The following is a 258,233-nucleotide window of genomic DNA, read 5'->3' as shown; positions in this document are numbered from 1 at the left end:
AACTGGGATCCCTGCAATATTATTGCTCCCCATCTCTGCTTATCATCAACGAACTGGCAGGTGTGAGTTTGGAAGCTGCACCTGAATAAACTGGTTTGGGGAGGGTGTTTCTCGACGTTTGGGGTGTAACGCCAGCCTTGATGGACTCGCAGGGCACTTCTCTGCCCCACCAGTCTGGCCTGTAGAGGTGAAGCACTCATGGAGACAGGAAATGACCAATATTTGTCTTTTTCAGAGGGAAAAAAGGAAAGGCTCCAGGTGGTTGAAGTTATGACAAGAAAGTATGACCAGGAAGGAAGTCAAACCTTGTAAGGCTGGCCATAAATAAATGTGCATGCTTTAAACCAGATATTCAGGATTCACACATACAAACACACCCAAACGCACATTTTAAAATGGTCAAACCTGAACATTGCTATGTCCTGTCCTTTCCTCAATTCCTCCCCAGTGGTCAAAATGGGGCATTTGTTTAATGCGCCTTATTTTGGCTTTTTTTTTAAAGAGAGAGAGAGAGAGGATCCTAATCACAGCTTGACCCAAGGTTTGATCTATGCAAAGTTTTCTTAAACCTGAAATGTATATTTTGTACTTGATAAGCATCTCACCCGATAGAATGTGGAAAGAGAAGAGGAAAAATGAATGGAATTGCCTAGTTCACACGTTTTAATTAAACACGCTTTTATTTAATTAAACAGAAGAAAAAAAGAGAGGAAGGAAAAAAGAAAGAATGGGGAATATGCAGCAAAACAACAATTATATATAAAAAGGCTTCTTCCACATTATATATGTATATAAAAATTTACACCACATCAATAATGGATGAACATATTTCACTGTAATCATCCATATATAGCCTACATCGGTAAGCAACTCAGTCCTAAATCACACGTAACAGCAGGTCTTCAATCCACTGAGTAATTGGGACCATCTCTTTGTCTTTCCACTGTTGACGGATTAGTCTCTTAGTAATAAGAATGGCATGGAGTATTCAGCCATCAAGTTCCATGTAAAAGATTTGTAGCTGGGAAAAAAACAATATCTCAACATATTAAACGTATCAAAGTCAAATGAATACATGTCATTACTTCTACCCCAAACAGAATAATTTTAAGACGATACAAAAACACTTCTAAGAAAGCATTATTCTCATCGCATTAAACCCACATTTCCAGGTAGTCCCCGGTTGAAGAACAAGTTCCGTTCCAAGGTCTGTCCTTAAGTCGAATTTGTACGTAAGTTGGAACAGTATTATTGCATAATACTGTATAAGTAGTATGATGTAAGGAACTTGAACCATTGTGTATTTAACTTGAATCGTTGTGTATTTAACGCGAATTTTGCTACAATAGGCTCTGTTCTTAACTAAAGGTTGTCTGTCACCCCAGGCGTTCTTAACCCTGGGACTCCCAGTATAGGACTTGGTCTTCTAATTATAAACAGCAGGGTGTAGGAGGCAGTGCTGACTCAGTCTTGGCTGGTCTTTATAAAAAATAAGAGTCAGTATTGGATGGGAGATCACCAAGTGCCGTATGACTCTTCACCACATTGCAACCTTTCAACACACTGGTGAATGGGCCACGATTATCCTGTGTCAGCCTCATAGCTGAGTGGGTATTTGAACCCAAGCCTCCCAGGGCTCGCTTGATATTCTCCTCTTCTTTTCCTTATATAAACCAACATCAAGTTGCCCCATAACTCCTCAATCTGCCTTCTGGCTCTGCTTCCTTTCCTTGTGCAACCCTGCTCCTCTTTCTGAAACGGCTTTGCTCATGCAGGGAAGATGCTTCTGGTTGATAAGTCTCTTCTGATTCGGAGCAATTCGCACACATTGTTTATGGCCATTTTTCATTCAGCTCAGATCCCAACGCAGGGTGCCACTAAATGCATGCCATCAAGAGTTTTTAGGCAGCAGTGCAATAGGAATAAGAGCGATGGAGAAAAAATGGAAAATATCTGACACCCTGACGTGGAGTTGGATCAGGGATAGGCCGCTGGAAGTCTTCTCTGACACCTACTTTGCCTAAAGCCAGCCCTCTTTTTTGCCTTTTTCGATGGGAAATGTAAGACACCTGTAGCAAAAGCTCTAAGGTTAAAAACAATGATGTGCAAAACTCTTCCCCAACCTGGGCTCAAACCGGAATAGATTTAAAATGGCCCAGCAAAGGGGTTCCTTAAATAAAAGAAGGAATGACAAGACCGCAGGATGTTAATCAAATTAGGAAGGACAAGGAACCCACAAAGAAACAATGTTTTCTTTGTTATTGTTCAGTTTTGGAATAATAAACGGCCGGGCGAGGTGTGACTTGGGGATTTCTCATACAAGCGCAAAATTATGTAGCTGCGTGCAAAATTATCCCGTGATAATTGATAGTCATACTAATGACTGTGCAAAATATGTATAAATATGCATGAAATCACAGACCGTAAGTAGGAAATCGCACCTGGAAGGGCCCATAAGCCCTTCCCCACCCTTGTTAGGAAATTAAAAATATCCTGCTCCATCTCAGCTGCCCAGTGTTTTTGCTTTAAAAACTTCTCGCTCCTTATGACAGATGCCAACCCTGGATTTTCATCTGGAGAGTGTTTACCGGTGTTTGCCCAGCAGGCTGTCTGCCAAAAGAACAGAGTCTTTAGGAACATTCCTGCCTCCTGCTTTGGACAGAAAAAAAAATCTATTTTAGACCCAGCTCTGATTTGTTGATTGGGACCTCACCCCAGAGCTGTCAAGACCTGGATATTTTTTGCACAAGGTAGACCAGACTAGGAAACCAATGCATGTAGGTCAGTACTAATTTTTTTTTAAAGTTATCGTAACAGAGAGTCAGTTGGGTGTAGAGCAGTGTTTCACAACCTGGACAACTTTGAGATGGGTGGACTTCAACTCCCAGAATTCCCTAGCCAGCCATGCTGGGTAGGGAATTCTGGGAGTTGAAGTCCACCCATCTCAAAGTTGTCCAGGTTGAGAAACACTGGTGTAGAGGTTAAGGCACCAGGCTAGAAACCAGGAGATTGTGAATTTTAGTCCTCCTTAGGCACAAAGCCAGTTGGGTGACCTTGGGCCAGTCGTTCTCACTCGGCCCTGGGAAGAAGAAGGCAAGGCCAAACCACTTCTGAAAATCTTCCCAAGAAAACTGCAGGGGCTAGTCCAGGAAGTCACCAGGAGTCCACACTGAGTTGAAGGCACCAAAAAAGAAAAAAAGTAACAGACTCTTGCAAGTGTGAATGTCCTTCCCTCTCCCTCACTTTATCTTCATGTGAACTGGGAGGGAGGGCTTACTCAGATTACCTTCTCGGCCTGGGCTCAGGCCCCTCTTATCTGACTCTTGCCTTGGTAGCGGCTCTTCTTCCTGTCCTTCAAGGCCATTTCCTCAGCTCTCTACAGCAAGAGACATCACAATCTCCAGGGTTGTTTGTAGGGCATGGTCAAAAAAATCAAGATGAGGTCCACAGCAGCGTAATTGAAGCTCAACCCATTTTATGTGCAAACACCCTGCGGACACCCCTGATCATCCTCATGACATCATCCTGGGAGGTAGCAGACACCTAGGATGTTAGGTACCATAAGCCATGCCCTGCTGGATTGGACTCCTGGCCCATGTAGTCCAGCAGTCTGTTCTCCCAGTGGCTAACTGCCCAAGGAAGCCCACTTGTTTCCCAGCAGAAGGCCTTCAAAGGAAGTCACACTGCCATCAAGGCTGATAGTCACTGATCCCAACAGTTCACCATTTTCTTTGCTAGTCATTGGGATCAATCAATCATAGGCACTCATGGGGGAGAAGAGGGCAAATTAGGATGTGCATGATGACATCATCAGCCAAATGCAACCTCTTATGCACTTGCATTAGCACATAATCACAGTGTCTGCATGAGGATGCTGACATTTGGGCCTCATCACAGCTTGCTGCAGACGCTGCTATAAGTAACCATTTTGCAACCGCTTGGCCCCACTGCCCCAACTGGTCTTCCATCCTTTTCCATGTTGCAATTCTCCAGGCCATTTCATGATACAGCCACGTGGGTCAGTGGGCCACCATCCACCCCAGTTGGTCTTCTGCCTTTATGAGACTGAAATCATTGCATTGCATGCTAAGCCATGGTTAGTCTCAAGCTGAATAAATCAAAATGGGCTGGGTTCAGGCTAAGTCATAAACCAAGACTGACCGACAACGGTGGCTGAGTTCATACAACATGCTAAACTGAGAAATCCTGTAAAGGCTTAGCATACCGTAAACCTGTAGGCACTTTTACATGTTAATCAGTCTGCCTCTTGTGCAGAATTTCTTGGTGGGGATGGAGATCCAAAAATCATCATGGCAGAATGTTATGTGCCAACCCTGCCAACTGTGGCTTATTCAACAAGCCATGGTTAAAATACATAATAGCCTATGCTAGTTTACGAACACAGCCTTCATTAACATACAGTAACAAGCATGGGTTCACCACCATTTTATACTCCTGACCTCCAGACTATTATGCTGTCCTTTTTAACCATGATTGGAGGCTGATTGTAGAGCTTCACTCAGAAAGGGGTGCTATTTGGAGGTGGGGCAAAGCAGATGTAGCAAACCTAGGCATGTTGTTTCTGCAGGTAAAGATGGCCATAATCTGGAGAACAGCATGACAAGAGGGTGAGTGAATGGTTTGTCTTCTATTACTTCTGACTTTGATGGGAGCCTTCTGCAATTTTGCAAAGCTGGAGGACTAGCAGCGTTAAGCCGTGGGCTCTTGGTAAGCCACGAATCATTCTGGGTGGGAAAAATCTGCTGCCACGGACTCCAAAATTAGTTTGTTGAAAGTTCTGCTGCTCTTTTTCATTAGAGGACTCCTGGTTCTATAACTGGAGAGACTGTCATTGCCGTCCACTGCAGCAGCTGAAAGGCTGATGTTCTGCAGCTGGCAGGCAGAGCTTGAAAACAAGGAAGAAGCACGCAGAAGGCAACCTATTTACAGAAAATGAGAGATGTATTGTTCTCCTCCTTGTAGCCAATGTTCTCCCAAGCTTTGATGTCACTTGGCGTTGTCCTTTGAGCAGGCCGATGGGGCGGAGAGCAAAGGAGCCAAATGCCCAGTCCCCACACTGTTGGACAGGTGAAGCATTTCGTGGTGAAAAAAGAAGCTAAAATTAGGAGCTGTAGCCACGTCGTTCCTTTTTCAAGAGGCAACTTTTCTTTCACAAGAAGAAAGAGAAATGTTCTCTGTTCTTTTTGTTTGCCCTCATTCTGCTCTGGATCCTCAGAAAGTGAAAACTCCCATCTGCTCCCACCCAAATCCATGACCTTGTCCTACAGACAAACACCACCCCCAGCTTTGACAGAGCGGTACCCCCAGCCCCGCGATAACCAAAGCGGGAAACTTAGCAGAGGTGTTCAAAATCCCCGATCCCGCTGCATCAGCTGGACTTACTCTGAACATTTCCTAATGTTGTTCTCTGCAGTTTTTAAAGAGGCGTGTTGGAAATCAGCGAGTTGCATCCTTTGCAAGGAGAAACAAACTTGACTTGAGCTTGAACAGGGGAGGAGGGCAGGAGGGGGAGAGGAACAAGACAGAACAAGCCTAAAAGAGAGCAGGATTAAAAAAAAACAGGATAAAGTACAAGAGATGAGATTTCTTGGGGCTTCCAATACAAGGCAGAATTGTTGGGACCTGTAAACTTTCACACTTCAGTTGCACTGCACCGATTTCTCGATCGCGATTAGAAACCTGTTTGTCTGCAGGCAGGCCGGCATGGAGTATCTGTGTATGTATTTTAAAGCTGCTTTATGTTGTGCTGAGTCAGCAATCAATCAGGTGCCCCTGGGAACAGTGTACAGATCAGAAACAATGTACTACCTTTTCTGGAGTCAGCAGAACGACCGGATATGAACACTTTGCACTTTTACACTAGCAATGACTTTCCAGTTTTCATAGGAATTTTTTTCCCCTTCTACCTGCACCATCTTTCCTAAGAAACTGGGAATCGAACTGGAAGCCTTCTGCTGTCCTCCTGACCTACAGTTCTTTCTGAGATGGGAATGAACCTTCTTGGCAAGCCTTCTTGGCGTATAACGGGGAAACAGGCTTGGTTAGTAATTTCTGGTAAGGTAAGGAGGAGTTTTGCAATGATCTGAAGGCTGTGCCTATAAGTAACCCTTAAGAGAGAGATTGTCTCAGATTTCCCCAGATTTGGGGGGAAAAAGTTCAAAAATGACTGGAAGGGAAATTTAAACTGCTGTGAGTCTGTAGTAGATGAGACCATGTATCAGTGGAATAAAACAGACAAATGTACGTATTAATTGTATTTCTAGTTTATCTAATATCCATAGTTAGATATTAGACCTGGGAGGCGTACAGTGGATTCAAATATTGCACGTGCAATTGCATGCATACACATACATGCGTATGACATTCAAGAAAAGGAAGATTTGGAGAACGTTTGTTGGAATTCTTGTGATTGGGATTTTTTAAAAGTGGTATTTAAGGAATTCAAAGGCTTTCTAGATCTCAGGGCAAAATACATTTTACTAGTTCAGTTTATACCAGTGTTTCTCAACCTTGGCCCCTTGAAGATGTGTGGACTTCAACTCCCAGAATTCCCCAGCTAGCACGCGTGTGTACACACACACACACACACACACACACACACACACACAGGGCTTTCTGTTGGGTATGGTCAGGATGGCTCCAACAGTGTGATTGAAGCTTCCATGGCCACGATCTTGACTTTCTGGAGCATAGATTGTGGATAACCCCTGTCCCCCAACTAAAAGATGGCTTGTTTGAAGGATTCCTGGTCTGTTATACATACCCTAGGACAGGGTTCCTCAACCTCAGCAACTTTAAGATGGGTGGACGTCCACCCATCTTAAAGTTGCTGAGGTTGAAGAACCCTGCTCTAGGAGATTTTCTTCTTCTGAAGGCCTGATGCACAGAGATACACTCTTTGGTAGAGACCAAATTGTGGGTCCTCATTGGGGCAATGTCCACATTACAATTCAACTCCTAAGTCAAGGATGGCGAAGGCACTTCAAGAAAGCACCTGTTCGTTTCTTTTTCCTCTCTCATTTCCCCAGGAAATGCTGGCTGGGGAATTCTGGGAGTTGAAGTCCACACATCTTCAAGCTGCCAAGGCTGAGAAACCCTGCAGTAGGGTATAATAACAAAAGCTTGAAAGCCAAGAATCTGGAATATGAAGGCGGGGTTATTTTGAGTTTTCTTTCTCATGCTTCTTTCAATATCTTTTTTTCCACACTGTCCAGCCTCTGTCTTTTCTGATAACCTGTGGCTGACAAAGATTTGAGATACAGCCTTAAAAGTTCTCCTAGTTTACCACCTCTGGCTTTAAACTGGAGGGCAGGGACCTGAATCTGGAGACTTTTGAACACAAGCAATAGGGGGGCACCTATGGGGGGGTCAGTAAAGTCAAGATGGTGCTGTAATCATAGGATCAGAGCTCTACCCCCTTTTTTTATGTACACTGAAGCACATAAGAAAGAGGCAGAGCTTAAGTTGCATCATTGCATCTGCCATGTTGACTTTTTTGACCCCCCCTACAAACTACTAGTAACTAGCCTAGGCTGAGGTTTGGTTCCTTTCTGATGAAGGAAGCTTGTCTTCCCCCGATTCTGATGCTCCTGCGGGTCTAACCCTGTAGAAAATCTGATTTTGGTTCAAGTTCCTATGAAACCGAGGATTATAAAGCTCAAGAACGTGAAGAGGCTGACTGAAGCTGGCTGTATTTTTGGCTGGGGGTGGAAGGATGGTGAATAAGTGTGTTAATTTAATATCAAAATGGCTTATTTTGCATTTATTAAGATTAGAGGGAACGAAAAGAAAAGGTGATCTTCTAGAAGGGAGGACATGGAGCCTGAAGTGAATGCACATTTTGGCAAATTTGATTTTAGCTGCATCCACCTTACATTTTTTTAATATCCACAAAAGGGGACGGCTTAAACGTAGTGCCTATCTTTGGGCTTTGTTTTGTCGGTGTTTTGTTGTAGTCTAAGTAACCATTGACAAACCTGGTTACCAGTTTATTTACCTACTCATCCTCTGGGCTAACCGCCTGCGCTATGCCAGAAGGAAGAGCGTGGAAAACACATTCCAGAGTTGCTTCAGGGCCTCTCAGCATTTCAGGAGCAGATGAATACAAGAGCTGAGTGACCCGGGTTGCCTGGAGGTGTGAGAGGAAGCAATAAATAAGTTACGGGTCATTTATGGATAATTTGGTCCATCAAGCCAAAAGGGCTGTCAGGCAGCTGTTGACAAGCGACAAGTTTTTCTTGCATCGTTTCCAACCTATACGGAAGGCCTACCTCATAGGAGAGGCAGGCTGCATCCTGAGATTTAGTGGCCCCTGGACCGTTGGTCACCAGGATAAGAAGAAGCAGATCAAATCAAATCAAATCAAATCAAATCTTTATTATGGTCAAAGACCAGCATAAAGAGAGGGTGGGCTACAGTCCACTTAAAAAGCATCGAAAATACATCAGAAAAATAATAATAAAAAGCTAAAAGATATAAACTGGAAAGTATATATCTAAAAGGGATCGAAAGGAAAAAAATATGAAAAGCTAGAAGATGTTAAAAATATACGTATTAAAACAGAAAGTACATGTAAAAAACAAGAGCCTAAAAGAATGTAAAAGGAGGGAAGAAGCAGGAGGGGAGTGAATAGGACAAAGTGACATCAAAAGCAGCAAGCCGGTCTTGTTCCAGACCAAGAATCAGGGTTATTTATTCATTTATTCATTTATTCATTAATTTTTTTACACCAACGTCCAGCGACACTGGATGCCGGAGAGAGGATTCCCCATTCCTTATACAGGGGTGAATTTGTCCCTGATTGGCAATAAGATGTCCATGCAGAAGATCTCCAGACTGTAAATCAGATCAGATCAGATCAGATCAAATCAAATCTGCCTCGTTGTTTTCCTTGCTCCGTTTCTCATTTCTGTACCTCTACCCACATGAGTTTTTCTTGGTTTTTCTTGGCATTTTATCCGGCCTCGCCCCTCAAGTTCAATTCCTTGAGTCTGACGCTTCCAACATTCACTTGAACGTTTCTCTCTTCTGCTGCTGTCTTCGTGCGTCTGGCCAGCCAACTTTGGAAACCGAATGCAGGACTTGGTGCACCTTGGGGTCAAATTCAGCCTCTCGGGGTGTGCAATTTTAAGTGGGGAAATGAAAGGAGAGAAGAGGGTTCAGCACCCTCCCCCCCAAGACTACAGTTCCCATCTGAATCTCACACACAAACAGATGCCAGGCACAATCATTTTTAAAAATCCCAATCGGATACAGGACATCTCTTCTTCCTCCCACATCTGTCTGGCATTTTAAAAGGGAAACCGCTGGAGCAATCGTCCCAGTTTAATGGCCTGCTACTGACCCATTCCTGCCGCCCTTTCAAATCAGATTCTGGCACTAGGATGCTGAATCTCTTTGTTCCGGATTGTTCACATAACGCAGGTGCCTGAGAGGTGATTCATGCTGCTTCGAGGGATGGGCGAGACGAGAATGCTGAGCATACTTGTGTCATGTGAGGCAGACACACCCTGAGTGCACAAGAAAAGAGGGGGTGGCCTGTGTGTGTGGGGGGGGTGCGCAGTTGGAGCAGAGAAGATGCTTTTTGGTTGACAACTGGGAAGGCAGAAAGCGTGCAAAACCAATGACGACGTCGAGCCTTTCCGCAATTGCAATCCTTAAAAAAAGAAAAAACCCTCCACTGTGATTCACACTGGGGAAACTGCCTCCCCCCCACAACCTCATCAACACAATTTCTTTTTAGAATTTTTCAAAACAATAAAAGTAGACAAAATTAAAGGAAGACTAAGAGGAAATGGATCTAGAAATGAAGAAAGAAAAGAAAAGAAATGAAAAGAGAGAGAGAGAGAGAGAGAAAGAAAGAAAGAAAGAAAGAAAGAAAGAAAGAAAGAAAGAAAGAAAGAAAGAAAGAAAGAAAGAAAACATAGAATTATGACTTCTTCCCTTCTTAATTGCCATCTTATTCTTTCCCCTCCCTCTTTAACCCTTTCTAATTCCCAAATCCATAAATCATCAATTCATTTTTTTTTCTTCTTTCAGCAAAAAGTCAACAAAAGGCTTCCAGTCTTTTAAAAAAGTCTTTATCATTTTTCCCCTGACCAAACTGGTCAGCTTCACCATTTCTGTGGGCTCCAATTTCCCACTGTGGGTATTTCATTATTCTTCCATCTTTGTGTGTATGGTAATCTTGCCACAATGACCACGTACATTATTAGTTTCCCATATTTCTTTTCCAGTTCAACATCCAAAAAACTCAATAGAAATAATTCTGCTTTCATCGTAATATTAATCTATAATACCCCATCAGCACAATTTTTCATAGGGAAGAAAATTTACATTCAGGGCTTTTTTAAGGTGAAAAAGATCAACTGTCTGATAACTTCAGACAGGAGGCAGGACAATTGTCCCTGTCCCAAAGACGCTGAGATTCATATATATATATATATATATATATATATATATGTATGTATGTATGTATATATATATGTATGTATATATATATATGTATATCTATATCTATATCTATATGTATATATATCTATATGTATATGTATATGTATATGTATATGTGTATCTATCTATCTGTGTGTGTGTGTGTAATTTTATTAAAAATTTTAAGAAAGGAGATAAAAACTAATACAAACTAATATAAAGTAAGAAGAAGAAAAGAAAAAGAAAGAGATCAAAGAGAAAGCTAAAAGTACAAGGAAGGAAAAAAAATTAAAGAACAGTAGAAAAGAAAGAAAAAAGATGCAAAGACGTAGCTTCCAATCTTCTTTACAGCAGTTATAAGTACAATTATAAATTTACCTCTTACTCTGTAGTTGCACCATGACTCTTTTCTTCCTATAATCTATCCTGTCTAATCATCAAAACCATAAATCACTTTTTTCTGTTTTATGCAAAAAATCCATAAGGGGTTTCCAGTCAGCAATAAACGTAGATATTGTCTTTTCTCTGATCAAAGAAGTCAATTTGGCCATCTCAGCGAGTTCCATCATCTTCACCAACCGTTCCTCCATGGTGGGTAATGTTGAATCTTTCCATCTTTGTGCATACAATAATCTTGCCACACGTATCATATATAAAAACAAATTTCCATGACTTTTTTCCAACTGTTTGTCCATCATTCCCAAAAGAAGAGCCTCTGGTTTCAATTGTATATTAATCTTTAAAATCCTCTGAATTCGTGTATGTATTTGAATCCAAAACTTTCTGGCAAAAGGAGCGGAGAGTCTGATAATTACCTCCTCCCCACACATCTGGAGGACCAGATGCTTTGGGAAAGCTATTTTGAGCTTCTGAAATGAAAGCTGGGAAATACAGAGTTAGAAATGAGGACCTGGTTTCCCCATCTCTGAAAGACACGCGGATTCAACAAAGACGCAGCCTTTTCCTAGCACGGAGGTGACCTGCAGATGGCTTCATCAGGGCTTTTGGCTCTATTCTCATCCTGAAGACGTGTCAACTCCATATGGCCTTGCTGAAGATTGGCTGTCCTGAAACGTTAACTCTGCATTACTGTAAAGAAATTTAGAGCTGACCTTGAGCAAGGTATGAAAGAGCTGTTAAGGAGGAAGCCAGAGGTTACGCTGTTCAGAAATTGATGGAAGTGTCAGAAAGAAACTCAGAGTAACCCCGTCTTGATTTTGTTTTGTATAAGGCAGTGTTTCTCAATCTTGGCAAGTTTAAGATGGGTGGACTTCAACTCCCAGAATTCCCCAGCCAGCAACTGGCTGGGGAATTCTGGGAGTTGAAGTCCACCCATCTTAAACTTGCCAAGATTGAGAAACACTAGTATAATGGTATAACAGATGGAAACCTGGACAGAGTTTCAAGGTATACCCTACAACCATAAAGTATTGTTCCATAATCTCTACAATGTCTGTTTCTTGACTTGACCTATCTCAAAGGGCTGACAATTACCTTCACTCATTTCATCTTCTCGGAAAGCTTGCAAGGGAACAGGGATGTCCACGCTATAGCCAATGAAGTCAATGGATACAACTTTAGCCCCATCATTTATTTTTTTTTAGTCCAAGGAGAGAATTAGTAAATATGAGGCTTTAATTATTCTTTGCCAGCAAAACACAGGCCAGCAACATCAGGCTGGCTGTTGCTCTGCTTTCAGCTGGTAACTGGTCATTGCTGGCAGAAAACAAGCCATCTGGGCTGGCTGGCCTGTGTTTTGCTGGCAAGGGAGGAACCACATGGCCTTTTGTAGTGTGCAGTTTTGAGCATGAGCAGGGACACCACCCTGCAGCAACATCACGATGCAGGCACATGAAGGAGGAGTTGGTGCACTGCAGGGGTTGGCGGGGTGGAGAGGTGGTCTCGCTTGCTGTGGCCACCTCTGCCAAGGAAGTCCAACGGAAAGAGCAAGTGAGGGCCCCAGCCAGCTTCAAGGCTGAGCATGGATTTGAACTGAAGCTCTTGGGTACAAGCAGTGTGACCTAACCTGAAAAGAATCTCCAGTCCCACTCTCTTGGGGGAGCTGGTATTGGTCAGGCAGGTGGGGCTCTACTGAAAGGGCAAGACGGTAAACCTGCCTTGGAAGTTCACACACCTGAAACTGCCATCCAGCTTACAATGCAAGCTTGGCAGATGCTCTCCCTTGCTAAACCAGCTCCTGGGTTTCAGGAACAGGTTTGGCCTGTCCTGCTGGGCTGTCCACCCTCCTTCATTCCATCTTCAAAGAAAGTCAAGGGTTACACCCTCTTCTATGTCTCTCTTTTCCTCTCGCTCTTGTCACAAGTCAGGCAGCTGGAATTCACAGCCCTTCCCTAGTTGCAGAGATGGGTGGGTGGGAGAGACGGTCAGCCCAAAAGCATCCCGTGGAATGTGGTCCTCGCACCCCGAAGCTCATGGAAGGAGTATTTCCTTCCGATGTTTCCGGAGGCTTGCAAGACCAAGGCACACAAAGGAGTTCCACCTGGTTCACCCATCCCACGGATGCTTTCTAAATCATGGCTTGTGGAATAACTCACAACTGGCTGGCTGCTTACAGTATAAGCCATGGTTTTTAAACCACAATGGTGAGACTCAACATCACGCTATGTCCAGGGCAAAAGAACGATGCGTCACTTAGTGTGATGTGCAAGCCTTTCTATTGTTGATAAGCAACTGGATCCCCTCCAGGTGTTTTGGACTTCAATTCTACCCCTGGCCTGCTTAGCCAGTGGCAAGGATTTGGGGAGTTGTCACTGAGGGCACCCACTTGCTGGTTCTAGGTCCACTTCACCCTTGTTCGATCTTAAGTCTGTTCAATCTTCTAGCCCTTGCAAATGTCAAAGCTGGGGTGGTTCCTTCCACTGCTTGATGCTCCCTACTTAGCAGACAGTTGTAATATTCCTTAAAGCCCTGTTGCCTAATAAGCCAAGAGGGGCAATTGTGTTTGTAACTTCCACCCTCCTAGTTTTTTTCTTTTTTCCTGCTAGGGATAGAAGTACCTGTTTGACTGATCTTCTCTCTTGCTGATGGATTTACTGGCTTAAGCGATTTCTCAAGCAACATTCCTGGCAGGGAAAAGAAAACTGCTGGAAACCAAGGAGGAGAATCGGTTGTTTTTGTTACAACTAGATCTGCAGTAACCCCTGAAGCCAGAGTGAGTGGTACAGGAGGAACAGGCCAAACGCCTTGAACCCGGGGCCACCCGAGGTCCCAGCTGGCAGTCTTAACAAAAAAATTGCATTTCTTCTCTGCTGAAGGAAGAAGTGGGTTCTTCTCCACCACTTCATGGCCCCACCTGCCCGGCGTGGAAGGAATTTCCTTGCGCTGAACGATCCTCTTGAGCCAAGAGAAAACAGCTTATAGCATAGGGACGTTGGCAGACAGAGGGGTTGCCACCTGCTCCCCAAACTATTCTGCAGGGATCTTACTTTGCTTCATCATTCCTGTTCGTATCTTTCACTCAAAATCAACCTACTCTCTTAACAGATGCTTGGGGTGAACTTTAATGAGAACAACCATAGAAACAGCAGGAGGAGGAGGAGGAGGAGGAGAATGACGCTCAGAACAATATCCTGTTGGATGAAGCCAGAATCCCCAGGGCTGTCCGCAGGTTAGGGTCGATTGAGGGTGCAATTACAGCTGTGCCTGTTTTTATATGCAGCTAATGTGCATGGCGCATATAAAACAGGCAGAGCTTCCATTGCCCCATGGCAGCCTCCATCTTGACTTTTTTGACCATACCTTGAGGAGTCCCTGGCATCTCCCTGTATTAGCTTCAGAGAAAAGGAGGAAGAAGAAACAGAGAAGATCATTCTGGCACCCTCCAAAATCAACAGACCTGGGGGACTTCCTATCATGCATGGTGGGCCTATGAAAAAGCCGAGAAATTCTGGGTGCCATTCCCTAGAGTGATGCCAAAGATATTGCAGATTAACATTACGATGAAACCAGAATTGTTCCTCTTGGGTCTTGTGGACACTGAACTAGAAAAGAAATATGGGAAATTAATATTGTATATGGGAACTATGGCAGGATTACTGCATGCACAAAGATGGAAGAATCATGAAATACCCACAGTGGGAGATTGGATTATAAAATTGACGGAGCTCGCGGAAATGGCAAAGCTGACCAGTTTGGTCAGGGAAAAAATGATAAATACTTTTTTTAAAAGACTGGAAGCCTTACGTGGACATTTTGCTGGAAGAAGAAAAGACTGAATTGATGATTTATAGATTTGGGGATTCAAAAAGGTTAAAGGGGGGGGCAGAATAAGATGGCAATTATTTGATGGAAGGAAGGGTGGAAGTCTTCATTCTATGTTTTTTCTTTTCTTTTCTGGACATCTGTTAAAAGAAGAAAAGACAGAACTGATGGTTTATGGATTTGGGGAGTAGAAAGGGTTAAAAGGAAAGGGGAAGGGGATTACAGAGTCAGAGGAAGCAGAAAACGGGGAAGGGGAAAGAGTAGGATGATAGCTACTCACCTGGATCAGATCAGTTTGAGGAGCTGCCAACGCTGGGGATTTACTTCAGCCACTAAGGGGAGCCCCAGGCCTATAGTTCCTTGGGAATGAACATGACCCAGGCAGGAAAAAATGGTGGGAAATGGTTGGATTGCTTGTTCACTTTAGAACAGTGTTTCTCAACCTTGGCAGCTTGAAGAGGCGTGGACTTCAACTCCCAGAATTCCCCAGCCAGTATTGCTGGCTGGGGAATTCTGGGAGTTGAAGTCCATGCATCTTAAAGTTGTTGAGGGTGAGAAACACTGCTTTAGAAGGAGTATGTAATAAGAGTGCAAAGACAGGAGTGGTTGGGTATGGCTCTCCAGGAAAAAAAACCCTGTAACTTTCCAGGTGGCACAGAATTCTTTTGCTCAAGTTGAACAGGTTGATGTCATTTAGAAATGGGAGCATGAGTTCAGGTGCTCCGGATGTCTCCAGCTATTGCTACATGGGGCTGAATTACACGGATTTGTTAAACTGATAATTGGGAGGTCAGAGTTACACTGGATTTGCAGAACTGGGTGGCTGATCCATCATTTGGCTGTCAACATTTAAGTTGCTGGGGGTTGATCTGGGTGGGAGGAGGAGGAGGAGGAGGAGGAGGAGGCAGCTTTCAAACCATTTTTGGTAGTTCTGTGCATGAAATAAATTTCATAAATCTCCCCTCTCCTTCTCTTCTCTTGCCACAGGATCTTCATGCTGTTTCCGAGCTAAGGAAAAACCTAAACTCTTCTTCGCTTGGTCTGCTCTGGAGTACAGGAGATTCCCTCCATGATGTGGGAGAAAGAGCAGCTTCACGAGGGGGCCAGAAAAAGCCCCAACCCCAGTCCAGCATTCATCGCCTGCCCCACTTGCCTCCAGGCACCTCCTTCCAAAGGTTTGTGCTGCTCTCCGCATTCCCCAACAGCAAAACGGCTGCATTCATGCCCCGCTGCCTGTGGCCATCCCTGGGTTTCACTGCTCTGAAAGCGATCCTTTGCCTGAGCCAACAGGAGACCCTGTGAATCTTGCTGCCCCCATCCCTTCGACTTCCATCCCTCAGTTGTTCTATCTGGACCCGGCACTAAAACCTTGGAAGCCCTTGGCATCACGCTGCCCTCCACGGAACGGCTCTTTGGGATTAACTAAAGAGTCACAACATCTGTTCCTAGTCCACTGTGTCCCAAAGGCTGCCAGAGCAAAACCATCAATCCACTTTCGTTAGCAGCAACGTGGGGGGAGAGGCAGGCCAAGGCCGGGCTGGAAACGATCCAGAAAAGTCCTATCGATCCTACGTAGACGGTTGGGATCACCTGGGCGAAGGCAACCACGTTGTCGCTCCATCCACCTCTGGGGGCCACCAATGGCTTTGCAGCTGAGAGACTGGATCTGCTGTACAATCTCAGACCGTTGCTGGGAAGAATAAAAAGAATTCAAGATTTCCAGTCTAGAACAGAATGTCCTATTTCAAGCCGGGGAGAAGAGAACTTGAACATTTTGATGGACTTTCCCTCATTTATTGGTGAGACGGGAAGCAGTGGGCCTAGGGGATGATGGGTGTGGGGGTCTTTCTTACCAAATGCCTTTCTTTTTATTTTATTTATGTTTTATCTTTGCCACAGCAGTGAGGGACGATTGAGGACGTTTTTAAAACTACGGGCCGGAGAATAATGGGGTTGCCGTTACAAGGCGGTGTGACAAACCCCCAAACTGTTTGGCTAGGGCTAAGTTATAGTTTGCAGTAGCTTTTACAACATGGCTATGCCCTAAGGTGCTGGGATACATCACTGGATTGGAATTAAACCCACATTTTGAAAGCTTCGAAGGTACTTCAGAGGTGGACTTTCCCCAAAGATTAAAATGGGGAAGAGTTTAAGAGAGTTGTAAACAGATAGTGAAGTAGGAGAGAACAAGGAGGTTCTGTTGTAGAGTAGAAATGAATATAGCCATCACTAAAACAATCTTGCTGATCCATAAAACTACAAGAACAGGGGAGTTTCTGAGCACGTCCGTATCTCCCCTTTTTAACATAGCTTTAAGAGGACCCTGTGAATTCTGCAAAGGCCCTTTCAATGCCAATGTAGCTTTAGTTCCTCAATTCACAGACCTTGACAGATTTCTCACGTCTCTGGCTGTACACAAATGTTCTGCTAATTTCCGTTAGCCGATGAGATGTCTGCTAGGAGCTTGGAGAAGATGTGGAAAGTATGTTAAGTTTAGAGGGAAACCCCCATTAAGGAAGGAAGAGAAGTGTGGAGAAGGCTGTTTCTGGAGGAAAATAAATCGTTTCTGGATTTCAGGGCAAGCACCTGTTTTGGCAAAACGATGGGATTAGGAATGGTATCCTGAAAGTTGTTGCTTTCATGCTAACAGCATGCAGTTCCAACCAACATCTGTCCTCCATGTTCAGCTATCGGTAGATGTGCATAAATAGAGCGCTGGGGTTATTTGTTTGCATTTATGTCAGGGAGGGGCAACCTTCACTCCATGACCCTTACAGATTTCTGTGTGATGCCCTTCTTGACGGCTTCTTTCAGTTTATCACCAAAATGGCTTGAATACAATTTGCTACTAAAGGTAGCATCAAATCACAGCATTGCATTTTTGTGACAAACATTTTGAAACAGTTCCTAGCTTCTATTTCTTCTCTGAAATCATTAGAGTTTGGGTTAGAAAAACCCAGCAGACTTTACTTACCAATCTGTCTACTTCCAGATGGAATATATTGTACACTCCTTTTCCATAAAGGTCAGAGAGATATTAAAATCGATCTCTTTATATTTTAAATTATACTTTCTTGTATCTCTCTTCAAAGGTCAGAAGGGATTAGTACATGGGTATGTACTATTATATGTCTGTTTAATGTTTATAACTGTCTTTAATTTGAAGAGAAACTAATTATTGGACAAGGTGGTGACTTGCCTGTGACTAATGATTTCACATCCAGATGCTGGTTCTGTAGGCAACATCTGGATGGCCCTGGCTTTTGATCTAGTCAATGGATTACAAAATGTCTTTTGAAATTCTTTGGGTGTGTATTTTAGAACTCTGCAGTTGTGAGTTGGTGGAAGTTGGGCTCTATCACTCTATAGCCTCCTTTACTAACCACACTTTGTGGTCTGAAAAACATCTCAAAGGAAAGTCGCCTTAGAATGTCTTCTCTTGAGCTTTCCTAGATGCATTTATTTATTTAATTTATATGGCTACCCATCCATCTAAACAATTCTGGGCAGCAAACAAACAAAAACAGAATTATATTTTTAAAAAAATCTAAAACTGCATAAGAGCTCAATAAAACCACAAACCACTAGACCATATTAACATCCTGCCTTCAGTGCCAGGTCTTCACAGCCTTGTGAAAGTTTCTCCAACTTGGCAACTTTAAGATGTGTGGACTTTGACTCCCAGAATTCTGCATGCTGGCTGGGGAATTCTGGAAGTCAAAGTCCACACATCTCAAAGCTGCCAAGTTGGAGAAACACTGAGTTAGATGAAATGAGGAATTGCTGCAATTCGTTTTTCTTCCCGAAGGAGAAGAACATTGCTCAGTGATGGAGTTGTAGGATTCTTAAGTTTAGCTGAGTAATGACATGGCCCGGAGATAAAAGTTCTATCTCCATTTGGTTGGGCCTTTGTGTATGTGTCTGTGTGTGTGTTTTCAAATTCTGGGGCAGTGAGGAAGGCTGCTATGTAATGACGAGTTATAGAACAGACTGTCTACCACTTCACAATGGAGTTCAGATTGAGAAGAGCACCAAAATACTGAAAATCACCCTTGAAAAGAGGCCGGAGAAGAGAGGTTAGCTTCATTTCACAGAGAAAGAGAACATTTGGGAGTCTGTAGGCAGATGGCATTCAAGGATAGCATCGTGTGTCATGAAGCACATAAAAACCAAGCAGAGCTTTGATGGCATCATCATGGCCACCATCTTGACTTTTTTAACCACCTTCTGTGGACACCCCTGGATGGGGGAAAGAACTTCTCAAGCAACCTGAGAAGCTTCAAAAACAAGCCCTTTTTTCACAGGAAGAAAACAGACCTTGGAAAGCCATTTTCAGCCTTACAGTATTGCCGCAACAGAGTAGCTTAAATTAATTTACTTTGGGAGATTTTGGCTTCCCTGAATCTCTGCTGGGACTACATGTTCACCTCATCTAAGAGGATAACTGTGGATCTAAAGCCTTCTTAATCCCAATATCTTAGCACATTGAGTTTTGACAAAGCCCAATCAGAGATGAAATTTCAAAGCTTTTACAGCTTCTCCAAGAAAGGCCTGGGCTCTGACCCCAACTTCATCCCTAAACCTTTGCTGGAGCCTCCTCCTTTCAGATAGCTTCTGCCCATCCCGAAGCAGAATTTTTTTCCCTAGGCCAGATAAAACGGGCTACCATCGGTACCTCTAGAAAGTCAATTTAATGGCGCTTCTCTACAGGAATATCCTGCGGCCATTCCTGCTGGTGGAATTGCCCAGATTCGCCAATATTGACTTTTTTACTCTGGAGGGCCCAAATAATCTTTCCTCTCTTGCCAATGTCTCATGGAAATCTAGAACAGAATCACTTTGTCCTTCGCCTTTAGCAACCATATCAACCCTGATCTCTAGGAGTGTCACAAAATGTATGCTCTCGCTCTTGTAATATGTTCAAGGATCATATGATCACTGTAGAGCACAACTTCCCACATTTGAGGCACTCAGGACAGAAGCAGAACCACTGAATCTTTATGTGTATCCTGACGTTTTGCCATACATACCTAGGGTTCATTCTTAACCCACTTCATGTTCTAGTAGTTATAAAAGCATCACTTTAATGTTCCAGGAGCTTATTATAGAACCAAATAGGATCATGCGCATCGAATAGTTGAGTAATTGTATAATTTTAGTGCTATATATCTTAGGCCCATTCCTGTATTCTAGTCTTTTAATTCACTTTCTTTTACTTAGACATTTTTTAAAGTTATCTTTCTTTTTTTTTAGTTCTGCAATAGTTGCTATGGAACTATGCTGAAGTTTGGTCATTGACTCTAATAAGGGCTGTGATGATGATGATGATGATGATGGTCTTATTATTCAGCAGCCAAAGTTCAGAGAAATGGTTGGTGCTAATTCTGTCCTAGCTTTTAAATCCAATCTGATGTAACTTTCTAGATTTGAATTGAACCCTAACACAACATACCTGGGTTATTGAGTTTTCAAAGCAAGGGATACAGAGCAGATTTGGTTCTGTTGTCCCACTGAAATTCCAGCCTTGGGGCAGGAAGTCCAGTGGATTCAATGGAACACATTTTTCTATTGATGTGTGCTCTAGATTGGCTGCCAGGGCCATCAGTTAAAGGCAGTTCCCACCCCTCTTCTCCTGTACAGAAAGTCCTCATTTAGCAGCCACAATTGGGACCAGCAAGTTGGTCGTTAAGAGAAGTAATCACTAACTGAAACCGCGACTGTGCTTATGATCTTACTTCAGCTTTCCTTTGCTTTACAGACCTGCAAAGGTCATAAATGCGAGGATCAGTCGCAAAGTTCCTTTTTCATCACCATCATAACTGTGAATGGTCATTAAATGAGGCAGTCACTAAACGAAGACTACCTGTACCTCAAGTCCTCATGATCCCTACATCCCAAAGTTGCTTAACCACAGTCTGAAATAGCCAAGAAGTGCTCAGCTGGATGTTTGATAGCTGTTGCCTTCTTTATACACAGTGGTTATGAAGAGTTTACTAGGCTGCATAGTTCTGCTCTCCAAGATCATAGAGCAAAGAGGTCCCCCCTCACGGTTCAGTTTCTTGGGAGATCAAGTTCTTTATCTGGTGGGACTGTGCACTACCTAGTTATATGGTGGGAGACACCTTGGCTTTACATTGCAATCTCTCTCTTTCTTTTTTTCTTTCTTTTCTTTTCTTTCTTTTTCATAAACACATTCAGACACAAGAATGCATGCAGAGAAACACGCAATTCTTTATCAATATTCCACTTTTTAATTGATTCAGATATGAGGAAATTGGCTGGCTCAGCACTTTGGGAGGGTAGTAGGCCATCAAAGTCCTTGAGAATGCTGGTTCTGTCCTTGGGATATTCACTAAACCAGGAAGAAAAATAAGTCCAGGGAGGATTGTGGATGAAATGAGGCAGCCAGCAGTAGTCAGTCATAACTTGGGTCGCTTCATGTTAAGCCATCATGGGCCATGCAGTTTCAACCTGCCAAGAGTTCTGGTAGAATGGTGTCACTACAACCTAGCTGTGTACCTATGGGAATACTGACCTTGTAGGAGACCTGGATTTCATCTTTCATGAGGTCAGTATTCCCATAATCGAACCAGGAAAAAAGAGAAGGAGAAGGAGAAGGAGAAGGAGAAGGAGAAGGAGAAGGAGAAGGAGAAGGAGAAGGAGAAGGAGAAGGAGAAGGAGAAGGAGAAATATGTTGTGCCAGTGAGCTGTCCAGTTCCTCCAGCAGTTGCAGCAAAGTGGCCATAGTGGTGGAACATCCAGCAGCCAGATGGGAAGGACAGTCCTTCCGTGGGCCAAATGGAAGCCATCAAATGTCTGACTTCCAAAATCTCTCCTCTGTGAAACCTAGAATGTCTGAATTGGAAGACTTCTTCCGCAATAACTGGAAGAACACCACTTTCATGCTGGAACTCCTTGGACTGGGCCCCCTTCTTTGCGGATTTAATGGAAGGATGTGGGACCAGGAGGTCTGCAGTTCCACAGAGTGACTCTCACACATTTTGGCCACCCCATAACTAATCAATGCAAAAACATATTACTCCATCTGAAGAACGTTTGAATGCTCGCTTTCAAAGAGATTTGGAATATAAATTCTCCTTCATCGAACGACTGAGAACTGTATCCCGCCCCCTGCCCCCCCCCGCAACTGTTGCTTGTTTTGTCCACAAAATGTCACCTGCCATCTGTGATGGTTGCTTTCTGTCTCGTTGGGCTGGGCCCACCTCTTAGCGGTGCCCTTTCTCTCCGTTGCTATGGCTACAGCCATTTTCCATCATCCAGCTCTCTAATCATCCTATGCCAGCCCCCCTAGGCTGTTAATCAGATTAAGTGGTAGATTCGCCAGAGAGGGAAACTGGATGATATGATACTGGTGTTTGGCAGCTGGAGATTTAACTGTCTGTGGGAAGTGCATGGGGAGTAATGCCAGGGGAGTATGGTGGGAGAAGGGAGAATGGAAGGTCTTGCATGGACCTCATACCCATGTCTCACGTGGCCCTCTTACAAAGGTCCATGCCTATGTGGAAGGACATCAGTTCCTCACTCCTGAGTGACAGCCTCTTAGGACTCGGCCTTCTATCTACCCAGGTAGATGGCAGTACCTGGCTGATGTTGGCTGACCTTGAAAAGCTCAGGATCTAGCACTGGACCTAGATAGTACGTTGATGGGGCACTATAAATCAATATCAAACCTTAGGTCAAACACTCCCCCAAAGAAGGTAGTGACAGATCTCTTCTGTCCTGTTGCCAAGAAAAGGACGTGAACGTGATCACGAAGTCACTAGTAATCCAGCCCAGCTTCTTTACCTTCTTTAGACAACTAGTTGTTGTCTAGTCTGCTGTTCCTGATGGCTCTATACTACCTGTATGAAGATAGTGTGATTCTCAGTTTTAGTTGCTGGAGAATGAAGCAGAAGAAAATGAACTACTCTGGGAGAGAACTTAGCCATCCTGGCTAGTAATACTTCCCTTCCATTTCAATCCTGACTGGGAATTTTTGTTTCTGCTCTCTCCTATATCATCTTCCCCATCATTGTCAGACTTCACAGTAGGGACAGCAATAAATCGTTACTCAACATGGCTCGAGAAGTTGTTTTGTTGCAGAGAAGAAAGGAGAGAGATACATGCAGAAAGTCTGCTGAGAAAACAGGAATCAAGATCCAGCTTAGAACTGAGAAAAGAACAGCCCATCCTGGGCCTTTTGCTCCTGTCTTTTAGAGGTATCAGGTTTGGGGCTGTTCTCTTCACAGCCTTGAGTTTCAGAGGCATCGGTTTGATGTTCACAGAATGGTTCTTGTGGTCTGAGATGCACCGCTTCCTGTCTCACTGGCTTCAACCCTTCCACATCCTTACCCTCACCTGAATGAAAGGTATCCTCAAGAGGATCAGTCCCCCAAAGATCAAGGGGGGGAAAGACCCTGTATGGTACCCTTTTCATGTTCCTAGCCAATCTGAGAACAACCTCTCCTTTTCAAAAATCAGTTATATGGGGAAAGAATTAATCTTCGTATCAAGAAAACATAGTATTCTACTGAAGTTTCTGGTACCTGTGTAGATCTGCTAAGCTGGCTGATACCTGCTCAGTGGATGGTGAGTTTTGTCCATCTTGCTAAAGCATACTTTGTTCAACCATAGTTTATTAAATAAACCACAATTGGCTGTGTCCACCCAGCATGCTAATCCACCATCAACCAAACATGTCACATTTAGGGCTTATCATGATCTATGAACCAGCCCTATTAAAGAAACCGCAACCAGAGAATAGAATAGATACTGTGCAGAGTCACTGGGAGTCGGGCAGCATGTACATTTTAATAATAATAATAATAATAATAATAATAATAATAATAATAATATCCTATTAGTATATCCCAACCCTCCCCAGAAGGCAGGTCAGATTACAAAATCCATCTCTCCAAGGAATTATGGGAGCTGTAGTTCAATGAATCCAGAAGTTACTAGACTGGGGAAGGCTGGCATGTAGGATTACAAATGATTCAAAATAAGAACCTTAAAATAGGGTATAAAGAAGAAGTCTTTGCAAGACATCTTCTTGCAACATCACCAGCTTAGACTGTTTACCCACAAGCTGTGTGTCAAAATATCTAGCATGATATCAAGAGGATTGGGGGGGGGGGGGGAAAACTTCCCAATTTGTCATACCGATTTCTTTGTGATGTTAAAAATCCAAGCAATTATTTCTGGAAAATGCTTCTTATTTTGCATGGAAGGGAACAGACGTAGGAGCGATGGGGAAAAGAAAAGTGTTTAGCATTCTATTACTTTTTTTGAAAATGCATAATTTTATTTTATATGCAAAGAGAGAGAGAGAAATCTGCCCAAACTTGACAGTTCTTATATATCAATCTAAACCAGTTTTGTATATTTATGTCCTGGTTGTCTGTTAAATTATTAATATTTAAATCAGTTTGTTTAACAACAGTAAGGAAGAAGGGAAATCAACTAGAATGCAGATATTTTCAAGACTCCTTTCCTTGCTCAAATATAGAAAGGTGGAGTTTCCAAGCATTGTATAATGGATAGCACAGAGGGTCCCCCCCCCCTTTTTTTCTTTTTGCAATACTTAACAGTGCATTTAATCCATGGCTTTCTAATACATGACTCAGCTTGCTGAAAGATTTGAGTCCCATACACTTTCTGCCCTGGGATTAAGGTTCACTGAAATCTGAAAAGGGTGTATTCACGCAGCAAGAAAAGTTGCATAGAAGACGCATCTTGGAGAATGAAACTGTGGTTAGATCTGCAATCGAAACCATAACAAAGCCAATTTTCATTCTGTACTTCTGAGTGTTTGAAATAGTTCACGCATTATGTTAGCATCTTTACAACCATCACCTCCAGACTGGTGCATGCAGAGCTAACATAGATGGTGTAATCCTAGACATAGAAGAAGATTGGGTGAGGAAAGGCTGCTTTAACTCTTCCAAGGCCATCCAGTGTTACTTCCCATGCTGTAGATGGGAAGGAAAAACTGAAAAATGAATGTTCAGCGGATAAGCCCTACTATTGCCTCTCCAATAACCACATCAACTGCGCATGATGGGGGCTGGAATCCAACCTATCTGGAAAGCAACAGGATAGAGCAGTGTTTTTCAGACTTGGCAACTTTAAGATGTGTGGACTTCAACTCCCAGAATTCCCCAGCCAATGGCCAATAGTTGGGGAATTCTGGGAGTTGAAGTCCACACATCTTAAAGTTGCCAAGTTTGAAAAACACTGGTATAGAGAAATTGATTTAAGAACTTCCAGAAGGTGTGAGAACTGAAGTATTATTGCCCTTTACCCTGTCTGCAAGTCTTGCTAATTTCTTTAATAGTGATTAACAGATTCTACTTTCCTACCATCAGAAGGGAGCTTCCCTAACCAATATGGAATCTACTGATAATTTATTTTGCATCTGCTGAATGTTGCCTTCTTAATGTTGTGAATTATTGTCTTACTTGGAAGGTGAGAAAATCATGTTTCAAACTTTGATATGCCTCAACCTCAATCGTATCTTGATTTATACTAATTTGCCTAATCCTAGACTTTGTAGAGGGATAGATAGGTAGGTAGGTAGGTAGGTAGGTAGGTAGGTAGGTAGGTAGATAGATAGATAGATAGATAGATAGATAGATAGATAGATAGATAGATAGATAGATATAATCACATGTGAAACCAAGTTGCAGGCAATGGACTGGAAGGGTTTGAAATCAAAATATGATTCAGTGGTTCTTTAACTATGTGAATTCACACAGCAAAACATGAAAAAGGAAATTAAATTCCAAACTTGCTATGGCATGGAATTTGGTTAATTCAGCTTGGGGTCTTTGGATGCCAAAGAGAAATGATTGTCCATCAGCCAACAAATACATTATGGGAAGTTCTGTCTTTATATGATGACTTCTTCAGCTGAGTATTCACGATCCTCTTTTTTGGTGTGCTCTTTCAGGACACTAATGGGACCACATGGAATGGATCGCCACATGCATTGCTTTGACTTCTATGACTGTGCCAATGGGTTGGGTGAGTGGAAACTGGATTTGAAAACAGCAGGAGAATTTCAATTCATCTGTTTTTTTCGAGGAACCATTACTCTTCAGGTCCTTCAGATCCTTCAGTGGTCACAGTTGGTCTTTTTCGTTTTCCTTCTTCCCTCTTTTTCTCTTTCTCTCTTTTTGTTTGTAACACTTCCATCATGGGATGTTGGGTTTTCTGATGCCCCATGAGGTAGAAGTATCTGAAGTGTCTATGTCAAAAATGTCAAGATGGTGGCCAAGACCGTGTGATCAAGGACCCACATCTTTTTTTTATGTGTGTTACAATGCAAATAATGATAATGATAATGATAATGATAATGATAATGATAATGATAATGATAATGATAATGATAATGATAATGATAATGATAATGATATACCATCGGCATTAACAGAATCACCACCAGTCAATTGCAAAAGGCAGCTTTACTTGGAACAGCTTCCATCCTGCGATGATACTTTAACCCAATCAAATGACATCTGCCTATCTCAGGTCCTTGGGAAGGACTCGATAGGTGGATAAAAATGCCAAATCCAGTCTAAACATCTGGCTGACTGTGCAACTAACAATAATTTATATGCCACCCAACTCCCAGCAATACGTAAAAATCGGATGGGACTTAAATTATATAGTTGTGTCTGTCATATTGACTTCTTTTTACACATAGCCTCCCAGATAGCCTTGTGGCCCTATCTTGACGTTACAAGAAGTTTTCCTTTCCTTGCATATTTTTGATGTTTTCTTTAGAGATCTTCACTGTACAGAAGAAATGAATAAACAGGATGTGTAAGAAAGGCAAGGAAAGGATAAAAAGTGAAAAATTAAGATACTTTCGGTCCTGGCAATCTGTACTCTTAGGAATGAAATTCCTCTTAATATAATGGCTGGTGTGGGTCTTCCAGGCTGTGTGGCCATGTTCTGGAAGTTTTGTTTCCTAATGTTTCACCAGCATCTGTGACCGGCATCTTCAGAGGGCAGGAGCACAGACAGGAGCAGTTCTCTCTGTGCCCAGGATGATGTGACCTATTTGTGGGTATTTATAGAGATCAGCGAGGGTGCCTGAAGGGGGTGGGTGGGGGGTGGGTGGGGGGTTGGGGGGGTTGGGTTAACCAGTGGCTGCTTGTTTTGGTTGATGAATATGTGTGTATCTTCCTGGGGATTAGGCAGGGTTTTTTCCTTCTACAGTAATACCTCGGTTCACGAACACTTCTGTTCACGAACAATTTGGTTCACGAACAGCACGGTTCGCAAAATTTTGCTTCCGTTCACGAACTCTGCATCAGGTGACGAACAGGATCCACGGCCATTTTCCCTGCTGTGACACGTGGTTGTGGCTTCCTGTAGGGAGGGGGACTCTCCCTCCAAACAATAACCACCTCCCCACCCGCCGTCCTGTCCTCCACGCCAGAAGTCACGTCAAGCAAGGTTAGTGTTCTCTCTCATCATACTGTACTGTACTGTACTTTGTTTCATATTTTTGTGGTTAAAAAAAAATACATATGGTCCAGAACGGATGAACCGTATTTACACTGAACCTTATGGGAAAATTTGATTCAGTTGGTGACCAAAATCGGTTGGCGACCACATTCATAGGGGTCAGAACGGATTAACCGTATTTACATTGAACCTTATGGGAAAATTTGATTCGGTTCGTGACCAATTCGGTTCGCGACCAGAGTCGTGGAACGAATTAAGTTCATGGACCAAGGTATCACTGTATTGAGTTGTTAACGAGTGGCTCCTGAGGGTGATTAGCATGTTCATTGTGTGAGTTGTTCACGCGTCCTGGTGGTTGAACTGAGTTCGTTGACCTTTTGCAGGCTGTATTTTTCAGGATTGGTAGCCAGGTTTTGTTGACCCACACCAGCCATCGTATTCCGGCTGTGAAAGCCTTCCTCTTAATATAGTTGATTGATGATGTGCCATCAAATCAGTTTCAATTCCTAGTGACCACATAGATTGATTTCTCAATATAGTACATTAGTTTATTGGATCTTGTACTTAATATTCCCATGTGCTATGAAAAGACTCATATTTTCTATACATGTTTTGGCTGCTTCAAAATTTGTTAATTTGATCATATCCCCAAATCCTATTATCAATCTATTCATTAACTGCACTTAATTTTTGTCCACTTATAATAAATGAACATCTCGGCATCTAATAACACATAAACTAACATTTTGATATCCTCCATCTGAACTATCTCTTTGAGATAATCATGTTTATTCCATCATCCATAGGCTGTAAGAGAACTGCTTTGCTCTTTTAATTAGAAATAGTACCTATTGCTGTTGCTATTCAGTTCTTATTCCTTGAAAGGCTGAGATACAATTATACTGAATTTGTCTCCTTAGTTACAGTGGTGATGAGTGCACCATTGGGAGCCTTGAAAAAACAGGTTAGAGACAGATCATCATGGAGAAAATCTATGTGGTCACTAGAAGTTGAAAACAACTTGATGGCACATAATCAATCAATCAATCAATCAATCAATCAGCCAATCAAGATTGAGGCTTAGTTTGAGTTGCCCTTAGCTAACACCTCATTCCAGGCAAGAAAAACCGTGTCAGAGAAGCTGGAAAGCACAATGAAAGAATTCAGCTAAATTTCATTAAATATTGTTATTTTAGTCACAGATCTTGGAGGATGATTTGAAGGGGATGAAGGCAATCATACCCAAATCTGGTGTGTGTGTATGCACGCACATGTGTAAATTCCATGCAAATACAGAAATTAAAAATGGCAAAATTTGGCTTTTGAGATAGCTGCTGAAGTTCATTGTCTGAATGGCTCTGAAGGTCCCATTCAAGGTACCTCTGCTGCAATGTTGACTGGTGGGGTCCAGAAGGAGAACTTTGTCTGCCATTGCCCCTGCCCTATGGAATACTCCCACCCAGAGGTGAGGTGGGCCCCCACTCTCCCCGCCTTCTGGAAAGAGACGAGAAGAGGGGCAACCAACCCTGGGGGTTGGCTGGCACCTTGAAGATGCTCCCGCAACCTTTATTTACCATCAGTATCTTGGAAGACATTATTTATGTTTGAACGTGGTTTTTTATTGTATTTTAATTAATATTTATTCTTGTTTCACTGTAAACTGCCCAGAGTCGCTCTTGAGTGAGATGGGTGGTGACTAAATCTGAAATATAAATAAATAAATAAATTTTGGGCACTGAAGGATGGTGAAGTAACAGCCGTTCCTCACAAAGACAGTCTTTGTGGAAAATGCTTAGGAGATTTCATCCTTAAAACAATGTGATTTGCTCACATTTAGGAACCCTAAACATTAATACAGTTTTATTATGCCACAGTTCATTCAATGATATGAATAGCCTTGTTGATTTCAGAGCAATCTGTGGCAACAGTAGGGCCATATGAGTTCAGGTTCCCACATTTGAGTTTCATCTCCAACAGCATGACCACGTTGTAGGAAATGTTTTAAAGTATTCCATTTGGGGGGAAATCCTTGTTTGATTAATTATTTGTTTGAGTAATGATGAATGCAGTGAAGAATGGCTAGCTCCCGGCATTTATCTCAAACATGTGCACAGTTTAGCGTGTGTTGAGGATAAAGGGAGATATCTAAAGCAGTAGCATTCTTGCTTATCCCATTTATACGCTTATTGAGCAATAAGGTGCTTATTATTGTGTTTATTTCTAGAGCTGTACAAAACATTCAAAAGGGTTGCTTTGTCAAATGTGTTGGGCAAGCAGTTACATTCTCGGGAAAGCTTGGCATCGGACTCAAGGCTGTCTCTGCCTGTCTGCACATGTTTGTCCATACGCAAAGAACGATCCTGCTAGATTTCCAAAGTTGAGGGTTCTTCTGCATGTACAGACAGATGAGGGCAGGCTCCTTTTGAAGCCACCATGCTGAGACAACTGAAAAATGCAAGTGCTTTAATGCAGGGCTCTTCAACCTTGGCAACTTTAAGACGGGTGGACTTCAACTCCCAGAATTCCCCAGCCAGCCTTGCTGGCTGGGGAATTCTGGGAGTTGAAGTCCACCCGTCTTAAAGTTGCCAAGGTTGAGGAACCCTACTTATGCTTCAAAGAGTGGCCTTCGTTTGTACTAACATTGTTTGCAAAGGATTCCTTTCCAATGCATTGCAAGCCATGAATTTCATTTGCTCACTCTTCTAAAGGGTCGTCTGGTTTCCAGTTAGCTTATCTGACCCAGTGGCAGGAAGGATCTGAAGATCCTGCTGGGTGCAGATTCTCCTGCATTTCTCCCCCTTCAATCTGATGAAAGAGAATTTCCTTCTGAAATTTCATTCAAAAGGGGAAGAGAATTTTGGGAAAAATTCTCCTGGATAAAAGACACTCTTCTTGCATTGATGTAGTGATGAACTAGCCAATCATCTTCTCTCCACTGCTCAGTATTCTTGGTTTCCCACCCTTTCATTCAATCCCAACAGAAAACATCAGAAAATGGGGTTTTTTTCCAGTTGAACTGCTAATATCCTATAAAGAAATAGTTCTGCCAATAGAAGATAATATCTGTAGCTCAGGGTTGAACTGTGGAGTCCTTGGGGTTCTCTGAGCTTGGTTGTTTTCTTGCAAACGTTTCGTTACCCAGCTAGGTAACATCTTCAGTGTTGGTGGGGGTGTGGTTCTGGAAAACACATCCTCTCCAGCAGCCAACACCCAGATAAGCAGGGATTGACACCAGACAAACAATCAAGCTGAAAACAATACCCTAATCAAGGAACTACCAAGGAGAAAACCACAACCCCACCAACTCTGGCAGGGCAAGCTACTGTATCTAAACAGGAAGCAAACCCCATACTCACTAGCACCGATGATGTTACCTAGTTGGGTAACAAAACATCTGCAAGCAAACAACCGAGCTCAGACAACACCACAAATAGTCCTGCTTTTGACAGACAGTTGGATTATTTATCCTTCCCTTAGAGAAATCAGCCAGCCAGCTTCTCTGTCACAAGTGTGGCAGAAAATTGCAAAGGGCCATTTGCATTAGCTGTAGTAATTACCCACAATTCTCCTTCCTGCTGCCATGTCAGAAGCGTGATGAGAAACTCAAGCAGTCGTTCGAAACCTCTGCAAAGTGTTTGAATGTGAACTAACGATGGGCATTTTCTGCACAGGCTGTGCCCCAATGGAATTTCCTATCCTCATTCTGCACCCTCATTCTGACCTTTAGGAAGTGATTTAAAAGGTGGCTTATTCTAAGAGTGTTGGGACTGGAGGAAGACGTGAATGGAGGTGCAGAGAGGAAGTAATACATCAGAAGATGTCTGGAAGCACCTTTTCCACAACAGTCCTTTTTTTCTTGCCATGCAATGACCTGGTTAGAGATGTAGGAACTCATACATAAGATGCTCAGGTATAGAAAGTAGTATCTGAAGTAGTGGCAAGGAGGGGAAAAATCCTATTTTTCCCCCCTCTACCAATTCTCATTCAGTTTGATGACAGATCGTTTGCTTTAGCAATTCTTTCAAAGAAGAAGAGAGTTTTGGTGAATTCTTGTGGTCGGACTGGGGTGTTCTTGCAGTTACTTGGTAACAAGGAGGCCAAGGGGCGGTTGTGAATGTCCACTCTTGGTCATGCAATTCCTTTCTGAAGATTGCTTTGCCGCATTCCCGGGTCCCCATACCCACTGGCAAAGCCATGTCTTCAAGGGCCGTGAGAAAAGCCAGCAGAGTCAGGGCCAATCTGACCTCCAGGGGGATGATGTTCCACAGGGTGGGTGGCCATGGCAGAAAAGTCTCTCTTCCTGGATATCACCAGATGACTCTCACTGGCTGATGGGACTCACAACATGCTCCTTCTGCCAGACCTGATGGGATAGGTAGATGTAACTGGGGAGAGGTGATCCCTCAAGTAACTACAGACCAACAGGTTACATTCCAAGAGGCTGTTCATAAGTCCAACCAAGTAAAAAGTTCTGTAAAAAGTGAAAAAAAGAGGAGGCAGGAGGCAGGGCAGTGGTGTGGGCAGAGGAGCCCTGCTGCCAATGCGAAGAGCCATAGCATGCAGCTGTAAAGAGCACAGTGGGAAGAGCCAGTGGGGCACAATGCGGTCTGTTGCCGGGTGAGGCAGGAGAGGCAACAGTGGCTCCCTGGGCAAAGGGGGCAGCTGTATGGGAACCACTGCCCCCTCTTCTGCCTCACCTGGCAACAGAGTACACCGTGCCCCACCAGCTCATCCCTTCGCCCAGGGAGCCACCACTGCTTCTCCTGCCTCACCTGGTAAACTAAACCTTTCCAGGAACTCTAGCTCCAATGCAAATCTCCAATCTCCCAGAAGGCAGGAGGAAGCGAGAAAGGAATAGTTTGCAGAGTGCTGGAAACTAACCCTTTCCTGCCTTCTTCCAACTTCCGGGTCCATCTTGTCCGTATTGGCGAAAGTTCACAACTTGAAAGTTCATAAGTAGGGGACTGTCTGTAGTAACACAATAAACTTTGCCCCCTCTAGTGATAAAGTCAGTTCAAAAACACTGCCAAGAAAACTTGAAAAAACAAGTCCCAAACACTCTGAGAATAAAGTTATGATGACAGAACTTGGGGGACAGGGAGGAGAAACCAGAGAAGTGGCAAGACAGGTTTCAGCTGAACATTAATTTGGACCAAACTGGGTGGTGGTGTTGAGTAGAGTGGCTTAGATTTATTTTGGAAAAAGTAACATGGGTATCACAACTCTGGACCTGTCTCTTCATGGGAAAGTGACTCATTAGAGCCCCCAGTGCTCCCTTTCCTGTTTCCCTCTGGTAGACCATGTTGGCTCCCCGATCTCAGTGCTGCACTGCAATGGCTAAAGGTCAGAACAAGGAGATGTGGGCCTAATTTTAGCCACGTGGAGGCTGGGAAGGGCTTGGCTTAGACATTAATAGCTCCTCTAGTAGTATCTAATTCTGTCCTCCTGCTTTTAGTTGCACAGAATAACTCATCAGCTCATGTTTTCTTCATTGCCAATGGATCTGCGCGATATTTTGCCAGAGCTCTCTCTAATAAGAGGTTAGCCCAGAGCAAGTGATATTAAGCGGATATGAATGAATTATGGTGGGCGGGGAGCTGGATCAAGGATTATGATGTCCGTGTGCATTTCAGCAGCTGGGCCCTGAGTTGCACCATACATATAATGCTTCCAAATGCACAGCTGATGACAGGAGAAAAGCTTTCTTTCCCAGCTTCCAATGAAGAAGAACCTGTGTGTTGATCCAATATTCCTTCCACTTTGAATGTAATGCATTTAAGAAAGCAGAAGTATTGGGTCTAGGATGCCAGATAGCCATTCAACCATTCCCCTTTTTTTCAGGCATACTTTTTTTTTTCTTTCCCCCATAAATAGAGAGAATTCCTTGTCACATTTCAGCTTTTGATTAAGCTTTAAATGTATAATTTAAAAGGGAAGATTTAGGGAAGAGCCACCCCATCTGGAATTTGGTCTTGCTTTCTTGCTCTCTTTCAGAGCACTGCTGATAGTTTTGAAAAACCTCCCATGTAAAAGAAACCCAGATAAACTAGAATAAATGTTGAGATTAAAGATCAGAGGAAAAATCACTATCCTCAATAATCAATTTCTCCTGAAACCTAGTCCTCCTTTTTCCATGTCAACCCCAGAGAGCCTTGTAGATGAGACACTTGACCAGTTCTTTAGAAGGAGAACTGTCTCTTTATTATATACAGGCCAGACAACATTCCCATTTTTTTCTGTTGTGTTTGTCCCCAGGAGGATCTGTGTTTACTGATAAAATACAGCCACCTGCCTCACCTTCTAATAGGATTATGTAAATAGAGGCAAGAGTATCAGAGATTTCTCTCACTTTGGAGAACCCTATAAGCTTTTTCTATTTTCTCACTAAAGCTGCAATTAAAAATAGCTTTCCCTTTGGGGATTATGGGGTGAACAAGAGGTGACAGCTTTTGAATGAATTCATTTGAAACTTTTAGTTGACTCGGTCCACCAAGATCCTCCTGGATAAGCATGGATATAAAAAAAGTTCCTGGGCCAATGGTGGTTGGCTCAGAAGAAAAGTAGTTTTGAGTTCTGATGTCATTACACTTTGCTTGTCCCCTGAGTGCCAACGGCAAATTCAGTTTCTTTCCATTTCCCTGTTTTTTAGTCTTAAAATAAGTTTGTTCTGTATTATTCTGAACGTGTCTTAAACAATAGAAAGGGCATGAAAATTCATGAGTAGTTTTGTGGGGGGCTTTTCTTCTAGCATCTGTAATTTTTGTTATGTTGATAGTTACTGTAAGTTTTGTACATTTATTTTTGCTCTCATATGCATTATGGGCTGACCTTTTCCTAATAAATGTAACTGACACAAGGAATTTCATTGCAAAATTCAAAGACTTGTGAATTTCAAAGGATGATTGGACTATTAATAGTGGCGTGTCCATTATGAATCTTCCAAATAAAATAGACTAAAGCAAAAATATCTTTTTTGGGGCCAACCATTTCAAAAAAAAAGTCACTTTTTTTTTTTAAGTTGAAAGCTCCATTCGTAAAAGAAAAAGGAACTGGGGGGAATTTGTATCCATTGTATCAGCTACATAGTTGAATATAGTAAAGGAGAACCTAAAGAATTCACTTCAGATGAATCTGGTCCAGTGCAGTGCCAAAGAGTGCTAAATTCAATTTGATTAAGTGCCATCAAGTCATTTTTGGCTCTTAGCAACCATGGAGATGGATTTTCTCCATGATGATCTATCTCTAACCTGTTCTTTCAAGTCTCCCAAGGATGCACCCATTGCCATTGTAACTGAGTCCATCCACATCACTGCTGGTTGTCCTCTTCCTCTCTTTCCTTCTGACTTTCCCAGCATCAGAGCCTTCTCCAGAGAGTTGGGTCTTTGCATTATGTGTCCAAAGGAGGATATATTGAGCTGGCTCATTTGTGCCTTGAGTGAGAACTCTGGGTTGATTTGTTCAATGATCCATCAGTTTGTTTTCTTGGCTGTCCATGGTCTTCTCAGGAGTCTCAAACACCAAAGTTCAAAGATGTCAATACTCTTCCCATCCTGCTTCTTTAAAGTCCAACTTTTGGTTCCATAGAGAGTCACAGGGAATCCCATGGTTTACATGATTCTGATTTTTGTAGCTATAGACACCTCCTGACATCTGAATATCTTTTCTGAGGCCTTCATGGCTGCTCTACAAGGTCTAGTCTATGGCGTATTTCTTGACTGCTTATTCCTTTACTGTTGATGGTTGATCCTAAAAGGCAGAAACTATCCACCATTTCAATAACTTCCCTGGCAATTCTAAGGCTGGTTGTTCCACCTGTGGCCATTAGTTTGGTCTTCTTTATAGTTAATTTTACTCCCATTTTTTCACTGTGCTCTTTGACTTTTAGTACTAGGGCTTGAAGATCCTTTGCATTTTTGGCTATGAGGGTTAAATTCTTAGACATGGATGTAGATATAGATTTTCATTCCATCTACTGGGATAATTCTCTCTCAGCCAGTTCCCACACTCAACAGACCCACAGTTCTTCATAAAGTATCAAATTCCTTATTTTGGAAGTGTAGCTCAGCATCACGTGGACATTGTTAGCAACTATGTTTTCCCCCAATGTTGTATTAACATATGTAATGATGTGAAACCAAAAAGGATCCCCAAAGGAACATGACCAAATCATGAAAGAAGCTGTATCAATACACATGGAGCGAATTGTTCTATTTCTGAAATAAACAGAGATGCCCTGAATGCGTTCTACTGTGCTTAGCTGACTCTCAATGGGATAAATGCATATTTATTTGAATGTATTTTCACCCACTCTGGTGCCCTCACTAACTTATAGGTCCCCTGCTTCAGTGAGGGAGAAACGATGATTTTCAGACGAGTACCTAGGCTTGCCTTGTGAAGCAGGGGGGCGTCACTTGTGACGACACTGTATTTCTTTTTTATTGGTAGGTATTAAAGTGATTGGTGGCATTAAAGAATTCACTGGAGAGGAATATGGAGTTTATGTCAAGAGAATCCTACCGGGAGGAGTTGCTTACATTGATGGTGGGTTTTTATCACTTACATCTGTGGCTTGAAATCTCCCAGTTAGAGATACTATGTTGTGTTGAGCGCTTGAAAGGTCTCCAGATCTTCATCATTAAAACAATTGTGAAATGGATGAGTGGGAACTGGAATCAGAGAAGCTTCCCTGGAGCCTCTTCTTTGTCTGCAAAAGGTGCAGTAAAAATTAACCTAATACATTGGGCATATCTGAAAAATGTATTTTGGGTCCCTGGTCAGTGTCATATTGGCAAAATGGAGCAGATATGTCCAGGTAGTGTAATGTGTTGTCAGGACCGAGGACAGCTCCTCACAGAGTTTATTGGAAGGCAATCTTGGATAAGAGAGTCCAAAACGTTGCTTCTGATGGGTGTAAAAGTGCTCTAAAATTGATCAGAGTTGGCTCTTGTGAAACACTTTCTGAGCATATTCCTTCTTTGAAAAACGAACAAGAATCATTTGCCAAAAATGTTTCACCAGGTTAAATTTGGACTTCTCGTAGTTGGATGCTTTTCTCCCCCTCCCAAACTGGTATCTTGGAATAACTCTAGTTTTGTATCCTGATCTAGAGGAAGGCTAAAGTTCATTTAGTTAAAATTAAAATGTTAAAATACCAAAAAATACAAAAAAAAAAAAGTATTTGCGGAAGGAAGATCTGGAAAGCAAAGGTTCTGTTTTGTAACTGTTGAACAATAAAGAGATCCTTATGAGGGTGAATCATTACTCTCCTTCCTGCCTATGTCTGTAGCATCCAAAAATGAATTTATGTGACACATGAATTTAATTATTCCTCATGGATTGTATTCTTTCCCCCTTTGGTCATATTAAAAATTGACCAAAATTAGGGACAATCTTCAGAGACATTTGGGTAGCTCACACTTAAAGCCTTCAGGGGTTCCAGACTGTGCACCCCTAAAATTGATGATTTCCTCCATCATCTTCATTGTCAGCAGGGTAGTTATGATGGTCCAAAATATTCACAATGAATGCTTGTGCATCAAAATATGTGCATGATACCACCACTTCTATATGACCCTTTTCTTTTCCCTTCTCCTTCTTCCTTCTCTCTAGGTCGTCTGCAACCAGGAGATCAGATCTTAGAAGTGAATGGAGACAGCCTGATTGGTGTTACAAATGAGAGGTAGAGCACTTGAATAAAGCCTCTGAATGTATTTCAGAGCTCAGGTTTAACGCTTGCAAATCACAGTTAGAAATGGTACGGAAGATAATTTCAAAAACTCAGTTGACTTCCAGAATTCCAAGGCAGTATAACCTATCCACACATAAACCTGGCTGATTTTATGTATCAATCAAATAATACTGATTTGTTCTTTTGACGTTTCTCACTTGTTCTCACTGCAGCCCCGTGGACATTTCTTCCCATACTAGGGCAATTGTTCAGCAACCCAAGCCTAAGCAATCTACTGTCCCTCATAAATGAGTTAACTAAAGGGGATCCAACATTTTCCTGTTATCTAAGGAAAAGTCTCTCTCAAGCATGGTTTGATTTCTGGTGGCTACACAAACATGTAGGGCAGGAGTGTCAAGCTGGTTTGCCTTTTTCTGGGAAGTTTTTCATCTTCCAAATCTGGCCTACAGCCCTGGGATATCCTAGCAGTCTCCTATCCGAGTATAAATCAGGTCTGTCCTTCTAAAACAGGCACTTCTACCTACTACTACTACTACTGATGATGATGATGATGATGATGATGATGATGATGATGATGATGATGATGAAATAAGTATGGATAATTGACACTGCAGTAGTTGGAGAGGGACATGGAAATGAAAAAGAAGTAGGGAAAAATAGGGAAAAATCTTCAAATGGAGGTCAAGCAAATGTGGAAAAAGAAAGCCGTAGGGGTGCCAATAGTGGTTGGTACAGCTGGTACAATATCAAAAGATCCAGAAAAGCACTTGGATAAGAATCAGATTTGACAGTGTCTCAACCCATCAATTACAAAAAATTGCATTACTTGGAAGAGTGCATATATTATGATAGCATCTTTAACTCTCCTGGACACCTTGGGAAGGGTCAGATAGTTAAAAGGACCAAATCCAGTCAGAACTATTCAGTAGACTGTGTAGATAGTACCCACAGATATAGGCGCCTTGGGTGCAATCCCAAAACATCTGGAGCACCACCTGAAGCCCATCGGCCTTGACAAAACCCCCAACAGTTCTTTGCAAAAGGCAGCTTTACTTGGAACAGCTTCCATTCTGCAACGATACCTTTGACACCATCAGACAACAATACCTGCCTCTCCCAGGTCCTTGGGAAGGACTCTATAGGTAGACAAAAATGTCAGATCTAGTCTAAACATCTGGCTGACTGTGTGACCAACCATACTAATGATGTTTTAGGTAGAAGCTGACTTATGGGCCCTAGTTCATTTCCTGCTCCTTTTCTTCACTTCCAACAGAGCTGTGGACATCCTCAGGACAGCCTCCGGCACCAGCTATATGCGCCTTCTTGTCACCCGAGATGACGATGCTCGGTAGGTCTTTGTTTTATTCAGGATGGACAATGGATCTGCTTGGAAGCACTTCTTTGTCGTTCTTCTTCTGTATAAGGTTACATGGTGTTCAAGTGACATAACCTGGGAGAGGCACCCCTATTATTACAAGTAACCAAATGTATGTTCATTCACAGGATATATTGCTTTGGGGGCTGTTTTACACCTCCTTAAAAAAAATTTTTCTGACATATTCATCAGCAGTAACTCTCAGGTTTGCCATCTGAAGAGCTACCAAAAAAAAAAAAAAAAGAACATTGCAAGACGAATAAAATGAGATAAATATATCCCAACATGAGCAGTTCTTTATTCAATTATATGCAATGCTTTACATTTATTTAGCTGATGGATTTATGTATTGTCTTTCCAAGCATGCTGTTTCTGGATTTCAGAAGCAGCATTCAGGTTGTGTGCATCCCATTGAAATTAATAAAGCCAAAGTGGATTTTATTTATTTATTTATTAAATTTCTCACCCACCCATCTCCCCCCAGTGGGGGAACTCTGGGCGACTCACACTGAACATTAAAAACATAAATATAAATACATAAAACATCAGTTTAAAAGCATTTCTAAAAAGGGGGAATCGATAATGAAGCTCAAGCTCAGATACTTTGGTCACCTAATGCGAAGAGAGATCTCTTTGGAGAAGACCCTGATGCTGGGAAAGATTGAAGGCCAAAGGAGAAGAGGATGGCAGAGGATGAGATGGTTAGATAGCATCACTGAAGCAATGAGCATGAAACTGAGCAAACTCGGGGAGGCAGTGAAGGACAGGAAGGCCTGGCGCAATATGGTTCATGGGGTCACAAAGAGTCGGACACGACTTAATGACTGAACAACAACATACAGTACCATGCTGTTGCCCTCCTTATTCTGATGTAGACATTTCTTGCATCTGCTTGGTTAACTAACTAGTTTGTCAGAACTCTCTGTCATGACCTGTCCGTCTTGGGTGGCCCTGCACGGTATAGCTCATGGCTTCACTGAGTTACGCAAGCCCCTTCGCCACGAGCAAACTCAGGGAGGCAGTGAAGGACAGGAAGGCCTGGCGCGATGTGGTTCATGGGGTCACGAAGAGTCGGACACGACTTAACGACTAAACAACAAAAAAAGGGGGAAGGAGAGTCCAAGAAAATGAAAAATCTGAGGCTGAAGACAGAAGGCCTCTATGGGGCTAGCCATCCCCATGCTTGAGGTATTCCCTCCCCACCCCAGGCCAAGTGGCAGAACCAGGTCTTCAAAGCCCTATGGAAGGGCAGGAGTGAGGGGGCCAATCGCACCTCCAGGGGCAGGATGTTCGAAAGAGCATTCTGGATGGTGATGACTGTCCCTTTAATGTCAACAGTGCTTCTCTTGAATAATTTATTTGGAAGGCTGATAGCTAAAAGAACGTTGACCCACCAACTGTTTCGCAATTGGCATTAAAAGAATGAAGCCAGGCTGGAAAGCAATCAGATCTCAAATACGTTATACTTGTGGCCAGTGAAAAGGAAGGCTGCTTTGGCAGCTGTAGTCTATATCTCCCAAAACCGGGGGGGGGGGGGGAGGAGGAGGAGGAGGAGGAGAAAGGAGACCATATTCCTTATTAGCAATACTGGATTTGGACCTTAAATAAGGAACGGTTCCTTGAGATACAGAACAAACAGCATCAAAATGCCAGATGTTGGGATAAAGGACAGAGCTGTTACTCCCTTGGGGGTTATATGGAGGTATCTGACTGCCTCTAATTTTCTTGACAGTCAGTTTGGTGTAGTGGTTAAAGGCAGGGGCTTGAAACCAGAAGACTGGGAGTTCGAGTCCTGCCTCAGCCACAAAGCCAGCTGGGTGGCCGTGGGCCAGTTCCCTCTTTCACTTTTGAAAAAGCCAAGAAAACTGCAGAGACTGGCCCAAAGAGGGTTCAACCCTGACCTGAAAGCGTTAAGCATAATTTCTTTCCCTGGGATGGACTGGAGCGTGTGGTTCAAAAGGGCTTCTGAAGCCCTTGATCATAATAAAAACTAAAAAGAACACTCTTTTTCAAGAATTGAATGTTTTAAAAAACTTATAAATAGCCAGTGTCTGCCTCTGAGGCTCCCTTTCAGCATCTGCTGGCTTTACAAATGTGAGAAGCTGAGTTGAGACTACAATGAGAATCTGAGAAAACTAAAATGGACAGATCTACTGTAGGTTCCCTACCCTGCAGTCAGGAAGGATAGGACATGATGGGCTTTAGGGTAGCAGAAATAGCTCATCCTTCATCTCTTTTTATCTTCACATCCATCATCCCTGTGAAGTGATGGAATTGGAAAAAGAGCGACCAGCCTAGGAGGTCTAATTTTAGATACTAGTGAATTTATGCTGTATATAGAATCGCGGAATGCAAACTACTGAATTTGTTAACTAAATATTGCCGCCTTTGAAATGTGCTGGCAAATGTGAGTTCCTGAGAAAACCTAATTTTAGAATCAAAAGAAATAGGTTCAAATAGATCCAGGCTGATGTGATTGACTTTTTTTTTTTTTTTTTTAAAGGCCATTGTAGCTGTCTTAAATAATATTTTGTTTCTTGATCAGCAAGGAATTCTCTGAACTGCTGGAAAAATTTGGATCTCATAGCAGCATCGGTTCTGCTCACAGTTCATCTGTTTCCCATGGAGGCGGTGAGTATTTATGATACTGAACTGGCAAATGGGGTGGGGGATCTCATCAAAAAATGGAGCAACATCTCAGTAGTTCATCTGTGCAAAGAGAAGGTGTGCAGGATCTCCATGGGGAGAGGATTTAATTTCTTAAATCAAGTCTGAGCCTTAGGGAGTCATCAGTGTGTAAAGAGGAAAGAAGATTACCTAGATGGATATATGCAAGAACTGTTGCCTAGACAAAAGGGGCTGAAACATTTTTTAAGTCCAGAACAACAAGATAAGATTCAGAAGTGGCTCAGGCAGACACCTCCCTAATTCATTGCAGTATAAGAAGGAGAAGGGGTGCAGCACAGACTTGCAAAATCCTATTATTATGGAGTCCTTGGGGCTCTCTGAGCTTGGTTGCTTGCTTGCAGAAGTTTTATTACCCAACTAGGTAACATCATCAGTGTGAGTCGAGTGTGGGGTTTTCTCCCTGTTTATATACAGTAGTTTGCCCTGCCAGTGTTGGTGGGTGGATGTTTTTCTCCTTGGTAGTTCCTGGATTAGGGCATTGTTTTCTGCTTGATTGTTTGTCTGGTGTTAATCCCTGCTTATCTGGGTGTTGGCTGCTGGAGAGGATGTGTTCTAGTCTTTTTGTTTCCTTCTTAGCTTTTTTATTGCCTCTTTTAAATGGTGTGTAAATGTGGTTTGATGGCTGATTTGTCTGAATGCCAAGCTTCCAGAAATTTTCTAGCATTCTTGGATTTAGCTTAGTCTAAATCCCAGTTTCTCAGTTGAAACTATGGTTGAGTTGTCCATGTGTTGTGAAATTAAGGAGTTTTATCGTGTCTTCTGACTGCTAGTTTTCTGGTTGACAGTATGTGCTAGGACAAAGGCAGATGTGTCCAGAGATGGGGCGGGGGGACAATTTATATTTAAAAAGTCAAGATGGCAGCCATGACCGTGGAATTGATGCACATAAAAAAGGATTGGGGCTTCAATCACCTGATTACAGCTGCCATCTTGACTTTTTGATGCTTCCTTGTGGAAGTCTTTGGGTGGAGCAGTAAATATTCAGAAGAAATCTACCATTGGTTGCTGTGCAAATGGATTCTGCAGCATTGCTAGCATCTGTCTTTCTCTGACCAAAAATCCCCACAAAACCTCATTTTTTCATGAGAGGTGCATCTAGAAAATTGGATTGTGGGGTGTTTCTTTTTTCTTTGTCGCTTCTATTAATTGAATATTGAACATTAAAACAAATAAAATCCATTAAAATGGTTTGGGAAAACCAGCAAGAAATTGGAGTGCTGTTGTACAATTTGTTGAATGGACTAGATTGATCCCAATCCTCATATCCCTTATGGACATGAGTCTGAAGTTAGGAATCAGAGTTGTAGAGGATATTGGAAGATCTAGATGCTAATAAAGGCTATCATTGTCCAGGCAAACTAAGCACATCAATCCTACAGCTAGGATAATAAACTGAGTCATTCCAACATCTGGTGCCCATGGACCCCCAGTGGATCAGAAGTTCTCTGGGGTCATAGTGCTTATTTCAGAGGGCAGTTGTGGACAGATCTAAGGGGTCCTTGGTTTGAAGATCCAGACCACAAGTAAGGATCTGAGACAGAAATGGAAAAACCATTTCTTCATCCATCTTACAGTGCTGTCCTTGACTCTGTTCTTCAGGCAGGTCCTTGGGAAGCACATCATCAGGGTCCTCATCTTGTTCCCAGAGTCCTCTGTTGCTGAGTCCAGCACATTCCCATGGGATGCTGTTTGGAAATGCAGGACATACCCCCCATTCAATCTCACAGTATGTACTGAATTGCTGGGAAGATTCAAGAACAGTTCGTGGAACTGCTTGGGCCAATCCTTATGGCCTTTCATATTCAGTGCACCTTGCATGGTGGAAGTTCATCTTTGTGTACATGGGGGTTCATTTTCCAAGATGTCTTCTTTGAGCAGGAATACAAGTATTTAATTTCTTTTGTGTGTTCTGCTAAGTTACAGCACTACCTTTTTCATTTATAGTTGTTCCATTGGAACTGAGATCCAGAGCATCTCCATTGGAAAGTTTTCTGACTTGGGGTTAACCATTGCTGGAGGAACCAACCGGTCAGATGGACCAATGGTTTATGTCCAAGACCTACAACTAGAAGGGGACTGCAATAGGGTATGCCAAATACTCGAATGCCTTCAGTTACTTATGTTGCTATTTCTATCTTAAAGCAAGCCAGAGATTTTCCTTCAAGGTTTTCTGGTTGGTATGAAGAACTTGGTATAAGGAAGGAGAATTGAAGAAACAAAACAGCCCTTATCTTTCCTGGCTCATAAAGCTTGATTTTCCACTGTTATTCTTCTCCCTACATTCTTTCAGGATGGGTGCCTGCAAGCAGGAGATCAGCTAATTGCCATCAATAAAGACTCATTGGTGGGTACCACACATGAGGAGGCTAAACAGATAGTGGCAAAGAGTTTGTTCAGGTAAATTGTTGCTTTGGAGTTCATGGCCATTGGAAGGCATTCCAGGGAACATCTGGAATAGAGTTGGAATAGACATCTCTAAAGGAATTTAGAGCTGATCTTGGGGAAAGAAGGAGTGTGCCATTAAGGAGGGACTTGGATGCAGCTTACCCAGAGATTACACGGTCCAGAGATAGAAGGAAGCATGAGAAGGAAACTCAGAATAACCCTGCCTTGATTTGGCTTGGTATAAGATGGGGCAGGGAGAAACGGACAGGCTTTCAAGATTCTATTACTCTACCTTACAACAACAAAATAGCATTCCTGGAATTCCTACAAGGTTGACCTGGCTTACCTAGAAGAGCTGATGGCATCATCTTTATCCATATTTCTTGACCAAAACATGAACCACAATGTGCTGTGAGGCACAGTGCTTAAATTCCTCCTGATTCCATGATGGGATTTTTCAATTCATGTAAATGTAATGCAGCTATGAGACATACCTAACATACCTTTTCCCCTTAGCTTTCTACTGAGAAATGATGCAAAATTTGACTAAAGTCAGGAGGCACATTAATTTAATAGATGATGATGATGAGGGTGATGAAGTTGATTGCTATTCAGCAATTTGCCATGGAAATTTACTTTCATGATTCTGGGGTGCCTGTGTGGAGGATGCAAATGCCCCCTCAAAAAACATGATGACACATGCATCCCAGGGATCACATTACCCAGCCCTGCCTTGTCCTATATTTAAGGCTAACTGTAGTTTATTCAGGTTCAGACATCATAAAAATCATTGATTAGTTTAAAACACAAGAGAAGTTTCCATGTTCCTTCTCAGAGAACTGTCAGAGAAGGAGAGGAATTGATGCGTCTGAGGCTCAGTCCCACAACTATACAGCCACCTTCTTCAACTTAGTACTTTCCATTGCAATTATAATTCAAGGCATCTGGAGGACCAGTTTGAGGAAGCTTATGTTGACTTGTCTATTTAGCACGACGTGTGAACTCAGTTCCTCTGAACATATTTACTTCTCTGTTTACTAAGAGCCATCTCTGTTAAAGCACCACTTTCTCTCTGGTCTTTTTATAAGCAAGTTGCTTTTTTGTTTTTCAAGACATGAAGGAAACACAGAAGTGGCCTTCATTCCAGGAAGAGGACAACTGCATCCAGGACACTGTGCAAACAACAGTGCCCATTCATTGCCCATAAGACTGGGGGACAACGGCTTGGCCCCTTGCAGGTGGAAAGTCCACGTGAGGTCCCCCGAGGTAAGATTTTCAATCCTGATGAGCCAACCATGATTTACATTAACCCAGTGAAGTTCTTCACTTTTGGAACTTGACCATCTTCTTCCGGGCAAAGTGGTAGCCATGGTCTCATTTGGACCTGCTTGGTTCTTCTCTCCCTCTCCAAGGGTGGAAGGCAGATGCTTTTCTGAAATGCCAGCTACAAGATGGCTTTAGTAAAGGGGAAGAAAACCCTCCCAAGGGTTCAGATATGAAAGTGTTCATCAGACAGTTAGTCAAGATAGGAGGCAGAGCTCAACAAAGCCTGGGGAACTCAACTTCTAAGCAACCAATCCAGAGTGGGAAGCTTTTCCCCTCTTTCTCAAGTGAGTTTTACAAGGGAGGAGGCACCTTCCCTTAGCCTTTGTTCTCCCCGGTTGGCTTCTGCCAAGCAAGTAAGAAATGTCCCAATCTTGGAATTAATCTTGGCTGAATCGGAAGGAAAAGCCATATAGGGGAATATGGAGCTAGATGTGAATTACAGGAGCTTCTTTTTTAATTTTTTAAAAAATATGGATTGATCAAAGATGCTTGTTTTTTTGTACCCTAGTCCTGTTTCGTACTCCCTGTACGGTAGGTATGTTTATTATATAGATAAAATTAATCTTAGTCAGTGACCAGATAAAATAGAACATATACAGTATAAACTGAATACAGCAAAGAAAAAAGGGGGGGGAACCCCATCTAGATACCACCAGAAACTTTTCAGGTACATATTTGTATGAATGAGCTCTAGTCGTGTTGAAGTATTAAAGCAATTATTAATCAGATATTAGTGTTATGGGATTCAGTATTTTGGTCCTACATAGCAGAACAGTGTTTTCTAACCTTGGCAACTTTAAGATGTGTGGACTTCAACTCCCAGAATTCTCCAGTTGTTTGTTCACATTCACAGTAGTGATACAGAACTTTGCTACCTTGTGGGTGATAACACTTTTCTTGTCTGGTAAGAGGACATTGACATGACGTTCCTCAGGATAATTTGGTGCATGTAGCAAGAGAAGATGAGAAGATGCGTCTCCTTTGATCATTGTAGGAGGACCAGTGTAGCCGCATGTGCAGAATAGATTCAACTGAACCATCGCTACAAGGACAGGTTCAGCTAATCCTGGGGCTTTCATTAAATCTCCCATACTTTGTGTGAGATGGGCGGCTATATAAATATGATAAGAAAGCAAGAAAGCAAGAAGGAAGGAAGGAAAAAAAGGGAAGGGAAGGGAAGGGAAGGGAAGGGAAGGGAAGGGAAGGGAAGGGAAGGGAAGGGAAGGGAAGGGAAGGGAAGGGAAGGGAGGCAGGCAAGGTGGGTGGGCGGTCAGGAAGGCAGGTAGGCAGGGAAGGAAGGAAGGAAGGAAGGAAGGAAGGAAGGAAGGAAGGAAGGAAGGAAGGAAGGAAGGAAGGAGAAAGAGAGAGAGAGAGAGAGGGAAGGAGGGAGGGAGGGAGGGAAGGCAGGAAGGCAGGAAATAAAAATGCAGTGTTTTTCTTTGTACCTGTAAAATAACTATGGGACTCACGAGATTTTCCATGATGTTTCTTCCATTCTCTTCAATTCTCAATTCGCTCCTTAACCATAATCTCTGCAAGGAAACATTTGTTTTTCCTTCTGCAATCCATAGACTCATTCTGGCAGGGAATGGAGCCTACCACGCAAGCGGGTGACTCAGTTAACTATCAAACTGAGAAGAGGGAGGCAGTGACACTCATCTCCTTCTAGTAAAGATTTATTCTCCGTAAAGCGGGGATGGGGGGCAGCAACCACCACAGATCCCTCCTGCCAGATTCAGGGAGATTGAAACAAGAGGAGAAAAGCGGAGGGATCCAGAGAGGAGTCAATCCATCTCATTTCTCCCTTCACGCGTGTTTGCAGATGCATTGCTCAATTACAGTTGCATAACAGCTGTAATAGGCTTATGTTATGCTACGCCAGCATCCTTGATAGATCATTTTCCTGTTCTTTTTGTAACCAGGATAGCACTATGAAAAGAGCCAATTGCCCCAGAGACCACTGGATTCTTAATCATACCCTTTCCGTTGGAAGCCAAAGTTCTGCAAGGAAAACATACCTATTTATTTAATCATCGCATTCCTAAACCGCCTTTGAGCCAATCTTATTCCAGAGCAAGGCAGAAAAGATATGGACAGGATTACTCACCCAGAATAATAATACTGTAATAGTTAAAAAAAAAATCTTCATAGCAGATTAACAAACTGGAGTGTTGCAAAGCCAGACAAATTACAACAGAGGTAAGAGGTGAAAGATTTCTCAGAATGACTAACCTTAGTCCAACGCTAGCCCAGGATGCTTGGGAGAAAGCCATACAGGCTACATTTCCAATTATATTTTAGGAAAACTACTTTTCCCCTGAATCTTTGGGGATATCAAGCCGCACTGTAGCATTTAGCCCATCTTGGCTGACTTCAGAGAAATTGAGCAGGTTTGGACCAGATTAGTATTTGTGGGTCCTTGGTGCTCTCTGAGCTTGGTTGCTTGCTTACAGGTGTTTCATTACCCAACTAGGTGACATCATCAGTGCGAGGGAGTGTGAGGTTTGCTGCCTGTGCCTACCCCACACTCACGCACACTGATGATATTACTTAGTTGGGTCATGAAACGTCTGCCAGCCAACCACCAAGCTCAGAGAGCCCCAAGGACTCCCCAGTTCAACCCTGAGCTACAGATAGTCTCTTCTGTTGGAGTAGAGCTATTTAGCTATGCTAAATTCCGTCATTACTGTGGAGTCCTTGGGGCTCTCTAAGCTTGATGGTTTGCTTGCAGACATTTCATGACCCACCTAGGCAAAATCAGCCATCAATAGACACATAACCACATTTGCACCCCCTTCAAAAAGCCATCCACCAACATCTGCCAGCCAACCACCAAGCTCAGAGAGCCCCAAGGACTCCCCAGTTCAACCCTGCACTACAGATAGTCCCTTCTATTGGAGATAAATATTTGGATAGGGCCACTGGCTAAGTTACCAAAAAGCATTCTAGAATAAGGCAAGTCATTTCTATATTGTTGCTGAGAAATCTATATGAAGAGAGACTTTATTTTTATCTTAGGACTGATCTCCTCTTGCAGGAAACTCTATTTCTCAAGATGCTTTGAGGAAAGCTAGGACACTTCGATCAGTTTAAGAATACACTGTAGATTTATGCAGGATCACCATCTCAAAGGTTAGAGTTCTGAAGTGGTAGAACCACAACTTCCTCCTCTTCATTTTCTGTTCTTTCCTCCAATTAAATACTATATATTAGTGGTAGTGTTGGACTGTTGGAGGTTTGAAAATATCTTTGTTTTTCTCAAAACACACTGATCTGATTGACTCATTGATTGATTGACTGGATTTCTATATAGCCTGAATCAACTAGGACACGAAGCAATGTACTACATCCCAACTTTTTTTTTTTTTTTTTTACTAAAGGGAAGTAAAGTCCACTTCCTTATGACCCAAAAGGAAGCTCTTTACTCTTCTTTGTTTTTCACTCTCATTTCTTTCCTGGGTAAAATTCTCCTACTGCACTTTCCTTCTTTTCCAGAGTAGACGCAACAGCCACTCTCCTGTGCCTTTTCCATCCCCAGGTGTCTGCCCACCAGCGTGCATCATTTCTGGTAAGGAGACTTTGCAGTCAATCTAAAGGGGACAAGGGATTATTATGAGATATGGAAACATTCTTGGATGCCAGCTCATGAGACCATTGACAGGAAAGAGCAATTTCCTGTGATCAAAAAGCTTAAAGAGCCACTGTGGTGTAGTGGTGAAGATGCTGGACCAGGAATGGGCAGATCCAAGTTCAAGTCCCCACTCAACCATGGACATTCAGTGGGTGTCTTTGGGGCGGATATTCTTTCCTGGCCCAACCTACCTTCCAGGATTGTTGTGGGCAAAAAGTTTGGGATTCTGTAGATTGCATAACTGGAGGCCCTTTTCTAAAGGTTTTCCTGCAGCCCAGTCTGTCTTCAGCTGCTGTCAACTGGTGCTGAATACCTTAATATTAAGAATGGAAGAACTGTGGGAGAGAGGGGATGAAAAAAAAAAAAGAAAACTGTTGATGAGGTTTAAGGGTAAAATGTTTTTTTACTTTGGACACACGCATTTTCTGGGTCTACTCATCCTTTGTTTCCAATAGTTTTCCAAAGTTCTATTGATGGTACCCAGTGGAGGAAAAGTTGGCTGGCCATTCTTTCTTTCCTTACAGCTCCTGCTTGTCCTTCAAACCAGGGATCATCTTCAGCCCCCAGGCCTAAAGTACCCCTGGACCCTCACGTTCGTCTCAAGGATGGCAAACTTGAATTGGTGAGCCCAACCCAACAGGCCATTCCAGACAAATCAGAGGATTGGATCTAGAATGAGGTCACACCTGATGTAGGCTCCTTGGTCATAACTAACTTAAACTGCATTGAATTCAAGGTCTGGGTTTTTATATCCTGGGAGACCAAGCTAAAATGGGATTGTGTAACGTGTTAGGGCAGCCCTGTCATTTTCTAAGCACATTGTATGCACCTGAAATAATTATTTGGATTATATTTTAATGGATTAATTCCATGGCTTTGAATGAAAAATAACCAGGGCATATGCAGATTCCAAATAATGAATCTTTGGAGACCTCCTCCCATTGCTTTTTCCAAAAGGCCCTGCAATAGGGTTGGGCCCACTGTTAAGAAGGTCTTCCATTTCTGATCAGGCTTCATGCAGAGCTGATTTCTCAAGAAGGTATTTGCTTTCCATCTTAAGGATGACTTTGGATGTAGGAGAACAGCCTTACCTAACCTGAGTGCCCTCCAGTGGTGTAGATTTCAACTCTTCAAATTCCCCAGAGTTCATGTCCATAGCTGAAAAGCCTGGGATCTGCAACCTTCTGGAGGCCGTCTAGAATGTGGATGGACATACTAGGAGAGTGAAACCACATTTCTAAATAGCTCTCAACATTTCTTCCATGTTTTCTCCCCACCTTTTTGATGGTTTGGGGTCATTCTTCTCATTGCCTGCTTTTTTGGCTTCAAGGTGCTACAGTATTTAAACCTAAATGTGAGCGAAGAGAAGAAAAGGCAGTTACGACAGAGATTGGCAACTGACTCCCAGGGCACCGTGGCCTATGGAGGTAAGAAACAAATGTAAGGGAGGGTAGAGGTACTTTCAGACTTGCAAGATTCTGTTAATGTAACCTTATAATAAAGATAGAGCTAGTATTCACTGTTGTGCTTCTTGTCTGGACTACCTCGAAGGGCTAATATCAATCTTGCAAGTCTGAAAGTACCCCTCCCATCCTTCACCTTTACTCTCCTGAAAACTAGGAGTGTCCCTTCTGAGAGGCTTTCTCCACCCCCATGCCTCCTTTGGACTCAGATTTCATTTATCAGACCATTATCTAGGCTGTGGCTCTTCCTCCTGTCTCCCAAGGTCATTCCCACATACCATTACAGAAAGAAGGTGCTGTCAGCCCCAGTAGGTAGACCAGTACAGGAAATCAACTCCATAGTAAGTCTGATTGTGCCCCATCTCCTCCCCCTTCATATACCCCAGTGAATGAGGGAGGTGTCTGCCTGAGCCTCTTCCAAAAATGCTTCATCCCCCTTTGCCTAGGTAACAGCTGTTGCATATTTCCATCAAGGTCCTCTTCCTTACTCTCTATGGGTATTGCACGGAGGCCCTTTTGCCATCTCTCTCTAGACCTTCTGCTCTTTGCCTGTGTTTTATTAGTGGATTTATTTTTACCTTTCTTGCAGCCTTCCTTACATGAACCCCATAGATCTAATGGGCTTTGACTCCCTTAATCCCCAGCTAGAGTAAGTAATAGCTGTGCCAGATGGTTGGGGTACAGCTAGGAGAGTGGGAAAGCTGAATGCTGTGTTGGGAAAGGCTAGCTGGTTGAAAACCATTTCAGGACAGATTTCTGTAATTAGAAAGGTGGATACAATTTGTGGTGGACACAATCCAGGTTTCTGGGCTAGCTTTAGGAAGCAAAAAGAGAGAGAGAGAGAGAGAGTCCCTTCCAGATCTGCTTTGCTCAGCATTGACTGAGAAGTAGAGAAATGCTTCCCTCTAATGGCTACTTGGGGAGATAATTGTCCTAAATACAGCATTTTTATGAGCAGAGGGATGATAATGTTTCCAAACTTTCTGCTGTGTTAAGGCCATGTCACCGATCTTTCTGGTTTGCCTGTGTCCCTCCTTTCTTCCTGAACCCAGACTTCCTCCAAGTTCTCAGGGACTTGTTGCCAGAAGACGACCCAGGTCACCATTCAAATTCTGCACTTTTCACTCCGCATGAAGTGGCTACTTTGCTGGACACATCTGCTTTCCATTCTCCGGTCAGTGTTGAATTGCCCAAAGCTTTTTGCACCTTTTCCTGTTTACTTTGTAATGATGGGGATCTAGGAGGATCCCATATTTAGTCCAAAGGTAGACTAACATGAATTCAGTTCAGCTGAAATCAGTCCCTGGGTATCTGACTGGGTGGAGCACTTAGGGGTGTGTGTATGCACACACACACATATGTATACAGTTATATGTATGATATGTGTATATATGCATATGTGTATGCATTCATGATACCCTCTTACATACAATATCACCTGCCAGAAGCCACACTCCAAAAAGAGTTGAGTCAGGAAAAAGAATAAATGAATATAAATTAAGTTAATAAAGACTGATGAAGCTTAATTTGCAGGAAAAGAAGTCATCCCATGCATAAAATCAATTGCATATGCCAATCATTTTCTATGACCCACAGAAACTACACTCTCCCACAGTAACCACACAGATACATACAGACACCTTCCTTTTTGCCTTTCCAGCAGAAGCAACAAAAATAAAAATGATGTAGTAACCCAACAGGGTAAGAATGAGAAAGGGTACAGCAAAACTGGGTGGAAGTAAGGCAGGGAGAAGAAGCAACTAAATGCAGAAGGAAATAAAAGAGTTAAGCCCTGTCTAGGTATTACAGAAAGGGTTAAACTTCACCAGGTAAGCAGCTTTTCCCAACTAATATTCAAGGGGAGCCAAGCTTTTCTGTAGTGAAATCTTCAGCTGTTTAGGCCTCTTCCCCGTTCTCTTGTTTTCAGTCTATTCTTCTCAGTGAATGTAAGATAACTGGTCAACTATGAAATGGCCATGGAAGCATTGTAGCTAAGTGTAATCATAGCTGTATATACTGTAAATCACCTGGGATGTCTTAGATTGAGTTTGCAATCAAGGTGGAATTTTTATAAAATACAAGTTCTTTCCCTGAATGAAGCAGACGTCAGAGTGAGGGAAAGAGGTCCAACAGAAAAAGACAATACCCAGGAGTTCCCTGTCCCGTCTATGTAAACTCATATCAACACCCAAGAGAAATTGGAAAGAAATTCTCAAGCACCCTGAAGATGAGGTAGAAAAACAAACGCCTCTTTCACAGGGAAAGGAAACTTTTGCGAAATGGCAATACAAGATTTGAACACTGCTTTAGGGTGATGGGGAAACCACCCACTTTGTAAATGTAGGAGGGTGGATTTGTTCTAGCAAAATTACTCTTGGAAATGATTGATATTACTTGGCTGGAGGTAGTGAGGCTGGGGTTTATAAAGCCATTAGCTGTACACAAAGCCACCATTGCCACTTTGAAAGCAGAGAATTCATATCAGCACATCTCTCTCTCATAATTTCAGGGTCTAGTTGGCTTAGTGCTTAACCATGTGATCATGATTTATGTTTGTACAGCCACTGTGGTTGATCAATGCTCTGAGCATACCAAAATAGATTTATGAATCTCATAGATAAGTACGGTTCACTCACCAGCATTCTTGGCTGGACCAACTTCTCTTTACAGATGTCTGACTCTCTCAGTTGCAATGAGAATGAGAAGCTGGACCACCTACAGCTGGAAATGGTGGTGTTACAGCAGGAAGTCCACAGGTTAAAGGTAAGGCTCTCAAACAGAAGGGTCAATGTCATGAATGTTGATGATGTTCCTTGGCCAATGTTGCATAAAATAACACATGGCGATTTGGCCCTTGCAGACAGATGGATGGATATCTGTATTATGACCGAAAGCAGCAGCGTAAAAGGTCCAACAAAAGCGTAAAAAGTTGAAATAATAATTGGGTATATTAAAAAAAAACAAGATGTAATTAAGGCAACTGAGGATTGTACACAATGAAAGGGAGAGAACTGGATTTTATTGCCAGATCCTTGTTATCTGCTAGATGTGCTGTCATGTAAATTTAACTATGTACCGTATATAACTGAAAGTAGGAAAAGAGCCATGTTGGTCTATGGTTGCTATAATCAGGAGTCTGGTCACACCTTTTCTGACTAACAATTTATTAAAAGGCATAAGATCAGAAATTCATTCTCAGTCCTGCAAGGTAGACCAACTTAAGAAATCAGTGCCATATAGGTCAGGACTCCTTTGATTGTAAACAGCTCTAGGAACAGAATCTTGCAAGTTTGAATGTGCTTCCCCCTCCCTCTACTTCCATGTGAACTATGGAGGGGCTTATCTGAGATGTTTTCTCAAGTTACTTTCTTGGCCCGGGCTCAAGCACCTCTTATCTGACCGTTGCCTTGGTAGCGGCTCTTCCTCCTGTCCTTCAAGGCCATTCTTCTATCTTCTACATTAATTCAGATGACCTGGGAATTTATTTAAAAGGGTAGAATAAGCTTTCTATATAGTGCACTACTGAGGTCAGAATACAGCAAGGCACGACCCACTGTTTCAATTGTCTGAAGGTTGTGTTCAGTTGTGTTCTTCATCGAGGATGTTAATAAACCTGCATTCCCACAGAGCAGATTGGAGGCTGGGAAAACAGCCTGAAAAAGAACTCTGTGAGGGTTGGGCAGTTCCAAGGTGGGATGGTTGATAGGAGCAGCCCAGAACCAATTTTGCAAACTTGTCTCCTGTTTGTGGGAACCACAATCCTCAGGGGATTCTTGGCACCACCAGAAACCTATCTGTACCTCAGTAAGAAAGAGTGAGTCCATCAGTTTTGCATTTCTCCTTTTCCTGAGCAAAACCTCATGTTGCTCCATTTCTACATCAGTTTACGAGCCTCTGTGCTGTGTACACAGTTTCATCCATGGCTCTCTTCACAGATACGTTTTTCTATTTGCTTTTCTTAGTTTCTGCAAGGCAAGCACTTCCCCCCAGATGAACATTTCTGGGCGAACCTGCCCTGATACACCTGTTCACATTTATGTGCATTGTGTTGCAAAGCATCTGGCAAACTCTGAAAAGGGCAGATGTCAACCCACCAGTGTATATTTTGACCCCCACACCCCCAAAAAATAGATTTGAGGGAAGTGAGTGGAACAGATTTGTGAAAAATTTGCACTGGAAAGTATTTCCCATTTATTCTTACTTCTTGGATCTTCCATCTTTCTTATTTTTCACATGTCTTTAAGGTACAGAAAAGTTTCTATATGGTAATATTAAGTCTATATAGGTGTCAATAAATTCAATAAGCAGTGTCTACTGTGAGTTTTTGTTGCTGTTACTGCTGTAGCAGTCATTGTGGTTGTTGTTTTATCCTTTTTAAAGAGCCAGTGTAGGGTGTGAGATTTAAATTGGAGAGACTCAGAATAAGTCAATAAGTCATTTTCAAAAAATGAGATCATGATATATGGATTTGATTATTAGAAATAATAGTAGACAACAGAAAAAATGAAAGTTATGTTGTAAACTTAGAGTAAGAGCTTGAAGCAACTTTATACGTATATCTGTTATAAAAGAAAGTTGGAAGCCATGTTTCTTTTGTATTTTTTTCTTTCTTTTTCTTTCTGCGCTTTTGATCTTGTTTTCTTTTTCATTCTTTACCTTTTTCTCTTTTCTGCTTTCTATCTTAATTATTAATTCTTGTTAGTTGTTATCTCTTTATTTTAAAAATCTAATAAAGTTATTTTTTTAAAAAGTCAACTAGATTACTACTAGTAGTAGTAGTTACATCTACTTGGAAGTGGCAGGGATCTTTTGTCAAGACAGGGATGAGCAGAAGATCATGATAATTTGCCTTCAGTTCAGGCCTATGGTCTAGGCTTCCTGACTGGTTTTTCCTAATGGGTGGGCATAAATCTCTTGGCTTTTACAAAAACTATGACAATGAGGCCATTCTCCATTGAAAGCCGTGATAGGAAAAGCTGGTTTGCTGACAGCTGAAGGACACCATGACAAAGGTTTCCAAACTCTGAGAATGTTTGAGGAACACAAAGTCACAGGTCCACCTGGAATGGGGATTTTTTTTTTAAAGAAAGCACTGTCTGAATTGATGATACTGTAACTCTTCCCCTCTCCCCTCCAGTCTCTCCTTATGGAGGTGGAAAGCAACAAGAAGTCTATGGAAGATGAGCTTCAGAGATCGAATCAGGTCAGTGATGGGAACTGGTTGCACACCTCTGTTTCATTGACCAGAAGATGCACATAATTAAGGGGTATGTCTGGGACCACAGCTCACAATGCTGCAACTCCAAGTATTCCTGACAAGGAATATCCTGACAAGATGGAGCTAGAATCCTAATCAAATTCAGACCCTGCAAAATCAATTGGAGATACAGTTTTTTACGAGCCCTAAACATTTTCCTTTCTCCAATCAAGTTCAATTCATGGCTTCTACCACATACACCTATGTTCCTTTCCACCATCCCTAAATATTAATCCTGGTCATCACCCCTCCAAAGATCCATCCTCTCTCTCTTCCTTCTCCCTTTTTTAATAGCAGAGATTGGGAAGGAAAGTATCTTAGAACAGTGGAATTGAAAAGGACCACAAGGATTATCTGGTTCAATGTTCTGCAATGTGCAGGAAAACCAATTTAACCATCCATGAGAAGTGACTGTTCACTCTTAAAAACCTTCAGAGATGGAGAACCTACAACCTCTATAGATAAACAGTTCCACTCTGACGTTGGGGAAGGTATGAGAGGGCCTTGGGTGGGTGGGGACTTAAAGCAGAGATTTCACAGTCCTGAGATAGGAGGAAGTGTCTAATACCCATGTCTTGATTTTGCTTAGTATAAGATGGGTCAGAGAAACTTGGGCAAGCTTTCAAGATTCAATTACTTTACCTTACAACAACAAAAATAGCATTCCTGGAATCCTTGCAATGTCAGTTCCTTGATCTGGCCTACCCCAAAGGGATGACATCAATCTTGAAAGTCTCTCAAAGTTCCTCTCTGACCCATCTTATACTAAAAACAATCAAGGCAGATTTATTTTGAATTTCTTTCTCACCTTTCCTTCTTCTCCAAGTTTTCCCTTTACAGCTGTCTCATACCTCCCCCAAGGTCAACTTTAAATTCCTTTACCAGCATGATGGATACAGCCCGATGGGAACTGTGGTTTTATTATGAGCACTTTCAGTATTACAATCACTTCCTTCTCCCCTAAGCAAGTTGAACTAAGGGAAGCAGGCAATGATTTCAAGGGTGGGAACTGGCAAAGCAGTTTACTCTAAATTACAAACCTCAACCCAATGATTTTTTAATGATATGGTAGTGCCAGCCCTTCGAGGTAGTCCAGACAAGAAGCACAAACCATGAATACCTACACTACCTTTATTGTAAGGTTACAGTAACAGAATGTTGCAAGTCTGAAAGGCATATCCTCTCTCCTTCATTTTTACTTTCCAGTAAACCAGGGAGGGTCCCTTCTGAGATGCTTCCCACACCCCATTCCTTCTCTGGGCTCAGCTGCCTCTTATCTGACCGTTGCCTAGTCTGCGGCTCTTCCTCCTGTCTCCCAAGGCCATTCCCACATATATTATGTCTAGTGATATATCTTTTTCTCTTCTTCCTCCACCCCACCGATCTTAGAAGGCGCTGGGCTTCCTTCAAGAGAACCAGTGTCTGCAGAACAAGCTGCAAGCTGCTGAACTCCTCCAATGGCAAGCTCAGAGTGCAGAGCAAGATTATGAAGAAGTTATCCATCTGTTGGAAGCTGAGATCCTGGAGCTGAAAACACAGCTGACTGGAAAGAAAAATAAGCAGCTTTTGGAATCAGAGGTCAGGCTGAAGCAAGAACTGTTGGGCTTCATTCATTGCGTTGTGGTTTGCTTGAATATAATGATTTGTTGACTAAGCCACTATTGGCTGAGTTTACTTAAAACACTAACTTATAAACCATGCTTTACAAGTCACAGTAGCTGTAAGCCCAGATCTGTAAATCAGATCATGGCTTATCAAGATTTGTGTACAGGTCTTAGCTGGGCCAGCAAAATATAGTTTGTAGCTTGATATGGAATCCAGAACAAAACTCCCCCCCCAATTCCCCCCCCCCCCACAACCCTCACCAGCTAGAAACAATATTTAGTAACTGCTGCTCTATTGTCTGTCTCCCCACCTGTCTCACTCATGGTGCCCAGCTGTATTTTGAGTTTGATCTAGCAGGAATGTTTGTATTTCTTTACATATGCATAGTTGACAATCAGAAAGAAAGGACTGTATGGGGTCAGTACTGAAAGAGGTGGAAAGAAATTTCAGCTCATTCTGAAAAGTTAGTGGGAAAGATAGTACCTTAAATAGCTCAACTACCTCCACCTTCTTCATCAATATTATCATTATTATTGGTCACACAATCAGCCAGATGTTAGACCGGATCTAGCATTTTTGTCCACCTATCAAGTCCTTCCCAAGGACCTGGGAGGGGCAGATGTTGTTGTTTGATGGGGTCAAAGATATCGTCGCAGGATGGAAGCTGTTCCAAGTAAAGCTGCCTTTTGCAATGGACTGATGGTGATTTTGTCAAGGCTGATGGTCTTCAAGGGGTGCTCCAGATGATTGCACCTGAGGCAGCTATTACGATTGGTACTATCTTCGCTTGCTTTTGCTATAGTTGTTCTATTTGCAGGTCTTTATATTTTGTGATTTTCTCCAGTTCTTTCTCTTAATCCCTCTTCCTCTGGAAGGAATCCAGAGCAATGGATAAAAATGAGAACAGCGTATAATAAAAACAGTAGAAACAACATGAGCATAGCATCTTGCTTTATGGCAATTCTTGACTCTAATAAAACACTTGTCCATGGCACCATCATGTATTTACTAACATTTTGGTTCCAGAGCAAAACTTACTTTGTAAACACCTGGGTGAACAAACATGTTTCAAGTTACTACCTAACACTAATCATCTTTCCAACTCTTTCCTTCTACCTTTTTCTTTCAATCTCTCTATTCTCCCCCAAATTAGAGTGATGCCTTAAAACTGAAGAAACATCTATCCTTGGTGAATGAGCAGTTACAGAAGTCTGAGGTTGCCCAGAAACACCTGGAAATTTACAACAGGAAACTTCTATTGTTTGTTCAGGTGATATTTTCAGATTAGATCCGCCATCTTGGACTCAATGTCTAGGCCTGGATTTCTCAACCTTAGCAACTTTAAGACGTGCAGAATTCAACTCCCAGAATTCCCTAGCCAGCAAGGAATTCTGGGAGTTGAAGTCCACAAACCTTAAAGTTGCTAAGGTTGAGAAACCCTGGTCTAGACCATCACATTTATTTCAAGAAGAAGGGAAAGGCCTGAAGGTTGTTGGTAGAGAAAAATCTGTGCTGGATGTTATTGTTATTATTAGAGTATTTGTGACATCTTCCAAAAGAGACTTGTTCCTAAACCATCACAGATGGGAGCATTGAACAGACTATCATAGTTTCCTTCTTTCTCTAGTTAAAAGTCCACATGAATGGAACCATTTGCTTGTAAGTCATGTGGCTGAAGAAGAACGTGCATTGATCAGATTATTGCAAGAAAAAAAGGATGTAAAAGTTTGCATTGGGGGAATTTGAGTTTAAAAAGAAGACATGGGGATTTGGGTTGAAAAGCTTGGATTAGGGGAAATTGTACAGAAGAAATGACATCAGGACAACTAACATTACAACGGATTTAAATTCACAGCTATATGTTGGGGGAGTTGGGTGGAAGAACTTTCTACCTTAGGGAAGGATAGATGTGGATTAAAATTAAACAAACAATGGTTTGGGAACATTGTCCCTTTAATCTTGACAATAGCAACATACATGTCCTTATTTTTTGTGTGGGGAACTCCACTTTTTGCATTAAAATCTGCTACCCCAGTGTTGTCCAAACTTGGCCACTTTAAGATGAGTGGACTTCAACTCCCAGCCATGCTGGCTGGGGAATTCTGGGAGTTGAAGTCCACTCATCTTAAAGTGGCCAAGTTTGGACAACACTGTGCTACCCATCCTGATGATAAAAAGTCTGGAAGTCAGATACTTCTCCCTTTTAATTTTTGCAGCTGAACTTTAGCACTACGATTAGTGAACTTGATTTAAATAGCTTCGATTGACGTTCTTAAACTATTTTTGTTTTGTTTGTCCTCTCAGTAGACATGGGTCTTTTTTGGAATGACTCATAAAAATTCAGCAAAGAAAAAAGATGTTCCCTAGTAGGGATGAGATCTCATCTCTATAATGCTGACAGCCTTTTTCGTTCTTTGTTTTTAACCAGCATGCCCACAGATTCCTGAGCATGTCCTGCTTGTTATCTGAGAAGAGGTGAGAGCTTCCTTGGGCTTCATTCTTACCATGCGTGCAGCATGTCTGAAATACCTTCTGTGGATGTTCTGAGTAATCATTACGATGGACTTGTAAGACAGACCATTGTCCCTCCATTTCTTATAATGCAAGTAGAAAAGTTGAACTCGTATGGTTTTCTTCAAGGTCTCCCTGAGTGTCAGCCCTTTGAGGTAGTCCAGACAGGAATCCCATACCATGAGTACTAACACTACCTTTATTATAATAGTGGTAGAATCTTGCAAGTCTGAAAGTACATTTCTCTCCCTTCCTCTTGCCTTTACTTTCCAGAGAACTAGGGAGGGTCCCTTCTGAGATGCTTTCTCTACCCCCATTCCTTCTCTGGGCTCAGATATGACCCATTGTCTAGGCCAGTGATTGCGAACCTTTTGGTCTCGGTGTGTTAAAAATTAAGAAAATGCGTAACTTGACTCTGCTGGCATGTCAACCCCCTGAACAAAAGAGAAACAATTCTTTACATATTAGTTTATTTTTTAAAAAATACAGTTTGATCATGTGTGGTGCTATGTATTATGTAAAGAAACGTCAAAGAATTACAAAAATGAAATATGAGGTGTTGGTGAACGCTAGTGTGTTCACATCATGGTGTGTCACCTTTGACACGCATGTCATAGGTTCGCCATCTCTGGTCTAGGCTGTGGATCTTCCTCCTGCCTCCCAGGGTTATTCCCACAGCCCATTACACTAAAAGACTACAACACTGGAAATCATGAACAATTATATTTTCCCTCCTAAGGATTGACAGCCAGGAGGATGAAGACAAGAGAGCAGAAATCTCAGAAACTACCCTTTTGTCTTCAGATCTTGCCAGATTGTTGATAGCAGAAGGCAATGAACTGTTGGAGCCCAACTCATTGTCCAATGCTACAAGAGATGGTAAGTTCCTCTTATAGACAATGCTGCTGGAGATTTTTGACAAGCAGGCTGACTCACAACCTAAGCACTTCTGCTACACAGGAAACACAGAGACCAGTTTCTTTTCTGTTATTACTACATGGCGGGTGGGTGGGTGGGTGGATTGCAGAACCTGAAAGTGAGAGAGGTCTCTTCCAGGCCTTACGCAAATGTACCCTGTCCAGGGTGCTGAAGCACTCATTATATCTTGCCTTGACCATCACCCTGTATTTACTTGGCCATGAGGGGGCTTGATTTGAGCTGAAACAAAGGTCCTTCAGCATGATATTGAGTAAAACCTGAACATTGTATGGAGTAAGCCAATTTGGGAGACCATGCCAAGTATTTACCAAACATCTCTTCCTCATCCTCCAGAAAACTGAACGAATTGGGCTTGTGCTCTGATCCTGCACTGTTTTAAAATGGCTACATTTATTTATCTATTAATTCATATGTGTTTATGTACAGTTTTACATATAACCTTTTACATACCGTTTTACATACAACTCCTTTCTGCCTTTAGGAGATGTTGGAACTTTCTTTGATGAGACTTGGGTTTTGTTTTAATTTTAAAAAATCGTGGGAGAGGTGGTCCAAAGGATGCTGCCTAGGAGCATTGTATTTTTTGTAATATAAATTTTATTAAAAGTTTTAAAGACAACATAAAAACTAACACAAACAAATGCAGTATAAAGAAAAAGAAAATGAGAAATAAAAAAGAAAAAAGTGAAGAAAGAAAAGATAAACAGAAATAAAAAGAGGAAGCTTCTAATTTCCTTTGCAGCAAATATAAGTAAATGACAAAGTTATCTCTTACTCTATGATTACAAAAAAAGGCTCACTTTTTTCTATTATCCAATCCAAGGAGCATTGTACATGTTGCGGGGTTTACAGGATGTCTTCTTCCTGAGCCCTGAGCTGAGGTATCACAGGAATAGGGTTTTGGGGGCTACAATGGGACTAAATCATATTTAGCATTGCTAGTAGCTTTCTAATTCTTCTACAATTAGATGTTGGAATGTTATCATTCCCAGAACAATAAAATTGCATATTGCTTTCTGCATGTATTATTTTGCAAACGTTCTGGATTCTTTTAGGAGGAAAAAAAAGAGTATACAAATAAATAAAACCCTTCCTCCTCCTCCATGCAGTTTCCCATTTAGTTGTTTTTTGAAATATTCTTTTAAGGGAAGAACTTGGTGTCAGGAATGAGCCCTCGGTGAACACCAGGTTGCTGCTTCCTGCTCCTGCTGAATACCCCAGTAAGCAAGTGTGAAACCAAGACAGACAAACAAACGATTCTGTTTAGAATAAGGATGGGTAATTGCTATATCCTACATGTTCCTATTAAACTGGCCTATCTTTGGATGTAGATGGTTCCTTGCCTGTCTCCAGGAGATCTGGTTTAGATTATTGTGAGCCAAGAGAAGCTAAATTAGACCCTAGTGAGATCTAGTTCCTCCTGGATGGGCTTCAGAAACTGTGGTCAACCACTGCTCCAGGTCTAAGAGAAGTAGGAGTTACACCTCTGCGTTACTCTGAGTAGCTGGCACAGGGGTAGTTATTGCCTATGAAATTATATTTACCAGGGTCCCGGGGATGGAGGGTGATGGAGTAATATCTTCTCCTTCCCTTCACGTCCTATTATAGAGGTAGAGCTGGAGTAACAGCAGGAAGGCAAACAGATGTATGGGGGAAGTGGTTGGAGACCCAGATTTGTCAGATAAAAGAAGTTAGAGGCAGTGGGTAAGAGAGCGTGTGATTGAATTCTTAGGCTTAGATTAAAATTTGATATTAAAAAAAATGCAGTGGTGAGCGGGGGTTTGCCTTGTACCAGCTGCTGAAGTTTCTATTCTGAGCTAAGGTTATGAAGCTTGATGGCATCTCTAGATTAGATGTTGATTGGAGAACTGATGATGGGGTGTTCGATGGTGACCTGGTGATGTTTTCTGATCTTCTGCTCTGTTGCTTTCTTGGACAGCTCTGCTGAAAGACTGGGACAACTGCCAAGCTGATGAGAGGACCCCCAGCTATGAATACTGAGGACCTTGGCTCCATTACCTCCTGAAGTTAGACATGGGCCATTTCTGGTCCACAGCACTCCTTCAAAACGGTCTCCAGGGCCTTCTTTCAGTTCCCTCCACGGCTTCTGTCTTTGGGTTCTAGCCAGACAACATCCAGAGCAGTGGAAAGCATGCTCTGTTATCTCAACTCTTTTTCACAGAGTGCGCCCTTGGGGATGGCAGGCAAACAGACTATGATGGCAAGGAGGGGGCCTGGGGGTACTGGCTCTAGGGAACGCTGTGATCCCAGCAGGGTTCCAACAGTTGGCATTGCATGAGTGGCCTAGAACAAAGCAGCGGGTTCTCCACTGGGAGATGTTGCATTTGAGTTCATGTAGAATCTCCGATTGTGAACTTCCCATCATCAAAGTGATTGCTGTGTTTATTTCCAAGCCGATATCCTTGTGTATGATTTTCCCTTTCCATTTTCTGGAAGCAAATCCTGTAGTTTAATTAAGTCTGTTGTGACTGGGTTTGGGTATTAATAGCAAAAGAGGAAAATTCCCTCCCTCCCTCCCTCCCTTCCCAGACCTTGTGGTCAAGAAGCTCTTTTCTTTCTAGTTACCCAGAGAAATGCTAGCCAAGATCTGCCTTGCGATTTCTTAAAAGATTTGTTCCTCTGTCCCCCCCCCCCCAAAAAGATGCGTTTTCTTTATTCTCCAGGTGCTTGAGAATTTCTTTTCATTTGTTCTTGGGAGTGCTTTTGAGCTTCATCGTTGGAACATGGTAGAAAGGTTTACGGCTGGTTGTGTTGTTTTGTGTTAGACATCTTTCCATCACTCTGCCGTGTGGTGGGCAGTTCTACTTTCCTATCAGGGAAAGGATTCAGAGCAGAGGGTGTCTTCCTTGACACTGAATTGAAATGTGAGAAGCAGAGGACCAGTAGACATCTGGAAAGAATGTCGTTCAATGAAAGCCACGGAATCTCTTGACCAACTTGGAGCTAAGGAAGTGCAGAAGGGGCCTACACCACTCATGAGAATTTCACTGGAATTCTTTTATTCTGAAGATAACTTTGAAAGCAAATTCTCTTCCATCAGATTGAACAGAGGCTGGTTAGGGAGAATATACAGAATTTTTCTGCACAGTACTAACCCATTCAGAGCACAAAGTGAAGTGTGTAAGGATAGTGCATAGTATGCTCCTTCTCCTTCTCCTTCTCCTTCTCCTTCTCCTTCTCCTTCTCCTTCTCCTTCTCCTTCTCCTTCTCCTTCTCCTTCTCCTTCTCCTTCTCCTTCTCCTTCTCCTCCTCTTCCTCCTAGAGCACCTGGGCAAGGCGGATGAGATCTTTCTGAAACTGATTGTAGGCTCCTGCATTTCTCTATGAGCCTGGTATCTCTTATTGAACAACTTCAGCAACATTGAGTTGGTGATGACACATTGGCTTAGCTATTGTTATTTTCAGGAATGAGTATCCGAGAAGTTTGTGGTTTAGGGAAACAGCCAGTCTCTATATTTGTTTGAACATCCCCATTGACAGGTTGGCTGAGGGTGGGATAGACCATCAGCTGGTGGTCTATGTCATGGTAGCGGAATGACCAGCAGCAAGCCCCTCATTCTCTTTCTATGATCCAAATAAAAACGACTTCATCTTGTGGATATGAGTGTCTGATCTATGTTAAAAAGCCCATGTCCCTGCAAGGCAACAGGAGTGTAAATGGTCAGTTCTCAGGATGATAAGGGATCAGGAGTGGGTTGTGAGCCAGATGGAAGTTCTTATGTTACGAGTGAGGAGACTTTGCCAGTTCGTGGAAAGGCAGTTAGGAAGTAGAGACGTCTCTGCCTTACTGCACATCGGACATCAGTAGGCTCCCGCTGCTTTGATCAGAATAGCCAAAGCACCTGTGTGGGCATTGCGCCACCCGTTCTGCCATCTTGGAGTGGGCAAGGAATGTTGCCACACCTGTAGAAAAGGGTTAGGGCTTGCCACAACACCAGGATGCCATTTTCATCCGTCTGGGCCTCCCTTGCCCATGTCAGCTCTTCAAGATAGAGTAGAGGAGAAAACAGGTTCCACAGGAAGACTAGAACCATACTTTACTGGGATGTGCTATCATAACAAAACCTTGAAAGCTGGATTGTGTGTCACCTCCCCTCCCTCTTATACCCCAGGGAGTGAAGGGGAGGGGTCTCTGTGATATTCTCCCACCTCACTGGACTTAACATGTTTCTTCTGCTCCTGGAGTTCCTCCAATGGCCTCTGGTCTAGGTCATCTCCTTGGCTCTCCACAGCCCACCCCTGCCGATGCCAGTCTTCAGAGAGCAAACCCCACCCCATTTTAGCACTGAAGATGTTACCTAGCTGGGTCATGAAACATTTGCAAGAAAAGAACCAAGCTCAGAGAACCCCAAGGACTCCACAGTCTTCAGAAAATAGTTCCCTTGCTGAGATTCCTGTGACTCTGTCCCTTTCTTCTCAATTTTGCTCAAGAGACTCTGAGAACCACAAGTTACGTCTGGTTCAAGCAGATGGCAAACCTCAAGCCCACTGATGTAAAATGAGGGCTGTGTAAGAGTGCCAATCGAGCAGGGCTTCCTCAGGAGAAGCCTCCTCTGATGTTGGCTGAGAAATTCAGGGGAATACCCTTTGGACGGCATGCCTTGGCGGCCAAGGTATCTGAGTCCAGCTCTGACCTAGCAGACTAACATAAATCGGGGAGAAATGTCCCCAGATCCTCAACCCTTCCTTCATGTCCCCAAAACACTCTAGGATTTCAGTCCTGAGATCTGGCAGCAAACTCCCTAATTGTAAAAACACGAATATTCCATTTTCGCATTTCAAATCAAAGGGCATAAGATATGGACTGGCCTTAAAATAGTAGTATTTTTCTATTAAAATATGATCCACATCTACTGCAAATGTTGCCCACTCATGTCTGTGGTGACATAACATCACCTTGGAGACTGAAAATATATTTTTTTAAAAAATGCAGCCCCTGACTTCCAAAGGTCGATTGTTTCCAGATCATTTGATGGGGTCTTTTTCCTTTCCACCATGATCTGGGATCCTCAGAATATGTTATCGCTGTGCTTTAATTATGTATGGTAGTTTTTACAAAAAACCTTGCAGGGTGTAAGATAAGGCCTGAACCTCTTGTTTTAAATAAATTTAGTAAGACACTAACTGAACTGTACAAACGCAATAGAAATAACAGATATTTCTTGCCATGATTCCCCCTTTCTTTGGAAAATCCTGAGTTCTGTCTTAGAAACCTCATTGCAGATATTTCCCCCCTGCTTTGCATCATCCCTAATGCTGCCTATTTTCATGTCTTCACCTGTTGCTGGGAGCTGGGTGGTGTACAAATGGGATAAATTAAAAAATCTGCCGAATTGATACCTGCTTTACATTTCCAGCCAGCTTTACAAAAGTTAACAGGGCTTCCTCATCTGGGCCAGTCCAGTCCTTAAGCCTCCAGCCTCCATGAGACTCCTGTTTGTGATTTTGGATATTTCAATCATGGACCCTCTTCTTGGGGGGATGGATACCTAAGGATGGGGGAACTGGACTTGAAGCACTTCATGGATTTCTTTCGGCAAAGACCAGTCCAGCAGCAAACTTGTCCTACAGATCGTTAGCACTGAGTTGCTGGAATCAAGACTGTTCATCCTCCTTTCACACCTTTAGGGAGATGAAAGAGTTTGGAGAAAATATTATGCTTGGATTTCCCACTCAGAGTTGATTTGAGCTGGAGGAGGAAGCAACACTGTAGAACAGTGTTTCTCAACCCTGGCAACTTTAAGATATGTGGACTTCAACTCCCAGAATTCCCCAGCCAGCATGGCTGGCTGGGGAATTCTGGGAGTTGAAGTCCACATATCTTAGTTGCCAGGGTTGAGAAACACTGCTGTAGAACTTCCTTTGTATTTCTCCTAAACTTCCTACAGTTTAGTTGCCAGGGTTGAGAAACACTGCTGTAGAACTTCCTTTGCATTTCTCATAAAAAGCCTGTCGGTTGTTGTCGGTTGTAATTCAGTCCTCCTTAGCTCTATATGTGACTTTGGATCATTTCTCTTTCTAGCTGCCTTTTGATTATGCAAAGACTAATTTGAACGACACTTTTGAATTGCATCAGATCGCACAGCAAATGTCCTGGTCATTATAGAGGGATGTTAAGTACAGTAATGTGGATCGCCAAATGCCGCTAGGAAGCATTTTCTGGAGGTGCCAACTGACGAGAATCTCAGCGGTTGGTTTCCTTTTAAAGTGAGACATGCTGTGAGTTACGGTTATGTGATTGGCAAGTATTATGATCAAGATCTGATGTGGGCTTGCGGTTTCAGGAAATAAGTGGAGACACATCCTGACATCGCTGGTCCTCTGAGCAGGAATCCGGGTTGCAACTGTGAAGAAGGGAACCCCTCCCAGTTCAGGGCTTTTTCACAGCACTCTGTGTAAGACTTGAGGGGCAGTTTTTAAAATACAAACGTCAGCCAGGCTGTGAGAATTCAGCATCAGCAACATCGACTTTTGGAGTCACAGTGATTGCACTTTGAGGGTTTTGTTAAAGGGCTCTGTCACCAAAGTGGTATCATGGCTAACCTCAAAAAACAAGGTTTGATGAAAGAAGTTCTATGGTCTCTCTCCTATAGTTTGGAGAAGCGTTTCTCCACCTTGGCACCTTTAAGACGGGTGGACTTCAACTCCCAGAATTCCCCTTGCTGGCTGAGAAACAGAGATTTATATGATCTTGTGAGGTCTTCAAAGTAGGCTCTCCAAAAGATCTGCTTTCTGGTTCACCTTGAAGAACAGTTAGGTTAGTGAGCACCCTGGACAGGGCCCTTCACCACTGAAACAACTTTGTTCTGCCCTCTTTGGCCATTTTAAAACATCTGGAAAATATTTTTTAATCCACCCATAATATCGTTGGTGGCCGCTGTTTGTCTGGTCTGATTTAATCTGAAACTGCTTTATTGTTAACGTTCTTAACCTTTACTGAGTCCCCTTTGGGATCTATAAATGCAAAGTCAAAATAACAGAGCACCTTAATACATCCAAATAAATAATATGCCCCCATCCCAACCAATTTCCCCCCGAACCAACCACTCTCAAAATCATGCTGCTGAAATTTGGTTGTCAACTAATGGCAATCTTATGAGATCCAGAACAAGCTTTTCTACAGTGCTGTTTGCTAACCATGCATATATTTTATGCATATACATGTATATTATACTCCTATAATTCATGATGGGCCACATGGAAGAGGATCTGCCAGTCCGCCTAGGCATCTGGCCAAGTTCTAGGCTTGGCTGGATGTTCTCTGTAGAATTTATTACCTCTGTAAATACAGAAAAGCATTCAAGATTGTCATGGTTTTATTTCAATTTCATTAACTATGTTTTAACGTTGGAAGCTACATTATGTTAGCTTGTGCTGGCCGTAATAAATGTATTCCCTTACGTCTGATACAAGCTGCTGTATATTCCCCGCATCCAAATATAGGTGTGCGTCTACAGCAAGGTCTGCTTGGCCTCCTGAATTTTATTGCCACCTCTCTGCACCTTCCCCGCGCAAGTATAGCTCAGTGCTCAGCCACTGCCTCCTGTATCCCATTTCCCCTCGTAGCCTGACGCTTCCTGGTGGTCTCCCATCCACACCCGACCCGCCTCTGCTCAGCGATCTCAAGAGCGGCCAAGGTCAGCTGCCGGGGCAGACAGGCGAACAGCGCAGCATCGCTGCGAAGGTGTTGCGGAGCGCACCTGCCCTCCCCTCCCGCCTGCCGGGGGCGGGTGGGCGTGGTCTCGGCGTGGGCGGGGCGTCAGGCCCCACCTCCGCCGCCGCGGTGAGGGGGCGTGGTCGGGAAGGTGGCACGGAGGGGGCCGGGGGTGCGGGCGCGGGCTGGTGCGGGCGGCGGCTGATTGGCCGAAGCGCGCCGGTCGGGGGCGGTCCTTCCCTCCCGGCTTTCGCCCGGCTCGCCTTCTGCCCCACTGCCTGCCGCGGAGGGGACCGTCGCGCAGCGGAGGGGCTCGGGCAGGGCTGCCGCCGCGGCCGAGGGCGAGACGCGGAGGCGGAGGAGGATGTCGGCGGAGGCGGCCGGGCTGGCTCTGTCCGGAGAGTGACCGGTGGGTGACCAGGGCGGAGGAAGGGCGTCCGGTCCGGATCCCCTTCGCTCGCTGCCGGGGGTGGGTGAGTGGGTGGGGGGAAATCTGGGTCTCCCTGCGCCTCGGGGTAGAAGAGCCCCGATTTCCCCCGCCGAAGCAGCCCGTGTAGTTTTAAAGAGCGATTGTGCGTTTTATCTGTATTAGTCATGTGTACCGTGATGCGTGCGTGTGCGTGTGCAAACACACGCCCGCATACACACACACACGCATGCACACCCCCACTCGGGTCTAATATTCCTACAGCCGTGGGTATGCTATAGATCCGTGTGCGACTAGGTCTACAGGCAACTGTTTCTACACGTGCAGAATATTCATCACGGCGGGGCTTGATCGAAGGCTCCTGGGCTGATCTTGGACCCGGTAAGCAGGGTTGGACCTGTGGAGTGGGGGGGGGAGCCCCCAGGTGGGCTGGAGGCTCACCTGAGAGGTCCAAGGAGCATCCTAGAAGAAAAGCAACTTGCCTTGGCAATGAATGGAGGCCTCCGTGTAGTGAACCAGCAGTCAAATGTTTCTCTTTATGGGGGGGGGGGCTGAGACATTTTAGATGCCTCCTGAATCCCTTTCCTAGAGAAAGCCTTTTTTTTTTTTACTGAGGCATCCTTCAGAGCTGGTTAGATTAATCCCCCAAACCAGTCGTTTCCCTACCTGGCACTCTCCTGACTACAGTGCCCATGGTCCACGGCCATGCGGACCAAGGTGATGGGAAATGGCAGCCCAGGCGATGTGGAGGGCGGCCCGCTGGAGCAGCATGAATGATTTAAATGTAGCTATTTAAATTAAATGCTTGACATTAACGGGGAATTAATATTTCATATTTTAAGGTTGAATTGTTAAATATTTATTTAAAGCCGCTGCTGGCTGTCAGTGTCTTTGGAGCAGGGCCTAAAATGAGTTCTAGGGATGGGTGTCGGTGTCTCTCTGCACGCAATGGTGTTCGCATAACGTGCTTAAGAAGGTCGGGGTGGGAGCGAGCGGCTGCGTTTGTATAACTTGCAAAAACCTAGTTGGGTTAATCTTGGCTAGTTCTTTGGGGGCTCTGCTTATTCTAGGAACCCACCCTGGTTGGGTGAACTGATAATTTGATGCATTGTGCAAACCCAGAGCATGATTACATTCCATAACTAGGTGAAGCATGTTGGTCCAAGGTAGCCACGCGCATCCAAGCTAACTGTGTAACAAAATAGAGACACAGTAGCACCAAAATATTCCTTAAGATCATCTTTTCATTGGAGGCCTAGTAAAACAATGTTTGCTTTTATGGCACATTTGTTCTGAATGGAGTATCCTCCCCACCCATGCCATCCTCTTCGGCTTTCCACCTTAGTTCCACCGTTAAATGGGTTTGTTATTTTTTTGCACAGACAGGTTCTTGGATTCTAACTTTGGTAACCCCATCTGAGAAAGAGAGAGGGAAAAAAAAAAAGATTTGTGTTCCTCAGCAGCAGGCAACGGAGAAAATAGTTTTTTCCCTCTGACTCCCTGTGCTTGAAGGAGACAGTATTAAGGAGAACCAAAATATATCTCTGGAGGCCAATAACATGCTTGGCCTAGGAAGGGCTGGTGATGTAGGAAGAGTGAGAGAGACTGCTTTGTATCTGCGAGACCCAGGTGGAATCCCACCGTCTCCAAGGAAGAAGGTGTGGTTTTACCAAGGATGGATTAGAATTTTAAAAAATAAATTGATTAATTTTAAAAAAAATTGGAAAACTGCTCTACATGGTGACACAGTCCCGGACGATTTCATCATGTCATAAAGATGTTATGGCGGACAATTTCTACCCTGTTCTTCCTGGTTTGTTTGATTTCCCCTGTTCAGCTTCTTTCTTCCCATACAATCAGAATGCACACCTGTTTTCCTACTCCAGAATCCCTCTCCGAGAAAACTGCCTTGCAAGGGATGTTAAGCAAGAGACTGAAACATGAGTAAGTTTCGTTCCTCTTCACTTGGGATTTTGGATTGCCACAGGCATCTTTAAATCTGTGGCAGCCGTGACCTCAAAAGACAGTGGGCTCCTTTTCATTGAACGCATTCAGACAGGCTTCCCTTCAGGTCTTGAATGGAAGGTTGGACTTGATGGTCTCCATGACCATCGATGACCCTTTCCAACTCCATGCTTTTATGAAACGGAAGATCTATACCCCACTTCTCATAGAGCTTTTCTCAAATGCATTCTTCAGTTGTGGGTTTGGTGCACCTTCATACCATACTGACTGGGTGGATACATTATTCTAGGCTGGGGTTTACTTAACTGGGATTCATGAAGATACCACCATTGGCTGGATTCACAATTGCATGCAGAGCCTTCAGTCCTGATCTATGAATTTTAGAACCATAGGATGGAAAGTGTAATGGTATGTGGGAATGACCTTGAGAGGTGAGGGGAAGAGATGCTGCCTAGGGAATGATCAGATAAAAGGGGGAGGAGCCCGTAGCTGCATGATGGGCGGAGAAAAACTCAGAAAGGATCCACCCTAACTGATCAGGTGGTAAATAGGGATGGTGGGAGATTTGTACTTTCAGACTTGCAAGATCGATGTCAGCCGCCCAGGTAGACCAGACAGGAAACATGACCAGATGAGCTAATTCTACTTTATTGTAGGGCTACGTTAACAGAATCTTGCAAGTCGGAAAGCGCAATTCTCCCACTGTCTCTTTTTACAGCCGGAAAGTTAGGGCAGATCCTTTCTGAGTTTCTTTCTCTGCCCGTTAAGCAGCTGTGGGCTCCTCCCGCCTTTATCTGATCATTTCCTAAGCAGCATCTCTTCCTCTCACCTCTCAAGGTCGTTCCCACATATCATTACAAAAAGTTTGGAAGCAACCGTGGAGATAGTCTACTCCAACCTCCTGCCCAGTGCATGAATTCTCTACTATAGCAACCCTGGCAGATGGCCCACCAGCCTTTCTTCCAATACCTCCAGAGAAGGAGACTCTACCACCACTTCAACATTCCATTGTGGAATAGCTCTTATCATTAGGATATTTTTCCTGATGTCCAACCAAAATCTGCTTCCTTGTAATTTAAGCTCATGGTTTCTTCTCCTGCTTTGGAACAATTCTGAACATTTCTGCCTCGCCTTCTACGTGACGGCTCTTCAGATACTTGAAGGCAGCTGTCATATCTCTCTCCAACCTTCTCTTCTCCAGGCTAAATATACCCAATGCCTTCAAGCATTCTTCATAAGATTTTCCTTCCACGCTCTTTATTTCGTTTGATTTTCTCTGGACATACTACAATTCATTAATGACCTTCATAAAATATGGTTCCCAGAACTAAGCACCATATGATAGGTGTGCTCAGACCATTATTGATATTGAGGAATAATGAGAGAAATTATCCACTGATTTTTCTCAACATGCTAAACAACAAATGGCAAGGCTTACATGATATGTGAACACAATCACCACGTCCCAATTACTTTTTTTTTTTAATTCAGCTGAAGATAGATTTGAAAAATAATAAAAGGAAGGAAAAGGGTGATTTGCCTTATTTACTTTTTCAAGATCCATTAGGGGAAAACTGGCCCTGTTGGAGAAAATGATGGGGTCAAAATGCATTCCAGTGTTCTAAAGTGCAAAATACTGCCAGCAATTTGTTTCAGATTAATGCAGTGTGTGGTCAAAAAAGTCAGGATCTCTCTATTCTGCGAGGGGGAGGAGAAAAAAACCGAGCAATTTCTGTAGGCAATCTCTCCTATGCCTGACCTGTTCTGCCCCACCCAGAGTGGAGAGATTGGAGAGGAAGGGATTACAAGAGAGTAAGCAGGCACACAATGGAGAATACACTGGGCTGCCTGCGTAGCCCGCTTGCAGTCGCTGGCACCAGCACATTGCTTTCGATGTGTATTCTCCATTATGTGCCTGCTTACTCTCTTATAATCCTTCCTCTCCAATGAGCGTAAATACAAACATTAATTCCCTTCTTGCTAATTATCCCAGCACTGCTGGGGTGAGCATTCCAAAGTGGGGGGGGGAGGAAAGCCACTCGCGGTCACATGATTTCTCACTTAGCCACCACTTTGCTTAGTGACGGAGCTGCCAGTCCCAATTGTGGTCGCTAAACGAGTCTACCTGTAGTGTTAGTACTCATGGTTGGGGTTTCTTGTCTGGACCACCTCGAAGGGCTGACAACGCTGCACCAGATGAACTCATCACCTGATCCAGCAGGACACTGGTAGTTCTCCCATTATATGAAAGGTACCAAGTGTGTTTGGAAATATACCCTCTCAAGAAGCAGGTTAAAGTAGCTCCTTTAAATCTTCTGCTTTCCAAATGTTTGGAGACAAAGATCAAGGAATAGAGGTGGAAACTGTGAACACAGATAACAAAGAAAACAGAACTTCAAGACTATAGCGCGTACTGGTTCAGAATGCAATTCTGCTACTTATCTGTGGTCAGGGGACCTCGGTCCTCATTAGAGGCCTACAGATTCTTTTCTCAATGGACGCTTCCCATTGCACTGAATATAGCAGGGTGATGATAACCCATTTGTGCTTTCAGTGGTATCCGGATGTGAACGTGCACAATTGGTTGATGACCAAGCACTTCTCAAAGTTAAATATGGTTATGAATTTGGCACTGTACCCAGATTTACACTCAGTCCTATGCTTTACTTGGAACTGCTAATTATATAACAACATACTTTCCTGGATGTCTTTCAGCAATAGAATTTTTTTTTTTTTTTTGCTGCTGTTGAATCCATACTTCTAAGCCCAAATAGTGCAATTTTTTTGTTGTGTCTTCAATTCACATATATATTTTTCCCCTGTGAAGGGGGATCAAATGCACCAGTAGTCTGTCTCCTCTCTAATCTGGTTACTGCAATCGAAACTTGCCTCTTTAGCTTAGAAACATGTGAAATGGTATGATTAATGTGGTATGAAGCCACGTTATGTATTTATGGAGCCACTGTGGTTTAGTTTTACTAATTAAATACTGTATGTATCTTCCTTTCTCCCCATTTGCATGTTTTCTTGGAAATTCAGGACTTCCCAGAGAAGTCGTGGTTTTGCAGAAAGGCTTGGTGGAAGCCCCCAACCCACTGAATAATTTATTCCTTGAATTCCTTCTCACCTGTATTTGTATTCTGAGTTCTGTCATCCTCCGTGTTGCTCTCTAGCTGCGTGTGAAATTCTCACTCACCCACCCACCACCTTTGTCTTATTCTCACATGTTCTTACCACCCTCTTTCAGTGGTGTAGGTGTATGCTAATGGAACAACGCTTCAATCTCATTCAGAAAGCCCAATGAAACTGCTTGGTATTTGAGACAACAACTCAATCCATCTCTCTCAAAGGGGGACCTCCGAACAAGTGGTTTGAAGCTAAGCAGGGTCAGGTCTGCTTAAAACTTGGTTGAGAGTCCACCACATTTCAGAGGCATGGACTAGTCTGGGAAGTCAGAAAACCGGGGTGAGAGGAGGCAGTAGTAAGCCATGTCTGTCTATTAGCCAAGGTAACCTCTTGGATGTTTCTCTGAGCACCATGAGGAACCTTGACCCAAAAGAGACTTTCTTTTTTTATTGATCCATCCAAGTTTGGTACTTCTAAAGTACGTAGATGGGCAGAAGCTTTCCAAAACAGGTATTTCTCATCACCTGCTGTCCAAAAAAAAGTTTCAGTCCAATCCAAGCCAGTTCAAGAATGTCTTCTTCCTGCTGGAATCAGAGATCTGTGTTTCACAGGAGAGAATTAATGCTGGGAAGCAAAGTGTATTTATTTGTGACACTATTGTAGTTAGAAGCAGAAAATTACTCTGCAATTAAATGATGAGCCTTGCAACTAGGGTAAATGATACATCCAATCCAGGTTCAAGCTTTAGTTTTCATAAACCTGCTTGCTTTAAATAGCTATTGCTGCTGCAATGTAAAAGTAGTTTGAGACAATTGTACTTGTGGCAAATTAACTCCTTTGTGCTCTTTCAAAAAGAAAGGCAGGCAGGCAGGCAGGCAGGCAGGCAGGCAGGGAGTTTTTTAATGCAGCCTATTTCAAAACAGTTGTTTATCAGGGTTGAAGTAAGCCTGTTTGGAAGCCATATTAGGAGACCAGGAAGTCAGGGACCCTGGTTTTGGTGCAACAAAATGGATGATGGGTTCCTGATTGGCTTAGCTATTCCCTCTGTCAGAGCAATTAAACAGTGTGCATCAACTCACTTGCTTGTTCATGCACTGTCTAAAGCAGTGTTTCTCAATCTTGCTGGCTGGGGAATTCTGGGAGTTGAAATCCACATATCTTAAAGTTGCCACAGTTGAGAAATACTGGTCTAAAGCAACTCAGTTAATTTAATTTAATTTATAATAAGTTAATGTAGACTCTAAATTAACAATACTAGAGTATGTTTGCTCACAACCTGCTCTTACCTTCTGCACCTTATTTCTGCTATCGCAAATGTTGCCTTCAGATAACAACCTGCAAAGGCAGTCACTATCAACAGTACACCATGTTTGACTCACTGTTTTTTCAAGCCAGGAGCCAAAGATGGTCCAACGATTAGTTTAGCTTCCCATCTCAGATTGTTATAACATGCCACTGTGGGAATGCAAGGAGGCACCATTTCCTCTTCCTGTTCTTCTTTCCCAAGATTCACAGAACTGAAATTGTAAATTAGAATTATACAAATAAAATAAGTTCACATGTAGTGAAGGAACTGAAAGGCTTGAGCATTTCTGATTCTGGTGCATTCCGTGTTTGTTAGAAAGGAGAGGAGAAGGAAGAAGATGTCCTTGAACTTTGGTCTAGTTTTGACCAAGACTAGAAATGCAGCCAGTCTTGATCTTCTGGAAGGGACATTTCCTTGCTTCAGATAGCCCAGCCAATTTAGTAGCAACTTGTAATGACTGCCTTTCAGTGTTCTTGGTAAGACTGAAGCTTTAGTGTTCCTTCACACAGTCGTTCCATTTCAGCCCTTGATTTAATATCAGCTGTTTGGAGATGTTCAGATTTTGTTCAAGGTGAGATTCCTTTTCTAGACTTCAGGTAGAGTTCCACAGCCTTTACCCGAGAATGTCTCTCCTTACATAGATTAGAAAATGATTGTTTGCCCACCGACATTTGAGCTTGGCATCTGGACGTGCTCAGCTGAGCAGGAGACACACAAAATAAATAGTTAATAGAGCTATGAGTGACGGGTCCATAAATATTGAATGGAAAGGCATTTTCTTTATTCAAAATATGGAGCTTGCCTGATGATGGGGGCTAGGAAAGTAATAACTAAGTGACATATTCTGTTAATGTTTCTATAATGAACCAGGTTACATAAAAGATATTCAAGTCCTATCAGGCAATTGGCTTCAACAGGAGTCCCCAAAGCCAGATGCGGTACAGGGAGTCCCCGGGTTAAGAACACCCGGTTTAAGGACGACCCATAGTTAAGAACAGAACCTATTGTAGCAAAATTTGAATTAAAAACACAATGATTCGAGTTAAATACACAATGGTTTGAGTTCATTACACAATACTACTTATACAGTATTATACAATAATACTGTTCCGGCTTACGTACAAATTCGACTTAAGGACAGACCTTGCGAATGGAATTTATTCTTAAACTGGGGACCTCCTGTACTTTTAGATGTTTTGGAACTCAAGTATAAAGCCATTTCCAGACTCAAGTAGAAATGCTGAAGTCAGTTGCAACCAAAACAGTAGCTTTGTGGCATCTGAAAGACTAACGTATTTATCTCTGTGGCTTGGATTCGTGCCATTATCCCCAAGGGAATATATTTCGTGCACAGTTGCAAAGAAGCAGTTATTTAAGCCTGGTGTGTCATGGTCATGAAATGCAAGAAGTACATTCCTATGGTGGTTTGGTGTAGAAATATATAGGAGAGAAAAGCTTAGAGCTTTTATCACCACAGCAGTAGAACACCATCTGTTTGCTATGAATGGCTGCTCTGGGCCATGACAGTTTTATTGGTTTATTATTTATTTAAAGACCCAGTTTGGTGCTCTTACTTTAGGTTAAGGTACCAGGCTAGAAACTGGGAGACTATGCGTTCTAGTCCCATCTTAGACATGAAACCAGCTGGGTGACTGTGGGCCAGTCACTCTCTCTCAGCCCTAGAAAGCAGGCAATGGCCAACCACTTGGGAAATCTTGCCAAGAAAACTGCAGGGACTAGTCCAGGCAGTTGCCGGGAGTCAAAACTGACTCAAAAGCCCATATACAAAACAATTAAAAATAAAATTAAACAATTTATAGAGCTGCTCATCTCACCCATGTGGCTCTAGACAACATGCAGAGGGCTAGCAACTCCAAAACAAAAACAAAATTTGCAAAAAATGAACTTTCAGAAACAATAATATAATACATGCCCTGGGATGAAAAATTATTCCACTTCCAATCAATACTGTACGGTAAAAATGAAACCAACCAGCCTTGCTTAACTTCCCTTCCCAAATGCCTGAACATCCAGGTCTTTAATGCCTTACGAAAGGCCAACAGGGTTGAGACCTTCCAGATCTCTGGGGGTATGTTGTCTACAAGGCAGGTGCTAGGATAGAGAAGACCCAGCTCCTGGGTCCTGTGAGATGACCCTGCCTAATAGACAGGACTTGGAGCACGCCCACCCCACCAGCTCTAGTGGGGCAACCAAAGATATTTGAAAAAAGATGGTTGTGCAAGTACAGTATCCTGTGCCACGTAGTTAAAAACACTGAGTTTGTACCTCAATTCTAATTGCAGAGAACATGAATTCTAATTGCAGAGAGCATGAAATGTTGAGTTTTCATTCTTCTCATGGGAAAGCAGCATAACTAGATAAGCATCTGATCCAATCCAGTAAGACTTTTACATCAGCTGTATTCTCACAGACATATAGAATTCTCCTAGATTATTCTTGCATAATATGTCTATTTGGGCCCAGTTTTTGCCAGCTTTTTCTCCATGTATAGATATGTACATATGTACACACACACACGTTTGTAGATACCATCTGCCATCGAGTGGCTCTGAAGGAATTCAGTCACGCCGACTTTAGGGCAAAACACCTTCTCAGAAGAAATAGGTTATTCTTTAGGATGCACCAAACATTTTTCTTTGCCAGTGTCTTCCAAACAGACCCAGATGATTCAGATAATTCTTGGCGCCCACCGAAGTACCTCTCTGCACCCAAACCTCAAAAAAGGTTTTCAAGGGAGATGGGGAGGATGTCTTGAGAGTGCATATTTATATAAGTGATGAGAATGTAAATATACCCTAAGCTTTTGGAAACCTAAACAGATGGATTACTTTGGAAGAGATATAGCTACCTTGCTTGTCTGCGCTGCTTTGATTAGGACCTTCTGCTGGATACCTCAATGTCAGGCCTCAATTATGTTGGGTAGGCTAAACAATTTGCATGGTGATGTAAAGGCTGGGAACTGCAACAACCCTGTTTTGGAAGCTCTCACTGGTAAGGCTAAATGGATCTATTCATTGCTGGAATGAAAGAATCGTAAAAGCTTGCATAAATGCATAGGAGCAAGACTCAGGAAGGGGGAGTGTGGGTGGGGAAAGAATCGGTTTGCTTTGGAGATATGAGGATAATGGATGACTTAGTCATAAGCTGTAAGGAAGTAGAGATGGGGGGGGAAAAAAACTTTCAGGAAGCTGAAGAAACTCAAAAGCTTCCTGGTGCAGGACCGATATGCTAGGATTATATGTTCCCCATTTTTAGAAATAAGATTCTTGCAGCTGAATTAATAATGATAGTCTCCTTTGAGTTGACTTTGACTTCTGGTGACTCTGTAGATGTATCCCTGATGTTTTCTTGCCATACAACAGATGTGGTTTGCCACTGCCTGTTTCTGGAGATAGACAGACAGACAAACAGACTTTCCAGCCTACATTATAGTCCTGGGATTTTCTGGGAATCTCCCATCCAAGACCAGGTGCCACTACGTGGTGAGGCTGCTTGTCCCTTTTCTCCCCCTATAACTGTGTGTAAGTGTTCTTCTACAGTGGTGTTTAAACTTTCTGACTTCTAAGCTTAAAAGAACCAAGTAATATAAAGACATTTCTGCATTGAATCTTAACATCAGGGTCTTGGTGTCTATGTAAACCAAAAGGGATTCCTTTTCCAAGAATGATGGCCTCAATGTCATCTTAGGCAAATGCAGAGAAGAAAGGGAAGGGGTTAGAGGAATTCTGGCAACTCAGCTATTTCCCACCCACAACCAAGCCCAAAGTACATTAGGGCAAAGATATCTTCTTAACTGCCTTTCTGTGAACTGGTGAAATGGAGGACCTTTTCACTGATCACGTGGGGCCATGCTGCTGGTGGTTCATAAAACCATCTCCTGAATCTTTATAAGTCTGGGAACCAACTATTAAATCCAATATGAAAAATCTCTTCAAGTTAATAAGAAAGGTGTTTTTACCTTCATACTTGACAAACAAGGAATCTGATGGGGGAGGCTGAGAATGTCCTATCAAAGTTATATGAGTGAAGGCCTCTTTAGCTACCTCTTCGTTTGTACCTAACATCTTCTGGCAACCTTTGTGTGTGTGTGTGTTTTCCTGCCAAGTGTCCATGATACTGCCTTCATTTCATCACCAGCCCATGGCACAACAGGCTTAAGTTGTTTTGAGCTGTTGCTGGGTTAAAGTAGTATTTTCCTACTTATTCCAGAAACAATCAGGAAAGTCTTAAGGTATGTCAAATCTGTTAGGTTTTCCCATCCTTGCAGGGGACTGCAATGGTTGGAACAGGAGCAGGAAAGGGATTGGCAGTGGGGTGGGCAGTAGTGTGTTTATATCATTTTTGGCTGGGGATGGGTGGATAACAAAATCATTTGGTAGTGAGCAAAGGCCCTTTGTCACAGAGGACAGGTGAGACAGTACCCCTCTACGTAAGTTAAGACTTCTGGTTGGACTCCTGAAATTGAAGTTAGACTCCTGAAACTAAAGTTCCTTTCAGATCAAGAGCTACCATACTAGATCAGAACCTTTCCTCAACATCTTCTTTTAAGTAAGTTCAAGCTTGTTTTTGTTTTAAATAGCAATTATTCAGTCCTAATTTAGTCCCTTTACAGCCAGGAGCTATCTCAATGCACCACCTTCTTTACAGTTTCTAAATAGAGTCATGTCAAGGAGACCCCAAGCCTGGGAACATCTAGAAGTATGGTAGAGATTTCCCACAATCTTTCATGATCAATCCTTTATCATTATTCCTTGGAATTTTTCTCTGGCAGAAAAAGTCATTCTCCTGTTTTCAGTGGAAGTCCCATGTTGCTATTTATTATGCAGTCCTGGGAGTTTTTCTGAGAAATGTAGGTCTGTAGTTCTGTTTGGAGCTATCTGTGTTTATCTCTCACACATGGCCATAATAATGTCAGACTTGAGAGACAAAGATTGGAAGAGAGAAGATCTCCCTGATCCAGGAGTAGAAGGACCTACAGCCAGGCTTATTGCTTCCATCCAACTGGGTTCGGTTCCCCCCCTCCCCCCCATTTCTATTGATTGACTTTACATAGTTTTATGCTGGTTTTGAACCTTAGTGCTTTACAAAATAGATAAAATCATAGCCATTTTATGCAGAATTACCTTAGTGTAAAACAGAAACTGGACCAAAGAGGTCCACATTCTCTCTCTTCCATGAGAAAATAGAATAGGTGTATCATCTAAACAGACTGTTCTGAAGATCTGATTTTTTTTTTTTTTAGGTAATTTTGGATAACTAAAGCAGAGGTCCTAGCATTCTTTGTCAATTGCCCAAGAAGGCTGTCCTGAATTAAGAAGTTCTCCATCCGAACTCCTAGCTGTGTGTTACACTTACCAAGTGAACAGTAGCATAGGGTCAACTAAGTCCTAAGTATTGAACGTTTCAGAAAGTTCAGGATGCTTCCCATTCGTTGACCAACTTCCTCATTTTTAAAGAAGGTGTTGATGTCGATACCTAGGGTAGGCTTTTCCCTTCAGGACTAGACTTTCCACCAAAAGTTGGATGGATTGTGAATTTCTAAATGGCGGGCCATCAGGAAGAAGCCACATGAAATTGGATTGAGTGCTAACATTCTTGGGCTGTCTCACACTTGCATGGCTCCTGAACATTCCAAGATCTCCGTTACAGTTTTACGTCACCAGCTCTTCCGTTCTCCTTGTAGGCTTGAGTGCCTGTTATGAAATCCCAACATAGCTTCTGCATCTCGATTCAGTTTCTAGCGCTGGCCAACACTTGCTTTATCTCCTTTTCCTTTAGACAGGCTTATCAATGTAGCACCAGCGAGCGATCACTTTTATCCAGGACTTGGCATTTCTCAGATGGCTACTTAGTGGACTGAAAATTTATGGACTGATGCAAGCCGACCCTAAATTTCAGGTACGTTCTTCTTTCCCTTTTTGCAGGACTTTGAAGTAACAGCTGCCGTTCTTAAGGGCATCCAATGGTTTTTAGCTGAAAGATTTCCTAAAGGTGGGCACAGGTTACTTACGTGTCCTTCGTGTACCCCCTTTAACTGCAACTCTCTTTAATTAATTCTTTGTCCCCATGTTTGCTTCAGTGCTTGGAGGATGTCTGCATGTGTGAAATCTGTCCCTTTTTCATACTAGGCCATAAGAAGAACTAAGCTGAGAACCCATTCTGGGCTTCTGACATTTAGGGGCATTTAGTTCCAGTAGCGGAGGCGGCATATCCTAACAATTCAATTAGTTTTTTATAAGAGTGGCCTCATTATTTCTCTGGATTCTTGGAGTGACATGTGTGCGCGGGTTAAAAGCAATGGATATGGGGGCAGAGAGGGGAAATTCCAGCGGTGCTAAGAGCCGCGGAGATGGTGTTCAAATCGCACAGGCTCCGCTTGTTCATTGTAAGGTAACCAGTTGGTGTTGAGTCACTTGTCAGAATGGTGTAATTTTCTCAACTGTGTGCCTGGAACATTTTGTAAAGTATGCCTTCGTTCCATTTGGAATTTGTTTTCTTTCTGTTGCTAAAAATCAGATGAACTGAGCATGAGTTGGTTACAGCTTGTAATCCAGCTTGGAAGAGTTGGTTTAGCAGCCTTTAAAACCTGAGTCTTCATCTCAGAGCAGTGACACAGTGACATCAAGCTAAAGAAAAGGAAAGGGTTATAATTTGTTTTCTTTTCTTGGGCATCCGTAGTAGACATCCAGCCTTTCTCAAATGAACTTCTGCTCCCATTCTCTCCTGTTTTAACTTCCAAGAGAAGGTCCGTTGTAACAACCAAGGGTTTATTGCTTGACTGCTGATGTTGGGAGCAGAGGGTCTAACCGATTGCTTTTCTCATTCATTGTAGGTGTGAAGTAAAAATGGTGCAAAAATATCAGTCGCCTGTTAGAGTCTACAAGTACCCTTTTGAGCTTGTGATGGCGGTAAGTGGCAGATTTTTCTCTTTCTGTAGTTCCTTTCCTAGCTCTTTGGTTGCACCAAAAATCCTTCAGAAGCCTGGTTTTTGTAGCGTTCATTTGGGCTTCGATGTTGACGCCTCTAATATTCTTTGTTTTAAGGTTTCTTTGTTCAGTTTTAAAAGGTTTTGTTTCTGAGGCTTTAACTTGTAATTTAAACTCTTTCCATGACGTGCCATACTTTAGGGGTGTGCTTTCTAACTTTTAACTGCTCGGTAAATCAGCCCCAAATTGATTTGTGGCCAATGTGCAAAAAAAAAAGAAGAAGAAGAAGAAGAAAGAAAGGAACCTTGTTTTAATTTGGAATCTTGTGAAAATTATACTTTTTGAATATTGCTGCGTCTCTCTTTTCTAAATGTTAAGTCCTATTAGAGGGCAACATCAAGCCATCTGTACCCATTCTAGTCCCTAGAAGAACATCTTTCCTTAAAACGTCTCAATTAGATTAGAATAAGTCATTCTCTGCCCCTTTCCTTCCCCATCATATCTTTCTCCAGACTTGGCATCATGCTTGTGCCATCTAAAAAGCACTCTGGTCAATCCTGTTTTCCCTAAAACTCACTTGAGAATTGGACCTTGACAGGCCCTTTAAGAAAACAACTTTAGCCTTTTCCAACAGCTGATCTGAAGCGCTGTGCACCATCTGGCTGAAAACTATCCTGGCGTGAAATTTGCTCTCCTTATTCCCCATCTCTATCTTGTCTCCATTGACTCTGTGACAAAACGTAACAGATTTTACCCACCTGGAGGCTGTCCTTGAATGGTACTAGAAAATAAGGGGAATATATTCCTTTAATGCTAGTATGGCTAAGAATGATTTAAGGCTGGCTCACTCTTAGATGAGAAGAAGGCAAAGTTATGACTATCTGGTCTAAGACCATAATCAAGATTGATTTGATTTGGACAAGGCAGAGAGAGAGAGAGGCGGCCAGGTGTAATGGTATGTGGGAATGACCTTGGGAGACCAGGCGAAGAGATGCTGCCAAGGGAATGGTCAGATAAGAGACAGCTTAGCCCTTGGCTGGATAGTGGGAGGGGCAGGAGGCTCAAAAGAGACCCTCCCTAATTTCTCAGGCTGTAAAGGAGATGGGGGGAGAATTGTACTTTCAGACTTGCAAGATTCTGTTAATGTAGCTTTACAATAAAGTAGAATTAACTCATCTGGTGTGTTTCCTGTCTGGTCTACTAGTAAGGCTGACACTAGGGCATTTCATCCTATCTCTTCAACAGATTCATCTGGTTTTTAGGCCTTTGGTGAAGTCCCCTTTGGACTGAGTCGGTTCATCATCCTTGCAATCTTTTATTCTTCATTTTTGTTCATTATGATATGTTTTTCTTGTTTTTCATCTTTTTATTTGTGAACTGCCCAAGAATCATTGGCAGTCAGGTGGCATATAGATTTAAATAAATACATAAATTTACATCACAGCATTTGGGGCAAGGGAGATGCGCTCTTCCACCTCTTGTACGTTATGACTTACAACTTCTGGCACTGAGGACCAGTATCTGTCGAACTGGCTCCGTTGACAAACAAGGCTTCTGCGAAAGAACGAGTGAGAGAAGCAAATAAACCTTGAAAAAAATCTGTTTTCTAAGTAACCAAATTGGCACTTGGGATTACAATTCTCTTTGCATTGAAAGTGGAGAAATATATTCAGTTTTTTCCATCACAGCGCTCTCATTGTCTTCCTTCTGTAAAATGTAGGCAACGTTCAAAAAAGCGACGCTGGTTTACTAACTCAATAATACCTCCGTGTAGTTTGGTTTTATTATATTTACGTTTTTAGAGTTGCTGATGTCTGCTGCTTAACAGTCAACTGTGATACAGGAAGGTTGCCTCTTGAAAGGTGCAGTACATTTTCTAGCGGATCTCACGGTTCGATCTTCGTTGCAGATGATTTTGGAATGCTTCTCGACTGTGTAGAATTTCTGCACTCCGGCGAGGAAGGTTTTTACGCACGTGTCAGCATTTTACAGATGGCCCAGGAACATTCAGCTTCTTTACTTGTACTGTACAATTTGACAGTTTCAGGAAGAGGAAATCAAGATGGAAAATGTGTGCCTGATAGGCTCTGGCAGAAAAGAAAGAATTTCTTGTGCTTTCTGGTTTCTAAGCTACATTTTTAATCCAACGGCGTTTAAAGATGCTAAGTGTGAATCAAAGAGCTTCTGGGAATATTTGTAACCTCTCCAAGCTGGTGAGGCTGTACACATATGCTTGTGAGAAGGGGAAATGCTGCCAAAATGAAACTTGGTTATATTTCTGCTATAGGAAACAGGTAACTGTAAGGAAGTTGCTTAAAGCAAGACTCTTCTGGAGCATAGGAATTAGCCCTGAGCATGTGCAGAATGCTTTTGTCTCTGGAAATTTAGCTTATGCACAGAGAAAGAGCTTTTATTCTGAGAGTCTGGCTCCTTGCATTTTTCTCTCATTTGAAATGGGAATCATGTCCTTTGTTGGCCATTTCCTAGACTGATGGTTTGATGTTGGTTCTTGGAAGAACATAAGAGTTCAACACAAAAGATCTGTGCAAATCAATAGGAATGAACTTTATGCTTTCATAGGAAGTGGCTATGAAGGATCATTGGTGATTCACTCAGAACTTCCTTGAGGGTTTCTCTCCAGATTCTTTGAGCGGTTCATATCATATTAACAGCTTTCAGCGCCGTTTTTGCCATCTGATGATCCCACGTTGCAATTCCTCCCTTTGATGATGCAGATTCTCTAGAGAGACACTCAGAACCGTTATGCTTCCGTTCATAATGAAATGAGGTTTTGATATACTGAGAGAAGCCGTTTCATTAATAATTTCCTGTAGAAGATTGGAATGGGCTTACAGAACCTTGATTACTAGACCGTAGATCATGATTTGGTTGGCTTTTAGTTAAAATGACCTCAGTGGAATCATAGCTTGGTAATGGAGTCAAGCCAATTTTTGAAAAAAAAAATAGTAATATTTTACAATTAAAATGTACTGCAAATAAAAATCAGCGTTGATGACAGTGAAATATAATTCAGCAGCATTACTCAAGAGAATACCGCTTAAATAACTGAGAGGGTATATTTATTGCCAGATCACATATTTGTTGACATCTTTGTAAACAGAAACTATCTTTAAATGGGATGTACTTCAGGAGCATTTTAGTTTGCAAACATTGCATTCTTCCGTGAGAGCCTGATTTGATTAATGTACCGGATTAGGCCCCCATCTTTATCTCACGGTTGATACAAATGTTGTACCAACCCATCCTATGGGAAGATTATCTAAGTCAGAGATAATCCAGACTCTTGAAATGGCTAATTCATATACAGTGGTACCTCGGGATACGAACTTAATCCGTTCCGTGACTCTGGTTGCAACTCGAGTTGGTCTCAAGTCGAGGTAAAGTTTCCCATAAGGTTCAATGTAAATACGGTTAATCCATTCCACCCTCTGAATTTGGTCGCAACCCGAGGCAAATTTCCCCATAGGGTTCAATGTAAATCTGGTTAATCCGTGCCGCCCTCCGCCCGAATTTGGTCGCAACCCGAGGCAATTTTCTCTTCAGAGCCTTACTCCCGCCAAGCCTGCTCTGCATTTTATTTGGAGCCATGCTAACATGCACACCAAAAACCTTTGCAAAACACTGCAAAACACACCACAAGCCTCACCGAACATCTCCTTGCTACCGCGACCTCGCCCACAGGAAGCCGCGACCGCGTGGCAGCAGGGAAAATGGCCGCGGATCCGGTTCGTAAGTAGAGGCGAGTTCGTATCCCGAGGTACCACTGTATTGACCTAGGAGGTTTATGTATTTATTTATTTGGATTCAGAGGGCTCCCCCTTTTGTCACAGTGAGTCTCAGTGGCAGACAAAGTTTAACCTGAAACCACAGTATAAAACGATGAAAACAAACAATTCAACTCCTATAATTCAAAAAAGAAACAGCAGCTGACAGTAAGAACATTAGAACATACTAGCAACCCACTGGGGCTTCACTAACTTGACAACCCCCATTCACAGCAAAGTTTTCTTTAAGCCGTATGCTATTATATTACTCCCTATATAAGGATTCTAGACAGATATATATATATATATATATATATATACATACATACATATACATATATACATACACCCAATATTGAAGAGATTTCCTGGCAGGGAGTGTGACTTCCATCTAATGCTACTTCTTTCGGACAAAGACCCGGAAATATCCTCCCAAGTTGCCCGGTTTTGTGCTACCATCTGTACAATGCGCTCCACCATTATTTAGAGTTAAAATTCCACAACATAGTATCTTACTTTGATATATTTTAGCACTGTTATTTTAATTACTAGATTAAATCATATTAATTGTTTTGTTTTATAGATATATATAAATGTAAGATGGTTGTTATTGTATACTTTGATTGTATCTGGCCTTAGGGCTGTAACAAACGTGTGTGTGTGTGTGTGTGTGTGTGTGTGTGTGAAAAAGAACAATATCAGGCAGACAAGGCTGTGTGTAGCTGACGAAAGGATAGAATTGTTTCCAGTGTCCCTGGTACTTGCCACATTCCTAACAGCTCTGCAAACATCTGCAATGAACATGACAGCTTCTGGTTTCTGTATCTACTGTTGCTTGGGGCACCTTTACCATGTGTGTAGGGAGTTGTAATAAAGTCTAACTTGGATTATTAAGTGGAATTCCTTATTTCCCTTGCCGCTGCGGTAGTATGGCATAGGCCAGAAACAAATCAATTCACTCCAGGAATTCCATTTGTGTCATTGAGTTGATCTTATCCATGCATTGTGCCTTGATGATTGTGGTATCATTTCTTCCCCTTTAGTGATTGTTTGGGGGGGAATTATCCTGTAGATGGGCTCCCCTCTGGAAAAGAGTTCGAGAGAGAGGGTCTTCAAAAGATTACAATGACCTTGCTGAATTTGGGCCATCAGATGCCTTGGTCTTCTTGCCATGGCCATGATAGAAGAGTGTGCTGCTACTTTCAAGGATAGAGGATTTCTCCTTTGTTACTCTGGGTGATAAAATGGAGTACGACATGCTTGCTTCTACAATACCGCCCACGTTCTATTGTTAGGAAACTTTAATTTGACTAGTAAGTTCTGACTATTTCCTAAGCAAACAATGGGGTTGGCAGTCATTGTCTACAAACAAAAGCCATGGGAAGCCAGCTCTGCTTATTGCTGACAGGACAAAATTCTCGACGCTGCTGTTTGTCTTCCTCTTCATTCCCTTTAAAAATTTATGTCATGGCTGGAATGAGACCTCATAAAGCTCCATAGGAAGCCATTGCATTCTGTATCTGCAAAAACATGGGAGCAAGTTTTGCTTCTCCCCTCTTGATTCTGTTGTTGCAGGGAAAAGAAACAGCTGTTTGCTGAAAAGCTGGATTAACTGCTTCTGTTGCAGCCATGCCAGTCCTCTTATGGCGATAAAGGAAGCTTGTTATTTAACTTGTTCTGGGAGTAAAATATCAATATATGAGATTTGGGGGAGTGCCTGTGGGCTGAGAGAGAACAACAACTTAAAACAGACTGCATTTTGTATTAACGAAGACCTTACTCAAATATCTCCTTGCTTGAAGCTTTTTCGTGAAGACCCCGGAAGCTGAACCCTGAGGATTGTTCCTGTTTATAGCTCTTCCTAGGCACACTGTGATTTCTCCTGGAATCTGTTTTCAGTTGTAACCTTCTCCTTCTGGTTAGTGGCTACAGCTGGGTCACCATGTGCAATGATCATTTGCTCTCCCCTAAAGCAGGTTCAAATGAGGTCACTGCTTGTCAACCCAGGCGGTTGCAAGAATCTTGAGCACGTTTGCGCACTGCGTTTGGTGGAGCACATCAGAAAAAAAAATAGCGTTGGTCATCTTTCCAACAGGTCATCTTTCCAACACCATCTCAGCCTTTTGGAGAGATCCAGAACAGATAACATCCTTAAATTGCTGACCTAAGTCCCAGTTCTGATAGATGTTCCGGTTAATTGAATTTTACTGCACTCTCTGGTGGGCAGAAACCAAACTGTCAATCACAGAGCGACACATTGATTGCTTTACAAGCCTGGCAGCCTCCATTAAACTTTGCCTCTAAACCCCATGCGATTTTATTCAAAAGGAGATTGGTCATTATTAAACAAAGCAACTGTCGTTTTTAAGGATTCAGAATAAAATAAAGGAGGAAGGAACTGTGACATTGTGTTGGTTGGTGTGGCAATCTTTGTCCAAATAGAATATTTGCTGTTTTTGTTATTGTTTGTTAGGAGTCAAGAGGATCAGTTGGATATATTTTTTATGTTGTTTTGACATAGAAGTTAACATTAGTTTATAGAAAAAGAGCTATGACGTAGGACTGTTTGTGGTCGTGGGAAACTTTCTACTAACTTTTTTAATGAGGAGGAGCCGTAGAAAGGGACGATCTTGAACAGATAGGAGAGACGGTTTAATTTTTTTTTTTGCTCCGAGGATTACATATAGAAAACTTTACCCTTGTTTTATATACTGAATTTATTAAAGAGATCTAAAAATGTACATGTAAAACCTACCCAGGTTGACATTTTGGTATATATTCCAATCGGTTGACAGCACATGTAGCATTTAGAACTTGGTTCTTTGTGAAGACACTGAAGGTGTGTGTTATATTTTTTCTTTAAACTTTGAGTTTGCTGGGCCATGAAATTTATTTGGTATCTGCCGTCAGCTGAATATAGATAATTCTCCTTGTACAGCAGCTTCAGTCTTTAAATCCTGGCTTAAAGTATGCCAAAATTGAGACAGCTCCTGGCCGAAATCCATGTTGGCCTTTTGAAGACCTTCTCTTAGCAATGTGTTAGTTCAGTGTGTGAGATGACCCTGGTGTATAAAGGTGGTTAGAATTTTTTTAAGGTGGTTTATTTGTTGTGATAGATATTTAAGCTATTGCTTTTACTTTTATGTTGATATGTTTTATGTATTATTAGCCCCCTAGAGTCAATATGTTGAAATGGCCACGAATCAGAAAAAGTCGGGTGGCACCTTTTCTGATGAACAACATTTAGGAAGGGAAGACAGAAGTCAGCGTGGTTATGTAGATGCAGGTTAAATGTGAGACAGATTACACATTAACAACTGTAACATGTTAAAAACCCAATATGTCTGAAAGAGGGCACTGTCTAGCTGTGTTTCTAACTGGAAACCACTCTTGGACTTTTCGCTTGACATGCAAAAAAAAATGCAATTTTGATTTTGGGATTCGAGGATTGATGTTATACCTACAGAAATATCTTGTACAAATCATATGTATTATCGCAATAGATTGATTTTAGGAATTTTTTTGAATATTAGAATTAAAGCTATGTTTTATTATGTAAACTTTTAGATAATAGAGTAAGAGAGGAATATATTTTACATTTATACCTGTACCAAGGAAAGTCGGAAGCTACTCTTTCTTTTCTATGCATTTTTTTTCTCTCTCTTTCTCCTCTTTTTAAATTTTTTTTCTGTATTTTAACTTTTTGTAAAAATTAATAAAATTTATTAAAAAAAAACACACCAACCCATTGTGTCTGTTGAAACCTTCCAAAATTGTCAGAAATCTTTTGATTTATGTGAGTCTTAACAATCTCTTGCTTAATTATGCTAGCAAGGTTTCTTTTTTCCAAGAGGGCTACTTTGAGATCTGTACTAGAGTGTCCTAGAAGGTTAAAATGTTCTACTATTACTTTGTTTTGAGTCCTGGTGTTAAACTTGTGTCTGTTAATTCTTTGTGCAAAGTTTGTCCTGTTTGTCCTATGAAGAATCCAGAGATGGCAGATGATAGCATATATCACATTAGAAGAAGAGTGTTTAAATAAATTAATTAAAAGTGCATCCTATTTTAGAGAGGAGGTAAACATATATGTGAATTTGTTCATAAAAGGCCTTTTTCCCCATCAGGTTCCAACAAAAAATAATATTCTGCCACCTTTTGGGGGGGTCATCTTGAAACTTCATCCCTGTGTATATTAATTCTGCTTAAGGTGGATCTTTATAAATCACATCTATATATGTTTTTTGCTTGATGCATGGCTTCTGTGCAGATATGGGAGCTTATGCATCATTAAATGTCATTTAATCCTTCGCAGAGATGCTGTGTTACAAACAAGTCGTGTTAAATGTCAAGTCAGCTGTTCACTGTTTGGTTTGTGATCAGTTTCTGTGCTGTGAAGCACAAGATCTTGATTGTTTAATGTGGTAGTCATAAAAAAGCAATCATAAGGGAGATTTTTTTGGCAAAAATTAGGTACACTGGTCCAAACCAGTGTGTGTTTCTTAAAGGTTGGGGTGTGTATGTGTGTGTGTGTTGTGCTTTTGGGAGTCTGCCCAAAGTAGCAGCTTTTCATAATTTTATTTTAGGAGACCTTTGTTGATTGCATCACCTTCTGCCAGAATGTCATATAGCAACCTGCTTTTTGGATCAGTGGATCCACTAACCATGGTTCAAAAAGCAAGAAAGGTGTATCCAAGCTTCCCATATTATTTATGGATTTCTAAGAGCCAGTCGGAACCAGAATATCACTCTGTCCTTTATGAAAACTAGCTGTTAATGACCGGGCTTATTCATCTACTGCTGCGTGCCCATATAGTAGAGTAAAATACTCCTGAAGAGGAATAAACCGAGATTGCCTTCCTGAGAATCTTTATGGGCTGTTGATTTCCATTTTGAACTGAGAGGAGTTTGAGAAATTGCAATAGATAATCTGGACCGTGGCTTTAGAAGATACTTGAAGTTGACCTGGAGCAGGGTTGAACTGACATGATCTCCAGTGGCTTTTAATTGCTTCTGGCTTAACACTTGAAAGGCTGACTGCTGATATTTATGGCCATCAGAGCACAGGATGTGTTGTATAATCTCTTTGTCAAGGTCACTGGTTGATATTAGCTGTGCTCAAATGGAAAAGCAGTTGGAAGTTTCTCCGGTTTTTTTCCACCTTCCCTTTCTCCAGTGTGCGGTCAACACTGGTGTTTAGCTTTTTGGGTCCCCTTGACACTCATACCTGTAAGGTCATAATCCAACTGGTCAATGCTGTGACTGTTCCCCTTTAAATGGAACCGAAGCATATTTCATTGTCTGCTGAAAAGGCAGGCGGTCTCTTTCGAGAACTGAGAGCCAGCTGGTTACATAACAGCAATGGTTCAGACCTGAATAACCTAAAGAATAAATGAAATGAAATAAACGACATTATGTCTGCTTATGTCCTGACTATAATTGAAGCTTACTCAATTGCTTTCAAGGTATTTCTTGATCTGTGGTCTTCAGTGATCCCGTTTCATTAGGAGATCTAAGTGAAGAAGAAATGTGAGAGAACCTTCGTAATTAGCACTGTTTTAGAAATAATATTGCTACCTCCAAGTCCCGTTATTCTGCATGGACAATAGAATGTCCATCTTTCAGATGCTGAGGAGGGCGTTTCAAGAGTGATTTATCACAGATGTGCAGAGCGTTTTCTGGATTCAGCAATATTTCTTTGGTTCTTTTCTGCAAATAAGTTAAGCCCCTATTTTGGGCTCTGCAGTCTTTCTATCATGCAAGGTTTTAAATGTTGCTCCAGGGACTGGATAATTGGCCTTTATTCAGCAAAACTGTATTTTGCAGTCCCGTTCCTTGATTTTGACCGTATGGTTTGAGTTTTCAAGCTTCATGAGTTAGTTTGTTTCTTGCAAGTTTTAGAGCCTGACCTGAAGTATCTTCATGAAAGTAAGACACCCCCCCCCCCGAATTTGTTAGGACTTCCTCTGAGATGTGCTTAAAATGACAGACAACTTGCATTCTTATTTTGTAATATATATTTTTTTATCCGTTCAGTCGTGTCCAATTCTCGGAGACTGCCTGGAGAAATCCATGCAGTTTTCTTGGCAAGGTTTTTCAGAAATAGTTGGCCATTGCCTCCTTTCTAGGGCTGAGAGAAGGTGACCGGCCCAAGGTCACCCAGCTGGCTTTGTGCCTAGGCAGGACTAGAACTCATGGTCTCCCGGTTTCTAGCCTGATGCCTTAACCACTACACCAAATTAGCTCTCTGCAATATTTTACAAGCATAGATGTTTTACAGGCATACGACATTTTACAGATGCAATATTTCGCAGGCATAGAAATGACTGTTTAACTACAGCCTAAAAGAATGGCTCTTTGTGCACTGACTCTCCTTCCTCCCTTCCTCCCTCCCTCCCTCCCTCCCTCCCTCCCTTCCTTCCTTCCTTCCTTCCTTCCTTCCTTCCTTCCTTCCTAGGCTTATGAAAAACGTTTTCCAACCTGCCCTGAGATTCCAGTTTTTTTGGGCAGTGAGATCCTTCGTGAATCCAAGAGTGAAGATGGAGCCATTCATATCATTGAAAGGACTTGCAAATTGAACGTGGATGCACCTCGGTTGCTCAAGAAAGTAAGAGCTACAATTCCTTCTAACAGTGATTATCTTTAAGCTATCTCAAAAGCCCCACACCCTTGCTCTTCAGTCGCCTTCCAGGCTGTTCTTGTTACTTTTCTCATGTTTCTTCCAGATTGCCGGGGTAGAATATGTCTTTTTCATACAGAAAAATACAGTGAACTGGCGGGAGAGAACGCTTGTTATTGAAGCCCATAATGAGACCTTTGCCAACCGCGTCATTGTCCTGGAGACGTGTCACTACTCGGTCAGTAATCTAGATAGGAGGTTTCCCTTATCCTGTGCAAAGGGCAACGAGCTGGTTTGCATTTTGGCAGCTTTTGCAATGGACATCCTCATCCTCATCTTCATCATCCTCATCATCATCATGACACCAGCCAAGCTTGAAATAGCAAGCTTCAAAAGAAAATGGGTTTTGCTGATGTTGTGATGGAATGGTGTTATGAAGGCCACGCTCGGGGAGATAAGCATGTTCTTAGCCCCCAACAGGAGCGTGGGAAGTTCAAGAAGATGAGGCTGGCACCACCCTAAGGAATTCACGGTGTTGTGGCTTGCTGGCTTGGGAACTTAGGTTCAGTCTGGAGAGATTTCTGTGTTGAGGTGGAAGCTAATAAACGCAACAGAACTGTATTTGCACTGTCTGGTGGAGTTCTTTGGCTGAACCTGACATCAATCTCTCCAGACTCCATGATGTCAGGTTCAGCCCGAAGAACTCCACCAGACAGTGCAATACAGTGCAATACTCTCCAGACTGAACCTCAGTTCCCAAGCCAGCAAGTCACAACACCGTGAATTCCTTAGGGAGGTGCCAGCCTCATCTTCTTAAACTTCCCACGCTCCTGTTGAGGGCTAAGGAAATGCTTATCTCCCTGAGCGTGGCCTTCATAACACCATTCCATCACAGATGTACACATTTGGGGGGGATTGTTAGAACTACCAGTGCTTGGGTTCTTGATGTTCTCTGATTTTGTTTTCCTTCTTGCATTGTACTGATGATGTTACCTTGCTGGTGATGAAACGTCTTCAGGGAGAGATGGAATACCAGAGAACACCAAGAACCCAACCATCCAACCCTGATCTCCATATATTCTCCACTATTGCTACCAATTTTTGGGGTGGGGGGTGCTTTCGAGTTATTGTTGACTCCTGGCGACTGCCTGGACAAGCCCCTGCAGTTTCCTTGGTAAGGTTTTTTTGGAAGGGTTTGCCATTGTCTGCTTCCCAGGGCTGAGAGAGAGGGACTGGCTCAAGGTCACCCAGCTGGTTTTGTGCTTCATGGTCTCCTAATTGCTAGTCCTTTCTTGTTGGAGTGGTCCAGTCCTGGGGTTGAAATTGCTCTGGGAATGCTAATGAGCTGCTGAAGCAGTGTTTCTCAACCTTGTCAGCTTTAAGAAGGGTGGACTTCAACTCCCAGAATTCCCCAGCCAGCTGGGGAATTCTGGGAGTTGAAGTCCACCCATCTTAAAGCTGACAAGGTTGAGAAACCCTGCATTGAAGGATGGGGTGCTGAGAAGATGTAAGCCATCTCAAATCAGAAGCAGTTGTTTTGAGTGTGAAACAGGCTGCTTCGATCTGTTCAGGAGCGTTTTGAGTGTGAAACAAAGAGTTCAGCATTCACGCTCGAAACTACCCATTTGAATTTGGAATGCTTCAAACTGGAAACATTTCACAATTCCTATGGGATGTATCTTTCAGCAATAAATAAGACTGATTTTTCTTCTCTCTTTAGTGAAGTCCTTGAATAAATGTGTTCTCTTGGAAACAGCACCTCCTTCCTGTGCTTATTCTGATAAGCAGAAGGCAATTCACAGAGTCCTAAACTTCCTGTCTGCCTTTTTTTGCTTGGGGTACATTTATACTGCATGAATTCCAATAGTGATTTTCACTTCAAAAAGTGTTAGAATATACTAGGTGACAGCCAGGATGTCTGGTATGGTTCTGGGATTAGTGGAAATAGGGAGTTGGAGAAGAATTGTTACAGAGATGATCATATCATCTCTTTCCTCTTATAATTGAATCCTACAAAGCTCTTTATCTTCCACTGAAGCAGTGGAAATCAGAAAGATCAGGGGTAGTCGAGGAAAATTGCCCAGTTCCCCATCTCAGGGAGGTCATAAAGGCAAGACTTCCTATCTATCTATCTATCTATCTATCTATCTATCTATCTATCTATCTATCTATCTATCTATCTAATTTGCTGCAAGCCACCATAATTTAGCTAGAAATTGCATGATGTTAGTAAGCCTGTCTCTGGGTCAGCAGGCGAATGGCTTTGTCTGCGACTGACATTTAAGAAGCTCTAAAGGCAATAAAATACCTTTTAATGCTTGGTCAACAAAAGTCCAGATTGAGTTACTGACATGCTTTATTGGTACCTACTGAAAAATGCAGCTTCATGAAAGCGAAGAAGCTTGGAAATAACTGCTTTTTTGGGTGACCTTAGCCACTGAAACCACAACCCTTAAAATGTCAGTTCCTGAAACCAGGAACCATACGCTCATGTGTGGTTGCTTCAGAATACGGTAATATTTCTATCCTACTGTCACTTTGGTTCTCTCTCAAGTCTGCCAGAAGGTGGAAAGAGCCTTAGAGGCAAATGTAGGTCAGGAAAACAGCTACAAAAAGGGGAGGTGATTTCAGGTAGAAATGGAAGGTGAGAGATAGCCTGAATCCATACATTGTTGATTCTCTCCTCTGGCTAGTATTTTTTCTGCCAGCGAGGATAATTTACGGTTAGGGTTTCAGAAGGTTCTGCAAACCCTGATGTCCATGACTTTTTACTTAGAAGTCTTCTCCCGCCTTCTTTACACTTGTTTAGTGCCTTTGAAGATGCAGATCTCTCCCCATTGTGCTTGGTTTTGTCCTGGGATGAGTCTGCTGTGGCTTTTTTAGTGGTTCATTGTTTTGATCTTTGTACATTCAGATAGACATTTCCACTGTTTGAGATCTGAAAGAGGATAGTTCCATGGAATGGAGCAAGAACGTTTTCTCCTAGTTTTCTGATAGGTGAGAAAAGGGACACTTTGGGGGCTATGATTAATTTTTATGAGTTCATTCTCAGCTGGGCTATAATTCCATTGTTTTCTCTTACGACGTGTTTTGATGCAGAACATTTTACTCATTCTTTACCTCTGCCTTAGCCAACTTGAATGAGTGATGCTACTACTAGCCTGATAGGGAGAATATGCTGAGATATGTTGAGTTTCTTCTTTTAGCTGTCAACTATATACGTCTCCCCTTAAGCTCAGAGAAATATCCAGTGTCCCTGAAAGGAGGGGAAATGGGAAAAAAAGAGGATGTAAAGATTACCTTTGAGAACTAGCTTCTTTTCAAAGCTCCTTTCTATGGCCAGCTGGGATAGTTCTAACTGTGCCATTTCTGTGAGGGTAGGTTCATCCGGAGAATGAAGACTGGACATGTTTTGAACAATCGGCATCCCTTGACATCAAATCGTTCTTTGGTTTTGAAAATACGGTGGAGAAAATTGCAATGAAACAATACACAGCCAACATCAAGCGGGTGAATATTGATTTCTTCTATGCGTTGCAGTATCTCTGTCTAAAATGCATTGGGCCAATGTTGCATTTAAGTATCCTTCATTTGCTTTGGTTGAGTGGGGAATCGATGCGTAGAAACTCATCCAGGTGAGTAAAGAAGCTGGTGGCGGGGGGGTGGGGGGACAAAAGGATTGGATTGAGGCTGGATTGTGGAATCCCTTTTTCCACAGTCAGCTGAGACCTTCAACAGGCTGGATAAGACAGGATGAATTGCTTCATTCCTTCTTCCTTAGTCTACATGGTGTGTTTCCCAGTTGACAAAAAAAGGAAACTTATGGCCAGAAAGAAAATAAGTGCTCTGATGAAGAAAGGACATCGGGAATCGCCCATCTGGCCTGGGGCGGGGAGGGAGGATGTCAGAAATGGGGTTGGCTATCCCCTTAGCAGCCTGGTGTGGCCTCTATTGGGCTCTTGGATTTTTTAGCCTTTTTATCTCTGTAAGTGTGGTTCTTTTATAACTTTTAATCATGTAAGCTGCCCAGAGTCCCCCATTGTGGGGAGATGGGCGGGGACAAGTCTATCAATCAATCAATCAATCAATCAATCATCTGCCCACGTGTCTATGAAATTTCTGCTGTGCTTGGGAGATGATTTATTTATTAAATTTATATAGGTGCCCATCTCACATACTATATGTGACTCTGGGTAGTGCACACAATTAAAATAGCAAAAACCAAACAATCAAAATAATTGAAAACCAAAACCATTAAAATACACTTAAAACTACAATGAAACAAAAACATGGGAGAAGGCATTCCAAAACTTACAAAGAGTACAACCATTTTGCGGGCTCTGTACTTCCATGGGATCCCCAGGCCTGGTGACAAAACCAGGTTTTAAGGGCCTTCCAGAAGGTCAGTGGGGTTGGGGCCAATCTCACCTTGGGTGAGATGGACAAACTCTTCCCTCTGAGACCAGCACCAAATTCACCCCTTCTCCTGTTTTCCTGTGGAGAAGGCACAGCTTCTTCCATATAACCAGGATGGAAACCACACATGTAGACCAAGAATGAATGGATATGAACAATTGTTTGTTGAGTAACCCTCCAGACCATTTCAGGTAGAGATGATGTCTCTTCTCTACCAAACCGCTTGGTCGAAGTTGTAAGCTGGCTAATTAAAAACATCAGAAGTTAAATGATGGGAAAAAACCCAGAGCTAGGTAACTGGACTTCAAGGCACCTGAGAGCCACTGTTGACCAATTTCACACCAACAGATTGGTAAGCCAATGTGTCCTGTCTAACTGCAAGCAGGACCCAGTGGGGGCAAGTGGATTTCTCCAAAGCTGAGCAAGGAAGATAAGCTTTTGACAGGAAGAGGCAGCTAGGTCAGCCAAGAGAGTAGTTACGATTGGGCTAAAGCTGTTAGGGAATAAATCCTCCTACATAATAGAGTATGGAGCATAATTAGCCTCTTATGTTCTACTCCAACCTGGCCGCCATGCTCAGGGCTGCCAAATCTAGAGTGTATAAGTTAAAGTTCAAACACAAGGCTTATGTTTTTCTTAAGCAGGGTTTTAGAATCCCTTTCCTCCTTGTTCCCTTAACTTAAATTAATTTATGGCCAAAGACCACCAAATTATTAAAAAAAAAACTCAACAAGTTTTCAATACAATGCACAAGAGGGAGAAGGTTATCAAAATGATTGATGATAATATTCTGACAACTCTATGTAAAAAGGATAGGATAGGATAAGAACTGCAGATTGTGGGGTGGTTAAGAGGGGAAAACCATTTTAATCTTAGAACAGCAAAGGATAAGTTAAAGCTAGCTGGAGTATAGGTTAGGGAAAGATAAAGGCAATGTCTTTAGCAGATAAAACTAGTTACTTGGTCATGCTTATTCCATGGTTAGATGGAAGCAGGGTTGAATTCCTGGTTGAATTCTCTTCCATTTGCCTCTAAACCAGTATTTCTCAACCTTGGCAGCTTTGAGATGGGTGGACTTCAACTCCCAGAATTCCCCAGCCAGCATGCTGGCCGGGGAATTCTGGGAATTGAAGTCCACCCATCTCAAAACTACCAAGGTTGAGAAACACTGCTTTAAACGGTGATATTCAGACTTGCGTATGTATATCTGTTAAAGGTATAAGAGTACTAAAGCTCTTCCTTTAAAAAAAAAGTATTATGTTGATAGTGTAAATTACTTTTATGCTGAAAATCTTTAGTAGGAAGTTACTGTTTGGGAGTTTTCCAGCCCCAGCACATAAATCTGGATTGAAGCAAGACTCGCTAGATCAAACCAGACCCAATCAGAGTCTTTGCGCAAAATCTCTTGGCATCTTCAGAACAGGCTGGGCAGCTTGGATCATACATGTAATAAATCAATTCCTTCCAGGGCAAAGAAGTCATAGAGCATTACCTAAAGGAGTTGATATCACAAGGGATCACTTTTGTCCCTCGGTGGACTCCTCCCGAAGTCACGGGGGATCTCAGGAAGAGGAATCCATCTGGAAGCAATAATGGTGCCGTATCCCAAGAATCTCACCCCCAGGGAAGTGAGAAAGAGCCTTCTTCTGTGGAGGCTTCAACCCCTGAAGGTAATTTCTTCTAGCCACTGGATCCTTGGCAGTTGGTTGAATTGGCCTCACCATTCTTCTGCAAATGTTCTTACCAGTTTGGATGTTGACCCGGTACAACCACTAATCTTCCCTCCGTTGGTTTTTTAATGCACTACCTCTCATTTGCCATATGGTCTTTCCAAGATGTACGCTCAGGAGAACCTGGAGAACTTCATTTTGATCCTTGGACTTCTGCAGTTCTGCTGTTCCTGGGGCCTTTTGTGCCTGTTTTAAGTTGCAGTAAACTTGCATTTGGACCGACGACAAATCATATGGTCCTCTCCTGTGGACCCAGTTGAGAAAATCCCTTTCTTTCATTCTCGCCTCTGGCGTGCGTGCCTGTTCTTTGTTTCAAGTGGCTTCCAGCACAGCTGCAGTCCCAGGATCCTTCTCCTCCTGGTACAGTGTCCGATTAGCTATCAGCTGGTTGCATATGGGCTTCCAAACCCTGATGGCTGTAGAGCGTTTTCCTCCTTTCTCTCTTGTTTGGTCTGGTTGCCCTCTTCTACTCAGCAAGAACCCACCTCGCCAAAGCGCTGGTTTCCTTCCAGCCAGCTTCTTTCGTAAGCCTTGATGACCTTGCATTTCCCTTCACATCTCCCTGCTTGGGAAGGGAGGCCAAAAAAGGAGGAATCCATTTGAAAGCTTGCTTGTCTCTCCCCGTTGATTTAGGTAATTTAGAATTCTTTTTTAAACCCGATTAGGATTTTTAAAAGGGTTTTATCCCATTTGTATCACACAGATTGAACTCTTAAGCAGTGCCCTAGTAGAGACGTGCTTGACTCCAACCATGGCTTCAGCACAATTGCCATGTCAGATGCCTCCAGCCTGGTGCCCTGTCCCGAAGAGTTAAAGCATGTCATTAGAGTTATAATTCCATCTCCCTTGCAGGATTCTCAAAACAAATAGGTATGTGCAAGGTGATAGAGGTCAGAAGAACCAGGAGGAAAAAAAAGTACATTAAAATGATGAGTAGAATTGAAACTCTCCAGATTTTATTATTAATATTATTGTAGTGAACAAACAAAAGAATATATCAATGACTGTACTTAAACTTAACATAGAGGAGGGGAAAAAAGAAACGAAAAAAAAAGATATGTGTAATGTCAGAATAAAATTAATTCAGCCCTTAAACTTAATGTAGATCGTACAGAAGCATATTGCTCCATCTTTTCATTTTTTTGTAATATAAAGATGTTTCAGAAATTGATAATGAACACATATCTTGCATCTATTTCTTATCATCAGGAGAACCCATTTATTTCCATCTGCGTAAAATAATTCTTTGTCAAGCCCCAGACTCGATAAAACCAACGTTATTTATGAAATGTCAAATTCTATATTTTGGGAAGATGAGTCAACATCACGTTGACATTTTTAACTGCTATTTTCCCCCCCCCAGAACTATTAACTTATGTTCTAACTGGAAATCAAAAGGGAGCATAGCTGGAAAAGACCAAGTAATATGAGTCAAAGAGCCCTCAATTGTCTTGCAAGGCCAGCAGAAGAATTCAAATGCCCCATGTTTTTAAAACATTCTATGGTTCTTCTTGAGGAACATGAGGAAGAACCATTTTAGGAAATAACAAACTGCATGTCACCCTCAAGAGCAGACCTTAACAGTTTTTGAACAAGATTACAGGTAGACCTCGTTTAGCGACCACAACTGGGAACGGCAGCTCCGTCGCTAAAAAAGTGGTGGCTAAGTGGGAAATTACGTGACTGCAAATGGACTTTCCTTTTCCCCACCCAACCCCCCTTTGGAATGCTCACCCTGGCGCCGGGATAATTAGCAAGAAAGGAATTATGTTTGTATTTACATTCATTGGCGAGGAAGGGATTACAAGGGAGTAAGCAGGCATGCAATGGGGAATACTCATTGAAAGCAATGTGCTGGCACTAGCAGCGGCGATGTATTCTCCATTGTGTGTCTGCTTACTTCTTGTAATCCCTTCCTCTCCAGTCTCTCCACTCTGTGGGGGGGGGGGGGGAATGGGTCAGGCACAGGAGAAATTGCCTACAAAAATGGTTTGTTTGTTTTTTCTACTCCCCCACACAGAGTGGAGAGATTGGAGAGGAAGGGATTACAAGAGAGTAAGCAGGCACACAATGGGGAATACACTGGGCTGTTTGTGTAGTGCGCTCGCCGCTGCTGGCGCCAGCATGTTGCTTTCAATGTGTATTTCCCATTGCATGCCTGCTTACTCTCTTGTAATCTCTTCCTCTCCAATCTCTCCATTCTGCAAGGGCAGGGGAAGGAAAAACAACAGGTCAGGCACAGAGCAACGCATACTGACTGTAATGGTGGTCATGGGACTGTGGGACACTGCAAAGGTCGTAAATGTGGGCATTGGTCATAAAGTTATTTTTTAGCAGTGTCATAACTTCAAATGGTCACTAAGCAAGGCAGTCAATAAGCGAGGACTACCTGTAAAAGTCTTACACAATGTCTGCAAGCAAATGGCAAGAAATGCATTAATGGCGTTACTGATTAGCTTCCCCCATAGCTAATTTTTCTGTCTCCCTAGGGGACAAACTGGATGCCGATTATATAGAACGTTACCTGGGACAATTAAGTCCCATGCAGGAAAGCTGCTTGATCAGACTCCGCCAGTGGCTGCAAGAAATGCAGAAAGGAAAGGTAAATGGGGGCAGGGAAGCCTATCTAGAGGGAGGAAATAATGAAGTCAAAGCAGCCGTCCTGTGACCCAGATTCATTGATTATGTATAACTCACATCTTCCCTGGATGCTTCTGTCCCACTGCTGAACCTGTGAAGGAAATGGGAACAGTTTGCATTAGTGGCTGACAAAGCAAGGGAAGCTGGAAACATGCCTCCAAATTGCATTTGCTTCTATCGGGAAGACCTCTTTGAATTGTTTTTCTTGCTGTGCGACTTCAAGATGCGCTTATGATCAGGAAAGGCTCTGTGCTGTTGAGCTTGACTGCTGGTGACACTGTGGACACATCTGTGTTGCTTTCTTGGCAACACTATGGGAGCTGTCTGCCATGACTTCTTTTTTGGGGGGACCTCTCTTGGTGGCTGTTTTGGTGGTGTCATGGTGGAAGTGTTGGACTAGGAACAGGGAGGGCTGGGTTCAATTCCACCTTCATCCATGGATGACTTTGGGCCAGTCCCTCCTTCTCAACCCAAGAGCCAATTAGGTGTAGTAAGAAAAGTGGTGAAGTAGGACTAGGAAGACCTGGGTTCAAGTCCACCCTCAGCCATGGAAGCTCCCTGAGGACTTGGGACTAGTCCTTCCTTCCTTAGCCCAACTGCCAGTGTGGGGTAGAGGTTAAGATGGACTAAGAGTTGAGGAGAACTGGGTCCTAGTTCTCGCTTAGCTATAGAAGCTCTTGGAATGATTTTGGGTCAGTCATTTCCTCTTAGCTCAAGAGTGGTTCAGCAGTGAAGGTGCTGGACTAGGAGTGGGGAGACTCAGGTTCCAGTCCACTCTCACCCACAGAAGCTCTCTGAGGTACTGTGGGCCCCTCCTCCTCTCTCAGCCCTGACTTACCCCACAGGATATGGTGAAAGGAGATCCCCATGGGGTTCCTGGATGAAAGGTGGAATTCCAAATCTAATAAATAAACTGAGACTTAGCTTTACTGTGTCTCTCTCTTTTGCTCAGGTTCCCAAAGATGAATACATCCTCCGTTTTCTGAGGGCTCGGGACTTCAATATTGATAAGGCTCGGGAAATGCTCTGTCAGTCCTTGGCATGGCGAAAACAATACCAGGTGGATTACATCCTGCAAACATGGAGGCCCCCTTCTCTTTTGGAAGAATACTATGCTGGGGGTTGGCACTACCAAGACAAAGGTGAGACTCTCCCTGTGGTCCACTGTGCTGTGTCTTGGCATGAAAGTTCATCACAAATGCTGTGAGCCGTTTGTCAAGCAGTTGCCTTGGGTGAGGCTTCTTTTGTACACGGTTAAATTTGCGATTATGGTTCAGCGTGTGTATCTCAGTTGTGAATGCCTAAATGCACGTAAAAGTAATTCCAAAGGGGGGCAAGAAATCAAAAGAATGGTCTTGTATCATGGCAAAGGGTCAATGTCTACAAGGCCTTAGTAGCTGTGGTCAATGCAAATGGCAATATGGTCACTTCACAACGCAAAGCCTGGCTTTTTATACTTCTCTGTCAGCCCCACCAGGGAGACCAGACCAGGAGATCAACTCACAGGGAAGCTAAAACTACTTTTATTGAAAGTGGCTATAAGAACAGAGTTTTGCAAGTCTGACTGTGCTGTACCTCCTCCCCTTCTTATACGCCAGTGAATTAGGGAGGTGTCTGTCTGAGCCCCTTCTGCATATTTTCTGTCTGTTGTGGACTTAAGATATGTTTCATCCCTCCATCAAGGTCACCTTCCTTACTCTCTACATTACGTACCAACATTGTATGCAAATATGTAAGTCACATGGTTTGCATTGTGATGTCACAATGCACAGTTTGTCGTTTGTTGTTCTCCTCTGCCCCGCGAAGATATCTAAGGCCCTGAACAATAACATTTTGGAGAGTGGCTATGCATTTCATGTTCTCCTCTGGTCCATTTCAAAAATGCATTGTTGGTAGTTTCTTTGTCTAGCTCAGTGGTTCTCAGCCTTCTTGAATCTGCGACATGAGTATAGCAGTAGTTCTGTGGCACACCAGAAAATTATTAATCATGTATATGTATTTTTAAATGTGTAAGACATGGTTCAGGGGGAAGTTGTATAATTTTTATTAAGTTATACATTTAGGACTTAGGAAATAAGATAAAAATCTCATGGCAGACTAGAAACAAGCCCATGGCATACCTGTGTGCTGGGGCGCACCAGTTGAGAACCACTGGTCTAGTTGCTCTCATTTTTTCAATCTACTTATTGCTTCATCCAAGTCAGGGGTCAGCAACCTACAGCCCATGAGCCAGATGTGGCCTGCCACTGAAATGATCCACACGTGGTCCCCAAAAGAAATACATTTACCTGGCCCACATGAGAGAGGGGGAGAGTGCTTGGTGGCCATTTGGACAACAGCTTCACCAGCTGCCTTGGCATGGGGGGAGCTAGTCCCCCCAAAATGGCAGTGGTGGCATGGCCTCTGCCCCCCACAGAGAAGATGCCAACCCCTGAGCCAGCATGAAGTGTTCTTTCTGTTTCCTGCAAAGAAAATAGGATGAGAATATTCTTCAGCAATCATTTTGGAATGTTTTCAGTGAAATATAATAGACTGTTCTTGCATCTGTATATCTTCCAATACCCAAATGTTGTTGTGTTGGCTGTAGATGCCTAATTAACATAAAGAAGCCATCCATTTCTCTTTTTACAAAGTTGGAATGAGGAATGTAAGAAACATGAATCAAAGAAAGCTTAAACTTGCCAAAGCGGAAATGAAGAACATTAAATTAGAAGTTTTAGGAATAAGCACCCTTGGGGAACGTGGGGGCCAATTTAAATCAGACTGTTCCATAATTTATGGCTTGGGATCATACAAAGGAATGGAGTAATCCTCAAAAAAATATTGCTAAATATATATTTGGGTATGACCCAATAAGCAACAGGATTATTCCTATTAGAATTAATGAATATCCAGTGGATATCAATGGTATATAAGTGTGTGCACCTATTACAGATGCAACAGTGAAGGATACCATGTCAAATTTCAAGAGTGGCTAAACGCAACATCCAGAAAAGAGATAGTGCTATTAATAGGTGATTAAAATGCCGAAGTTGCAGAAACAGAGGGACCTGAAATCAAGGTAGATTTGTACAGTGTTGCAGGAATTAGGCTAATAAAGTTTTACAAAGAGAATTCCTTGTTTATTGCAAAAATTGCATCGAGTGACGTAAATCCAGAGTCTAAATATGGATGCTCCTGGAATGCATAATACTGGAATTAAATTGACATAATAAAAAACAGAGGAGGAAGAATGCAATTCAGCCAGCCAGGACACCTCCAGATGTTGATGGTGGAGCAGACCCTGAATGATTGGTATCAAGATAGGTTAAAGGTAGAAAAGTTAGGAGATAGAGGAGATGTGTCAGCAAGGTTTGAACTAGAAGACGTACAGCTGGAATACAAGATCGATGAAAGGAACAGATTCAGTACACTTCCACATATGCAGAAGAGAATCTGAGGAACTGGGGGAAGAGAGAAAGAGTTACTGTGAAAACCAAGGCAGAAAAAATAAATAAAAAAGGAAAAGATCCAAGTGGCATTCAGAATAAGCTGTCATGGTAACCAAAGAACGGGAGGATAGAAGCCGCAGGCAACAAGAAGTATATATGATTACTGAACGCAGACTCGAATGTCAAGCAACCGAGGATAAAGGCCCTCCAGCCAAGAATGGGAACAAATAGGAAAAAAAATATAACAATCAAAGGAAAATCAGATATTTTAAAGAAGGACTCATCAGAAAACGTACAGCTAAGGTAGGAAGATTCCAGAATAACAATGAAGGAGATCTAATAGAAATAAAGGAAGTTAAAGGAGGGAGGAAACACTATTCTACAACATCTTACAAGCAGGATTGTAGAATGTCAGGGAGAAAATATATTCAGCAACTGGCTCTGCTGAAAACTGGGGTATAACAGGCAATAGATTAGCTGCCACGTCAGAATGAACCAGAAGCAGAGGAGATAGCCACCAGACTGTTTAGAACTACAGCCGAAGAGGCAATTAAAGCGCTGACAGCTCTATGCCAACAAATATAGAACAAGACTACGTGGCCTCTAGATTGGAAAAGATTGGTGTATATATACCTATAGTTCTGAGGCTACCCAGGTATGCAGATACTTAACCCCAAATTCGATTCTCGGATAGAGGTGGCAGAAGACACCCAGACATGACGCAGCTAAAGAACCTTTATTGCATGATGTCTCAAGCGCATCAACTGACTGCCCATATATCCGTGCTCCAGTGTCTAAATGCTAGGCTTCTTTGTCCCACTCTTCCAAATTAACAGATAATTGGTGGGTCATTTGATGGCCTTGGGCAGTGGCTGAAATATGATTACTTAATAGAGAGCCAGTTTGGTGTAGGAGCTAAGGTGCTGAGCTGGAAACCAGGAGACTGTGAGTTCTAGTCTTCCTTTAAGCATGACTACCAGCTGGGTGACTTTGGTTCAGTCCACCTCTCTCTGTCCAACCTACCTATACAAGGTGGTTGTAGTGGGGAACATAGGAGGCAGGAGCATTGAGTATGTAGGCCACCTTGAATTCACCAAAAATAAAAGCAGGATAAAAATCAAATACATAGATAAATAAAAGCTCTTTCAACCTGAGAACTGCCCATCCTGCCTTTCCAATCTCAGCCCCTACAGTAGTGAAGAAGGGAGTTGCAAGAGAATGTGCAGATTAATGCAGGATGGTTTGAATTCTTCCTAGAAGCAAAGGTGTGTTCACTATCTTAAAAGCAGAGCCGTTCATGGAGAGAGAGATGCCAAATGAACAGGTTTCAGGAGGGCAGAAGGAAATGAAATCTGATAACTAACATCAAGATGGTTAAGAGAGGTTAAGAGGGAGGCTTACCTTGAGTACCACAAGGCTTTTGTGTAGGACGTGCCAGAATGTGGGCCCCTGGGCACATCAGCATGCCTGATTATTTTTCTGAGGAAGCTTTACAACATGCAAACTGCTTTAAGACCTGAGCATGGAGAAACTGAGTGATTCAGAATAGAAAAGAGGGTGAATCAAGGGTGTATACTGTCCTCAGAAGAGCAAATGTAAAAGGAAAAAGACAGTTTGTTCCTCTAAACCCAAGAGCAGTGAAAGTGTTCTTTTCCTGAAAGCATGCATGCAAGAGAATCAGACTTGAGCTGATGACATCTGCCACCTTTGATGCCCATCAAAGATAGGGAGAAGACTGTAGAAACGTCTCTCCTTGGTATTCCAAGGTTTTACCATCAGCAAGTAATGCATATCAAAGGTGTAGGTCAATGTTGCATGCTCAACATTGAGCTACTGAGGTAAGAATCTTTAATTTCAACAGCAATTTGTATATTGTCACAGGCTGGAAGTTGAAAGTTGGACAAATGCTGCTGATTTTCGTGTTTCTGGAAGTTTGTTCCATCTTGCAGGGCAGTTTTTTTCAGCTTCTTTGTTCATTCTTTGTTTTTCAAGATGGAAGACCTCTCTACATCCTTCGACTGGGGCAAATGGACACAAAAGGTCTTGTGAAGGCTCTAGGAGAGGAGTCACTTCTTCGCCACGTGAGATACACCTTTAAGTTACCTCCTTAGCTTTGACAAATGTCGTTTCTCAAGGGACTTCTGGCAAGTCTTAAGTTCTATTTGATAGGCATAGTGAAGACCAACTAGCAAGACTTCAGGATTGCGTTACTGCATTGCACAGTTGCTACATTTGTTTGGGAGTCCAGATGCCTTTAAAGTATATGCACACCTTGTCCACTCAAGACAATCAATGACAACGTAACAAGCACAACATAACTTTATTAACCAAACTTTGAAATTCAAAAGCTCCAACAAACAGCAATTTAAAAATCGCAAGAGTCCACAGGGGTTGCAAGGAGCAGTGTTTCTCAACCTCAGCAACTTTAAGATGTGTGGACTCCAACTCCCAGAATTCCCCAGCCAGCAGAGGAGAAACTTAGCCCCAAGAAAGAAGAAACTGGGAGAAAGAATTCTGGGAGTTGAAGTCCACATATCTTAAAGTTGGCTGCAGAATTCTGGGAGCTGGACAAGGTTTCAAGATTCTGTTAATATACCCTACAAAGTAAAGTAGCATTCCTGGAATTCTTGTCAGAGTTTCTTGACCTGGCCTACATTGAGGGGCTGACATCAATCTTGAAAGTATCTCCAAAACCTTTGCTGCCCATTTTTAAGGCCAACCAGTTCAAGATGAGGCTGTTCTGAGTCTCTTTCTGTCACTTTCTGCTTTCCTGGGGCCAAATAACTTTCTCCTCTCCCACCCCCTCCACAAAGCAAGAGCTACACCCCTCTGCACATTCAGATTAAAGGATTCTGTAAAAAGAACTGGTGTGTTTCTCCGTCCAGTGTAAGACCTGATCATTACATGCAAGGCCTGGAATTGAGGGATATTTTCATATGTCATAATCAGACATTTGTCCTTGCTTTCGTTTTAGGTCTTGTCAATTAATGAGGAGGGACAAAAGAGATGTGAAGAAAACACCAACGTCTTTGGCCGGCCCATCTCGTTAGTATGCATCTCGTTATGCAACATATACATATCAACATTTGGGATCATTTAGCACCTTGCTGGATTCAGGAGACTCCATCAGCATGATGGCCTCAGTTAACAAATCAGCTTTTTCGTACTTTTGACAAATGCAGGGAGATTGGAGTGCTGTGCTGAATGGCATTTGTGAAAACTCCCAACATTTTACACGAGGAAGTGGTACTTGGGCCAGATCCTGTGCCCTGAGGACTAGCGAGTTGAGCAATGCCAATGCACAGATGGCCCATAGCATCATATGTTTCTTCCCTTTTAGATCCTGGACCTGTTTAGTTGACCTTGAAGGACTGAACATGCGTCATCTCTGGCGTCCTGGAGTAAAAGCTCTCCTGAGGATTATCGAAGTCGTGGAGGACAATTATCCAGAGACTTTAGGAAGGCTTCTGATTGTGCGAGCGCCCAGGGTGTTCCCTGTTCTCTGGACTTTGGTGAGCGAGGATGAGGGGGAACCCTATTTTCCCTTTGTGGTGGTCTTTCAAGAAGGGTTTAAAAAACAGCACCTTTAGGAAAGTGGTTTCTGCCGATAGGTACGTGCCGTTGGATAGCTCCTTGGTCCAAGTCTTTTTCTAGAGCAGTTGCCACTTGAAGTTTGTTTTATGCATGGTTTATCTTTTGATTATGGTTCCTCGTTTCATTGTAAATTTAATTATAAGGATTTGCACAATAATGGAGGAAAGAGGGTTCTTTCTAGGGGTTCCGTGTTCTTTTTTTGACTTTTTTCATTTTGCAAATGGGAAAAGTGGGAAACCTTGAAAAAGAAGTATTTCTGTGGAATAAGAAATAGTTTCTGTACTTCAGAGTTTAGGATCAAAGTTAAAATGGCAAAGGGTTGAGTTTATTTCGGTTTCTCGGGCATGTATTTTCCTTAAAGTATGAACCTTGAATATTTGAGAGAGCAGATGATACCTTGAAACAGCAACATTTTCTCCTATCAATTTTAGGTTAGCCCCTTTATCAATGAAAACACCAGGCAGAAGTTCCTCATTTATAGTGGCAACAATTATCAAGGTCCTGGAGGACTTGTAGATTATCTGGAAAAGGATGTGATTCCAGACTTCCTCGGAGGAGAATGTGTGGTATGTTTGGATAAAGCCTGTAGCATATAACCTTTAGATAGACCTTGTTTGGATTTTAACGTTCTTATCAATGGTTGGTAATAAGGTTGTGCAACATTCCTGATATCTGGGACATCCGTACCAATATCAAGTAAAGTCAGCTTGGAGTTGAACTTGACTCTCAGTAATTGATTTTTGATTATGTGCTGTCAAGCCAGCGTTGACTCTTAGCGAGCACATAGAAAGATTTTACATGACACAAATCAACATACCCACATGCAGAGTCTGAAGCTGGTGAGGTGAGAACCAACAATTCTCAGTCTAGAGACAATCGTTACATAAACTTGGAACAGATATCTCTGATTTTCAAAGCCAGAAACGTGGAAAGTCCCATTGACTCAAAAGGGTTGGAGGAACAGATCTAGGATTTAAACTCTGAGGCTGATGTATATCTATAGACTTTGATTGCTATATTCTGAAGTTGATAGAATTGTATATATATGACTTCTTGCTTGCTTGCAGTAAAGCAGCTTCTCTTGCCGACTTGAGCTTGTGAAACTTTACTCTGCTAGTTAAGGGCTGAGTTGCTGCAGAGTCAAAACTCTGTCACCATGCAATTGTCTTGGCAGCAGTATAGAAGTGGTTGGCCATTGCCTTCTTGAGATGCCCTTGGATTCCTGGTAAACTCCCATCCAGGTACTAATCTGGCCTGGTCTTCCTTAGTTCTTTGTCCAAAAAGGATCAGTCAGATCAAGAACCAATCACTGTTGTTGAGTTTGGAGAGAATTCTGAAGAAGCTTTCATAGCTGTAGACAGAAGATCAGGAAAACAACAGGTCTTCCTATTTGGAAGGTGGACATTTACAAAAGTATCTTATCTAACTATCCAACTGTCCCCCACCCACAGTGTAATGTGCCTGAAGGTGGCCTTGTCCCCAAGTCACTGTATCAAACAGATGAAGAGTCTGAAACTGCTGATCATATTCGTCTCTGGACAGAAACCATCTATCACTCTGCAAATATTTTCAAAGGGGCTCCCCAAGAGGTAAGACCAAGGAGCACCTTCTGTTCAATGGGAGGGTTGGAAAGAGTATCAGACAGATCTCAAGTGTTTCAGTCCTAAACAGGCAGCAGATAGGCCTGTTTAGGACCTAGGCCACCCAACAATGACTTGGACAAGGTTCTGGAGAAACAAGAAGTAAGGAGAAAATTGTTCCTTCATATTTCTGATGACCTGCCCCTTCATCTGCTGTGAATATGTCATGCAGGAAAGAGAAAAGATTTAAAACTCAGTTTGTTGGTAGCTACTTTAAGCCTCTGCAAGCTATGGTGGTCTTGTGAAATAGATGTGTTTCATGATGTGAGGCTATTTCCAACTTCAATTGATATTCCACCAACTAATTTGAAATGGTCAAAGCAGAGGGGGTGATAATTTACCCTTTAAATATCAGTGGTCATGCTTTGGATTCAGAAGCAATGGGATGCTTCAAAGTGTGCACAGGGCTCACATGGTCCCTACCTGCACTCCTTAAAGCAGATGCACCTTTCCTGCAAATGTGTGACTGAGCTGAAGCGTGATCCTGGGAAAAGACATGCTTAGTTGAAGGAGTTGCAAATGGATGCTATAGCTGATGGAATGTCTATCAGGCCCTGAGAACTTGGTGGAGAAAACCAAACTGTTACAGAAGAGACCCCTCAGCCCAGGGGAGGGAGGAGTGTGAGAAAGTGATTCAGAGTAATTCCACTATAATTACACTAAGTATAAGTTGACCTGGAGAACTGCTTTGGTAAGCTTTCAAGTTTCTGTTATTTACCCTACTAGTAATAAAGATTGTCCAGAAATTCAAGTGGTTCTTGTTCCCTGAGTTTGTGAGCATCAAAGGACTTGACATCAATCTTGAAAGCCTGCCTTGGCAATACTCCTGATCAACTTATACCTAGTTTAATTAAGATGGACTTACTCTGAATCTTTCTCATGGTCTCCCTACCTCCGGACTGAAATGTCTCTTTGGAACTTGTCCTGTTTCCTCCACCATGTCCCCATGTGCCTGCTGGACATTTCACCATCCTACGCACACCCCCACATGTGCTCTAAAGAATCTTTTTCAAGTCTGAAGCCCTGTAGAATCCTAATAAGAAGTTTTTCAGAGAAGAGATTATTTGGCTCAAAACCCAACCAGGCAGATTTAGCAGGAAAAGCCCCATTGTTGACTGGATCTTCGAAAGTCTAATTTTATCAGCAGCCTCTTGAAGAAGGATGAGTGGACATTAGATTTTTCTGTCTTCTAATCTAGATAGTGGTAGAGATCCTGGAAGGTGAATCTGTGATCACTTGGGATTTCGACATCCTGAAAGGGGATGTGGTGTTCAGCCTTTTCCATTCCAAACGAGCACCTGAGACCGTTCGGAAGGAATCTGTGATGCCAACTGCTTTGACGGCTGGGGAAAACGTACAACTCATTGGCAAGAGTTGGATCCTGGGGGTAGACTATAGCCGAGTGGAGACTCCCTTGGTCTGCCGAGAAGGCGAGAGCATCCAGGTCAGTTGGTCCACTGAAACGATCCTGTGCTGCTGGGCCTAATCATGATGAGAAAGCAAGCTGTCCCCAGAGATGCGAGCCGATTCCATGGTCCCGTGGGATTTTAACAGGGGCTGGCAATTCCTCGGACTCAGCAGCTGGTGGACACATTGGATCAGTCACTTGCGTTGTCAGAAAGCTTTCCGTGGCCCTCGGCTCATCAAGATTTTCGGATCCCTGCTCTTTGTAACATACTTAGCATGAAGAGTATTTTGCCACTCTGATTTTATAGGTATTAACTTATTGTAAGAAATGGATTGCAGGGTGAGTTGAAATAGTAAGAGATAAAGCAAGAAGCAACACGAAAGATGTGATAGGCAGAAATAGATAGGCAGAGAAATGGATGGATGGTTAGATAGATAGATGTACATTACCTTTTTGCCACTCCAATTTTATATGTATTAACTGACTGTAAGAAATGGATAAGAGGAAAGAATAAGAGATAAAGCAGTAATAAGCAATAATAAATACCCTGTGAAGGATGTGAGATATCAGAGAAATAGATAGACAGATAGATAGAGAGATACACAGATGTACATTACCTGTGCCAGTATTATGTGGGCATGAAAAATCACAGCTATCTATAAAAATGCCTGAATCAAAGGGAGCCATGTCCCCAAGTCCATATCTGAACCTAGAATCATGCCAGATGAACCTATTTCCATAAACATGTATCTGGCATGATAAGGTTGCTATTATGCAGCCCCTGATAAGTATCGAAGGAGCCCCAGATCTTTCCAGACTACAGATGGTTTTACAGCTCCCGAACCCTTAAAAAGGAGGACGTGCTTTGTATGTTAGCTAGGAAGGCTGGCTTCAGTGGGAAACATTAAGGGGTCAGCTCAGTGGGAATCTTACAGAATCATCAAGAATTTCCCTTTAGGGTTCGTCTTTCTTTCAAGATACCAAGAGGAAAGATGACTTGGAAGCCTCACTCAGCAGATACAAACCAACACGTTGTTTACACCTGCCTGCCTGCATTTCTCATTGTATCTGTGTTTTCAGGGCTCCCATGTGACTCGCTGGCCAGGTTTTTACATCCTCCAGTGGAAAATGCATAGCCCAATTCCCTGCACTGGGACCAGCCTCTCTCGAGTTGACGATGTCTTGGCCACACTCCAGGTCTCTAATCACAAATGCAAGATCCTGTATTATTATGAGGTGCTTGCCTCCAAGGACTTCAGGTAAGGGGGGAGATGTTGGGGTGATCTGTGGTCTTATGGGGGGCTTCTCGAAAACCACTTTCACGGGGTGCAACAGTTGCCTGAATCCTTTTCGCTTTGATACACCGCCCTGCCTTTGACCCTGCACGATGCAGCACACTAATGGATGGGTTGGTGAAATGGGTATCGTATCTGCAGCTTGTGAAGGTGAATCACGTGGATGCAATCCCAAATTCATCCAGGGATAGCAGGGTTGTTGTTGTTTTTTTAAATGACGTTTCATTGGAGAAAGAAAATGGAGCCAGATGCCTGGGGCAAGGTAACTTTCTCTTCTTTGTGTATTAGTTCCTGCTTTTCATCCCGTCCATCCCTGAAAACAGGGTGTATATTTTCTTTCTGAACAGAAGTAGGGCAACTATGGGATTCTAGATCCCTTTTCCTTAAGAGCTGTAGATGGGGAGGATTTTCAAGGCAGTTTGCTCTTTCATCTTTCCCCGCTCGCTAATTTTCTTCTGCAATGCCTCACCTCCAGGGGTTTTTCTTTCATCTGGTCCAAGACCAGATTTCCCACCAAGGAAGAGCAGAGGAGAGATGGAACATTAAAGGGAAAAGCATTCCTCCCTGCCAATCTCCCCTTCTTTGCAAAATAGGGGGTCATGCAAGAAGAGGGGCCCTCTGTTTGGAATTCATCCTTAGATATGCTCAGCGGGAGACCTTGGGGCACCCTTTGGCTCCTTTTTTCCCCCTTTTATATAATTTTTGTTAAAGATTTTTAAAAAGGAAGATAAAAACTAATGCAAACTAATATGAAGTAAGAAAAGAAAAGAAAGAAATCAAAGAGAAAGCTAAAAGTGCAAGAAAGGGGGAAAAAGTAGAAGAAAAATAGAAAAAAATACAAAGAAGTAACTTCCGATCTTCTTTATAGCAGTTATAAGTACAATCATAAATTTACCTCTTACTCTATGGTTACAATATAACTCTGTTCTTTCTATAATCTTTCCTGTCTAATCATCAAAATCATAAACCATACATTCATTTTTTTTCTGTTTTATGCAAAAAATCCATAAAGGGTTTCTAGTCAGCAATAAATGTAGATATTGTCTTTTTTCTGATCAAAGAAGTCAGTAGCCACCCACAGTCCCCCATTGGGGGGAGATGGGCGGGGACAAATTTAATAAATAGATAAATAAAAAATAAAAATAAATTTAGCCATCTCAGCGAGTTCCATCATCTTCACCAACCATTCCTCCATGGTGGGTAGTGCCGAATCTTTCCATCTTCGTGTGTACAATAATCTCGCTGTCGTTGTCATATATAAAAACGAAGTTCCATGACTTTGGTGAAGATGATGGAACTCGCAGAGATGGCCAAACTGACTTCTTCAATCAGAGAAATGATAATATCTACGTTTATTGCTGACTGGAAGCCCCTTACGGACTTTTTGCACGAAACAGAAAAAAATGCACTTACGATTTACGGTTCTGACGATTAGAAAAAAGAAATAATAGAAAAAAGAGAGGTTTTCTTACTGTAACCATAGAGTAAAAGGTAATTTTGTATTGGTACTTATAATTGCTGTAAAGAAACTTGGAAGCTACATCTTTCTATGTCTTTTTGTTCTTTCTTTTCGCCCTTTTGTCTTTTTCTTTTCTCTTTTCTTTACATTCGTTCTTACTTTTTATCACCTTTTAAAAATTCTTAATAAAAATGATATTAAAAAAAAAACAAAGTTTGGGGGAGCTGGGTTCTGCCTCCGTCCACTTCTTTGTCTTGCTCCACTGACTTTTTGGGGTTGGACCTTGACCAACAACCGAAGAGTCGAAATGCGATTCTCAGCAGCGCACCGTGACCCAAATTGTTGCTGTTAATCGTAGGAGCAGAAATGCTCCTTTCTTTGCTAGGCTCAAAACAATGCAACCGAGCGCCTGGGGGAGTGGGGGGGATGATATTGTCTGTTCTTGGCCATCTGCCCTCTGAGCAGCTCTTGCAGAAGTGACGTCTTCTGGCAGCCCATGAGATCCCTGCGGACGCCGGACAGTGAGACTCCAGCTGTGCCGGAACACGCTAAACCCTGCAGAAAGCAGGCTGATGACGTCAGCCAAAGCACTGGGGGTATCATTAAAGCCAGAAGATAATCACCGCTTCCCTTTCTTCCCTCCCCCTTCCAGAGGGTCCATGACAAGCTTGGAGTCATGCACTAGTGGGTTTTCACAGCTCAGCGGAGCAACCACCTCTTCCAATCGGTCGCAAAGCAGCTCTTTGGTCTCGAGATAGCATCGCCTGGGAACACGCGGAGCACCGGACTGGCCCCCGCTGGACCAAGTTGTTTCCCTCAAGGCTGCGCCACGGCACGACCCGCGGAGGCTCCAGGCAGCGTGTAGGAACGGCCGCGCCGGGGACCCCCAGAGACGCTTTTAGCAACCTGCCTGAAATCCTTCCTCCCTCCCTCCCTTCCTTTTTCCCCCTAGAATAGACTGAAACAGCTTCTAAATCTTGAAGACTGGCCATCTCCGATTGTATATTAGCAAATCTTGGGGTTGGAAGGCCTACTATTTTTGCATGGATTTTACAAAATTCGTAGGGTCAAAGGGCTCTTCCCAGTCAGCACCATTCTACCTAATTGTAAGGCTAGCTGAGGTGGCCTCCCCCATTAGGGGCGTTAGAGCCAAAAAACAAAAACACCTCCCGGGCCCTGGTTAGGTTCTTTGCGCATCAGCAATGCCATTTGTATTTCAGCAAGGTACAAAAAGGTGCCTCGCTAGCAGAATTTAGATGCAAACTGCTGATGTGTACATAAATAGATTTGGGATGGGAGGAGGGGGGAAATCAGGTTTCAGGAAACTTAACTCAGAGATGTTAGAGACCTATTTAGAACTGTCTAACGCATTGGAATTGAGAAACACGCACCAGTTTCCTACAGCGCACTGATACAGCTCTCTCTGGCAAGGAGCACCAGTTTCTCTTCCCCCTTTTTTTTTCTCAGGTCTGTGAGCAATAATTTAGATCTCTGCCCGCTCGGTTTGCTCAGGGTAGAAAACGAGTTTCACTCCACAAAGGGCTAAGCAAAGCAATATTTCATTTCTACAGGCACAAAACTCTTTCACAGTGTTAAAGGAGCGGTTGTTTTAGGAAGCAGGAGCTAACACAAGTTAGGGTAGGCACTTTAAGAGTGTGTGTGGGTGTGTGAGTGTGTGTGGGTGTGCATGCATTTCTATGTATATATTCAGATAGATATAGATATATGGAACTTAAATACTTAAGTCCAATTTACGGAAACAAGATTAAGGCTTAAATTAATGATTTGTATCATTTTGTAGGCCCAACCTGATTATTTATTATGGGATACGCCTCCTTGTTTTAAGTATTGGCCTTTTAAGCCAAGAAGAATGGGGTGGGGTTCTGGTACCTTCAGCTTTATATTTTGGAGGGGTTGCCTAGTTTCTAACTAGTTATTTTTGGAGACCTGCTTGCGTTACACAGAAGAAACTCTGCGGATTTCCAATACCTCGAATCTATGGGGTGAATTTTCTAAACCGCAGCAAGGAACCTGTTGTCGTTGAGGAACGGCTCTGGTGACAAAGTCCTACAGTGGGGAAACGTTGATTTTTGTAAGTATTCGTTCTTCTAAAACAACGACATCAAGGACTGAAACATATCAGTTGGGAAAAGTCACGGTTCATCCAGAATACAGTTGTGTGAAGTTAATATACAAACGGAGGGAACCATAATGGGTGAGATACTTTCAACTGGGAATGACGTGTGGAGTTTCCTTGGAAAGTTTATTTTTCCATCAAGGACAGGATGAATAGGGAGACGATGGGACGAGATTCAGCATGCCTCTAGGTGGTCAGAGGGGTATACAATTGCGTTGGGGGGAGAATATAAAATCAACCAGGGACCTTCTGTTCTTTGCCACTGTTACCTCCATAAAGAGAATCTAGGAAGATATTTAGTTTCCTAAGCTTGTCTTGAAAGCTAGGATGTATAAGTCCCATTCTTGGCTGCTTCACTGGATGTTAGACAGAATTGCACACAACATGCTATATTATTATTATTATTATTATTATTATTATTATTATTATTATTCCTTCTTCGAGCAGTAGGAAACAGGAGGGAGGGGGTGAATTTTGGGCAGAAACCGGAAAGTGAATAAAATATCTTTGTACCCTCCATAGCTCTTTCCTTCCTTCCACTGTACATACCACATGGTCACCATAAAGAAAAGTTCTTTATTGTAAGACGGATGCATAATTCTTGAATAACAGCGCAGATAGGAGGATCCTAATTTCTCTCTGAAGTAAAATATGGCAATCTCTAGTCTTGGGGGGTGGGGGGTGGGGGGGGTGCCTGGCACCATGAAGCATGTTTCTGCAACAGAGCAGTACACCAGTGTCCTCCCCTGTGGGGATTCATTGATCCCCTAGCAGCATGGCTGACCGCTGTGGAATCACCTTGGAACAGCAAAGTTGCAGAGGTAGGTAGCAAACGGGATTTTTGGCACGCTCACCCAGTTGGGGCAGATGTTGCTCTTCTGCAGATCAGAAATTGCTTGGGGCTCCTTTGACTGCCGCCTTAGCTTCTATCGTAGGCAAAAGAAAGGGTATAGGTAGATTCCAATGCAATTCCATGTCTCCTTCTTCAGAATTAAAATCCCACCAAGTTTAAAAGTATGTTTTGAACTTTACAATATTAGCACATTCAGAGAACTACAGGACCCTCTCTTGATACGAAGGTAAGAAGCACCTCCAGTTCTCAGGGTGTCAGTCTGATCCCAGTTCATGTTTAGCACCGTGGACTGACCTCATATATAAAACTGATAGAAACTTGGGCTCAATATAAGGACGTATCAGTTTTCTACGTGAATGCTGTCTCTAAATAATTCGATAGGAGGCTCCTAATGGTTTAAAAGAGGTGCTTTGTGGGGTGCAGGCATTGCACCTTTTTGAGGCTTCTGTGTGAGCCTGGAAAAAGTGCAGCTGCTTTAACACCTCAACTTATTAAAGCAGCCGCATCACCCGGAAAAAGGTGCAGCTGCTTTAAAAGGGTACGGAGCTTGCATTTCTGCACCTCCTGAATCATTTCTAAAGGATGTACACACAGTCCTAGTGTTTAAAGGGCTACATTTGTTTTCTTCTTCGTTTGCTTTTATTTGAACACCGGCAAGGGTCGGAGGGTATCTGAGTCATCATCTCAAATTTCATCAGGGAATCAATTCCAAAACTGAGTTAGGCATTGTACAGAAAGCCCTTTCTGTCTCTTGGGAGGAATAGGAATTAGCAATTTGTTCTCTTCTCCTATCTGAGCACTCATGTATTCACTCATTTTCTCCACTCACACAGGAAGCTAGAATTCCAAATTTGGATAAATAGAAGTATAGATATTTGAGACACATTGAAATGCCAACATCACATGGAATGGTTTGCTAGCAAGTAGGAGGTCTAGGCTTTACTTTCCTGCACAAAATTCTTCCCTTTTCCTCTTTGGGAACTGGGGGTGTGTGTGGGTTAGGGCAGGTTTCTACAAATAGCATACTGCTATTCCCTTTCTTAATATGAAGAGCAACTGGATATTTTAAATTCAAGTACCATGCTCACAGCCCATCTTTGATGTTATTAAGACTGGGTTGCTCCTTTCCTGTTGCTCTGCTAGTTGTCTGAACCACTTTATAGTAACCTTTTGATGCAAGCATAATACTTGTGTGTAGATGGTAAGTGAACCATCTAAGATGAAAGCTATCTTCACGGCATTTTAGAGGTTTTGCAGGAAGTGTCTTAGCAGCTCAGCAGGTTGGAAAGCCTTCCTAAAGTATTATTATATGTTTATCCATATATATGTGGATAATTGAGTTGAATTGAGTTGGGTTGGGTTGAGTTGAGAGAGATCAACTCAAGGTAGAAAACACGCCTGCCTCCTATTTCCCCATAACAACCCTGTAAGGTGGGTTGGGATGAGAAAGAGAGGGACTGGCCCAAAGTCACCCATCTGGCTTTCACGCCTAGGAGAGGCCTAGAACTCAGTGTCTCCCAGTTTCTACGCCAGCACCTTCACCACTATACCAAACGGGCTCTCAAAAATGGCAATCAGTATTATCAAGGCGAAACTAGGTATCCTTGGAGTCACACCACTGGAATGGCATTTAATTTTGCAGCTGGATAAGTGGTAATTTGGCAAAGCAAATGACACAACTAATGAGTCTCCATGGAGGGGGGTCAAAAAAGCCAAGATGGCCACCATCGCCATGCAATTGAAGCCCTGCCCCCTGCCATCTTGGCTCTTTTGACCCCTCCCCCATGGATGCCCATTCCAAGTAATAGAGTGGCAGCTGGTTTAATTTTAATGGAGATCCATTTCTATCAAAGGGGAGCAAATGGTTTCCAGATCACTTTCTTATAAGTTCTTGTAGGTTCGTGGCCAAGAAATGTGACCCAGAAGCTATGTTTTGGCAGTTCTTCTGCTAAAAGCTGAGAATTATTAGTACATTTCTTCTCCCATTTTGCTGTCATTTGAAATGAATGAAGAAACAGAGTAATATTGTTTTTAATTTATAGTATGGACAAAGGGGAAGAGTAGTATCTACTAGAAATCTCTGGATGTTAAAGTGACCTATTGTTGAGAGACTCATGTAACATGTACATTCAATCATATTTAATCTGGGTCTACCTAGTTCTCCTAGCTCTATTTACTTTTTTGGAATTTGGTCCCTAGCATTGTCACCCCAAAGTCAGTTTTAATCCTTGGTCTGAGAAATGGTATAATATTATGTGTTTTAGTGCTAGAGCCACGATTGGCTTTCAATGCAAATGTTCAAGTGCTTTGTATATCCTCTGGAAAACTAACCATGGTTCATAATCCCCAGAATCCAAAGCGTTAGAGTTAGAGAAATGGTAAATATTATAAATACTGTAAGTTATTGTAGCTGTTTAAAAAGCATACACTCCCAAGCGTTTTCTTCATCTTTTAATCATGGTTCCAAGCAACTGGGAAACGTTACTATCTCAATGTATGCCAGACAACAAAATCCATCTGAGGATATAAAGAAGATTCTAAACTCTTCTTCCTAACTCGTCTTTTTGAACTTAACTTATCGTTAAGAGTACCAAGGAGTTTGCTTTCAGAACTTTTCCAACAGGCCTCTAAATGGTTATACTGATTGTAGATGACTCACTTTCCAGTTGCTTCTTCCTAAAAACTAAAATTGCCCATTTCTCCCTCATGGACAACATGGTAATACACTTGCATAGATAAAAGGATCTCTTAGTTGAAATAGGAGTTTAATGATCTGCAAAGCCATTCTCCTTTGGGAATTTTAAGGCACAAATTTGCAGAAAACTCTCATATGGTTGGATTGCCAACTTATAAGAGAATGCTTTTCAATAACTGATACAATCCTTTGCAGTCTTCACTCAACTCAGGATAGAGAAGATGGAAAACTGAGGCTAAGAGAGCAACTCTAAAGGTTGCTTATGAACACCACCAGGGAGATAAGAAAGTCAGTCTGATCTCCTGGGTCAAACCAGGGTCTTTGGGAGCACTGCATTCTTTCAAGCCGATTTCCTTCCTAGAAGATCCCTTGGGCAGGGACGAACCCCCATCCCTCAGACAGGCTGTAATGATCTGTGGGAATATCCTTGAGAGACAGGAGGAGGAAGAGCCACAGCCAGGGCAACGGTCAGATGAGAGACAGCCTTGAGACTTTCAAGATTAATGTTAGCCCTTCAGGGTTCTCCAGACAAGAAATCAAAACCATGAGTACTAACACTACCTTTATTGTAAGGTTACAGTAACTGAATCTTCCCAGTCTGAAACCACATCTCTTCCCCACTTCTCTTTACTTTCCAGGGAACTAGGGAGGGTCCCTTCTGAGACGCTTTCCCCACCTGCATTCCTTCTCTGGGCTGAGATGTCTCTTATCTGACCATTGCCCCGGCTGCGGCTCTTCCTCCTCCTGTCTCTCAAGGATATTCCCATAGACCATTACACAAGATTGGAAGGAAAACAAGATTCTTGTGTTTCTTCCCTTCCATCTTCATTGCAGGATCTCATGTTCGGAGCAAACGTTGCTTCTTCTGCTGAGCTCCTCCCTGAAGCCTCCGCTTTTGCTTGTCGGACATCTCTAATGCTGTAGGCCCAGGCTTTCTCTAAACTTTCTCCAACCACCTTGGAAGGGGTCCATTGGAAGAAGGGAAAGCGGGCAGCCACCACGCAGGCCTCATCTGGGAGTTCGGAAAGCAGCTTTTTCTCCAGTTGAGGTACCTGCAAAAGGACGTCAGATCTGCACCGTAGCAATGGGAACCACAGCAAGAGTTATTTCACCACTACCAGGACACTGTCCTTGGCTCATTGCCGAGAGTTTTTTAGCTATGCTACTATCTCTTTTGTGAGGCTTGTCACAGAATGGGTGGTGATTAAGACACCAGGCATGTGTCTTGTGCGGTGGACGTCCACAGCAAACCACAACGACACCCCCAAATGCCATTATTGGTTCTTGTGGATGGATGTCTGATGCAAGGATGTTGAGTCATGGCATTTGCGTGATGACATCGCCATGGACGTGTCGTCATTCCCTCCCCCCGTCAGCCACCCAGCCCCTGATCACCCACAGGCTTATGTTATTGAAGGGATCTGTTTTTAGATGCTGGAAAAGTTGGGGCCAGGCTCAGCACCCTCCACCCCCCCCCCCAGTTGTATTTAGCTGACAGAGAAAGTGTCCTGGACAGCTTCTACTCACCACACTGGGGGCCAAGAACACTGTCACGTTGCTGCAGTCAGAGAGATCTGCCTTAAAAATGCCAAGGGGGGGGGGGAATTAGAATGGGTGAGGCAAGTGGTCTTGCCAAACAAATACAATAAATGGGTTTATTTATCAATAACAGTACATTTGTTATGGATGTTTTTATTGTCCTAATGTGATGGAATGGTGTTATGAAGGCCACGCTAAGGGAGATAAGCGTTTCCTTGGCTCCCAGCAGGAGTGTGGGAAGTTTAAGAAGATTAGACTGGCATCACCCTAAGGAATTCACGGGGTTGTGGCTGGCTGGCTTGGGAACTGAGGTTCAGTCTGGAGAGATTTCTGTCTTGAGGTGGAAGCTAATAAACGCAACAGAACTGTATTGCACTGTCTGGTGGAGTTCTTTGGGCTGAACCTGACATCAATCTCTCCAGACTGAACCTCAGTTCCCAAGCCAGCCAGCCTCAACACCGTGAATTCCTTAGGGAGGTGCCAGCCTCATCTTCTTAAACTTCCCACACTCCTGTTGGGGGCTAAGGAAATGCTTATCTCCCTGAACATGGCCTTCATAAGTCCATTCCATCACATGTAACCACCCAGAGTCCCTTTATGTAAGGTGGGTGATCATATGATTTGTGAACTGCCCAGAGTCGCTGGGAGTTGGGTGGCATATAAATATTATTAAATATAAATCAAACCAATCAATATGGAGTTTTTGGTGCTCTCTGGGCTTGGCTGTTTGCTTGCAGACATTTCATTATCCAACTAGGTAACATTTATTTATTTATTTGGTTAATTGATATAGCCACCCATGTCGCAGATGTGACTCTGAGCAGCGTACAAAGTTAGAAACACACAAACAATACAACCAAATAACCCAAAACATAACCAAAATTAAAAAAAAAACATTAACAACAATAAAAACCATTAAAAAGGCATAGTCTGCAGGAGAGTACGCTCAGTTTCCCTAGCATTACAGCCACTTTGCAGGCTCCATACCCATATCATGATGATGTTACCTAGTCGGGTAATGAGACGTCTGTGTGATGGAATGGAATTATGAAGGCCAGGCTCAGGGAGAAAAACATTTTCTTACATCTCCTGAGGAGCGTGGGAGATACAAGAGGATGAGACTGGCACCTCCCTGAGGAATTCACAGTGTTGTGGCTGGCATTACTTGGGAGCTGGGGTTTCAGTCTGGGAAGATTCTTGCTAGAGGTTGTAGCTAATAAACATAGCTGGACTGAATTTACATGGTCTCTTGGAGTTCCTTGGGCTAGGCCTGACAGTCTGCAAGCAAACAACCAAGCTCAGAGAGCACCAAGGACTCCACAGTTCAACCCTGAGCTTCAGAGAGTCTCTTCTACTGGAATCAATCCACATGCTGTGGTCCTAAGCACTCCCGCTGATGGAACCATAGCCTACTTTCCCTGTCTCCTCACCTGGAGTCAGCAATTGGGCCTTTGTGGAAATGCAGGCCTCTTGACAAGAGCGCACCTCTTATTCAACTATCTGGGCGGAGGTTCTCTTAAATGTGCTTTGTTCTTGGGAGATTTCTCCCATCAAGTGCTACCTCCCTCTTCTTTGCAGATGGTGGCCTTGGTTCCTCAAGGACACCCATGGGGAGAACTGAGATCTCCACCTCTGCATTCACAGAAGATGCTTACCTGTGGTCAGAAGAATCGACAGGATCGGTCTCTTTAGTCAATATGGCAAAAGCAGGGCCATGCTACCGCCATGCAAGTTCAGCCCCTTTGTACGTGCATGACACACATATGAAAGGGATGAAGCTTGCAATGCAACAGTGCTGCAACACTGTTTGCATCATTTGACTCCACCTGCTCTCCTGACTTCTAACCATGACAAGTATGACCCAGTTTTCTCAGTTCTGAAAAGGACAAAAGCATTCAACTCTAATCTAACCAAATAGACTAGGTTCACACAGCCTGCTAAAGTATGGTTGGCTAACACAGCCTATTAATGAATGACCAGGAGAAACAATCTGGGGTCCTTGATCTAATTTCAAAAGCCCCTTGCATCTGATCATTTTGAAGGTTGGGAACTAGATATAACTTCCTTCCCTGGTGGCCTGCGGCTTGGAAGAGGTGTCCATTAAAAAAAAAATAAATGGTTGGTTCAACTCCTTTGGGATCTGGCCCCACCTACTACTAGTTTTGGCCCCACCCATTCATGGCATATCTTCCTGCTGCAAGATTGGAGCCATCAGCTAAAAGAGGCTTCCGACTCTGTGTTGAATCATCTGCAATGTTTATATTTTTATATTCTGCTGTATGCCAGAATGAGACTCTCTCTACACATAAAAAACCCTAACCGACATCATAAAAACAAAGCAGCTAATTAGTAAAAATCATCACTGGCCTAAATAAGACACATCTCCCCCAGGGCCCAATCCCAATTAATAGCAAAGATCAAATGCTCTATGGAGCAATACCATTTTAACAGCCTTCCTGAAGAACATCAGAATGGGCACCAAGTGAACCTTGTGTGTGCGTGTGTGTGCCCACAAGTCAGTTTTTGACTCCTGGCGACTGCCTGGAGAAGTCTGTGCAATTTTCTTGGCAAGGTTTTTCAGAAGGGGTTTGCCGTAGCCTCCTTCCTAGGACTGAGAGAGAGGGACTGGCCCAAGGTCACCCTGTTGGCTTTGCGCTCAAGACAGGACTAGAACTCACGCCTCCTGGTTTCTAGTCTGGTGCCTTAACCACTACACCAACCTGGCTCTCAGGTGAACTTTTGGGGGGAGGCTATACCAAGGGGAAGGGGCTGCACTGAAGAAACACAGCCTCTGGGCCCACCCAACTGCTTGGGTGGGGATACCTTAAGCATCTCACTCCAAAGAAGGAATGGGATAACTCTGTTTGATGGAGATGGCCCTGAAGATGCTGGGACCAAGCCACGAAGGGCTTTACAAGTTAAAACCAGCACTTTGAATTGTCACCCAAAACTGACCTGAAGCGAATGCAAAATGGGTTTACATGGTTGCAGTGATTCTCACCTACCAGCAAACAAGACTGCTGATATTGCACCAATTGCAGTTTCTAAAGAGTCTTCAAAGGCAGCCCCATGTAAAGCACGTTGCAGTAGTCTAGCTTTGAGATGATAATGGCATGAATTAGCATCATCAAAGCCTCCAAGATTAAACATGATAGCTCAGTCACCATTTCCTAGGAGAGGACTATTCTCTGCCATGCTTGGCACTCCTGGCCTCTCTTTCCTAAGGTTCCAGACCTTCAGAGACAACTTGTGAAACAGACAGATGTGGAGACTACTGCCCTCCAGAGGTTTGCTGAAGTCCAATTCCCAGGAGTCTGAGCCAACACAGCCACCATGGAAACAAAAAATACTTTCAACGGGCTGTTTTCCAAAAGTCCTTCAAATGCCACCCCATTTACAGAACCAGAGGTTGGAGCCTCACAGATCATGACTTGGTTGCAGAATGGAGAGGAACCACACCAGGGTTATGGTGCTCACCTGCAAACCTGTCTATCCTGTTTCTACTCTTACTTTAACAACTCCCATGAATTGCTACATGAACATGTAGTTTCCATGTTGAAAATAACAACCTTCCAAAGATCTTGTTGGCGATAGAGAACTTTTCCATAGCAGCCAGCCCGCCATGCATGAAAATGGGAGAGCTTCAAGAGCCATGGGTTGAGTTCGTAGCCAATAACTGGTCGGAAACCTTGCTTATGGGCCTCCAATACCTAGAAACACAGAAGACACAGATGCATGTTTCCCAATGTCGGCAGCTTTAGGACATGTGGATTTCAACTCCCAGAATTCCCCAGCCAGCATATGTGAGTCTAGGGTGAGAAACTGGGAGGTTACAAGGTTGGCCAACTGGGCACCTACCAGCCACAGACACCAGACAGGGTTCAATTCAACTCAAGATGGGCACAACCATTATAGATTCCCTAATCTTTCCGCATCGCTCGTAATATTTGTGCCTCCCTGTGCATTTTCTCAAAGAAATCTGTTATATTTGCAACACCTATGCAAAAAAGAGTTTTACTGTATCTTTTACTGGAGAAGATCTTGTGTGCTTTCTGGATAAAGAAGGCAATAATTGCTGCTCCAGAAGGACAAATGAAAAAAATGGGCCTACATGAACCAGAAGCTTGCTCTTCTTTAATCTAGATTTATATCTCAATATTTCTCAGGAATTCAAGGGTCCGCACTCTTTCCTTGATCCCCCTCCCCCCACAACCACCACTCTGTAGGGTAGGTTCTGTTGAGTGATAATGAATGGCCCAAAATCACCTAGGGAGCTTTCATGGAGGGATCTGAACCTGGGTTCTAAGTTCAATGTCGTATCTCTACAGTTAGCTCTCAACTTGTCCATCAATTTTGTTTCAGTCTGGAGAGAGACAGTGGTGGTGGTGATGGACCAGGACTGAGGAGCTCATGGTTCAGATAGGATGAATGTGAAATTGCCTTTTAGGATTGAGGGAGAAGGAGGAGGAGGAGGAGGAGGAGGAGGAGGAGGAGGAGGAGGAGGAGGAGGAGGAGAGGAGAAGGAGAAGGAGAAGGAGAAGGAGAAGGAGAAGGAGAAGGAGAAGAGGAGGAGGAGGAGGAGGAGGAGGAGGAGGAGGAGGAGGAAGAGAAAGCCATGCTGGCTCAAAATTCTGGTAGCTGAAATCCACACATCTTAAAGTTGCTAAGGTTGAGAAACACCGTTTTAGACTATAGGTTCTTGGGGCAGAGCCTTTTTGAGTAGAAACAAGAGTGGTAAAGTGGACAGAGTGCAGAAAAGAATCACTTTGAGGCATATAAAAGGGCAAAGAGCGTTACAGGAGAAGCATAGGATCTGTCCAGGGATCAGAAGAAGAGTTTATCTCAGCCACCATGGGATGGAGGGGGAGGGCAGGGCCCCCCGAGCAGCATCTGTAGCAAGCCATGATGTCCATCTGACCTGTGCACAACGGGTCATCAGCAAATGTCATCTGCTCCCTACCCCTGCCCTCCTGGGGTGGCAGGGAGCAAATGCACGCAGCCTTAAAATACAGGATTTAAGCCTTGGGCTGCTCTTACGATTCTGCCATCGCCGGAGCCTAAATCCACCAGCTTCCCTGAGTGCCCTTTTAGCAGTGACATCATGTTCTGGACTTGCTTGGCACTGGACGGCACGTACGGCACCTGAGTCACAGAAAAGGGGGTGATGAGCTTTGTGGGAAACAGAGATTTCTCCGCCCTAGAGATGCAGGCCTTCCATGAGTCAATCCTTGACTGAACAGACTTCGGGGGGGGGGAGGGGGCATCTGATGCCCCAACGTCCATTAAATCTGAAATGCAATCATTTGCACAATGGCAACCGTTCACTAATTATGGCATTTGTCTCAGTCCCTCCCTGACCTCCCTGCGCAGACGGCATAAACGGACTCCAATGACGTAAATCTCATGCCATTTCGTGTAAACTCAAGTGCTTTTTGGGGGGACTGTTTTGGGTGCTATAGATTTCTCCATCATTTCAAGGCGAAACCAGCATCCAAATCCAGACAGAAATTAGCCGTCCAACCCACTAAACGAGATCCACTGAGGCTTTACTGCAACTGGTTAGACTGGGCTGGGAACCTCTTTGCAGCTAGAAGGCTGTACTTTTTACTTAAAAAAAAAAATGAAATACTTTTTTCAGACCTCCCAATTCTTCAGGAGACGTGGCTGAAGGGGCAGAGCCAAATGCTTTGCCCACTGGGGGGAGGGTTAAGGGGAACCGGGCCCCCTTTTACTCTTATACTGGCCCAAGACCAGGGGAGGGGACAACGATCCGCTATGGAGAGTTTTAAGGGAGGGGTTCAGTGGTTTGGTCCCAGGTTTTGGCAGTGCAATCTGGGGTTGTACCAGGGGCTGAATGGGGGGGGGGGCAGGATGTGGCCTGCCCACTCCTAGGCTAGTCACCTTCACCTCTGGGCTTAAAAATGATCTGAAGTCAGATACCTGCAGAGAGACTTTGCGGAAGCCGAGGGCCAATGCTCCAGTCCAAGCAAAGTAGATGAGAAAGCCGGCGCTGGACGCAATTTGGAGAGGACGCCAGCTGCCTCCCTTCTGCTGCAGCTCGGCGGCTTCTGCTTCTAAAAAATCATCCCACTCCATGCCTGAGAAAGGAAAGATTTGCAGGTCGCTTCCCCAGATAGGTGTGGTCTGTTTGCTGCAAGCAGGGACCCAACTGGGGCGGCAAGACGCACTTACTCACCTCTGGCTAAATTCTGCTTTATTCCTCAGAGGGGAATCTGAGCCAACAGAGCACCCTGTGGCTGGGTCTGCACCACCCATTTTGGGATCAAGCTAACTTGTGGGTCAGAAGGTTTTGCAAATCCAGCCTCTGGATCTGGGGCAGTTGAGAAAGAGATGCTCTCACCAGGCTGGAGCAGGATTAGATCATTTCAAACGCTGGACACCAGCATCTTTAAGACTGTAATATTTATTTGCAGCCTGATAAATCTGCCTTGTTTGTTGTGTGGGCCGGGGGGGGGGGGGAAGGGGGGAGAAGAGAGGCAGCACAGGGTCCTGGATGTCTGTCCCCAAGTCCCACCTTGAGGGCAGCCCCAACTGCAGGCCTAAATTTATCTGTTTATCTAGATTAAGCAACACGTTGATGTAGGAATAAACTTGCACAGGATCACTCTTTATCCTTTGAGGGGTGATAAGGCCCTTGGTTTGCCTTATCTGGATACAACTTGCAAGAAAGTTGCAAAGCAGAACTTTTGTGTATACAAATGGACAGGAGAGAAGGGAAGGGAGGGACGAAGGGGAGGAAGGAAGGAAGGAGGGGAGGGAAGAAGGAAGGAAGGAAGGAGGGGAGGGAAGAAGGAAGGAAGGGAGGAGGGGAGGGGGGAAGGAAGGGAGGAGGGAAGGGAGAGGGGAAGGAAGAAGAGAGTGAAGGGAAGGAGGAAGGAAGGAAGGAAGGGAGGACTGCAGCAGACCCTAACACAAGAGTTGAACATTTGCCATCTGGCTGCGGATCCCATGGAAGCGTGGAGCCCGTTAAATGTCTGGTATATACATTTAGATGGCATTCTTCCCTGTCTTTTTGTTGTTATAGTTTTTTAAAATGGTTTTTAATCGGTTTTTAATGGATAAGTTAGGCGAGTTGTTTAGTTTGGGTTTTACTTGTGTACACGTGCAAGTGAGATGGGCGGCTCTGGACACTCAGCACAGCCCATCCATCCGGGCCCAGAAACCAGCGCAATCCGCGTTCACGAAGGTCCAGTCCTCGTATTTCTTGGAGGTCTGCTGGACCTTCCCTGGCTTTGCGCGCCCAGGGATCCGGCCCCGTCGGCAAAAGCGCCGCTCGTCCGGGCTGCAGGCCGCTCTCCTTCCGCCCCCGCCGCCCCTTTCGTTGAGTTTGCGTTTTACTTGGGTTCAGTGCAAGTGGACAACTTTGCAGCCAAACACCCTTCCAGGGCAGCGCGGGGCCATCCCTACTGGCGCGGGGGGGGGGGGGATGGGCCAGCCCCCCCGCCCCCTGGGGCTCCCTTCTCCCCTTCCCCGGTTTCTCTCCCGCGTGGCTTTCCGTCCTGTCTCCTTTCACCCAACCCCGGTGCCACTTCGAATCGCGGGGCGCAGCCAAGGGCGCAGAAAGCGCTGCCAGCCTCCCGCCCGCCTCCAGCTGCTTAGCCGGGGACCATGGGCTTGGCAGTCCACCCCGACGCCGACGCCGGCGCGCGGCGGCGTTCTTCTCCGTCCTCGCAGCCCCGCGCGCCGCTCTGCTTTACCTCCGGGTCTCCCCCGCTTTCCGACCCTGAGCGAGGCTGCTCCGCTCTCGCCGCCCGTCCGCGGAGGGGGCCGGGCAGAGGGCAACCCCGGAGGCCGGGCCCCAGCCCGCCCAGGGGCGGCTGCGGCTCCGGCCCGGGAGGCGTGCTCGGGCTGCGGGCGCCGTGCCCCGAAGTCGCCGAGAAGGCGCGCTCCGCTGGGGAAGGCCTGACCCAGGTTTGGGGGGTGGGTGGTGGGTCCGGCGATCCCCTGCCCCACGGGTCGGGTTCACACGGACACGCGCAACTCCCCCAAGGAGCTGTGGGAATGCGGCCCCCGAGGCTTTAAGTGACGCGGGCGAGCGCGCTGGTTTAAGGCAAGTTGAGCAGGGCCGTTGGGTGAATCTAGCCTGTTTTTTGCGTGGAGGGGCCAGTGCGCTGCACCCCCCCCCCGTCCTGAAATCGGTTCATTCAGCAATAGGCCAAGCGTGTTGTGTGAACGAAACCAACCTGCATTAGACCGAAATCCTACTCTTACTCCCAGGAGTTTCTGAGCCTTTCGTCCCGCCCCCTTAAGCTTCAGAATAACCCTGCGAGGGAGGCTGGGCGGGACACGTGATGGGCTCCGAGATTTTGTGGAGCCCAGGCATCTCCACGCCTGGGGCAGCTTTGGTTCTGCTCGTGAGAATGGGCAACCCGGAGCTTGCCAGGTTCACGCGTTCTGCCCAGTAGCGTCACCAGCAGGGCTGGTGTCGGATGTTCCGGATGGGATATTTATCCAGTTATAGTTACGAATTTGACTTTTTTGTCTTTTAATTTGGCGAGTACTCCAGGAGGGTAACCAAGCTGAAAACGCTTCACATTAAAACTTCCGATTAAGGTGAGCAATACAGTAAGTACTGTAAGGTTCACGGCTACCCAGAAAACTTGAAATCCATCAGCAGCGCAAAATAAAAGATTTCAAGCAGGGACTTCTCTAAGCAGCGTTTTATTTGGCCAAGCAAAAGTCTGGGTGCCCACACCATGCACCCAGAGAGAGCAGGGGGGCACCCCCTTGGAGACAAAAACCACAGCCTTTTATAGTATTTTTAAAAAGGCAGAACTTATTACCATTATAATGAAGGTGAGTTTTACAACCAGCCCAAGAAACTTTAGCAGAATACATTATTCCCCGCCCTTGTTTGCTTACATTAATTTAAAGGAGTTCCTCTAACTCAGTGTTTCTCAACCTTGGCAACTTCAAGAGATGTGGACTTCAACTCCCAGAATTCCCCAGCCAGCCATGGCTGGCTGGGGAATTCTGGGAGTTGAAGTCCACATCTCTTGAAGTTGCCAAGGTTGAGAAACACTGCTCTAACTCTTATACCTTGTCAGTCCCTGCAGACCCTTGTGCTGGGTCCTTCCTCATCAGGCCTCAGACTTAGTCTCTTCAGGAGGAGTTTTCCCTATTATCTGAGCTAGCTCCTCTGTGGTTAGTTGCTTCCTCTTGCTATTTCACTAAGTGCTGTTAGTATTGAAGCTTGGCTATAGAGAACTCTGTGCATGCTCTAAAGCTATGAAGTGAATATTGCCAATTTAGATATTGCTTCATTGCCACTTTAGATATTGATCCCTTCAGTACAAAAAGCACTTGGCAATTAGAAGGCGGGTTGCTCAGCCCTGCTTTGCAAAGATACTGCCTGGATATTTTGATTTATGTTTCTTTAACAGAAAATTAGCCTGTTCCTTAAAGTTTACCAGGATACCATAAAAATAACATGTAAGTAATCTAGAAGAGCAAAGCTAAACCATTGAAGCACTGTTTCTCAAACTTGGCAACTTTTAAGATGTGTGGACTTCAACTCGCAGAACTCCCCAGTCAGCATTTTTTTGCGGCAAAATACTGTAAAGCGAAAGAAAAAAAAACCCTCATGCAAAGGCGCTCAGAACAAATACGCCTCCATAGAGGTAGAAATATTAGAGCAGCTCCTTCTCCAGAAGCGCGATTCGTAGATCTATCTACCATGGAGACCGGAAGTGGAGGCTCCCGTGTCCTCTCTAGCTCAGCTCTATGGGCCGGAGCGGCCTCTCTAGCCCTGGGAGCGTTCGCCCTTCGTCCTCCGCTGAGGTGACTCTATGGTTGCGGGCGGCTGCGCGGGCCGTTCGAGGGCAGCGGCGGGAAGCCGAGCCGAGCCGAGCCGAGCCGGGCAGCCATGGCCAAAGGTGAGCCGGGGGTCCGGGGCCTTGGGAGCAAGGAGGGCGCCTTCTATAGTATTTGCAGTAGTTTCTTCCCAGAAAAGATTTTTTCTTCTTTTGCATTAAAACAAAAGGTGACAGGCAGAAGTCCGTCAGGTGTAGCTCACTTCCATTCCTGTGGGTCAAAGATTCACGGGTTGGATCCTCTCCTGCCATAGAGTGGGTAATTACTCGCCCATTGGGGGAGATGGGCGGCATACAAATTTGAAAAATAAATGATAGATAGATAGATAGATAGATAGATAGCCCAGGAACCCAGCTTCGGTGGGTCAGTGACCGGCAGAAGTCCATCAGGTCGAGTCTTCTTGCTTCAGCGTGGGCATGGGCTTCACTGGTTAGATCACTGCCTGCTGTACTGGTGCTCAGGAGTCCTGCATGTCTGGGAAGGAAAGGAAGGCAGGTGAGTGACAGGCAGAAATTCTCTAGATGCAGCCTTCCTCTGTCTCTGTCCATTTGTTGAGATGGATAGGCTGCAAAATCCAAAGGCAGACAGACAGATGGATCAACAGATCGATAGATAAGTGGCTGGATAGCGTAGTGGTTAGAGCGCCGCCCTCTGACGCGGGAGACCGGGGTTCAAATCCTGGCTGGCACCTGCCTTACCCATAGGGGTCCTCGGGCAAAGGCCCCCTAACACTTCACCCGCCTACCTCAGATATGAGAGTGACACGAACTAAGTTTTAATGTGAATTGTTTTAAACTTGGTTACCCTCCTGGAGTACTTGCCAAATTAAAAAACAAAGAAGTCAAATCCATAACTATAACTGGATAAATACCCCATCCAGAACACCTGACACCGGCCCTGCTGGTGACGCTACTGGGCAGAGCGCGTGAACCTGGCAAGCTCCGGGTTGCCCCTTCTCACGAGCAGAATCGAAGCTGCCCCAGGCTTGGAGATGCCTGGGCTCCACTCAGTCGCGGAGCCCATCACGGGTCGGCTCGGACGTTGCCCGGATTAACAAGGTCCACGTCGGATGTTGGGGAACCAGGACAATCTGACGATAAGTGGGCTACTGGAACAAACCACACATGGATGAGACAAGAGAACCTGGCATTGATGGAACTGCAACAGTAGACCTAATGAGAGGGGATATGGGTGGACAGAAGGCCTACATTATTGCAGTTGGGGGCTAACTGCTCTTTTATCCCACCCCCCCAGTGTGGCAACATCCTTACCTGAACATCTTCAAACATTTTAAAGTAGAAGAATGGAAAAGATCCACCAAGGACGGGGATGTGACAACCTTTATGGTAAGGCCAAATTTCCTGACACATCTCTCAGTAGCCTCCATACAAACTGCCTTTGCACAGCTTGCTATGTTGGAACCTGGATTATGGGATAGAACATGGTTTAGGGGTGCCTTAACTTCACCAGAGCTTCCACAGGCTTAATCCCCTAAACCAGTGTTGTCCAAACTTGGCCACTTTAAGATGAGTGGACTTCAACTCCCAGAATTCCCCAGCCAGCCATGGTGGGAGTTGAAGTCCACTCATCTTAAAGTGGCCAAGTTTGCACAACACTGCCCTAAACTATAGTCTTGCATATCCTCTGTGGATGAACTCATGGGGTAGCACTATATTTTTATATATATATATATTTATATTTATATATATCAAATTTGTCACCGCCCATCTCGTTAACAAGCAGCTCTGGGCGCTTTACAAGAGAAGATGGAATCGATTAAAATACAATGTAAAAACGGCCTTAAATAAATAATAAATAAATATATTGTATGAATTCACACACAGCTTTAAGATTAGGCAACTCAGCTGGTCACTTGTTACAAGTGGACGTTGCTTAATGTGACTACGGTTGCATATCATGTCTCACTGTCTGAAAGGGATGGAGAAGAAACAGCCACCCCGATTTCAGCTTTCTACCATTTTTTTTTAGCTGCTAATTGTTGCCTCTGCATTACTCAATGCTGCTTGTCAATTACATTTGCAACTGATACATCCATTGTTCCTGAATGGGAAATACAGAAACATTATGGGGACGAAATAAAGGATGCTGTGCATTTTCTGTTTGGTTGCCAATTATGCAAAAAGCTGAGAAAAGGACTTGTTTAGACCTTACAGGCAAAATGCTTATTTCCCAGGCTTCTGTAAAATCTGTCTTCTTGCAGATTTGCTAAGAGCTATGATTAAAAAGGAAGTTACTGCTCCTTGTTTTGGTTGATCAGCAGGGGTAATGTTACTCTTTCAAAGTGTGTTTTTATTTCTGGAGGTAAATACTTGCCACCAGAAAATCCTGCCCTGACCTTTGGTGGTTGAGATGAACAACTCTAGCTCTAGACAGAAGGAGTGCCTGGATGAACTGATTGAAACTGTAATCCTACATTTTGGTTCCCTAACTTGAAATAGAAAAAGAAAAAGAAACGAATAGTCTGTTGGTCTGTGTACTTCTTCCCTCTATTGTATTCTCCCATGGAAAGAAAATTTGGATGCAAGAATTATAGCTTTGGTTCGGAAGTCTGGAAGCACTGTCAGATATTCATATGGCTGTGTGATGTTTTTCCTCATGTTGCGATGCTGGACAGACAGAACTGGATAGTTGCAAGGAAAGGAAAAAAGGCCTTAAGACTTGAAGTTGCTGTGCGAATACTTTAGCTCTGACTGATGATTCTTGATCAGCTGGGCAAAACAGGAATTACTGCACACATGAATACTAAAGCAGAATTACTGTGCATATGAATACAGATTTTTTTTTAAATGGACTTATCCTACCTGAGTCAGGTACTTCCCTTTTGTAATGAAAACAACTGTTGTCCTTCACGGTGCAAAAGAATTTCAGAAGTTTGCCATAATGAAGTACAGTAATGACTAGAAGAGTGGTTTCTCAATTATATTTGAAAAGTCCCACCCAAAAGAGACGAAGCCTGTTTACCTTCAGCAAAGGTTTTGAAGGTATCCTGTGCCTTCATATTTATTTTTACTGGTATCAGAATCTTCATGTACTAGAGATCTAAATGTACAATTCTGGGCTGCAAAAATCATTAACCACCACTTGGCAACAGAGAATTAGTACTTTCTGTAGAGCAGTATTTCTCCACCTTGGCAACTTGAAGACGTATAGACTTCAACTCCCAGAATTCCCTAGCCAGCCATGCTGGCTGGGGAATTCTGGGAGTTGGTCCACACGTCTTTAAGTTGCCGAGGTGGAGAAACACTGTGTTAGAGGCAGGATTTCTGACTGCTTCTACCTCATGTTCCATGTTTTTATGAGACTGGTTTCTCGTATGGAAAGCCAAATTTTGGGGTCTGTTTATTCTCTCCATTCAGGACAAGACTCTGAAAGGGACGGTATATCGCATTAGCGGGGCTGTTCCGGCCAGCAACTACCTCCAGCTTCCTAAGACTGGCACACAGTCCTTGGGACTCACTGGTCACTACATCTACATCCTCTTCAAACCTGCACCAGGCAAATATTTTGTAGTGCATCTGGATGTTGCTACTGAGGTGAGTGAGAGTTAATTACTGGCCACACAATGGTCGTAGTGCAATGATAACATAAATAAAAGGGTAATGTGCTTGGAAGCACTGCAGCCCTCTAGTGACACCTGCACAATACACCATTTATTGACTATTTATTACAATTATATCTTTCCCACCTTTCAGAGCACCAGGCTTTGCAAGAAGCTTGTAAACGATATAACCACTTGTAATAAAAATACAATGTTTTCAAAAAGACAAATAAAAACATTTTTCAGTTCCTTCCCATGGCCTAGTGGGCCTGGAGTGAGAGAAGGATAAACATAGCGAAGGAGTGCTAGATATCTGCCACCTGCCTTTCTAACATTTCCTTGTTAAGTGGTTGTTATTCTGGGATCCTGATATTACCTGTTTGTTTGGCAGTTTACTAGTAGTTGATACTGGATGCCAGATTTGTTTTCCTGAGCACTGCAGCTGTCAATTTTCTTGAGGCCTACTTTTGAATTACTAACTGTCTGAGTTAAGAGATAGTAGGAAGAGTGCTGGGTTAATCTATTGCTAACCAAAAATCAGGTAACATCTTTTCAGACCAACAGATTTTATTATTTATTTTAATAACATCTGTTAATCTGAGTAAATGCTACCAGACTCCTGATTTTTTCTGACTCCTTTGTAGATTAGATTTTAATCTCTGCACTTGCAGTTAAAAAGTGGTCTAAAGTAGCAAGGGAAGGATTACTCTATATTCTCCATGAAACTACCGATAGCCTAAACCTAATCCTGCATTAGGTTTAGCTTTAGGTACTGAGAGATGTACCTATGTCTGGCAGAAACAGAATAAATTATGTAAGTGGTAAACTGTGCAAAATGAAAAGCAGTGTAGGATAAAATTTATATCCTGGCTGAAAGAATACAATTTATATAAGTAACAGTATTCAGCTTGGGTTATCTTGTGTGGGCTGTCTATCAATTGCAAAATGTTTACTGCTCTCAGAATGATAATTCCATCTCTGTCAACAGGCTGTGTTTCTCTTCATTTCTAGGACAGCCAAGTGGTCCGCATTTCATTTTCCAACCTCTTTAAAGAATTCAAGTCCACAGCGACGTGGCTGCAGTTCCCATATATTTGTGGGGCAGCCCGTGGGTCAGTCTATGAAAGTACAGCCAAGACTGCTAAGCGAGGTAAAGTGCAAAGAAGGTCAAATAAAGATTTCTGGGATATTTTCCCCCACATCATCCAGCAGACTGTACTGCCTTTAATTTTACCCCCAGGACTTTAGAAACCTAGATCTAACTTCCCTGAGAAATGAGGTGATGGTTCAGACTGTGAGCTTCTATAACCAAACAACTCAAGGGGGAAGAGAGATTAGCAATTGTTCAATTAATGCTCTATTTTGGCAATTATAATCATGCTTTTGAGTCTTTCTGTTCATCAACTTAACCATCATTCTAGTACTCTGAATATTTTAACATTGTGGAGTTGATAGTTTAGGGGATGATGGACATCGCAGTCCAACCTATTGTAAGGGCACCCAGTTTGGGGAAGGATATTTTTGGGAACAGAAGCTGAAAATGTATGGGTTTCCTAAGGTTACCTGGTGGTTTATATTTGAGATGAGATTTAAATTGGGGACTTCCTGTCTGCATGTTCATCCTTGTCTAAAAAATGTTTGAACATCAGGGATGAGCCATTTGTGGATAAGGGTTTGGGGCTGGGATTTTTTTATGCATGTGTCCGATGTCTGTAGAAATTCAGAACTGGCATGTTTGGGCCTTCAGATCTGGTGGGCCTTGCCCCCAGCAACGTGCGATGGACTTGTTTGATGCTTGACCTCCGCCATATTCTTGGCCTCTACTTGAACAGAACGTATAGTCATCTGAAAAGCGTCAAGCTGTGCTCCAACCTGTTGGTGAAAAACCTGTTCACCAGTGATTTGCTCTTTGACCCAGGTGAGAATTTTGAAGAGTTTGTGCAGGGTTGCTGTCTTCATGACTGTCTGAACCCAAATCACAGATGTGTTAGACACTCTGAGTAGAGTGGGTTGAGCCTTAGGAACTCAGTTGACCTTTTGCTTCTTAAATCCTTTCCATCCTTCTCTTTTTCCATGGTTTTTTGGCTTGATCCTATGATGGGGTATTTTCAGAATGAAATGGCTAGGAACAGGCATGAGGGCTGTGGCTACACTAATACAGCAAAATTTGCAGGTTACCGACTTTGCGCACCAACCTGGAGCTTGGAACGGAAAGGATGGCTGTTTGGCTATATTAAGCCTAGGTCCATATATTATTTAATCAAAGCGAAATAAAATTTAACTATAGTTTATTTTAAACATTGCAGTTGTCTGGGATCATGCAACTCACTAAGCCAAAACCAAACAGTGTGAGAACCATACAGAAGTATAATTTAAATTCATTACTTCCATGATAAGAGACATGCTGTATTCATTCTGCTAGTCTTGATAGGTAGGCCTCATGAATCTGAGGGAAAAAAAAACCTCATTCAGTGTTGTGTTAACTGCAGGATTTTTAAGTATTAAACCTTATAACAAGAACAGGTCCTCAAGTACCAGTTAACAGCCAGTCAGTTTTGTGTAGTGGCTAAGGTGTTGAGCTAGAAACCAGGAGACTGTGAGTTCTAGGTCTCCCTTAGGCATGAAAGCTGTCTGGGTGACTTTGGATCAGTTGTTCTGTCAGCGCAACCCACCTCACAGGGTTGTTATTGTGGGGAAAATAGGCAGGACTATTAGGTATATTCGCCACCTTGAGTTTTATATGAAGAGGGCAGGATAAAATGATGATGATGATGATGATGATGATGATAAGAAGAGGAGGAGGAGGAGGAGGAGGAGGAAGAAAGAACTGGAGAAAATCACAAAATATAAAGACCTGCAAATAGAATTAGAACGACTGTGGCAAAAGAAAGCAAAGATAGTACCAATAGTTATAGGTGCCTTAGGTGCAATCCCAAAACATCTGGAGTACCACTTGAACACCATCGGCATTGACAAAATCACCATCAGTCAACTGCAAAAGGCAGCTTTACTTGGAACAGCTTATATCCTGCGACAATACCTCTAACGCCATCAAACACCAACATCTGCCTATCCCAGGTCCTTGAGAAGGACCTGATAGGTGGATAAAAATGCCAAATCCAGTCTAAACATCTGGCTGAGTGTATGACCAACCATAATAATATGCAGACTAGCTTGCATTCATATAGGGACTAGTACTTTCTCAGCATATCATATAAATGGATTTTTGTTTTACAATACACCACTATTTTCATGGAGGTTGACATGCAGAGACCTCTAGAGGGGACTCAGGTTCTTTCCTTATGCAAGCATCTGCTTTTGTGGGGGGAGCAAGAAGGGACAAGTGATACATCCTGCACTGCAACTTAAACTCTGCCCCTCACATAGTTGCATGCAACATTACAACACTTTTATGGAAGGGGAAGGCTGGCATCAGGATATCAGGATGTGCTTTTTGTCATTTGGGCATCATCTCAGTGAAGAACAAGCACATCTGTCTCTCTCATCCCTTTTTTTTTTTTTTTTTTGCTTTTAGCCTTGACCTTTTCTGAAGCTCAGCAGTCCAAGCTGGCATTGCGTGGCATCTCTCCCATGCCTCGGGAAATGGCATTTCCTGTGCCCAAAGGAGAAAATTGGCATGATCTCTACGATTACATCCGGTAAATTTTGCTAAATTGCTTTTTCCTAGGCCTTTAGTTTCTTTGTCTTATTATTTTTAATCTTCCTGCTCTGTATAATATGGCTCACCCTGAAAGGGAAAAGCATGAAGGATATGTATGTGATTTTGGGGGACTTTGTGAGAGCGGAAATTCCACAACTGAGATGTTCCTAATGAAAACTCATGCTTTGAGCCCCTAAAACCATAATTTCATTTGGTTCTTTGTTCTCTGGGCCAAAATATTTTATTGCAGATTGCAGAATCAGGTTTGCCTGGTCAGGTTCAATTGACCACCACTGTTACAACTCAAGGCTTTGTTTTACTAGCTGATAGGGGCTGAAATGCTGGACAAAAATTCAATTTGTTGTGCATTAGCCTTTCTCTGGTCTTTTTCTTCAGCTTTCCTTCTGATGGATCCAAGATGCCATTTGACTCTATTCAGAAAAGCACTTTGAATTCCTGTGCTGGTAAGTGAATGAATTCAGGAGACTGAGAAAATCAGAAATAATGCATATGCAACTTCCTGTATTAGCATCCCTCTTACGTATAAGCCAAGGATATATTGGGAATGGAAACTGGATGTAAGTACAGGTTATGCTACTTCAAGATTCCTACAGAAAAAAAGTTGGTCTAGGTACCTAGGAAGTGAACTGGGGTTGTGGTTCATGGTTGAACCATACACTGTAATTCCAGCGTAACCCCATTCATGTATAGATTGATGAATTAGGCTGTTTAATCATTCCTTTTAGTACAGATATCTCTTTGGTCAACTATCAGCCTTCTGACTTCTTTATTAGAATCATTCTCTCTTTTCCCTGAGTAATGAGCAGAGACAGATCTATTTTGGCACCCAGTAGCTAGATTTAAGAAAGACAGTTGAGCTGTTTGGTTTTCCATTCTGCAACCTTTAGAGACCTTGATGTGTCTGTTATGTGATGTGTGTGCCTGTATCTGTGGGTGTGTACCTATGGCATGGTGGTTTGCAGAAACCTTTGGCTGCTCTCAGACTTCTGTACCGTTAATGAAGATTTTGGTCTAGGATTCATGATCCAAGCCTTAGTCTCTCATTGAAATAGCTACTGTTGGCCATCTTTTCTACTTGTACTTATCTTGTAGTCACTGAGGAAATCCCCAACAAATGTCTCTGAAACCCTAGCATCCTAGATCACAGACTGAAAGCAGGGTTAAAAGAAGGAAATTGATAATGAAACATGATCCTGATTGTAACTAACTTACTTACTTACTTTGTGTGTTTGGAAAATGTATGTGGCCACCCATCTTCACCAAGTAATTCTGGGCTGCTAACAAGCAATACATAAAAACCATATTCATCAAAAGCCAATATAAAATAGTGAAAAATACAGTTGAGAATGATCATCAAAGTATCACCAAGGCACCAGTAGATCTCTCAGGCATCAGGGCAACTCACACACCGGTAGATCTATCAGGCTCCATGTCCTGACCATAACACTTGAGGAAAGAGTTAGGTTTTCATTGTTTTCCTTCAATCTTTTCAGATAGTCATACCGAAGAAGATCCAGTGACTCAGGCTCCCAAGGAAGTGTCCCTGAGCAAGCCAGTTCGGGACCGTGTGTCTCTCATCCAACAAATCACCAGTCCCAAGGAGGTGTGTAAGCTTTGATCTTTCTTGCATCCAGAGCTGTATACAGTACAGAATTCACTCAGCCACTGCAGCGCTTAGCTTGCTACTGTCCTTCTAAGGAACCACAGCTCAATTGCCTCTCGCTGAAGAATGGATCAGCATACTTTAGGTTCAGCCTCCACTTTCCACAGCTTTTATTTTATTTTTTTTAAAGGTGCCTCGCCAGTCTCCCCTTCTTACAAAGAACATCCCCAAGATTCACCAGCCAAGGTCTGAGCCTCTATGGACAGCCTGCATGGTGGACCACACCCAGCTGAGAGAAGGGCCACAGGCCAGAGGAGATTTCTGTTTCCCCCCATCTTCAGTGGATGATGGCAGCGTTCACATTTATGCCCACAAAAATGGGGATCATGCTGTCCGTGCTGTTACCGTTGACTCTGATGAGGTAAGCAGCAACTCCCAGCCATCTTTCCTTGTGAATTCCTATGAACAAATGTTCCAGTTTAATGGATCCATAGGTTTCAGTTTGGGTTGGAAAAGGTGGACAGAGAGAAATCTGTTAGGAATGCTAGCCGTGGGTGGGCGAGCATTTACATGCATACATAGTTGTATGTCAGCAATAGTTGCATGTGCCACCACATAAGTTACAGTTGGGTGCTCCTTGGGAAATGATAAATATATACCAACAGTCTGTGCAGCAGAATATTTAAGCTGTGTGGCATTTTCTCCCCCAAAATGTGATGTTTTCATTTCTGGTTGCTTTATGGGGAAATCCTTAAATAAAAACATTAATAAAAGTTAAGCCTTCGTAAGGCTTAAGACAGGTTTGTTTGATGAAAAAATGTCTTCAATATATCCAATGCCTTGCAAATATAAGCTAATAGATGCCATTCCACATGCTTCTTTTGTGAAATTTGACTTGGAGGAGCCAACAGGAACAGATAGATCTGAACAGCTTGGGAAAATATTTATTTCAGTGACACAAACTTTGATTTATGTCTCGGTCCTGTATATATGGGATGCCAAGGGAATCGCACTGAGCTCAGTAAGGTTTACTCTCAAGTAAATATGGATGGTATGCATTGCATAGGCTTGTGGCATCAGTTACAATACCAGCTAGGAGGTTACGCTAAAACTTTCATGGAAAATCATGGATGTTGAACAATTCGCACTGGAACATTATTTAAATTTTAGCTTGTGATCTTTATGCATTATGTGTGTCTCTGATTAATTGTTTAACACTTTGAAATAGCTGTGCAAGTGCTTTGAATGTGCAGCTTCTTGGTTGAACATGACTTAGTGTAGAGTGTTTTCTATCCAAACCAATGTGGGTCATTTTTTCTTGCCCCTGCCATCCTCTCTTCCCCCAGTTTTTAACGTGTCCTGTGTTTCTCCAGAGCCTGTATATGCAGACAGCAGGACCAAAGGCAGTCTCTGCCAAGAGCTCTGTTCCTTGCACGGTGAGAAGCAATTTCATTCTCTTACAATGTATATCTTTGAACACTCTCCTTGTTTCATGGAAGGAGATCCTTTCATCTCCGAGATACAATAGTTATCATTCCTACCCTCAACTCCTTTCTGTGGCTGATGATATTTCAGTTCTAGCCATGAGCAGTGGGAACACTGGGCCAATGATGAATGGTGGAAGCTGCTTGATACCAGATCGGGCCATTGATCCATCTAGATCAGTGTTTTTCAAACATGCTGGCTGGGGAATTCTGGGAGTTGAAGTCCACACATCTTAAAGTGGCCAGGGTTTGGAAAGGTTGGGTTATGTATTGCCCAGAGGTTGTCTACCTCTTCTTTAGTGAAAAAAGTAGAGCCGCATTAAAAAATTGTCTCTTGTGTTGATACGGACGGGGCCCCTTTTACATTTGATGCTTCCTGACTGAATGTAACTCTGGATTGGTTTTCAGAGGCTGTTACCAGATCCAATTCTGAAGCTGAAGAAGATTATTGGGTTTGGGGGTTGCAGCACCAAATGGGTCAGTATATCCCTATTTAACCAGCATATTTCTCTCCAGTGGGGGGAAGAAAAAACTACACATGTCAGTTTGAGCATCTAAGAGGAAAAGCAAGGCAAAAATGCAACATTATAGTAAGACAAGCAGGCAGATTGAGACATCTTGCTTCCTTCTTCTGTTTTACAGCGCTGTCTGCTCCTGTCTCTCTAGCAGGAAAGCTATAGCAACATTCTTTATATTAAAAATACATTAATATCATCTTTCATCTTCTGATAAGAGTGTCCTCTGAAGTATCTTGTAGTACTGTACTTAGGGCACAATGGCCTCCCCAAAAGTGACTATTATACATATACAATCTGTGAACAGGGTGTGTGTGTGTGTGTTCATTAATACACATGTATACTGTCCCAATATAACAGGAGCGCACAACTTAGTCTGGGCTGTAAGCTCCCTCTAGGCCTTGGAATGGCATACAAGGGGCCATGTTTCCAAAAATAATAGCTTAAGCCAGGATAAAGCTTATGTTGGATCTCAGATTAAATTAAACCTAGTTTGTATGATTGCTCCCTGGTCAGGTATGCAATATGATTCCTTTTGTATCCTATTCAAAATGACAGTTTGGAGATTGTGAGGCACCTCATGTCATTTGGGAGTCCCAGCAGCCCCAGGGCCTCAGAAGGGGCACCTCTGCTATAAAGGTGGTAACATTTTCTTCTTTTCTTTCGCTCAGGCACTGTGGGCTTCCAGCAGCGCTGTCGTGGTCTACCCTTGCCATGCTCTGATTGTAGCAATAGCGCTTGATTCTGGCAAACAGAGGTTTTTTGCTGGCCACACCGACAAGGTAACTTTTTCTCCTTTCGTCTTATGTTTCAACATAAAAGTCATTCCAGGTATAGGCGTATACCTAACATTGAAAGGATGCGTTATGGAAATTGTCTAGACATAGAGCTTCTCACTTGGCAACTTTAAGATGTGTGGACTTCAACTCCCAGAATTCCCCAGCCAGCATGGCTGGCTGGGGAATTCTGGGAGTTGAGGTCCACATATCTTAAAGCTGCCTAGTTTGAGAAACACTGATCTAGAGTCACAAATAATATTCTAGCATTCCATAGACTTCCAGCAGTAGCTAAGGATTGCTTACCAAAAGTGGCCAGTTCATAGAAGTTAATTTCTTCATTGTATTGTCGAAGGCTTTCACGGCCGGCATACGATGGCTGGTGTGGGTCTTCCGGGCTGTGTGGCCGTGGTCTTGAAGTCTTGTTTCCTAACGTTTCGCCAGCACCTGTGACCGGCATCTTCAGAGTGCAGGAGCACAGACAGGAGCAGTTCTCTCTGTGCCCAGAGAGATATATAATTTCTTCATATTGGTTAACTCATCTGACTTTTCCTATCAGTTCTTACATACATATGTCTTGATTTTCAGAATGCTGTTGAATCAGCATTTGCCTCTACAAATACATGTATTGCAGATCTTCTTTTATTCTTGCATTGTTTCCCAAAATCCTGGCATCCTTTTGAATCAGGTAATGCTCTTGGTTTAATTAGTCTCTGTTTACCCAGCCGAGAAAGATTATTTCGGCAAATGCAGTGTGCCCATTTCTCTTTCCCTTGAGCGAGTCAGCCAGGGAAAAAGGGACACATCATAGGGAAAAGACGGGGAAATAGCGCTTGGTGTATGAACATAAGACTGAACGCTACTCTAGCACTCTGGCTGAGTTCACACAACATGCTCAACCCAGGTCAAGAAAACCTAATTCCTATGTTTGTGCTACAAGCTGTACTCAAGCAATTCAACTCTGATGACTGTATGCAGCGGCTTCATTCACCCAACATGGCATATCCAAATCTGGTAAATGGGGAAGACAGTGGTTGGGGCGAGTAGAACGTTACTCCCAGGTGTGTGGTCCAACTTCCCTGTGCTGCAGGAAACCCTTTGCACAGTGGCTTGATTTTCTGTAGGTGGCGGCACTGGCATTCAACAACAAAAGCACTTTGCTGGCATCTGCGCAGATGGGAGAAATGAGCGTGGTGCGCCTCTGGGACTTCCCAAGTGGAAAGTGCCTTTGCGTGTTTAAAACGGGCATCCATTCGATCTCTTGCCTCAGGTATGTGCCGGACACCCCGGAAGAAGATGGGATGGAATGTAAGCTGGGAGAGCTCGTAGTGTCCCACTTCAGCATGGCGAAGGGGGCTGAGGCCACCCAGTGTGGCTTTTCCATCATGGCACCTACGTCATGCAACAGCTTCCTTGTAGACCTTAGAGTGGCCCCTCTGCGATGGTCCTCTGGAAGCTTTCGAAAACCAAACTCTTTCACAGGGCTTTTGGAGAATGACCGTTTACTCAAGTGCTTCTTATCTGTTATTAGCTATTACATTACTGGCTCTTCTTGTCTATTGTATGGTGTTACTTTTATTTATTGAAGGCCATTTTATTGTGTTTTAGTATGTTGTTGTAACCTACGACAATCTTGAAGACCTGGCTGCATACATAGTCAATAAAAGAAACAAATTAATAAATGGAAAGATTTCTGGATTTGGTGATGAAGAAGTTTCACTGAATGGACTGCACCGGGTTTCCTTGAAACTCTTCATGAAACTTTCAACAGATCAAATTCTCTGCCTGTCTACATCACCAGTATCTGTCCTGACATGCAGTGGCTTCCCCAATTCTTCCCCAGTAGCAGCCATCAGTAGCTTATTTTTCCTTAACTAGAAATACTGGACTTTTGATATACCCATCATTTTTTCCCCAGTTTTTCATACAATGGAAATGTCCTTTGTGGCACCGGGAAAGACAAACGTGGGAAGACGGTGAGTAGATCAGCATTTTGTTTGCAGGGAGGCGAAGGTGTTGAGGGTTTTTCTTACTTCACAGCTTCTATAATGTTACTGCAGATGTCTCCATGGGATAACTGTAGCTACCAGGATCTATCCTTTCCCAAGTCCCGAACAAGATTCGGGTTGGTTGGGGATTTGGGAGACAGTGCTCAGGGCCAAAAAAGATTACCACTCCCTGCCATTGCTTTTAGTGGGTTGATTTGTGATTTGTTCAGATTTAGCTGGTTTGTAAATTGGTTTTACTGTCAGTTGCTGTCATCTAAAGTCTAGGGCAATGCATAACTAGTTCTGGTATGGAGGAAGGGAGAGATTTTCCTGATCATGTATCCTTCACCCCATCTATTTATTCCCAGAGATCGAAATAAAACTGCTGGAGCTCTCATGGCTGATCTCTTCCCAGGCTGTATCTTGATTCCAGTATGATTTTTTTTTTTTGAATTATTAGAGTGGCTTTCCTTTTTGTATTGCTGTGGACAGAGGTGGAGCAGTCAAAGAGCTGATGTTGATGGCAAATACAACGGAACATTAGAATTGCTCTTAGATGCTGTTGCTTTAAGATACTATTTTTTCTGATTGGTTCCACCTATTTTTTAAATTAATACGACAGGTTTGATGACTTTGTTAAATATTTTTGCTTCTGCTGTGGCCTCGAGCTGAAATAGTTGCTTCCTCTGAATCTAGATTTCTAGCACTGATACAAAAACCAGACTCCTATCCCATTCAGAATATCCTGAAATGGCACTACTTTGCAGCTAGTTCATTTCTGTCTTTTCAGATCCCAGGGTTCCTTTGCATTTTCAGGGCTTAGAGCAGCATTCAGAATATCATAGGTAAATGTGTAAGTTTGTGTTCTCTTGAATCAGCTGTGAAGATCCTTCTTCTCTCCATTGACAAACCAGGTTGTCAAGTATTGACTTGTCACCATAGGAAGGCATTTGTGCTTTGTGGGACAGGCAGGGGTGCTCTGCATATTGTAGTGTGATGACAACAGATTGTCAGCCTGCCTTAGAGTGGTGGTATGCAATTCTGGGGGCCAGAGGGTCACAGCTGACCTCACAATGTCATTCCGGGGTCCACTCTCCAAAAAGTAAAAGGTAGGGCCAGGACCAGTGATTAAATTTAATTTCATGCTGGTTGCATTTAAATTTAAAGTTACAGACAGTGAATAATCCCTTCAGTCCTGTATTTAATACTTTTCCCCTTCTGATTAACACTGATTACTTGGTAACGTTTGGAGGTCCCTGGAGGCTGCATCCAGGGCTTTTGTGGGAAAGTTTCTCTGGAAGATTTTCCCTGCTGTGTCATCTGAGATTGTCTTTAGGGAGATGTCATGAATTGAGCTTAAAGTTGGAGTCCATTTTGTCAACCTATTTCTCTAAAACCATGCTCTTGAAAACTTAAAGAAAGAGAAAAAAATATTTAAAAAAGAGTAAAACGTGCAAGGAAAAAAAGAAAGAAGAAAGAGAAAAGTAAGAATATAATAAAGAGGCAAATCCATAAAACATCATCTTTTTAGTCTTGGTGTCAGCAGAAAGTCCATAAAAGGTTGCCAGAAGTAACAACTTATCTTGTTTTAACCTTGATCAAATAAACCTACTTTTTATTACTTCCTTTTACTTCTAGCAGTCTTAATCTTTAGTTCATTCAAATATTGTTGTAGGATTTGATTTCTCTTCATTTCTTCTTTATCCCATTGCACAGAGTTCTTCAGGTCTTTGACAAGCCTCTTTTGTAAATCCAATAAGAAAAAATTATCCAGGTCACTTTCTTGGTTTATTATTTGTATTTCCCTTTTGATTTCTTAGATCAAGCCAGTTTCTTATGTATATTCAGTGAGACATCCTTTTCCAAGTTGTTCTTTGGCCTGTCAGTTGTAAATCCACTTTTGGCGGCATCCCTATCTTGTCAGATGAAATTTGTTCCACATCTGTCATTTCTTCAATAAACATCTTTTGGACATAGTCTATCCATGGAGGCAGACACCATGAGTGACACTGTTGATATTGTAGCTACTAATTTCTGGCTCCATTCTTCAAAAGTCTCATTTAATATTTTCAATGTTATAATGTTTTGCATCATTTTGTAGGTCCCAATTAATTAACACAAAAGGTAGGTTTGTGTTTTATTTCCTCTGTTTAGAATCTTTAGTCCCCTCTAGTGCCCAGTTTTCAAAATCATAAAATTACTTATCTTTGTTCTGTCTTGCAAAAACCAAAACAGATCTATTTCCCATGAGAAGCTGTTTGTTCTTTGTAATTATTTCCATTCCAAATTTATCTGGACCCTTAGTCCATTTATAACTTTCTAAGATCAAAATCTTATTTAGCTTTTTACTGTTTATTTCAAATTCTTTAAATTCTTAAGCTTATGATTAAAATTTTATTTCATTCAGGATTGAAGGCAAACTCACCTGGCATTTTCAAACTTCTCATTCCAAAGGTCTCTAATAACTTAAAAGTAGTTAATAAGCAATTTCCGAAAGTGATTAGAAAGTGAAGTTAGCGAACTTAGTGTCCTTTAAAAGGTGCTGACTGCGGTTGCAAGCAAGATAGCTATTCCCGTCATCTCCCAGCACTCACACCCATGGAAAACCACTGTCTTGCGATCTCCTTGTAGGGAACAGCCATCCAGAGCACATGTGGGCAATCTCCTGTCCTCTCCTTATCCAGAGAGGTTCCAAGGAACTGGTCTACTCACCATTCCTTGGTCTTTGCCGCAGTCATCAGCTCCACTTTTGTGGAGATGTCTTCAGTTCACCATTCGTCCCCTGGAAGCCCCAAGCTGCTATATTTCTTAAAGCCATTGATTCTGAGCTTGGTTAAGAGAAGAATGAATCTGGGGGTTGTAGAAAGATTTCTGGTGGTGGATTTGATCAGGCTTGTCCAATCAACCTTTAGGGTTAAGGAAGGATCACTCCAGCTGTTGTCTTCTTCTTGGCAGGTGGTGGTGGTGTGGAACACCATCCAGGTGAATCGTGGGGGAGAGGTGGTCATGCTGGCCAAAGCTCACACAGATGTGGACATTCGGGCCTTCAAGATTGCCTTTTTTGATGATACCAGGTAAAGAACTTCTTGTTCTTCTTGAGGCCAACTGTCATCCATGCAAGGAGAGTTTTCAAAAGAATCTTTGAATCAGGTCTTCAGGAAAGCAAGTTGGTTATATAGTTACAGGCAGGAGATGCCAGCCTGTATTTGCCCTCTGAGCTTTGCCTTAATGCATTCTGTTGCATAGTAGCTGGTGGTGCTTTTGGGGCAGTCTTTCATAGGAAACTGATCAGCACCAAGAAGCTTGGTCCAGGCCAAACAGCAAATCGGTGTGACTCAAGAGGAAAGAAAGGGAAAGTTGAACATCACATCTACCACGCTTATGTGAATTCAAATTGACATCCAAGCTGGAAAGCTTTGCTAGATTGCCTGCCTGACTGCCTGCTTCCCTCCCTCCCTCCCTTTCTCATTTCCTACCCTGACTTCTCTCATCACAGGATGGTATCATGTGGCCGGGACAATGTGAGGCTGTGGCGGGTCCAAAGCGGGGCTTTGCGCTCCTGCCCAGTGAATTTGGGTGAATACCGTTCTCTGGAATTCACAGACCTGGACTTTGAGGTCGGCCACTCCACCCAGCGTGAGCCTGAGGACCGGACACTGTAAGAAACTCTTTTCCTTTCTTCTTTTCAAAGCTTTAGAGAAAGACTGATGTTGCAAGGCAGCTTCGGGGTGTCTTTCTTTAGAAGACTGATCAACAGGGCTGTGATCATGAAATCTTAGCAAGCCTGTTAAGATGCAGTCCTGCCTTTGGTGCAGGTTGTTGTGGACTTTAACATCTCTATATATCTTGAAAACATTTAATTTTGGTTGATGGGTGATTCAGCTAATATTAATTGATGGATTGATCCTCATATCAATTTAAATGTATGTGTAACCAGAACTTCAATCTAAGAGTTTCTAGCACTGAAAAATAAGTGCCAGAATAAGAGAAGTAAAGCTAGCATTTACTTGTTACGGCAAGGGCAACTAGGAAATCTGTGAAGTTTTTTCTTTTTGCCTCCTGCATATTTGAGCATGGGAGTATAGGATGTTGCTCCATAACTGGTTGTGATGGAATGTATCTACGAAGAGGAGGGTGATGTGAGAGACGAAGGCTATCAGGAAGGAGGGGGTGCATTCCAGGAAGGGAAAGGAGACAAAAGACAACACAGTCCAGAGCAGGAGCGTGGGAATCAGGATAGCCACTCCCTAGAATCTCCCAGGGTATATCCACTTGTTGCAGTAGTATAGATTGAGTCTGGCAAGATTCTGTCTATAAGGTGTAAGCAAATAAAGGAACTTTACTCGACTGGACTGTTTCACCATTGTTCTTGGGCTGGGCCTGACACTGATCCAATTTTGTTTGCAGATTCTTTATTTTGGTTTATTTAAAATACTCCTATAGCATCTTTCCTTAGCACTGGTTCCACAGAGGTCTAGATAATGCAATGTCTACTTATGGAAAAGTTCCTTTTTTTACTGCCATTGTCATAATGACTTACCGGTGACAAAATAGCCACAAGCCATAGGAGAGAACTGCTTCAAGAATTAGAAGAATTGTTGCCCAACCTAAGGTTTTAGGTTCTGCTTGCTAGCTTGGTTAATTGGTTTAAGAACTGATTACTGCCTTTTCATCCAAAAATGAAATACAGGTTGCATACCCTGAAATAAAGAATAAATTGGGGCAATGTTCTAACAAATAAATACTGATTATGCTAGTCTGGATATAATACTCTCTCCAAAGAATTAAGCATCTAAGCCAAGAAGTCAGTGTCTCTTAAAATATGGTTACAAAAAAATGAAGTCACTGCTATAGAGGAGAAGCAGGTAAAAATGGAAAGATAGATGTCTGTCTTTAGTTATTCATGAAATTAGAATTATTGAGCAAATGTACACATTCCAGAAGTCCTTCGTTTAGGCTGTTTTGGTTGAGTCCAAGATGGCACTAACTCTTTGACTGCTAAAGTCCCTTTGTTGGATATTAGAAGAATCCAGCAAGCAGTAAAGAGAGAGAGTTGTTCACCACTCCTCCTTTTAATGGTGAAACAACAAAATTTAGAAACGAGATTGTACTTCCACACATCTAAACTCCAGCACTAATTTAGAGGTGTTAATTCAAAAATGCTCCTGTGCGGCACAGCTGGGTGTTCTAACCAAGTCCATTATTATTTAATTATGCATTCTAAGATGGATAGAAAACAAAAAAACCCAGTATGTCCAAATCTCTTTGTTTCTCCAATTAAATTGGCATCAGTTATAACTCTTTCATTTACATTATTGGACTACATGTTGCAGTGCTACAAATTCTGTAATTACATGCAATATTGGCCATATAATTACATTGATATCCTGTTGTCTGGCTCCCTCCCTCCCTCCCTCCCTCCCTCCCTCCCTCCCTCCCTCCCTCCCTCCCTCCCTTCCTTCCTTCCTTCCTTCCTTCCTTCCTTCCTTCCTTCCTTCCTTCCGTAGGTTTGTTTGCAGCAGGAGTGGGCATGTTTTAGAAGTTGACTACAAGAACGTCACTGTCAGAAATGTCCGTCGCCTTTTGCCCTTGGAGGCAAGACACGCTCATCGAGGCGAGAAGCAAGCTTTTAATTCAGGTGTGAACTAGTGCTTCTGGGAACTTTCCAGATGCTCAGTTTATTGCAGCCATTTCCAGCTTTGGGGGGCGAGTGAGCATTTTGGATCTGCAAGGGTGTTTCATTGGGCATTCTCACCAAATGACAAAGGGGTGAAGTTGTTCCTTATCTCCTTTTCCAACCTCTCTATCACCTTCGTTTACCTTTGTCCTTTTTACTGAGCATTAATGGCACCCTTCCAAACAAAGCACAGACTTCAGATCCTCCTTTTTACTGCCCTTCTGTAAGAAAATTTTTAGTGATTTGGTTTAGAGGAAATATCCCCAGAGGATACGCAAGGCCCGGAAGCATTCTTGAAAAGCAAGGCTATGCTTGAGGCTGACACTTCCCTTTGCAGGATGCTAGCTAATATTTTTCTGATAATTTAAATAATATAAATAAAATAAGACCAGGTGACATACTGAAGCCAGCAAGCACAAAGGGAAGGATCATCAGGCCACTGGTGCTCACGGATGCCATGTTGGAGGCACAGAATTTACAAGTTAGGCAGTGCTGTAAGGTTGGAGTGATCCTGAAAAGGGAATTCTGTTTAGGTTGAGCTGCATTTTCCTAGCGCTCAAATGGCTTCATAGAGGGGGCAGAAGTGATCTCATTATGGTGTCAGTTCCCGTGCCAATAAGAGAATAGTGGTATCTGGCTCAACCCTGAAGTCTCTTCTTACAGACTTATTGAAAAGAAGGGATATTGTTTTGGGGTAGCGGTAGAATGTTATCTTAAAGAATCTTAGCTAGAAAGGGGCTTAGTTATTCAGGACTAATTGGAGATGGGGAAAAAGAGGGTGTGATTCCAACATGATCTGCACTGGCAGCTCTTGTGTTTCAGAGCATCCTGGATTTCTGTTCTTTCAGGCCCTGGGATATCCCTAAACAGCATCTGCCTTTCTTCAAGTTTCTGTGCCACTGCCTCTGATGATGGCTACCTGCGCCTGTGGCCGCTGGACTTCTCAGAGGTCTTCTTGGAGGCAGGTGTGTAGAGCTTAAAAACCACACTTGTAGACTAGGTAGGTCTTCAGTTCAGACCTCCCAACATATTTTTGCAGCTGGGTGACATTCTACATCTACGTAACCCAGGAACTCTGCCTTTGTGTCAGAACATAGTCCCTTTCCTCATACTTGTCTTGGATCTCTTGGACCTTTTGACAGTACTGTAGTTTTAGATCTAAACCATGAGTGGTGGTTTAATTGCCATGAGTGGTGAGATCTGCACTCATTTAGGAGGTGGCCTAATTCTCTGCTCCTTCTGACCTTGAAGGAGTTTGTAGTCCATGACCTTAGATAGTTTTACAGTCATTAAATAGTAGAGTTGAAATAGGTCATTTACTCCAATGTCCTACTCAGTGCTGGAATCTATGCTAAAGCTTTCTGTCTATCTTCTGTTTGAAGACATTTGTTGAAGGAGAACCTACCACTCCCCTTGGTAATTGGTTCCACTTTTGATTTGCCAGGAACTTTTCCCCAGTGTTAGCTGAAACTTGCCCTCCTGTAACTTAAGCCCATTATTCTGTATCCTGCATGGTGGGATAAGAGAAAAAGCAGATCCTGTCTTTTTGTGTGCGACATTCCTTGTTCCAGAATTTCACATCCCAGTACTTGAAGAATGCTGTTATATTCCCCCCTGTGGCATCTTTTTTCAAGGTCCAAGATATCCAATTCCCTTAGTGTCTCCCCATACAGTAGGGCATATCCTCCATGAAGTCATTTAATCTCCTTTGAAAGATGTCCAAGCCAATGGCTTCCAGAGTTTGAAACAGAAAATTCAGTGACTTAAAAAAGCTACTCTGTAGAGAAATATTTCCATTGGCCTGTCGTGAATCTCCTACCAACCAGCTTGCCTGCAGATTATCCCATATTCTACTCCCAAGACAGCGGAGAAAGGACTTCACATAAACTAAATCACTCCCTTATTATTAATATTTTTGTTGGTCAAGATTTATCTAGCTCTGTACAGATGGGTGCAAGATACAGTATTTTGAGGTTGAAATGTTAGTTATGACCTTGGTTCAGACTGCTCTGACTTTACCGCAGTGTTCCAACTTTAAAACAGGCTATTCTGACTGAACAAGGAGGTTGGAGTTGCCCTTTGCAATGTTGGACTACTTCCAATAAAATGAAAATGTTGTGGTGAGGTTGGAATGGAATAACCATTCCAAGATCAGACAGATCATTGCAGGGGCAGGATATTTTGCCTTCATCGTTTTCCACACCTCTTGTTCTGCATTTTTAATGTATTTATTTATTGAATTTGTATGCTGCCTAGTTTTCATGAACTCATTGTGGCTTACAGCACACTAAAATACAGTAAAAACATCCATAATACATTAAAATAACAATATTTAATAACAATAAATATAGCATCTAATAATAAAAAAATGACAACCTTATAGCAACAACTACAGTCACTTCTCAAAGGTCCTCCAAGAAAACTTGGTCTTCAAAGGCTTCTAGAACCTCAGTGACTAACAGAACGTTGTTATCTTTAGGCAGGTAATGAAAGTGTGAATTAAACCAGTCTTTTTTTCAGTATACTGGGAAGAATTGAGTGGAATATACTAAACATAAATATCTAGGTTTGTGTATTCAGCCAGTGGCCAAGAAACTCCAGTATCTCACGTTTCTATTTCTGCCCACTGAATCTAACCATGTCATCTGAATGCTGACTGAGCAGGTATCTTTCTCCAGAGCACAACAATCCAGTGGATTTGGTTCGAATCAGCCCAGACAATCTGAAGGTTTTGTGCACCACCACCACCGGGAACGTGGGCTGCCTGGACATCCAGTCGAGGGATTACTATACAATCATGCGCTCCCACATAGACTCTGTCTTGGCATTTTCAGTGGATAGTTCCCAGAAACAGCTGGTGACTATATCTGAAGACAATACCATTCGCATCTGGAATGTTGAATCTATGCAGCAGGTGATTTCAGAGCTTTGTTCAGCAGAACACACACACACACACACACACACACACACTCGTGGCACCTTAAAGATGAACATTATTATAACAATAAATGCTTATGCTTTTCTGGAAGTTGTTACAGTGAAATCCCCCAGATATTGTATCCATCAACCTCCTGATCTATAATCTTAAGACCGAATCCTCATGAATATGAGCCATGAGAACTTGTGCAAAAAAGTGTTAGTTTTTAAGATGCCACAAGACTCTTTGTAGTTCTTGTTCTTAGTGTGGGCATAAGAATCAGAGCTTTGAGTTCTTACAGGATATGTTGTGACGGGCAAAGCAGCTTACATTTTTAAAATTTTGTTTTTGATGTGATAGAAACATAGGAGGAGCCAGATGATAAAATGTTAGGGCCTGGTAGACCATACTTCTCCACAATCAGAAGCATCCTGTCTTATCCACAAGTAGCTTGTATTGTTTTCTTCACTATTTCACGCAATAATAGCAGATGATAACTACAATTCTTTAATTGGTTGACCATTCCTATTTTTTGTTCCTTAATGGTTTCCTTGCCATTGGATGCTTCCACTGTATTAAATCAGAGATGGGCCACCTCTTCACAGTTAAGAGGTGAGGAGTACCTTAGGGAAAGCTGTGACACAAAGTGGTTGAGACTGAATTACACAAAATGGACAAGAACACCATTTTCTGGTTTTAAGATAACATTTGGGCTGGGTTGGGAGCTTTTAGACTACTTTAAGTCTGTTTAAGGCATATGCTAAACATTTCTTATGTTTCCCACTTCAACATGACAGGTCAATGGAAGTCAGGAAGATTTGATTGTTCCTTATTTGTTGTTCTCTTTCTTGGGTTGAAGTACTAAAAGGTTATTTATTGTGAGATCTTGAACTGAGATGCAAGGCTAACATCTAGACCACTTCCTTCTGCTACCTCCTGTCTGACCTGAGTACCACTCTATCCCCTTACAGCTTTATGAATTCACGGCCTCAGATGAAATGCCGTGTGCTGTGGCCTTTCATCCCTTGCAACCCATCTTTGCTTGTGGTTTTGACACTGGTGTGGTCAGGACCATTAGCTTGGCTGCCTCAAGACTACTTGAAGAACACAAGTAATGTCTTTGTGTAATTTCATAGTTCTGTTCTGAATGTTTTGCATGTGTACAAGAGTGGGCGGCAGTGATTTGAAAGGGCATATTTCTTCGGGGGAGAAAAAGTCTGAAATAAATAAGCATATTAGCCCATAGTGCAGTAAAGGAGAATAACAAAAGAAATGTACTGATTTAGAGTAATTCATTATCTTAGCAGTATTTGGGGTGATATGTCATATGTTAAGTATAGGTAATCCTCATTTAGCGACCATAATTGGGACTGGCAACTTGGTCATTAAGCGAAGTGGTCACTGAGTGAAACTGTGACTGTGTTTACAGTCTTACTTCAGCTTTCCTTTGCTTTACAGACCTGTGAAGGTCATAAATGCGAGGATTGGTCACAAAGTTACTTTTTCATCACTGTTGTAACTGCGAACAGTCACTGAATGAGGACTGCCTGTATCACATTTCTGTTTCTGATTTACCTATTTAAATAGAAAATTGAGCATGGCCACCCATCTCAAACAACATGACTCTAGATAGCATCCCAAATCATTAACAAAAATAACACATGCCACTAAAGCAAACTAAAAGAATTAAACGGTGATCAGGACTAAACTATACTATCTGTCACCAATGGGGAGAACTCTACTCATCCTAACCCAAGTGCCTGGGGAAAGAGCCACATCTTAACTGCCTTTCTAAAGGCCTGTGGGGTCTGACATGTGCTCCCTTTTTTTACAACAAACAACTGAGTGAGCATCACACAACTCTAAAGAGTGTAGTGCAACAGTACTGGACTTGGACCAGGGACATCCTGATTCAGATCCCACTTGACGAAGTAGCTCCCTGGGTGAGTTTGGACCAGTCACTCTCTTCGTCCAGTTAGCTTTACAGGATGTTGTCAGGTTAAAATGAAGGGAGAGAAACCCATATGTCTTGCACTTGGGGGTATAAATGCCATTGCTTTTGTCATCCGCTGGTTTCATTCTTAATTTTCATTCCTCATTTTGCCTGTTTGTGTTTGGGGGCCATTGTTCGACAGGCAGCACCGGGGTCTGATCACTGGCCTGACCTTCTCCCCAGATGGCAATTTCATGTACAGTTCCTGCACCCATGGGACTCTGAGTCTTTACAACTGTGCCATCCAGAAAAGTCACACTGTCAGAGTGCTAGGTAAGCTTTCGGCCTTGCCTGCTGTGTCCCATGGGTGGGACTCCCTAGTTTTAAGGAGTGAAAAGCTGGAAGCCAGGAAAGCTGCCAGAAGCCTTTATGTGCATTAGTGTCCACCGAATGTACATGATGATGATGATGATGATGATGATGATGATTTCTCCTCCTCTCTGGTTACTCCCATCATTAGTTACTAAAAAGATGAGTTTGATTATACCTGCTACATAACAGCAGCACACCATAAGGAGGAGCAAGGACAGTTGCTTATCCTTTGGGATTATGAGAGTGGAAACCCAACTCATTTGGAGAGCCTCAGACTGGAGGGCCTTGTCCTAATGTTAGAAAGGGTGTAGGGGTGGTGGCTGCTGATCTGAAAGCCATGGAGCTTTTGAGATTCCTGGGCTTCTCTTCTGAGTAGATGATCAAGTGAGTTCTTGCTGGGCTCCACCTCGATTTGGTTTGCGGTTTCTTTCTGCTTCTCATCCGATGACTGTCTGACTCTCCTTCAGCTAACGTGGTGTCACAAGACGCTGACCATGGTCCTGACGCATTGTGTGTCAGTTGTGATGGACGCCTCTTGGCCTTTGTGGGACCTTCCAAATACATTGTAACTCTCATGGATGCTCATACTCTGGATGAGGTAACTATCACTTCCTTCTCAAAAACGGAAAATTTCTAGCTCACATAATTTTACTGAAAGTATATGAAACAAATGGCCTTATTTTTCTCAAACAATGAGAGAATATGTGCCATGAATTTCTTGCTGATGAGGAGAGAGGTAGCATATCCACGTTTAGTATAGCTATTTGCTATCTACAGGAAACATTTTTTTTGTTTCACTTTATTCTGGAGAATTATTTCTACAGCATGATCTTCCAGCTACCGTCCCATTATGGGATCCATTCCTTCTCTACTCATTAAGCAGAATGAGTTGGTAGAATAGACTGAATTTGCAAGCTTTTGTTGTGATTCTCCAATTCCATCCTAGGGACTATAACTCTTTACGTTCATTAAGAGGGCAAATCTTCTTGGACAATTAGAGATGTGGGTTTTCTGGAAAATTTTGAAGCAGAAAAGCATGATTTGAATTAGCATAATGATCTCAGTATCCCTGATCTGCACAAGTTTTTATTATTTGAATAGGATTTAATGGGAATTCAACAGTATTTAATTATTTATTAATAATTATTTGATGGGAAAAATTAAATTCAGCCTATTTTATGAGGTTTCAACATAACACTTGAAGAAGCTAAAAGTTCTATATGTGGAGAAAAATCATTTGTATTGGAATATTGACAACAACTTGGGTAATTGGCAATTAGCAGGCACTTGCCATGTCCTTTTAGCTTTCTGGTTTTTTGTTTTAGAACTATCACCTGAAAAGCAAAGTTGAGACAGCTTTGAAACTGCCAGACTGGGCTGATATGGAAAATTTTAAGCCCACAATTTTTTCTGGTCCACATCTCTATCAATCTACTGCTTCAGACCATAGATGAGAACATACACGAAGTACTAACGTTTAGCTTGCAGCAAGGTCTCTCTCTCTCTCTCTGCACATAAATATGCCCACACCCACATGTGTACATACACATATGTGCACAGCACCCACATATACAAGCACAAATATAAAAGTATCTGTGTTGAGGTATGTGTCATAGATCACTGACATGGTGCATCTGACACCACCAGAAGAGATGATGCACTTTGAGCTCCTGTAAGAAAAATGGCATATAAGCCTGAGAAATAATTGCCATTTTCTTCACCTGGCTTCTGATGGTTGTTTTCCCCAGCATCCCTTGCCTATCTCCTTAGGAGCTTAATGTTGAACTCTTTTATTTATGCATGTCAGCTACTAAGAATTGATGTGAGCATACTGGATCTGGACAGCACGGCCCTTGATGTTGCAGTGAGACTTTGCTTCGCCCCTTTTCCTCTTGGCCATCTTTTGGTGTCAACGTCCTCCCAAAAGGTCCTGGTGCTTGATGCCAAGTCTGGACGCTTAATCAGAGTGGTAAGGGATCCACAATGCCCCTTTTTTCCTTTCAAAGGTGGGACTTCCTTGTCATTTCCATATTTTTCTGTTCATACTTTTCTTGTGATGAAAATCCCAAATATTCTGTGGGTCTAAAATTGCTAAATTATTACTAACTATCGATGTTTGTGTGAGGTTTATGAAGATTTTAGATTGATACACTCACTGACCCCAGAAGAGGTAAGCTGAAACTCTAATATAGAGGTTCTGCCACTTGACTTCTGTGCAGGAATATCCTAAGAGTTTTGCTGCTGAATGGAGGGCTTCAGTTCCAGAGTAGGATCCAACGTTAGTGATGGTTTCTATTGATTGCAGGTCTCTCAAGTTCACAAGCAGTCTTGTTCTTCGTTAACATTGAGTCCCGATGGCCGGTATGTCCTGACGGCTGGTGATAGGGTTATCAAAGTGTGGGATTATGAAATGAGATTTGATGTCAGCTGCCAGGTAAGTAAATTGGGAAAATCTTAGACTTCTCTTCTACCTTCATTACTAGTGACTAGATGAGTCACTCGATAGGCATACTAAAATAATACAACATTCAGTTAAAGAATGTGAGGAGAAATGGACTAGAATGGGACCAATGAGAAAGAAAGGAAATGTGTGTGTGTGTGTGTGTGTGTGTGGTGGGGGTGTAATAAGTTACCCACTGCATGATTCTTTATCTAAAGTTTGGGGAAGGTCAATATTTGTTAAAATGCTGCTCTTATCTTCTAATTGTTCATTAATGCCTCTGAGTCATTTACATCTTATGTTAAAAACTACTTCCCTTAGAAAGAGTTATACTTAAATTAAATTGAGAATTGCTAACCTCAAAACAAAGAGAAGAAGCATGTTTTATAAATATATACGTCAGTCTAGAAGATGAGCCAATTCATATGCTAAAATGAAAACCATGTTCTAAAGCCCACAGTCCAGGTTCATCTTTAAAGGCATAGACAACAGGCATGAAGAGTTTATGAGCTGAAATCTCCCCAGATTGTCAGATACTACCATGGTCCTTCCTATAGTGGCACATCCTGTCTAGGAATAATATAACACTAAGCCATGTGAGTAAACATTTGAAGGAGAAAGTTGCTCTTCTTTTCTTTCTCCCAGGTGTTCATTGGCCACTCTGAACCGGTTCGGCAGGTGAAGTTCACCCCTGACCAAAAGCAGGTCATCAGTGTTGGAGACGCCATTTTCCTGTGGGATTTCCTTGGTGTCTTTGCAGAGGAGCCCTTCAAGGATGAGTAAGAACTCAGTGCTTTCTCATTAAAACCTTGAAGATGCTTTGAATCTCATAATCTCATTCTGACTCTGTGTTCCCATTTTAGAATTGATTCCCCTGAGCCCTTAGAGGTTCCTCAAGTTGGTAAGTTGGCATTTATTTTTGAATAATATAAATGGTGTTGCATGTTCCACAGCAAGCCATACAAGACATGATGTTGATCTTCATCAGTTCATGGGAGATGGAGATATTATATTGGTCTGCAGAGATGTTTACAGGTGGGCTTCAACGAAGTCAAGATGGTGGCTGTGACTGCATGATGGGAAACAGCTCTAATTGGATGATATGCTTTTCTATGTAAACTTACTTGGGATCTTTCTGAATCCAAAGCTGTCAGATAAATAAAGCACCCTCATAAAATACTTATCTTTTATCAAGATAAGCACCCTTGTAATGGTACATGGGAAAGACCTTGGGAGACGGTGGGAAGAGCCACAGCCAAGGGAATGATCAGATAAGAGGCAGCTGAGTCCACAGAAGGAATGTGGATGTAGGAAATGTCTCAGAAGGGACCCTCCCCAGTTTCTTGGGCTATAAAGGTGACGGGGGAGAGATCTACTTTCAGACTTGCAAGATTCTGTTAATATAACCTTACAATAAAGTAGAGTTAGTTTATCTGGGTATGCTTCTTGTCTGGACTACCTCACAAGGCTAACACCCCTTTACATGAATCCACTGTAAGACGTGAGTTAGTGGATTAAGATTACCAAATACTTCCCAATGTGTGGGAAGACAGATCCATCTCTTAACAGGAGATTTATTTTTGAGAGAACATGCTAATCACAGAGTTTTAGCACTGGATAAGAGCTGGAGGGGTTATCTAATCCACCCCCTAGTTTAGTGCAAGATGCAATTGCAGCATTCTCGACAGAAGCCTCTAGGTGATTCTTTATTCCTTTTATGTAGCTAATGCCTAATAGAAGCTAATGAAGGAAGAGGGCAAATGCTTATATGTTTTAAAATTCAAGCTGAATTTTCTCCTTTTCTTTTGAATTTCCCACTTTCAGGTGGATGTGTCTTTAAAATATGTAATTCAGAACTGTCAGTCCCATGCGGTAGACCAGACCAGGAAATCAATTCCACAGGAAGCCTAAAACTTCCTTTATTGAATTGGCTAGAAGAACAGAATCTTGCAAGTCTGATTGTGCTGGACCTCCTCTTCCTTCTTATGCTCCAGAGAATCTGTCTGAGCCACTTTCAAATGTTATCTCATTGTTCTGGACTTAAAAAATGTTTCAACCTTTTTGGTTGAAATGGTTCTTGTATGTTTTCATCAAGGTCACCTTCCTCACTCTCTACAAGAACGTAGAGGCTTGTAGATGATTTGGAGGAAAGTCAGTGCAACTGAGGAACAAACCAATCCAGGATATTTATTATCTTGTATTATGTGTTATGTATTATTATTACAGCCCACTTTTCTTTAACTGTGGTATACCTTGTTTTCTTCCCCTGTTCCAAATGTGATCTTTGCAACAAGGTTGTAAAGCTGGTTAGGCTTAGAGCGGATGGTTGGCCCAAGGCCATCTGGTTACACAGAATCATAGTGAAGGTCTGAACCTGGAAATGTTATGCCAGTATACTAACTCCTAAACCCTGTCCAATTTTGTCCCTTCTTTGTTCCCAGAAGCTAGTTTGGAGAAATTACAAGATTCACCTCCTGGGTCCAGTGATGCCCCCCGCCAGCTGGTTCCTTTGCCTACTGTGGTGTCCCCTCCATGTCTGGATCTCAGTTCTATCCACCGATTGGCTGAGCAGGGTAAGCAAAGAGAATTCATCATCCTAGGAACAGAGCAGTGCTTCCCCTTAAAATCCTACAGACAACTTAATGCCCTTCATGATGGTCTATCCTTTCCGTTCCTTAGACATTTGATCAAAACACAGTGGGTCTTGTCTTTCCATTAGTGATGATACACGTCATCCCATAAAATAGGCCCTGATTATGCGTCTGCCAGCCAGGAAGAAAAGAGGGAGATCATTGGTCCATTGGAGTTGGGCGGCTAATAAATTTGAATAAATAAACAATGGTAGGTAGGTAGGTAGGTAGGTAGGTAGGTAGGTAGGTAGGTAGGAAGATAGATAGATAGATAGATAGATAGATAGATAGATAGATAGATAGATAGATAGATAGCACTCCTTTCTTTTGGGCACTTTTATATCTTGGTCTCAAATCTCACTTCCTGCTGCTCAAAACAAGGGTTTTGGCCTGTGTGTAATTCTCAGAAGGCATCTAGGTGAATTTGGTTATGCACTTCCTGTTTATGAGATTGCCAGTGTAATGCTATATCTACAACAACATCTGGAGAGAGGGAATATTCCTCCAGCTCCCGACTTTTCTTTTCCAAGGCAGCAACCAAGGCCCTCCTGAGGATTGTCTCTATAGTGAAAAGATATATAAACTAGGCAGCTCCTACACGAATTCTCAATGTTTGTCAGCTTCAGGAACTTTAAGATGTGTGGATTTCAACTCCCCCTCCTGGCTGGGGAATTCTGGGAGTTGAAGTCCACATATTTTAAAGTTCCTGAGGTTGAGAAACATTGTTCTAAAAGCAGATGGAATCAGTTGCCTCCTCCCTGTCATTTTCCTCTCCTTTCTCTCTTTCAGATACTTGCTCTGACTCTGAAGAAGAAAAAGAAGCATGTTTGAAAGGAAAAAATGGGGAGGCTGTTAGTGGGGCTATTGGCCCCTCAGTTCTTGTGCTGAAGGATGTTGTCCAACATGAAGAACCTCTGGCTGTGAAACCTGACATTGCTCCGATTTGTTCAAGCCCTCATAGTCCTGCAGGAGGTGGTACGTAGAACCGTGTCCTGGTGCTTTTAAAAGATTGTACATTTTAAGGGAGGAAAAGTGAGTAAGCTGGAAGAAAGTTGTGAACCTTCCTTCACAAATGGAATGAACGTTGAGAAACCTTTTGTGGGAACAGTGCCCACTTAAATAAGGAACCAAAGCGATTGGAGATAGACGATGCAACAAAGTCTTTTTTATTGGCCTGAACAACTACAGCGATCTCTGGGCTCCTTGCCAAAGAAACGCAGAAGAGCCCCGCAGCCCACAAGGTTACAGGTTATATACCCTCTGAAATGATACATAGGACGTACAAAAACAGCGTAAATTATAACACAAACTTTACTATAGGAACGCAGGATCCATTAACAACACAGAGGGACCTTACTGTGAGCTGATCTGACGCCTTCACATTCTGCTCTTCTGAAGAGACTCCAAACCTGCCCTTTTTACTGATAGTAGCACCTTCTAACATAAACAACATCCTTTACTGGGCCTATATAGGGAGTCCCTTCACATCAATGAAAAGACAACAACCGGGTTTGTGTTACCTGTGTCTTTCCCTTCTAGGGTCATCAGGCAGCTGTAGTTTCCCTGCTCTGTCTAATATTCACTTCAGAATCATACATGCAAGGGTAGAACATTATTTCTCCCCCACAAACTCTTTATGAGAATGCTGGTCTCTGGACACAAGGACCAGCTCAGTGACATCAGTTAATGGTTCCCAGCAGTGGAGACCAGGAAACAGTATTAGATATTTTTTTCTTTCCTTTCCTTTTTTCCAAAATATTTTTATTAAGCATTTTGGAAAGAAGAAATAGAAACGAAAGAAAAGAGGAGAAAAATACAGAAAGATAAAACATGAAATGAATAAACAGGGAATTTACAAACATCATAGAATTAGGTTAGAATTTTGAATATTTCATTAGCTGCTTTTAAGTAATTGAGTGTATCATTTTGTAAACTACAGGTCATTGTTAAAATCCAGGCAATATATACATATCAACAGAAGTAGCCAGCACAGTATGAATCATAAAATAAAAGTTACAGTAAGTTCTATCCCAGGGGACTGAAGATCTCTTTGGATTTAACTGATCTTTTAGAGCTAGAATATTAAGAGTTTAATCTTAGACAAACCCAAGATATTTGTTTTTTCTCATGTGCTAGATGGAAGAAAGGAAACCAAAGGATCCATACCCCAAAATAACATCCGCCCAGATTGCTACCGGCACTTCATACCCCGTTTCAAAACTTCTGCACCTTCCAAGGTGAGAGCTGCCTTGACAGTCTGGGAGAAATGGTCGTCAGGTTTTGTACATTACACTGTGACTTGTTTGCACCCGCACTAAATATGGTTTGTTCAATGATGATTTGTTGGATAAATCTAGTTTGGCAGGGTCGCATGTTAAGCCACCAATCATAGTTTACAAATTGAAATGGCTGGGTCCGCACAGTATTGTAAGGCAAAGCCAAACAAACCCTGTTAGGGTTTGGTATGCTAACCCAGTCTATCTGAGTGTAGAGAGAAATATTGAGCAATGGCTTACCTGTCCTGAAATAATTTCTCAGGAAAATAAAAGAGCTATACATTAATTTAACAAGCCGTGCTTTTTTGTATACTTATGTGTAACGTATATCAGTTTATACCGAGCTTGTGTTTGGCTTTTAGGTATTTTCTCCAACTGCTGATGAGGGTCTGAAGCTAAAAGCTGTAATTGGCTACAATGGGAACGCCCGCGGGAACATGGTCTGGAATCCTGACACAGGTACCACTGTGAACCAAGATCCCAGATTTTATCCTCTTCCTTTTCCAAACCCTCAGTGGAACAATTTCAATGTTTGGGATCTTCTGAAAGGCTTTATAAATCTCATTTTTAAAACCATGGCCCAAATCTGCTACAATGACCTTTCAAATCTAGTTTGAATATTCTCTTTTGACTGCAGTATTTCCTTTTCAGAATGTCCTTAAATTTGGCTTGTGTTGTGATCCTGGGGACTTCTGCACCTTGTCATTGGGGGTTTCTAAATGCTACAGGTTATTTCTTCCCTCTGCCAGGTTTCTTCGCCTACAGCTGTGGTTGTGTGCTCATAGTTGAAGACTTGCACTCTGGATCCCAGCAACATTGGCTGGGCCACCCGGAAGAGATTTCAACCTTAGCTCTGAGTCATGATGCCCAGGTATGGTCATCCCATTTTCCTAAGGATAGGCTTATCAGAGTGACAAATGTGCTAGCTGGATAGGAAGAAACAGGAATTTACTGAAGCTCAGATTGTGTTAATTTTTGTACGCCAGCTAGCAGTTTGCCAGGAGCCTTAAATGAAAGGCTCCCTGTTTGCCAAAAGGCAGATAAAGAAACTGAACATTGGCTTTTCTAGCTCCTTTGGAGTTAGAGCGACACAGTGTTTGCGTTCAAGATGCTCATGGACAAAGCTAGAACAAGAAATGTATGCATTTCAACATGCTTAAAGCTGGTGGAGCCTTTGAAAGAGGACTCAGAAATAATTCAAAGACTGTGTTGAAAAGGAAGGAAATGAAGGACATTGTATCCATGTTTTTGGAAGGATTGTTTTAAGCATGAAGAACGTTTAAGCAGAGGAGAATGTTGTTTAAAGAAGCTGGTCTTTGGTTACCCGAGGAAGATAGAATTAGGCAAATGCCCATTACAGGGGGGATAGAATAATAAGAGAGAAAAACGTGGGAGGCTGTAACTTTATTTTCCTTTCTCTGTCCAGAGTTCTTGTTTTGTATATGGGGAATATTTTCTGGTAGAATGTACAATATCAAAATCCTCCCTTTCTCTCTTTCTCTCTCTCACACACACAAGCATACATATTTTATAAATATCCAAAGTGTTTTTTTGCAATAACCCACACAGTAAGCCTATTTAATTATATACATTATGAAGATGATGTAAGGGGAGGCAGGTAAGGAAACAAGGGAGGTGCTGAAAGAGAGTAAGAGTGGGACAAAGTAGTTTATTTGTGGTCACCCAAGAGTTGCGAATGAGTTGAGATTTGTTCTGGATACTTCTTGTCTTATCTTGCAGCTCATGCTCTTAACCAGTATGCACCATCTCTGTTGAAATAATATCTGTATCTTAATGTGGTTTAGCACTGCTGGAAATTGCCTGTGGGTTCCTTGATCATAAGACATGTGGACATCCCAGTTTTGAGCAGCATTCAAAACACTCTTTTTCTCTCTGTCTCTCGCTCTGTGGCTTTGAGTGGCTTCTGCTTTATTGTTTTAGCCAAATCGCATTTTCCTGTTTGTTAAATAGTTGTCTCCTAGTGCTTTACTGAGGCCTCCATGATGACATGGAATATTCTTTTAGGTTCTGGCCTCTGCCTCCGGTCAAGGTGGTGGAGATCTGCGCTGCCAAATTTGCATCTGGAATGTACAAAGTAGGACTTGTGAAAAGATTCTGTTTCATCATGAAACGCAAGTGCAAGCCATGGCTTATTCTCAAGACAACCGCTTCCTTGTTACTCTAGGTTGGTATAGCCAAGAGGGATGAGAATCCATCAGGTATTCCACCTGGAAGAGTGGAGTCTCATGTCTCATTCCAAAGATGATGGGCTTCTGCATTTTTGTTGGCTTAATTTGCACCAAGGAGTGAGTTCTGCTGTGGCATCTTAATTGAGGGTTAGATAGATTTAATTTAGCTCTGCATTTTTCTAAAAATTGGGAGTGAGGCCATTGGATATGCAGCCAGTCTGTTGGTTTCCTTTGGCCTAACTAGGGGTAACCCAGGAGCTCCTGAATTAAAGTAAGTTGGCATTGTTATTTCATCTTCAATAGCGCCTGTGGCTTCTGCTGAAGACCAAGAAAGCAATTTTGGGAGAGAGTATTTTAAGCCTGTCCTTTGTCCTTTTCCTGCTTTATGTTACATTTCTGTGAATCTGCTATAAGGTTCATAGAGGAGAGTTGTTTTGTGTCCCACTGTAGCTGCTGACAGCCTGGGGGCAGGGGTACTTATTTTGGGAGAAAGCTTAAATGTTCTCTCAAACATCACTTCTGTAAACTTCAATGCACATGTATGAGATTGCTGGTTAATATACTGCTTTCTTCCTGAATCTTCCCTTTGAAGTCTATTTGAGCCCTCCAAGTCAAGTGGAAGAGAGTTTTAACTTCCTTGGCTTGCCACTGGGACATTGCAGCAGGATTTCCTATAGCACAGGGTTCCTCAACCTTGGCGACTTGAAGATGTGTGGACTTCAACTCCCAGAATGGCTGCCTGGGGAATTCTGGGAGTTGAAGTCCACACATCTTCAAGTTGCCAAGGTTGAGGAACCCTGCTATAGCACAGTTAGGCCCAGCTTTGACTATCCCTTTTCCTGTCCTCCAAAGCTCCCTCGGAATAAAGATGAAACACTACCCAGAATGTTGGTTTGGCTTCATTCCCAAAGGCTAAGTGAGCTTCAGTGCAGCTACTCAAAACCCTGGATGTAACATTTACGCACTATTGTAGTGAACAGGGTACAGAAGCACTTGGCCATTTGGAATCACAGTTATTTAGTATCCTGAATTTCTTTCCTAATATCAACTCAGGGTGTTGGCATTATCTTTTTTCAAAAAGCATCATGCTTCTTAGAGCCCATCTTTGTTTCAAAAATCCTGCCTATGTTTTTCCTATTCCACGTGCCTTCTCTTGGTGCACTGTGAAAAATATTGCAAATATTTCCAGCAAATGTTGGTGGCAGAGGTCTCCATGCAGTTGCTGGAACCCTAGCAAATGAAATTCCCATGAAGTCTAGGAACTGGAAGGTTTGCAAAACTTAATTGTTGCAAGAGATATTTGATTGTCTAGTTCTTTTTTAACTAGTTAGTCTAGATTGAATATCTTTCTCATATTTATTTTTCAAGAGCACATTTTAACATTACTGTTTAATGTTTTACTTTGAACTTGAGAAAAGCAAAGTATACATAAATGTTAGGAAGAAGTCCAGAGTTATTGGGCCTATGGATTTAATAAATAAATAAATACACATTTAACATTGTAAAAGCCAGATTGGCATCTACTTCTGTGCCCCCAGGAGACTATGTTGACAGAGTCATTGCACTGTGGAACACCCAGACTTACGACTTGATGTCATCCACCCGCCTTGCTGAGCCAGTGCATGACATAGCCTTTAATCCACTTTCCGTGGGACACCTTGCCTGTGTGGGGAAGGGAGCTGTGACGTTCTGGCTGATGAAGCAACAGGGGTCTGACATCAGCCTGAAAGTAGGTATTCCTTCTTGGAGTTATACTTGAACATTTGCCAGGCTTACACCCCAGCCAAAGAGAAGCCTTCAGCCTTGTAAACGATAAGAGATCCAATGCAGCTTTGGGCTCCTTTGGGAGTGCCTGCTAGGCATAATATTCCTTCCTCCCTCAGGTCCAGCGAGTCCCTGCTCCTAATGTGATTGGTCCGGTGGAACTCACATCCATGTGCTATAGCTCTGGTTGTCTTCTGTACACTGGGACTAGCACAGGGCAGATCTGCACCTGGGACACCGAGACTAACTGCTGCTTCATGACTTGGGAGGCCGTTGATGGCGAGATTGGTGAGTCTCTGCCCTGTGTTATGTTTCAGAGGAGCATCTTGAACTAATGATGTTTCAGTTCGCACATGCTGGAATTGGTAGCGGTTCAGTGAAAGACAGTTCTGATATCATCCTCACTTTTCCCAAGTGAGCCATCCTGGAACAACCATTAACTACTGATCAGGTTTAAAAGGTAGTTGGTCTCTCTAAGAGCTGCAGAAGTGATGGTGGTTGAAACTAGTCATCCCAGTAGCGTCCCAAAGTTCATATCCTTAATGTTCTACCTCAGTGTTGTCCAAACTTGGCCACTTTAAGATGAGTGGACTTCAACTCCCAGAATTCCCCAGCCAGCAAGCTGGCTGGGGAATTCTGGGAGTTGGAGTCCACCCATCTTAAAGTGGCCAGGTTTGGACAACACTGCTCTACCTAGTTGCTCAGATATCTCAAACAAGGAAGAGCTCTGCAGTCTCCAGCAGTATTTGGAGGAAATCTGTTTTAATTGAAATTTAATTTAATTGAAATAATCCTTTCTAGGAGTGCTGCAGTGTCGCCATAACCGGCTGGTCAGTGGCAGCAATACCAAGAAGATCCAGGTTTGGTCAGTGGCTGCAGTCCAAGAGCTGAGAGTCAAAGGATCCGATGCCAGGTGTGCTGTGACTGCAGAATGAATGGTTTGGTTCTGGAAGACCAGTTTGTGGAGAGGTCCTGGAGCATCCTTTTCGCACTTACTCTCATAGTGTCTGTTAAAGACAGTTGCATGTTTACATTCTCTGCATTCCTGCTCTTCCGACTAGATCGTTCCCTCAAGTGAAGCTAGGATTTCCCTGCCACCCGCAGAGTTCAGGCAACGTCTGTCAGAAACAGTATAGAATTAGCAAAGATAAGACACTGGTTTGGAACAAGCTCTCTCAGGTTGGGGATAATTCATGGGTGGATGGTGAATAAATCTTCCTTCCAGGACCTTGCCCTCCCTGACATGGCAGTCAACTGGGTTGTTCCAGCTAGCTGGAAATATGTGAATGGAGTGGGAGGTACAGACAGTTCGTACTGAAGCCTGGCACAGGCCTGGCTTGCAAAAATAGAAAGGGCAGAAGTGGGGCATCAGAACCCCGTGGTAGCCTGAGAAAACAGATCTTCTTTTGATAATTAGACAAAAAGATGTGTTATTCTTGCAGGCCTGTTGATAGCAGCTGTACAGCTAAGGGGGAGCATGCTTAATTTCTCTTCTTTCCTCTTCTTGGGCTCTTTCCTGTAGATCTAACTCCGTTCTCTTGGAGCAGGAAATCACTCTAGATGGTACCATCGTGAGTGCCGCTTTTGATGATGGCGTGGACATGGGCATTGTTGGGACCACAGCAGGGACCTTGTGGTACATCAACTGGACAGAGAACACCAGCATCCGGCTGATCAGCGGCCACAAGAACAAGGTTTGCCTTGAAGCCCAGCTTGGCAACCGTGGATGAATCAAAATGCATGTGAGCGGCTTTCTTGCGGTTTGCTGGGATAACCCTTTCAGTTGTCATCTGTTCTCTGTCGCCCCAGGTGAGTGAGGTGGCCTTCAGTCCCGGAGAGTCTCATTTTGCTACCTGCGCGGAGGACGGTAGTGTCAGGGTTTGGTCCCTGGCTAGCTTGGAGTTGGTGGTGCAATTTCAAGTGCTCAATCAGGTAATTTCTGAAGGCAGACGGAATCTTACCAATCGCGTTTTGTCAGAGGTTGGCTTGGTGTGAGCAGGATCCAAAGGACAGACAGGGGATCCAACAAGTTTGTGTACCAAACTAAGTCACAAAGCTAAGCAAAGGAAGGTAGTGGGAGAAGGCCTCAGCGTGCTGGTAGTTTGGCTGCTTATCCTGGAAGTGGAGTGGAATCTCAGGTTTTGGCCCAGTGGCTAAACTGCATTCTACATGGCTTGGTTCATTTGTCACAGTGGGACTCCCCAATTCCTCTGTGGATGAATTCAGAAGCTTCAGTCTTTATTTCTTGAGAGCCAGTTTGGCGTAGTGGCTAAAGTGCTAGACTGTGAGTTCTAGCCCCCCCCTTAGGTGCGAAAGCCAGTGGGTTGACTTTGGCCCAGTCCCTTTCCCTCAGCCCAACCCACCTCACAGGGTTGTTGTTGTTGTGGGGAAAATAGGAGGCAGGGGCATTATACACACTGCCTGGAGTTGTGCAACTAAAGGCAGGATATAAATCTGAGAATGAATACATAAATGTATGTAGATCAGTGTTTGTCGACCTTGGCCACTTGAAGACGTGTGGAGTTCAACTCCCAGAATTCCCCAGCCAGCCATGGCTGGCTGGGGAGTTCTGGGAGTTGAAGTCCACATGTCTTCAAGTGGCCAAGGTTGACAAACACTGATCTAGACGATCCTGCAGAAGCAATCCTTTTCAAACCCTTCTAACTGTACCGTCAATGGTACACACAATATGAAAATGGGACCACGATTCTTCCCTGTCTTTTGGGCCTCCCTGTCTTTTGGGCCTCCACGATTCTTCCCTGGTTGTGGTTTGGGCCTCCCTAACCCATGGTTCGTTTCCCCTTAGAGTTGCTTGTGCTTGGCTTGGAGCCCAGTGCCCACCTCCATCAGTGGGGTTGAAAGCCATCATATCGTGGCAGGCTATAGCGATGGCACCATCCGCCTCTTCAGCATTTCCCGGACGGAGATGGAACTGAAAATGCACCCCCATTCTGTGGCCGTAACAGCCCTTGGATATTCTGCCGACGGTAGGGCGTCTTGGAGAACAAAGTATCACATTGAGCCGGGTGTCACAATTCTCGCTCTCTTCCCCTTCGGCTCAGTTTTCTTCTTTTCCAACCCCCCAAGCCAGAATCTCAACTTTTCCCAACCGCCTCAAATTTGCCCTTGCCCTACGGGCTGATGGGAGACGTAGTCTTAACTAACTAAGAGCTAGTTTTAATAGTTCCTTTTTATTAGATTGATTCTGTATAGCACAGAGTTTGTTTGGATTAATGACAGCATACTTCAAATCAAATGCCCCCTTCTCAGCTTTGTTACAATCTATTTTTCATTCTGGTGTTTTCAGGGCAAGCATGAATAAAGAATTCCTGAAAGTGTTTTTGAAGATGTTAGAAGTGTACGTGTGCATATTTCTTTTCCATGAATGGTGACTGCTTGTGGTCTGTCTCTAGGAGAAATCATCTTATCAGGAAGCAAGGATGGATTGATCGCCATTAACAGCCCTCGTACAGGGATGACCATCAGAGTCCTTACGGACCACCGACCCTCAGCCATCAATGTTATCCACTGCACCAGAAAACTGGTAAGGCATTCCAATCATTTTACCCATCTGTATATTGCCAGGTAGATGGTATTCAGGTGAGTCTTGATAGATAGATAGATAGATAGATAGATAGATAGATAGATAGATAGATAGATAGATAGATAGATAGATCGAACATTTTTTTGTGAGTTCTGCATTTGAAACCACTTTGAGATATTTTAACAGAGAAGCCATACACAAGCGTTCTTAAACTTCTGAGTCCCCCAGAGTTTAGGCTTTCAGGCTGACCAACAGAATGGAAGACAAATAAAAAGAGCCTAAAGAGCAATAACCTAGCTACATGGTCACCACGAATGCAGCAACAACAGTGCAATTAAAACCGGTCCAGATGGAGGCTCAGCCAATGTACTCATATTGTACATCCCTCATACTTCCTCATCCCTTCCTCAACCGACCTTTGTTGTTACCTACAGAAGCAGCGTTTTGTATCAGGTGATTTCTCTCAATATGTATCTGGAGTTGAGTGACTAGTCCTCAAGGTTTGGGTCTATCCTTGATTGGAGGAGAGATGTTTATTCCATTTTTAAATGTATATTGTACAAACTCTGATATCCTGTGTAAGCACCAGGCCAGACGTTGGGGAAACAAATGCATCAAAAGAAGAGAAATTGTCATGTTAATATCATTTTCTCCAGTATGCCGATCTCGGGACTGAAGGAAACGATCTCTGGCTGGCTTCCAGCACCGATCGGCGCGTCAGTGTCTGGGTTTCTGATTGGTTGAAGGACAAATGCGAGATCATCGATTGGTTAAGCTTTCCAGCTCCCACAGGCCCTGCGGTGAGAGCAGTTTACTTGCTTCTAGTATTCCCATCACACACCAAACATTTTTGTCTTGGTTATGTCTCAATGTTAGATCAATTGATGGCCCATGAATTACTAGTCTATTGGAGCAACATGCAAGTCTACTAAATAAATAGAATGATAGATAAAAAGAAATAAAAATGAAAAATTGAGAAGGTATAGCAGAATTCTAAGAATGTGACTTCACATTTTGGCTAAAAAAGACACACGGTGTGGATGTGTGGATGTGTCTGTCTGTGTAAATGAAAGACCATAACAGTGATGAGTTTAAGTTTCCATACTTAGAAAATACTTAGGAAAGTAAATTTTCAGGATGAGATCTTGCCTGATAAGAAAAAGAACTCCAAAGGCAGGGATGATTACTTATGCCATTTCTGAATTGGATAGGGGCTGGCTCCAGATGACATGCCCTTGGCTGATCATGGATGCTTTTGCGTTTCTTCTTCAGGTCCCCAGCCCTCTGCCTCCCAGCCTGGCAGCGTTTTGCCCTTGGGACAAGAGTACTATTGCCTACGTTGGCTTTGGGTTGCAAAAGGAGATCCTCTTCTACAGCTTGCAACAGAAACAGGTATGCAGTATCATCTTTGGCAGTGGCTGAATCATGGAGTTGGTGGCTAAACGTGCGGGATGTATGTGTTGCTAGATGATACTGTTTCAGATTGCAGGTCTGGAGAGAAGGGGGACCCAAGGGTTGATGTGCCCTCCCTATTCTAAGATGTGCACGAATGCTAGGTGTGATAAAGTATCATAACCTCTGATGCCCTCACTGCCGCCTGGAAAACACAGCAGCCGAGCAGTGGAAACATCTCACAGAATCTCTACTTGTCTGTTGTAACACAAAGTTGGACTATAATTGAGAGGAGGGCAAATGCCAATTTACCACTGCCCTAGTATTTCCAGGTGCTCCCTAATTTCCAGCAAGATAGAATATCTTATTTCACTTGACATAAAGAAAGATTGAGGGTGTGGATTTGTACTGGGAAGAAGGAATAACCTTGAGGAACAGGAGGAACAGACACAACCAAGACAATGGTCAGATAACAGACATTTGAGTCTGGTGTAGAAATGTAATTTGAGAAAGTGTCTCAGATAAGACTCTCCCTAGTTCTCATGAAGGTAAAAGGAGAGAGGGGGAGGCACATTCAGCCTTGCAAGATCCTGTTAGTGTAACCTTATAATAAAAGTAGTATTAGCATTCATAGCTTTGGTTCCCTAGTTTGGTCTACCTTGAAGGGGTGAGGGGATTGCCCTGTTTATTCCAAATAGAGCTCTGCTTATTTTAATGCGCTGTAAGACAGCTGAATCACTCCATTCTAGATTTTGCTTTACAGTCTTCTGCACATCAGCACATTACCCCATTACTGTCAAGGAGAAGAAACACATAGAATCAGAGAGTTGGAAGGGGTCACTTGAGACCAGTTCCTGCTCACTACTGGAATCCAGATGGAAATATTCCCAATGGGTGGCTATAGATTCTCTGGTTGAACTCTTCCAGTATGGAGCAGCTCGCATTCCCCCAGTCATTGATTTCAGTGCTCTTGAACTGTTAAGTTTTTTCTGTAACTTAAAGCCATTCTTCTGGGTCTCGCACCCTGGAGTGACAATGAACAGGTTTGCCTTTCTTCTGCTTGATGTCCTTTCAAATATTTGAAAAGTTGCTATTATACAGTGGTACCTCTAGTTACGAACGCCCCTACTTACGAATTTTTTGAGATACGACCAGCTCCGGTCCCAAAAATTTACTTCGACTTGTGAACTCGCCTCGACTTATGAACTGGGTCTGCGGCCATTTCCCGCCCGTTCCACATGGTCCGCGGCCATTTTTCCGCCCGTGGCATGTGGTCCACGGCCATTTCCCACCCGTTCCACGTGGTCTGCGGCCATTTTTCCGCCGGTGCCACGTGGTCCACAGCCATTTTCCACCCATTCCATGTGGTCCGTGGCCATTTTTCTGCCCGTTCCACGTGGTCCGCGGCCATTTTTCCGCCCGACATGTGGTCCGCGGCCATTTTTCCGCCCTGCCGTGTGGTCCGCGGATGTTTTTCCACCCCGATGCGTGGTCCGCGGATGCCGGAATGGATTAACGGTAATTACATTGAACCTTATGGGAAAATTTGCCTCGTATTGCGACCAATTTGAGTTGCAACCAGAGTCACGGAACGGATTAAATTCGTAACTTGAGGTTCCACTGTATTCCTTCTGTGTCTTCAGTTGTCTAAGCTAAATGTGTCTGGCTCCTACACCCTCTCTGTGGAGACTTTCGTTTCTAACCCCCCAATCATCCGCCTTGCCCTTCTCTGAATCTGTCCAGTTTCTTTGAATTCTTCTTCAAGTGGGGTGCTTTGACAGAACTTGAGGTGAGGGCAGGCCAAGCAAATCACATTTGTCTGGATAGATTTGCCTGGTCAATACTGGAACCTTGCTTTGTTTCTGCTCCAACATATGCAGCCAGAGGTTTATCTTTTTCTCAAGTTCTTTGGGAGGGCAGTATGCAGACTTTCCACCTCTCAGTGTTCATATTTTATAAACAAGGACATTGGGGAAATTGTAGTTCTTCTTTCCAAACAAACCAATATTCTGGGATTTTTTCCCCACGGCATGTAGGTCACTGAGAAGATCCCCTTGGCTTCCTTTGCTACTTCGCTGAGCTTGTCTCCTGTTGCCTGCGCCATCGCTGTTGGCTTCAGCGGTAAGCATCTGGAAGGGCTGAACGCTCGTGTCATTTTCACTCAAAAGCAAGCTAGCTGGCCCGGGATGTCACCTTTCCTTGTCAAGCAGAAAGGGCTCAAGAAAGAAACAGAGCATTGGTGCAAACAGATCAGCTGGCAGGGAGTTCGATTAATGCTGGGTGTTGTTTTTTCACTTTCAAGCATCGGTGTAAGAGCTTCAGACTTGAAATCGTTCTCTGCGCCAGAGGATGCAAAGTGGGGTGGTTGCCTTGAAGCAAGTAAGAAGCCCCCTGAGAAGTTTAGACACTGTGCAGCTTTCACTTGCCTTCTTAAATTGGGGCTGATTGTCCCATCTCAACTGAAAAAAACCAGTGACATCCTTCAGAAAATATTGTCTTTGGCATGTAGTTTGGCTTGCTTTCATGAGTCATCTAAATACAGGATACCTAGGTACTTTTCTCTTTGTAGTCTACCTGGCTCTTATTAGTTAAATAGATGCCATTCTTCAGCTGTTCCCTAAGGCCATTTCAGATCCTGACCCAGCCCTGGATGCTGATTCTAGCCAACAATTGGGAGCGTTACACTTTTTCTTGTTGTAAACATCGTAGAAAGAGAACTGTGTAGTCTAAGGTGGCAAAAAATCAGGAGGAGTCTGTCAGCATGGTTTCCAGAAATGGGGCTACCAGACTCCTCTTGATGTTTTACTTTTTCTGTAGTTCCGCAACATTTCGGCAGACCACCCCATTGTAAAGGTATCTTCTCTGAGCCTGTCCCTTTCTTTGCCCCACAGAACGTACGCTGAGGCTGATCGACCGCACAACAAAGACATCACAGGACTATGCGGGGCACAACGACATGGTTTGTCTCTGCAGATTTGCCCCCTCTGGGAAACGCCTCTTTACAGCTTCCTACAATGAGATCCTGGTGTGGGAAGTCCAGAGCAGGTGAACGGAGACCACCACCTTCACCATCACCCTGGCCTGAAGCCCAGTGGAATCATGCAAAGAGAACGGTCGCTTCTTCACGCTGGAATTACGCTTGTCTCCTCTTGTTACCGTGGGCCAGCCACAACGTCCAGCCCCAGGTTGAGCAGCCCCAAATTCAGGCAGGCGTGTGTTGGAGCTGTCCCTTTGTGGACAGCTAGGCCTCTCCACAGCTTGAATGCCAGTCAGAATGGATTTAGCCACTAGCACAGCCGTCAGTTAAGAGCCTGCAGGATTTGGAAGAAGTTCATCCCCTTTTTCTATTTAGGCTTCAGCATCCTTCTTCTTCCTCGTAGGCTGCCGCATTTCTTTGGAATAATGATGCTAAATTGCCTTACTTCCCAATATGCCCGCAGATGCTCGTTTCTCTCATTTCTTTTTCAGCTCAGCCAAGTAGCTTGAGCAGGCCACCTGAAACCTGAGCCAAAAAGCTGCTTTGCGGGCCCCTTGGCTGTAGAGGTTCCTGGAGCTATGGGGAAGGCTGATAACTCATTGACTTCTTGATCCCTGATGCAGGGGTAGATGCATCAATAGCTAGGGAAGCCCCTTGTCACATTTGGAATTGGCAGGCAGGACTTATCCAACAGCCTTCTTAAAAATGGGATGACTTACAGAATCAGTCAGCCAAACCGCTGGTCTACCCGAGCCTTGAGTCCCATAAATTGGCTGGCAGATTGCATAATAACTGGTCTTCGTATTTCTGATGTCCCCACAGAAATATGGAAGAATTCTTACAACTATTATGCTAATCTCGGCTAAAGTATATGGTCCATGGAAGGTCTGTTGTGAAACGGGGAAGAGAGAAACATGATTGTCTCTTTTATATTGCAGTTGGTTTCAGTCCCTTTATTCTTAGCATTGTTTAATGTACATATGTATGTATATTTCACATATTTTTCTACAACTAAAATAGCCTTTTTTTTATTCATCCTCCCCCAGTACTAGATTTTGATTTTACAGTTGCCTGCTACACTTTCAAGTGAACATTCAGCTGAGAAGGAATGTCTCCCCAGCTCCCCCCCCCGTTCCTACCTCCTGTATTTTCTCAGTAACAGAATCACAAAAAGCTTGTTTTTTTAAAAAAAGAAAGAAACCCAGGGTGTTAACTGCTGAGTAGATTTTATGAGCAGAAGTTTATCTTTTAAAGGATTTCTTATTTTAAAGACCAGGAACTTTCAAGCACATTTTATAATTTGTAAAGATAATGTGTTTTGCTTTTAGAATGCGCTATTAACTAGACACAAGGTTGTCCCTCAGACAGTGGTCAGATACCAGCAATGAAACAAGCCTTTCTTTTGCTTCTTAACCCTTGAAACAACATTGCACCTGTTTTTGTTTGTAATTTATAATAAGAGAAAAGAATTGGATTTGTTTGTATTTTAAATTTTTAAAATTCCAAATAAATTAATAGTTTTGTGTATTCAACCTCTGTTACTTTCTCCCGTTCTAAAAGTTAAGACAATCCAGCAAAATGCTCTCCCTTTTGTAGAACCTGGGGAGCCACAGGAAAATGAGTCTGTATGACCTGCCCCAGGGTGTCTGCAGGGTATGGTCAGAAAAGTCAAGATGGTGGCCAGAAAGGTGTGATCAAAGCTCCACTCATTTTTAAGGGGTGCCAAATTTAAAAATGGGTAGAGATTCAGTCACATTGTCATGGCCGTCATCCTGTCGACACCCCTGACCCCAGTTCTTTCATTCTGGAAACTGCAGATCAAAATACTTAGGTTTCTTTCCTTTTCTCCAAAGAGGCGGGCTAAAGGAGGAAAGGAAGATGGAAGTGGTTGCCAGTTCAGATTTTTCCCCCCAGGCCTAATGATATTTCCTACCCCACTCCAAATTTTTGTAGGCAAACTCTCATCAGATGGTTGATATTTTTGAAGAAAGGCCTTTATGCCCAGCTGACGAAGCAAGACGAGAATTAGGGCCTCGGTAAGAGCAGGCATCCTGCCTCTTAAATTCATTTTTCCAAAGGGCTGAAAGTTGTTTGGACGCCCCCAGACTCTGAGCTCTGCCGTTGTGTCAGCGTGAGGAGCTGCTAGTTAATCTCTGCAGCAGTCTGAGAAACTCTACTGAGCCCTGGAGAGCCCGTCCTGCTCCATCCTTATTCAGAACAAATCTCAAAAAATCAAAACTGGAAATCAATTACATCATTCCAAGGTGGGTTTTTCAGTCGGGGTGCGAGGGCTGCTTCACTCGGGAGCAACAAACCTACAGGATCTATTCTGAATCTGACTAGCCACTAAAGGAGGCAGCTCTCGGCATTGCCGACTGGTTTCAGCTCTCAGTCACACATAGCTATGGAAAATCTCCTCCAATTTTATTTGGGCTGGAGTCTGCCCCATTTTCTCCTTTCAGTCCACCAAATCACAATGAAGCAAAGAGTGCAAGCAGAACAATATGAATTTATTTCTATAAAAAGTATACTCCCACATAAATCACAAAGCAAAGTCTCCTTGAGGCTTTAATTTCTAGAAGGATTTAAATACTCTCACTTTTCAAACGTGGCCTGGAATTCCACTTTAGTGGTTGATAAATACAAAAAGGAAATACGGATCAAAGTGCATCAAAAGAGCTGGCTCAGAAAGAATTCATTTTTGCTTCAAAATACGTTATTAAAAGATACCCCCTATTGCCACCCTAAGAAAATGTACATCTTTCCCAATATATTACTGAAAAACCCTTGCCAAGAGATTAACCTTATGTGTCTCTCAGAAATCTCCGATACAAAAGACTTAGAGGATTAGCAACCTACTGAAGACCTTTCCTGCGTCTCCTATTATTCTAGCCTGTAGAACAAAATTAGTGACTGTAGTTGTGTAACTTTTTAACCTAGGAATCCTGGCTTGTTAAACTACAACCACCAGCATCACAATCTCACACGCAACCCTTTTCCACCAGTTTTTTTTCTGTACGTTGAAAAGAAAATATCAAAAGGTAATGTATTTTTCTGAATCAGCAAGAGAGAGAGAATAAAAAATACACTCACGTACTCTGACATCGCAAGTCATTTACGAATGAAAAAAAATGCAATTTAAAAAGGTCAGCAGGTAAATTCCAAAATATTTCTGCAATTCCACTTGATAAAAGTGGATCTGTAAGTATCAAATATATACAGGCCCAGATAATTTTGATGCCGTTTGGCTACGTGTTCAGAAGATTGCCTACTATGAGTTAAAGCAGTGTTTCTCACCTTGGCAACCTTAAGAATTCTGGGAGTTGAAGTCCACACGTCTTCAAGTCGCTCAGGTTGAGAAACCCTGGGTTAGGATTCTTTATTTCACATGATAAAACATACTCCTGGATTGACAGAAGCTTATGTTGAAGGATATGCTAAATCAACTGGAAAAGCAGTTTTTGGTTCCAATTCGTTAAGTCCAAGAGAGGAGGAAGACGAAGGCAAGCCATAGTCCTGTAAAAAGCTCAAATATTACACAATAATGAGCCATATTCTGTCGTTCATAAACACAAAGAAGGCACCTATGTGTGAGACATAAAACAGCAATTTAATGTAGCTAAAGAGTTAGGTAGCCACAGTTCAGTGACTCGGTAGATGCTTCTAGTGTGAGTTTGTGGCTCAAAGACCTCTGAGGAGCCAGAAGATCTTCCCGAAGGATAGGCACGTCTAGATTTTGATTCAAATGCTTAAACCAGTGTTGTCCAAACTTGGCCACTTTAAGATGAGTGGACTTCAACTCCCAGAATTCCCCAGCCAGCCATGCTGGCTGGGGAATTCTGGGAGTTGAAGTCCACTCAAAGTGGCCAAGTTTGGACAACACTGGCTTAAACTGTTCAGAGACCACTCACGAAACTCCACCTGATCTCAAGGGTTCTACATTGTCTAAAATGGCCAATGCTTTTTTCTGGTTTCAATTCTCCCCAGCCTGATCTGGAAGCGAAGGATATGCTTTCTCCATTGCAGAATACGCTTTGCCAGCTGTCACAAAAATGCAATTTTCTACGAAAATGCAAGTTTCCTGCGAAGCAGGGATTCCTAAGAGTCAAGCTGGTACCGATTACATCGATGGGGACCCGCTGCGGTCTGCTAAAACCACTTAAGAACCTCCAAGCTGCCTTAGATCAGTACCGTAGCTTACACAACCCAAGTGCAAGTCTGGTGTACGAAAAAGTAAAAAACAAAGTTTGCTGTTAAATAAAAGCACTGAATGGGAAGAGCTGGCATAAAAATCTGCATGTACAAGTAACGGTGAAGAAGATAAAGTCCTCTCCATTGTCCCCAAGGGTTCAGTAACTCAGGTTTGCTAATCATCACCCTATCCTTCATAAATTCATCAGAAAGCAGCACTGCAGTCCGATTAAGTGGTTTGGCTTATCAGCACAGCATTAACATGTCAGGCACAACATAACACTCCACCTCTTTCCTGCGCATGTATTTGGAGGCAGTAATAAAACAGGTTGGCACATACACTTGGCCCACGTTGCAGCACCGTTTAGAGGAACAGCAGCTCTCCAAAAACTGGTTAGCTCCAAAGCCCATCTGCTCTAGGTGGCCAAGCCACCAAGAGGGATGATGGAAGCTGTGGTCCAAAGACGTCCAGAGAACTACAAGGTCCTTGCCTTTTTCCCCCTTTTTTTCAGGAGGACTGGTGTGTGGAGGACGGGAAGGGATGGGGGGGGGGACAAATAAACATTTTGGGATAAGGTTTCTGAAGGAAGCACCCTGCTGTTGCCAGACAGGAGGAATCCTCACTCATAAAACAATCCAAAAATTACTTCCCCATTCTCAGATCATCAGCTTCTACAGCATTTCAATGAGAAGACGCTGCTGTGCAGTTCTGTTGAAGCGTTAGGGAGATGGCCAGTTCCAGTGACCAATGTTCACCTTCTTTCCAAAACTTGCAGGTGGGAGATGGTATTTTCATACAATTTGGACCATAAGCTCTCATGGCCCCTGAACCCTGGCTCCTAGGCCACCGGTTCCAGCTAAGGCAATAAGGAAAAATGGCAGCCAATTCCCACTGGAAGGAGCAAACTTCTGCATTGAAGACTGATGGCATCTCCAGAAGATTCTGCTCCATGGAAGAGAGCCTCTTTTGATCAGAGCAGTTCAACACTTTCTAATTGATTTGAGTCCCAGGCAGTCTCCGTGGGGTCGTCGATCTCCCAAGGGTCCGGCAGACCCCGGTGTCTGGTCTCCCCATTCATGTCCTCCAGGGGGATAGAGCTGTATTGGCCACGTTTGTGACACTTTGTGGAGTTGCAGAGGAACAGCTTGACATTCGCCAACGCGCTGAGCGAAAGCAGGACAAGCAAACCAAGTGTTATTCCAATCCAGGCTTTCCTACAAGAACAATCCATCGCTCATAAGCAAGGGCAAAGAGAGCATTAAACATGCCACCCACCAAGCTACAGGTTAAAAAGTGTCTTATTTGAGCTTTTCATTCTTTCCCTCCACCAGCTCTTCTGTGGGAGGCTGGAAAACCACCAAGAACTTGCAAGGACTTTATCAACAAGCAAAAGTATGGAACTTACTCAGAGAAAAAGAACTCTTCCTTTGGGCTGGCTAGTAGCAGGCATTGCCCAGCTAAAATCGAAAATAGAAACAAACCAGATCAGGGGAAGTGAGAAAGGGATGTCTATTTCACAGTTCAGATCTGAGCCGGAAAGAATGTATTCATCTGGAGGACAAGTGGGAAGGGGCCGCGGAAGCCCCTGAGTTCACCTGCTCTCCTGGTACGGGAATCTAAATTGATCACCTGTCCAGCCTTAGCTTGGGCACATCTGTTGGTGCAAAAGTTATTGCCCCTCTTAGTTTGGGTTCCACGAGTGAATTGTTAGGACATTTTTCTTAATATACAACTGAATTTGCCTTCATGATCCTGAAGACCACTGTGCTAAACACTGCACCCAAACCTCAACTTTCCTCTGTCAGATCTCTTTCAGGCACTTGAAGAATATTTTCACACCCCCTGAAATGTCTCTTCTCAAGACTAAATTAGCCCTCTTCCCACCATCCTTCCTTCTAAGATTGAGACTTCCCAGATCTTCCTTGTTGTCTTTCTTTGCACTTGTTCAGAGATCAGGATTTTTTTTAAAACAGGGTATTTATCTTTCAACCCTGAAGGCTTGAAAGTACATAAAACAGACATTAGGTTAGCATTTATTGGAAAATCAGATGGCTGCTGTTAGGTGTACAAAAAACTGGCAATTTAAGGAGTGTGAAGTTGCTTTACGGTGTCCCATCTTATCTCGTACATCATGTGTCTTCAGGTTGTCTCTTGGCTTTTGGGTGTTCATGCTATGCCAACCTGCCAACTGTGATTTACCAGGCAAGCCTTCTTTAAATCAGGCTGCATCACTCTGAAGTGAGTTTGAAGAGGGGAAAACAGTTACTTTACTTATCTGCAAACAGTCACCATAAGCTTTTTATCTTCTAATAAAATTCATAACTACTAGGCTCCTCCTGGTTTTTGCTACTTGAATTAGCACAGCTCTCCTCCCACAATGTCTCAAGTATCTGCCAAGCTTAAGGTGATCATTTGCCTCCTTAAAGTCCCCCACCTGCTCTTTACATAGATAAGACCCCCCCCCGCCCCCCGAAGAACTGTGGAGCCACAACAGGCTGACAGGCTGCATGTGGCCTCAGGCCATCCTTCCTGCCCTCTGGTTAAAAGAAACCATGACTTACTGCCTAATGTACAAGTCATCCAATCGGATCTAACCAGCTTTGCTGTCCTTGACTGGCAAGAGCCTTCCAAGATGCTAAGCAGAGAAAATTACATTCTGGGCTTTGCTATCTAAGACACTTTTGATCTGGAGAGGCCAGCAATTTGAGCTGGAGCCTCAAATAGTCAAAAACAGCCTTTCCAAGGAATATCTCCACAGCCAGGACCCCAAAGCATGTACCTTTGGCTAAGTCATCCAGGATGGTTGAGTCAAGAGAAATATTGCAACTGCCCGTCCTCCGATCACAGTAACACTGGTCTGGGCACTGACAGATCTGCTGACAGTTTGATCCGTATCGTCCAAGAGGACATGCTACAAAACCATGAAGAAACACAGGTTATAACCTAACAGGTCAGCAAGAAGCAAGGACAGAGGAGTTGGGAGTCACACCCAGCGCCAGCCTACCCTGAGATCCCATCCATATACTTGGGAGGTGAGCCCTCATGAATTCCAAACCCACTTCAACCTCCAGATCTTTCTTGCTTTTGTATCTACACGGCTGCGTCCTCTTTTTTGCTCCCCGCTCCACCATTATCTCCAGCAAGGGCACAGGAGATAAAGGATTGTGCAAGTGAGAAAAAGGAACATTTTTCTTAAATTATGGACCAGATTCCTGGGGGAGTGGGATGAAACCACCTTATTGCCCTGGATGAAAAAATTCCCCTCCTTCACTGGCAATCCGCATTTTTAAACAAGGAATATGTGAACAAATTGAGTTCATCTGAACCATAAAGGCACACAAGCTTCTTTGCATGCTGAGCCTCTTCTGAACTCCTGTCCCCAGAGAACCTACAATCCTGATTACTTTCTGCTTGCAGTTCTGACCCTCTATTTCTTACAACTTGCAAACATGTGACCTGCACATCTTTTGAAGCAAAACCAGGAATTGTATGGCTGGGTTGAAGTCAGAGGAACGGAACAGCAGAAGTTCTTTTCTCAAGTCACCAGGAAGACAATGGGGAGGTGATCCAGCGTCTCACGGGCCAAATATTGAGTCAAATCCCACAATGGTACAACCCAAGAACGACACTTCTCACTTGAGAATATAGATGAGTGTCTTACAGATGTGGCCAAAATATAGGTACACACCCACTTTTTCCCAAAGAGTCCCAATTGGCCGTGAAATGAGTTGAAACTGACACAAGTAAATGGCACCCACCATTGTTGATTCCACAGTCCATCGAGCCACACTTTGCTTTTATGCCTTAACGTATTCTCGTAAATAAAAAAGCAAACGAAAATGGCATGGAAATAATTACTGGTACCCCTCAGAAGTTAAAAGACATTATTTTTGACTGCATCTCTACATTCAGGGCTTCCAGTTTTTTTTGTACAGGCCTCGCGTGTATAAATCTAGCATTTCAGAAGCTGAACAAGGGCACAACGTTCCTCCCCCAACGGCCAGCTTTCCATAGGCAAAGCATTTTGATGCAAGCTTCAATCAAGGAGAGACAGTTTGCATCTTTGTTCAGTTCTAAGAGCAGTCCCTACTGCCCAAGAGATGGGGCAGAAAAGAGAAGGGAAATTGCTTGAAACCCCTGTGGGAAGCACAGGATACATCCATAACGCTCCTAACCATCCATGCACAGTAACTTGAACCTTCTGCATTCACAGATCAGCGTAAGTCCAATTATATTAATGCTGAGCGACAGATTTTGTGGGGAGACTCTGGACCAGCTCCAAATTCCTCACCTTCTTCACAGAAGATTCCTTGGAAGCCCACTGGGCAAGTGCAGGATCCACGCACAGGGTCACACGTGCCACCGTTGCGGCAGAGGCATTGCTGAGCGCAACCGTCTCCGTAGGTGCCGCTGGCACAAGCTAAAGGAAAGGAAAGCGGGATCCAGATTATGGGTGCATAAGAGGTTAATTTACATCTATACTTATAACTGTTGTAAAAGAAAACCGGAAGCCACGTCTTTATAATTTTTTCTGTTTTTCTTTCTTTTTTGCACGTTTAGCTTGGTCCGTTTCTTATTTCCTTCCTTTTCCTTCTCTCTTCCTTCTAATGATTAGCTCTTGTTAGTTTTTATTTTTCTTTTCAAAATTTTAATCAAGATATTTATTTTAAAAAGGATTATGGATGGGAAGCCAGGAGGCAGCAGGATTGGTGGCACTCCTTAGCAACAACATGCCCACAAAGAATGAGGCTTGAGACTGGCATTTTGCTCACCAGCTTTCCTTATAATTTTAAAGTTTTATTTATAATTCAGACGGAACTGTGTAACACTTGGGCTACCCTAGAAGAGATTTACATTCCATGTTGTAGAAATATGCCAGCTGATTAGTTAAGCGAAACAAGATAAATAGGCTGGACTCTCAAGGTTTCTTGGTCTGAAGGTGGCCCTGGGACTTTGCTGTGGGCCCTGCTCCAGAAACTAGGAGGGACCGGGTCAGAAAAAGCTTTGGTGGAGAGGTCAAATCAGACAACACACAACTCCATATGGTCTAGGTTTAACTTGTTGTTTAAACATTAAGTTGGAACAACACATAAATATTATTACTTTGATATTGCAAAAAAAATAGCAGAAGATTTTTTAAAAATCTCAACACTTTAATTGCATTGTATTATTAGCTGTTTCCTGCCCACCTGCCCTCCCCTCCCACTTTTTCATTCCTTTCTAGTCTGTATTGTTTCCTTTAATTCTTTTTTAGGTATATAGCCTTTTCAGAGATAACTGAAGAAGTCAAATGTGTTAGCTTCATTCTTAAATGTTATTCCCTATATTCTTACCTATCACATTGGTTCAAAAATTCAATAACACTATTTTTGAAGAGGTCAAAGCAAAGTGTAGTGACTTTCATTTGAATATGTGAAATGCATAAAATATTTATATGTTTGATTTCCCCTCATTTAGTTTATGCTTAAGAGCATCAGAATCGCTCTGCTGGATCAGGGCAAGGCCATTTTCTTTCCCTCAATGGCCAACTCTGAGATGCCTGCAAACAGGAGGCAGAATAGTACCCCTTTCCCACCATCGTCCCCTGGAACTGCTCTCCAAAGGGCTCTGCTCCCAACTTAGAGGTAACATGGGGTCTTCAAGACTGATAACCCTCAAGAGGAGACCTGTCCTCCATGAACTTATCCAATCCCCCATAAGGCCATCCAAGTTAAGTGGTCAACCCAACTTCTTGTGCTAAAGAATTACATGGGTTAATTTGTCGGCCCTCCCTAGAGATCTTTTTTTTTTTTTTTTTTAGAAACCAGTCTCTCTTTTTTAGACCAGCAAGATATTTAAACCAAATATCCATCCCTAAATTTTGGAGATGACCAATCCTAGCAGGTTTTGATGTACACCCAACAGCTATCCTTGAAGGAAAGTTCTTATTCTTCAAGACTCTGCCCTTGTGGTGAAGGGGCAGTTGAAAATACACCCATCTATTGTTGCACTGCCCATTTTATAAAAATGCATGGCTACGCTTTATATTCCCCCTTATTAATTAAACATCCTGGTCATTTGGACTTACTTTAAGTAGAGTTGTGGTTAGCCAACCAATAAGATCAATCAAAATGGGGCCAAATTTTGTTTTATTGCTTGTAAAACCCACTGTAACCAATCATACTGATAATTTAGTTGTGGCCTATCTTTAATCTTCTTTTATTTTTTAAGTTTTCATTTTTATCTTCTTTAGGTGGAATTCCGGTTACTGACCGTCATAAAAGACGGGCTGATGTAGGTTAATTACGCACAATGCGAAGTTCTTCCTTTTGTCTGTTCAAGCCTTCTTCCAGTTTGCTTCAGTGGATGACTTCTGGCCATAATGTGTTGAAAGAAGGAGAAAAAATTCTCCCTGTTCACATTCTCTGTGCTATGCAGGATATGAAACAATCAAGTCTCTCTTCAGTTGCCTTTTTGGCAAGCTAAAGGAGGAAGGTATTGAAACTCCCCAGTCAATTCTGTTATACCCTTCTCCTTTGTCCAGTTGTATTGTATCATTTGCCAAATGTTATAGCTTGAATCACACACCATGTTTCAGATATGGATACACTCTAGATTTGTGTAAGGGCATCACAACGTTGGCAGTTTTCTTTCCAATCTCCTTCCCTGCTGTGCCATGGAATTCATTTATTCCATGCCTGTTGCCTTGAGCAAAGGAGGGGATATCAATCTAGCAAAACAAATCAACACCAAGGTTGCTAAGTGAGAAAGATGGTTACCTTGGGTGCAGTTCACACCTGTCCAACCAGCATCACAGAGGCATCCCACTGAAATGAAGACAGGGACAAAGAAGACTCTATGAACTTAAGTAGTAAGATCAGAGAACAGGAAAGGATTTGGGGCAGGATTAGAACGTGAACCTGATGCAGGGGAAGGAGGAGAGTAGAGGGCAGGATGGATTTCCAGAAGGCAGCAGGCCGGGCCAAGGAGCGGCTTTCAACAAGGCTGTTTACCAAGAGGGCCTTCTGGGAAGGCTGTGAATAGGGAGAAGCAGTGGAGCCTCCAAGGTGCTCCATGGGGCTGTGCTTCAGAAAGAGTGGATGCAGAAGGCCATCAGAAGAGGGCGACCATAAGCCTATACTCCTCGTTCCACTTCCGACTTTCCCCTTGGAAAAAGCAGGGACAGGGAGGGAAGAGCCTGCCAGGAGGCCCACACAATACAGACTGCCCGCCTCTTCCTCCATCCAACCCACGCAGCGGCTGTTCACACAGGGCTTTCCAGGGCTCCATTCTTTGATCCTGAAGGCCGCTCCCCACTGTCCGCAGCATCAGTTTTCAGAGCTCTGGGTTCTGCGCCCAGCCTCCAAATCAAGGGGGCCAATTTGCAAATGAGCAATGTGCCCCGTTATACCTGGGGCTCTCCACTTAGGCCCCAAGGGAGAACCACTTGCCCCCACATCCTTCCAAAGGCGGGGCCTTACTCTCAGTGCACATGCCATGAAGAGTGCAGTTGGAAGGACCACAATCCAGGACATCACAGGCTGGCCCACTCCAGAAGGCTCCACTGCAGTGGCATTGCCCAAGCACGCAGCGCCCATGCCCGCTGCAGTTTTGAGGTTGGCAGGCAGGCTCATGGATGCACAAAACGGTCGAAATGCTCCGAGGGCAGCGCCAGGTAGAGTCAAAAGCGCTGGGAAGAAAGAAGAGAGGAAGGCTGATGGAATTGAAGACACAGACACACCGCCTTGTCTCTGAGCTCGGCCTGCGGTCTCCTTCGTGTGTTATTTTTTTATTTAATTTATATGGCCGCCCACCTCACGTACGTGACTCTAAATGGCTAACCATATTAAAAATAATGAAACATATACAAAAAAATATAAAATCCCCAGGAACTGGGGAGAAATATTACAAAGCCACAATTGAACACGCAACGTCATAAAGAGGGTGCGCAAAGTACAAGCTCGGGGCCACGAGCAACCACAGAGCGTCCTGGGAGGGGAAATGTCAGAGGGTTTTTTCCTTTGTTTTTGTATTTTTGGAGCCTGTAGGGAAGGGGGCTCAGGGCAAAATGGACAATTCCTAACTGAACGGTGTCCTTGGGCCGCCCACCATTAGAGGGCGGCCATTAACACGAAGTGCAAAGCTAACTGTGGCTCTTGGACAGAGAAAAAGTGTGCAGACCTGCACTGAGCCTCGGGATGTTTGAACCAAGATTTGTTGCACAAAAGCATAAATCATGTTTTACAAGCCACAGGGTTTGCATAGCAGGCAAAATTGGAAACTAAACTCCATGATAACGTAGCGTGATGTAGGAATCCAGCCAGCAAATAAAAGAGTAGATGGGGAAATAAGAACTGCTCCTGTAATCCTTGCGGTGTCTGTTTCTTCACCTGACCTAACTTGAAGGGCTATCTACAAACTGCAACCATACTGAATTGTTTCCTATTTCCTAGTAGCCAGGAGGTAGGTAGGCAGGCAGGCAGGCAGGTAATATTCCCATATTTACAACCCAGTGAAGTTTACCATCATCCATTCCAAGAAAGAGCAGAAGCACCAAACCCAACTTTGGTGGCAAGAAGCTCTAATGATGGTACAGGTAGTCCTCACTTAACAACCACAGTAGGGACTGGAAAATTCGTAGTTATGTGGGGCAGTTGTTAAGCGAGTTGCACCCGATTTTACAACCTTTTTGCAGCAGTCATTAAGCGAATCATCATGGTCATTAAGTGAATCACGTGGTTCTCCATTGATTTTGCTTGCCAGAAGCCAGCTGGGAAGGTCACAAATGGTGATCATGTGACCCCGGGATGCTGCAACTGTTGTAATTGCAAGCTGGTTGCCAAGCGCCTGGATCGTGATTACATGACCACAGGGTTGCTGGGACGGTTTTAAGTGCGAGGACTGGTTGTAAGTCCCTTTGTTCAGCACTGCTGTAACTCTGAACGGTCGCTAAATGAATGATTGTTAAGTGAGGACTACCTGTACTTCTAAGTTCTCCAGTCATGGTGAGTTCCATTACTGCTGACTAGTCAAAGATTCTTCTAGTTAAGCTGAATCAACTTTCTCCAGTGTTGGCAGAAACTGGTGCAATCAACCCAAACACCCAAGAACCTGGCTACTCCAGAAAAATGATAGCAGAGAGTGCTCACCAGTGATCCGAGGGGTAGTTAACAAGTGTTCCGTTTAAGACTAAAGTAGCTGATCCTCCACCGTCCAGGTTGATTGCATTCACCACGCCACGCTGCTTCAGGAAATCTGCCATTTCCCAGAGGTTCAGGCTGTGGTTGCAAGAAATAGAGATGGTTACAAGAACGTGACCGGGAAAAAAAAACAGCTCTTGGTTATACCACCACAAATAAGAAATGATTTAGGTCTTTCTACGGATGGGAGTGCTGTTAGCCTACACTCAAAACTCCTGCTTTCCTAAACTTGATCCTATTCTCATTCACAGGGTGCCTAATCCAGAAATAAAGTGCTCCTTTAAGCGTTCAAAGCTATCGGGATCCCGATGACTATTTTTGTAGGCTTTGAGGATGACGAGAGGGAAGGAAAGCTACAAGGCAAACCTGAAAGAATTAAGGAAGAGCTACGAATCTGTCTTCAGCGTCAAGACTGCTGTGCTGGGATTTTTGTAGAGAATCTCCTAGCTCCCTGCCCACCCACAACCAAAAACATACATACACAAGTTCATATGTATATCACTATTTATTTATTTATTTATGGTCACAGAAAACAAGGAAAATAAATCAGAAACACCTAGAATCAGATGAGGCATACGCGTAAATCCAAAATAACATGATAAGAATTAAGGCAATGGGTGACATTAGAAAACTACCAGTTTAGTGCTAGTTAGTCTTAACTTGTTCTTATGGATAACTTTAATTGCTCATGGAAAAAAACCCATAGCAAATGATTTTTCCATCGGTGGCCACTCAGTTCAAGTACTAATAATGATGGTCTGGAGAAAGCTATCTCTGAAGCTAAACACTGCGTCCCTGACCTTGACTTACTAATAAACAGATCCAAAGTTCCAGATTAGGCTAAAGGAAATTTTACTGCTTTATGATTCCAAGCCACCTTTTTAAGATAGTTTCCCACTCAAACTGAAGGTTAGGTTCAATGTCCTATCCTCAACCCGGTGAAGAAGCAGCTATATAAGATCCCTGGTCTAGATCACCATTGCATTTGCTCAGATGCAACCATCAACCATGTCTTGTTGTACTGCCCATTGTAAGATGCTTGGAAGTCTACTTTAGTGCATCTACTCCTTGCTAGGTACAAGGTCTGGACCAAGTCCAGGACTGTACAATTTTAGTTAGTGGATATCTAAAGAGAGCCTTTCTGGTGCACTTCAATTGATGTCCAAAGTCAACAGACTTACACGTACCCAATTTTATTCATTTCAGAGACCTAGTTTAGAAACAACACACTAGAGGCCTGCAAAATGCTTTAAGGCTGAAGCATCTGGACTCTGAAGTGCCCCATTTTGAATCAAGTGAGGATGGGCTATTCTGCCCGTACCAGAAATGTTCTTGTTTCTAATCACTCGTTTCGAGGTTGAAATGATTCCACAAAGGGCAGAATAGTATCTGTATTACTGGTAAGATGAGAATAGAATATTTTGGGGCCAAGGACATTTCAAACCACAATTCCTTTTGCGTACAGAACATCTAATAGATGCTACATTGCTGCCACGTGGTGCTAAGAATTGGATCAAGGAGGCTCTGATGCAGGTCCACACACAATCTCAGAGCATGCTGACTTGGGGCCAATTATTCTCTCTTAGTCCACCATTGTGTGCTGTCTTGAGGTCCCAGAAAAAAAGTGAGATAGAAATCTAAGAATCATAGAGTTGATTCTTAAGAAACCCTCCAGTCCCATCTCCTATTTGGTGCAGGATCTTCTAAAGCATTTCAGACAAATGGCTCTCCAGTCCCTGTTTGAAGAAATACCTAATAAACTGAAAGTTTTGCATGTTTGCAGATTTCTACAAAACATTTGGACTTTTATAAGTGGATCCCAATCTACCTTTTCCAATTCTTGCATTCACAACGCCTAAATTAACTATTAATAATCAGCCTGAGTTTAGACATTTCTCAGATTCCCAATTTAGGGGCCTACACATATGGATTTACACACCATGCTAGGCCATCATGTGATTTCATTTGTTTTGACTTAGCCTGCTATGCGAACCCTGCCACTCTGATTGCTAAACCATGATTTGTGGCTTTGTGTGATGCCTGAACCCAGCCTACTGCAGTTTAATCAACAAACCACATCTTGGCTTAGTGTGGTGCCCCAACCCAGTCACAGTATCGACATTTTTTTTATTTGGTTCAATATCTGCAACGTGGGAGACACTTTCCTCCAAAAAGATCTCCAATCTCCTTGCAAGAAAGCTTCACAAAGCTAAGGGGACGTACCCTCTGACGCCCGTCTGCCCATCGGTGTGAAACAACACGAGCTGTCCTTGTCGGTCATGCCCCACAGCCGTCCTGGCAGACAAAGTATTGACAAAAGTGTCAAAAGTCCCTGCCAGGGGAAAAGAGAGATGTTTCAAGCAGCCAAGACAAGAGCATTGGTTCGGTTGAGCCAAACTTCTCCCTAAAGCAGAATGACTTCACATCACATCACTCTGGCAGAACTGCTACCATCTTGGAGCTACCTGAAAGATCTGGAGGACACCAGGTTAGAACCTAAATTTGAGGGGGGAAAAAAGAACTAAGCCAAGCCAAGTTCTATTATTATTATTATTATTATTATTATTATTATTATTATTATTATTATTATTCCTTCCTTCCTTCCTTCCTTCCTTCCTTCCTTCCTTCCTTCCTTCCTTCCTTCCTTCCTTCCTTCCTTCCTTCCTTCCTTCCTTCCTTTTCTCCCACTTGTTAGGCAGACAAACCTGGAGGGCGGGGGGGGGGTTTGCTATCCAGGGGGGATTATCCTGGGGGGATTATCCTAGGGAGCAACTGTGAGGCTGGGGTTGCTGTTTATGGTGGTTCTGCCCAACATTTACCTTGTCCCATAACAGGTCTCTGCTGCACCTGAATTCATTTTTCAACCAGAATTCAATGCTAGTTCATTGCAAGTCCAGCAATCCATATCATGCTCCTAGGCCCTACAATTATTCTTGGGAAATAAAATTAGCAGCTGGTGGCATTCTAATCTATTGAAAGCAAGGCACCTTCTCCAATGAATGAACAGAAAGACCCCATTAAAGCAGGTGGCAAAGAGCATCTCGGGGGGAGACGGGGGGGAGACAGCAACCTCACCAGTTTGTCCTCAGGCAAATGGCTGTTCTAGGACTGGCCAAGCCCACCCCAGCAGCCACTTCGTGAATCTACCAAGAAGACCATCTCAATATCCCTCCAGAGTTGCCAACTTCACTTGGGAGGTGTGAAATCTCTTCCCCACTTGGTTATCCGGCAGGTGGTGCACCTGATCTTCACTTACTGCCCATTACACTGCACCTGTTTCTCAGCGCTAGTCTCAGCCGGGATTAGTGGCCTAGTGAAGCCCATGTTTACACCGATGATGGCTTTCTAGCTGGCCAGGCAACCAAGCAGTTAATCACCTTCCATGTCTGTTTCTTGTTTGCAACACGATGTGGCTTTACTTGTGAACTCTGCAGCGAAGGAATCTTAGTTTTACCATGGAAAATGCTGGATTTTGCAACTGGCATTCCCATTGCCCACCTGCATCCTTTTTTCTAAATGTTGTACCATTTATTCCTGAATTGTTTGCTCTTTTGCATTATAAAATCTTCCCCTGATGGAGCTCTGGGGCTTGCAGAAGTTTCCACCCGCCCGCTCTGCATTTTCACAGAGGCCACGGTCTGCCAGAAAGAGAGTTTTGGTTTAGAACCACATCTCCTGCAGCTGCATGGGGAAGGCTGTGGCTTCAGCTCGGTACCTGTTTCCTGGGTCTTGTCGCATTCTGCCACCTGGCTCTGATTCACATAGACCTCTCCATCTCGCAGAAGCCAAGCCACCCCACTGACAAGCTGCACAAAGGGGTTCTCTGTAGCTAAGATCTCCTCCTCAGAGAGGTAGCTGGAAGAGACAACCAAAAAGGAGGCTAAAAGATTCTAGAGAAGGGTTACAGGTAATCCTCGTTTAGTGACTGCCTCATTAGCGACTGTTCGCAGTTACGACGATGATGTAAAAGTAACTTTGTGACCAATCCTTGCATTTATGACCTTCACAGGTCTGTAAAGCAAAGGAAAGCCAAAGGAAGATCATAAGCACAGTTGTGATTTCACTTAGCGACTGCTCTGGTGGACAACCAAGCTGCCAGTCCCAACTGTGATCGCTAAATGAGGACTACCTGTAGTAAGAAAAGAGCATACCAACACTTACCCAAAGACTAAGGTGCCATCTTTCCGGATACCAAACTGAGCATTTTGCACTCCACCAGAGGTCCGCACCAGCTGCCCATCGCTGACAACATTCCCTAAGCATTCTCCAGTGTTTGTATTAAAATAGCCCCCATTCTGGGCCACAAGGCACCGGCTTTGGCTTACTGTCTCTTCCACAGTGGCTCTGCGGCGGATACGGCAGCCCCCTGGCCCGCCGGGTTCTAGGACAGAAAACGTCCTCAGGGGGTCCCGCACAATCGTCAAGTGGCCGTACACCTGTCGACGATTTGGGCCATGCGGCGGGAAATCCGAAACGAATTCATATGTAACGGCCAAGGGGGAGGCAGTGTTGTTGTCGCTGGGCCAGGTTTCGTGCGTTGTGTTGCCACGCAGGAGAGCTTGGCAATCTCGGACGTACCGATGGTGGTGCCGTGGGCCATGCCGAGCAGGAAGATATGGCAGCAAGAGGTCATCGTCCAAGGAATTCCTGAAAGTTGCCCAGTTTGAATGGCAACAGGGCAGGTTCGGAGAGAAGCAAATGAGTGAAAAGCTTCGTCTGACTTTGCCTTAATGTGGGCAGCAAGTACAGCACAACAAATACGTTTTTGATTTGTCTTCCACCCAGCCGGCCTTCGTGCCTGAGGGAGGACTCGCTGTCTCTTGGTTTCTAGTCCAGCACTTTAATCACTGCACCAAACTGGCCCTCAAACTCTTCTGCGGCCTCTCCTCCCCTGTCACCACCCTTCCACCGGTCACTTTCATTGCGGTCAGAGAGCCCCATTGAGTGAGGCAGAGCGAGTGAGAGGAGACGCCTGCGGCTCACTTAAAGAGGGCACGTGAAGGAGGAGTCAGATGGCTGGAACACACTGGAGACAGACCTGAAAGGGAGGGACGGCCCAAAGTCGCCCAGCCGGCTTTCATGCCGAAGGGAGGCCTAGAACTCACCACCTCCTGGTTTCTAGGCCAGCTCCTTCACCAATACACCAAACTTAATATAAATGGCGGGGGGGGGGGGAGGAAAAGTGGGGGAGGAGATAAAGAATAGTTTATATCTGAAGTATACCATGGTAGACATCAGATATTATTACTACAACAAATATTTTATATACATACATACATATATATATATATATATATATACACACACACACATACATTCACACACAAAACAAATACCACATTCAAAATAACTATTTTAGCTCAGGCATATACACATACACATCTATATATATACACACACATCTATATACACACCACGAAGATCACATTCAAAATAACTATTGCAGCTCAGGCATTTCTCTGCTGGGCAAAGGATTTCCTCCCTGAAAAAGATTTTTTTTTTTTAATTACACCCTTAGAAAGATGAGGACGGGGCTCACGTGGCCTCATTTTTCAGCACGAAAAGATAAATTTACATGCCGGCGGCGTAAGGCGGAAGAGGAGCAGCAGCAAACCCGGCCAGCCCTGCTAGGTGGGCACCCTTTCCTCTCCCCCGGCTGGGCGTCCTTACCAGGCTCCCGCGCTGCCGCGGACTCCCCAAAGGCAGTGAAACAGCCCCCCCAAAAACGCGGCCAGGGCAAGACCTCGCGGCCCCTGGCCCGAGGAGCGCGGCAGGCAGTTCATGGGGGCCGCCATATTAGGCCGAAGAGTGGGTCACATGACCCGAGATCACATGAGGCTCAGCGAACGTGTCCCTTCTCAAGGCCGGGCGAAGGAAAGCGACGTGGCGGTTGGCTTTGCCCTCTGGTGGCCAACGAGGGGAACTGCAGGGCTTGAATGGGAAATCCCTTGAAACACGCTGGCTGGGGAATTCTGGGAGTTGAAGTCCACAGGTCTTTTTTTTTAGTAGTTTTTTATTAAAAGATTTTACATATATAATCAGTACGTTCAAAGAAAAAGATAAAAGTACGTTCAAATGTGAAAGATAAAAGAAGGGAAAGACAAAAGAAGAGACAGAGAGAAAAGGAGATAGAAAAAGAAAGAGAAAATAAAAGAACAGAAAACATGAAAAGAGATTATAAAGAAATAGCTTCCAGTCTTCCTCTCAGCAGTTATGCATACAAGTCTAATCAAAACCATGTCACAAAATCGTTTTCTTTTTTATGCAAAAAGTCCATATGGGGTTTCCCGTCATCGATGAATGTCACCAGTGACCTTTCTCTAATCAAAGAAGTCAGTTTATCCATCTCAGCAAGTTCGGTCAATTTCACCAACCGTCACTCAGAAAACCACACCCTAAGAATAAGTTCTTTATTCTTTATCCTTATTCTCTCAGGGCTACCAGATCTGAGCTGCAAAACACCCAGAAGGCCATCAGATGGCTGCAGAGAGAGGCCGAAAGCACTAGGCTTTGCTGCCATCTAATGGTTGTTGAGAGGTTTGCAAACCCAGCCTGGTAGCCCTAGTTTTCTCCTGACATGTTAGCTTTCTATGTGGGGAGAACTGTCTTTTGAAGGCATTGGCCCTTTGAGGTCATCCAGATCAGAAAACAGATTCCACTAGGACAACGGGAACTCTACTTGATGGATAAAGGGTATAATAACAGAATCTTGACAGCCAGACAGATTCTCTCCCTGCCCTCTCTCCTTCCACCAAGAGAATTAAAGTGGGACAATCTTGAGTTTCTTCCTCACTCGCTCGTGCCTTCCAAAGCTAAGCTGGTATTTACTTAACGGCTGTTGAATTCCTTCTTCGGAGCCTCCTCCATACTCTTCTACACCAGTGAGGAGCACTGGGTGCTCCCTCTGGAGTGGGAAATATCTTGGATTTAGAGCGTCTCCTGCTTTCTCTTTGCCATTCTTTTCAGAGCTGTCTTCACTTCCTGGTTCCGCAGGCTATATATGATTGGGTTTAACATGGGGGTGACCACACAGTATAGAGCTGACACCAGGGTGTCCACATCTAATGAATAGCCCACATTGGGCCGGTTGTAGTTAAACAGAGCTGTCCCAAAGAAGGTGATCACAACTGTGAGGTGAGACGTACAAGTAGAGAAGGTCTTGTGCCTGCCCTTGGCTGAATGGATCTGCAGAATAGCAGAAGCTATGAACCCATAGGAAATGACAATAAAGCAGCCGGGGCTGATGCCAATGAAGACACTGGCCATATGGAGCACAATGTTATTAAGAGTTGTATCAGTGCAGGACAACTCCAAGAGGGGTGGAACATCACACATGAAATGACGGATCTCTTTAGGTCCACAGAAGGACAAGGCTGATGTCAGAAGAGTGTGGATGAGGGAGTTCAGGAACCCTCCCGTCCATGACCCAGACACCATTTGGAGGCACACTTTCCTGCTCATAATGACTGGATATAGGAGTGGATGGCATATGGCCACATACCTGTCATAAGCCATTGCTGCTAGAAGGATGCACTCTGAACCTACACATGAAATTAGGGAGAAGATTTGGACCATGCAGCCGGTGTAGGAGATGGTCTTTGACTCTCGAAGGAAGTTTGCCAGCATTTGTGGGATTGTGGAAGTCACGTAGCAAAGGTCAATGAAGGACAAGTTGCTGAGAAGGAAGTACATGGGGGTCTGGAGGTGGCTGTCAGAGACAACCAGCAGGATGAGGCAAAGATTCCCCAGCATGGTCACCAGGTAAACAATGAAGAAGATCGAGAAGAAGAATATCTGGAATTCGGGATGGTTGGAGAACCCAAGGAGTATGAATTCTTTGAAAGAAGTTTGGTTTAGTGGACTTCCTAAATATCAGGAAACAAAGCAAATGATAGACCCATACAGCATAACAAAACCAAATAATTCATTGCTGTATGATACAATGGCTACATCTTATATATGTTTGAAAAACATACAGGCATGAGAATTTGTTCTGCTGGATAAGATAACTTGGTAAAAGGTGCTGGGCTGGCTGGCGAATTCTGGGAGTTGAAGTCCACCCATCTGAAAGCTGCCAAGATTGAGAAACACTGGACTAGAAGCTTGTAACAGCCAGTGCTGTTTCTCTCCTGTGTATTTCCGGGTATTCCAACTGTCTACACAAGCTTGTTGACCATGTGCTCAGGGTGTTGCCCAAGGAAACTCTGCCAAATCCAGACTTGTTCTTTAGGTCCTTGACCACATTCTTCAAACTCTTAATAAAGGCTTTGAAGACTTCTTAACTTTGCATCCTGATGAGTAGAGGGACGAATCTAAACCTCATCACCTAACTTGGGTTCGGGTGATTGAGATGGGAGAAGGGTGCTGAGGGAACTCGGGAATTTTTCTCCAACAGCTCTGTGGGGACCTTTTCAGCTGAAGATGCCTGGGACACGTTATCCACCAAGATCACCATTTCTGATCCACCCCCTTCTCCTGTCTTCCCCACTGCTGAAATGGCAGAACATTTGCCACTCTGGCAGAAGTTGGGACATTTTGAATGACCTCAGCCTCCATGTGATGACTTTAGAATGTCTCAGCTGGTGGGGAGAAGGAAGATCTTGGAATTGAAAAATGGGGGAACCAACTTGTGCTTTAAAGATGAAAAAGTGACCTGGACCCAAATGTTGAGGGTGTCTGCCTAAGGCTCCAACCAGCCAGCTCTGTCTTCTTCCAGGAGACTCTATTCCATTGCCATCACCCTGATTTTCTGTCCCCCAACCCAGTCAGTCATCATTCCAACCCCCCTGATTATGCAAATCTATTATTATTATTATTATTATTATTATTATTATTATTATTATTATTATTATTGGTAGTAGTATTCATTAATCCAACAAATATCACAGACTTTAGACTGGGTATTTTTCAATGATTCAGTTTCTAACTAAGAGCCTAAGAATTATGGATATTATTATTATTATTTCTGCAGACCTTCTCCTGAAGTCTCTTAAAAGTGGGGGACTGGGAGGGACAAGAGGAAATGGAATTGAGAAGGTACCAAAACATGGTTGGGGTCTAGCTTGTACTGTACCTTGCAACATTTGGTTATGAATCTTGCTCTTGTCCTCCGAACGACTACCCCAGAATCCAACAGCCATCCTAGATCTTGCAACACAACTGAAGCAATGTGTGAAGCACCAACATTCATTCCGTGGCCTGCAGGCATGCAGGAAGGAAACAGAGATGTTACAGAAGATCTGAGACGGTCTTTCTTCATATTCTGAATTTTGCAGCTTGGGGTTTTTGCTTTTTGAATGAAAAAAACAAGCAAACCCAAAATAAAATAGCTGTTCGTCAGCCTGGAGTCCTGGTGACTACAACAGAAAGGCCAAAAGAAAAAAATGAGAAAAATAAACAAGGGGCAAAAGCAAATGAAAAAGAAAATAAATTAAACATTGTGAATAATGTATGCATTAATGCACACATATAGATATAAAGGTTTTCATGTGTATCTATGTATGCACACCCAACACACACATGCAATCTTCAGAAGAAATGCAAACATTTCTCTTTCTATTATTTCTATTGCTATTTAATATTTGGCATTTAAACAAGCAGATATCATTAGGAAGAATACTGTTAAAATAATAACTAGATTTGAAAACCTTTATCTCTTGCTGTAGGATTCAGAACTTGGTTGTGTTCGTTTTCCAGCCAGAGAAATTCCCCACGTTTACACATCACTGATTGCTCTGTGTGTGTTTGTGTACAAAGAGAAACAGCTCAGGGACCAGCTGTCTGATGCTACAGAATGCTCCGCTTTCCCCCTAACGTTACTCCATATTTCTATTTGTGTCTCATTTTTCTTACTAAATGAGTCGAAGCACATTAGTAGCATTCTGTGGAGGAATCATGCAAAGATGCCATTTCTAAATCCTTCAAGTACGCTAAGAAAAACCATCCCCTGAACTTTTGCAAAGCCACATCAGGTCCTAATCCCTATTTTTGTGCCCCTTCAGAATTTACCTTGTGGAAACTTCGTGGTGTGGTAATGGTGTCATTCTCTTAATTTATTCATTTTCATGGAGGATTAAGAAAAATAGGTGACTTAAGTTTCCCGTGGTAGATCTTCAGAATTAAACCAACAGATTAACTGTGTGAAAATGTCCAGCCATCTCTTACGGTTCAGCCTCATAGTGCCCTTGGCTGATGAAAAAATAATTTTTAAAGAAGCCAGTGCTTGAGGCAGACAGACGAATGGTCTGGTTCAATATAAAGCAGCTTGTTTTGCTCCTGTTTAACCTGAGTTTCATCAAGAACAACAGAAGAGGAAGAAGATATGCTTACCTTTCAAAACAGTTATATGGAAATAGGTTTCACTAGGGTGGCTTTTAAAAGGGTCCTGGGACCTCTGGGGACAGATTCACCAAGGAATTTCAGATCCAGCAGTCTAGGCTTTGTGGATGAAGGGACAATTGATGGATCTACAATTAATTAATCTACACAATTAATGGATTTACAATTAATTAATCTACACAATCCTTTGGAGAGGATCTCTTGCGTTGTTCTTGAGTTGGGAGATGAGCTGCTGGTCTCAGCTGTCCAATTTGAAGTTTTTAAACAAAACAGTTGCCTCTGGAGTAGGCGTCAGTACATTGCCTATATCTCCGAGTGGGTGGGATGTGGGTAACAGTATGTTGGCTTGCAAGATAGTCTCTAGATTAGAGGTTCTGATTTGCATGGAGTAGCCTGAACATGCCTGGAGTAAAATTGGGCTTTGATTGCTCTTTCAGCTTACTGGCCAAAATCTCTTAGAACTGACCAGTACTGTCCTTACCATTAGCAGGGCCCTGGATATGATTAAGGCTGGTGACCTAATCTACACTTTCTCTGCCCTATTAAAAAGCATTGTGGGAGACCCTTGATGGACCAAAGCCATGATAGCTGGTGGAGGTCAACGTCTGGTGTGAAGCTCATGAGATGTGATTTGCTTATGGAATGCCTGTGTGTTCCCCAGTGTGCCTCATGCTTGAGTGCAGTCTTGAATGTGGGCCTCCCCTGTCCAAGTGCAATCCACTCACACTCCCACATTCATACAAACACACACTCACTCACGTGCAAGACACAAACACAGTCCTACACTGGGATACACAGGAATACTCTCCACTGTATCCTTTCTGAATCATGTCCCTTTCAACGTCTATTCCTGATGGTATTAATAACAATAATATAATAACAAAAAAAGCAACGGAGAAGGACCAGGATCCAGGGCTGGCCAATGGGAGAAGATCAGAAAGCTCGTGGGTGGACATTATTGTAATGTTATGTGGGAATGACCTTGGGAGACAGGGGGAAGAGATGCTGCCTAGAGAATGATCAGATAAGAGGGGGCATAGCCCACAGCTGCATAATGGACAGAGAAAGAAACTCCAAAAGGAACCTCCCTAACTTATCAGGCTGTAAAAGAGACGGCAGGAGATTTGTACTTTCAGATTTGCAAGATTCTGTTAATGTAGCTTTACAATAAAGTAGAATTAGCCCATCTGGTCATGTTCCCTGTCTGGTCTATGTGGGAAGGCTGACAATTATGAGGACAAAGCTGGGGAGAAGACAGAAGAGAGAGTCAGAAGGGGCTGGGGAAAATAGCAGAAAAAGAGGGGGATGCTGTGAAGGGAAGGAAACAGAGGCAAGAGAACGAGAGGGAAGACTGAGAGATGGGGCCTGGATACAGAAAGAAGAGAAAGGAGGCTGTGGGAAAGCCAGGTTGCTCCACCATCTCTAAAATGAGCAATCCTGGAGATTTGAGCTCACAAAATTCCCAGCTGGCCAGTTAGAGCCTTAAAAACAGACTTCCCTGGGAATTAGTGGGCATAGGTGACAATAGCTAATAGCTGTTGGTGCCATTTCACTTTCCTAAGCATGTCTCCATAGCGCGCTTCTAAATAAAGCTGATCTAGGGGCAGATTCTTTGCAGCTCACTCAATTACTGTAGGAAGGATTTTTAATTCAAAAGATTTTTTAACAGACAGGATGACAGGGATGCTGGTAGATGCCAAGGTCTATTTATCAGGTTATCATTTTTGCAGCCACCATTCTGTCTACTTACCCTCTGCCCTTTTAAACATAAATGGGTCAAACAACACTAAAATGCCCGTGCCTTTCCTATGGCTTCAAGTCAGAGTCTCCAAAAAATCCATTATCCAATGTTTAGTCCTGGAAATCTGGATTGTCCACTGCCGTTGGTTCTCATCCTGGCCCTTAGGTAGTCACTGATTCAGTAACAATGCTCACCTGATGGGCTTGGCTTGGACCTGTTGTGTTGTGTGAATGCAGCTGTTGTACCTTTAGATCATGATTTAAGGCGCAGCCAGTCCTATGAACCCCATCAAGGACGGTTGACCCCCAATAAGTATAGTTAAGCAAAGCAGGGCTTGGCATAAGGGGTGCATGACTCCTTCTTTCTCTGTCTAAGCTATCTCATCAAGGTTGTTAAGTCAGTAAATGGAAGAGAAATTACAACTATCAGTGAGATTCTTGAAGGGATAAGAACAGCAAGGAAACAATGATTAAGGCCCTGCAAGGCATGTGGCATATATGTATACAGATAGTCCTCAGTTTAAGAACGAGTTCTGTTCCAAGATTTGTCCTTAAGTTGAATTTGTATGTAAGCCAGAACAGTATTATTGTATAATACTGCATAAGTAGTATTGTGTAATGAACACGAACCTTTGTGGATTTAACTTGAATCATTGTGTATTGAATCAAATTTTGCTACTCTAGGCTCCGTTCTTAACTATGGGTCATCCTTAAACCAGGTATTCTTAACTGGGGAACTATTTGTACTTATTGACCTTTTACAAAGACCAGAAAAGGTGACCCAAGAAAATAACAACTCTTTTATTTCTTGAAAGTACTGCCCGTTTGAGAAAGGACAATAACTACATTGATTAGTGACTAGAAACCCCTTATGGACTTTTTGCTGAAAAAAGAAGAAAAACGAACTTGTGATTTATGGATTTGATGATTAGAAAGGGTAGACTATGGAAAGAAGGAAATTATGTTATAAGCTTAGAGAAAGGGAGTAAAATACAAATGTACTTGTAACTGCTGTTAAAAGGATTGGAAGTTGCTTCTTTATAATCTTTCCTTTCCTTTCCTTTCCTTTCCTTTCCTTTCCTTTCCTTTCCTTTCCTTTCCTTTCCTTTCCTTTCCTTTCCTTTCCTTTCCTTTCCTTTCCTTTCCTTTCCTTTCCTTTCCTTTCCTTTCCTTTCCTTTCCTTTCCTTTCCTTCCCTTCCCTTCCCTTCCCTTCCCTTCCTTTCCCTTCCCTTCCCTTTCTTCTCTTTATTTCTTTCTTTGCACCTTTTTTCACGTATTACTTTTCTTTATTTTCCTTACTTTTTTTTTTCAAAATTTGTATGGATTTTATTCTTTTAAAAATTTCTGTAATCAAAATAACATATATAAAAAAGAAACTACTGTCCATTTGAATACAACTTAATAAACGATCCAGACATCCTACATTATGATTTGATACTGCCCTGCCAGCCGAGGAGGCAGATCTTATTAATTGTCTCAGGGGAACTACGGTTGATTGTCTCTTGGTGGTAAGACAGTGAGAAAGTTAATTCAGAAGGGATACAAGAAGCTCAACTTCTTGGTGTCTATTTTGCATTGTCCCCTAAGTGCTGGTCCTTCAGGTGTTTCTCGGAAAAAGGATGCTATGATACTTCATTAAAAGTCAGCTTCTAACTTTCGATAAAAGGCCTCCTGTAACTTGCTACTTCTTTGTTATGGTTCTTGGATCACAACAGTCACTCAAAGATTGCTTGTTAAGATACATCTGAGACTGATTTGCACAACTCCAGGGCATTCCAAAGACACAATCACCCTTTTGAATTACAGTTAGCTTGGAGCCCAAACAACTGGATGCTCCAGAGAAGGTGTGGGTGGGTTTTGTCTCCCAAACAGAAATAGTATCCAGATGTTCTTCAACCATACAATAATTCCTTGTCCCTACTCAATATAGGCCTGAGGCCATGCCGCTTTTATTTTTATTTTATTATGGGGACTACATGGGGCCCATAGCAGGTTTAATAAACCTAGGTTGCAAAACCCAGGTTACCTAGGATGACCACCAGGGGGCAGCAAAAAAGCCACAGAACATTCTAGTGTTGTCTGAGCCCAGATCACATTAAGAACCAAGTTAGATGTCAAGATAGTCCTTCAGGTTGGCAACTTTGGATCATGCTTGCTTGCACATTTTTTAATCAGGTGCCCATCAGCAGCCAATGGTCACCCCTATTTTTCATCCTATTCATCATTACTCAGTCGTATGATAGCACTTTGCTAGAGGCTTTGACTGGGAAGAATTACATTGGTGAGTCTCCAAAATATATTTGGTAAATATTTTTGCTTGAAATAAAACTAAAACAAAAGCCAGACAAAATGATAGTCATGTTTAATCAGTCTAGAAAGATGGCTGGAATAATCAAGATGAGGATGAGGAGGATGATATGATCTGAATTTGTTAAATAGAAGTTTAAAATAGAATAACTCTGTTTTCTCTGTTATTAGAAATTCCTTGCCTTTTTGTGCCTTGCTTCTTTAGATCATGTGACCTTATTAACTATTTTTATTATTTATTATTATTAACTATAGGTTCTTTGTAAGCCTTTTATGTTACAAAGTATTGCTCCTCTAATGAATCAATGGCCTTGGGCAACTGCAGCAGGAGACAGATGACGAATTCCAGACATGGTATTTCTTGGGAGTGAATTGTGAAGAAGGTCATCCCATTGCAATGATAAAAAGTAGTCAGATGCAGAGTCTACTACTGTATGTTACTGATAAGTTAATTCAGTGTTTTTCAAACCTGGCAACTTTAAGATGGGTGGACTTCCCCAGCCAGCATGGGGAGTTGAAATTCTGGGAGTTGAAATCCACTCATCTTAAGGTTGCCAAGTTTGAAAAACACTGGGGTAATTGGACAGACAGGGTCATTTCATGATGACCTCAGGCACCATCATGTCCACGTTATGGGCCATCTGCCCACCTTATGCCCTTCCTTTTAGTCCTTATAAATGAATTATTTTTGACATCTACCTGACATCTGTGTGTCCTCCCCATCTTTGTACAATTCTGTACGTAGAATGTTTGGGGCTCCTGGCACTTTTTCTTGCCTGGAGCCCAAGAATTATGACATTCTTTGCATGCCGATCAAGAAACATTAGCAGATTTCCAATTGCTTTGGTTCATTAAAGCCTGGTAGAAAATTTCCACTATATATACCATCAATATTCAGGTAGAATATTTTTCAAAGAAAAGAAGGGGAAAACAGAACTAACAGGTGGTAAGGTGCAGATTTCCTGATGTCATAACTTAAACAAGTACTCAGAAGATTTCTTTGTTTCAGAACTCTAAGTTTCAGTTGCAATCTGAGAACCTGTAGAAGTGTTGAAAAGTATATTTATTTGTTTCTGATGATGTAACTTGAACAAATGCCAGAAGGTTGATTCAACTCAGAGATTGCAATTGATTCTGTCCTTATATCCCATGAAAATTTGGGAACAGGACAAATTAACCAATTAACCTTCAGTTAAATAATTAACTCAATTTCGTTTAAGTATATGTACTGAATCAATTTAAATTAGCTAATTCAATTTCGTAATTCAAAATCAACGAATTAATTAATTCAATTAACTAATTAACCTTCAATTAACCAATGTCCATATGCCTAACACTAACAATAAACTCGTAAAGATCCTGCTCTATGCAGATGATATGGTATGAATGTCTCATATCCAGATAGGGATGAATGTAGTTTTAGCTGAATATAACTCCCTGAATATTAATAAGACCAAGTCCAAGCTCTGGGAGGAAACAGAACAGGTATGAGTGGAATCTGGATAGGGAACACAAAGACCAAGTTAAGTCCTATTTGTACTTAGATACTGTCTTTGCAGAAACAGGCTCCTGGCTTCTGCATCTTAAGAGAAGCTCACTAAGGGCCACAGCCAGTGCCAACTGCACATTGCCAACTGTAGCTACCTTGGATCCCTGACTCTAATAATCAAGGTACATAATGCCAAATGTTCTGATGATCACAAATGGTGCAGAATTATGGGGACTCGTAAACGCTCCTTTTTGGGAGCAAATGCAGTTCCCCTTCCTAAAATGTATCTTGGGGAGGATAAATTCACTACCGCTTCTGCAGTTAGGGCAGAGCTAGAAACCCTCTCTCTCCTCCCCAACACCCCAAAGTCATCTCACAATGAAAGGATTGTGATTAAAGTACTGATTAAAGTGATTGGTGGACTCAGACCGCCAAAGCTGTGTCTTAAAGAACAGACTTTCAATAGGTCCTCTCAGACTTGGGCTGTTCAAATTACAAACACCATTTCACAATATGGATTTTTTGCTTCAATTCCCAGATCAGACAGAGCTGAAGGCCAAGAAAAGGTTCGAACGATGGATGCCACTGCTCAAGATGCCCTGACATAACATCACTTCAATGTAGGAAGTCCTTGAAGTGGCTGGCACAACATAAATCAGTTTTCCAGATAGAAGAGTATTTAACCATGTACATGCCGCAACACCTTAGAAGACCTTTCTGCAGAGCATGGTTTGAACAGCTTGATGCTATGGTAAGGTATGGGAGGTGACACAGAGCTCCTTTTGCAGAAAGACGGTGTATATGCAGTGCTCCAGCTGTTGAAGACATTGCATTGAATGTCTCCTGAACGATCCGTGTCAGGACCTGGATGGAGGCAGTGCGCCGTTCCTTTCAGACTTCTTGGTGACTTTTGATACTGTTTTCTTGCTTACTGTCTCAGTGACTTTTGATACTGGTTCTTTCAGGTACCATTTATCTCCCGTAGTTTCTGCCCATCCTGTAAGGTCCCACAGAGTGGTTACATTCCAGGCCCTTTTGCTTAAACAGTGTCATCTATCATGACCTAGCACGCAGGCCTCCTGTGGCACCTGCCCTCTGGAACACCACCCCCTAGAGAGCCATGGGTGTCCCACCTGATGATAAGTCATAGAGATGACCTTGGAGAAACTATGTGGTGGCAGCTACAAAAACATATTTTTAGCCCAGGTAATGAAGAAAACATTAGAACGAAACTCAAACTGACTCCTCCTTAAGTCCCAGGGGTATAAGACGGAAACATAGAAAACGTTTCCTAATAGTCAGGAAACAGATCCCACCAATATGCTGGAAATCTACTTTATTGACCTAGGCTATAATAACAAAAGCTTGAAAGTCTGACTGTGTTTTTCCTTTCCCCCCTTATTCCCCCATGTCCAAATGAAACTACAAAAGGAGGTATGGGGATATGTGTTCAAATGGGCTTAGTTTTGAATTTTTCACACCTGGGGTCTACTTACAAGTATTGCTAGAAGTAATCCATTTCAGAGCAGACAGAAAACTGATACTCTGAAGACTATCTTTCCAATTCAGGAGATCTCAAGATGCTGCGGGATGAGATGCATGGCTTAATACATCTGGAAGACAACCAGGTTTGGGGTGGGGGGAGATGTTGGGACAATGTTGATGCTTTAAAAAAAAACAAAAAACAAGCTGGTTTTCATATGAAGTCAGACATTTCTTTAGGAAAGTTGTCCAGAGAAAGCCGGGTTTAGACTGTAATAAAGATGTCCAAAGATGGACCATCATCAGAAGCTGTAGTAGAGGAACCCGGCAAGTGCTCCAATAGCCACAGCAGTGTTATGGGAAGAGCAGTCACCTGCAGTGGAAAGAACCAGAAGGCAAAAGGGTTAGCATTTTTATAACACTATCAATGTGTGTGGGGTTTGACCCATGATAGGTTTCCAAAACCTTTCCCAGAAAAGGAAGAAAAGGAACAGAAAGGAGGTGGAAACATAGTCATAAGGGTAAATGTGTGTGTTCCAATTGCACTTTGGCTGATCTTGAAAGTAGAGCAGGTCAGTCTGTTTTAGTAGCAGATAGGAGATCACCAGAATGAAACCAGTGTTCTAGCTAGACTGGGAAGTCAAAATAATATTGTGCTCACAACCAAGAAAGATAGATTCTCACAGAATCTCAACAGTCAGATATATCAAAAGGAAAAGGAGGTGGGTTACTTTAGCCCCCATTTATCAGTGAATGTGGTCTTCTTTCTAACCATCTCTTGGAGCTGCTGTAATGGGATGTGAGAATAACCTGGAGGAACAGGAAGAAGAGCTACATACAACCAAGACAACAGTTAGATAAGAGAAATCTGAGTCCAAAGCAGGAATGTAATTTGAGGAAACATCTCAGACTTGACCCCCCCCCCCCCACTTCTCTGGAACATAAAGAGAGGGAGGGGGAGGTGCATTCAGACTTGCAAGATTCTGTTATTGTAACCTTATAATAAAAATAGTATCAGCATTCATAATGTTGGTTTCCTGGTCTGGACTACTTTGACGGGCTGACAGTTGCTACCTTTTGGGTGGATACATGTGGAATGTTCTGAAATAATTTGTTCATATTCATTTTCATTCCCAGGCTCAGAGAAATCCATTACAGAAGTAATTGGCAAATCACTTCTATATTGCTCCCAATAAAATAACTTGGACATACCCTTAACAAGTAGTCCTTAACTTATGACCATTTGTTTAACGACTGTTCAAAGTTATGATGGCACTGAAAAAAGTGACTTATGACCGGTCCTGGCACTTATGACTGTCACAGCATCCCTGCAGTCATGTGATCAAAATTTGGGTGCCGGGCAACTGGCATGTATTTATGACAAAAAAAGAAATATAAAATGGGCCAGTTCTACCTGGTCCATTCGTTAAAAATGGAGTAATATCAGTGGCATAAATGTCCTGTAAAATAAGCAACACAAAAACGCAAGCACTAAAGTCCAAATTTCCTGCAAATCTAGTTCTCCACAAAGAGAATGTACAACCTCTGTCTTCTGAGACCACAGATGGTAAACTTTCAACATGTTCTACCATCAGGGCCTTAATGTGCCTGAGAACTGTTAGCCAAATCCATCTGTTGGTTCCACGGGAGATTATTTTTTTTCTGGGAAAAGAAAATGACTAACTGGATATCATTCCTGCTATCGTTAGTTCCAGCACAGTGTCAGTGGGATCAGAAAACTCAATCTGCTTCCCAGGACATTTATTGTGAAATTCTTATACATTTCTAATGCTCTTGTGCCTCAACTACCAAGAGTTTTACCTTCAACGATTTTCTCTGATCTCTTAGACCTTTTTGCCACTTGGACCCGATCTTCGTTCCTGTTGGAAGAACCTGGTAGATCGACAGAAGAAATGAGTCATTTGCTATAAAGAGAGAATATTATTGTTCGTTTGGAAATTTAATTATAAGATAACACTGCACCCCTCTATTTTTATACCCTGTGATTTTTTTGGCCCCTACGTTTTCTTGGATTTGCAGAAATATTTCAGTGCTAGAAACATTGGTGTACTTAGATCAGTGTTTTTCAAACTTGGCAACTTTAGGATTCTGGGAGTTGAAGTCCACACATCTTAAAGTTGCCAAGTTTGAAAAACACTGATTTAGAGATTGTCCACTAAGGAGGAATAAGCTTTGCAAAACCTACTGCCTGTTTTCTCCTCCAAAACATTTTGTTTCAGACCTCCTATGAAATCCTCTTTTTTTTTCTGATCCGTTTTGAACCATCTTATTATTTGTTAACTAACCAAGGGGATAACTTGGGTGGGCTCCTACCACACCCTCCACATTTATAAAATCTATGAATCACAGAGGCATGTAGGGGATCAAAAAAAGTCAAGATGGTGGGAATGACTGTGCAATCAAAGCCCCAGCCTTTTTTACATGCATGCAACACATCTGATGCCTATGAAAAAGGATGGACTTTTGCTCATGCAGTCACAGCTGCCATCTTGACTATTTTGACCTCCTCCCTGTAGACAACCCTCTAAAGGCACATCTCTTTCGCCAAGCTTTCAACTGTTGAATGATTTCAGCATTAATGTTAATGTTTATTCTGCTGCATGTTTTTAACTGTCAATGTATTTCTTTTAAAATTCATTTAAAATCTGAACCTTGAGTACTTGCCAGCATAGAAAAAGAGAGTATAAATCAAATATATATATATTTTTAAAGCAGTCTTACTCCACATCTCAGACTGTGGGATGATAGGAACAGTGGTCCAATCATTTTCTGAAGCACCAGGAGTGATTTGCTGTTTATTTACAAATTATAGTCTATAGATTGTGGTTAAAAAAAATAATTAAATAGGTTTATGCAGGGGTATCTTCGGGAAGAGGGACGTCAGAAAAGCCATGATGGCATATGCAATGGAAATAAAAAAGGAACATGGCTTTGTCTATGCAGCCACGGCAACATCTTGACTTTTTTTGACACACACACAGCCACGGATGTCCCTAAAGTCATGCAATCTACTTACTGTACATCCAGAAACATCCTTCATCCTGTTTCTGCCTGCTGAGAATGAAGTCACGCCAGGAAGTTTTGAAAAAATCCGAGAATCCAGCTAGCCCACAGAACATAACTGTGAGGAAAGAACATGCAGGTCGGTGCATCATCTAGTTCGCATAACTTGAGGAAAACCACAGCATTTTTTTTAAAAAATCTATTCTTTAGAACAATGTTTCTCAACCTTGGGAACTTTAAGACATGTGGACTTCAAGTCCCAGAATTTCCCAGCCAGCCATGCTGGCTGGGGAATTCTGGGACTTGAAGTCCACACATCTTAAAGTGTCCAAGGTTGAGAAACACTGCCTTAGAAGATTAAGAAGGGACTTAAATTACCCCATCATTCTGAAGAGATCACTTACTATTTTCTGTAAAGATGTCTGCAAAATTGTTCCTAAGTTCCATCTTTTCGAGATTGCGATTGGTTTGCATCATCAAATGACAAAACAAGCTTTTATAGTAGCGGGCATTGTGGAACAGAGGGTTAGAGCATCCTTTCTAGAGAGAAGAGGTAGAATAGAGAGAAAGGCGGGGCAAAATATTAATTTTTTTATTGCTTCATTCACCCTTCAACCCACATGCTCCAGCTGTATTACAAAACAGTTAATCGAACAAAACTAGCAAAAGACATTAAATATCTAACACATAAATACAAGAGATCAGAATAATGCAGTGCAAATACGGCTATTGCAATAAAATGAATGCACTTAAAATCTCTGCACCTGGGGTCTAAAAACTTCATGTTTACACCAACTTGGCAACTTTAAGCGGTGTGGACTTCAACTCCCAGAATTCCCCAGCCAGCATGCAGGCTGGGGAATTCTGGGAGTTGAAGTCCACACCGCTTAAAGTTGCCAAGTTTGAAAAGGACTGGTTTGCACTAACCTCTACCCCCTGCCCCCAAATCTTTGCCCTTCAGCCCAAGATCCTTGAAAATGGATTAAAGACCATCTTCTCACAACATTCTAGATTCCTTCCCCTTCATCCTATGATCATCATTCTAATGCACTAGCAACAGGAGAACCTTCTCACCATCTTGGCAAACAGAAAATAAAAGAGTTGATGGGACAGTTCATAACCAGAGCAGTGGGTTTCTGTCATGACGCGGCTGCAATTATCTGGAACCGAGCAGGATTCACCACCGTCCTCCCTGTTGAAAAGCAGCTTAAATTAGCCTTCCTGCCCATTCTCCCACCTGAGCCCATCCAGATGTTTTTGGTACTCCAGGAAGGTCTCCATGGTTCCTGGGAAAGGTGTACTCCCCACACATCTGGAGACAACCAGGTTTGGCCAACTGCAGAGGTCAGGTCGAAGTTGTGCTAGTTCATTAATAAAAAACCATAGCTACCTCTTACAGAGATATTTTACAGCTTCCTTACATTGTCCTCTAATATTGGGCATCAACTAGCTTCAAACTCATAATCCGCCCCCTGCCCCACACTGGCCTTTTGTAAGGCCCTGAAGACCTAATTCTGTGCCCTGGGTGTGTGATGGAGCCCATGTTGAGGGCTTTTTATGATTCTCTGACAGCTGTTTTATTTAACCCTATGTATTGTAGGTTTTTATATTATTATTGTTGTTGTTGGTCGCACAGTCAGCCAGATGTTTAGACTGGATTTGGCATTTTTATCCACCTGTCGAGTTCTTCCCAAGGGCCTGGGATTGGCAGATGTTGTTGTTTGATGGTGTTAAAGGTATCCTCGCAGGATGGAAGCTGTTCCAAGTCAAGCTGCCTTTTGCAATGGACTGATGGTGATTTTGTCAATGCTGATGGTCTTCAAGTGGTACTCCAGATGTTTTGGGATTGCACCTAAGGTGCCTATTACTATTGGTATTATTTTTATTTTAAAGTTGTGTGCTGCCGAGAGTCATGTAGATGAGATGGCCGGCCATATAAATAGAAGAAATAAATAAATAAATTCAGATAACTACTAGGTTGAAATGGAGGACAATTTCGTTTCCAACTCCAAGGTCTCAGCAGCATCATTTTCAGGCATCCCACTCTTTTCCTTCTCTCCCTCCTGAACCACTGCTTGAATGTCCTTCCTTGTCAGAAAAGTATCCAAATTTTGCTGAAGTTCTGGGACAAGAGGAAGCAGCTATCTTGCCTTCTCATCCAGTGTGTGACTACACCATCAACTTAAGCCTGGAGCCCAGATCCCAGCTAAAAGACAATATTCCATGTCTACTCAAGAATTAGTTACTTTAAAAGAGTTTTTGGACAACATCTGCAGTGTCTGCACATATGTTTTTTGTACCCAAGAAAGATAATTCTTTGAGAGGTATACATGATTATAGACTTCTTGACTCTGTAACCATTAGGGACTACCACATCCTACCTTTCATTTCAAATCTGTTGGAGTGCCTCAGAAGGCATGCATTTTTGGTCAATGGGACTTGATCAGAATGAAAAAGGGTCATGAGCTTTTGACACCAGGTATGGGAAATCTGAATACTATAAATTGGTAATTGTCTTGTGGTTGGTCTTCTCCAGATTCATGAATGAAACATTTTCTGATATTCTGGACAAATATGAAATAGTACACTTGGATGATATCCTGATTTTTTTTTTGCAGAAAACCATTCTTTGCACAAGACTCATGTGCAATGAGAAATATCCTAAGAGTGTTTGTCCAAACACAAGTTTTTGCCAAATTGGAAAAATATGTGTTTAATTTTCTCCAGCTGAACTATTGGGTTTGCTGGATCACTGTGGACAGAAGACAAAGAGATCCTGCAAAAGTACAATCTGTTCTCACATGGCAGGCACCTAGAAATGTGAAGGGTGTCCAATGTCTGCCAATTTCTGTTGAAAATTCATCCCTAATTTGACAGAATGCACAAAACCAGTCTCTCAGCTTCTAAAAAAATGACATAAATTCAAATGGTCTACTCAAGAGCAAACAGCTTTTCAGGACTTGAAACTCCTCTTCTCCTCCCAGCCTCCCATTTGTTGTGGAAATGGATGCCCCAGACTCTGTTTTGGGAGCTGTTCCCCTTTAGTCTTCAGCTGGGATGGGGTGGGATGGAAGGTCTCTTGCCTTGTGTGTTTTATTCCAGATTTCTCCTCCTCCCAGGGTGTGAGGGGGGTTGCCAGGGGGTGAGGGAGGTGTGGTGAGGCTCAGAGAGGGTGTGTGAGGGTGCACCCAACTGTGCAAGGGTGCGAGAGAGGCACGGGGAGGGTTGGGGAGGGTGTCCAGGGGTGCGCAAGTGGCCAGCGTGGTGCAGGCACAGAGGGGCTAGGGGAGGGTGCATGGGTGAAGGAGACTTACCCCAGCGACTTGTGACCTTCTCTGCTGGCTTCCCCATTAACTTTCTGGGGAAACCACCAGAGAAGGTTGCAAATGGTGATCACATGATTGCAGGGTGCTGCAACCGGTCATAAGTGTGAACTGGTTGCCAAGCACCAAGATCACGAACACGTGACCTTGAGGGCGCTGGGACGGCCAGAACTCATAGCCACCATTCGTTCAGTGCTGTCATAACTTTGAATGGTTGCTGAATGAATGGTCATAAATCAAGGACTACCTGTACAATCTTGAGGAGTTGACAGAAAGGAATTTTAGGAGTTTGACACATACAGAAGACACCAGATTAGAAAAGACTTACACTCTTTCCATCATTGTCACTGTTTGCAGCTGGGGGCATTTTTATTTCTTCCCTGCTGGTCAAACTTCTGTAAAAACACCTTGATGAAAAACACTTTGACGATAACTGATGGCAGGACAAAACAAATACCCATGGCCATGATAGAAAATAATGCATTTGTCCACAATGGCTCTAACAAAACAGGTGTGGATGGACAACCCATTTATCAGCTGTAATTCAATCAACTCATTGGTTTATTTGCGTGCCTTGTTTAGGTGTCCCACAACACAGGCTTAAATAGGTGTTCTACAACACAAGCTTTATGGGTGGCTCATGCCAGAGGCTTCCAATTTGTTTTGGCTAATAGTGCTCCTAGAATTTTGAGAAAGTATCATTTGCATTATCCTAAAATACTGCCCAGCTATTATTAGCTGTTGCATCAGAGGAGAACATCCTTGATCTTCTGCTCTCCAGATGGACCAGACATACAGTAACTCCAGCATTGGAGGTGATGGGAACTGCTATCTTAACACATTTGGGGAGGACTATTTTGAGAGAAACTGGTTGAGGGTACCTTAGGTAAGAGGAAAAGCAATGCAAAATACCTACTTAGTTCCTAATAGTGCTGAGATGCAAGAATCACTGGTTTCCAAATCTAGACACTCGCCTCTTGTCAGAGTATAAGCAATGGAATCATTTGTCTTTCTCCATTTCTGGGGAATCTTCCAAAATCCTGGTTTTAAAGCTGGAGCAAATGCTGAGGGAAAAAAAAAGATGGGAAAGAGAGGAAGGTTGCTCAGCCTTTCCTCATGACTTAGACAAACCCAGCCTGTCTTCTCAATGTGTCGGAACAACAAATCACAGAATTTCATTGAAGCAATCTCATTCCAAATCACTAAAAGAGTAGCCCATTTTTAGTGGACATTTTCATATGTTCATTTCTGGCCTGAACATAAGAGGAAGGTTGCAAGAAGTCTTCCTTCTCTGTTTCATAAAATCATGGAATCTTAACGTTAGATGTGATCTTAGAGATTCAATGCCAGAATCCTCACACCATCTTGGACAAATGGCTGCCCAGCTTTTTTCTTGGAAATCTCCAGTGATGGAGCCTATACAAAATCAGAGGCAGGCTGTTTCACTGCTTAAAATAGCTGTCACAGTCAGGAAATTCTTCCTTATTTCAAGTTTGGATCTCTCTCTCTGTGAATTTTCTACTTATTGGTTCTTGTCTTACTCTCAATACTATGGAGAGTAAGTCCACATCCTCTGTGACATCTCTTCCTGTGTCAGAAGACTACTATCATGTCTCCCCTTAGCCTCCTCTTCTTTTACCTAAACATGCCAAGTTCCTTTGACCACTCTTTGTAGGATTTACCTTCCAAGCCTCTCACCATCTCTGTTGCCCTTCTCTGTTGCCTTTCTCCAGTTCCTCAGCAATGTCTTTTGGTACTGTGGTAACCAGAACTGGACACAATGTTCCAGCTGTAGTTTGATCAGTGCAGCATAGAGTGGTACTACTGTATCACTTTCTGTCATCTTGACTCTATACCTCTGTTGATGCAGCCCAAACTCTTTGGGCAGTTGCCACACATAACTGGCTCATCCTTAATCTGTGGTCTACCAAGACTTACAGATCTTTCTTACAAGTACTATTGCTAATCCAGGTACCATCTATCTTCTACTTGTGCATCTGTTTTTCTGCCTAAGTGAAGAACTTTATGTTTCTCAACACCGAACATTTTGTTGGGTACAGCTGAATGTTCAGGTCTATTCCTTTGAACCTTGAGCCTGTGTTCTGAGGTGTAAGCAATCTCCCCCCACCCCCACTGAATGTCATCTGGAAATGTTGTGACAACCCCTTCTATTCCTGTGGTCTACTTTATCATTTATTTATTCTTAGGCTTCCCTGCTGCATCTTCTGGTGTATTCCTGGGTACCCCTTCCTTCCTCGTTGTAAGGTTTCCTGCCTTTGGTTTTATTTTTGGGGTGTGATTCTAGGTAATGGTCTCCCTTCTCCTCCAGATTTAGTTTAAGGCTATCCAGATGATCTTAGCAAGACATTTTCCAAAGACATTCTTCCCAGTCTGTGAGATATAGCCCATCTCTTTCCAGAAGCTCTTCTTTTGGTATTGAAGACTGTAGTCTAGGAATCCAAAGTTATCTCAAGGACGCCATCCCTTGAGCCAGCAGTTCACCTCCAGCATCCTCTACTTCTTCCTCATACTTCCTTCACTTGGAAGTATGGGTGAAAACACCACCTATGTTCTGACCTCTTTTGCCTTCCTGCCTAGCTCCTCGTAGTCTTTAGATACAGTACTTTTCTCAGGCTCTTTCTGGCAGCGTCATTTGTTCCAACGTGAAACAGAAGAAAGGGATAGTGGTTGTTAGGTCTGATTATTCCATCACATCTTAGATCTTCATGCCTGGGAGATAACATACTTCCCTTGATAACATATCTGTTTTGCAGACTGACGACTCTGTACCTCTCAGTTGTGAGTCCCCTATCACCACCACCACACAACTTTTCCTTTTTGGGGGAGTCACTGGATTCCTTGTTTCTGTGACAATCTGATCTTTTCTCTTTCCTGTTCCTAGGATGCTATTCTTTGGGACCATCTTTTTCAGCCTGGTGCCATCTGGATGCATTAATCTTCAGAAATACATCAATTTCCAGAGGGTTCCTTTGCTCTAATAGCAACAGAGGATCACTGCAAACAGATCGGTAATTCCTAACTTGAAGACCACAACTGACATTTTAAAAAAGTTTGTAGTATAGCATTAGTGAAAAGATAAAAAGATGGCAGACCTCTGGACAAGTGGGACTGCAGTTCCCATAATCCCACCAAGTCTGAACCTCTGCTTGTAGAAGATGATGGATATTGTAGTCCAAATACATCCAGAAGATGCTAAATTGTGGAAGGCTGGTTTAAAATTACAGTATGTGTGATATCAACCATAGTGATCTAATTCAAGCTGATCTCTTGACTAGTTCCAATTTATTTCCAGCGATCTGTCCAATGTACTGTAGTCTCTCTCTCATAGACTCCCCACCAACCGGGACACTGAGCTGTGAATGTAGGCAAAATATTTGGGTATAATCTTGGCTTGTGGCACCCATATAATAAAGTCTATTGTACACAATGTCTTTGTTGTTGTTAGCCAAGTCTTTAAAGATTTATTAATAAAGCCTTTGTGGGGATCTCCCGAAACTGCCAGACTGTTCAGCTGGAAAAAGGACAGATAAGAACATGACCTTCTGCCTGGAGAAGATGTCCTTAGAGACCTAAAGGCATCCCAGACTGAATTAATCCCTTCTCATTCTCCTACTTTAACAAGAGTTTGAAACTATGAACTTTTTTGCTCTTCTATCTAGGGATGAACAAGTCTTTGTTCTTCAGAGACTGGAAACAACATCTCAAACATCTCATCAGAGATTTGAAACAACATCTTGTTGGCATGCTTCCCAAAGACCATACAGCCACTGAGTCTGTGAAGTTGAATATGCCTTCTACCAAGTATGCTGTAAGTTATGACAATCAAGATAAGATTTTTATCTGTAGTTTTAGCTTATAGGAATTAGCTCATGCTTTCCTCATGGTTTTTGGCCTTCATGCAATTTTTAATGCTTGCTTTTTAACTGTTGTATACATTTTAATGTTGGTTGGGATCCTAAATTAACAAATAACAATAATGTTAAGAGGCTTTGTGAAACTGTCACAGAAGGAACAATCTCATAAAACCTAGAAAGTTCTGAAAAATGTGATTACACCAGTTGGTTCTGATTTTGTTCCCCCTGTAAATCGCATTTATGGTAATATCTAAAACTATCAACGTGATGCAAAGTTATTCCGGCTAATTCTCAAATTTAGGGACATGTCAAGACCAAGGGAAGAAGTAACATAATCTGTTAAAAAAGCAGTCATAGAGTATAGAATTGCTGTGCCAAAGGAACAGTTTGTGATTCTCAATTATTGTATCTTAAGTACTACCAATCGCTCTGTGAAAGAGTCTAGATTCCATCAGGACAGAAAACAAATAATCACCATCACTTTTTCTGAGGATGGGTTCTGTGATTTATCAATCATGGTAAGTTTGAAGGATATAAAAGGTTTAACTATGCCGTTCACAAGATTGCTGAAACTGGAAAGTAATGAATGAACCAAGCGGGGCTGGAAGAGCGTTTGCCACTGAGAACAGCCTTCTGTTGTGCCCACATCAAGACAAATGCCGAACTCGTTAGTAACAGCTAACTGAGGCTGAAGCAATGTTTGGAAGCCATCTTCCCCTAAGAAAAAAGAAATCACACTTAAATAGTGTGAGTTAGCCAAATAGCGACTGGCTAGTCGTGTCCCACCTTGACAGTTGCATACAATCGGTGGCCTGCACGCACACCACGTGAAGTCACAGGACAGCCGGTGGCCTGAAACGTTGCAGCTCTACAGAGCTGCCATCTCAGCAGGGACTCTTGTCTGACCTCACCTCCCTTTCCTCCTGAGAGGCTTAGGTGCCATTGCGTTGTTTTTAAGCGTTCAAGGTGGGTCATGGGTTGGCTTTCGTGGGACTGGGCAGTGGGAATAGAGCCGTGGAAGTGCCCACAACTGGATTGGATTGCCCTGTTATACAACTGGTTAACCACATTTGGCTGGCTGTGTGTGTAAGCATTAAGCAATGTGTGGCAGCTTATAAATGACAGGTGTTAGGTTTGTACACAGCACTCTAAGCCATGAACAAACCAATCAGAGTTTGGCTCAACTTCACGTGTGAAAACAGCCAGCGATCACTAAGACTGATGCAACTGGACTGTGAAGGTAGGGTTCCTTCTCTTCCCCTCCCCTTTTTCCCCCTTCTCCTTCTCCTTCCTCCCCCTCTCCCTTCTCTCCTCTTCTTCTTCTCCCTCCTCCTCCTCCTCCTCCTCCTCCCCTTCCTTCTCCTTCTCCTTCTCCTTCCTCCTCCTCTCCTCTTCTTCTTCTCCCTCCTCCTCCTCCTCCTCCTCCTCCCCTTCCTTCTCCTTCTCCTTCTCCTTCTCCTTCTCCTTCTCCTTCACCTACTACACCAGTATAAAGCCTGCTATCATTAAGTTTCTTCAGGGAAGGAGACAGTGTTAATGGTCTAACCCTCCCTGAGTTTCCAGCTAGATTTCTTCTGGGCTATTTACAATAGAAAGACAACAATCGTCTCTCTATATTAATTAGTTTAATTAGTTCATCTCACTTTTCATAGCTGCTCCCTCCTCCTATTTTCCCCCAGAACAACACCACCTCTGAGAAGTAGGATGGGTAGGGCAAGAGTATCTAGCCTTGAACCCAGGTCTTTCTGTTTCTAGCCCAACGCTTTAACTACTTCACCACACGGTCTCTCTTTCCATGTGCCCAGCAACTGATAGTCACAGATCAGGCCATATTTTGCTGGTAGAGCAGATATCTTTACATGCAGAAAGTCCCAGATTTATTTCCCAGGGTCTCAAATTAGATTCCAAAGTTAGGAAGAGCAATTATCTGACTCAGTATAAAACAATCTCCTGTGTTCCTTTGGCAGAAGTGGGTAATTGCATTCCCAGGGTGATATGTAGTCCCCAAGCCCTCCTTTGTACCTCTCAGAGTCTCTTCGAACAACGATAGTTGAAAATCATTGCTAGTTTCCTGCTGTTTTGTGCAAAATGTTCCCCAAAGGTATAACGTAAGCCTAAAACAAACACATCATTGTTTAAAATAATGAAGCACTCCCAAGCCCAACGCAAATAACCTGGAAGATCGGGGGTGGGGAACGTTATCCTGTGCCCACACACTTTACATCACTAGCTTGCCCCCTGGAACACCCCCTCCCCAAACATGTTATGAACAGCTATTGGCAATTAAAAGTTATCTTTCCCAGTCTTATGAAAAAATTCACATCAGACTTCTACACCTAGGGAGAAATGGGGAGCTCTCTTTCCTAACCATGGTTAGCTAATTCTACCAAAATAACATTTGCTTCTACCTTTGTAAAGATCTGGGGTCTGCTTTGCAACTTCAGGGCTTGCTTTCTCAATGAAAGCCAAGAGCTTCTCCTTCATCAGTGTGATTCTCTCCCGCTCTGCGGATAATTCCGACTTAGAGTGCAATTTTTCCTGTGTTGCTTCCAAGTAAGCTAGAAGTTTGCAGAGAGAAAAGAGAGATGTACTGCATTTCAAAAGTCAAGGGAGATGGGAATCTAGCAGCTGGAATTACATTAATGGGATGCATACATTGAACGCTTTTCATTTCATTTTGCTTTGTTTTTTGAGGGAGGTGGGAAAGTAACACCAAGACAAGAAGGGTATTGATTGATTATGTGTCAAGTCATTTTTGACTCCTAGCAACCACATAGATAGATTTTCTCCAAAAAGGGGATGGCACCAGAATATTTGGCAAAGTAGACCTCTTTAGAGCATGGAAGGTTTCTATAGCCAAGCTATGAAACAAATAGCATGACAACATAGGGCAGCTTTTTCCCCAGTTGAGATGGATTCCAACATCTATCAGTCCAAGACAACAGAAGGTTTTGAATCTCCCCCATCAGGCACTCCCCAAACAGTCATTCATAGATCACCCATCTGCAACAGAGATATAATAATGTTTCCCTATTTTGCAAGATGTTGCAAGATTTGTGGAGGTAACTCAACTAAAGCGTTTGAAAAACTCGAGACCATAACACAGTACCCATGCTATTTAGCAGTAGTTAATACTCGGATGAGAGACCACCAGGTATTCATAGGGCTAGGCTGGAAGTCATAAAGCCATCCTGTTTTTATGGCAAGAACAAACCACATTCATATGGTTGCCAAGAAAAGGACATGGGCACATTGATGTGTCATTAGAGTCCAGCTTGATTTGAGGGAGTCTTAAACTTTATCTTTTCAATGCTCCATCTGTGTCACCATTAGTTAGGTGACATCAAGTCATGCTTGACTCCTTACTTACTATTCTGCCCTGCCCTGTCTCTAGCAATAACACCTAGTTCCCAAGGTCATTCCAATACTCTTCTTGATCACATCCATGTACCTTCTCTATTGCCTTCCTCTTCTTCTGCATCCCTCAAACATAATCATTCTTTGTAGTCTTTCATCCACCTGCATGAGATGCTCAAAGCATGGAAGTTTCTGCTTGCCCATCCTCAATCCTACTTTCAATAACTATCCCCAAATCAATATTTTAAAGGCACCTGTCTCCTTTCCTTCACTCTTTCTCGTTCTCCAGCTTCCAGTGACCACTTCTTAGTTCTTGTGATTTTTGGTATCATCCTAAGGTCCCCATCACTCATGATTTTGTCTCACTTGTCACTGCCTTCCTCCTTTCAGTTAATCTCCTCTTTACTTCTCCAGCACCCCTTCCCCCTTTATGTACTCCTGAACCCAAGGACACAAAACTGTCATCTTCCCTTCTTTGGAGTCAACTGTAAGTTTAATAACAACAACCACAGCAGTGGCTAAAACTGGTACCTTCCATGACAGAATATCCCAGCACCGCGTCTGTGTTGATTTGGTCATATTTATCATTCAGGAACGTAACTGCTTTCTCCAGGGCAGAAATGAGAGAATTCCTCTTATCTTCCTTGCAATTGGAGGACTGCAGCTTTAAAAGAGAGATCCACAGCAAAAATACAAAATGCAGCATTTTCACAGTGGGGCAGGTGACAGCTCCAAGCGGCTTTTTGGCAGACTTTGGGCAAAGCCTCCAGACCTCTCTCTGTTCCCACTTAAACCTGTTTATATGCAGGATCTGTGTAAACAGCCATCCAGGTCAGAGGCAAAGAATCTCTGACTGACAGCGTGAAGATAAGTTTGCCCTGAACGAAATTGTCCCCACCTTGATTTCTCTCAGGACAATTATCTTTTCATTCCTTTCTGCTGCTGGAACTGTGGGTCCCTGGTTTTAATTCCAGACTTTAGTGTAGAATTCACCCCAGAATTATCCTTCCTAGGAGTTCAGAAAGCAGATCTGCTCACCTGCCCTCTCCGAGACGTGACTATAACAGCTCTTCTCTTCATAATTATGAAGCATAATAATGGGCAAGATCAGCTCTCCTGTCCGGACAAATCCTGTTGACTGTTTGAGCCTGATTAAAAAGCCATTCCCTAACAGTTTGTGGGTATCATTAGGGAGTATTTTCGTTATTATGATTCTATTACGTTTTTGATTGGTTGGTTTATTTATTTCTTCTGTTCATAGACCACCAGATTCCAACAAAAAGTACTCCTGGTTTATAACATGAAAACAGAGTAGAAACATAAGGGCTAATGAAGACATAAATAATCATCAAACAGTAAGTGTAATGGTGACTGTTCAGTCTCCAAAGACTCTTGGAACAACTCTAATTTTAACAATTTTCAGAAGATCAATAAAAAGGCTGACAATCTAAGCTCTTCCATAATATGGGCTCTGCTACAGAGAAACATTTCACCGGTCCTACATGGGGGGCCATTAAAAGATGTGGGAGAGAGGTCCATTCTGGACAAGGTGGATGGATGTCAGCAATTCAAGGTAGGCCAGGTCAACAAACAGAGAGCATGGATTCCAAGAATGCTCCTCTTGATTGTAGTAAGGCAGAATAACCTAACCTTGGAAGCCGGTTCAAGTTTCCCTTTGTCCCGCAATTATACTGATCTCATACTGTCATCTTTTCTGCAAGTCTCTCCTTAAGAGTTTGTTCCTTCCTTTCCTATCCCCAAATTTCAACTCTAAATTCCTTTACAAGGGGCCACTTATGGGCAGAGAAGGATGTCCTCTTGGGGCCAAGTTATATTTTGTTGATGGATGTCAGTTGCTCAGAGTCCTATGGAGTTGACTGGCACACAAGCCATGGTCAATGACATAAATTAGTGTGATGGTTGTGGTATTCTCCCCTCCCCCCAAAAAGTCCACACTTTGTAACATGGGCAAGGCTGAGAAACACTGACCTAGTGTTCCTGATGGGAACATTAACCAACTTTCTGCTTCCCCCCTTGCAGCAATCCCCTGAAAGTGGGGCAACCCATTGATCTCTAGGATGCTCCCTCTCCAGGAGAAGGCACTGCTTGGGTTGAAAATCTTTTTTTTCCTTCTACAATTTTTTCCTTGGGCATTGAGAAAAGGGCCGAGGAGACCCAACCCCGCATTCCAGCTTGGGGAGCAGCGCGCGCCGCTCCCAGGCTGCGCTCCGATGTCCCGTCCCGGCGGCGCCGCCTGCAGTTGGTCCGCCCGGCCGGCAGGGAGGCGCCGTCCCGCCGTGCCTCGCGGCGCGCCCGGGGCCGCTCGGCGCGGCCTCTCGCCTGTTCCCCCAAGATGGAGGCCGGCGATTGGTGGTTGTGGGGGACGGCGCTGCTGTTGCTGGTGGGGGCGCTGGGGGCCTGGTGGTCGTTCCGGCAGCCGAAGCGGCCTGCCGACGCCGCGGGCCGCGTGGCCGTGCTGGTGGTGGGCGACCTGGGCCGCAGCCCCCGCATGCAGTACCACGCCCTGTCGCTGGCCTGGCGCGGCCGCCGCGTCGCTTTCATCGGCTACGCGGGTGAATCTCCCCCCACACCCCGGGAGACGGCGCGCCGGGGCCCAGAAGCTGCCCCTGCTCTCGCAGAGCCTTCACCCCGAAGCCGGAGCGGGGATGATCTGCCCGACTACAGCTCCCAGCAGCCCCGGCCAGGGCGGCCGTGCGCGAGGGATGCTGGGAATTGTGGTTCAGAAGCCATGGAAGGGCCCGCCCGGGTTCAGGCCCAACCTGGCGCCCTCCAGTGGGAGCATGGGAGTCTAGGAGCCCATTATCTTCTGACATGCTGGGGAGGATGGCAGTTGTAGTGCTCCCCGTGGGGGGTTCCAAATTGGGCAAGGCTTCTGCATTCTTGCTGGGGGGCGCGTAGAGGAAACTACACTGCATTTGGGATAAGACTTATGTGTAATTTTAGGCTTTTTTCAGGGTTTTGCATGCTTTTATTCAGATTTCTGGCTCTCGTTCCTTTCTTGCCCATTGCTGGGGTTCAGATCTAATCTCCAAAAGATTTTTGCCCGCCGCCAGTGTAATCAATGGATGCAATATCTTTGTTGTGGTTGCACTGTGGGTACATACCTTTGCAGAAGTAACAACTGTCAGCCATTGATTGATAACATTAAGGCATTTTTTGGGTGGGGGGAAGCGGGAGACAGCCAAAATAAGCAGAAGTAATCCATTGCTGCACGAAACTCACCGGCCAGCAAAAACTTTTGGCAGGCAACAAAGGAACAGGAGTCACTTTTCTTAAGATTATTCTAAATATTGCTTATTATTATTGTTACCTCCCCCCGTAGTCTCCTTTGAGGACAGTCCTGCATCCTTATGATGTTTTCTTTTGAACTGGACCCATAGCTGTCATCTCAAAGCCAGGCCAACGGGATGGAGCAGCCAAGCTACTTCTGAAAAGCTTCTGTGTAAATTCTAGCCATGCTTAATCAAAAAGAAATGAGTTTCCGGAAGTAATTGGGGATTGGTTTTTTTTTTTTAAATAGCCTGCCTTATTTGGATTATGAAGAGAAGCATAATTGCTTTTGTCCTTCAACCGGCTGATGGTTTCACGATAATATGTTACAACAGAAGTCTTTGGCTCTCATTCCTTCCTTTTGAGGGTATCGAATAACTGTCACAAGGCAGATCATGTTGGGCACAGATCCATTTATTTCTTTATTATTTCAATTTATATGGCCGCCCATCTCAAAACATGACTCTGGATGGCTTACAACGATTAAAAGAACTATACAAGATAACAGTATAATAACCATAAAAATAATGGTCTTGAGAAAGCCAATTCCCATTGAATGTGAGAAGAACCTTTAAGAGCAGGTGGACAGTGGGACCCTTGACCAAAGTAGCTGGAGGGCTCCCCTTCATCTCAAAACTGCCCAGCCATCCCTGGAAGCTTTAACTTGGATTCCTACTCTGAGGAGGTTGGACTCAATGGTCTAGTGTCTCAATGAATTGTCGCATTCCGACTCTTAGTATTTTTTAAATATTTATTTATTTATTTATTTTAGTGGGTTTTTTTAGTCTTATTTGTTACTATGGAGGCTGGAGAAGTCTGTCCCTCCCTCCCTGGTAATTGACTATCTCAGAGTCCCTGTGTGTTCTCCTTAATCCCTATATCTTGGCATGGTGTTGCTTTTATACTGGATGGAATCTCCTAGAACTATTTGCTTTTCTTCCAGGCACAAAACCCCACAGTGAGATCATAAGCAATGGAAACATTGAGATTGTTTCCCTTACAGAGCTCAAAATCTGGCAAGGTAGGATGAATGTTGCATTGTTTCATGAAACATGTATGCAGTATCAGTCACAAATCTGACGTCATAGGAAAAGTCAAGTCAGGTTTATTTGTACAGAAATGTTGCAAAGGTCTGAATAATCTTTCCTTTGTTCGTCAGTCTTTTCTCTCCCTCCACTGGCTCCTTCCTTGCTATTTTTGGCAAATCCAGCAAGAGAGAGGTGGCATAAAAACAAATCATTAGTCAAAGCATGTTGGGATTTGCATGGTCCTTTCTCAATCTTCATCTTCTCTCCAGTTAATTTTTCCTTACACAGATGTTCAACTGAAGTATGAAAACATTCTGTGCAACATATTGACCTGAAACAGATCATTCTGAATGCTCTGTAAATAATTATTTTTATTTATGTATACAGTTTATAGGCCACCTGACTCCCAAGCACTCTGGGTGGCATACAATTAAAGAGTTAAAAAAAATTAAAAAGACAAAAAAAATAATGAGTGGCCAAAACAACATATAACCTATACGGTATATATAGGTTGGATGGAGGGATATATATATATATATATATAGATGGATGGATGGATGGATGGATGGCCAAAACAACATATAACCTATATATATATAGGTTGGATGGATGGATGGACATATCCATCCATCCATCCATCCATCCATCCATCGGGCTCAATCTTCTCTCTGCCCCAAAGCCTGGGAGACTCACTAGGTCTTTAATAGCTTCCTGAACATCATTAGGGTGGGAGCCATCTGGATCTTGGTGGATATCATTCTGGAGGGCAGAAAAGGCATGCTTCCTGGGTCCCCCATTATGACACTGCTTGATTGTTCTGCCTGATCGATAGGAAGGAACTACTGGAGATGGGTGGTCCCTTAAATAACCAGGCTCGAGCCATGAAGGGCTTTATAGCTTTAATCTCTCCCCCTTGTTAACGCTGACCGAAACAGGCCACAAAGAAAGGAGGAGAACCACCACAAAATGGTGCCCTCCCACCCATACTTCACAGCTGGTCCAGAAGGATACTGTGATTGATGGCATCTAAAGCTGCTGAGATATGCAGGAGTTCAAGGATGGACAGGATTCCCATCCCAGCTTCCCCAGGTCATCGACAAGTACAATCAGTGCCAGCTCTGGACTGTAACTGGGCCTGAAACCTGACTGAAATAAGTCCAGATGATCCGCCTCCTGGATCCTCTGGAGCTGAAACTCAACCACCTTCCCCACAGCCTTCTTCCCTTTTTAGGGAAGGTTGGAGACTGGACAGAAATTGTCCAGAATTTATCCAAAGACTTGGGCTGACTTGTGGTGTCTTCCGGTTAATTCCAGAGCACCAGGGACAGCTCTTTTCAGTCTCAGAACATTCTGTGATAGAACATTTTACGTACACCCCAGTGTTCAATTTTAAGAAGAAAATATAAGTTTGAGAACTCCTCTACATTTGAGGAGCATCATGTACTGCCAAACTCTGCATGTTCCAGACTCTGCATTTTAGGAGACTGGTATTCTTAATGCTTTTCTACTCTAAAAAGTTACCTACCATCAAGCTTTGACAAGAGTTTCTTTTCCTTTGCAGTTGGGCCCAAATTTTTCCAGTACGTGATAAAAGTGATTGTGCAGAGTTTCCAATTGTTGTACACATTGCTAAGGATTGCTACACCAGGCTATGTGCTTCTCCAGGTATTTACACTTCCAGGTTTTAACACTAACTTTGCCTCCTAGCTCTATTTAAAGCATAGCGTCAGTCCAGCCTTTTAAAAGCAGTCATAGGGGGAGCTGAGAAGTGCTTGTTTAACTTAGTTTTCATTTGAATATTGTCCTTGGAATAATGTAGCAAAAGATGTAGATGTGGCTGTTCTGGAGCAGAGAGAGAGAGCTGGATAAGAATAACTCACACAATATACAAATGCAATTTATTTATATATTGCTCTCCTTCCTGCTCTTAGGAGTTTATAATACAAAGTTTGTCAGCAGAAGAGAGAGGGCATAGAGGACTCATGTGGAAGGAATGGGGGCTATCTGAGGAAGGGATGGGGTTTTCCAGGTTACAGTGAACTACATCGCGCCTTTGGCCGTGGTGGCTAGGACTGCTGGGAATTGTAGTTCAGGAATATCAGACTGGTTGTAGGTGGCTCACCTGGGGTAAGGCCTGAGGGAGAGGTGTTGGGGGGGAAAGGGTGACTTGGCTGGTGCTGAGTTGGTATTCTGGAAAGAAACGACTGTTGCAAGGAGGTGGGTGGAGAAACTAGAAAGCAATTGATCTTATTTACTGGGCCTGTTCTGAAAATATTCTCTTCTCCCCATAACCAGAATCCTCCCGGGTTGCCCAGCATTGCGATCAGCTGGGTGTTTTGCCTACTGCGAAACAGCAAGCTAATTATTGATTGGCATAATTATGGGTATACTCTAATGGGCCTGACTCACGGAAAAGGGCATCCGATAGTCCGGATTGCGAAATGGTTCGTGCAAGACTTTTGATATTTATGGGGTACGCTTGTCCATTGCAAAGTTGTTCCAATGAATTCTGATTTCTTTTCAGAACACCACAAAGTACCCAGGTAGGTCTGTTACCTGTTCCCTCCAGCCCCACTGGGATTTTAAACACTCATTAAGAAGGTGATGATGGAGTCTTGTATTTTTACAAAAAGGTGTAAAAACGACTTTTTCATGGTTCGTTTCGTTTGTTCTCCCTAATTGCATTTCCAGGAGTAAGAATTTCATAAAGTATATTGCTGCATGCTTACACCTAAGTACATTTTTGAAAGTTGCTTCCACCTTCATAACAGCATGTATTTTGGTACCTGAAAAGTGATGACTTCTGATCTAATTAATAGGGCTGTGCGTGCTTTGAGAATAATTTACAAGAAATGGCTTGGATGGGCCTTGCTTCTCTTTGCTATTGATTAAAGCTGACCTCTTTTTTTCAGGTTTCTGCAGAACCCTGAAAAAAAACATACTGTGGCGTCAAGAAGTCAACTCAGTTAACGTTAGTACCACTCTTAAAGCAGCCACAACTTTTTTTTCCAGTTTTCAGGGAAGCCTGAAAAAAGATGCGACTGTTTTGTTTTTAAACAAAATTTCTCGGTATTTATTTTTCAAGAGAGAAAAAGGAAAAAAGGACAGAGAAGGGAAAAAATTGAGACCGTAGAAAAAGGAAGGAAAACGGTTGCCACAAAATTAGATATAGAAGAATTAGATATTTTCAGTAAAAGATTACCATATTTCATCATATCATCCATACATAATTTTCATCTGTAAGCAATTAGTTCATAAGCTACAAACAACCTCAGGTCTTCAATTCACTGAGTAACTGGGGATATCTATTTAACTTTCCAATGTTGAAAGGACAAATCTCTTAGCAATAAAAAAGTTGCATTTCCTTTGTCCAAATGCCAACTTCCATGTAATAGATATGGAGTTTGAAAGAATAAGGATGTCCCAAAATACTAAATCTTGTCTCAGAGTCAAAATGATATTTGAAAAGAGGGGGCTGCTTTAATCAATAGTGGAGAAACATTTTGCTCGCGTGAAGCCCGAAGCACTTTTTTCAAATTATTTTTGAAGTTTGCACAGCTCCAAGGCCAGACAAGGCTAAGTATGTTGAGGTGTGCTTCGCTTCCTGTATTCCACATGCATACACAACCATTATTGTTAGGTTAGAATTTTTGCTTGTGCATTCTTCTTCTTCTAAAATGTGTGCATTTGGGGGTTATAAGGAATTATGTATTATAATTTTTTAATGATGATAATATTCAGTGGTGCAGGATACAAGAAGATTATGGACATATGTAGTATTTCTGTGTTTTGAAAGGATTGAGAAATGATAGACACTAACATTTGGAGCCGTGTACATTTGCTTTCATTTCTATTTCATTTTTTTTTAACAAGCTATGGGAGGAAACTATATTTCTGTACAAACATCTGAGGAAAGTTGTTAGTTTCAGTAACAAGTGAAACTCATTTCTTTTAGGTATGAAGAATTATTTGGCTCCTTGGCCAACTATAATATTTGTGTGACCAGTGCAATGAAAAAGGATCTTCAGGTGAACTGTAATATCAGGTACTTCAGTAGTTTAAAATCACCTGTCTGTTTTTCCCTTGGTTACAACAATGCTATAGACCTATGTGATCCTATTTATTACAGGGGATATTTTGTATCTATTTTTTAAAAAATACTTTTCAATATGTAAGCCATTTTTAAAAAATATTTCTCAAAATGTAAGCCATTTTCACCACTGTCTTCTTATAATAAATGGTTTGATCTATAAATATTTAAGCAGACATAACTACAAAGAAGGCTCCATATTTTGTAGGCTGAAGCTTTTTCACATTATACCTCAAAGGAGCGGAGTTATTTTTGCTCTTTAGAATATAATAGTATTTTGTTCAGCCAGGAACCTGGCAAACAGAAGTAAATTTATTATTTATGAACTATTTCAAGTAGATCAGATATATTTATGAATTTATATCTTTATGGCATTGTTGTATTATTTTTTATCTTAGGATCTTAGTCAAACATTCTGAGCATTATTTTTATTTAAAAAACAGTGCATAAATCAATGTAAGTGGTAATTGAGAGCAGTATCATGTTGTGTACAAATTTTGATTCTGGATATTTGTCAAGAGCCTACATCTCTGTCCAGTCTTGCTTCCCCAAATTTATGCTTAAGGACTGGTCCTCTACAAATCACATGGAGTCCCTGGGAGTCAGGCAGTATACAAATTTAATAAGTAAACAAACATTCAAATATGTCAACTTGCAAACATGATGAACGCTTGAGCACTATTTAGCTCTTTCACAATATATACCTTCTTGCCCAGGAAATCTCTGAGCTAACCTATCTCATTTTACGTACCCCTTTTGCATTTTTGATGGGTTGAAATTATCCTTTTTATTACCTTATTATTCTCTGAGTTTTATTGCTATTATTTGACCATTAAATCTATTGCTTTCTAGAGCAATCACCCTCTACGACAAGCCAGCATCTTTCTTTAAGGAAACACCCCTGAGCGAACAGCACAAATTGTTCATCAGGCTCTCAAAAGACTATGCTCCTTTTAAAACGTGAGTTAAAATGTATTTGTTCTGCACTCTCTTAAATAAAAAATGGGCCTAATTTGAAAACTCTCTCTGCTTCCGAGTATCGTGCCTTTTTAGTAAGACGCATGTTAAATTGTGGCATGTTTATCTGCAATGCCTCATTCAAAAGTATTGGATCCACGGGTAACGAAAAGGTGCAAATCACTTTGGCCCTTTGTAATATTGGAGTGGTCAGAGGGAGCGAATGCCAATTGATGGATGGATTTTAGTGTTGTAATGCTTGCATATAACACTTAGTGGAAAAGTATACTATCAAATTCTGCTCTTGGTTAGAATCTGTATTTATTGATTTTAGATCTGCATTTGATTCAGTTTCAAGGTCTAGTGGTTAAGGCACAAATTCTGGGAGTTGAAGTCCACCCATCTTAAAGTTGCCAAGGTTGAGAAACACTGCTCTAGTGTGTGGCCATTCATTGCCAAGTCTGGATTTTGGAGTATCTGCAAAATGTAAGAACCTTAGCCTGATTGTAGTTAATCTCCAAGGGAGCCCAAAGCTTTTTTCCTGCCTAGGGCATCAGGGACAATATTACTGTATTATCAATACTGTATTATCAATTCCTCCTCCTATTTTCCCCACAACAACAACCCTGTGAGGTGAGCTGGGCCGAGAGCGCGCGACTGGCCCAAGGTCACTCAACTGGTTTTGTGCCTAAGGCAGCACTAGAACTCACCGTCTCCTGGTTTCTAGCCCAGTGCCCTAACCATGACACCAAACTGGTTCTCCTCCTGATTTACCCATTTAGCTCCCTAAGGTGTCAGAGTTTCGTTCTGCTGTTGCAGGCTATAGCAGGGCCTAACCAGTTAACATCTGAGAAAGTGCTTGTGCTTCACAGTACGGACAATGACTTCCTGATGTTCTCTGTTATATTCTGTGTGCTTTTAGTTTTTTTAGGATGGCCTACGACAGTAATAAAGTTTATCTGACTCTTGTATGGCTAATGTAATAGACGTGTGCTTGCTTTAGCAGCAAGCCTGGGGGCATAGGTAAGGGGCTGTATTCCCCTCATCCAGGTCTGAGACTGAATAGCAATGGGAATGCGTATCTTTTGCCAAAATACAGAGCATACAGTGCAACACATACCATCCAGGCGGTGAAGCACCAAGTAGGTGTATTTATAGAACAAGCTATCATATTAATGTTAATCTTGGGTAGGCTTTTATTTTTAAGTGTGTGGCTTAGTGTGTTGCATGAACCCAGCCTGTTTGCTCACATCATGGTTCATTGTATTATCTGGGGGTTCGTTTTGGGTTAATTCAATAAATGGGCGAAGGCTGCTGTGTGGAAGGGCTGTCTCTCCTCATTATCTTATCCTGAGAGCTGTGCATTTTGTACACACGTGTGTGTCTCGGTGTGTATCTGCTGTGAACTTTCCTCGAAGGCGCCCATTTTCTCTCGTTTTCAGTATGGAATCCTTCCCCGTAGATGATGTTGAAAGATCTGCCTTTACACAGTTCGATGTCGTCAGTGGAAGTGCCACGCACCGCCCAGGCCGACCAGCTCTCCTTATTAGCAGCACCAGTTGGACAGGTCTTGACTCTAAAACAGCATTTATCTTATCATTGAACTAAGCTGTGGCTAGTTAAATCAAGCACACTTCGCTGGATTTGCACAAGATGCTAGGCCCAAACCCAACCCAACCCAACCCAACCCAACCCAACTTTATTGTGAATTAGGACAGCGTATGACTCCAGATGTAATATTTGAGAGAGTCTGTGCATTCAGCTGAGAACTTTGAGTTAATTTTGGACTATTCTGCTATCTGCGGTAAGAGGAATGAAAAATAAGCTATATGATTGCCTACCATCCTCTCTTAATTTAGTTGGCATGCAAATAAAATAATCAAATAGGCACTTAATCAAAGAGTTCAGATAGCCATTGCTGAGGCTGGTTAGCTTTGCTGTCCACATATATTTGAAGATTTTTTTTCTTATTTGTTATCACTGTGTGACCTGGTTCATGGCTGTATGTGTGACTTGCCATTCTGAATTGTTCTGAACTGACAGTCTACAACAAACACAATTCCTCTCTCACACACATCCCTCCCCACCCTCAGAAAGCAACAGCTTTGCTTGCTGGATTTTAAACTCCTGTCTAAAGATGAGAATTCATAGTGATTTGAATTTCCAGGCGGGCGTAAATGTCCTCAGATACCAGATTGCCTCATCAAAATTGAATGTGATTTTTACTTTGCGGCTCATAAAATATTTGTTAACCGAGCTGGCCATTTTCTCTAAGCAGATATAAGATGGCAGGTTTTTGGTTGCAATCAATGATATTTAGAACATTACCATTTGATGGGAGGTGAATTTGGATGTTCTTCCTTGGACATCATAGCTAGAATTGGACACTGTCCAATTGCTCTTAAGATATAATGTAGCAACCTTCTCCAGTTGGTAATCTCTATATGTTTTGGGACTATCGCTCTCAGCATTCTCAGCCAGCAAGATAAAACTGAATGTACAGCCATGATAGTTGTGTAATAAATTCTGGTCTTTTCTTCTTCTAGAGGATGAAGATTTTTCCATCCTGTTAAGTGCTTTAAAAGGTGAGCTATCAAGGAAGCTTTTAGACCATCTCCGCTGTAAATCAACTAGCGATTTCTCCTTCACTGCTCTGCCTGGAAGAGATCCGATTAGGAGTGGTCAGTGAGGAGCATATGCCGTTTGAAATCTCACTGTAGTCCGGCTCAGGTTTTGAAATTCTGGGCTTGCTTGAACAGGGACATTGCCTTCTGTAGCCTAATTCAATAATTACCTTCAGTAATTCCACACTCTTTGCTCTGTTTTTTTTCTTCAGAGTACGAGCACTGTGTCAGCAGCAGAGCAAAACTTCCTTCTCTGGTGTGTGTGATCACGGGTAAGACCTTTTCATGGCTCATGTTTTAAAATCAGCCTTCTGGTTTCTTCCCACATTTGGAGCTGCTGAATAAAATGCTTTCATTTAGCAGTGGGAGCATCCGAAGCCCAGCTGCTTGAATGGCATCAGATCCTTGCTCTGAGCACTTATAAACCAAGTCATACAAGTGATAGGAAGTTGGTGCTTGGTCCCACAACCCTTCTGGATAATGTGTGTTTCTCTTATAAAAGGCAAAGGGCCTCTGAAGGAGCATTACAACACGTTGATGGCTACTCTGCACTTCAAGCACATCCAGATTTGCACCCCCTGGCTGGAAGCAGAAGACTATGCCCTGTTGCTCGGCAAGGGAATTTTTATTTTTCTCAGGGGATTATACTAACATTCAGGGAAAGGCTGCTTAACGTACCTTTTTGCCTTTGGCAAGCAATTCTACATCCGCTCAACTCTCCCTTCCATTTCTCCTACAGGCTCAGCCGATTTAGGCGTTTGTCTTCATAAATCCTCCAGTGGTTTAGATTTGCCTATGAAAGTGGTGGATATGTTTGGCTGCTGCTTGCCCGTGTGCGCCGTGCACTTCCAGTGGTAAGGGCCATTTGCATGTGGATGTTATAGCTTGCCCCCCCCACCCCCGACACATTGAATGTTTTTAAAACAAGGAATAGACGAAATGCCTTCTGAATGCCTTCCCCAGCCTTGGGCCTTCCACTGAGGCTTTGGTTTCATTTCCCCAAATTCTGGGGGTTATAGCTCCAACCTGCACTGGAAGGCACCAAGCCTGGGAAAATCTGATTGGTGGTGGTTCTGTTGAGAGCTAAGTTCAGAGATAAGGGGGACCAGCTGGGCAGACACAGGCAGAAACCAGGAGCAGGCTACTTTGCGCAAATTCAGACGCACCCTTTTGATTCAGAATGGCCCTTAATAGCGTAAACTGATTTTCCCCCCTCCCCAGCCTACTAATGAGATCTTTTTCTTCCCTGCTATTTCTTTGCAGTTTGCACGAGCTTGTGAAACATGAAGTGAATGGCTTGATATTCAGGGACTCGGGTGAACTTGCGGAACAGCTGAAGGTTTGAGAATGCTTCTCAAATTAGTTCTTGATTGTGCTGTTTGGGTCATTTACATAATTATCGATTTGGAGACTTTAGGGCTGAATTATCACCATCTGCAGTTCTTCTGTACCTCCTTTGAATTTGAGAATGAATATCTAGTGCTCAGAAGTTTTCTTCTGTTAGCAGTTCCTTGATAATCCTACATCTTGTCATTTTACGGTGCTGATGTGTATGCTAGTTTTGGAGATGGCACTGATCTTGTATCTTCCAAAGTCCCATTTGGAAAAAAATAATTTTGTTTTCATTATCTTAATCGCTGGTTCAGGAAGTCTGATCTTTGCAGACTAAGACGCCAGATACTCCTACACCTGGCTCATCCCTTTTTGCAGCTTTTGTTGCTTTTATTTTATTTATCAGTTTATTAAATTTATATGCATTTATCCATTTATATTAAATTTATATTTTAACTTTGGATTTTATATGATCTCTAGACCTAATCTGTGGTCCAAACTTAGAAACTCCTCAATAGATTGCTGCTTCTGAGTTTTAAAATTCATGAGAACTTAAGACTGAAAGTCAGGTGTAGCAAACAAGGACGTGTTACTAAATACCTGTAAGGAGAGGAGTTAGACAAGGATGTGTATTTAATTATCATATAAATTCCCTGGTGCCTCATCCAAGCAATATCACTTTCCATCCTCCTAAGCTAGCCCATAGGCATATCAATTTATTGTTGTATGCCAATGATCCAGCAATTTTGTCCTTGATCCTGTTGGCCTTCAAAGAGTTTTGCTACACTTCATTTTTTATTGCAATATTAAGAATCAGCAATAAATTTTGCTGAGATCAAGATCTTAATGTTTTCTAAAGCTCCAAAACAGTGGATCTGGCATTGATCAAAAGCTTGAGATATTCAGGGGAGTGGTTAGGAGGCAGATAAAAAAGGAAAGTATGAAATTGATTAGTCTTGTCAATTTCGAGCTGGCTATCCCAGTGCCGCCAGGGGTTAAGTGTTCTAAAGAAGGGGGGAGTGGGGAAAAGGAAAGCACACTTACGGTCATGTGATTTCCCACTTAACGACCGCTTTGCTTAACAACAGTGTTGCCAGTCCCAATTGTGGCCACTCAACGAGGTCTTCCTGTAATCCATTTGAATTTTCCATCTAGTAGATAAATTTAATTATTCTTGGAAAAAAAGCTACACTAAGAAAATTGAATGACTATGCTTTTCCTGTGATGCTACTTTGCCACTGGGGCCAGGTTGAGATAAATTAATCTTAAAACAAAGGATTTTAGGTATAGAAGGTCAGTTAGAATTTGCTGTTTGCCCCCAGGGTGTATTGCTATAGATATGTAATATAACATAGTTACAAATTATAGAAATGCATTTATTTTACATCATACCTAGACACTTATATGTGATATAAATACATAAATGAATTTGTATAATTATATAAATACACTCAAGGGCAAATGGCAAATCATTTCTTTTTTTTTTTATAAACTTTATTAAATTTCAATAAAAAATAAAATGTAAAATTAAGAAAAAGAAGAGAAGAGAAAAAGAGAAAAGATCAGAAAAGAAATACAAGAAGAAAAGAAAAAGTAAGAAGAGAGAAAAAGAGATAACTTCCGACTTTCTTTGGTACAGACATAGGCGTATAATACATTCACCTCTTGCTCTAATGTTTAAAATGATACAAAATAAATCTATATCAATGAAAAATATAAGATAAACTAATGCAGAGTATTTCTGCAAAGTATATCAGTCATCCATCATTTCTAATCAGTTTTCAGATTTCCAACCAGCCATTTGATGTCAAACCAGAAAGGTGATATCTGTATCCAAAAACTGATATCAGAATTCAACCCCCAGATTTAGAAAAGGTTTTCAGGCCAAAGCTGTCTTGGAGGGGAAATTCAGGAAAATTCTCTTTGCAGCACAATGTGGCCCTTGTGCTGGAGTCACAGAAGCTCCCGGCTACGTGCTTCCCTCTTCCTGGTTGTACCTTCCCAGATCTCTTACTTAAATTTCCAGGGCGCTCTGATAAGTTTTATTGGCACTACTTACTAGATGACAAATATAATTTTATTTCTTTAAATGTCACATTTCAAGAAATGTAATTTAAATTGCATTTAAATCTGTGTGTAATGGTCAGTAATGATCAGCGATTGTAGTTTTAGATGTCTGTTTTGTTCTGCGGTGTTCCTGATGGCCGTAAAGTCATTCATTCATTTATAGCCCTAATTGCTCTTCAACTATAGGAAGGCCATTTATTATTAAATTGCATTACTGTTGATTTACCTCTAGTTGTTTTGCTTTTTATATAGTAACATTTATCCTCCGCTATTCTGGACTGCACTAAATTATAATACACATAGTTTCAGTGGTAACATTAGTTATAAATTTACCTGTAGATTTGGTGATATAGTGGTTTAATAACTTTTTGTTAGTCATTCTGATCTTTCGCTATTTTTCCATAGTTTTTATCTATTAACATTTATATCATGCAGTTTTGTACTGCGTGAAATTACACTGTAGTTTTCATAATCTTAATATTTTAGTGATATGATGTCATAGTTTGTTTTAGTAGTTCTGAATGTTATTTTTCCACATCTGATGGGCTAGCTCAGTGGTTCTCAAACTTGGCAACTTTAAGATATGTGGATTTCAACTTGCTGGGGAATTCTGGGCGTTGAAGTCCACACATCTTAAAGTTGCCGAGTTGGAGGAACACTGGGCTAGACTGTTCCTATTGGATTGGTTGCAAATGTTCATCATCCATGTTGCTCAGTGCATACTGCTCATTTTATCATGTTTGTTTTTTTGCCTCGCAGATGCTTTTTGGGGAATTTCCTGCTGTGGAAAGCAAGCTTGCTTTGTTCCGAAGAAATCTTCGCCTGGCCAAGCAGCAACGCTGGGATGAAAGTTGGGAGCAGACAGTATTTCCTCTGTTTAGCGACAAATCGGATTAGCTTATAATAAATTAGTTAATTGATAAATTATGTCCTTTTCAAATTTTGTAATATCCTGACCGTGTTTGAAAATTTAAAAAATGCTTTAAATAAGAATTTTATGACCAATTTTATGTTGAATAAAAATGGCATTTTATTTTGGTAAATTAAAAAAAAAACTTACGTAAAACTTGGTCACAGACATATGTAACCTTTCCTATTTTTGACCTTCAATTAGTCACATTCTAGGCAAACCCAAGCACCAGTTCATAGACGGGAATTAGCATTATATTTGAATTGTGATTTCTGGTTTACCATTTTCCAAATTATAACCTGAAGTCAGGGTTTGTTTGGAGCTATAAGCTAGGAATCCCAGTTTGACTGTAACTCCAAAGAATCTAATGTTGTAGTTTCCTGGTTTGGTATAAGTTCCTTCTGGCAGAAAGGTAGGGTAGGGAACTGGATTCAAGGCAGCTCTGGTGTATTGTTCTGAGCGTATACAAAACAACTGAATTGAACTTCACAACAGTTGACCTGCTTCCTAAGCCTGCACACCTCTTTTAATTGAGATACCTTTCTCCCTTGAGGAATATATATAGCACATTTCTCAGCTTCCTCCGGTACTTTTATGTATCTTGAGCACACAGCAAGCTTCATTTTAAGATTCCGGGGTTCAAGGAATCAAACTGGCAACAAATGTTGGCCAAGAGTGGAAAAATGAGTTTGCTAAATGAGACCTTCTAAAGAGAGAGCTATTTTAGCTCGGATGTTCTTGACCTCACATGGTCATCAAGACTCCTTTTGCCTCTTTATTGCCTGAGCAACATATGGTGGGTTTATTATCATGTATAGTATAGATGATTGAAATCTCCTTGTCTTCTTCTATGTGCTGCACATGAGTCTGAGATGTTGTTGCCATACCAGCTGCCTAGACCATATGGAATCTGCCATTGATGGAGATTGTTATGTAATGTGACTTAGATGCTCACATAAAACAGGAGGTCTAGGATGAAGGATACTCAGGTTCAAGACCACCCTTGATTATGGAAACATGTTGATTGACTTAGTGCCATTGTTTTTCAGCCTATTCCTAACCTACTTTAGAGGGTGGCTTCTGGGGAAATAAATATGGAGGAGGGAATCCTGGCTATGTCTCCTAGAGAAAGTCTGGGTATCCCACAAGCAAACAAGAAATAAATGTAGATCACCTCTCTTCCTCTCCAAAAAATGTAAGAAAATGCAAGGCATTCCTTGGAGGTAGACAATACTAGATTCAATGTGTCTTTCTATTATGGCAAGATTTAACATCCTCTGAGTAACTCTGGTGATAGATAAGAGAATACTTTATCTGATATGTTTTTTAAAAGCTAACTTAAATGCATTTGAATATTATCTTCAGGAATATCTGTTTTTAATTACTTTCTCCAGTCTTTCTCAGTGGCACCTTTTTGGCAAGACAACAGGACACATTTTTTCAAGCCCATCTGTACCTATTAATGCGTGAGTGCATTTGCTACCTCTGAAACTGTTTGGTGTTCATTAAATCCATTGCTCCTTGTTTGTCCACTGCTAATTACCTTTGTGTTTTGGTGTACCTCTATGATGGGGTAAGTTAGGGGATTACTGACAAAAATATCTTCACATCTCCCTAAACTATAATTCCCAAGGTTCTTCATAGAGAAAGAGAAAGAAACAGTGGTAATTAAAATAGTATGAAATGCTTATCAGATTTTGTTGAGCTAGATTATCTCTGAGAGTTGCGTCTGGCCAGAGTCTAGGACATGAGAGACGAGTATTTATATAGAAAAATCCTCTATTTGGAAGTGCTTTCAGAAGACCATCCTATATTTAAAAGGGCATCTGGCTAACCATAAACCTCCTTAAGGAAGAGGCTGTGGGTCTGGAAATTGCTTGAGAGCAGATGAGTGAGTACATACCGGTAACCTGCTCACAGGAATCTTCAGAATGGTGAAATTTGTCTCTATAGTACTTTAGTCATCTCCATGTTATATGACACCCATCCACCTTACCACTTGTATTCCTTTTGTCTTTTGATGGTGAGTAAGTGAACATCTTGTCTGGAATATTAAGGTGATAGGTTTCCATAAGAGCTAGTGGATGATACTTGATCTCCAACTTCCAGAAGTTTTAGTAGTTTAAAAGAAAGGAGGAGGATGAAAGTAAGGGAACTAAGGGGACAGTTGTCAAATGAGACCTGGAAAATGTAGTGTTGGGATCTAAAAGCCTAGAAATGCCTTCTTGGGGCACTGCCTAGTTCTGTAGGTTCTTACCTTTGTAGATCTGATACAGGATGATGAACAAGTACAGTCTGTAGGGATTATTAAACCATGTCTCTTTCTAATCCGTATGTTTGTAAGAGATACAGATATCAGAAAACTTCAGGAAGACCCCATCTGCTTCTAAAGGGGTATTTTTAAGTCAAAAAGGGTTACACACTTACAAATGAGAATTTACAACTAGTTGGGGGTAATTGGCAGAGTTTGAATTTTGAGAACATGTCATAAGGACAATCACAAAATGGTTGTCATAATGGCATGGACAGTTACAAAACACCAGAAGCACACAATGAACTGGGTGGCAAGCCGTCACCATTTTATTTCCTCTGTCATCTACATGCGACCAGAGGCACTGTTGGAAATCCTGATGATCCTTAATGTTGATGGCTGAAATAGAGGCTCTTCCTTACAGCATGTTAGCACCTCTTTCATTTTTTAAAAATAAAAACATTCGATGAACCTGGATATGGTGGACACTAAGGAAAGTTGGCACATTTATTATTACTTCCTCGAGAGACATGGTTGGGACTCAGGGTTATATAGACTGTATTGCTTAGCAACAGAATGGCTTCATGTATTGGCTCAAGTGAATCTGGGGGTCAAGGAAAGATGTATTCAGATCTGGTTGGGCATTGATCTCTATAATACTTTGAGCTCAAATGTGCCAAAAGTGAAACAATTCTCCCCAAAGACTTGAGTTGGCTGAATTTTTTGGGTCACAGTTCTGCAGTCTAATGTAGACGAGCAAGAATTTAAAAGGAGAGGAAGATGAAGAAATAGAAGAAGGGGAGGAAGAGGAAGAAGAAGAAGAGCAGCAGCAGCGTGCATTTCAAATGAGCAGAAGCAAGTTGGGAGAATGCTCAACTGTCAAGACCAGGTTCTTCATGCTTTTTTCTTTTTCCACCTTCTCAATATGCATTGGCCTTAGCAGCTGAAAAAAAGCCTTTTACCAAAGGTTATTTGTAATTATGGCACTCTCTTAACTGTGGTCAAGAGGTGAGTGGTGCGACGTGAATAGATATTAAATAATTATAATTCGTTTCTATGAATAACGCCTTAAAAAAAAAAAGATGAAGGAACAAGTTTTTTCTTCTGATAATATTCAGTTTTGTAGCCATTGAATGAAACAGCTAGCCAGCTCTTTGTTCTTGAAATAAGGTTGTATTAATATTGGAAGAATGATTTTTATAGTTTTGGCTACTGGGAACCAGCTTGCTGCCTCAAAGCCATCTCTCTTATGGGTGGAGGCCTGAAGTTCTTCAGATGTTGAGCTACAACTCAGCGTTCCTCACCATTGGCTGTGCAAAGGGAGGTTAAATAGAAGAATAGGAATGGGGAAATAACTTTTCTTGAGAGTCTAAGTGCCACAACAAGATACTACTCATGATGGATCAACCTACTCACTCCGCATGACCTTCACAAATATCATCCGCAAAATATTTAGTTTCTGCATGAATTTTTCAAATAAAAAGTATCTCTGAAAATAAGATGTCAAAATGTCTACATTTAAATGCTTATCTACCCTGGATGGAAAGACAGCTTATAAATATTTCAATGCTTATATGTATGTATGCATGTCTGTGTACTTTTCTTTCACTTTAAATAGCAAAATGCTACGTGCACAAACATGTTTGTCTCACCAATATTATATTCCATAAAAATATTTTTTTTATTGGGGTTTATCGCCTGCTTTTTCATCTCTAATAATGGAACGGCCAATATCTGAAAATTTGATCTCCACTTTTGAAGTGTTTAGCAGAAAAAAAGAGCTACTCAATAGGCCTGGAAGATATCGTATTCACCCAAGATGCATAATTCATGTAAGGCTGTTGGCATTTAGTTATAAATTCTTATTCTTGAATTCTTACTGAGAATACTGCTTTTTCCTTTCCTTCTAAAGGAAATCCTTTGATTGCAGTAAACCATAAGAAACAGAAATGTTGGTTATTTAAATCTGTTGCAAATTCAAGTAAGAACAGAGAGAACAAAACTTTCTGTTTATCCAATGGGACTGATTAGAGTCAGCTGGAAAATGATCTTAACTGCAAGTCTTATGTGAATAATGTGGATTTTTGACCGGCCTTGTCTCTTTTTTAATGGAAAAACATAGGAGGTCTTTGGGATTAGCATCTCCATAAGAGAGCAAGAATGAAGTAAAACAAATGTTTTTCTCCCAAATGGGTGTCTTCCAACTCTTTTGGCCTCAGTTCTGATTGAGTGAGATGGAAGTTGTAGAGGGTGCTAGTTTGGGAAAGACAAATCAATGTTTACGATGCCAGGGAACAGATGCTTCCCACAGACAGTGTTTAATTCCCTGCACTTAATGGTTGTTATTGACGGGGCTGAATTTTCAAGTTGCATTTTTATGGGCCAGTTTGGAAACCACCTTAATGCCTGCAGTAGATAAATATTATATATCAAGAAGCAAACCTTCTTTTTAAGATACAGATCTTTGCTTTTTTTCCCAACCAAAATATAATGAGAAACCTTAGTTTGGCTTAGTTCTCTCTGCTGCATAAAGAGGTAACAGTATAATACATGAAACAACCCTTTGTAGGACCAAACACTTTGCAAGCATCACTTGGAAGAAAACGCCCTGTCCTTCTGATTGTAGAGGCAGCAATAGAGAGTCATACTCAAAAGGTTTCTTGAGGATAGAACAGAAGAACCTTCCTCATCATGCTGAAATGTTGTGTCCTCTTGCAACCTGTGTCTAATGGTGGCCACTATTATGCTTCTGAGAATCTCGGTTGCCTGCTGCTGCATGACAGATATATATGGTTGGGTTCAGGCAGCTTATTTAGGTCTGTAACATTGTACATCTGTAACATTGAATTTACCCTCTGCTCAGGGAAGGAATCCAGAACATCAAGTGGTTCCAACAAAGAGGACTTCTCTGGGTCATTGGTTCCACAGTCAAGGTCTTCTTGATGCTAGGAAGTTTATTTGGCATTAACACTGGAATCTGCCTTTTAGCAAGAGTACAATGAATGATATTTCATAGATTCAAATCAATATGTTTTTAACATCTTACAAAGCAATGGCACTATTAATCTTAATATACACTGTATATGTAGTCAATTTACATTTGTATCTTCTATAGTCTCTCATAATGGGATGTAGATGGTTGATTACTGTTTTCATCATTAGAGTATTGTATAAAATCATACCATACAGGAAAAAAAGTAATTTTCTCCCTTATTTTCTTTAACTGGTTTCAATTTATATGTTAATTTTTCTGTTAAGGGACCATACTTTATCATGCCAATTTTTCTAAGATGTCCCTTCTAGAGATTTCCAGTATTTGCGCTTACTAATCTAGCAGCCATTAATAACAAGGGTAATAGTGCCTTACGTTTCAAATTTGTATTCTTTCCAGATAATAACAACAAAAGCCCTAATGATGTTTTCTTTATTCTTTTATTAGTAATTAATGGGATTTTCTGAACTAATGTATCCCCAACTTTACAAACGTTTGCAGATGACCGCCACGTAAGGAAAATTGTAATTTTTTTCCTGGCTACCCCTCTAACATTTATTCGAACTTCTTTTTTGTTTTGTTTTTCATGTATGAAAACTGAACTGGGTTAAGATACCGACAGTGTAAAAGCTTGAAAAATGCTTTCTGCAAAGCTGTCGAGAGAGACTTAAGAACGTTCCTTGTTTTCCTTCCCAATTTGTCATTCATCTTTGGGTATGTTTCTCTCCAAAGCTAACTCTTTCTGTACTCCCGGTTTCAGATGGGATTAGCCGTTTGTGAAATTGTGAACAATTCGTATGTTAATATTATTAATTACTATGATTAATATATGAATTGCCATGGGGGGGGGGGTGTGCGTATAAAGCAAGCATCTGTAAAAAAAAAAAAAAAAAATACCTCCCCATTTTTTAAAGTATTGTCTGCAATATTTCTGCCGGTCCGGTCCGATCAGATAGAGTGGGGTCACTCCAGGTTCAATGAAATGTTGTCATCTTGCAGGACCAGGGAAAATGCACCTTCTCTGTTGAGATACTTGCCCTCTGGAACAGCATCTCTCCAGAGATACATGCGGCTTTCACCTCTGAGATGTTCTGTACATCTCTGAAGACTTGTCTCTGTTCCCAAGCTTGGGGTTAGGGTATCCATGGAGCGCCCAGCAATTTTTCGCTTGTTATTTGTGTGTTTCAGTCTGGGTGTTCATGTTTTCCTTTTTATATGATCTATTCTTTTGGAATTTAAAGCTGCCGAGCGTCTTTTTGGAACCAGGGAGCCTTGGAATCTAATAATAAACAAATGGAGAAGTCTTGATCTTCCTCTGCCGTTAATTCAGTTAATTCAGTTTCTAATTTCTCTACGATTCTGCTTTAAAGAATAACCTCGAGTGGGTATGCAAATATTTTACATGATGTAGCCCTTTCTATTTTCAGTCAATAGACTGTTTCATTCTGTTGCTATTAAAAATATAGAGGATAAGAAGGGTAGGAGTTATTTTCAGCACTGAATGAGACAAATATGACCTCTATATCTTAAATATCTTGAACAAATCTGTTAGTTATCTGTTTTAAGGGCAATAAATCTTTTCTAAAAAGAAACCATCTATTTAAAGGTTTAAAACATACATGAATGTTTTATGATTTTACCCAACATCTTTCATTATTAGAGACACATGTTTAAATTGAAGTGCCTGAAGATATAATTTCATTTGAAATACTCTCTCTTCTATCATGAAGATGTAAATATTGCAAACTAAAGCCAAAAAGCTCAGCTTTAGATTGCCAATATTTTAATTGTTTGTGAAGCAAATTAAAGGGAATGGTTTGCAAGAAGAAAGAGCAGCTTTGATAAAACAGACATTTTAATAGCTGTGATTTTACTCAGAATGAATTGACTTAGATTATGTAGTCAGGTTCTGTATAATTGTTTTGCAGAGACAGCGTAGAAACATTTTTTTGTAATCGGTATAACTAAATAACAAAAGCTTTTATGCAAAATGGGTACTGTATTTCTATTGATTTAAAATAGTGTTTGAACAGTGCTTAAATATGAATAAAGGATCCAAGCTGCTATACGTTTTTCTGTAGAGCGAAACCAAGATTATCTTTGGATCTTCATTGTTGTGAGTTGGAAAGCAGCAACATGAAGGTTGTAAAATACATTTTTATTTAAAAAAGGCAAAGAATTAAGGAGTAAGACCTCACTCAAGTGCCGATTAACAAGGTAGCTTTTCTTTGGGGGTGGGATAAGGTGACAAAACTGCTTTTGCATTTCCTTCTTAAATTTGGTCCTATAAGACAGGGTTCCACAACCTCAGCAACTTTAAGATGGGTAGACTTCAACTCCCAGAATTCCCCAGCCAGCCTGGAGAATTCTGGGAGTTGAAGTCCACCCATCTTAAAGTTGCTGAGGTTGAGGAACCCTGCTATAAGAGACAAAATAATTATCTCCACCTCCTCCCTCCCTTCTAGATATCTGTGACAGGGATGGAAAATGGAAATATTACTTTTTTTACCTTCATCCTCCTTGGTTTTTCCAACCATCCTCACTTGGAGATTGCTCTCTTTCTGGTGGTTTCCATAATTTATGGAGTAACTCTCTTTGGAAACTTCTTCATCATCATCTTGATTGGTCTGGATTCTTGTCTCCATACTCCAATGTACTTTTTCCTCAGCAACTTGGCATTCTTGAATATTTGCTACACATCTGCTGTGGTCCCCAAGATGCTTATCAATTTCCTGGCCGTGCGAAAAACTATATCATATACTCTATGCATTGCGCAGGTATATACCACACTTTTCTTGGGGGCAGCTGAGTGCCTTCTGCTTCTGGTGATGGCGTTTGACCGGTACATCGCTATTTGTAACCCGCTGCATTATGTGACCACAATGGACAAGAAGGTCTGCCTTTCTCTTGCTTTAGGAGCATGGATCATCAGCTTCCTATTAGTGATTCCAGCTTTTATTATGACACCGTCTTTGTGCAGTTCCACCATTGACCATTTGTTTTGCGAAGTACCTGTTATGCTTCAGTTGGCCTGTCCAAATGCTGACACATCAATTAGTGAGATCTTGATGGTCACGGGGAGTACACTCACCCTGTTGATGCCACTTGTCTTGATTTTGTTGTCCTATGTCCGCATAATTATCACCGTCTTTAGAATCTCTTCTGCAGATGGGAAGCGGAAAGCGTTCTCCACTTGCTCAGCCCACATCACAGTGGTGACCATCTACTATGGAAGTGGAATGTTCATGTACATGAGGCCAAAGGCTGGCTACTCTGCTGAGAAGGATAAACTGATTTCACTTTTCTACTCCGTGATCAACCCAATGCTGAACCCCATCATATACAGCCTCCGAAACAAAGATGTGAAAGAGGCCCTCTTGAAAGTATTGGAGAGAACCAAAGCGTTTTACCAAGAATAAATCTAGTCTTCAGCTCTAGTTATCTGTTCTTTCCTTTTGATTTGAAGATTTCAGTGGATTTGAAGATTTCAAATGGAATCATCCTTGCCATCTCCAAGAACAGTTGGGAAAGACTCTTTTGTCTTGTTCAAAATCTTGGTGAGCTGGTGCTGGTCAACATGGACAACACTGAGTTTAATTGTCCTGGATTCACATACTGTGCTATGCCATAATGTTGTTTGCTTGTTTGTAACTTGTTATATGACCTTAGGTACTGTAATTTGTAAACCCTATTTATGGCTCAGTGTAATCTGTGAACCCAGCCAATTGTATTTTCTCAAACCATATTTCAGCAAACTATGGTTTAATGCAATTTGTGATAGAGTAATCAGATGTTGTACTAATGATTGGGGAGAGGTAGATTTTTAAGTCCCTGCAAAAGTGAGTGGGTCAATTACTCATTCTTAGACTCACCTAACTCGAAAGGTTGTTGTGGAGATAAAAGATGGTGATGGATCATGGATGTTAGTCTAAGCTGGGGGGAAAGATGAGATATATTAAAGTGAAAAATCAGATCAGCCCCTTTTCTGTTCTAATACAGTGGTACCTCTAGTTACGAACACCCCTCCTTACGAATTTTTCAAGATACGACCAGCTCCGGCCCCCAAAATTTACCTCTACTTGCGAACTCCGCCTCTACTTACGAACCGGATCCGCGGCCATTTTCCCTGCTGCCACGCGGTCGCGGCTTCCTGTGGGCGAGATCGTGGTAGCAAGGAGACGTTCGGTGAGACTTGTGGTGTGTTTTGTGGTGTTTGGAAGGTTTTTGTGGCGTTTGGAAGGTTTTTGAGGTTTAAAAATAAAATGCATATGTTTCAGAACTGTTTAGCCATATTTACATTGAACCTTATGGGGAAATTTGCCTCGTGGTGCGACCAAATTCGGAGGGCGGAACGGATTAACCGTATTTACATTGAACCTTATGGGAAACTTTACTTGGACTTGAGACCAACTCGAGTTGCAACCAGAGTCATGGAACGGATTAAGTTTGTAACTAGAGGTACCACTGTATTGGCTACCTCCTTGGCTCCCACAGAAAATAACAATGCATGCTCCTTCTGCTTTGCAAAGTTAAAATTTCATTATGCAAGAAGTACTTTCTAGAATGGTCAACCAAGAAAACATGTATAGAGAGTAAGGAAGATGATCTTGAAGAAGTATGCAGAAATTGTTGAGTAGGCAAAAGGGGCTGAACTACTTTTTAAGTTCTAAGAAACAAGATAGCATTTGGAAGTGATTCAGGTGGACACCTCCCTGATTTGGGAGCACTGATGATGTTACCGAGTTGGGTAATGAAACGTCTGCAAGCAAACAACCAAGCTCAGAGAGCACCAAGGACTCTACGGTTCAACCCTGAATTATACATATTCTATTGGTATCAGACATGCAAGATTCTGTTCTTATAGCCAATCTCAATAAAAGTGGTTTTAGCCTTCCTGCAGAATTGATTTCCTGGTCTGGTCTACCTCATGGGGGTGACAGTGTGGCAACAGATCCCAGATAGAAGTCAAAACACATCAAAACAGAGTTAATCCCTGTGTTTATTATACAAAAATAATTGCTGGTTAGTTCCATAGTTTACATAAGTATATAGAGAAACAGGATAGATTACGAATATTCTCTGGGATTCCAAGGGGCCAACCTTTAATAATAGACATATAATTAAAGAATATAATACACACACATCCTTAGTAATATATCCTGTAGTCCTGTTGGTTATAACACAAGAAGCAAATTGCCCTCAGGTGCTGCAGTGAGAGACATTTTGATGTTTTGAGGGAAGACTGGACATTGAGAGTGAAGCCAGGTCATGATGGCTGACGTTATTTCCAATCATCATATTTGGAAAAAGCTTTCCAACCAAGAGTTTGGGGAAGAACCATTAAACATACAACCTTAAAATTACTATATTAGCATGCTGGTCATATGGAAAAAGATTCCTCCAAGAGGTAGGTACAATTTCCCATCCAATCTCCACTTTATCTGAAGAAAAAAAAAGGCAGGAAGAAACATGGTTAAATGTAGGAACCCTTCTATATTGATCTTTGCCCATTTTTTTCTAACTCAAATGACTTGGTTTAATTTGTGAAATGGACCAGATACGGTTCAGAATGATTGTTCCGAAGGCCACTAGCAACTTTGATAAATTGGCTAGAAACAAGAATCAGGCCTTTGTATCTCCCAAACACCATACTCACCCAAGATGTACATGGCTTCTCTGGAGTCTAGCCAAGCACACTCTATTAATTAATTGCAAAGATTTGAGAATGCAAGCAAAATAACAAAAAGTTCCATCAACTCTGGGCAACTTTTTCTGAATCTTGGTTATGGGAAATACAACTCCTGTGAAAGTTAATTGGTCCCTTGATACCAGGCCCGAATGAGAATTGGCAGTTCCTTTTTGCTTCATGAAGTTCTAGCAATACTTTTACCTATGTCTGGTAAGAAAAAAAGCTGCTGGGTCTGCAAACATTTTCATACACAAAATACGAAACTCACAGTGGTTCATTTTGAAATGTCCAGATTTTGAAAGAAAGTTCTTTGTAGATACAGCATATGAACCTTCAGTGCATTTTATTCCCCTTTCTACATTGCTGCAGTGCATTAATGACATACTGCAAAAACAATTGAGAGGTATTCGTATAGATGGTCTATCAAGACCAATTTCATAAAAAGTAGGCTTGCATTGATAAATTATTTCCAGGTATGCTGCATGAAACACTGAAGATACACTAGTGTTTTACAAGCCATGGTGCAAATAATTCAATGGATTTCTGGAGAACGTCAACTTCCTGGCATGGTATAGCAAATACCATACTATATAAATACTATAGAATTAGTAGAGAGGCAATACAAATTCATAAACTAGTATCTGTTGCCAATTTGAAGATTAGAACTTGATTATGGACATTCCACTGAACACGAAGATAAGGACGTGGCATTTTTTGCAGGGTTCGGCTTCAATTCCAATCTGAAGAAGTTGGCAATACAGCTATTGAAATATCAAGACGTATTCACTGTCTCAAGTGGCATTCCTTGGGAGTAATTTCATAAATGATTCCTTTTGTTGGGTGTTTTACTGAGGGTCCATATCAGTGAAGCACCACCCAAAAATCATGCATGCAAGCATTTAGTTGTTTGTGGGATTCAACTCTGTGCATTCCTTTGCTTGCATACCTATAGACTTAAGATCAGGAAGGGATACAGAAATGTCCAGAATGCCCACCCCAACACCCAACACAGGGGGTCACCGCCAACACGGGGTTATTCAATTCATGGGCGGTTCAAATTTGCTCCAGTGGGGGATCTCTGGTGAAGACACAACTTTCTGAAACTCAGTCAGATCTCTGCTGGAATATTTGGAAGGAAGATGGAGCTGACATCCATGCCCACAAACCTTCTCACTTTAATTTCACATCATAGACCTGTACAGTGGCTCATTCTGATCAATAACAGAATGGGATGCACTAACAAAAAATCGTAAGTGGGCCTGTAGAGTTATTTGTGTGCAAACTTTTTAAAAAAATGCTTCCTGAGGGGCTTAAGAAGCAGGAACCGAGAGATGCTTTTCTATCATAGTTGCAGAGGAAAACTTCTCTAGATGTTTGCAGTTTCACTGTTGGATGCAGAGGACAGGGAGAGCTCCACGACTCTCCTTGGCCAGGCCAGTCCCTTGCCAGCATGGGAATTCCATGCGCTCACCTATATACAACCCCTGCTAATCACCTCTGGCTGTTAGACTAGCGTAGCATCACCATGCTGTGATACAGTCCTGTGGACAATCACCTCAAAGAGTAGAAAATGCCTTTCCCTCTGCTCCTTTTCCATTGTTCCTTAGAATGGAAAAAAAATCTGTTAAGTAAAGAAAGATAGAGCAGTCGTAGTGTCTTTGATTGGTGCAGCCCATTAACTAGTTAATTGCCTATAATTAATTAGCAGAGGAATTCTTCAGTGATGGTGTATGGAGGATGAAAGAATATACACCATCTGTGCCTATTAAAACAGGTCCATTCCTGATATTCACGCTTTGATTGGAGCTTAATAGTGCTTTCCAATCTTTTAAAGTGATATATTTATTCACCATTAATTAATGATACTCTGCAGATTAAAAACTCCATGACACTCGTAAATCCCATGTTTATTCATTTGCATTGTACCCTTTTACCCCCTTTCTCGGTTTCCTTTGTTTGTTTATATATCTCCTTTAAAATGTCATCTCAGAGAGAGAGAGAGAGAGAGAGAGAGAGAATGATGGAGGGGCGACATGACAGCCAAGTTCAAGTACATGCAAGGCTGCTGCAGAGAAGATGATCATGAATTATTTTCTATGGCCACAGAAACTAGGACCAGGAATAATGGGTAAAAGGGGCCACTTCCTAGATTTTGTTTCAATATAAGGCAACATTTTCTGATGGTAAGATCTTTCCATCAGTGGAACAGTCTACCTAAGGAAGTTGATGGTCTTCTATCTTTGAAGGTTTTGAAGAAGGGGCTGGACGACCCCTTTTCATGGTTTACCTGCTTTCCCTGCACATTGCAGGGCATTGGACGAGATGGTCCTTGTGGCCCCTTCCAACTCCATAATGCCATAATTCTATGATTCCGTCTATCTCAATGAGGTTAGGTGTGTTTTATGCAAGGGCATTACCATGGGAAGCACAATCTCAATTCAGCAGAGACTGGCCTTGCTGGAGCTCCCCAGACCTTTCTTTTGGCACTCCCCTTCTCCAACCAGACAGCTGAATTCTGATTTTGTATTTGCTGAAACTCCCTTGTGTGGTTTCCTCCTCATTCAAGCTTCAACTGGTCCAGAATGTAGTGGAACGAGCAGTATTGGGTACACCTCGGTATGCCCAAATAACACCTCTAATTTGTGAACTGCACTGGTTGCCAGTTTGCTTCTGAGTGTGATTCAAGGTGCTGGCTGTTACCTATAAAGTCCTCCATGGCATAGGGCCTGGTTCCTTGAGGGACCACCTGTCTTCCATAGCATCTACCTGCCTGATTCAATCCTTCAGGGTAGGCATGCTCTAGGTTCCTTGAACTAAACAATGCCTTCTATTGGGATCCCAGAAGTGCGCCTTCTCTGTAGCAGTGCCTGCCCTCTGGAACGAGGTTCCCCCCAAGATCCAAACTGGCCCCACTCTGCTGTTGTTCAGAAGAGCCGCGAAGACCTGGCTCTTCACCCAGGCCTTTGGTGAGGGGGAGGGAGAGCCCTCATGTCATCGTGCTTGCCATTTTTTATCTTTATCTCTTAAGTCTTATTGCTTTTATTGTAATTTGTTTGATTGTTGTGAGCCGCCCAGAGTTGAGCGGCATACATGTAATAACTTATGATGATTATTAATCTGAAAAATGGAAAATACAGAGTGGTTTTCCAGAGCAGGCCTAAGAAACCAGCAAAAAGCATTCCACCCTTGACAAATTCTAGGCTTATTTCTCATATTTTAACGTTGGTCCTGAGCCACCAGAAAACAGGCTCCTTCTGCTCTATGGTGTCCTCCACCATTATGGAAGGAATCACAACTCCCGGTCAGTGACGCTTACCAAGTTGCATTTGGAAGCCATGATAAGTATCCGGATTTCGAATACTGAAGGCAATGTAAACTTCAGGTGTCTCTTTATTCCTGCGGTCCTTGGGAAGTTTTTGCAAGACACCAATCAAGTGCTGGCTCAGCTCCGGATCATATACTACATCTGACAGGAATGCATTCAAAGGAGAAAAAAAAAGGGACAACTGAGGTAACGCATTTTTAAAAATGCAAACGACAAGGCGATATCTATTGGAGAGAGTGGATCACTGGATAGGCAGTGATTTAAAATAGATCCAGACTGGGGTGTCTGTAAGGTATGGTCAAAAATTTCAAGATGGTGGCTGTGATGGAGCAACTGAAGTCCCACCTATTTCTTTATGTGAGTCACACAACATACATCAAAAAACCAGGTGGAGCTTGAATGGTCCCATTGCAGCCGCCATCTTTTACCATTCCCTGCGGACGCCCCTGGATCCAGCTATGGAGGAAGGAAAGGCATTGACTCAAACATCTCAAAACAAAACAAAAAAATCCAAAACAAGGCAGATCATTAGCAGATTATCCAGTATTTTACCTGCTGGCTCATGCCGGACCCCAAGGAGCTATTTTCGCCCTCCTGTTAGTACAGTTAGAGTAAGAAAGAGGCATGTATTGTTTAGCCCCCACAAGAAGTCTGTTTAAGTTGGGGTTTTGTTTTTGTTGTATTTCAGATGGAAGCTGGCTTTAGGGTTTCTCCTTACCTTTTCATAGCTATTGGAAAGAAAATGATTTTGTCCAGAGTCAAGATATACTGCAAAGACATAAATATGAAGTATTTTCTCTACGTACAGAGAATGGAAGTAGCTATATCCACATCCCCAAACCCCAAAGCACAGAACATGCTTCCATTTACTCCTAACTCATCAAGCTTAATTTGATCTGAGGTCTTCCATTACCTGCAGCAAGAACGACATCAGCTTGCAATTCCGCAAGCTCGTCTTTGGAGACCAGATTCCAGTCTAGTTCTTTTACTGATATTCGGATGTGGTCTACTCTCAGAAGATGGTCTTGATGGCTTTGGCCTTCTTCTACATGGTGGCTGCGTGATTCAGGCTCCAAACCCAAACCATTCAAGTGGATATTCTCTGACAGCTGTTGAAGGACACCCTCATGGTGATCACTGAAGATGTACTCTCCTGGATGGCAAGCCTTGCAAATGGCAATTCCTGTCAATCCAATCCCACTTCCCAACTCCAAAATTCTTCTAAGGAAAGAGCAAGAAACAAAAGAGATGAAGGGAAGATTTGGGTCCACCATTCATTTCACCAGTTCTTCTCAGGGCTGTGGAGCTAGTAAGAAGATGGACTTGGTCCAAATCCATCCTTAGCCATGGCAACTGACCAGGTAACTTTGGACCAGTCAGTATCTCTCAGCCCAACCTATCTGATTGGTAAATAAAATGAGGAGAGTTCTCCATGCAAGCTGCTTCCCTTTCAGAGAAAGACAGGATATAAGGTAATCCAAGGAATATATCATGGTGTATTATACAGGTGGCTTTATGTTCATTTTCCTTCCATTTTCTCAAAAAGTATATCCTTTGCTAAGTTTTCCCAACAGGTCCACCTCCTTGTGAGTCCACAGAAGTCTCCAAAGAGGGCTCAGAGCTAAGCCTTAACACACTCTGGCTCCATTCAAGCCTGAAGAGGAGAAACCGTACCTGTACCTGAAGATGTCTGAATTCTCCAGCGCCCATTCCGCCAGGTAGAGGCCAGCCTCCCACGTGACAAGACCTGTGGTGCCCTGTGAAACTATTGCAACGTTTTCACGAAGCGTAATGGCATCTCCTGAGGGCTAAGAAGAACATATTGGTAGGAAGGATGCGTCACGTTTGGAGACAATAAAGGGAAAGAAAGACACCCTTGAGTTGAATTAGATTCCTGGTGATGTTGTAGGAAACATCTACGCAGTTTTCTCGGCAACAGCACAACAGGGAGTTTGCACTGTCTTCTTTCAGGACAACATTGACTTCCCAGTCTGGCACTCTGCCCTGGTGTTCCCTGGTGGTGTCCCATCTGTGTATTAATGAGGCCTAACCCAGCTATTTTCCTACCGTCTATATAGCTTATTTTATTGGTTGGGAGCAAATTTAGTGAGGCCTATTGTGAATGCTGTGAGAATGTAACTGCTTCCTTAGGAACAAGAGGGCAGGGGTTTAGCATCTTCAAACAATGTAGATCTTGGGTTTTTTTGTTTTTTTAAACAGAACATGGCATTAATAAAGATTGGTTTGGATAAGCCAATTACGGAAATTAAAACATACAAAAATTCGAAGGGTGGGTTTTGCTGCAGGTGGCATAGTTTTCATGGTATTTGGCTAAAAATTCAAGGGCCAGCTTATCTGTGGATGGGCTTATCCACAAGTATATATGGTCATTCCAGCAACTGAACACTTTCCCATCTAGGGTCAATATATCTCAAAGCACATTAGGGTCTTTTCACTGATAACAACGCAACTTGCAGTTGGTTGCTTACCCAATGGTCTCCAAGTCTTTATCATTCTGGGAGCCAACCATTACAATCTAGGCCAGTGGCTGGGGAATTCTGGGAGTTGAAGTCCACATGTCTTAAATGTTCCCAAGGCTGAGAAACATTGCTTTAGACTTATAATGAATTGGTTAAAATTGGCTTTGTAGAGGGTATCATTCTGGGAGCCAACCATTACAAACTAGGCCAGTGTTTCTCAACCTTGCGAACTTTAAGACGTATGGATTTCAACTCCCAGAATTCCCCAGGCAGCATGGCTGGCTAGGGAATTCTGGGAGTTGGAGTCCACACATCTTAAATCTGCCAAGGTTGAGAAACATTGCTCTAGAGTGTGCTGTGATTTCTAACTTAGGCTCCAGGTTCTAGTAGAATTCATAAAAGGTTGGAAGACTTAAAGATGATTGCACTATTCACATTTGATTTTTTTTAACATAGAGACTTCCTATTTACCAATAAATAGTTCTTGTAACAGTGTGTAGTTTCTTCAGTATTTAGGACATCCCCAAGGGCTTCATAGAGTTGATCCAAAGGTTCAGCAGTTGTAGATTCGTGCTGCGATTAAGGAAATGAGAGGAGAAGAAGATGCCAATTTGGGAAGATGATCCAGACAGAAAATGAAGTTAGCAGAAGACGTCTTATTTCATCTCCTTGCATAACGTTTCCCGTAACCTGGCTGCAGAATAATTCCCAGGCTGGCCTGCTTTTTGCAATAGCAGGAGAGAGTCATATAAACAGACATCAGTCATAAAAAATGAAACCCTCCCAACTGTTAGGTGAGGCATGAATCTCAAGATACAGTCCAACTTTCTTCAAAATTTATATTTACATCAGTTGCAATGGGGATCAAAACATCTAGTTATAATGTAAAAAATAAAATAAAACATTCAAAACCCTCTAAAAATAAATAAATCAAAAGTTATCACAAGTATTAGTGGAAATGGCTAGACGGGGATGGGGTCAAAAAAGTCAAGATGGTAGCTATGATCCTGTGATTGAAGCCTGGCTTGCTTGTTATATTTGTTGCACAGAAAAAAGTAGATTCAATCCCATGGTTGTGCTCGCCATCTTGACTTTTCTGACCTCCCCCCAAGGATGCCACTGTTACCAGAACAAAAGTATTTGTCTGTCTGATTAAATGTGACCAAGGAACGTGAAAGTAGCTAAGGAGACCTCCTTTATGGGTATACTCCAGACTATTATTTAATTTCTTTATTTTACTTGTATATCTGACCATTCAGGACCTCTGACACAGGACATATTTAGGTAGCAAAGGGATCTGAAGCAGAGCCACCAAAGAAGAAACCTTTCAGCTGGCTTCATGAAACCCACCAAGTCACACATTTAATTCAGCTTCAAAATAAATGATCATTCTCTGAAATCTCACTGCAATCAGGGTAGTTTGACTGGATTCCAATCTAGTCAGACAGTTTCTGGGCTGTCTTCAAGGACAGTCCCTTGATGAATTTATTACAATGATCTAACCTGTATGATCATCTGGATGTTGGTTACCCTAAACCCAACAATACCTTTTTGATCAGCTCTGATAAGAAACGTCTTCTGTATTTAACTGATGGAGGATACTTCAAGCAGAGTGGATGAAAAACAGTCTGAAACAATGAAAAGAAGAGCAGATGCCAACATGACAAAATGAACTCATATCTAGTAGAAGACAAGGCTGGATTAAGAATATTGCCAAATCAGATTGTATCACTTATTGAAATAGAGTGGGGTTACATGTAGTCCTCGCTTAATGATGGCAGTTGGGGCTGGAATTTCTGTCACTAAGTGATGTGGTTGTAAAACGTGATGTCACGTGACCACATTGCTTAGTGACGGCAATCCCAGCACTCCCCGCTGCTGTCGTTAAGTGAGGACTTCACGTGACTATGACTTGTGACTTCCTGCTGGCTTCCAACAAACAAAGTCAACGGGGAAGCTGTAGGGGACATTTTATCATGGTTGGTGGACATGTCAAAAGCTAAAAAAAATTGGCTTCAAATACGTAAACTGATACAGAGGATTTTAAGGATTAATATTCAGTTGAAGCCAGAACTTTTCCTTTTAGGACTGATGGATACCCAGTTAGAAAAGAGTCATTTCAATATATGATTATTGCAGCAAGATGATTATATGCACAGAGATGGAAAGATTCGACGCTATCCACTATGAAGGAATGGTTGGTGAAATTGACCAATCTTGCTGAGATGGATAAACTCACTTCTTTGATTAGAGAAAGGACAATATCTATGTTTATTGGTGATGGGAAACCTCTTATGGACTTTTTGCATAAAAATGAAAAAAAATGAACTTGTGATTTATGGCTTTGATGATTAGACAGGGTAGATTATAGAAAGAAGAGCATCATGATGTCACTTGAGAGAGAGAGGTTAAAATATAATTGTACTTATAACTGCTGTGAAGAATATCGGAAGCCATTGCTTTGGATCTTTTTTGTTTTCTATTTTTCTTTAGCTCTTTTCCTTTTCTTGCATTTTTTGTTTTCTCTTTGACTTCTTTCTTTTCCTTTTTCCTCCTTACTTTATATCACTTTGTATTAGTTTTTATCTTTCTTTTAAAAAGTTTTAATAAAAATTGTATATTAAAAAAAATGGGGAAGCCGTCAGGAAGTTGCAAGTCCTGAACAGCTCACAAGCACGCTGGTGGGTGGGTGAGCACTCAGGAGTGTGGCTGGAGGGTGTGTGTGTGTGTGTGGGGGGGCTGTGGCAGCGTGAGTGTGGCTGGGCAGGGGGAGGGCGCTGTAGCCCAGCACGAGGGTGGCTAGGCGATCCCTACAGAGTGTGGACGGAGGGGTGTGCTGTGGGTCTCATGCTCCATAGTTGGGCTCCTTGGGAGAAAAAGTGGCAGGAACAACTTGCGACCTTCTCTGCTGGCATCCCCATTGTGGAAAGCTGACAGGGAAGGTTGCAAATGGCGATCATGTGACTGCAGGACGCTGCAACCATCCTAAGCGTGAGCCTGGATCACAATCACGTGACTGCTGGGGTGCTGGGATGGCCGCAACTTCGAGGACCAGTTGCGAGTACCCCTCGTTCAGCACTGTCATAACTTTGAATCGTCGCTGAACGAGTGGTCATTAACCGAGGACCACCTGTAAAAAATGTTGAAAAGACAGTTCTACCTGCAGAATGAAACAAGCTATCAGATAGTCCTAAACACCATAAGAGTTTAGTATCATGAGAATAGAAGGAAATGAGTCTGCAAATTATTCATCTGAATAAGGTGGGACAGAGTGTTGAATGGCATGCCTTCTTGGAAAAGGCAGATCGGGGCAAAGTTTCACTGACTAGGTGCCAAACCATGGTTTGCTTCACACGTCACAATGGCCACGTTTGCATATTATGCTAAGCCATAAACCAAGCTTTTCGGATCATAAGGATCAGGTTCACAAATCATGCTAAGCCATAACTCATGATTTGCAAAACCACAATGGCTATCTCCATGGAGCACAGGAAGACAAAACTAAAGAAACCACATCTTGGCTTTGAGGGAGGTGTGAACACAGCCATGATATTGCTTGCGCATAATCTGTGCAAAACAGAGAGAGATGGAAGAATGTCTTGCAACAGTTTATTAGGGTTACCCCTCGGAACCCCACTGCCTCAGTTTCTCCACCAATTTGTCTGGAAAGATTGAGAAGGAAACGATGTCCAGTTCCAAAGAAATATTTACCTTCTGCAGAACAGTCAAAAATGGAGAGGAATCCTTTGAATGTTTTAGTACCTCTTCAAGGCTCTAGATAACAAAACACAGGTATGATTTAATCATGGACGAAAGGTGGTTAATGAATTATAGCTAATGAAAACTGTTGATGAGTTTTATTTTTATATATAGCCATCAGAACTTCTCCAAGCATCTTACACAAATGAAATGACAGACAAGAACAATCCTGTTAAAAGGAGAGTGACAGCAAATAGAATGTCAAAATATATGCCAAGGCATTAATTACATTGGCCAGGAAGCAATCCCCGTAAAGAGGGTGGTGTTTCAAGCATGCTGTCCTGGGCGCCCTATTGATTTTTTCAGCCTCGAGGCCAACTCAAGATCATATGCTTTTGGGACTCTTCCTCAAGCAAATGCCAGATAAAGCAAAAATCCAGCACCACCCAACCAGAATGGGCGAAGACTGGCCAAGAGGAGACAAAAATGGCAAAGAAAGTATGGGGAAATACATTTTTCGGGTGAAGAAAGTAAATATCTAGAGGCAAATAGGTGTAGCTCAGGAGGTTGAACTGTGGAGTCCTTGAGTTCTCTGAGCTCGGTTGTTTTCTGGCTCGCACTGAAGATGTTCCCTAGCTGGGTACTGAAACGTTTGCAAGAAAACAACGAAGCTCGGAGAACCCAAGGACTCCACATTTCTAGAGGCTTCAGAGGAATGGGAGTGCCTTAATAAAACTGAAACATAGAAGACCGTGCAGCACCCTTGCAGCTGGTGTGACCTCCCAAGGCATCTGCCTTGAAGGAGGATGTGTTCTTCCGGGCATCTGGCACCTTGAACTGATTCGTTTCTTCTTCTCAGTCAGGCTATCACTTCCCTTGTCGACAGTAGATAAACAGAGGGGCAGAAAGTAACCGGAGATCTATTATTCATGTATGTCTGCATCATCATGTGAATATGTATGTATGTATGCCTCCTTTTCCCTTCCCTTTCCTGAAATGTGTAAATATCAGAGCATCTCTTGTGTCTGCAGAGGGAGGGGGGTCTCTCGCTATCCCTTGGCGGGGTCCCCCTCCAGGACGCACTGTCTAATAAACACTGCAGTGAAGCCTTGATCACTTTGCAGTCGGGTCCTGCGTCTTGATTCCGCAAAAGGCATTTGTGCTCATAGAAGAGAATTCTATTCTGCAAAGGAACGTTCTGGCCAATCTGTTGCAGGCAGGTGTTGCTGGAAGAGGCCCCTGCCGTTCTCAGATGCTCTGAGCAAAGACAGAAAGTCCACAAGAAGCATCATTCAGAAGCCTACGAAGGCCCCTCTGCGGAAGTCTCCGGGGGTGGCAATGGGGCACTGGCCCCTTGGCCCTCAAATGTTTTTCTGTAATAAAACCAAATTAAAAACACCTACATTTTCACGCAGTTCCTATGTTCTTCCATGAAATCTTGTAAAGTTTTTTTAAAAGGGATTTCTTTTAATTTTTCTTTAAAATGTGTTTCTCGTTTGATTTTCTGCCTATGGCAGAAGAAAGAAAAACGGGGGATGGAGGCTGAGAAAAGAGGCAGGGGGTTCCCTCTCAATTCAGCCCAGGGCTGCAAAAAATCAGGAAGAGCTGCAATGGGGAAAAGGGGGGGGGGGAGAGGAACACAGCAGCTGCGAGCATGTGCAGAGAGCTTTTTCTTTCACGGAAGAGGGGGAAAGAGCTCCGGGGTCTGGAGCGGGGAGCGCCACGTGGCTTTCAGCCGCAGCACCCCTCCATTTAGCACTAACTGGGGGAAGATGGTTTAAGGGAAGGCTAGGAGGAGAAGCAAAAGCTGCCTAATTTCATTTTCAATATCAGGAATTCTCCTTCCCGTGATTTCCCGAAGCTGCATCCAGATCAACCCCAAAGCAGGAACAAAACACCCGCGTTTTAATCCAGATGTTTAAGGGTCAAAGATTTCCAGTTCTGGAGACTGCAGTAGCAGCACATCTGGCAGGCTGAAAAAGAAGGGCGCGTCCAGACGGGGGACTCCAGCCCCTCCGCCTTCCTAGCCTGCAATCTCTTCTCCCCGCTGGCAACCCCCGACCCGCTCGGAAGCTCCGCCCCCAGCAGCGGCTCCCCCACGCGCGCCTCTCCGTAAGCGCTAAGGCGCCCCGGTGCTGGTGCAACCGCGCGCTCCCGGGCGCCGCTGTGCGTGGCGCTGCGCTCACCTCCCAGGGGAGCTCGGCCAGGCGCTTCCCGGCTAGGAAGCCTCGCTGGAAGCCGAGCGCCACCTTCCCCTCCAGGGCCTGCCCTCCTTCCTCCATCGGCTCCTCCTCCGGGCGCTCGGCCGCGACGCTCGGCCTTCCGGAGGTGTGGTGGGGGAAGGTTCAGAGGCGCGCGCGCCCACGAGGGAGGGAGAGAGGGACGGAGTGTGTGAGTGTGTGTGTGTGTGTGAGAGAGAGAGAGAACCTCAGCCGGCGGCTGCGTTCAGACAGCGCCTTTGCGCGGGCGACGAAGCGGTTGCGTTCGCCCCAGCACTTAGCTGGGGATCTTTTTGGGCAGTTTCAAAGTGCCGGGCGATCGCAGCCTGCTCAGGAAATGGGCTCATTCAGAAACAAGGTTACGTGTGTTGTGTGAATGCAGGCAGACAGACCTCTTGGGGGTTCCGCCTTCTGCTGCCGCCTGTAATAACAGCCGCAGAGCATCTTTTTCAGGAAGGCGAAACAAGCTGAGCTAACCCTCCTTCCAGAACGAGCGTATTGCTGGAATTCGAGGGGAGGCATTTCTGTGGTGGGGCCCTCCCAGAGACCCCATAACCACCAACCAGCAGGCTGCCTGGGAGGGATGAACGTTGAAGTCCAGCAGATTGGCATCATGCCAAACGGGGGATGTTGTTTTAAGACAGAGATGGGGTGAAGTGGGGTCAAGAGGAGCCAAAGGCAGTTTATTGGTCTATTGGGAGGGATAACATCTAAGGAG

The 258,233-nt window shown here is 42.7% G+C and overlaps 10 protein-coding genes across 18 annotated transcripts; 5 read left to right on the top strand and 5 right to left on the bottom strand.

Annotated features, from left to right (window-relative positions):
• Window positions 1-15,875: 15,875 nt before the first annotated feature.
• LOC112540238 (syntaxin-binding protein 4-like) lies at window positions 15,876-63,610 on the top strand. The gene is made up of 21 exons (XM_088153292.1): window positions 15,876-16,472; window positions 25,625-25,698; window positions 35,596-35,691; window positions 36,760-36,829; window positions 38,112-38,186; window positions 40,759-40,844; window positions 42,501-42,627; window positions 42,846-42,987; window positions 43,192-43,298; window positions 44,399-44,552; window positions 48,108-48,180; window positions 48,768-48,865; window positions 49,574-49,670; window positions 50,759-50,880; window positions 52,377-52,469; window positions 54,844-54,909; window positions 56,353-56,541; window positions 57,722-57,838; window positions 58,997-59,043; window positions 59,819-59,958; window positions 61,958-63,610. Exons 1-21 carry the CDS (start codon window positions 16,408-16,410, stop codon window positions 62,017-62,019), a joined length of 2,100 nt encoding a protein of 699 aa, XP_088009418.1. The 5' UTR covers window positions 15,876-16,407; the 3' UTR covers window positions 62,020-63,610.
• A 4,372-nt stretch (window positions 63,611-67,982) lies between these two features.
• Window positions 67,983-116,124, top strand: SEC14L5 (SEC14 like lipid binding 5). Its single transcript, XM_088153005.1, has 17 exons — window positions 67,983-68,102; window positions 80,317-80,436; window positions 81,371-81,446; window positions 91,704-91,853; window positions 91,972-92,103; window positions 95,247-95,375; window positions 97,750-97,951; window positions 100,501-100,613; window positions 101,604-101,793; window positions 106,075-106,163; window positions 107,057-107,127; window positions 107,423-107,594; window positions 108,108-108,242; window positions 109,128-109,265; window positions 110,515-110,760; window positions 111,805-111,983; window positions 114,131-116,124. The coding sequence occupies exons 3-17, from the start codon at window positions 81,384-81,386 to the stop codon at window positions 114,234-114,236; spliced, it is 2,115 nt and encodes a 704-aa protein (XP_088009131.1). The 5' UTR covers window positions 67,983-68,102; window positions 80,317-80,436; window positions 81,371-81,383; the 3' UTR covers window positions 114,237-116,124.
• A 2,779-nt stretch (window positions 116,125-118,903) lies between these two features.
• LOC103064991 (adenine nucleotide translocase lysine N-methyltransferase-like) lies at window positions 118,904-128,552 on the bottom strand. The gene is made up of 6 exons (XM_088153060.1): window positions 128,421-128,552; window positions 126,643-126,800; window positions 125,740-125,844; window positions 124,272-124,412; window positions 120,691-120,741; window positions 118,904-120,215 (listed from the first exon to the last, which is right to left on the bottom strand). Exons 2-6 carry the CDS (start codon window positions 126,796-126,798, stop codon window positions 119,937-119,939), a joined length of 732 nt encoding a protein of 243 aa, XP_088009186.1. The 5' UTR covers window positions 126,799-126,800; window positions 128,421-128,552; the 3' UTR covers window positions 118,904-119,936.
• Window positions 127,586-175,978, top strand: WDR90 (WD repeat domain 90). Of its 4 annotated transcripts, none has more exons than XM_025164355.2 (43): window positions 127,586-127,700; window positions 131,791-131,882; window positions 133,914-134,090; window positions 135,107-135,245; window positions 135,843-136,013; window positions 137,631-137,754; window positions 138,153-138,220; window positions 139,271-139,380; window positions 139,571-139,801; window positions 140,754-140,816; window positions 141,273-141,341; window positions 142,051-142,161; window positions 143,280-143,425; window positions 144,074-144,131; window positions 147,099-147,217; window positions 147,640-147,801; window positions 149,651-149,781; window positions 150,669-150,785; window positions 152,499-152,734; window positions 153,709-153,848; window positions 154,873-155,003; window positions 155,510-155,640; window positions 156,850-157,011; window positions 157,348-157,476; window positions 158,128-158,261; window positions 158,346-158,383; window positions 159,924-160,055; window positions 160,902-161,087; window positions 162,249-162,349; window positions 162,751-162,847; window positions 163,138-163,259; window positions 164,414-164,573; window positions 166,116-166,306; window positions 166,461-166,629; window positions 167,143-167,254; window positions 167,864-168,035; window positions 168,151-168,273; window positions 169,148-169,328; window positions 169,755-169,885; window positions 170,542-170,685; window positions 171,158-171,277; window positions 173,314-173,398; window positions 174,169-175,977. In XM_025164355.2, exons 1-43 carry the CDS (start codon window positions 127,694-127,696, stop codon window positions 174,324-174,326), a joined length of 5,580 nt encoding a protein of 1,859 aa, XP_025020123.2. In that variant the 5' UTR covers window positions 127,586-127,693; the 3' UTR covers window positions 174,327-175,977. The 4 variants fall into 4 exon arrangements, with proteins under 4 accessions (XP_025020123.2, XP_025020122.2, XP_088009113.1 ...); XM_025164354.2 differs by lacking the exon at window positions 127,586-127,700 and adding an exon at window positions 130,395-130,598; XM_088152987.1 differs by lacking the exon at window positions 127,586-127,700 and adding an exon at window positions 130,574-130,598 and having other exon boundaries at window positions 159,927-160,055; window positions 174,169-175,978.
• Window positions 175,979-176,743: 765 nt separating this feature from the next.
• On the bottom strand, window positions 176,744-193,432 carry NAGPA (N-acetylglucosamine-1-phosphodiester alpha-N-acetylglucosaminidase). 5 transcript variants are annotated; one of them, XM_007424619.4, is made up of 11 exons: window positions 193,296-193,432; window positions 191,787-192,272; window positions 191,341-191,480; window positions 189,849-189,957; window positions 187,575-187,703; window positions 185,907-186,115; window positions 185,205-185,252; window positions 182,738-182,866; window positions 181,226-181,357; window positions 179,852-179,903; window positions 176,744-179,660 (listed from the first exon to the last, which is right to left on the bottom strand). In XM_007424619.4, the coding sequence occupies exons 1-11, from the start codon at window positions 193,418-193,420 to the stop codon at window positions 179,417-179,419; spliced, it is 1,803 nt and encodes a 600-aa protein (XP_007424681.1). In that variant the 5' UTR covers window positions 193,421-193,432; the 3' UTR covers window positions 176,744-179,416. The 5 variants fall into 5 exon arrangements, 3 of the variants coding, with proteins under 3 accessions (XP_007424681.1, XP_025020121.1, XP_088009166.1); XM_025164353.2 differs by having other exon boundaries at window positions 176,744-179,609; XR_003084301.2 differs by having other exon boundaries at window positions 179,552-179,609; window positions 179,852-180,679.
• Window positions 193,433-194,552: 1,120 nt separating this feature from the next.
• On the bottom strand, window positions 194,553-196,080 carry LOC103066193 (olfactory receptor 5V1-like). The gene is made up of 2 exons (XM_007424618.1): window positions 195,957-196,080; window positions 194,553-195,490 (listed from the first exon to the last, which is right to left on the bottom strand). Exons 1-2 carry the CDS (start codon window positions 196,078-196,080, stop codon window positions 194,553-194,555), a joined length of 1,062 nt encoding a protein of 353 aa, XP_007424680.1.
• A 9,204-nt stretch (window positions 196,081-205,284) lies between these two features.
• CUNH16orf89 (chromosome unknown C16orf89 homolog) lies at window positions 205,285-219,267 on the bottom strand. Its single transcript, XM_088151778.1, has 8 exons — window positions 219,093-219,267; window positions 217,613-217,762; window positions 212,246-212,393; window positions 209,081-209,198; window positions 208,411-208,546; window positions 208,020-208,124; window positions 206,804-206,875; window positions 205,285-205,355 (listed from the first exon to the last, which is right to left on the bottom strand). Exons 1-8 carry the CDS (start codon window positions 219,265-219,267, stop codon window positions 205,285-205,287), a joined length of 975 nt encoding a protein of 324 aa, XP_088007904.1.
• Window positions 219,268-220,889: 1,622 nt separating this feature from the next.
• On the top strand, window positions 220,890-236,410 carry ALG1 (ALG1 chitobiosyldiphosphodolichol beta-mannosyltransferase). Its single transcript, XM_088152976.1, has 13 exons — window positions 220,890-221,134; window positions 222,796-222,873; window positions 224,442-224,545; window positions 225,176-225,324; window positions 226,836-226,925; window positions 227,823-227,930; window positions 229,370-229,494; window positions 230,474-230,512; window positions 230,764-230,823; window positions 231,054-231,164; window positions 231,291-231,405; window positions 231,815-231,890; window positions 234,710-236,410. Exons 1-13 carry the CDS (start codon window positions 220,915-220,917, stop codon window positions 234,845-234,847), a joined length of 1,413 nt encoding a protein of 470 aa, XP_088009102.1. The 5' UTR covers window positions 220,890-220,914; the 3' UTR covers window positions 234,848-236,410.
• Window positions 236,411-242,545: 6,135 nt separating this feature from the next.
• Window positions 242,546-243,793, top strand: LOC103065956 (olfactory receptor 2G3-like). Its single transcript, XM_007424617.2, has one exon. It carries the CDS (start codon window positions 242,584-242,586, stop codon window positions 243,520-243,522), a length of 939 nt encoding a protein of 312 aa, XP_007424679.1. The 5' UTR covers window positions 242,546-242,583; the 3' UTR covers window positions 243,523-243,793.
• A 1,303-nt stretch (window positions 243,794-245,096) lies between these two features.
• Window positions 245,097-257,614, bottom strand: EEF2KMT (eukaryotic elongation factor 2 lysine methyltransferase). Of its 2 annotated transcripts, none has more exons than XM_088152968.1 (8): window positions 257,483-257,614; window positions 255,309-255,371; window positions 253,145-253,225; window positions 252,069-252,170; window positions 250,792-250,925; window positions 250,031-250,338; window positions 249,109-249,258; window positions 245,097-245,544 (listed from the first exon to the last, which is right to left on the bottom strand). In XM_088152968.1, exons 1-8 carry the CDS (start codon window positions 257,576-257,578, stop codon window positions 245,444-245,446), a joined length of 1,035 nt encoding a protein of 344 aa, XP_088009094.1. In that variant the 5' UTR covers window positions 257,579-257,614; the 3' UTR covers window positions 245,097-245,443. The 2 variants fall into 2 exon arrangements, 1 of the variants encoding a protein (XP_088009094.1); XR_015798303.1 differs by having other exon boundaries at window positions 245,458-245,544; window positions 247,348-249,258.
• Window positions 257,615-258,233: the final 619 nt, after the last annotated feature.

Source organism: Python bivittatus, unplaced genomic scaffold (assembly GCF_059951505.1).
Source record: "Python bivittatus isolate LINGU-HERP-01145 unplaced genomic scaffold, Pbiv_v1 ctg000030_np1212, whole genome shotgun sequence".
Classification (NCBI taxonomy): domain Eukaryota; kingdom Metazoa; phylum Chordata; class Lepidosauria; order Squamata; family Pythonidae; genus Python; species Python bivittatus.
This window is presented reverse-complemented; position numbering and strand designations above follow the sequence as displayed.

Excerpts from the sequence above, each read along its gene's own strand:
- LOC112540238 (XM_088153292.1), top strand. The coding sequence starts at position 16,408 with ATGTCCTATTTCAAGCCGGGGAGAAGAGAACTTGAACATTTTGATGGA. Across the intron at positions 54,910-56,352 it reads AGCTTCAGAGATCGAATCAG|AAGGCGCTGGGCTTCCTTCA; the intron begins GTCAGTGATGGG and ends CACCGATCTTAG. Across the intron at positions 56,542-57,721 it reads AGCAGCTTTTGGAATCAGAG|AGTGATGCCTTAAAACTGAA; the intron begins GTCAGGCTGAAG and ends CCCCCAAATTAG.
- SEC14L5 (XM_088153005.1), top strand. The coding sequence starts at position 81,384 with ATGGTGCAAAAATATCAGTCGCCTGTTAGAGTCTACAAGTACCCTTTT. Across the intron at positions 107,128-107,422 it reads GTCTTTGGCCGGCCCATCTC|ATCCTGGACCTGTTTAGTTG; the intron begins GTTAGTATGCAT and ends CTTCCCTTTTAG. Across the intron at positions 108,243-109,127 it reads TCCTCGGAGGAGAATGTGTG|TGTAATGTGCCTGAAGGTGG; the intron begins GTATGTTTGGAT and ends CCCCACCCACAG.
- LOC103064991 (XM_088153060.1), bottom strand. The coding sequence starts at position 126,798 with ATGGAGTGGGATGATTTTTTAGAAGCAGAAGCCGCCGAGCTGCAGCAG. Across the intron at positions 125,845-126,642 it reads TCCGCAAAGTCTCTCTGCAG|GTGCCGTACGTGCCGTCCAG; the intron begins GTATCTGACTTC and ends TCTGTGACTCAG. Across the intron at positions 124,413-125,739 it reads GCTCCGGCGATGGCAGAATC|GTATTGGAGGCCCATAAGCA; the intron begins GTAAGAGCAGCC and ends CTGTGTTTCTAG.
- WDR90 (XM_025164354.2), top strand. Across the intron at positions 163,260-164,413 it reads CTCTGAGTCATGATGCCCAG|GTTCTGGCCTCTGCCTCCGG; the intron begins GTATGGTCATCC and ends ATATTCTTTTAG. Across the intron at positions 168,274-169,147 it reads AATTTCAAGTGCTCAATCAG|AGTTGCTTGTGCTTGGCTTG; the intron begins GTAATTTCTGAA and ends GTTTCCCCTTAG.
- NAGPA (XM_007424619.4), bottom strand. The coding sequence starts at position 193,420 with ATGGCGGCCCCCATGAACTGCCTGCCGCGCTCCTCGGGCCAGGGGCCG. Across the intron at positions 192,273-193,295 it reads CGCGGCAGCGCGGGAGCCTG|GAATTCCTTGGACGATGACC; the intron begins GTAAGGACGCCC and ends GGCAACTTTCAG. Across the intron at positions 182,867-185,204 it reads AGGTGTGAACTGCACCCAAG|CTTGTGCCAGCGGCACCTAC; the intron begins GTAACCATCTTT and ends CCTTTCCTTTAG.
- LOC103066193 (XM_007424618.1), bottom strand. The coding sequence starts at position 196,080 with ATGGTGATCTTGGTGGATAACGTGTCCCAGGCATCTTCAGCTGAAAAG. Across the intron at positions 195,491-195,956 it reads TCTCAATCACCCGAACCCAA|GAAGTCCACTAAACCAAACT; the intron begins GTTAGGTGATGA and ends CCTGATATTTAG.
- CUNH16orf89 (XM_088151778.1), bottom strand. The coding sequence starts at position 219,267 with ATGCTGCATTTTGTATTTTTGCTGTGGATCTCTCTTTTAAAGCTGCAG. Across the intron at positions 206,876-208,019 it reads AGGATGTTTCTGGATGTACA|GTTCTTCCAACAGGAACGAA; the intron begins GTAAGTAGATTG and ends TCGATCTACCAG. Across the intron at positions 205,356-206,803 it reads ATCAGAGAAAATCGTTGAAG|GTGACTGCTCTTCCCATAAC; the intron begins GTAAAACTCTTG and ends TTTCCACTGCAG.
- ALG1 (XM_088152976.1), top strand. The coding sequence starts at position 220,915 with ATGGAGGCCGGCGATTGGTGGTTGTGGGGGACGGCGCTGCTGTTGCTG. Across the intron at positions 224,546-225,175 it reads CAGGCTATGTGCTTCTCCAG|AATCCTCCCGGGTTGCCCAG; the intron begins GTATTTACACTT and ends CCCCATAACCAG. Across the intron at positions 226,926-227,822 it reads CAGGTGAACTGTAATATCAG|AGCAATCACCCTCTACGACA; the intron begins GTACTTCAGTAG and ends ATTGCTTTCTAG.
- LOC103065956 (XM_007424617.2), top strand. The coding sequence starts at position 242,584 with ATGGAAAATGGAAATATTACTTTTTTTACCTTCATCCTCCTTGGTTTT.
- EEF2KMT (XM_088152968.1), bottom strand. The coding sequence starts at position 257,578 with ATGGAGGAAGGAGGGCAGGCCCTGGAGGGGAAGGTGGCGCTCGGCTTC. Across the intron at positions 255,372-257,482 it reads TGGCCGAGCTCCCCTGGGAG|AGCCTTGAAGAGGTACTAAA; the intron begins GTGAGCGCAGCG and ends TTTGTTATCTAG. Across the intron at positions 245,545-249,108 it reads TGGCTTCCAAATGCAACTTG|ATAAAGTGGAGATTGGATGG; the intron begins GTAAGCGTCACT and ends TTTTTTCTTCAG.